Here is a 288,358-nt window from a genome sequence, read left to right as displayed (position 1 = left end):
TCTATCACAAGGGTGGGGAGCCTGTGGGCATTCCAGATATATATTGCATATTTGCCAACAATTGGTTATGCTCTCTGGGGCTAATGGACATTAAGAGTCCAAGCACACCTGGTTCCCCTTGGCCTGTCAACTGCTGTCACTAGGGTTGGAGAACTTGTATATACAGGCTGTATAACTGACATGCAGATGTGAGAAAGCAGACAAAGGGGCATGCTTAAAAGCTTCCCAGGCCCAAACTAGGCCTACCAGGGAGTAAGTCCAGTGAATTTCTGAGATGAAGATAGTGATGGCATTTTAAAAAGCCTCTTAAAAAGCATCTTTACTTAAGCTTTTCTTAACTCTTGACGCTTGTACCTCACTCAGTTTTATTTGTGACAATACAGCTGCATTTTCTCTTTATGTCTCTGAAGCACACTTTACCCCTCAAATAATCCTGTCGTTTAAGGGATGCTGGGAATTGTAACTGTGAGGGGTAAACTACAGTACCTAGGATTCTTTGAAAGAATGTGTTTCAAATGTGCTGTAAAGGTACACTGTGTATATACCGCCATTGGAAGGAAATTATACTGAATATTGTTATATTTTTATTATTAAACCCCTTCAAAGAGGTTATATCATGCAGACTATGTTTTATATAACCATAGACGCAATTGCATTTACTTCATGCTAAACATATATAGGCTGGTGCTGTTAGTTACTGCTTTTAGAAACAAACGAAATTAAATGGATCTCTGACTCAGGCAAGGTGTGCTTGTGTTGTAAAATATGACCATGAGCATCATTATCTCAAGGTTCTTCCATGTTTGTCAGCAAAACAGGGGTTTCATGGCATCTGGGTGCAATTACACAAATTGTATTTTAAAAAGATTAAATCCAGATTGAGTATATGGAGTAGAGTGGAGGAAGCCTGCCAACCCTTGCTGTTGTTTAGAGTGCCGTTCCCATCAACTCATCTGGTTGGGACCTGTAGCCATGGAGATAATCCAGCTTCAGGTAGAGTACCACAGGTTCTCCATCCCTGGTCTAAAAGGTAGTAAATAACCACTGAAATAATTTACAGGTACAGGTTTGGGATGGGCAAATATATCCATTTCAGTTATACACGTTTTTTTGCCTTAAATCTGGTTTGCTCCATGTCCACGTCTCCATTTTTAAAAGAAATCTTCAAAAAACTGTGAGTCTTTTCATGTGCATTTTGTTGGGCAATTTTTTTTACAAAATATACATTTGCATATTTAATATTACCTAATATACACGTTTTTGCAAGCAATTTCTTATAATAATGAATTAATTACAGTAATACACATTTGTGTACATTTCCTCCCCAACCCCCACCTCAGATTTTTTGGGGTGTGTGTGTGTGGAGAACTGCATTGCGAGTTTGCTGTGCTTATGTATAAATTACAAAAGTAGAAATTAGCTATGTTCACATTAAAATATGAACTGCCTGAATTTCTTCCCTATCCCTAGTGTATGAAATCTTTGGCTGGATTAGATCACTCATGCCAAGCTCATACCAGGATGTTGTCAACATCCAACTCCACGTTTTGAAACCCAGGAAGCCACAGTGAAAATTTTGAATCAGTGGTAGTTATTGCTTTTCGAACTGATGAGAACTATAGGGGCACTGTTGGTGATGATCCAGAAATAGCTGTATAGGCTCTTTTTAAAAAACGTAAAAACCCAGCTCAGTTTTTCACTAAGCAGGGCAGCTGAGAGCAGCTGTATTAAATGCCCCTTTTCCAGAACTCAGATTTAGCCTTTTTATTCACGCCATGCTCACATCAGATTTAATGTGATTTATAGGCGGGCTGGAAAATTATAGGTGGTCCAAAACGCAGCTCCCAGTGTGTCAATTGAGGGGAGAGGGAGGCGCTGGCAGATCAGAGTGTGTATATAATGTTGATGCTTGGCCATCTTCACTCCTTACCCTTTTGTTTCTGGGCATAAGACCTAAACAACTCAAGACAAATAATATATTTAAAAACACTTTCTTTTGAAGCCCTGCTCATTCCACTCTCCTCCCCATCAGAAATATGACAGACAGCACCTATTCTAGTGTGGTGCTAAGACTGTAACATATTTCACAGGAAAGCTAGCTCCTTTGCTGCTTATCTTTTGACAAGCGATAAAAGCATATATTTTTGCTGCAGGCTTTCTTTTTTAGTGTTGCTTCTTAATGTTAGCCTGTGTTGGCAGCCTAACATATTTGATAGGCAACATATCTTTAAAGTTGGTTTATAATACAGTCATGCCTCGGTTTGAGTATTTTCAGTTTAAGTACTCCGCAGACCTGTCTGGAATGGATTAATCCACTTTCCATTACTTTCCATGGGAAAGTTCGCTTCAGGTTAAGTACGGAATTCCGGAACCAACTGCACTCATACTTCGGGTTAAGTATGCTTCAGGTTGAGTACTCCGCGGACCCATCTGGAACGGATGAATCCTCTTTCCATTACTTTCCATGGGAGAGTTCGCTTCAGGTTAAGTACGCTTCAGGTTAAGTACGGACTTCTGGAACCAATTACACTCATACCTCGGGTTAAGTATGCTTCAGGTTGAGTACTCTGCGGACCCGTCTGGAACAGATTAATCCACTTTCCATTACTTTCAATGGGAAAGTTTGCTTCAGGTTAAGTACGCTTCAGGTTAAGTACGCCATGGACTGTCTGGAACGGATTACAGTGGTACCTCGCAAGACGAAAATAATTTGTTCCGCGGGTCGTGCCGTCTTACAAAAATTCTCGTTTTGTAGAAACAAACGGCAGGCGGGGGGGAGCGGCAAAAAAAAAAAAGTCAACAAAGAATCGCTAGATGCTTTTGTCTAGCGAGTTTTTCACTGCACGAGGCATTCGTCTTGCGAGGTACCACTGTAATCCACTTTCTATTACTTTCAATGGGAAAGTTCGCTTCAGGTTAAGTACACACTTCCGGAACCAATTGTGTTTGTAAACTGAGGTACCACTGTAGTGTTTCAGGCGGCCTCATTTTCGTTTGATGTATCTCTAGATACCCTTTAGGGGGGGGATAGAAAGGCAGAATTCTCATGATAAATACATGTTCAGACATAAGAGAACTTCGTGTATTGTAGGAGGTACACCAAATGGATGAATCAATGACTTTCTGATCACAGTCCTACTGCTAGAGGTTGCATTTAGAGAATGAACCTGTGGCTTTCTGGGTTCAAGGGACATCCTTTGCCATTAAGTCATATCCCCCTTCTCAGTGCTGATTTTAGTACATTGCTGAGGTTGCAACGCTGGAAGCATAGGAAGCACTGGTACACCCTCAGCAAAAGTACACTCTTTTCTCCAACTCATCTTCATCTTTATTATCCTCAAATGACTTACTACATTAGAAGCGCACTGCCCAAATATTATACTGTTGCCACATCAAGCCTTAGCGTTCTAGAAATTTGGGGTAGCGAGAGTATGTTTTCAAAGAAAATCAGAGATGAATTAGAGCAGCTACTTGCTTTTATTCTATTAAGATAATAAAGGTCCTTCATAACTGCTGAAGGTGGCATTTCCTAGACATTGTTCCAGTTAAGTGGATTTTCTGGAAGTGCTTATACTTGCCTTCTGAACACTGTGTCACTGTCAGCATATTTTCAGAAATAATCATTGTGCATTAAGAGACGAAGGAACAGAGGATGTGAAAACCACTTGGAGTCCCAAGTGTAATAATTTCTGTTAGAAGTCCAAGTAAAAATGGAAAGCCAACATTTCACTGCTCAAGGGAAAAATAATCTCGATTTCATATATTTAGGAGCCATTGCACAACACAGCTGAGTCAAGGTCGCCAAGGTGCAAATTTTGCTTCTCTTCACTGAGTGACAAGCCATTAATTTGGATTTTTTTTTTTAATAATCGTGTTCGTGCGGATGTCATTTTATTGTTGTAAATGGCTTTGGATGGGCTTTGTTCACCAAAGCAGCATGTATTTTTTTTAAAAAATAAAAGTAACAAACTTTCATTCCACCTCAACCTCTCCCATTGTCTCCATTATAGGAGAACCTGGTTGTGAAGCCTTCACCTATTTTCTTGGCAACATCCAAGGACACTGCATGGGGTGATAGGGATTTCCATAGACGTTGGTAGAGCTCTGTTCTTCCCAGGCAGGTGCAGGCACTGCAGAGTCATTGTGGGTCTAACCAGAGCTCTGTGTGTATTACTATTTCAACCAACACTGGTAGTACATCCAGTATATCCAGAAAAACATTCAACCTTTGAGATTGAGGTTGAATCCTGACAAGGCAGAAGTACTGTTTGTGGGGGACAGGAGGTGGGCAGGTGTGGAGGACTCCCTGCTCCTGAATGGGGTAACTGTGCCCCTGAAGGACCAGGTATGCAGCCTGGGAGTCATTCTGGACTCACAGCTGTCCATGGAGGCACAGGTCAATTCTGTGTCCAGGGCAGCTGTCTATCAGCTCCATCTGGTACGCAGGCTGAGACCCTACCTGCCTGCAGACTGTCTCGCCAGAGTGGTGCATGCTCTGGTTATCTCCCGCTTGGACTACAACAATGCGCTCTACGTGGGGCTACCTTTGAAGGTGACCCGGAAACTACAACTAATCCAGAATGCGGCAGCTAGACTGGTGACTGGGAGCGGCCAAGACAACATAACACCGGTCTTGAAAGATCTACATTGGCTCCCAGTACGTTTCCGAACACAGTTCAAAGTGTTGGTGCTGACCTTTAAAGCCCTAAACGGCCTCGGTCCAGTATACCTGAAGGAGCGTCTCCACCCCCATCGTTCTGCCCAGACACTGAGATCCAGTACTGAGGGCCTTCTGGCGGTCCCCTCGTTGCGAGAAGCCAAGTTGTAGGGAACCAGGCAGAGGGCCTTCTCGGTGGTGGCGCCCGCCCTGTGGAACGCCCTCCCATCAGATGTCAAAGAGAAAAACAGCTACCAGATTTTTGGAAGACATCTGAAGGCAGCCCTGTTTAGGGAGGCTTTTAATGTTTAATAGATTATTTCATTTCATTTTTCTGTTGGAAGCCGCCCAGAGTGGCTGGGGAAACCCAGCCAGATGGGCGGGGTATAAATAATAAATTATTATTACTACTACCTATCTCAGGGGACAAGTGTCATTGTAACTTTACCTTGCAGGTGCAAATAATTATTAATTATTCACTCTTATCTGTGCATCGCAGGGTAGGTTGATATGAATCTATCAAGCCCTCGTACAGAAGGAACCATTATATAAGCTAATTTCAAGACTGCATGATTACACCTCATTATTACTGCAGAAGAGCAGATCTACAGTACCAGAGGCACTTCTAGTGCTTCCAGAAATAAGCCATTATTAAGGCATTAGCACAAACACATTAATTTATCATGCAGATAAAGCAGCTTCTCTCACCATGTGTGCCTATGCTCACCAATTCTAAGGAGTGCTACTAATGGTATCAGCAGAACTCCACCGTGGGCCCTGGCAGCTTGCATAAGCAGGAATCTTTACTTCAACCAAAACTGCAATGTTACCGGCAAGTAAGCTTTGACCTGGCCTTGCTCTTTAGTTAAAAAGGGCTTTGCAGTCAGCTTGTTTGGGGCCGTTGTCTAGACAGGTGTGTATAAATTAGTGTCAATATTTCACTGAAATGAACTAGGACCTTGTGTTCAGCCTTGAATTGGGCAGTTCCACCAAAGTTTTTCGTAAGGCCCCTGCCATGAATTAAGCTTGATCTCAATTTTAGGCAATGAACAACTTGAAGTCTACGTATTTTGACATAAAGATGAACAAGCCACTAGGTGTCTTGCTTTTTGTGGCAGCTTTAACTACCAGGGTGCTATGTGCATAGTATTTTTCTTTGGTGGGGTGAAAGAAGGGAAATAATTATATTGTTTGTTCTTGAGCAAATTACTCACCTGCTGAAATTGCATACGGCTAGCCCATCATATGTAGAGCATCACTGTGAGCTAGTCTGTAGCAATGCCAAGTGTGTACACTTTGTACCACGTACAACTGCATGTTGGTGCTGTGCTAACCTACGGGGCAGTCCATAGTGCTCCTGGTTATTTCGATTTGAGTCTCCGGGGCCTCACTGGCCACAACTAGATGTCAGACAATCTTCTGCTTCAATACAACAGCAGTGGGGAACTTGTGGCCTGGCAGTTCATCCCAGACCATTGACTGATGGGAGACAGGATAATGCAGGAATCTTTCACCCAAACCCACGACCTTGAGATTAGGAGTCTCATGCTCTACCAACTGAGCTATCGAATAAGCCTAAAGCCTAAATACGAAAAAGTTATATATATTTAAATTGATGCTAATACAAGAGAGGTTGTTCTTTGCTATTGGTAACTAGCACTAAATCTGAACAAGATTTTTAAAAGCCTTATTTCGATAGAACAAATTTAATACTAGCATGCAAATGGAAATGTTGCATACTTTCATTCATTAGCCACTCAATTCTCAGAGATTTACAAATAAACTTGAATGCACATGAACATACTAACAGCATACCATGAGATGATAGAATAAATTGGGTTTAACACAAAGGTCATGGGTCCCTCTCAATTCATCTTAGGTTTCCGGTGAAAGCAGTTTCTAGCACTTGCATATACAATGCATGCGGAGCGATCTCACTACTTTCCTCCAGTAGAGCTACTTGCTTTTATCATTCAAGATATCCGTAAGTAATTGCATAATTGGCATGGATACCTTTTCAAAGCCCAGAAGAATGTGTTGGCTACCAGATGGGTGCAACTGGCTGAAAAAGATAACTGACTCTTACTAAAATGTTAGTACTTGTGAAGTGGCCCACTATCTAATCCAGAGCTTTCCAAACTTTTCATGTTGGTGACACACTTTTAAGACAGGCATCATTTTGCAACACAGTAATTCACTTTTACTAGCAAACCAGAGGTTAAACTCCATATAAGAGATATGGACACATATTGCACGGCACACCTAAACACTAGCTGTCACACTAATGTGCAGCGACATGCGGTTTGGAAAGCTCCGATCTAATCTTTAGCACCCTAATGAGAAATACTCTTTTACCAATGACACTCCAATTATAACAGAAGTCGACAATGGCATGGGATTCTCTCATACTGATTGTGGAAGCACAACATAGACACCATGGTGATGCTGCCACAAACAGCTATGTGGAAACACTCTTGTCAATCTTTAATCTACCCTGGGTAGTTGTTCTTTTAATAACAGTTTGATCTGCAATTACCAAATGATAAAATGTTTAGCGCCAGCTGTTAAGACAACCCAGGCCAAGTTCATTTTCCGATCACAGAATGGCACTCGTTTTACTGCATCACAGTTAGAATAATTTCAAGATGGCAGCCATACCATTTGCTCTTTCACATTTAAGGTCATGGGTAGAGTCTCCAATAGCAAGAAACTATGCTCATTACATGTATGTTATGTATTGAAAGTAGCAATTTTTATTCGAGTTAAAATTATTTACAAAAACCAAAAGACATACTTCATGAAACTGGTACAAACTATTATTCCTGCCGTTGGCTTTTGCTCCAAATATCACAGCTGAGAAATACTGTATAAAATAAAAATAGGATTGGATTCAGAAAAGTACTCTACTGTTCTAGTTTCCAATTGCGCTTATTTACATATATATTTACAGTGGAAAAAAAGTTACTTTAAAACTTTTAAATTTGAAGGTTGGCCTCAAGTACCCATTTAATGCAGAGCCTGATGAGGTTTAAAACAAGAAAACACACTGCAGCTTGCAGGGTGGTTTCCTGACCCTCTCTCCAAAAACCAAACAGTCTGCATGTTTCAGTGCTTGCTAATTAAGAAATGCTCAACACAAAGAGTTTAACCAATTCCGATCCAGGTTACCAGTGTAACAGAGAAGTGTGGCTCCTGATTCCACCTCAACACTGCATCTATTTTTAATCATCCCCTGTCATTGCGCATACAGAAAAAAAGCCTAACTTAAATCTATATGAAATCCAACTAAAAATGAAAGCCATTGCTCTAAGTTGTTAAAACTAAATGCCAAAAAATATATCCAGTAAATCTTGCATCTCAGAAATAATTTACAAGTACAGCTTTACTAAGTTGCTCTTCCTCTCATAAGGAAGCTCTATCCAAGGGAAAACATAACCTCAGCATTTTTTTTCTAAGTTACACTGGTACATTGTAGGGGGGGGGGTAGTTTGCTTAATTAAGATGTTAAGGAAAATAAAAATAAAAAAGCAAGACCAATATAGGATTTTGCTTCTCATCAGTCACTTCCTTACCAAATTCCCAACAATCTGCATTATCAAAAATAGGAAGACATAGAAGGCAGCCACTGTATGTAAAAATTTTACAGCTGGCACTGATACAAAAGCACAAGTTTGTAAGTTTATACACGGAGATAACACAAGATCTAAAAAGCAGGTTAGATTTTCTGTTATTTCTCCCACCCCTCATTATACACAGAACTAATATTTTTATGGCTTCAAGTTTTACAAATTCAATGAAGTAACATGATGCAACTAGCTACACAGGTAATGTGGAAAGTGTCTGTGATGCAAATGTCTCAAAACGTTTTGTGAATAATTCAAGACCAGCTTAATAAAAACTATGAGCAATTCTGTCCGTCAGAACAATGAGTGCAAGAAGTCACTAATGTTCAAAACCTCTTTTACAAAAGTATTTAGCAGGGATTTTTGTTCCATTAAAGTCTCAACACAATCCTTTGCTGTGAACTAGAACCCCATGCTGAACGAAATCTTCACTATATTCAGCTATTTAAGGCTTCGTATTGTATGCATTTACCTGCGCCATACTAGAGAAGAAATAAAAAGATTATGTCAACTGGAAACATTAATCCCCATGGGTGTTTTAGCTCCACATTTCTTCCTTGAAACAAAAATCAACAGCTTCTCTTCCTTTCTTTTTTGTGCATCATGAAGTGTAAACACCCCTGGCATTGAACTTTTTTTTCACATTGTCCTTTTTAAACAGGGTGCTTTAAAATTACTGCATTTCAAAGAAATACAGACAGCCACCAGCTGGGAGGGGATTATTTCTTCTTCTTCTTCTTCTTCTTCTTCTTCTTCTTCTTCTTCTTCTTCTTCTTCTTCTTCTTCTTCTTCTTCTTCTTCTTCTTCTTCTTCTTCTTCTTCTTCTTCTTCTTCTTCTTCTTCCATGCCTCTCTTAGAGCTATGAAGTGTTATGGTCAATCAGTTTACAGTACGTAGGCCACGACAATTTTAAGAACTGAGAACTGAGAAGTAGTTTCCAACAACCCAATTTTCAATCAAAACAGTATAAAAAATAAACTATCCAAGCCTCAATCTCTTTGGATTCCAACACATTTTAAATATAGACAGTAGTTAAAATCACAAAAAGTATTTAAAATGTTTCTATTTCTTATGATTTTGGAATAATCTCTTTAAAAAGCAAGAGCAAATTAAACTCAAATCAGAGCAATGCTGCTGCCCAGAGCATATTTATTAGAAGATTTTTGATACCTCAGTAGCTAAAGCTGCCTTTGCACCTGGCTGGCATGAAAAACAGTGGCTCAACAGTAAACAGCAGTTGCACTACCAGCAGTAAGTTTTCCCCCTTTAAAGTTGTCACAAACAAAGCCAGAAAAATAAAGAGGGAGAGTAAACCCTGCCAAATATATTTAAATACTGCACTGCATTATTATAAACATAATGAATTTACTTTCCTCAGATATTTCCCCCCTAATTTTTGATAGTTGCAGATTGATGTGGTGGTTAACTGTCCCTCGGAAAATGCTGAGTGTATGATTAAGAGACCAGGTAGCCTTAAAAATCCAAACACGAATGAGACTGATGAATGCTCTTGGTGGCGCTTCCTCGAGGACTTCTTTCACGACTTCCTTTATCGAAAGGGTAGAGCTCTAGCATTCAAGTGCCTGCGGCAAAACTCGAGTTTCTAGCAGTGTTCCAAGTATTCAATCACTCTAGAGATAGTTTTCTGGCCTGTTGTCCCAACAGCACACTGGGAAGGAGAGGAGGTGGGGGGGGGGGACAGGGGAAGTTTATTAAACGTTTAAGATGCATTTTCCCACCTAATTTAAGGATTATGTGACAGCAGGTCACAGTCTGGAATGCTATGTTACATCAACCTAAGTAGCAGCAGTTCCCCATTTACAAGCAAAACTGTCTACTTACAAACAGTGGCCTGTATTTTATAATGTCTCAGCCTGAGAAGAAGCCATCATTTAACACCCACTGTTATTTAAGTAAATTTGCAAAAACAATCTTGCAACACCAGGGAGATTTGCTGCAGCCACCACAGCTGATTTGGTTGAAGGTGATCTTAGTTTGGAGGGGGTGGGATTTGACTGCTTCTCAGACTACAATAGAGGCAAGTCTAGTGGTGTCATTTGGACAGATGGAAGTGGATAAGTCACTTACCCTGCTCACTGTTAACCCCATTAAGTGGGGGGGGGGGTGAGACAGGGGTTACAGTTCCTGGTCAAGTGGAAAACTGCCCCACCAGAGAGAAAAATAACAAGGAGCTGTCACTCCAGATTATCTTCCTATGCCTGCCCTTCTATTACATCAGGGCTTGTCGAAGACAGAATGGTATCTGCTGGTACATCACTGGGTTATTTACAGTTGATCAGAAAACTTTTCCATATCAATGAAAAGGCTTCTCAATTAGGCTGATGAAACTTAATAATAATAATAATAATAATAATAACAACAACAACAATAAATAAATAAATAAAACATTTGGAGAGGAGAATCAGGATTTTTGCACCAAAGGATTGTGAGCTCAGTTCTGGCACTGCAAACATTTATCCTCAGAGGTGCTCTGTGCAGGTGCATCTCACAAACCACTTTTTTGCAGCTGGCTCCAGAGTTCCTAGTAACACACACACACACACACACACACACACACACACACACACACACACAAGCTTGCCTACCCTTCCATTAGAAGACAGGCATACTGGTATAAGTCATCTCAAGTGTTTTGATCTGAAACACCAGACAAATAAGCAGTTGCAATATACTACTTACAGTAAGGTTCATGAAACTGAGAAACTTTTTCAGCATTTCTGTCATGATTGAGAAATCCCCTTCAGGCAAGTATGTCCTCACAGTAGTCACATTGATCTAAGGAAATAAATGCTGAATTAGGAAGTTTCCAACAAGGCAATTAAATCGACTTCCCAACACAACGCTAGAGTAACTAACACTCACATTTATTCTCTTTTCCTACTCGACATACATCTTTCTTGTGGTACAGGCACGATGTCAGAAACCTATCTGCATTTCCTACAATGCCTTGACACAACAATGCTACCAAACCTTTAGTAGTTGACAGTTTTTCACTAAAAGACAAGAGCTTCCAAGTTGCAAATCTCAATGTTTCATGAAAGTTGGAAGCAAACCCCGAGTCTTAATTGAAAAGCCAGAGCCCCTTTGCCCCTTTCCAGTTGCACACAACTACTGAAATAATGTTATAGCTGGTAACTATACAACACACAGGAAAATAAAAAGGAGAGAATATCAAGCATATATAAAGACCATTCCCATTCTCTGAAGAATGTCCCTTCAAGATTTGGTAATGTTGTTTTGTCATCTATGGTTATTTACAAGCGTGTTTAGAGTGTAATATATCCTCAGGGAGGGACACCGGTTAGTGAGAGAGCACATTCTTCGAATGCAGAAGGTACTCCATTTAATCCCAAGCATTGTAAGCAACAGGACTGGCAAGTACATTGGAGAGCTGTTGTTATTCAAAGCTGACGATACTAGGCTAATAGAGCAAGGGGCTGGCTCAGCATGCAGGAGCCCGCTTATTACTGAGAGCTCTGCTGAAAGTATGACTGAATTTCCAGTAGACTAACACACTGAAAAGCATCAAACTTTTGCATTTTAATTGACAATGCAATGTAACGCAAAGCTGGGTTGACAGATTGAATAGTTTTGCCCCTTATGGAAACTGCATTTTGAGACAACTTGAAGCATATGAAGTAGATGAAAATTTTTAACTGAAGTTTAAACTGTAAAATGCCTGTTCTCAAGATCCATTTTATGGTTTCAAGACAGCCTCTTTTACCCAGCCTTATAGACTCATTTAGTAACCATGCAGAAACGTTTTCTTACTGGACTCTCCTGGCAAAGGCATCCCAAAAGCAATGCTGTGTAAGAGGCCACAATGCAATCTTCCATGTGCTTCCCAGCATGCTGAAGGGCTGCAAGTAAAAACAATGATATTTGAAGTATAACCGAACTATATTTTAATGTCACTTTGCCCAGCTACTTCTATGTGTTCTCGTTCTCTCTCTCTCTCTCTCTCTCTCTCTCTCTCTCTCTCTCTCTCTCTCCATATATATATATATGCGCACATGCACACACAGAGCATAATTCTGTACCCAAGAATGTCAACATTTCTAACCGTGGATATTGTGATTTCATGGAATGCCACTGTTGCCCAGACCAATACCCTCATCCCATCCCAGTAAACATGGTTAAGTTGATTCCCCTTGCAGACACAAGGCAGCGTGATAAATTAGATGTTCAGGTGGAAACCATAGAAGGAGGGGAAGGAAATGATTACAGAGAAGAGTGCTGAAAAACAATGTTTAAGAAAGTACCAACTGATACAAGGTTTGAGCCAGAATGGGCCAAAATTAAAAAGAAGTATCAGCAAAAAGGGAATATTAATGTTTAATATGACAATATGTGAAGGAGCAGCTTTTTGTATTTTGTAAAGTGGTACCTCGGGTTACAAACACCTCAGGTTACAAACACTTCTGGTTACAGACTCCGCTAACCCAGAAGTAGTACCTTGGGTTAAGATGAGAACCTCAGTAGTGTCTCAGGATGTAGTACCTCAGAATGAGAACAGAAATTGTGCCGCAGTGGCGCGGCAGCAGTGGGAGGCCCCATTAGCTAAAGTGGTACCTCAGGTTAAGAACAGTTTCAGGTTAAGAACAGACCTCCGGAACGAATTAAGTTCTTAACCAGAGGTACCACTGTAATGGTAACAATCTTCAGCAAAAGAAGCTGAAGTGAGGCTTGAAAGAATCAGGAAAGTACTTTGATCCTTAATACCACTGCATTTTGGAGCAGAGATTAACTAGGACAAGAGTCCCAGTTGCTTTAAAATGGAAAGAAAGAGGATTCTAGAACTGCAGCTCAGACATTTTTTAATTTAGCACTTATTTCCTTTGCTGACTTCCCCAGGAACCTGGACGTACCTTTATTAAGATCAAGTTCTTCATCTTCTTCTTCTTTCTTATCTTTCTCCTCTGCATTCTCAGGCTTTTCTGTAGTAACCCACTGGATCTCTCCGCTCGTCTCCTGCCACTCCCCACTCTTGTCATGTTGTGCAGCAGGAGCTTCCTTAATCAGTTCATCCGTCTGGCTCTCTGCCAGCTGCGCTGCTCGCTCACGCTCCAGGAACAACTGAGAGGGAAAATTCCACTGGTGATGAGTCATGAACCCAAATGCTACATGCGACTTAACTGGCAGCAGGGAGCATCTCATCTGTGTGCCTTCCCTTGCTTAAATTAGCATTCATTTTTGTACTGAATGTTTCATCCTGTCATCCATAGGCAGCGTTCGAAACTCCCATTGTTCTAGGTGCGCTTTGCGACAGGGAATTTCATTAATGAGAGCAGCTTCTGAGCTCTGGGTGCAGTACTGCACCAAAGAATTCAGATTAAAACAGCCACTGCTGGAAGGAAAGGAGGACTTTTTTCTGCCTCCCCACTTCCAGCTACTCTCTGAAGATTGGAGAAGGGACCCTCTCAAGAATATTAGTGGGGCGGGCAAGGGAAGTATGGCTTTGTTTTTTGCAGTCTTCAGATGAGGACTAGACTATGTAAAAAAATGAACATAAGAATTTTAGCTGCAGTTCATTCATTTTCAGCTAGACACTCCACTGTGGCACCCCTAACCTAGGTTTAAGGTGCCATTTAGCTCTTAGCTTTCATATCTCAGTTTCTAACACTGTCTGCAGGCATCCCATCTCAGGCTATAGGAGAAGGAGAGAAGGTACTCTCCAATGGCTCTGCTAAAAGACTACATGCCATCAGGCTCCTCCCTCAACTGTCATCAGCAGGCATTCCATCAGGCTGCAAGAGAGATGGGACCACGGGAGCTCTCCATTGGCTCTCCTGGTTTTTCCCCCATTGCTACAGTTCACTACAAGATCTCTGTAAGTAAGAATAAGTGCCTGAGTCCCCCCCCCACTTTCTCTCAGTGCCTTTTCCTTTCTGATTCTAAGCCTGAGGTCAATATCTGCCTCCTCAATGGTATTTGTAAGCTCCTCCAGGACCTTTTTTTGGCTGAGGAGCAGGACAAAAATGTCAATAATAATATTTCGTAAAGGAACTGAAGGATTACAGCATAGTACTCCAACAGTTGGTGTGCAGCATAATAATAAACCAATGCCTATGGCAAGAACAGCCAAACACAACTGAGACAGAGAATTTACCTTACTCAGCAAGGGATTAACATATGAGTTTTCAATTCATGCTGCATGTAATGCCCAGTGAAAAATGTAATGCAAGTGAAGAACAAATATAATATCTTATGCTAATGAAGAAATAATTAAAGAGGCAAGCCAAATGTTCACAACTATGTTTGAATCAAAACTCTACAAAATTTGATCCTCCGCAAATTAATCAATTATTATTGGCAACAGCAACTAAGGTGAACACCATGTTCAAAGGTAAAATACAAGTTGCTGAGAATAACCAGCTGATGGCCATCTCAAGGATGCTCTTTGTAGGACTCCCAGTAACATCTGGTTTTCCACTAAGATAGTACACAAGACGGCTATAATTATCCCTTGCATGGATTAAACAAATGGCCTATAGACAGGTGTATGGCTCAAAAATATGTTGGGACGAATAAGTGACTATTAGTGCCTCCTCTGACTTATCGTCTCTGTTAGTTTAAAGGGGATGGGAATGACAATGACAAATAGTTCAACATTTGAACATTAGACCAACAACACTGCTTGCTTCCTCTGGTGATAACCGTTTATCACTTGCATAAATAGTTGTTCTTTTAATTAAAAACTATGATTTACCTGAACTAAAGCATGAACAGCAGCCATCTGTCCAGATGTGGTTATGCTATCATTGGGTTCTCCCAAGCAGAAGGAATCAAAGGAACATGTTGTTTCCATATTCACAAGACAGTGCCGATTTCGTGCACTGTACTCTACCAAATTGATTAGCAGACCCAAACCCTGCAAGGAGGAAGAAAATATTAGATAGTAGAGTACAAGGAAGTGTACTTTGCGCACTCTTAGCTATTACTCTCCAGTGGTCAGGGTGCTCAGAAGTATGGGCAATTTTAAAAAATTCAAGCAGTGGCAAGCCTCATGGAACCTTGGCAACTGCACCTTCAGCAACCCTACAAAATATTCTTGTCCATTTACACCAGCCAACATTACCTTACCTTGAAAATGTCTGTCTTAAAGGTCTTGCGAATGTGTGCTTTTAAAGAATAAATGAGGGTGTGTGTTGGGTCGTTTCCCCCACTGTAAAGCCTTCTCCCATATGCTTGTCTCATCCAGAAGTAAAGAGGAATTAATTTCATTCTAGGAGTCATACAGAACCACTTGAGATCTGGAATTCCTACAAATGTTTTGCTAGAGGACACACCAAATTCACTTTGATCGCTGCCAAAGACTTGTCCTTTGGAAACAGCCATCAGTGCAAAGATCAGTTGTGTTGCCTAAACCATGAAATAATCTGCCAGTCAGTGTCTGTGTATCCACTGTTTTTGGCATGCTCTAATAAGATTTTATTTTTATTTTATTTTTTCCCAATGGCAGGTATGTTTTACCTGAACCTATTATGGCTTTCATTCTACTGTTCACTTGGCTTTTTATGTTTTATTTTGCTGTTTGACTGCTGCTTGTTGTATTGATAGGCTTATACTCAAAAAGGCACTGGGAATCAAAACTCAACACAGAAATGTTCAGTTAACAGTAAGGCTGTCATGTTATGAACCAGTGGAAGTTTTCAAACAGTTTTTCACGGGTGTCATGTTAAATGTGATGTACTGAAGTTAGCACAAGTAATTTTTAACATTCAGCCTTACATTTTCTAGAGGCATTTTTTAAACAGTTTTTCTTACCAGAACCCGAATATCAAATCTCTGTTCTTGAGGTAGAAACTTTGGAACCTGAAGCACACAATTCAACGCTGTGCCAATAAGACCATCTTGTTCACCTGTTTTAGTGCTACCCCACTCTGCAAACATTAAAGCATATTAATGCTGATTAGACATTTTAAAAACCAGAGGCATTTCAAACATGCATTTACACCACTTAAAAGTAGCAACTGGCAATAACACTTGGCCATGATCGAATTTCAGATTAAGGTTTTGGTCCCACGAAAAAATCTCTGATCATGTTTACACCTCTCCCAGACTGGCACACCAGCCTGCAAGGGAGGAGACTGAATCTCATCTTTTACACCCGGTAACTGAACCAGAACGTAAACCATCTAAGCCCAACGTAGCTGGGAATATTGCATTAACCCATCATGACTCTCTGGTGCCGTAGTAGGTGAAATAACTGAACAGACTAATCACGATAGCCATCTCAAATGTAACAGAGTTGAAGCCAAGAGTATTTTTGACATTTCTGCTTCCCAACTCATACCTAAGTGACATATTGAAGGTCAGTCGAAAAATTCAGACTGCTTTATGAGAGACAGTTTGTTTTCCATTGTTCTAATTTGGCAGCCATGCACATTCACACACACACACACACACACCAGTTTTGTAAACTGAAAACCAATGTTTGCAGTACTAACACTAATTCTACTCAAATGATAGTTGCATGCATTTTTTGCAGCATTGTTTTATGGGAGCTGTAAGGACATTATTACACCTCTTACTGTCCACCTGATTAACCAGCCACCTGGCCTAAGCATCAATACAGGAATACTTTTCTCTAGACATCATGGGAAACAATCCGACGGGACAGATGATAATCTGATTTTATGTTTCAGGATAAGTAACTTACCATTATCATTTGCTAAATTGAGTAAGACACCAATGATGGCTCTCATACAGTCTTCCAGTGCCTTACCCACATGGTTTGTTACATTCTGGTGTGGCAGTACCCTACTGTCTGGAAGACAGATGGTGTCTTCTGCACGGTTGTATCTCTGGATCAACTCCTCACAATGCTGCAGTGCTCTGAAGGTTACAAAAAAAGCCAAAACATACAACACAAATAATTTTCACATCAGAGACAGAATTTATTCACGTAAAAAAGCCAGTTCCAGCTCTAAACAGCAAGCTTAGTTTTCATTTATCATGCTGGTTTAATGGTAACTAGCAACACAATCCCCAAAAGTATATTAGAAAGCATCATCTCGTGTACTTTTTATTAGGAAAAAAAGGTCCAAAGGTGTACTTTATAATGATCTAGTCCCAGATTCTTCACACAGGAATATGCAACATATTAGCAGCACAAAGCATTTGGACCTAGCAAGTATTGAAGTAAGGTGTTGAAAAAGCAGAACCATAACTGGTATGTTAGTCAGTTGGTCTCTTTTATGTGCACTAGTTGTCTGGTCATAAAGCTAAATGTGAACAGGACTGTTTGCACTTAACACCAAATGTCTGCAGTAAGATTATTATTTTTATATTTTTATATTTATTTGGTTTTTCAGATTAAAGTTTTACAATCACATATACAACATACAACATAAAAACAAGATTCCAGAGAATCTCCTGAACTTCCCTCCTCCCCTTTGTGGGTCCTATTGTTAGTCACTTCCTCCTGCATCTTCTATAATAATCCAAATCTTTTGCATCTCCATTATGTCCAAAATTCACCATTAAACTACAAGTGTTATATTCCAATCCTACTAACAATTTTAGCTGTCTACAGTGGTTTTTAAGATAAATTATACATTTTCCCCATTCCTTATTAAAATTTGGGCCTTCCTGATTTCTGATTCTTCTGGTCATTTTTGCCATTTCGGCATAATCCACAATCCATAAACTTTTCTTTTCTGTAAACCGCCCTGAGACCTCCTGGTATAGGGCAGTTTATTAAACAAACAAAGAAACTTGCAATAAGGATTTTTAACGTTCATGACGTATTTGATGGCAAGATGAAGCCATGTAAAGCTAACTCTTGTAGACACAATGCTAATTCCAGGTTTGTGTCTTCATTCAATTCTGGCAACAGAATAAGCTTCTCCTCCATACCATACACTAGAGGCTTGCACAGGAAACATGCATCACTGTATACGGCCATGTAATTCTCTTTAATTGCTATGATTAAAATGTAAGTAAATGTATACAGGGTTTATGTCAACAAATTTCCCTCACTGGAACCCATAAACTACATATAAATCTTCCTGTCAATATTTTTACTCCCGCTTGAGTGCTGACCAGAATTTCTGAAAGCAGTACTCACATCACTCCCCCAATCCTGTGAGTTCCATGGGGAAGTTGTTGAGAGAAAAAGAAGTTCCCCCAAATTGAGAAGCACGTATAAAGATAATGTGGTATGTTTGTATGGGAACATTTTACAATCAAAAGTGATTTTAGTTGCAAAACTTTATCATACAAAACATAATTAGCAACAGAAGTTACTTCCAGCAGGTAAAAAAAAAACATATCAGTAAGTGGAAGCAGGAAATGATCTAACTCACTTTCCCCCTCATTTGAGAATACTAAGCTGCAATACACACACACACACACACACACACACACACACACACGTTGAGGAAAGCTATCACAGACAAAGATCGCAGTCTTAATACATGGGAGTTCAGACAGGTAGTGGTAGAACAAACCTAACAACATAAACCTTTAAAGACATATACAATACTGTATTTTAAAACTCACTCATTAGAACTTACTTAGCTGAAGAGACAATGAGCTGTGAATCCTTATATGCTATCAAGTAACTTTGATTTTCTGGATTATGAACTGTTACCTAAAAAAGAAAAGAAAATATCATACAGCTATCTTCCTTTGATGTGCAGGTTAAGCTCCTTTCACCTTCTGAAAGAACACTCCTTTTAACAGATCCCTCAAGCTTCTAGAATGCTGCAGTTTAACATTCTGCTTTGTGCTAAGCAAGCACCATTAACTTAATTTATAGAAACCTGGATTTTCTAGAAAACTTGACGTTGCAGTTGTGTTCTTTATTCTATGCAGAAGGAAAAATAGGCAGAGCATGGGAATGCATACTGGACCCTCATCGAATGTTCTGAAAAGGTACAGTGCAGGCTTCCCATGTGTGCGCCTGCAATAAGACCATGAAGAATACCAACAGCATTAAAACAGAGTTGAGGAAGAACCACTCAAGCTGCAATCATCATTTTATAACTGTTTTCACCATCAGAACCACAACGTATTTATGCACTGCCTTTCTGTATACTGCCTTTTCATGTGAGCATTCTCAAGCATGCAATAATCAAAGAATGAAATACCAGTAATAAAAATAAAACCACAAAAAAAGCTTCATGTACTTCGGAATAGTGATGTGAGGTGAGAATATTCTCCGGAGAATATTATCGAGAATAAGAATATTCTCTGCTAAAAAATCCTCCAGAGAATATTCTCCACAAACTGTAAATTCTAATGTAAAAACCAGTTTTAAAACCCACATTTAAAAAATCTAGTAAATAATAAGTCAAGCTGTGATATTGCCAGTGTAAGTAATGAATAGTGATTTTTTTGATCCAGTTACATTACTGGGCATTGTGTCATTCACCATTGGCAGTTCTGAAATGTGAGCTGCAGAAAATGTTTTTGTTTTTTTTTTGTTTTAAAAATGCTATTCATTTAATTTGAGGAACATTTTAAACTTTATATTGATTTTTATTAGTGTTGCAGTGAAAATACTGTACCATGTAGATATGCTTATTAAGGAACGTACTCATGTAGCGAACCTGAGATGTTTTTTAATATATTCCTTTTACTTTAAAAGCTACATTTCATACATACACAACGTAATTAGAATTCAAAGTTGATGGTAAATATATGGTTAGTGACAGGCTTTCAGTCATTCACGTTGAATTTTCAATTTCAAGTTTGGTGCAAAAAATCAAAGAATGTGAATTCACTGGATTGCCCCATTGAATAAAAGTATCTGTACAGTTTTTGGTTGCCATCTGAAGAAGTTTACCCATGAATAAACATGTATATTAACTAATTGTATCATTTTCAATGCATTAAAATTATATCATTTTCAATGCATTAAAATGAATAGTCTCCTCTTTTAAATGAAAATCTCCAGCCTAAGCAAAGAGCTTAGATCTCCAGCCTAAAGCAAAGAGCTAAGGAATCCTCAAGCCAAACAGAACAAACTCAGGGAAGCCTAAAAGGCCAACTAACCAAACCCTCAGCCAGTTTAACTTCTCCAAGTCTGCCCCTTGCCTGTGTGGCTATTTCACCACTACCCACTTATAGCTGAATGGGCAGGCGGACATGTTACAAATAGTATACTGTATTGTTAGCTAAGAGCCTCATTAACATATAGGGCCAATTTTTACTTTGGGCTTAGTAAGGAATTCTAGAGTTGCCGTCCCACCATTAACAGGAAGTGAATGCATAGTATCTTTCATGACAATACAGATACAGACATGCTAATATACAAATGGACCAGTGTTTCTCAAACTTGGGTCTCCAGCTGTATCTGGACTACAATTCCTATAATCCCTAGCTAGCAGGACTAGTGGTCAGGGATGATGGGAACTGTAGTGCAAAAACAGCTGGTGTCCCATATTTGGGAAACTCTGAAATAGACAAAGCACCTTGTTTTCACGAACATAAATACTGTCAAATATACGTGTGTGCTAGTCTACACACACAAACAGGTACATACAAGCTCCCCTCCAATGTGGCTGCAGGTCTCCATTTCTCTCCCCCAAGGAAGCAAAAAACAGAATAAAAAAGGGAACTAAGAAATTCTCCCCACCCCACCCCACCCCCCCTCTCTGTCTGTCTCTCTCACACACACCTTGTCAGCAACATCTTTCACCTCAATACCATTTAGGGAAGGACTAACAGCTAGACATTTGCTGAAGTGGGCTAGTTTTTTATAATTAGATTCAGAATGCCCAATTTGAATATGGCTCATCAAGTTTAATCCAGGGCTAACCCAAAGCAGTGTAGTAGCTAATTAACACAAACAGCACATGAATAGTATGAAGCTATATGGTATAACCCATGGGTCTGACTTTCCCATAGCTGCCAAGTTATCCCTTTTTTAAAGGGATTTTCCCTTATGCTGAATAGGCTTCCTCGCGAGAAAAGGGAAAACTTGGCAGCTATGCTTTCCTCATCCCTGGTTCTGGACCATTAAAAATAAATCACTCTTTACAAAGTTTAATACTTACGCTTTCTAAAACCCGTAAACATCGTTCTGCTCCCCATAATGAAGCAACCAATTTCTCTTCATTTTCATCGCTGCTTAAGTTATCTACACATTCTTTAACTGAGAAACAAAGAGTTTATGCTGTTACTAAACTGTTAAAGTAATTTTTACTTTCCAAAATTGCATGTATGTGATGAAATACCCTAATATTCCAATTATGTTTTATCAATATACTTTAAGCCAAATTCTCTCTCTCTCTCACACACACACCACACAGAGGCCAATTTAAATATACATGTAGGCCGTGCACATATATGACCATATTCACACTTCATGCTAAACCAGAGTTTAGCCCTAAGTGAATGGGCCTGTACTAACCCAAGAAATTCGTCCTCCTACCAAGTTAGGAAGAGGGCATCAGAAGACTTTAGCTTCACTCATTCAAAATCCAGAATTAACTTCACTTTCAAACCAGGGCTCGTGGTTTAAAAAAAATTTCATAACTTATTTGTTGGCTTCTTATGAAAGGTACCTACGGTTGTTTTAAACCAGGACCCCTGGTCTGAAAATTCTATAAAATTGAAATTAAACTGTGCTGAAGTCCTCCATATGGCAGTAAGAGGGAAGGAAAAGGGGAGGGGAGGAGCATGGAAGCCAACCCTTTGCTAATCTGCATAGTACCAAACCATGACTGGTAGTTTTATCTAGTGTGATACATATACAGTGGTGCCTCGCTAGATGAATGCCCTGTTAGACGAATTTTTCGCTATACGAATAGGTTTTGCAATCGGAGGTTGCCTCGCAAGACGACGAGGTTTTCTATGGCCGCCGCTTCGTCTTGCGATGCGTGGCCATAAAAACCTCTGATCACAAACCCTACAGGGAATTCCTCTAGCGAAAGGGGAACAAGCTGTAGCATGGGAAGAAGGCAAAGGAAGATGAGCTGTCAGCGCCTGTCAGCTGATCTTCCTTTGCCTTCTTTCCGCGCTGCAGCTGGTTCCCCTTTGTGTTCTGCTGCTCTCTGCTGGTTGCCGTGAGCAGTGAGGGGCAACCGGCAGAGACCAGCGAAACACAGCGGAACACTAGCGCGGGAAGAAGGGGGAGAGAAGCAGAGGAACGGATCCGTTCCTCCGCTCCCCCCCCCCACCGCATGTCACACAGCCGGAATCGGACGAGGCTTCTGATCCATTCCTCCGCCTTTCCCCCACCCCGCCTGTCACACAGCCACGATCGGACCCTCGTGCCCCGGTAAGCACCAGCCGATCTTCGACTCTGTCCCCCGCAGCTGAAGATCGGCGGGCGCTGCTTGTCCAATCGCCCTTGTCCGATCCCAGCTGTGTATCAGGCGGGGGGGGGGGAGGCAGAGGAACGATCCGTTCCTCCACCTTTCCCCCACCCCGCCTGTCACACAGCCGGGGAACAGAGCCAAAGATCGGCGGGTGCCCCGCAAGCAGCGCCCGCCAATCTTTGACTCCGTCCCCCGGAGCCGAAGCACGGCGGGTGCTGCTTCCCGGGCTTGACAAGCTCCGGCAAGCAGCGCCCGCCAATCTTCGACTCCGTCCCCCGGAGCTGAAGCGCGGCGGGCGCTGCTTGAAGCCCCGGCAAGCAGCACCCGCCACACTTCGGTTCTGTCCCCCGGAGCCGAGGAACGATCCATTCCCCTGCTGCTCTCCCCCCCCCCAGCCGCCTGGCACACAGCTCTCTTGGCTGGGGAAGGCAGGCAGGCAAGAGGTTTCAATCCTGTGGCAGCTGATACACACAGCCAGAATTCTCCATATAACGTCTGACAGGGAAAAGCGAGAGCTACATAGGCTTATTTTACATATTTCTTGTAAAATAAGATTCACTTCAATGAGGACAGCTGATCGCTTCCCACTGATCCCTTCCCATCCATGTGTAGCTCTTGCCCCAAGTATTACAGAACCAAACCATTTCCTTTGCTCCAAAAGTTACACATTATCAAGACAAAAGCTCTTATTTCCAAGGTCATCATTGGGAAGGCTTGCAATGTTAAAATTGAACTAGGGAACTGAGCACTCCACAACTACTAGGCTCACTCAGCAAGGAGTACCAACAGGCCTCTGCTGCAATGGTGTGGGGAAAGCCTCTCACAGAATTACCTGTGATAAGATCTCTATTTAAAAGGTTTTTGGAAAATTCATAGCATTCCATGGGCTCATCTATCCAATGCATCAGAAAAATTCATTATTTGCATGTATTCTAATAATACACATTCCTTTCATTCTACCACACAAGTAATATATAAACTACCTTCTAATAATAAAAGATATATACTTTAATTCTCACTCGAGCTAAGTGCATACCTTTATCTACAATGTGATCAAGACCACCAAGAAGTCGCAACTCTTCTTTAAACCAGTCTCCTGCCCGTTTTGAAGTGAGAGAGAGCAATGTTTCCATTGCCAAATGCCCTGTCTAGAAAACACACACAGAGAAAAATGAGTTTATAAATTAAAAGCAGCACTCTATCAGATACTTCTTCCATTAACACTATCACTTGAATCTTGATTACATGATTATATATTACAAGTTTGAAAGTGCAGGTTAATTAACCATTAAAATATGTTATTGCTCCGTGCGTTTGTAGATTATTATTGTATACTATCACCATGTCTTACTCCCTTCCAACTCTTTTGCTACTTGCAAAATAAATGAATTCATATGCAAAATCAAATTGCACCATTGTATTTCTTTACCTAGTCATACGATTGAGCCAATGGATCACTGTACTGCAGATTGGGGGCAAGTCTCAAAATGTAAGTGGGTAGTATGAAACCAAACTGATAATTTTAGTGTAGCTTTATGCATCTCAAACAAAATGGTATCAAAAGCAGCACAAGGAAGGTCTGGTGTAAGAAATGGGTGGCTTTAGATAGGTGATAAATATAGTCCCTAAGTGAGAAGATTGTGTAGGCATCAATCCCTCTTTTTGCCAAGATAACAAAAAGAATAAAACATTTAAAATAATCAATAAAAAGGTTATAAACAGCTACTTAAAACATTTAAAGAATAAAAACCCAAGATAAACTAAACGACTAAAACACATATCAACGTTCTACATGTCTGGGTAGGCTTGCCTAAACAAAAATGTGTTATCAGGCACCAGAAAAAGTACAGTAAGCCTGAAATTTACACAGGGATTATATTCCAGGGATTACACCTAAAGCCAAAACTATGTATAGTCCAAACACATTGGGTTCAATGATGGGTGGGATTGCCAGTCATTTTCCCTAGAACCCCCCCCAATCCCTTTTTGTTCGCCCCATGCATAAACCTGAATGCACACAAGTTAAATGCATGTAGGTTGCGGGCTTACTGTACAGTAAATGTGCCTGCCCAATATCAATAGGCAGAGAGTTCCAAAGTACAACAGCTGCCACACTAAAAGGGGTTCTCTGCAGCAGCTGTAACAGTGCCAGTTCCACAGACTGAAGTGGTCAAGTGGGGATATATGGCGTGAGGCGATCTTGCAGGTAAACAGGTCCCAAGTTGTAAAGGGCTTTATGTACTAATAGTAACACACTGAATTTGGCTCAGTAGCAAACTGGCAAGCAGTGCAGGTCTCAGAGCACAGATGCTGACAGGGTCTCACTCAAACAGGCAAAGTTTGCAGAAATACACAAATGTTTTAGGAAGAAAACCTTAAGGGGGGAAATCCCCCAACACAGTCCAAATGATAACTTCTGCTCAATAGCCACAGATATCAGAGTTGTCTGGCTGTTGTTGTTGTTTTGTGGGGGGGAGGATAAAGGAATCCTGGAAAAGGAATGGGTGCCTGAACAGGAAAACTCCACACTGCAACCTCTTATACTAGTAGCATGTAAAGATTTCATACCAAATAGCACATTTAGCCCTAATAAAAGTGGACTTTTTTTATACACACAGAATCACAAAAATAACTGTTTTCAGCTCCCACTCTATCAAGGGAAATATTATTCAGAAAATTCCTTAGTGTTTAATTATAGAATCAATTAAATACACTATTTTAGTAGCTTAGCTAAACAGATCTATTTGTTCTATGCTGTCTGCCTATTACCATGAAGAAGAAGAAACCATGAGATGAAAACTGCACTATTAAATACTGGAAGTGTTTGGGTTTTATCTTTCAAGAGTTCAACACTCTTCATCTGCCCTAGTTAATTTTTTTAGAAGATGTGAGAGAAAGAAGCCATGACTACACCAAATAATAGCTGCAGCGATCACTGCTGTTATTTAAGAAGTGTCAGGGTTTTCCTACACTCTGTTCTAAAAGCATCTTTTAAAAATTAACTAGTTTCTACCCACAAAACAGCAATAACACCTGAACCATTTTTACATTAGAGAAAAATTAGGTCAACAGTCACACAACCTACCGTTATATTTTCTAGATCAAGGTGTTTGTTGTGAACAGTTTCACAGAGTCTTCGGATTTTTTCCTTAATCTTGTTCATGTCTTTTTCATTGAGCAACTTGGATGAAGAAGAGTCTTGTTCTAGTTCCAGAAGCCGGATCATTAAATCTAAGCTGGCTCTATCTAGATCCATGTTCAAGCGATCTCTGCTCAAGATATACATTAAAGCTGCTGTACAAAGTGATAAATTCTTCATTGGAAAGAAAAAACAGGAAAACAAAGTGGTAAATATTTGGTTAAGATGCAGAAATCCAGTAAGATTTAAACATGAGTGTAAGATCTGTGTGCAGGGTGTGAAAACTCTTGACAAGCTTACTTAACATTAGCTAGACTCCCAAAAACACTTTCTGCATTCACAAACTATTCAGTACTTCAACTTCAAATTCCAATTGCAACTCCTTGTTGGAAACTGTTGACAGTTCCATGATTCATTGAATTGGCTTTTGTTGGGCTATGAGGTTTAAAGGGGGTAAATATAAATTTTGGTGTGTTGCCATTTTATTTCAGTCCATTTCATTAGTCCTCTCTTTCTGGATCCTTCCCTCTGAACTGTTCTATGAACCCTCTTCCTTTTATCGCTCTACTCACTAGCAGCCATTTCTCTTGCACCCATTTGCACACACAGTTCTATTGTCCTCTCAACACACCATGTTTGCAGTTTTGCTTTTCCATTCACACATTCTCTCCCTGCACCTCCATTTCTCAGGTACCCACTTTGCTGCCCGTCTCCAAAACCCAATGCTGCCCCTCACAAATCTATTTACCCTCGTCTCTCACTACTGTAGTTTTCTGTCCACCAGCCCCTCCATCCTGTATTTTTGTATCCCTTCTGCTGGCCATTATTTCTTCTCACTGCGTGCAGCAAGAACAGCACTGAGAACTTTAATTCAAAATACAAAAATGATACACACAAAAATGGGCTGTGCAGCATGGCTGACTGCAACAGACTAGAGAAATTGGTTCTAAACCAACTATACCACTCAGAATCCAGAAAGATGCAATGCTACAGATGCATTCTTTCCTCCCCACTTGTGATGGGCTTCAGGAAGTCTGACATGCCACCACAAACAAGAGTAAGCCCTGCCACAATCAAAATAATATCCTTTAAGTCCTCCAAGGAGTTACAATTAGCCCACAGACTTTCATTACACAAGTCAGGGGCAAGGCTATGTCCAAGCAAAAGCTTTTTGAAGTCTCAGTTTAGTGGTTCTCCAACTTTCCCCCAAGATCTACTTTAAAATTGTTGAGGGTCTTGGCAGACAAACTTAATGATTTTTCTGCTTGTTATAACAATTGCAATGCACTGTACTAGATGCTGCATTATTTTTAAATAGCATTTCTTTCGCTTCTTTTATTTCTTAAGAGATTATATTTCAGTGCATTCCGAAGAATTTAAACTGCAATAAAATAATACACAACAGACGAAATAAAAACACAATTAAAACCAATATGAGTATTAAAGTGATGGATGTGCCATTTGACATCTGCAACCACAAATCTACATACGTGGTGATGCTGCGAGTCATCCAGTGTTTTGAAGACCATAGCTACCATCCCATGTGCTCTCAAATGCATTCGGAAACTGGGCATGGCGCACTTTGTCGCCAGGCTGATAACACTAAAAACAAAACAAAACCTTATGAACTAAAGTTTCTCAAAGTCTCTAGCACAGAATTTTTAAGAATTCAACAACCAATGGAGAGCCCAAGTTGCCTGCCCACAAACCCCTACAGTCACAATGGAGCATAATCAAATCAAATGACATGGTGCACACCACAGGACAATGTTGTTCTGGCCTCGTGTCAAGCAAACCCAAAGTGCGTGGAGTAAACTTTGTCAATAGGGCACTACCCTGTAGTGCAGGCCTGTAGCACAAATAGTCTGACAGTCAGACATATTTCTCACTCCCAGTGCAGCAGGCCTATAGCAAAATCAGAAGCAGTGAGCAATTTGACTCAAGGTGCTCCTCGCAAGTGTATGCAGTGAGGAAGAAACCCCCCCTAGTGCTCCACTGATCCCCCTTCCCCATCTCCCCTCTATGGCTACCACTATGCTGTGTGATGCAGTGGGAAGCAGCTGAAGTCAGGAAGTTGTTGATGTTTACAATCAGCTGGCCAAGCCACAAACCAGCAAGAGAGCTGCCACCATCACAGCTCCTGTCAATCACTTGTAGTCTGGTCCCTTAGTTAAGGACAGTCCAGCAAAGAGGATTGATCAATGCTTAGTTTATAGAGGGAAGAGCTTCAGTGATTGAAGAGCTCCAATCAAGATGTCTGCACACAGTCACAAACATTTAGAGATCTCCTATTCATTTTCTATTTACCCTTTATCTTTACCTCAGAAAGATCAAGCTACATGAAACAAACAGGTATGCAAACATGTACAACCTTATGCAGAGCTACCATTATGTTCTTTGATAGTGGTATTCTGATGACACAAGCTCTTTCTCCTTTCCAGCTGATTCTCTGCCAGCTGTCTGGTGAATTTACTGTATCTGGATGAATATGCTAGCGATAATGGTTAATGCTGTAGCAGACCACACCCGTTTGAAACAAGATTTCTTCATGGAAAGAAGGGTGAGGCTGACTGGCTACATATGCAATTGATTAATTATTAACCTATTAAAAGCCACTGATGAATTATTAATCTAATCTATGTGACCGTCTGAACGATTGACCCACCCTAAAATATAATCCCCCTATGGCTCTGTTGTTGTGTTTTTCTGTTGCATTTGTGTAAGTTTAGTCTTCTTTTAGTTTTATTTCAAACTAGAAATACTTTGCCCATAACTATTCAGAAATAAAAAGCGAACTAGCTTACAACAATTAATAACATCCTTTCACCAGTGTGTTTACCCAAGTAACTATCCAATGCTTTCTTTAAACAGTATGAGACATTCCTTATTAACCATAAGGGGAATAAAAATCACACCATGCAACTTCAGAACAATAGTGGGAATTATTTCATTTACCTATTTACTGTGAATACATTCTCAGGTCAAGATCTAGCTCTCTTGAGAACACAGAACACAAATAGCTCTCCTTATTAACAAGTATGATTTAAGCTACAGTGGTGCCTCGACATCCGAATGCCTCGACTTCCAAAGGTTTCAACTTACGAAGTCGGCAAACCTGGAAGTCTTTTCGCCCCGCGCCGTTCTGCACCTGCGGAACGGATCGCGTTCTGTGCCGTGAAGAGTGCCGCGGAACAGATCGCCTTCGTAAGTCGAGATACCACTGTATACAGATTGATTTCCATTCAACATCAGCTCAATTTAAAAGTTTTGTGTAAAACTAGCAATACTTTTTACACAACTGCACCAGTACACGGGTTCTCCATAGGACATTCCTGAAGGAAACCAAATTGCTACGTGTATATTATTAGCAAGTGGGATATCTACTCATTTGACACATTTCTGCTTTCACTTCCCAATGGTGCAATAGTCTACAATGCTTATGAAAACAATACACCTAAAAAGAAAATATGGTAAATGTGGAAATGCTATATTAGAAATATCTTACCTAAGGCAACGTGTGTTTAGGGGTTGATTGCACTTCAGTCCACTTAACAAGTATTCAATATCATCGGTGAACTCTTGATTCTCTCCAAATTCTACTACATCGTTGAAGTGCTTCACATGTTGAACAACAGTGTATAACTGGAAGGCAGATGTATAAAATTTGTTTTTAGTTTTAGAGCTCCCATTTAAGAGACTACTTTATCTGGCAGCAACAGAAATCATCAGCCAGGTCAGACTGATAAGTTATCTATTTTAATAGGGAGGTTTCTCCACCTGGCCAATTGTTCTTTGGATCATAAATGGTAAAAAAAAAAAAAAATCTTTCACCAAGTTTACTTTCGAAACAAGAAAGTTTTAGATAGTCCACTTACTTCTTTATCTTCTTTCCTACATTTCAAGGCAGTTACTATCTCTTGATAGGGTTGAGTGGGTATGGTCACAGTTTTTATCACTTTGGGAGGTGGTGCAGGAGCTTTGAACACTCCATCATCTTTATGAATTGCCTCCTTTGAAGACAGCCTTACCTATTAATGAAAAGTACTTGAATGGATAGATGTTTAAGCCTTAAATGAACACCAAATAGGCAACAGAAAATTACATGCATTTGTTGCATTCACCCACTGGGATTTTCAGAGGCTTCAAAAGTGCAAATTAAATGAGTGACCACATGCTGTATGTGCAAGATGATTACAATTCAGATGTCGTGTGTGTGTGTGTGTGTGTGTGTGTGTATGTATGTATATATATATATATATATATATATATATATATATATATATATATATATATATATATATATATATGGGCCTCCAGGGGGCAACTGAAATGGAAGTATAGTGACATCCTTACCATTTATTTTAAGAATCCAGACTAATGGAACCACATTTAAGCTTAAAAAAACTAAGCAGACATACACAAACCCAAAAATATTTTAAAAACACAATGGCGGCTGTTAACTGCTCCCTCTTTTATGTCCCTGAAACCACACTCATGCTGAGCCATAGAATCATTCAAAATATTATTCCCCCAACAAAATCATTTTGTACTTTCATTCTTGGCTGTGTAATGGAAACACTTTCTGTGCACAATTATCACCTCCAGTTATTTATATGATTTGGAGATGTCTTTGACCAATAAAAACCCCGATTTAAAATTGTGTGGACTGAGAACCAATAACATTTCTAAGTGCATTATAAAGCAATAGATGCAAACATTTACAGCTAGCTGCCACAAAAAATAACTTGCTGAAGCAATTTGTATTTCAGTTTAAATTACATAAACCATCCCATATGCTAAGAAGTATAAACATGCAATAATGAGTTTGGATTCAGCCTGCATAGCCATGTACAAGAGAGTGGCCTAAATGTAAGAAACCAATGTCAATGGACAACGTATTCTTTGCAATCTAAGAAAAGTTAGTTAAAATATCATTATTATTCCTGGTTAAATTAATAACCATTGTCATACCAAAAGCATGACACAACCATGGAATATGCTAGGGTTTTTTTTAACCTTAATATCCAGCAGTATCTGCAACACTGCCCTGATGTTTACTACTATAATTTTCAGCCATTTCTCAGGCTACTTCTCCTGGTGTATATGAATCATCTCGAAGTTTAGTGTTTTAAGCACTGGGTGGGTTGGCAGAGGGAAAGCAAGACCCCCTTACTCACAGGGACACTTGGATTTTTCAACACCTGTGATGTCGGAAGAGTCTCAGATTCTGGTTGATTCCAATGTCTAGCATTGTATACAGCTTTTGTTGGTGACTGCAAAACAAAAGTTGGAATATTCATTTACAACCTAACCTGCTATTTATAAGAACACCCATTTCAAATCCTCTATGAGATTTATTTTACATCATGTTTTGTCTTCCACAAAACATTTCATGGGAGTTTTGAACATTAACACTGACATGACAATGCTTTACTCCCTTAAATTCTAATAACATCAGAACAGAACTCATCATCATGACATTATGTGCAAAACTAAGCTTTAGAAGGTGTATATATTTGTCTAAAATTCAAGATTTTCTATCAGTTAACATAGCCATGGGGGTGTGGAATAAACAAATATTTCACATTATTCATCTCCTAAATGAATCTGCATTTTAGTTCACTGGTCACAGGCCTACAACTCTTGACTCTGTTTATTAGCGAGCCATTATTTGTTGCCACAATCAATGGCCTCTCTTTCCATATTCTACAGAGCTGGGGAGGTTTTGGGACGGATATGTAATCTTCTCTCATTTGAGCTGGAGTACAGAAAAAATAAAGTCTCTCTTCAAAACAGCACTTCTTACGTTCACCAACCCACAGTTCAAATGAGAGCCCCAGGAAGGCTATCTGATGAATAGGACAAGAAGCAGCACACAAGAGAACCCAGTAACGTCCACCTCTAGTGAACAAATGGTGGGTGCCTGTTGCGAATTATTTTCTATCAAGATATAAAGGAAGTGAAGGACCTGAGGAGGAACCAGCAGGATACTAGCATGCTATAAAATCCAGATGGTTTTTTCATCCTGTTATATTTTCCATATATGCATTAGTTCTTGGAAACATGCATTATGAACCACTAGGCTCTGGGACTGTCTCTTAAACAAAAGTACTGCTAAAACCATGACAGTCTAATTTCATTGGTACTACTTACCCTCTTTGGTCCACTAAATATCTTCCGTGTGTTTTCCTTAGACTTATCACCTTGTGAATTTATGGATTTCTTATTGCTTTCAGGAACACTGGATGCATCTTCTGGAAACTCCAATAGCTCTGCCAGGAGTAAGACAAGGAGTTGTAATTTTTCAAGTTTGTATCAGGGGAGGTTTCCTTCATGTAAGGTGAAAAGTTCAAACACACTGAGAACTGGGTAGTGCATACTGGGAGGGAATTAACAAGAAGTACTTTACAGCAAAGAGCGCCATTTGCTCGTTTTATCACAAAAATGTGTGTATGTTATGTGTTAGAGAATGTGCAGCCTACTCCTTTTTTAAAACAAACAAACAAACAAATCTTTTATTAAAGATTTCTTGGTTTACAAAAGTATGCGCAATGTGTCTTTTTTCAAGTTACATTTTCTACAGATCAGTTTCATTTGTTGAGACATTAGTGTTACATTAGGAAGAAAAGACTCAGCAGCCTTCTCCTTTTGACATAAATATCACAGGAGGCTATTCTACATTTTAAAAGGGGGGAAATGGAATTCAGATGAAAACTCTAGTTGAATATGTATAGTTTCCCCCTCCCAAAGGATTAAGAAAAACAGGTGGGGCTGGAGGGATTTACCACAAATCACTCTATTGTAGAAGGAATAACAGTTTCAAATGCACATTCTATGTTAAATAAAGCATAGCTTAAGAATAATCACATGAACATGAAAGCTGAAATCAAGTTATCAACTCATCAAGAACATACAGCGCAACATTACATAGTCCTGTCACAATCACATCATACAGAAGCAGGTTTCTGCAAGTCTTATTAGCCAAGTCCTGCTTTGTTAACACCTTCAGCTCCACTAAGTCCTGTGCCAGACAACGCAGGGAAGGGGTCTAATATTGCACTGTACTTTGAAGACAGACAGAGGCAGCAAGTCTAACCACTACTACCTACTCCAAAGCTCTGTGCATTATGAAAAGCCCCACTGGCCTCCCTTTAGAGCCTTGCGCCTCCTTCCAAAAACTCAGCCTGGCACCTCACTTACCCAGCTTTGGGAAGACAGTGGGAGCATCAAATGCATTCCCACCCACCCCTTCACTGCATGACAACACAGTCTGCAGGTCTCATGTCAAAGTACTCTTGCAGTCCACTCGGTATGAAAAGTTGGACTGCCCTGATCTAGAGATAGGGAAGTCTCATTGGCCCTTTTCTGTGGTAAGGGAAAGCAATGGAAACCAGACATTACAATTGTCTTAAAAAGACATGTAAACCAAACAGGTTTGCAACAACTTACTAGTTCATAAAACAATTGGATTAATAACAGGAGAAAGATAGGATCATCATATAATAGTTATAATTAAACTACACACAACAGAAAGAAAATAAACTCAGAGGCCTAATGAAAAAAATAAACTCAGAGGCCTAATGAAAAACCTCCCATAGTGAAATTAATTGCTCCCATTTCAGGTATTAAAACCAGTTCAATAAAAATAATTACATTGGGGACAATCTGGAAGAGCTTTTTATCTGTGCAGTCCCATTTAAAAGCATGGAAGTCATTATTTGATACTGTAGTCATGAACATGTGGAAGTAAGGCAGGCTCTTGGGTGTACAGCTATTTTGATGTGCCTACTAAACATTATTCATGGTCATGGTTACATGGTTTTAAAGCAACACTATCACATACAAACCAACAATGAATCCCATTTCACTGTGTTCTCTCCAAGCTATTCACCTCTTTAATTCCATCATTCCTTTTAAACATCCACACCAAAGCAGATTCTTTGACAGATTCACGAATCATGCATTAACTTAAATCTGCATTAACTTAAATCTTTAGCTAGAAAACTAACAACATTTAGGGATCAAATGTTTAGCACAAGGTTGACATTTAACAGCCTGGGGGGGGGGACCTGTTCCTCTGGGCCAAGCAGAAGGCTTGCATTTGGGGGTGGTGCAAATGGGCAAAAATGCTTTCAATGGCAACCCTTCATATTTTACGATGTATTGCTGGGGGTGGAGGCTAGAACTTGCAAGTGGGCTTTTCCAGGTGCAGGGCACTGTTGCTTGGAAGGTGGAGGTTAAAAAGATACTCATGTGCAAACACAAGCAGTCAGTCATGCCGGCCTCGATCCTGGGTTTGTCAAACTGACTGGCTGTGCATTGGTCAAATTAAAGCACATTAATTAGAACAGTAACAAAAACTGAATTTGTTGCAAGTTGAAAACATGGTAGTCTTCTGAAAGCCACTGTTCTTTTACAGAAGATTTACAGAGCACCACCCCAGGTCACAAGGGGGGCATTTCTCACCACATCAAATACAATAAATTCTGTAGCAAACGTTTGTATGGCTGCTTGTGTGATCTGTTTGTTCCTGCTGAAAGATGCCTACAGTAACATGAAGCTAGAAAGAAATTAGTCGTACCTTGGATCCTGAACACCCTGGAACTCTGACGTTTTGGCTCCCAAATGCCGCAAACCCAGAAGTGATTGTTCCAGTTTGTGAATGTTCTTTTGGAACCTGAACATCCAACAGGGCTTCTGCGGCTTCTGATTGGCTGCAGGAGTTTCCTGCAGTCAATCAGAAGCCACAATTTGGTTTCCAAACGTTTTGGAAGTCGAATGGACTTCTGGAATGGATTCCATTCAACTTCCAAGGTAAGACTCTATATACTGTAATCTATGTGGCTTAAATGGAAGAACAGTGAGACGGAACAATTTGAGGTAAGTTGCAAGGCACCACCTACCTAAGAAGAAAGGTTGACAGCTACAAGAGGGAAGAGCAAAGGGCCTCATTCCTGCCATTGCTAGCAAGCAACCTTGTAATAACTCTGAAAATGGAAGCTCCCACTTACACAACAGTAGACTTTACTTCATGGAATATTTGGCCATCTCATTTGACAGTTCAAATAGACTCAACAGCAACCCACCTACTTGACTATTAAGACATAAAAACAGGTGAACATTTTGGCTTTACAAGCATGAACCACCACATCCAAGAAAAAGATAGATGAATATTAAGGGACTGGTTTTGGGGGGAAGACACTTGAGACCAGCTTTTTCGGAAGAGGAACATACAAATAAGTGAGGGCTTTACAAATATTATCCTTTAGCTACACAAATAAGAACAGAGTTCACTTTCTCTTTGACAGAATCCAATCACCTAACTATGGCAAGGGAACATCATGCAAGTATATGCAACAAGTTGCTGCAATGTTTAACCTGGCAGGGTAAGGAAGATATGAAAGTTATCTGTTGAGAGTAGATCCATTCTAGCCTTGATACTTTTAGACTATGCTGGAGAACCAAGAAGAGACAGAAGACTTCATTTTGAAATGTTTAAAGGAAACACAGTCATCTTTGAAGTAGCTGGTTCGTAATCTGTCACTCTCCTCAATTCTCTTCTACTCTGTGATTAATTCATGTTTGTTTTGGCTAAAGCAACCATCACTACAATAATTAACCAGTTTATCTTGTCTGCCTTGCTGATCAAGCATTTCATGTGTTGTACTCCAATGGCCCAGTTTAGTTTTGGGAGACTCTGTAGTCAATGTCATCACTAAGTTCAATTATTTCTGGTTGTTTATTTAAAAGACAGCCTACCACATACTACAATAAAAATCACACCAAGTTCCTATTACTTTGATGAGACTTCACAGGAATTTCTGTGAAACAAGATCAGACTACACAAAGATGAAGCCACAGTTTCTCAATTCAACTGCAACAGAAAACTGCTTTGAAGTAACCATGTCAGAAGCCCTGAAGCTGACATGCAAAATGTGGGGGCCAGAAAGATTAGGAGAGAGGGGGGGGAGATTCAGATATCCACTCTTGGCTTAATGAATCAAATTATTAACTAACAAATTGTAGCTATTAAATTGTGAAACAAGGGCAACAAATTAATATTACCTGGGTTAGTGCTTGACTGACTGTCTTGTGAATAGTTCTCACTTCCATCAGAACTGGACTGAAGTGAAGAGGATGGAGCTGCTCGGTTTCTTTTTTTATTGACTTTTCTTTCTAACGGCCGGTCTTCATCGTCATCTTCACTTTCACTCAAGTCATCAAAACCAAAGTATTTAATTTTGTAATTTGAGCTTCCAGATGTTCTAGAGCCACCTTCACCACCCCCTCCTTCATCATTGTCGTCAAACCCAAAGAATTCTAATTTGACATCTTTTTTGGATTTGGTATTGCTAGGTCGAAATCTAGTTGTTGTCTTGGTTGTTGCCATATCGGCTTTCTTTCTCAGACGTCCTGCTTCTCCCAAATCAGTAGGTGTAGATGTGGCATACTCATCAATACGATCCATAGTGTCTTGTATAGTAACATTACAAACCGATAAACATGATGGATGGAGAACAGTGTAGTCTCTAGTCCTTCCAACAGTCCCTCTAAAACTGGTCCCACTACTTAAAGCAACTTTTTTCACTGGGTTCACACCATCAGTATTTGAATCACTGTTTGCTTTGGCTAAAGGTTGAAGAGTGCCATCCAGTAGCTTATCAAAATTTGTCGTCCCCTGTGATTTTGTTTTGTTGGATCTACAGTATGTCCGACAATTACTTGGCCTGAGAACAGTTTGCATCAGTTCTTCGCTAATGGCTTCCTTTGGAATTTCCATATCTTCTTTAACCAGATATTCATCCTTGCTTTTTATCTCTGAAAGTGGTTCATCATCAAAACCCAACATATATTCTCCTCTTCGGGTATCCTCATTTTCATCTTCCCATTCATAAAAGCCAGTCACTAATGATTCCTTTGTAAGTGACACTTCTGATGGAGAGTCTCTCTTCCCGATATGGGAGTCCCAAGAATCATGAGATTCCTTCATTTCAATATTGTACCCAGAGATTTCTGCTGTTTGAACATTAATTATATTATTGTCTTCAACATTCTTGTAGATGAAGTGACTGTTCTCACTGTCGTTAAAAGTCTGTACTGTATCTATAAAACAAATAGCAATAATTAAATATAGCTTTTTTTAAAGTTTAACTGCATTTTATTTATACTTTACAAAGAAATAGAGAAATATTCAACAAACAGCAATTTCCCAATTGGGACACAATAACAAAACAGTTATTTGTTACTATTAGGTTCACTACAATATTACCCTCTGTTGTTTAGTGACACGAGGCAATAATCAGGCCTGGGTACAGAACATTTCTCCACCCAGCTGCAGGAAAGAGTTGCTCCATAGCTGCAGTTTTTCTTCTGCAGCAAAACCAAACCAGCATTCACATAACATGTCTGGAGTTTGCTGACTAAATGCTGCCACTCCACCCACTTTCATTACACTCCACCCAGGTTACCCAGTACAGTACCATGCCTCAATGTAAACTCAGACAGGATTGCTATGGACCAGCCTCAGCCACATTCACAACTCTAATTGAATTCAAGTTACAGATCCTTTGAGCAAGCCATGTTAACACTGTTTGGGATACCGGTAGTACTAAATATAGACCAAAACCTATAAAGAGCAATGCTGGAATGGCAGGTCAGATCAAGTTACTACATTTAGTCAGAAGGTCGCAAAATAAATTATAAAGTGATGTGTCCAATGTATATCATCTGTTCATAATAGGTTCAATACTGTACCTACAAACAGCTTAACATTTCATTAGCTGCATACCAGAAATTTCTGTATTCAATCTTCCAATATTAAGCGCAGCTTATCCACTAAATACACTAGAAGCTTTCTTGCTCCTGTAAACAAAGTAAAATCTGCATAAAAGGAAGTAACTGCAGTTACTGTCATAGAATTATAGAGTTGGAATGAACTCCCGAAGGTGTTCTAACCCAACCCCCTGCAACACTGGAATATGGAGGTGGCCCTATGGGAACTGAACCCATGTCCTTGGCATTGGTTCACTACATCAGGTATTGCACTGAAATCTTTAAATACCTAGGTTCAAATCTCTGCTCAGCCATGATCCATTGTAGATGCAATTCCAACAGGTCACTTTCTACTCATTCAACCTCAGTTAACATTTTTAACAATGTTTGCAGGAACAATGACCTGCTTCACAGGACTGTTGTGAAGGCTAATAAGTTAATAAGCATTAAATCAATGTATTAGCAGTGCTTTAACTACACCTAATGAGCCCATTATAATGTGGCCTGACTTCTTTCCTAGCCACTGTAAACTGAGGTACTTGCAACACTCATCAAGTTTATCCCTGCAGAAAATCCACACAATGAAGCCAACTAGATATAATGGAAGGATAGTAGGAACAGTTTGATAAAGATAAGCAGTTATTCTCCTACCCCACAAGACCTAAAATACCACAGACTGTTCTATCTATTCTCCTCAGTTTTGCTTTTGTTACATTTCTCATAAACCATCGGTCCCTTTTTTTGCCTATGGCTCTGACCCACGAAAACAACTAGAAATATACCGTAAGTGGGGTTTTCCTGCTTTACTCCTCTCTTCTACTAAGTGCCACATATGCTGTGAAAAGTCACTTCTGAAGATGACATGGGTAGGCTGGACACCACCGCCCTATAAATATCTTCTATTTATATTTTCACAAAACTGAATTCAAGTCTGCATCTGTCCTATACAGTTGAAGCGGTCAGAGAAATCAGCAGAACCATGGACCATTGATGTTCAATTTACACTGTTCTCTTTTGTGAAGGTAGAGAAGTGAAGGGAAAAGTCCTCAAATAAAACCTAGGTTGTGCAATTTCCTTTTGGAAGAAGTTTGCCTTGTTGAATTTTAAGGATCAGGTCACACACTTTGCTTTTTTTAGAGGCTTTAAGGTTGCAAACAAATAGTTTTGTTCCCTACAGTTTTATCATTTATTCTTATTTTTAGACTTGCTTTTTAACTACTCACCTAGTCACCACTGGCGACAAAGAATTTCATCCACGCAAATGAGCAGGCTGCAAAGGAAGAGTGGAGTACTGCCCTGACAGCCTGCCATGTTTCTGTGCCATATAATCTTTAAATATGTGCCAAGCCCATCTCATTAAAACTTGTAGCTGAATTACACATTACCATCTTTATGATGGAAGGTGCAGAACCGAGCCTGCCATTACCTACACTTCGAGTCCAGGAAAAGAACTTTCTGCTGGTGGGCAATACAGGGTCAGCTGCCTCCATCAGCTACCTGTATGCTCCTAGAATCATAGAATCAGAGTTGGAAGAGACCACAAGGGCCATCCAGTCCAACCCCCTGCCAAGCAGGAAACACCATCAAAGCATTCTTGATATATGCCTGTCAAGCCTCTGCTTAAAGACCTCCAAAGAAGGAGACTCCACCACACTCCTTGGTAGCAAATTCCACTGCCGAACAGCTCTTATTGTCAGGAAGTTCTTCCTAATGTTTAGGTGGAATCTTCTTTCTTGTAGTTTGAATCCATTGCTCCGTGTCCGCTTCTCTCGAGCAGCAGAAAACAACCTTTCTCCCTCCTCTATATGACATCCTTTTATATATTTGAACATGGCTATCATATCACCCCTTAATCTTCTCTTCTCCAGGCTAAACATACCCAGCTCCCTAAGCCGATCCTCATAAGGCATGTCCTCTACTAAAGCGAGACAGAAATGTCATGAGAAATCTCAAATCAGTCCTGCCATTGGCTATGCTCCTTGCCCATGCTGGTAGCAGGCGGCTCTCCAGAGGAAACCTACCTCTACCAGGGATGAAGCCATTGGGGAAGGAATACTGCCCACTTACACGTAATAGGGAGCTTCTGCTGCTGCTAGAGTGAACAAGCATGGTGGGGAGGGATGGTGTAAGGTGACACAACCACTGGAGACTGGTCCAGCCCCTTGTGCTGAAGACTAGCATCAGTCACCAGATGTTGCCTGTATTATGTGCCTACTCTCCTTCTCTAATACAGATCCTCATGAATAACATGAAGCATGAGGTGAGAGAATTGTATGTGCAATACTTAAATGATTGGATTCTGCTTTTTCAAATGGCCTGCTTCTGCAATGTGTATGACAACCATGCTTTGTGTCTATTCCTTATGTTGTAATTAGCATGCTGTTTTACTGTCTTTGGCAATCCTTGGTTCTTTATTTGTACCAATTCAAATAAGACTTCTTCAGACTGATGAATGGTCACTCGCCTCTAGTAAACGACTACATGTTTTGCAAGTTTTGAGCTGAATTCAAAGTGCTTATGTTATCCTGAATAGCCTGAGGCCCAAATATCTTAGAGAATGTCCTGGTTTAAAATCAGTTAAAGAGGCCTGGTTTAAAATCAGTTATTTCCTGGTGATTCCTACAAGTGATGAGGTCAGAGGTACAAGGGTCTATATCTATATCAGAAATTTTTCAGTGTCAGTTCCAAAACTTTCAAATGATCTCCCCATTGAAGTGCATCTTACTTTTGGAGATCAGGAAGTCTAATTTTTTAAAATCTGTTTGCACAGTACCGTATTGGTCCGAATATAAGCTGCCCCTGAATATAAGGGGGGCCAAGGAGTTAGTGCTTTCACTCCACTGCCGGCGGCAGCGCTTCCAGAGGGTCAGCACCACCATAGCCTCTGGCGGGACAGGCAGAGAGAGGTGGAGGCTGGTTGGACTCACACGCCCCTTGGCGGGCTAAAGCCAGGCAGCACCTCGGGCTAGTGCCAATCCCAGCACACCGGCTGCATCTCCTGTTCCACCTCCTAGCTCCTCCCTTCCTTCCTTCTCATCCATGCCACGTTCTGGCTCCCTCTCAGAGACACCCTTGCTACACCGCCATCTTGGGAGCCGTCGCAGCCGAAACCAGGCAACATCCAGGGACAGGCCTGCTCCAAGCCAATTTTTGTAAGTTTGTGAATATAAGCCGCAGATAACCTTACTCTCCTCACAAATCTCCAGCTATTCCACCCTCACTTCATCACATATGAAAACATTCCGAGTCAACAAGTGTAGTATGAAGCATTCAGAACATACTTACTGATAAATTAAGAAGAGTACCTACATTTACATGGCAAATAGCCCATTTTCATGTTCTATGAAAAAGCTATCAGCCAAGTGTCTAAAATATTTCAAGATCACAAATAGTTAAACTGAAGCTTCACGACTACTTCTACCAAAAGTGGTAATCAAACAAAACTCTCCGCACTGCTTGTGTTCTAAAGCAGAAATGCAATGTCAATTCCCATGAATTCAACAGTAGAGCTTTTTAAGGATGAATGCTGTTGACAACAGAATTTAGCTTGCTACTTGCCTTGTCCTTTGACTATTTCCTACCTCGTTTACCGAAATTGCTTCTTTGCTGGGTGAGCTGTTGCTCTAATCTTTATGTAACCTTTCCACAGCCTTCTTATCTAGAATCCTTCCAACAGATGTTCCCTTTAACTACATCCTTACCATGACAAGCTTGTGTTTTATACAGATAATAAATGATATTTAATAGGAAAGGAAGGCTTCAAGGAATATCATGATTTTATAGAACTATAAATTAGAATCATAAAATGAATTAGGAAAAACTGGCACCACTATGCATGTCTCTGCTGTATTACTACTTGTAAAGGGCAAAAAAGATAATAACCATCCTTTAAGCAAACTCTCAACTGTATCATCAAGGTAACAGTTTTCCAAAGTGACCAAACAGAACCATTACAGGGTTTTTGAGGAATTCAAGTCAAAATGGAACAAATTTATTTGTAGAACATGTGCCCATAGAGAGTTGTCTCAGACTACACTTGTAAAGGTCTGGGTAAAACAGGCACTAACTATTGAAGAACATGCACTACTCATGAAAGAATAGTTTCAAGAGTTTATACTCAAAAAAGGGATGTGACACTTAGTACCTGACAGTCAAAGTCTTCAGCTACAGAAAGGGGAAAAGGATAGCCCTACAATGATTGCCCTTCATCCCTCTTAATTTGGCATTTCACAGGCATATGGAAAGCAAACTCCTTCAATCAGCTGTTGTTCATAAACTCATACAACTCTGGAGGAAAAGCATGGAAGATCATATGTGTAATAGTACAAAAGCTTTCCATTAGTACAATAATAATAATAATAATAATAATAATTTATTATTTATACCCCACCCATCTGGCAGGGTTTCCCCAGCCACTCTGGACGGCTTCCAGCCAAATATTAAAAACAGTACAGCATCAAACATTAAAAGCTTCCCTAAACAGGGCCGCCTTCAGTTGTCTTCTAAAAGTAAAATAGTTACTTATTGCCTTGACACTCCTGGGAGGGCGTTCCACAGGGCGGGTGCCACTACCGAGAAGGCCCTCTGTCTGGTTCCCTGCAACTTGGCTTCTCGCAACGAGGGAACCGCCAGAAGGCCCTCGGTGCTGGATCTCAGTGTCCAGGCTGAATCGTGGGGGTGGAGACGCTCCTTCAGGTATACAGGACCGAGGCCGTTTAGGGCTTTAAAGGTCAGTACCAACACTTTGAATTGTGCTCGGAAACGTACTGGGAGCCAGTGTAGATCTCTCAGGACCGGTGTTATGTGGTCCCGGCGGCCACTCCTATATGGCATTTCATTAGCAGAGCTCAAGCTTCTATCAGGAGGCAAACATTAAGTAACCTCCTCCCAACTACTACTCATGATTGCACATGCCAGAGTGTTATCAAGAAAGCCAGAAGGCAAGATCAAACCCTCTTCACTATGTACATAAAAATCATCCTAGCACTTCTGAACACAAGATCTCTCTGAAATATAAAGAGGCTCTGCTCTTTCTATAGATCAGAGGTAGCCACGCTATGCCTCTCCTGGAACTGTATGGACAACTCCCATCATCCCTGGCCACTGGCCATGGTGGCTGAGGCTGATCAAAAGTTAGGCAACATGTTCTAGATTTTGTTTTTGGCTTTGTAGCTGCAAGAGCTATTAGCTTGAACTATCAATTGGAGGAGGCAACGTTTACAAAAGCTACATAAACCATTATGATTACTGTGCATCTCAGTGTCAGATTGATTACAACATCTCTATCCATAACTCACATTCCTACTAAAAAAACTGTACACATAGTGGCTGCATTTCTGCATCATGCTAAACCAATGTGAATTAGAAGAAACAAGCAGCAACAAACTGCAAGCTTATTTACTTCCCTCTCTTTTCCTCCCATGTGTCTGGACTCCGGAAGGAGTTCAGAAGTGTTTCAAACTCTGATTAACCAAAGCTTGCCATGCCATCTGCATCCAGAACTGTGGTCAATCTTAACTATGTTTAGTAGAAACAAACCTGCTTCAATAACTACTGTTTGAAGGTGACTTGTTTGAAACTAATCATAGCTAAGCAAGTTTGTTGGTCCAGAGTCCCAACAATTGAACATGTTAAGTGAAATCTTCTGTATTTCTCCTCTAGGCTGGACAAGAGTATGGCAGGGGGAAGCAAGCTCATTGTGATTTGTTCCTACTAAATTACGGTTTAGGATGACATGCAAACAATACCAATTTGAAGGTCAAGCAAGTGACCTGCTTTTAAAAATGAATTAGTATCTTCAGTCTTGGACATAAGAGTGCAGTAGAGCCCTACTAACTTAAAACATTCCATAACTCTGTCTGAAATTTAAGCTGCTGAGGGGGCGACATTTTGTGAGATGCCAGACTTTGAGTGCCCAACTATGCATTTAGGAAAGTAACAAATGTAGTAATTTTCTGGATCACAGCTTATGTGATCAGATTTAGAGATCATACAATCATTTAATATATGTGTATACTACCTTAATTTGATTATCTATGCAGGCACATGCATAGTGAATGAACACTTGTTGTTTTATCAAGTATTTCAGGAATCCAGATGAGTATTACTCTGTGGGATTTAATTTGAGCACACCAGAGATTTCTGGTAAACATGATATGTTTTTCTTCAATTCTTGAGCAGGTGGATTTTGCTAATGAGTATTATTGCTCTATGATTTTCAAATGAACCTCATCTCCTATTATACCTTAGGTCTTCTATCCAACTTTTAGACACATTTTCAGAAACTAGTAATATTAAAATACAGGCAATTACTAAAATACAGGTAATTACACAAGCGTCTCCTTACAGCTATGTATAAAATGCAAAACAAGTTGCACATTATGCCAAGTGAGCAAAACAGAAGTTTTCCTTGCTTCTGCAGTAACATACAAAGTGCAGACCCCCTGATCTCATAAGAAGTGATTTACATGTTCTATTTTGTAGGGAGGATACTTAAGTCCCTACTCTGCATGTTACCAAAAAGACAGCAAAAGCAGAACCCTGTTTCAATAACATTCCACCTCTAATTTTGCAAATCTGTTTTTTCCTCACAACAGCAGGATGGGGGCTTGTTATCTGACAGGGCAAAATAAGTTCATTAAAATGTTTATGGGAGTTATGGGGATTGGTCATTGGTTTGCCACTTAATGTAACATTAAGTGGCATTCAAGTGCTGATCTTTTTAAACTATTTTTAAGCCTTGCACCACTCTCCAGGATCTCTGCAGCCTCACCCGTAAGCTAGATATTCGAGAGTCCTGGGTAAGTGCCAAGCAAAAAGCCAAACTTCTGCAACTTCCCCCTCCCACTGCAATTATCAACTTCTTCTGCTCCACTCCAATTTTAGATTTTTCACTTTATCCACAAATGGCTAAAAAATATCAGCCCCCGTTTCAATCATATTTCTGTTTTTCTTACTTCTCTAATATACAAAGCAGAGAACTTGACATTTCTACATCACTACAGAGGTGCCTTAAAAATAATAAAGGAAAGAACAAAAGCAACCATACTGCACTTGTCATAAATGTTATTTTAAACTTAAAAGCTAACACACTACTTAATCATACATAAGTTGGCAGGGCCATTGTAAAGGGAGGAATCCATCGTTGTTTGGGCAACTTCCACCCATACTGCACACCTCCAAAATGTGCTCCAGAAGTTCCCTCAACCAATTCCTTGCTTCCCTGACTTTCAACTTGCAGCGAAAGGGAGCACAAATTTATTAAACATTCCAATTTGCAAATATGTGAAATTTGTGAAACTTTATCTCTCACAACCAAAAATCCCTACACATAAACCCATGCCGTGGAATAATTCAAATAGAGGATCTGATAAGCATCTGAATTGGGAAGAAAACATTATTTGGTGAAAAGAGTGGCCAACTTGCAAGGCTGACTTTAGTTGTTAACTCTGAAATTTAACTGTATTATCCAAGCTTACCTGCTAGTACAGTGTTAACACTGCTGCTTTTGAGGTCACCATCCTCCATATTTTTGTTTGAGTTCTTCTCTTTTAATCCATGAACAGCATTCTCGAAAGAGACACATTTGCTGGACAAAATATCTTCATTGATTGACTGAGTATTTTTGCTATTAGATTCAAGTACAGAAGAGAAGTCCCCAGACTGAGATGGTTCGACTGACTCCAACTGAGAAGAACCTTTAGCTTGTGACACATTCTTTGAAGATACTGGCAGGGATTCTTCATCACTGTCAAATCCAAATGGGTCTTCTATTGCTTCCTCTTCTATTTTGGGTTTCTTAGGAATTTCAGAAATGTCTGGCTTGATGTTGGGCCTCTTCTGTCCTAGCTTGGCCATAAAGGTCGTTTCTCCCCATTTTGTACTAAGTGTAGTCCGTTTGTTGGAAAAAACTTCATCAAATTTTGAACTGCCATTGCCCCCTTTCCTGCTATACGTCTTCCCAAATCTGGATGTCATTTTGACAACTGTTTCATATTCTCTGTAGAAAAAAAAGAGTATCTTTTAGAATACAATTTTACTACATTTTATTATATTAAGTTACACGCAGAAACATCTTTCAAATAAACAATAATTACATGAAACAATACTCGTGGCACTTTTACAGAATATCACCTAAAGCAGGGCTGTCTAACCTGAGACCCTTCAGACATTACTGAACTATAACTTCCATCAGACCCAGCTAGCAAAGCCAATGGTCAAGAATGATGGGAAATGTAATTCAGAACCTCTGGAGGACCACTGGTTTAGCTGTCGCCAACCTAAAATAACACAAGTTAATGGATAAAAATTAAGTTCATCATCTTAAAAGATTTTCACACTACATTCACAGACTGCGCCTGACATTAGGGGTTTTTTGGGGGGGGGGAGATGCATAGTTAAGCTCCCTTTCAATTATTTACATGTTCTTGTTTGCTTTTATACTACTGATGACATGCCATTCATATTAGAAAGTATTCGCATCAAGCCTTAAAGGCAAATTTTCTACCCAAGGTAGAAAATTTTGGCCTTTACTATTCCATCAGACTGCAGCTGAGGCAGAAGGGAAGCAGGACCAGAAGGGAAGCAGCTCTATCAGGCTTCTTCTCTCATTGAGCTGTTGCCATCTAAGCTGGTTTGTTATAAGAACCCAACAACATCAAGAAGCAGTTCTTGTGCTTGCTAGTTTTCCATCTTCGCTCCTCAACACTTTTGCCTTTTGTGTCATGAGGTCAGAGACTACTTTTTTAAAAAAGATTACAAGCTGTCCTGGGAGCCTTTTTGGTTGATGAACAGGGCAAGGAATGCTTTAAATTTATGAAGTTAAACCATGGAAGTGGGGGGGAAGGGGACCGAGCTCATAGGTTATGGGTACAGGCTTCTGCCTCTGACCACAACACTTTGGGGGTCTACTGCTTCTAAAATGATTAACACCAGTGGCTCACTCCATGACTCTGATGCTGCAACCATAAACAGCTTTAATCATCAATGACAGCACAGCCTGTTCTCCTTGTGGTTTAAACCACAGCCATAATATTAGCTCTCCTCTTAGCAGTAAATGGCTCATGCTTCAACCATGATATGGAATCAAAACACTATTTGGGGCTCTTATCTTAACAGTGAGTCTCTTTGTAGTTTTCCTAAGAACTTGGGACACTATATTGTTTTAATAAACATTCCTGAACCTCATAACAGATGATAAAACTACTGACTGTGACAAGAGTGCATCCTACTTAAATTTCAAAAACAAAACATCCCAAGACTCAATATTTTGAGTGGGAAAAAGAGTTTTTGATCAGCATAGAAGACAAACTAAAGAGAAAAAAGCTGATGTTTCAATATACCAGGTAAGTATTTCAACACACAAAATTCAAGACACAAAGCTTGTACAAGACAAAACTGCAAAAAAATCTATTAACTGTTAATCCCATATTACATACATACATATTAAGTAGATTAATTTAGATGTTACTTTCAGTATATCATTTTATTTCTGCCTATAAGGTAGCAACTGTGACAACCTTTTTTTCAGTTTATGTCCCATTCATGGGTGTAGTCAGGATTTTTGTAAGGGGGGTCAGAACCTCAGTTAGTTAAGTATTTTTATTGTTTTTTGTTGATTGGGGGAGCAGCTGTCCCCCCAGCTACACCCATGGTCCCATCTCAATCAAAGCACATTATTCCCTACAGACTCACACACAACTAAGTCAGTGTTTGCAAAAACAGCCACAGCTTCAAATTGTCTAGAACAGCTCTGTAAAATGTAATACAGTAGACAAAAGAAAAATATAATGTATTGATTGATTTGTTAACAAGCCATGAAAAGCATCCCTAACAACTAAAATCCTGATATTCCATGTATCGTACAGCCTTACCCTAAGGCTGTGGATCTTATCCTCTCAAACATGGGCATCCATGGGCACAAGACTAGAAAATTGTTTTATAAACACTGTTGCCCTTATCACAAGATTCTGGAGCTAACAAAATTTAAAGTTATTTGTTTCTTTTTAAAACCCTATTGTCATTTTAATTCTTCAAGCTTTTTAAAGTTGCTATTTGAAATATGTGGAATATTTTATTAAACTAGGATAGATTACTAGAACATCAAATGATATATGAATACATACTGTACTAGAAAATGCTGGTGAAAGGGGCAATTCAAATATGACCTGTACTGGTCTCACCCAGTCGGCATCACTATTGATACACTGGTGCAATTTGTCAACTCATGGTATAGAGGTGGTTTAAAACAACAACAACAATTTATTATTTATACCCTGCCCATCTGGCTGGGTTTCCCCAGCCACTCTGGGTGGCTCCCAACAAAATTATTGAAGATGATAATCATAATAATCAAGTGAGAAAACATCAGACATTAAAAGCTTCTCTAAACAGGACTGTCTTCTAAATCTAAGATAGTTGTTTATTTCCTTGACATCTGATGGGTGTTCCACGGGGTGGGCGCCACTACTGAGAAGGCCCTCTACCTGGTTCCCTGTAACCTCACTTCTCGCAGTGAGGGAACCACCAGAAGGCCCTCAGACCTGGACCTCAGTGAACGATGGGGGTGGAGACGCTCCTTCAGGTATACTGGGCCGAAGCTGTTTAAGGCTTTAAAGGTCAGCACCAACACTTTGAATTGTGCTCAATAATAGTATTACTTGCTAATGGACAAATTACATTCAGCCACACACGCCAGTTTTTAGAACAGCATCTTGCATAAATTGCTTGGTAAATAACTTCTTGTTTTACTTTACTGTGGAGATGGAGAAACCTGCAGCCCTCCAGATGGACTCCAACTCCCATGAGTCCAAGTCAGCAAAGACCCATAGTGAATGATGATGAGAGCTGTACCACAGCAAGGTCTGGAGGGCCACAGGTTTTCTATGCCCAGCCTAAAATTTCATTTGATTAGACTAGGAATTATTTAAGTTCAAAACACCAAAGTTGATCTAATGTTCTGAATCAGATGAAGCACCCTATGAAAAAAACTAGCCTTGAAATGTTTGCGACTGAAGGGCCTTCTCCTTTCTGCCTTCTACTCTTCCAAGAGTGCTTCAGTTTTACTTTGCAGTTCACAACCTAGCCCTTTCATATTCTTTGCTGGCCACTAAGATATTAGTTAAGGTTGGGACAGTGAAAAAGAAGATCACAGAATATAAAAGTGCAAAGTTTGATACATCATTAAGTATTAATGCTACGCTCATATGGTTGTTCAAAAAGTTATATCGAAAGCCACCTGATCAATCCTTTTAAAGATAGTCTGCCTCAAGGGCCCTAATGCATTTTCCTGCACTGCTTCTTAGATCATGAAAGGTGGCCTCCCCCCACCCCACTTTTTTTAACTTAAGGCACGAGCGGTGGTGCCTTATGACAATGGAGGGGCGGGAGGATGAGGATACCGTGTCATCCAGAACGAAAACACGAAGTTAATGGAAAATGTCGTCATTTCCCTTCCGGTTTTCTCATGGCTGTTACCGTCCTCCCGCCTTGCAAGAGACCAGAGAGTGCCAGCGCGACCATAGGGGCAAGCGGGTTAACAGAGAGCCACTGCGACCACTGTTTCGGGATAGGGGTCCCTACGAATAATGACGGGGGGAGGCCCTGAACCCGAGGCGGAGTCCGAGCCGCACCCTAGTTCGAGCTGGGGGGGGGGGGAGATACAGGACCACACGAGAGAGCTTGCCAGGCCAGGAGTTCGTAATTTGGGTAACAGCCCACCGAGATCGGGAGCATCACGAGCCGAAGCGGGCCGTTTCCAGGATGAGGCCAAAGTCGCCTCCTCAGCCCTTACCCCGGAAGAGGCCTAGGCGCTGAGAGTCGACGCCTCTCTCTCGCCTCGGAGTCCGACCCACCTGATCGCCCCAAGGCCCCCCTCGCTCGCAACCGAGGGGGCGAAGGGGAGGGGGGAGAAGAAATGCAGAGCGGCGGGTTAAGACCCTCGAAATAAGCAGGTCGCATGAACCGATTCGCTGCGCACGTCTCCTCGGGAGTCACTTGTGCCGCGGTTCGCCAGGAACCGAGTCCTGCCCTGGATTGCAGCCCCCCCCCCATCACGGATGCGTGTCATGGGCGGGGGGGGGGCAACAGGGAAGGAGTATTTTTGAAGCTTTTTTGGGGGGTGTAGGGAGAGAAGATCCCTTGCTTGGTGTTTATAGGCACAGAAACGCAGGCCATCGAGGCTTCGGAGTTAACGCCGCCACCCTCCCCCTCTCCTTATGTACACACGCATATTTATATACGGATTCCCTCCCGGCTTCATCCTCGGGGCCGCCTCCCCTTCTACGGCCTTGCGAGGCTTCCCGTCGTGTGGGAAGGCGAGGAAGAGAAAGCAGGCCGCCGCCGCCTCCTCACCCAGCGCCGGAGAGCCCGGCATAGGCCTCCGGGAGTTCGCTCGACCTCTCTCTAATTCTCCACACTTACCACAGCAAGGCCGAGGAAACGAGCCCACAAACGCACAACCACAACCGAGAAACGGAAGGGGAGGGGGAAAACCGAAACCTGCCGGGGTAAGTGGAGAGGGACGGGGGTGCCGGGGCCTCCGCCGGCTTCGCTCCCAACGGCCGGGCTCCCGGGCTCTCTCCTTCCTGCCCTCGCTTGATGCCTTCGGGCGACGCCCCCGGGGCCTCGGGCTCCTCCGGCCGCCTCTCCTCACAGGCCGCCCGGGCTAGAGCGCCGGCCTCGCGTCCTCGCAGCGCGGCCGCCACCACCGCCGCCGCCTCCTCCTCCGGCTGCTGCTGCTGCGCCGCCGCTTCCTTCGCGCCGGGATTATCGCTGCCGCCGCCGCCGCTGCTGCTACTACTAGTGCGGCTGCTCTTTGAACAGGGCCCTGGACCATCTCTCCGCCATTTGCCCACCGCTCCTTCCGTCACTGCGCTCACACACTCGGCCTCCCTCCGTCGCCGTCGCCGCCGCGGCCAATCACGGCCCGCGTTGCTCAACCGACGAGCCGGGCGACGTCGCGCATGCGCCGGCGCCGACGGCCGCGTTCGGGCGCCCCCGCGAGCGCGCCAGCCAGCCAAAGGGCTGATAGGATTTGTAGTTGTTCAGTCTGGCTCGCTGCAACTCCTTTCCTCGCCCCCTGCTCCTCCTCGCACGCCCAGTGATGGTGACTTCCCTTTTTGGGACGCGTTTTGGAGCCTCTGGAGAGTTCTGCAAACCGCAGCAGTGCTGACTCAGCGGCCCAAGGGCTCCCTTGACAGCTTACCTACTTAATATCCCCTGTTTTTTGTGGTCTGGCTGATGGATGCGTTGCTTTTTATTGAGTTTGAAAAGGGTTGTTGCTCCGATTTGCTGGAAGGACCCATGGGCTAAAACAGGGGTAGGCAACCTAAGACCCATGGGCCAAAAGCGGCCCACGGGGGTCGTTTAACTGGCCCACGAGCTGCCCCCGAACCGAGCCGCGTGCTCGGTGAGTCCCCACGCGCTGCACTAAACCGGTGCAGCGCTGCGCGGGGACTCACTTCCATGCACACGTCTGTGCATGCTCAGACGCTGAAAATCGTGTCTGCGCAGACACAGATGCTGGAAATCGCAGCCGTGCACGCTCACACGGAGGGATCTCCGTTGAAGTGAACCGGCCCAGGAGAGGTAAACCTTGCCAACCCCTGGGCTAAAAGCAGCAGCAACAACAATTTTATTATTTATACCCTACCCATCTGGCTGGGTTTCCCCAGCCGCTCTGGGCAGCACCCAACAGAATACTAAAAGCACGATAAAACATCAAACATTAAAAACTTCCCTAAACAGGGCTGCCTTCAGGTGTCTTCTAAAAGTCAGAACGTTGTTTATTTCCTTGACATCTGATGTGAGGGCATTTCATAGGGCGGGCGCCACTACCAAGAAGGCCCTCTGCCTGGTTCCTTGTAACCTCACTTCTTGCAGTGAGGAAGCCTCCAGAAGGCCCTCGGAGCTGGACCTCAGTGTCTGGGTTGAACGATGGGGGTGGAAACAACAACACATACACACAACGCTTCCAGGGCTGGATTAAGACCTGTAGAGGCCCAAAGCACTTAAAATATTTTGGTTCCCCTGTATATATCTATTTCAAAATACAGTCGTACCTTGGCTCCTGAACGCCCTGGAACTCAGACGTTTCGTCTCTCAAAATGCCACAACCCCGGAAGTGACTGTTCCAGTTTGTGAACATTTTTTTGGAACCCAAATGTCTGGTGGGGCTTCCTTGGCTTCTGATTGGCTGAAGGAGCTTCTTGCATCCAATCAGAAGCCACGATTTGGTTTTTGAAAGTTTTGGAAATCAAACGGACTTCCGGAATGGATTCCATTCGACTTCCGAGGTACTGTACGACTATAAACAATAATAAACCATAAAATACAATTTTATTTTTCAAATTAAAGCAACCTACAGTAAGATGGAAAATAATGTTTCTTTTTCTATATTTGTATAAATAATGTTTATTTTCAGCTGCACCACATGGTCCATGGTAAATCTGGCATTGGAAAATGTCTGTGGTGTTTCCCTTCCCTTGATGTTTAGTGCTTAATGTTTAGTGCTTAATGTTTAATCCAGCCCCAAACTTCTGATTGTTCTCTTGTCTCTGAATGCACAAGCTTCTGCCATTTAACTCCTTTTCTCCCTGTGGTTTGGCTTCAGTGTGGTCCTGTGGACCGAATGTTGTATATCAGGCATCCCCAAACTGCGGCCCTCCAGATGTTTTGGCCTACAACTCCCATGATCTCTAGCTAACAGGACCAGTGGTCGGGGAAGATGAGAATTGTAGTCCAAAACATCTGGAGGGCCGAAGTTTGGGGATGCCTGTTGTATATAGTCTGATTCTCTAGCCTAGCAACATAACTCAGTCAGTAGAACAAGAGACTCTCGGTCTCAGAGTCCTGGGTTCAAGGCCCACATTGGGCAAAAAGTTTCCTGCATTGCAAGGGGTTAGACTAGATGATCCTTGGGGGTCACTTCCAACTGTACAATTCTGTGATTCTAAGAACCTGAGTGTGGTCAAAATGGAGAACCTCCAATATTGGGCAAGAGCAAGCTGGTTAAGAACTGTTAACTCTCATTGGACTTTCTGGACTTTACTTTGCATAAGAATTAATTCCATTCACATATATGGAATAAAGGAGGGCCCTTGGTGAAACCGTTGACATGCGTGTGAGGGGGGTGGCACTGACCCTCTCCCCCAAACCCTACTTAGGAGACAATGTTGAAACCCTCATCATAGTTACTTTATATAGCTCGATCAGTATAGCAGTGCTCTACCATGTAACAAGAGCTTAGGACATGTCCCTACATGAATAATTTTACAGTCTAAATTTCAACACTCTGGCCAGAGACAACAAAAGGAGAGGAGGGAGAGAAGGATAACTAGAGCAGGGGTCAGCAAGCTTTTTCAGCAGGGGGTCGGTCCACTGTCCTTCAGACCTTGTGGGGGGCCAGACCATATTTTGAAAAGAAAAAAATGAATGAATTCCTATGCCCCATAAATAACCCAGAGATCCATTTTAAATAAAAGCACACATTCTACTCATGTAAAAACTTGCTGATTCCCGGACCGTCCGCAGGCCAGATTTAGAAGGTGATTGGGCTGGATCCAGCCCCCGGGCCTTAGTTTGCCTACCCATGAACTAGAGGGAAGAAACTGTTGTTGTTGTTATTTTAATTTCTTGTACCCTGCTGATGTGACTGAGTTGCCCCAGCCACTCTGGGTGGCTTCCAACAGAATACATAAGAATATTTATTAAATTTGAATACCGCCCTTCATCCGAAGATCACAGGGCGCTTCACAACATAAAAATACAAAATGAAAACACAAAATACATAATAAAAGGAATGGTTTACAAGAGACATTTGTGGCGTTACATGTTATATTCTCCCAGTTCATGTTCCTCCCTCTCTCATCCATATTGGAAACTTCTGGGGGCAGTAATCTGGTGGTTTTGGTTAGTCTTTGTTTTACGTACGTTGATACTGTAAAACACATGTATATTGAGGGGGCTTTGTAAAATATTTTATGAAGCAATCTTCCTTAATTTGTATCTTAAGAATCAATGTTGTCTGACAAAAGTTCTACCCTTGCTTATGTGCCCAGGGCCATGGTTCTGAGTCTACTTTTGAGGCGGAACTTGAACTGATTTTAGTCAGCAATCTGCAATTTAGCACCAGCTTCTGACTGGTTGCTTTCCCTTACCAAAGGTATTACAACCTGGCACATAAATGGCCTGAAGCCTAAATGCTAGAATACGTCAGCTTCAGAAATGCCGGCAAGTGAAAAACCAAGTATCAGTGACTGAAATCAAAATTCAGGAGATGGGGAATCAGTAAGTGATCCCTATCACGGCTCCACTGTGAGAAGTGCAAGCCAGTCGGCAAAGAACTGCTGTGCGCTCAAACACCCTTTCTTTTCTGCAGTTTACACTCCCATCTGCTACAATCATGCCAGTTTGAGAATCCTCCCTAGAAGGTAATAGCTTCTTGAAATACTGGTTCTACAGGATGAAGCAACAATGGTAGTTAGGCATCTCATACAGTACATCTTCACCAGTCCCCCCCCCCCCCGCCGCCGCCGCCCAAACTCCTACGTTCGCTCCTGAAAGACAGTCTTACTAAAATATATTGCATTAAAAATCTCAGTTTTTAACAGGATTGCCACCACTGTTCCTCACAGAATGTACTGTATTTTAAAGCAAATTTTACTTGGGAGTTCTTTCTCACAAAAAAATAATAATGTCCCAGGCTGAAAGAATTACATTAAGACTAGCAATATTTCTGTATGTCCTGGATATCCCTTGATTGTCACAAGATTTTGTCTAAAGCAAAATCTGAAGTGAATTCAGGTTCATTCTCAGGCAGAGATATGAGCAACTGAGGAAACACAAAGTGTGTGTGTGTGTGTGTGTGTGTTATTTTAGGCTGGGTTGGAGTGGGAATTGCAGGATTACATTTTCTCACGTAGCTATCTATGATAAGATGTGGTAAGATACCAGAGGGTTGAATCCAGCAGGACTTAAATCAGTGCAGTAGTTTTATTGAAGCCAATGGGACAAGTTAGGCTGCATTCCTAACCCCCTACCTGGGTGTATGCCCCATTTAATTTACTATGTCTTACTTTTGAGTAGGCATGCTTAGGATTTTCCTCCTAGTCATGTTTTAGGTCCCACTGATTTCAGTGGGACAAAAGCACACACAGTACTGGAATCCAACCCAGGATATTGCCACTGGCATTTGGGGCAAGTTAAAGTTCTTTGGTGGCATTTGAACTTTTGGTTTTATTATTTTTATTTCATGAACATGGCTTACTGACATTAATGTTGGATGACTAGGATGGTGATGGGCGAGGGGGCAACAGGGTTCAGGGTCATAGCCTCCTCCTGCCCTGAGTATTCAAGATGAGGAGTTAAATCTCAGAATGAGGTTGCGGTAAGCTATTTGACACAGGGCGAGGGCCATATTAAGACATGGTTTTGCTTTCTTTTGGTTTTTTCTTTTTCTTTTATATTAAGACATGTTGAAGCCCTAAGGTATATCAAACTTCAAATGCCCCAAGCAGTAAGCCCCACAGTAAGGTTGTTTTTTATTTTGATTATATATTTTGTGGTTTTATATTTTGTTTTTTTTCCTGTGAACCGCCCTGGGACCTCCGGGTATAGGGTTGTATATAAATACAATAAATAATAACCCCATGATCTGTCAATTTCCCTCCTCTGCCTACTTCCCACACTTCAAGAGAAGACTGGGAGGAGGGGGTGATCTTGAGGCCCTAGCTAGTGGCAGAGGCCAGAATGTTGCTTCCCACCAGCTCTCCACTGAACAATGACATACTATATATTCTCATGCTACCACTAAACCTTTTGGTTCAGCGAGCTGTACCAAACTGGGCACATGCTGGGCCTGTGACATGACTCCGTGCAGGTGAAGCCTTCAGCAGAATGTCAGCAAACACATTCCCTCCCCAACATGGAGGGGAAACGAACATTTTTGGCTTCTCTGCAAAAACAACAACAACAACCCTGTCACACGTCCTGGTTCCAAGACATGGGCCTGCCTGCCATTGTTTTCTGTCCATTTTGCTCCTACAAAATAGACTAGATTCTTTAAAAAAGAAAAGGAAAAAAAGTGCCGGGTGATTGCTCATTCAAGGGCTGCAACATCAAAGGCTGGTTGGTCCTTGAGACCAAGAACATAAGGTCAGATGGGCGCATTTTGAAAAGTCAAGTCACAAACACTTTGGTAGAGAAAGGAAGACGCTTAATGCTACCTGAATGAGGGCAATGGTGGTATGTGGCTTAAATGGTTTTACAATTCAATTTTCTAGTGGCTTAGGAAAGGTTAATATAACTCTTTTCCTTCCTTTGAGATGCAGTTTACAGGCCAGAGTCAGACTATTCAGGATCATAATAGTTCCTTGCAACAAAGTATATATATTCAGTGCTTTTTTTTCCTATAAAAAATGTTTAGGGGTACTCTCATTTTCCTTTTCCTATTAAAATACTGCCCATCAGTGAGGCCAAACTTAGATTCACAAAATGTTTACGGGTATGCATACCCCTGCCCCCCCCCCCGAAAAAAGCACTGTATATATTCAGTTCCTGCCGCTGGATCATTTCATATTTTTACTCCCATCTCCTTAGGCATAGTGAGAAAGCCGCCTCAGGCAACTAACTTCGGGCACCGTGAGAAAGCATCAAATCAAGGGCATAGTCAGGATTTTTGTTGGGGGGGGGCAAGAACCTCAGTTTGCTATGTATTTTTTAACATTTCTATTGGTTGGGGGGCAGCTGCCCCTACCTGCCCCCTGGCTACGCCCATGTACCAGATTGTTAATCATTTTTTCTGTTCTTCTTGTGTTTTCATTTGCTGAGGGCAGGGAGAGATGCTTTTGGGATTTTCTGTCTCAGGGGCTAGCCTTGGGTATTATTGATGCCTTGACTGGGGAAGGCATTTGCCACGCTCCCCTGACAGCCAGCAAACAAACAAACAAACATAAAAAATTAAAGCCCACAGGAACATGAGATGTTTGCTTCTGCCATTGATCTATATAGCTTAGTATTATCTACACTGACTGGCAGCAGCTGTCCAGGTGTTCAGACAGAAGTCTCTCCTGCCAGCCCTAGCTGGAGATGCTGAGGATTAAAGCTGGGACCTTTTGCATGTGAAATAGGCACTGCACCTGAGCTACGGGCCCCCGTATTCAGCTGGCCTTGGATGCAGCTTGCTTTAGGGGGGGTTTACTATATAAGGACAGTCTCCCCTCCCCAGCTGACATTGCGATAGGTGCGTCACATAGTCTTCACACGTAAAGTGTGCCTAGATGCATTTTTATAATGGAGAAAAGCCTATTTAGTGGCATCCTATTGCGTTGGTCTGCACTGACACCTAATGGGAAGCAAAGAGCATGGCAGTGGCTCCAGAGGAAACGCTGGGAATGTTTAACTCACATCTCTGTCCGGTTCATTAAGGAGGAGATGGTGGTAATTCAAGGTGAAAATCATGTTAGATGCCTGAATTACAGTTACGGCAAAGCTGTGAACTTATTATTCAAAAGAGGATTTGGGCTGCACCTTGAGTGCCTTTTTTTAAAAAAAAAATCATTGTCTTCAAAGGAGCACTGCTAAATTATACATCGCCAAGCAGGTCTTTGACAAATGTAAATGCAGGGAAGCAAAGACTGCATTATAAATCGGAGCTGAGCAAAACGAAATTAAAATGTAATTGAATCAGGGGGAGAAACCCTACAGTATGCGGGATCAATAAAGAGCTGCCAAGTATGTATAGTTCCACCCACACCCCAAAATGTTAGCAAGGTTGGATTTTGGGGGGGGGGAGGGGAGAGCCAAAAAACAAAGAAGTTTGTTTTAATTGTTGTTGTTGATGATGGAGGCAATTCATATAATATCAACACACACATGAAGCATATTGTCAAAATGTCAAAGCTAAGGAACAGGCGGAATGCTTCGGGCACCTAGTTGCTTTTTCATTAATGGAAAGCATAGCTATGACTTCATTTGAGAGCATAACAAAGGGCATGGACTGAGCAAACATGATGCAGAAATCTTGCTGAAGCTAAGCAGGTCTGGGTTTGGTCAGTGCTTGGATGGGAGGCAACCAGGAAATACCACATTGAGCCCCATCGTGGGAGAAAGGTGAGATATGAATGTACCGGTATTAAAATACATAATAATTTTTAAAAGCATATTGCTACAGTCTCTCCACTTCTGAGGATGAATAAATCTACAGGGCTTAGTTTTCATCAAAACAAGAGAGGATTAAAGATTTTTATGATAGCTGTTTATTCATTTATACTTGTGTGTTTTCAAATGTGTGTACACAGAGGGAGGGAGGGAGGGAGTCTACGCTAAGTATGGGGAGCAGACTGACAAGACGATGGGAAATGCAAGTCTCAAAAACTAGCAGCAGTACACCCAAAAGTAAACCAGATGCTTTGAAGGCCCCCCCCCAAATGATTTCCCCTTGCTGGTGGTTACTTTGCCATTGCTAGCTGATTTTCTTCTCTGGTGGTGGGGACACTGTGTTGTGGAGGGAGGTGGAAATGCAGCAGCAGAGATCATTTAAGTGTGCAATTTAAGGGCTGGTTTTGCTAGTGTTAAAGTAGGGTTGCCATATTCCCAAAAGTAAAAATCTGGACAGAGCTGTTGAACTTCTTTTTTCTTTTTGGTTGAAGTGTTGTTGAGCTGTTGGGGGCTTTTCTTTAATTTTTAAAGATTTTTTATTTAAAAAATTTAAATAGCCCAACTTGCCATACGTCCAGGTTTTCTGGGAATTGGGGAGGTGTTGCTTAGCACCTTGCCATACGTCCGGGTTTTCCAGGAATTGGGGAGGTGTTGCTTAGACTGGCAAGATGTTTGCTAGCATATGTTGGGTCCTATACATCCCTGCCCTGAACAAGGACCGAAAAATGAAAGACAAAAACTCTGTTTCTTTCTCCTCAAATTATATACTGTTTTTGTTCAGTTTCCTCAGGAAGCTGTAATCAGGATTTCCTTTCCTTTCATTTTTTCCGGACTCCTTATTGTAGTGACTTTGCTAGGGTGGGAACCTGCCCTGCAGAGAGATTGCCCATTAAGGTAACGTCTCAGGCCAACCTTTCCCTGACCATGCTAAAGAGCAAACCATGGTAAGATCTGCAAGTCACACCACATTACTTTTGGAGGAGATGCAATGACTGAGTGAGTTTAAACCCTTAAGGCAGGCATGTCAAACCTGCGGCCCTCCAGATGTTTTAGGCTACAATTCCCATCTTCCCCAACCACTGGTCCTGCTAGCTAGGGATCATGGGAGTTGTAGGCCAAAACATCTGGAGAGCCTCAGGTTTGACATGCCTGCCTTAAGGGCACAGCTCACCAGGACCTTCTCCTGTGCAAATCTTGACATGGGTGAGTACAGCCAATTCGGAGCAATGAATGGCTGCCATGCCCCATCAGCACTAGAGGACAATAGTGGAGGGGGTGGGGGTGGGGACAAAATCTGCTGCCTCCCCATATTTTTAACACAGGGAAAACCCTTCATTTCAGGCCTTACCTGTGATTGGAAAGTGTCCATTCGTCTCAATGAGCTTGTGCAGCCGGACATATTGAAGGACTGTGTTTTCAATTTGGCTTGACAAATCTGAACTTCTGATATTCCATTTAAAACTCATTTAAGCGGCAATCATTTTTCAGTTTTCTTTTCCTTTTTTTAAAGGTTCTGTTCACGACACATTTGGAGGCGTAATAATCACAGACCCAACGATTTTGTTTCATATCCTACCTTTTCTCCAAGGAGCACAAGGTAGTCTGCATGTTCCTCGCCTACTAACAGCCCTTTGAGATAGGTTAGACTGAAAGATAGCGACTGGCCTACAGTTACCCTGAGAGATTCATGGCTGAGAAGGTATCTGAACCCAGATCTTCCTGGCCCCAGTTTGACATTTTGATGACTACACTGCACTGGCCTGCCTTCTCTTTAAAGATTCATACCCGTCCAACAATTCTTCCTTCAAGGTGAATGTTAAAAAGAGATACCATACATCAACAGCCCCAGAATTCATGGTGAAGCCAAGTTGCGATTGTTGTTGTTTAGTTATTTAGTCGTGTCCGACTCTTCGTGACCCCATGAACCAGAGCACGCGATGCCAAGTTGCGATGCCGTCATGCAATTAAGTACAAGGAGGCAGTCAGTGCCTCAATTAGTATTTTGCTTCATTAGCCATAATGGGGAAGCCCAACATTCTCAGCTGGCCCTGTCAGTTAATATTAACCACCGACTTCAGAAAGCCCTGTAATAACAGAACAGAAATGGAATCCCACGGAGACACCAGCAGTACTTGACAAGGAATGCAAATATCCCTCCGCTGAGGAGAGCATTATTGCCATCCTCGGTTCACACCGCTTGTTGGAATACTCCAAAGAGAACAACAGAGCTGCATGCCGTGGGTAGTTTTCGTGACCTGCTGCCAGGATAAGAACAAAAGGCTTGTGAAGACATGTGTGTACTGCGTTATTGCTACAACCCTTAATCAAATTAATCTGTCAAACCACCGCTTTGTTTAGTCCAGCTCTGTCTCTTCAGACTGCTAGCAGTTCTCTTGGTTTCTGGGCAGGAGAATTTTAACCCCTCCTGGTGGTAATTATTCACATTTGATGCCAGGGATTGAACCTGGAGTCTTCGAGGGCCTCCTCCTCTGGGCAACTTTCTGAGGTGTCATTGATGGGTGGGGCCAGGGGCAAAAGCGGGCGGGACATCAAATGTAAATGGTGCCCTCGGCAATTTTCTGCATACATGCACTGCCACGGACTGGCTGGATGCAAAGGAGTGGAGGGGCTAGGGAACTTCCAAGGGAAGAAGGCTCAGTGCTTGGGGAATGGTGGTGGGACGGCGATGAGTGGTCAGAGAGAGAAAAGGGAGAAGGCTGGAGGAGGTGTCGGAAGCTGAAGAGGTAACAGGGTTTAGTGAGCAGGAAGATGCTGTGGCAGAGAGCAGTCCAGAATTAGAGGCAGGAGCTGAGGCAGGAGGAGAAGGAGGAGGCCAAGAGGCAGAGATCAGGCAGGCTGCTGAAGAAGGCAAGGAGTCGTCCCCACCCCCCCACTGCTGTAACCAGCTCCTCAGTCTCCCAGAACTGGCAGAGGTATGTAGAGGGCAGAGCAAAGACAGACAAGGTGTTGGAGTCTCAGATTGCTTGGGAAGGAGATGAGGGACAAGGAGACTTAGAAAACTGTCCTCGCAACTGCCTCATTGGGACAAGACCTGGTGGGAAGAGTTGCTGTGCTCACTGGGCCTGAGCCGTTTTGTTTCTTTGCATAAAGTGTTCCCTTCATTGATACCTTGTGAGTTATTGCTGACCTGCTCCTGGTACCTGCCCTGAGACTCACACACAGCTTTCCGTCCAGATGAGAGTTCAAGGCACAATCAGAGTTCAAGGGCATATTCCGGTCCGGCAAAAATACTCAAAAAGTGTGGAAAGCAGAGCTGGTGAGAGGGGTGACCTGGGGAGGGGGTGTGGTGTGGAAAGAGTCCTGAGGGCCACATAGAGAGGCTGAAGGGCTGCATTTGCCTCCACCCCAGGCCTGAGCTTCCCCACCCCAGAATTGCAGCCTCTCTCATTCATTCATTCATTCATTCATTCATTCATTCATTCATTCCTACATTTATAAAACAGACTAAAATGTAGATTCCTTCTCTGCAGGGAGATTCCAGTTTACAACTTAACATCCGCAAAACTACTGTGTCTGTCTAGTCGCAATCCCACATCTCCTGAGGCCACACAGCCTCTGGCTTTACAAAATATCCCTTATTTAAACAGGAGTGCAGCGGAATGCTGTATTCAACCATGAACCTTTGTCAGCTAAAATTGACATAACTCAAAAGACAGTGATCATGCACATGACTATCTTTGGAACATGAATAAAACATTTGTGCCATTGCATTTTAAAGTAGGTTCCTTTTAAAGGTCTCTGTTAAACGCTTGCCATTTACACTAGGTGTGGATCCTGGTCATCAGGATCTACCGTAGTAAGGGAGAAACTGCTTCAAAGGAACCGGTGGCAGCAAATTGTTTCTGATAGCAGAATCTTGGAAGTCGAGATGTTCCTACCCGAAATATTAGTGCGTCCCTGTGCTGTAGCATGAACCAAGATGGTTTGAGATACCTCCTACAAACCCACTTTGACAGATCAATGATTATCCTTAGGGAACTACGGTATACAAGATTTCCATCCTCTTATTCAGGAAGCGGTAGTTAGATTAAAGAACATAACAGGAGCCTTGCTGAATGAGACCAAAGGCCCATCTATTCCAGTATTTCTCTTCTCACAGTGGTTGCCTGAAAACCCCAAAGCAAGACGTGAGAGCAATAGTCCTCTCTCACACTTGTTCCCCAGCATCAGGTATCCAGTTCAGGAAGGCAGTATAGAGCCAACATCAACAGCAGCCACTAGCAGCTTTATCCTCCTGTCTAATCCCATTTTTATTTCACGTATGTAGTCACAAGAAGTGTGTGTGTGTGTGTGTGTGTGTGTGTGTGTGTGTGTGTTCAGTGCACCTTAGGAGCTGCTGTAAGTACGTGCTTTGTCAATAAAGAACTAAACCCCTGGCCGTTTGTCCTGCTTGGGCTAGATATGCTCAGGACACCTGCATTAGATGGGAAAGTTTATAGACACAGCACAAATTTCCGTTGGCTGACCAGGAGGGGCTGGGAGACAGGACTCAGCAGCTTCAAGAGATGCTGCAGCAACTAACAAGCCTGGACACCTTTCTTTTCGGTCAGCCCCTTGGATGGACACACCGATATATTTTGCCCTTGAGTTACAACCAGTATGCAAAACACAGGAGGATTCCTTCCCGATGAGCTGAGAACGTCAAGGATGAGGTTATAAATATGGCTCACAGTTCACTTTGGCCAACAGAAAGTCTTCCCCACTCATATGTACTCTCCTCACGGCTCCCTCAGTTCTGTATTCTGTGACCTGGAAAACTTCCAAGTAGGCCTGACGTGATAAACCGTAGCTGCTCCAAATATCAGTGGAAACCGCATCCGTTTAATAGACTACGGCGGCTCCATTCATTGGCCCTGCATTCCCAAGAATAACTCTTTAAATTGGCCTTGACAGTGACATGCTAGAGCATTGTGGTATATTATCTGTGATAAATGTTTGCATTTCTGTGAACTGCTTAGTAACACAGCATTTACCTGTTAGCTCAGAAGAAGTTGATAGGCCCATATGGAGAATTGGGAATTAATCTTCCTGGATTGCTGTACACACCCACACACCACCCTGGCATTACTTGCTAATATAACAGCAGCATTGGCAGAGTTCAGTGGCAAATGTAGGATTGTTGCCCATCTGATCTGTGGTTTTTCCTCTAGCTGTATTGAACATAGCACTACAGAAGCATGTTTGTGTTGGGAAATTCCATTCCACCTTTAGAGCAGACATGGAACTGTTGCGTGTCACATGTCTGTTTACATACCAGCACAGATTGCTGGGTACTTCCGTTGTGTATAGCTTTTGCTTTTGAGACTCTCTCTGAGGAGACAAAGGAGAGACGACATGGTGTTTTTTTGTCCTGATTTATGCTGAATAAATCTACTTGTAATTATGCTTTCACAAGCCTCTTCACGCCGCTTCTGTTGGTGCAGTGCACTCTGCTAATATAGTGTGCTCAGACTTTTGAAGTCTGAGTCACTGGTTTACGTCACACCAGAGTTCGGGGGATCGTCCAGCATGTCGGCTGGAAGGGCATGATCCAGCTGGGGGCTAGCCAGCTGGCCTCTCAACCCCCTCTGGATGCTGACAGTTTGCCCATATTGTGTGCACCCCTGTCCCGTCATTGCCTCTGGTAAGCAGATTTTTTTAAAAAGATTTTATGTGTTTTGAAAACCTTTGCAACCTGTTTGATCAGGAGAGATTAAATGATCATAGTACCGGTATCATTTGAGGTTGCCCCCAGCAGTTAAGACTTGCTGGTTATTTAAAGAGGTGCTCACTTTGAAGCGGGTGGCCATTATACGCATATGTCAAGAAAACTGGGTTGAATGCAGAAAAACTAAGGTTGGGCTCTCTTTAGGTGGCCAGCTGGTATACGGTAGAACAGGGATTTTGAAAAGGCATTTTCACAGATGAATGAAATCAAAATGACATTTTTCAACTTCCATAGCAATACAAACGACAGAATAATCTCAACTGCAATAAATGCCTTTTAACAGTAATTAATGTGATTAAAAGAAATCCATATGTCTGAGATTTCAAAGATGGAATCAACCTCTGGTGGGGGGTGTGTGTGTGAGGATTTCTTTGTTCTTGATCTTAACCAAGTCTATCAAAAAGCTCAACAATTTCAGTGGTTTCCTTAAAAAAAAAAAAGCTCAACAATTTTGGGGTCTTCCTCAACAACTTTTGGGATGTCCTAGGACCTAGGTAAACGTTAAAGGGACCCCTGACCATTAGGTCCAGTCATGACCGACTCTGGGGTTGCGACGCTCATCACGCATTATTGGCCAAGGGAGCTGGCGTACAGCTTGTGGGTCATGTGGCCAGCATGACAAAGCTGCTTCTGGCAAACCAGAGCAGCACATGGAAACGCCGTTTACCTTCCCCTGTAGCAGTACCTATTTATCTACTTTCACCTTGACGTGCTTTCGAACTGCTAGGTTGGCATGAGCTGGGACTGAGCAACAGGAGCTCACCCCATTGTGGGGATTCGAACCGCCGACCTTCTGATCGGCAAGCCCTAGGCTCTGTGGATTAACCCACAGCGCCACCTGGGATGTCCTAGTTTTTACATTTTGAAATATGGCAACCCTTATTTAGCACCAATATTTAACATCAAAGATCTTCTCTGTTCAGCTTTTGTATCACAGAACAGCTCCATTCTCTGAGCCCTGTCGTTTGCTTCATCTGTAATATTTTTGCCTCTTTACAGGTTACATACACACGTTCTGCATGCGAAGACCTCAGCGAGTTAGGGTCTTCTCCTACATGCGAAGCGGATTGAGAGGATGAGATCAATAGTGGGTCTAATGGTTAAGAAGGTGGTTTTCTTGAAGGTTGGTCTTGTTTTGAAATTAGCTATCAGCTTGTTTTGTGAGTGCTTGGCAAAAAAGATTAATCCATTTAAGACATTTTGCAACAGCCCTGTTGCAGTTCTGCCTGCTTTCCTTAGGATGTTTTTTAGCACTTGGCATCAGGCACAGACCTCACCTTACATTGCTTGGCTTTAGACCAGGCACCCCCAAACTTCGGCCATGTTTTGGACTACAATTCCCATCTTCTCCGACCACTGGTCCTGTTAGCTAAGGATCATGGGAGTTGTAGGCCAAAACATCTGGAGGGCCGCAGTTTGGGGATGCCTGCTTTAGACACATAGTCTCACAACTCAGACTCAGACCTAGGATTTCCTGTCTCATACAGAACAATTCTTCAATCGAGGTGCTTCCATGCACTCTGATTGGCTCTCGCATTTCAGTAAAAAGCAGTGCACCAGGCAGATTTGGACCAACGAGTCCTGGGTTCAGATCTTTGCTCACCATGAAAGTGGCTGGCTAGACCTGAACAAGTCACTATCTATCAGCCTAACGTTCCCCGCAGGGTTGTTGTTAAGATAAAACAATTTATTAAAATTTAAATAGTGCTTTCACTATACATGGGGACAATGCTATGTAAGCTGTTCTGCGCTTTGAAAGAGGACAAGGAACCACTGTGAAAAATAAATGCTAATCTAGGTGGGGGTGTTGAACAACAAGAGCTGGGGGGGGGAAGCGTCAAAACTCACAAGAAGAGGATTAGCCCATCAGTTAAATGACTGGCAATTTGTTTGGGACTTCTGCATGAAGTTGCAGGGATTTTAAAATTTCCTAGTACTGTACTGCAAAACAGAGCAGAATCAAAACGAATTCAGAAAGCATACATGTGCCCTTCGCTCACTCATCAATTAAAATTTGCCCTCCTCAATTCAATTTTGACTACCTACCCCAGGGGTTCCCAACAAAATTTTCTCAAGGACCCCACATCGAGCTGCTATTGTGACAAGGACCCCCATTAATTTGTTTAGAGATGGTTCCTGCACTGCAGGGGGTTGGACTAGATGACCCTTGTGGTCTCTTCCAACTCTATGATTCTAACCCCAAGGCAGCTGTTTTCAAAATATTTTTGTGCACCTACAAACCTTAGATTTCAGGTAGGTAGCCGTGTTGGTCTGACGTAGTCGAAACAAAATAAAAAAAATTCCTTCCAGCAGCACCTTAAAGACCAACTAAGTTTTTTATTTTGGTATGAGCTGCTGGAAGGAATTTTTTTACTTAGATTTCAGCAAGGCAGCTCATAGCTCTCCTGTGGTGGTACAGCTCCCTGAGAATCAGATCGACATTAGTATTTATGATATCTTACAGTAAATAGTTTTCATAGTTGGTGGAAATGCATGTGCAAATTAACATAAAAACACCCTGTCATAGGAGAACAGCCACAGGAGAAAATATAAACTGCCTGGTTACAAGTAAAAACACAGAATACATTTTTTAAACCTTCTTGGCGTTCAAACTTTTTCTGTACGGCTCAGGAGCAGCAATGGAAGATGGAAGAAGTGCTCACTTTGAAGGCGAACTCATCTTCTTCCATTCCCAGGAAAGTGGGGCGCTGGGCTCCCTTTTGCTCCTCCTGCCCCTTCGGGAGAGTCTCCTGCAGAGGGTCGGGAGCTACCAGGGAAGAGGAGAGTGATGCGGGGCCGGGAAGAGCTTTGCGCTCTGTCTGCTACTGGCGGGAGCTGAGGCACGCAGCTGGCGGGTGGGAGGGAGGCCGCGGAGCCGCCGCCGCCGCGCGCGCCAGGCCGTGCATTGCAGCCTCTGCGAGGACCAAAGGCAGCCGAACCGGCACGCAGCTCCCGAAGGCCCTGGCGGGGAAGGGCGCTCCCTCGTCCCCATCATCCCCAAGGGAGCCAGGACGGAGGCGCGCGCCAGGAAATGTCCTCCGGGGCGCGGCGCTGTATTCCTCCGCACACTCCCACGCTCCGGTTCGCTCTTCCTGCCGGCCAGCCTTCCCCTCCCTCGCCTGGGCGGAGACTTCTTTCATGCCCCTTCTGATTGGCTGCCCCTTCTGATTGGCGCTTCCTGTAGCCAATCAGTAACCGTGCTGAACTACGCCCTCCCTGCGGACGCGGGAAGCCGCCCCAGGCAGCGCTGGGCAGCGCTGCGGACCCCTCTGGCACAGCTCGCGGACCCCTGGGGGTCCGCGGACCACCTGTTGGGAAACACTGACCTACCCAATAATCAACCAGAAACTTCCAGCCATTGTGAAAAATGGCCTAATGTCCATGTGATCAAACTTTCCTTGAGAGGCCTTTGCCTTGAAATTGGCTGGTCTGTTCTCTCTTCCCTGAGGTGGCTGGAGCAAGATTTGCAAGACAAGAGAGAGGGAAATTTGCATTTCTGTTTCAGCCTCTTGAATCTCATGTTGACCTCCAAGCTGCAATCAACATGCAATTGGGAGCTGACAAGTGTAGGAATCTGAGAGAAGTGTTTTGGAAAAAGCTCAATATTAAAGAGAGAGAGAGAGAGAGAGTTTTCGTTGTATGTAATTATAAATAAGTAGCAGGAAAGCAGGAAGACAATGCAAACAGGCTCACAGGCCAAAGTATGCCTATTTGACTGTACCAATTCATTCCTGGCAGACAGGGAGGGAAGGAAAGAGGATTACTTCAAAATGACTGCAGTTGCCCTTCAGCTTGATTCGGAAAGGCCTGGTGTTTTGTTAGGCTTATTAGGGTTTGCCGGCACATTTCTTAGGAGTTTCTAACAAATCGCTAGTACTGTTTAAGCCATAACAATCCACAGGGCTTCTAGGAAAACCTGCATGGCTGCAGCTCGGTGGTAGAGCGTATGCAGACAGCCCTGGGTTCAATCCCTGGCATTTCTGACTCCTATGGGTAAGCCTGGGGAGCCGCTACCAGTCAGTGTAGACAACACAAAGCTCCCTATGTTTCTAACATTGAGTCCTTTATCTATTTTCAGGACAGAAAAACTACCACCCCACTCCCCAATGCCATCCCGTAGTCCTCTCTATTTTTCCTGTTTCATGGCACTGTGTTAGCCTTTCTGTCTACTCGGGGGTTTGTTAAATTTAAAATTGTGGAGGACAAAAGGGAAGGTGGGAATAAGATTTCTTCATCTACTGCGTGCCAGGCTGTATGACCTTAAATCCAACAAAGGTTCCATCTAGGGTAGGGATGCAATTGATTCCCCTCACCTTCCTTGAAGGTTGTTGGAAAACACTTTCCTGAGAATTGGCTAGGGAAGCCGGGTGGGCATTTTGAGATACAGTGACTATTGGTTATGATTGTTGTAAGAGACATTATACAGAGAAATTGGTGAGGGATGGGTTATAGGTTTTAATGGGTGTGAGAAGATATATTAATTGCAATTTATCTCTCCAGGAGCTCATGTTTGTGGGTTGAACAGTTTCAAACTCCCGTCCTTTGCAGGAAAATTAAAAGCATAGGAATGATGAGACTGAAAAAACTTGTATTGAGCAAGCCCAGCTTTGAAGTAAGGTGGCTTTCCCCTTCTTACCCAAATTAACAAAGAATAAGGCAACAACTTGCAAAGTAAGATTTAAAGTACTATTTACACACTTTGTAATCATGCATTTGTGCACAGCAAGAGTAGCAGTAAAAGCTATGTAGGGCAGATACAGAATGAGTTCTTCTGCAGGCACCCTAATCTCAGGTTTGAGATACTGAATACCTAAATAGCAAAAACTGACTTGTATTGCACAATCCTGTGCATATCTACTCAGACATAAGCTTCATTGAGTTCAATGGAACTTACTCCCAGGTAAGTGAGTACAGGACTGCAGCCTAATTGTAAAATCCAATACACGCCTACTCAGAAGTAAGCCAAACTAAAGTCTCTTTTATTTTTCGATTATCTCTGGCCTTTCCATCATTTTCCATTTAAGAATATTTTCCATTTTTAAAGTGCTTTTAGACCTTTTGCACTCATGGCATTTGCTGTTGCTGGGTTTACTCTGGTATATCCTATGGCTGGTTTCAATTTGTTCTAAAATTATGTTGAGACAAAGAGATGAAATGCAATTTAAAACAAATTAAAACCAGTCGCAGCATAAGCCAGAGTTAACCCAGCAACAGCAACAGCAAATGCCACGAATTCAAAAGATCTTTAAAAAGCTCTGCAAAATGTCTTATTGTAAACCACCTAGAGAACAATTGCTGTTGGATAATAGGTAAATGTTGCTAAACAAACCAACAAACCATGATTTTTCAATAATATGTGTACCATAGGGATAGGGAACCTGTGGCTGTGCAGATGTTGCAGGTCTCTGGCTCCCATCTGCCCACAGCCAGCATGGCCAATGGTCGGGAATGATGGGAGTTTGGAGCCCAACATCCACAGGGCCACAAGTTCCCCACCCTTGAGGTTGCAAGCGTATTGTCTGATTGCAAGCTGTGTATGCAAATCGAGGAAATATTTCAGAAGCAGCCCATTTCAACTATGGTTCTCCTTTTGAGGGTTCCATCGCTAACACTCCTGGAGATAAGATCCAGAGTTGAAAAGAAATTTAAACTGCCATTTCCATACTCAGTGGCTCATTTTGAATTCAAGATTCAATTTTCCATGTGATCTTTAAGGGACCCGCAGAAGAGGCAGCATTACTTTGTAGAAGTAACAGTTTGTCTCAAAGAGTATTGGGGGAAGATTGAACCAGGGCGGAAGCCTCCCTCCCCATTTGCACCCATTTTCCTGGGGAGATGATATCTATGCCCTTCTTTCTATTTGACCTTCAAGCCTTTTGAGGAAGGGCAATTTTCAGTCTACATAACCATATGTGCACAGCCGAAATAAGGATCCTTCAACGTGCTCACCTGGATAATTTCATAAACCCTGGGGACATTGTGAAGAAGGGGTTTCTTCCCAACCATTCGTTACACAATGATCTGTTTCTGCCATGAGTTAGTTATAGACTTTTACCCCGATCCACTAATCTGTTCTGCTGCTTTTGCCATTTGCATCTGGCAGATGGGATCTCATGGAGAGTAGCAAGATGCATCAAAAGGAAAAATAATAATCGAGTGGCATTTCAAAAGCTTGCTCGTATCCAGGTAAAGGAAAATAATGAAAGCTGCAAAATTCTCTCTCTCTCCATCCCCTTGCAGAAATGGCAATAAACAGTAGAAATGGACCAGTAGTGGGGAAATGCATTTGAACTGATCCTAAAAGAGAAAAGTGAAGGGAAAGGGATGTGGAGAGGCTCTAATGGGAGAGTGAATAGGAGATAAAAGTCAACTGAAAGAAAAAGGATTAATGGGTTGGGTGACTCATAGGTTATCAAGCTACAGCATCAACAGAAGACTCACAACCTGCCAAATGAGTCATAATGTGATCTATGAAGTCATTTTAAACAAACTTCCAAAGAATGGATTTTTTTTAAAGTACATTCAGACACACAGTTTTCTCTGCTTCAATATGAATTCCAGATTGTGTTAATATCCCACCTCCATGCCAATAGCCTCTTAAAGTTTACATGTATTTTTGGAAATACTAATCAGATTCAGATCTCAGAATGCAAATATCCAAAAGATCATGCCACTGCACGCCCCCTTCTGTTAGAATGAATAATAAAAGAATCCCTGTTTTGTTGAGCTTCACACAGTGATGCAAGCAGTCTGGGGTTTGGATGCTGCTTCAGATTGTGGGCTAGCCAGCCTCATATAACTAACATCCTTAAGTTTAATTAGTGCATGATGGGGTTAAGACCATAGAGTAAGCTGTCCTGCTGGGCTTAGCTAGGTCAACTCCCCCACACCTTGGAATGAAGGGTTATCAAGCTCTTTGTTCTCCCATTCCACCATGTGAATCCTACCAGTAAGAAGGTCTAAGCTGGATATTCCAGGCTTAGACTGTGTAGCTTAAGCAAGCCATATTTGTGTTTCTATACGAATAATTTAGAAACTCTCACCACTTTGGAACCTAAGTTTTACTGCCTGTGTTTTCTTACTGCTTTAAAAAGAATGGATAGTGGGTGTTTATATTGGGTATGTGTATGTGAGAGAGAGAGAGAGAAAAAAGAATTTCTGGATGCCAAGATCCAAGTTTGGAAAAACAATTATTTGGTGAGAGAACCCCAGCAGAAATTTAAAGTCATTAAATATGCTGCAAAGTGAAGCATGGAATAATAGAATCATAGAATTGTAGAGTTGGAAAGGACCACAAGTGTCATCTAGTCCAATTCCCTATGATATAGGCTGTTAGATCTTTAAAATATGCCCTTCCAAAGTTTCCCTCTTCCCCCTGCATAGGAAAAAAATCACATATTTGGAAAGTTAGAAATGGTTTACTTACAAACTCCCCAAAGGTCAGATTCATGTGCTTTCCCATACATCAGTTAGAAAAGTTGCACAGGCAGTAAAACTTAGCTTAGTTACAAAATGATAAACGTTCCTAAATTATTGGTTTAGAAACATAAGAATGACTGGTGAGAGTCATGTGGCTGAGCAGGAGAAACCAGCTCAAACTTCTTTAGGTAGACTGAGGGTGGGGGGCACAATAGGCTTGATTACTATTTTCCTCCCCAAGTTACAGAAGTGACCTAGCTACGCCTGCCAGGACAGCTTACTCTATTAACCCCATCATGCATTAATTAGAATTCAACACATTGGTTATATGAGGCTGGTTACCCCACAGTTTAACTCTTACCCTGCCAGTCATTTGTCAGCTGCTTTCTCACTAGCAGTTGGGGACAGTGGGGAGGAAGGAGATTCTCATCACTCAAACATTTGACAAAGAAAAGGTTTAGCTGCCATCACCCTTCAAGATTCAAGCTGCTTCCTCATGCTTTTCTTTAGAAGAAAAAGCACCAAAATACCTCGGGTGGGGGGGCAAAAGAATTGAGCAACAAGGTCAAAGACTGTTGAGCCAAAATGGGAGTTGAATCTCTTGCCACCCATGAAGGTCTTCAGAAAGCAATTGCCTGAGTCAAGTAAATTATGTGGTTTATTTCACACACCAGTTGTGTGGAGTAACAGCATCTGTGGCCCAAGCGACATGATTCTTTCCAACAGATATCACTGGAGTGTGATGTGCACATTTGGCCACCTGGATTAGTCCAGCAGCCATTAGAAAATTCTACACATGATGAGTTGCTTTGGTCTGGTCATGCATTGCGTACGACTGCTGCCATACAAAAAAGCATCCTTTTTTTGCATATCACCAAATAAGCTTAAATGGACAAGACTTCCTTCCTTAGGGTCGGGTCACTAGGCTCTGGAGCCCTGCATTGCCTGCTCTGATTGGCAAAGGACTTGCTCTGTTATCTGAGATCCTTTAACTGGCGGTGTTAAAAGGGACTAGGTGTGCGCCACATATACCGTATATAAATTGAGCTATAGGCTATCCAAGGATTTGCAAGTGAATCCTTAAAACATGAAGGTCTTGTGTTCCATTTGTTGCAGCTGGGAGACGGCTAGGAGCTTCAACCAGCGTTTTAGCAGTTCTCACTTGATCTTCCAGTCATGGCTCGGTATGCACTATAGTACCTTTAAAGCACATTCTTTCCCTCAAAGAATTTTGGGGTGCTCCCCCTGGCCAGGCTCCTGATCCAGTGGCATAGCTTGGGGGGGAGTCCAGGGGGGCCATGGCCCTGGGCACAAAATTCTGAGGGTGCACAACCAGGCGGGATTCTGCGGGAATCCCTGCCCCAGCAAAGGCAGCAGAGCAGCCAAGGGCCACAGTGAGTGGGCACAGATGGGAGTAGGCAGGCAAGGGGTGACCCTAGCATGGCCTGGCACAGCGCTCCTCTCCATGGGCATTGGAGGGATTTGCCTGCCAAGGGTCACATCAGCCAGCCGGGCTCCCACCTGCACAGGCAGGCAGCACAGCACAGCTCTGATGGCGTTGGTGGTTTGCCCACCCCGGGCACCAGCAACCCATGCTACGCTGCTGTCCCCATCCCAAAGTTTCGTGCTTCTATAAACCATGGGGTTCCCCAAAGCCTGCTGGTACTTTCCTCTTGTGTGTGGGTGAGTGTTGTTTTGGTTACATAAGCATCAGCACTCAAGAGAATAGTTTGTTGCATTATTAGTAAAGAAAATATATTATCAACTTGGGCAAAACTTGCCGGAACATGGGGGCCGTCTTATTTTATTGCATAAGCAGCAAACAGGCAAGCTATAATATTCTGACAGCCTCTTCTTCTTGCTTTCCTGGTGGCATTTATGTTTAAAAAAGCACATCCATAATTTAATTGAGATAAAAGTCCCCCATTTAAATACCCTGACAACCATTGGAAGGTAAGAAAAGAAAACAAGTCACTGAGGGAGGAAATAGCCTTTCAATCTGTCTCTTCAAAGTAGTGGAAATATTCACGTGTTTTCTTTGATTTAATATGTTTCACTTTTCCAATACGGTAGTTCTGCTTATTTTACGGAAACTGAATTTAATGGCATTCCAGGAACTAAATCATCCAGGCTTGATGGGAAATTGTGCCAGGGTGGTTTAAGCTGAACACTCCTCTCTTATTTTGAATTTGTTGTGTGCCTGTGTGTGTGTGTGTGAGAGAGAGAGAGAGAGAGAGAGAGAGAGAGAGAGAGTATGTGCACTCATGTATTTTCCCCAACAAAAGCAAAGTGCTGTTTGTTGCCCAACCCTTTCTTCCATAGCACACTTCAGTTTCAAAAGTGCATATTACTTGAAACAGGGAAAGACAAGATTCACATTTCGAATAAGGCATAATGTCTATCCTACCTCTTCCTCCTCCTCTTTTTTGTTGTTCTTGTTGTTAAAAAGGCAAGACTTTGAAAAACCTTTCACTTATCTGCACCTGTTTTTGGCAATAACCATTGATGGATGCTAAACAAAGTACACCCTAAAGAATTGCTTAGGTCTCCTGTAAAACATGATAAAGCAAAGGCAATAAGCAAAAATACTGTTTAAAATAGTCATCAATCCAGAGACAAATACTTTCATCTCCAGATTACAGAATTTCAAGTCTTGGCAGAGGAGAAGCAAGTGTGCTATCTAGCCTTGCAACAGAAGAAGGCTTGAGAAGCAATGGCAATGGGGGGAAACATGGTTGCAGAACTTTAAAAGAGCTAGATCGATTTCCTAGCAGCCAGCTTGAATGGATGAAGACTGGTCTGTCATTAAGATAGTGGATCTGTTCAGGTCTTAGCCAAGGGCAGGACCTGCTTTGAACTGCACTGAAACTATCCCTATACAGCCTGATCCTATGCACATTTGCTCAGAAATAAATCTCCCTTTTGTTCAACTAAGTGTACAGTATCTTGGCCTTTATGTGTCATTTTCTTTTCCTTGGCAACAAGCAGTTTTAGTTTAGTGTTCTTGTGTGTGTGTGTTTTTAAAAAAATCATTATAATGCAACTGGGATTCTGAAACGTAATAATATATAACCTGAACAAATAATTACATAGCCCGCCACCAGGGAAAGGAAATATCCCATTATCATTTCAGTAATTGTTTCAGTAATTGCAGTAATGACATACTTGGAACTCCCTTGCTGATCCTCTCTTCTGTTCAATGCCCATGGGAATTTGTAGCACTGCTCAGAGGAAGACACAGCTGGGGAGAACATTTGGTGTCAGTTGTGGCCCCTGGAGCGATGTCCATGGCCAAACATTGATGGTCCCACAGCAACTTCCCACCACTGTTTCAGCTGATGGCTGTTAATCTCATCTGAGGGCCGGGATGCCACAATCTTGCTGAAACTAGGAAGCTCTTGTTCTGGTCAGTGACTGGGCGGGAGTCTGCCACAGGTGAAGAAGAGAATACGGGCTTCTGCACCTTTTAATAGTTATCTAGAAAAAGTGGTCTAAACCACAGAGGCACACTAGGGCTTGCCAATCAGAAGGCCGGCAGTTCGAATCCCTGTGGCGGGAGTGAGCTCCTGTTGTTCAGTCCCAGCTCCTGCCCACCTAGCAGTTCAAAAGCACGTCAAAGTGCAAGTAGATAAATAGGTATCGCTCTGGTGGGAAGGTAACTGGTGTTTCTGTGCACTGCTCTGGTTCGCCAGAAGCGGCTTAGTTATGCTGGCCACATGACCCGGAAGCTGTCTGCGGACAAACGCCGGCTCCCTCGGCCTATAGAGCAAGATGAGCGCACAACCCCAGAGTTGTCCGCGACTGGACCTAATGGTCAGGGGTACCTTTACCTTTACCTAGAAAAAGGAACAGGAAGCTTCACCTGCTGAAATTCTCTCTTCGGTCCTCATTTTTGCCTGGGCTTTTTTTAAAAAATTATTTTTTATTGATTTTACAAATTGATTCACACAATTAGAACATTTTAATTTTAAAACAAAAATGAGATTCTTTCAAATCTTAGGAATTCTCTCCTCCCCTCCGTGGGTCCTTCCAATATCTTAGTCTACTGCATATTATAAATCATCCAAATTATAGTTCTCCAAATATATCCCCCGTCTTTGTGTCCTTGCAAGAGTTATTCAAAGCCTGCCAAAGATTTCAAGTATTTACGGTGTTCTTTTAAATACAAGCTACATTTGTCCCATTCTTTATTGAAGTTGTGGTCCCCCTGATTTTTGATTTTCCCAGTCAGTCTGGCCATCTCTGCATATTCCAATAGTTTTGTCTGCCAGTCCGCCTTTGTTGGCATGCTATCATCTTTCCATTGCTGGGCAAGAAGCATCCTTGCAGCTGTAGTCGTGTACATGAACAGTCTTCTCATATCCTTTGGTATGTCTTCACCTAAAATTCCTAAAAGAAAGGGTTCTGGTCTTTTAACAAAAGTTATTTTAAACATATATTTTCAAACTTCATTATATATCATTTCCCAGCATCACCAGAGAGATTCATTCTGCCCCAGCATGGCCCTACAAGCTCCCTTGTGACCTATCACTGCCACAAAGGAGCCACCTAGACATCAAGCCCAAGCCTAGCGAAAGGACAGTCTGATGGGCAGTCAGGGTGAAAGCCCCCCACCCTCCAGCTATTACAGTCAACCACAGAGCATGTAAACAATGTTCAGGCAGGCTGGGAAGCTGGGAAGATCAGAAAGCTGGCAATCATGGAGAAGGTGGTGAAACCCAACTCTTCCAACCTACCCAATGCCCATGGGAAGACCTTCCAACTCCACCTTCAAAGTGTCCTCCCTCCGCACTTTCTCTTCAAGGAGAAAGAATGGACAGCAAGTGGTGCTGGAGGAAGAGAGGCAGGGTCACCAGCCATCACACCAACCATTCTTCTGTGCAGGTGTGGCAATAGTGCTAAGCCACTTCAGGGCTTAGCTGTGCAGGGAGCGAAATATACCATCCTAACATCTTAGAAGTGGCGGTGGCAAGGAGAGCATCACAGAAGGCATTGCAAAATGATGATTTGTCGGCACCATCAGATGGGGTTTTCAATAATAACTGGGGGAGCACATTCTAATTTCAAATTAAATGGCTGCTTTTTGTAAAGAGAGCAGAGACCTCTGTGGACAGCATAATTGTTGTCTCCCTGTACTAATTCCCTTGAAGGCCTTGTTGCTTGGGAAACCTTTGATCTATTAATTGTTTGATCCATGGGAGATGGAGACAGGCTAATGGCTTTCTGGCAGAGGTGTTCAGTTTGCCCTGATCAGGATCTGGCACAGATCCCATACTCTTAATTCTCCTGGACAGCTCTCCAGTGGCTCCCATAACAGAAGCACAGAAAATAACTGCAGCATCATAGTTTGCTGATCCAGTACGGAACAATGAGACCGATTTCTGGACTCGCAAATAAGTCCCTGATTTGCTCACAATATATTTATTTTTTAAAAGACTACCCCATTGCAGCAGCATTCAGAAGCATCTCTGCTGGTCACCAGGAGGCAATTCTTACTCATCAATAGTGACCAGGCTAGTACCTGTTTGCAAGCCCGGTCAGTGCTCTCCACCTGCTTGTCTCAGGTGAAATGATGCCCTTGAGCAACAATATTTAACTGTTCCTTCTTTATTGTTAACTTATCTATTGTATGGTATTGTCACGAAAAGCATGCAATAAAAACAGCTTCAGGTAAGGGGTCAGCAACGAAACAGATAGAAAACGGACTTACCGATAAGTAAAAATAGTCTTTCGGGTTCACATAGAGATCCCAAATTGGTATTGGCTACATTAACAATGGCACTCATAGCCTAAACACCAGAAATAGAGGGAATGATATTAGCATTGTGTATATCTGGGTGGGTGGGTGGGTGTTGTCAAATGGCATTCATTAACCATGCAGCGCTTACTCCACGGCAAAGGTAGGGATGTTAATGTTCTCAAAATACAGATAAAAAGTAAGCCTGGTTTGCATTCTACTTTCCTGAGAACAGTGCTCGGGATGAAATAAACAGCTCCTTTTCAAAAGATAATTATAGAACAGATAATGTACTGCCAACTGCTTACAATAAACTTGTGATTCTCTCCAAAGAAAACTACAGGGCAAACAGAACTCCAGCAGTGCTCTTATTGCCTCAGAAATGGCCAGGGGTCCCCCAATTTCTGCACACTGCGGCACTACAGAAATAGGCAGCTTTTTTTATTCTGCCTTTGCTGTTTGCCCCCAACTGATGCTTTTATGAGAACATCGTGGGCATCTTTTCTTTTCTTTTAAGAAATTTCTGTGAAATTAGATGCTTTCCGTTGCTCCTCTCTTCCCTCCTGTGACATCAAATGGAAAAGAGACCCTCTTTTTTTAGTAGTTTCCCTCTTTTTCAGCTTTCTAGCTTTCCCACTTTGTAAATTTGTACAGTTACTGCTTTGTTCATTAGTAGCATACAGAGACCCTTTATATCTGCTTCTGTTCTCTGTTACCAGGAAGGGTCTCCAATACAAATTGCCATGCTCCTCTTTAGGAGCATGTGGGAGCTACTAAGATCTTTACTGTGGGCACAAGCAGACTGAGGCAGGAGATTTTGAATATATGCCCTCACTGGACTAAAGCCCTGTTCAAATACATAGACACCCATGTTCACATGAGTTCCTTGATGGCTTGAAAGTGTGAAAGAGTTGTCTTCCCAGAGGTTTTATATCTGGGAGCACCTTTATTGAAATTTGCATCAGTCTCTGGATGGGAGCCTTTTGGGAGCTGCTCAAAGCATTGCAGCAAATGAAAACATCAAAGAGTTTTGGGGCACATTAAATGAATTTTGTATGGCACAGGCTTTTCATGGAATGGGGTCCACTTCCTCAGATGCACCAAATTTTATCCTAAATTGGCAGAAATATATTTAGAAGGATGGTGGGGGAGGGACAAGGGACTCAAATAGCAAACAAATGCAAAAAAGTGCAGACTAGAAATTCATTGAAAGCTTAAAGCTATGGGAAATAAGCACAGTGACCATTCACAACTGCAGTAATTCATGATAACACAATCATTTCAGCATTGCAAAGTCAATTAACATGTACAGCGGGACAGGAAACCATTGTCTCCATTCATGCCCAAATCGAGAGAATCAAACTTAGTTCTTAGTTCTCATTCAGCTATTTTGCACTGGAGCTTCCCTTCTGAAATTCTTGTGTAAGAAAGTGGGAACTTTCAATTCCATGACATGGAGTTCAAGGACATTGGTCATACACAATATTTGTCAATGGAAACAGTTCCTAGATTCAGCTGTAAGACATCAAGGGCTGGTTTACATATGATGATGACTCTCATGCAGTTGCCTTGGGATTACTCAGGGCTGCCTCCAGGCTGTGCTACTACGGGTTGCCTTTTTGTGTTCAGTGCGTATCTGGTTTGCAATAGAGGAAGCCCTTGCTTAACTGCTGCCACGGTAAAAACTACAGTGATTGTATATATGCTATGTGTGTAAAGGTGCTACCGTAGTACAGAGAAGCCCAGTCTGGTGATCCTATGCACTCCCTACAAATAAGAGCCTTTGGTGTATGCAATCTAGTGTGGAAAGGAAAACTCGCTTTCCGATCATAACGACATGTGACCAACAATGCCGACAATCACCTACAACTTCACTCTTAAAAATGTCAGGTCAAAGAGCAACTGTTCCGCTCTAAACAGTACGTGCAGAAAGGCCCTGAATTTGGCAAGCAAAAGAGGATGAAAAATCCAGCAAATGCCTTTACAGACCACAGACGGAACTGCAAGAGCTAATGATTCCTCAGATACACTTAAAGCACATCACTTCCCCCAAGAGTTCTGGGAACCGTAGCTTGTTAAGGGTGTTGGGAATTGTTGCTCTGGGAGGGGTTCCCCAAGGGTTCTTTGGGGGAAGACATGTGCTTTGAACATGGTGTGTACACAGCCTAGGGCCAGGGACCTGTGGCCCTCCAGATGTTGTTAGACCTCAGGTCACAGTCCTTTGGTCATTCTGGCTGGGAGTGATGTGCGCTTTGCCTGGAGAGCCACAGGTTCCCAACCCTGGGTTGAAGAGTTCTTTGCCTGTTTTGAAGCTTAGGGAGTTGCTGGTTCACACCAGGTCAGGCTATTTGTCCAACCAGCCCAGCAGTCTTCTGCTCTCTCGGGAAGAAGCATTTCCCCACCACCACCCACTGCTCGAACCTTTTAATTGGAGATGCCAGGATTGAACGTGGGACTTTCCACATGGAAAACTTCTGCTCTGCCACTGAGCTATGGTTCCTGCCTTACAAGCAACAGCGGTTGAGTTGTATAACTGTGGGGCAGATGGGAATCCCGTGGGAAGCCAACGTGGACCTCTGGCCTGTGTGTTTCCTGTTGCTTCTCCCTCTGTCCCATGTAGCGTGAAACATGGGAAGAGAGGGAAGTAGCAAGACCCAGGATCCCATGGCAGAATCATCAGTTCCCATAGCAAAGGATCACTTTGCTCTCCCAATCGAGGATTGAAAGTTAACAATACCCAGAGAAGCAGTGTAAGAGCTGTAAACTCCAAGTAGGTCCCTGAGGGCTCAATTTTCCATGTTACAGTAAGATTTCTCTTCTCCTCGCAAAGGTTTTTCGGTAATAGCTAATGCCATCTATTTTTACAACGAAATTTAATGATGGTAATTAAGGTCAATCAGGGAGCAGGCAGGGTGGCTAGGAGGCTCAGGAACCATGACGGCAGCAATTAAGCATGGCTGCGATATTTGGGTAGCTGATAATTGGCCAGATGTTACCCAGTCTCTTGATCCTTACTTGTGCTTCGAGACCGCAGGTCCGCAGTTCTGCAAAGGAAGGCTTCCGCTGGAAGATATGGGAGCCGCTTTGGAAAGCTCTGTAGAGGTGTGCCTTGTTTAGGGCTGTTTAGTTGCACTGATGGAAATGAAGACCATGACATCAGGCCAACGGCCCATCTAGGCCAGCATCCTGTTCTTAAAGTGACCAACCAGATTCCTGTGGGAAGCCCACAAGCAGGAGATGAGCACAACAGGACTCTGCCCACCTGTGATTCCTAGCAACTGGTGTGCAGAGGCATACTGCCTCTGATGATGGACGTAGAAGATAGCCATCATTGCTAGTGGCCACTGATGTCCTCCATGAATTTGTCCAATCCTCTTTTAAAGCCATCCAAGTTGGTGGCCATAACTGACCCACTTTCAGTTTGATCTGTCACAGGATGACAGAAGGGGCAAAGACACAACCATGGTTCTGGGACTTGGATCACTTGTCAACAGGTGGTGTCAAGGCTGGGCCAAGGCCATTACATTGAGCTGGCCCAGGAGCTTGTGGGACTAGCCAGTACCAAGCCAGGGCCAAAGGACAAACCAGGGGGTGGGATCAAGAAGCAAGCCAGAACGAAAGGATACAGGAACATGCTAAAGCTCAGGAATACCCTGTACTCAGCTAAGGCTTAACAGGGAGCACTCTGACACTGCTTCCTGTCCAGGAGGATCAAACAGCCTGTAAAGTTAAATGGTCTCAGCACTGTATACCTGAAGGAGCGTCCCCATCCCCATCATTCAGCCTGGACACTGAGGTCCAGCTCCGAAGACCTTCTGGTGGTTCCCTCACTGCGAGAAGTGAGGTTACGGGGAACCAGGCAGAGGGCCTTCTCAATAGTCACTTTCACCCTGTGGAACACTCTCCCATCAGATGTCAAGGAAATAAACAATTACCGTATCTGACTTTTAGAAGACATTTGAAGGCAACCCTATATTGGGAAGTTTTAAATGTTTGACATTTTGTTATATTTTTATATGTGCTACAGCCGCCCAGAGTGGCTGGGGAAGCCCAGCCAGATGGGTGGGATATAAATAATAAAAGTCTTGTTGTTGTTGTTGTTGTTGTTGTTGTTGTTGTTGTTGTTGTTGTTGACTTGAGAGTATCATACTCCAAGCTGTAGTTCCATTAACTCACCATGTGCAGCAGTTGCTCACTGGCCTGAGCTAGGTTTCCCAGTTCTAGTCTTGGTGTAACTCCAGACAGGTGTGTGTGTGCATCCAGACTCTCCATGTGTCCCTATTTTCCAGGGACAGCCCCAGATTTACAGAAGCTGTCCCATTTTCTGATTTGATCCTAGAATGTCCCACTTTTCCTTAAGACCAGGGCCGGCCCTAAGGCAAGGCTGGGCGGCGCAATGCGCCAGGCCGCCGGGCCGCCGGGGGCACCGCGCTGCTGCGCCCACCAGACAGCCTTTTCCTGCACGCCGGCTCGAGTTGCGGTGCCCCGCCGGCAGCGCCACCCTCGCCCGCCTCTTCTCGGGCTGTGGGCACTGTTGTGCGGAAGCCGGCCGTGATCCTCCCATCGGCACAGCAGCCAGGGCTCCCTGGACGGCAGTGCCGTGCAGCCATTTCGGCAGAGCAGCCGGAGGCGGAGCACAGCTGGCAGCGTCCCCGTCTGTCAGGCTGCTCCCTTCCAATGGCCTGCCGTGCCTGGCAGAGGGCGAGAAGCAGAAGGCACGGCATGGCAGTGTCGGGGGGGGGGAGCGCGGCACCTCTGGAAAATGGAGTCTCCGTCCCCCCGGAGGGAAATGTGAGGGTGGGGGGGGCGCCTGAGGGATCCCTGCACCACAGCGCCCGTTAAGGTTAAGATGGCCCTGCTTAAGACGTCCCTGTTTTCATTGGAGAAATGTTGGAGAGTATGGAGTCATGTGACCCCCCGATCCAAGGAGATAAGTAACTCTACAGCCTTTAGAAGACATCTGAAGGCAGCCCTGTATAGGGGAGTTTTGTTTAATGTTTTATTATGTTTTTATATACGTTGGAAGCCACACAGAATGGCTGGGGTGGGGCAACCCAGTTCAGATAGGCGGGGTAAAAATAATAAAACAACATTATTATTATTATTATTATTATTATTATTATTATTATTATTATTATTGAATAGGGCATCCCGATTTTCATCAGAGAATTGTTGGAGGGTCCTGGTCAGGTTTTTTTAAAAAATAAAAACATTATCTTAGTCCAGGACAGCATAACTTGTGACTCTCTAGTCCAAGCATGTCCAAAGTCCAGCCCGGTCCTCAGTTACCATAATTATATTATCAACATATACAAGCAGAGAAGTTGTTTCCCTTCATTTGCAAGGAATTGTACAAAATAACGAAGCACTAATAAAGAAAAGTTCCAGGGTGGCAACAGAAAGCAAACTAAAAATGCTTTTGCAGTTCATCAAAACTATCCAACAATATCAAGTTATAGGAAAACTGGTGTTATTAACCGTAATCCTTCTACTTGGTTAATTGGTTTGGCAACTTCCACGCACGTGATGTGTGATGCTAATTATTTCCCCCAAGAATTAAATGATAACTAATCAGAGGCAGCTACAGTTGCAAATGGCAACAAAATATCTGTGAAAGGAAGAGGAGCAGGTTTGCTCAAGTGTGTTGCAGGTAGAAATCCTGTTTGTAATGAAGTGAGAGCAGTAGTTTGCTTGCTTGAATTGACAAATAAGAAAGTTTTGAGAATTTAAATTCTAGATTAAAATTGATTAGTTAATTGAGAAGGAGATTGTAACAAAAACACTGGGGCCTAGTTTGAATAGTAGAGTGCCTGGTATCTGATGGGCAGACCAAAGCACTCGTCAGGAGAGCTATGAGATTCAAGTGATGGTCAGATGCCTTGCCAATCCCAGCAGGTATATAAGAGGATGACCCGGTGTTGTAGAACTCAGCAGGGAGGAGGATGGGGACAAAAGTAAAATTAGTGGGCTCTGCCTGTTGTTGGTTCTGCTGCCACCTTCTGTTGACCTCCCTGTCCTCCCTCTCCCAGTCTCAATGGGCACTACCTGCCACTGGTTCCTGCCACGTACAGATACAGTCATACCTTGTGTTGCATCCACTGCGGACTGGGTTTTTTCGTGTTGTGAACGTGGCAGACCCAGAAGTGCTTGCTTCTGGGTTTTGCCGCACGTGCATGCGCAGAAGTGTTCTGTGCACTTCGTGCATGTGCAGAAGCACTCTATTGCGCTTTTGCACATGCACAAAAGCGCCGCTTGAGTTGTGGACTTTTTGGGGTGCGAACGGCACCCCGGAATGGATCGGGTCTGCAACCCAAGGTACCACTGTATTAATTAACTGTATTTATTTGCTGCTTGGTTGGGCTACAAAAAATGAGGGAAAATATTACGCATTTCAGGCTCATTTGACTTAGCAGGTCAAAAGTTGCACAGGACATTTCAATAACGTAACAGGACAGCATTTTAAAAAATCAATTCATCTCTAGGGGGCAATCCTGTCTGTTCGTTACGTTGTACACACTTCTCAGTATACAGTACACAGTTTTGCCCTTGGCTGATGTGATGGGGGAGGAAGGATACAATTGAAGACTGGGTTGGTCTCTTAGCATTTGCTTTAAAGTATCTTTTCTGTCTTTGTTTAAATCAAGACTCCAAAGGGACCTCAATGCAGCACAAACTGCATTTGCTTTAATGTTATAATATTTAAGTCTCATCTTTCTCTCTCTCTCTCTCTCTCTCTCTCTCTTTGTCCCTTGAAAGTAGGACAATTATTAATTTGGACCTAGATTTTTAAGCAAACCCATTAACACATACATAAATAGATTCATAACTAAATCCATTAGACCCTTGGGGCCTGATCCAGCCAGAGAGTGATTTTAGGGGGAATTTGCCTGAGCAACATGCTTAACACTTCCCCATTGAAATATCAGTGGCACTTGTAAAAATTGCTTATTAGCTGGATCATGTCCTTTTAGTCAGAGTACATCTTATTATCAGGTATAGACTAATTAATGTGCCAGGGCTGCAAAAGGAGTAGATGCATGAATATCACACACAAACACACACACACACACACACACACACACACGTTTTAAAATGACAAAAAGTGACGCCAGCTTGGAATGAGACCAACCTGTCCTCTCCTTTTATTTCTCCCATCATATTAAGCTGATGAGTTATTTTCACCATGTCTCAAATTTGCCCAAGGGACAATAGGAAGAGACATTATACTGAAATGCCCATTGGTTTGATGAAATAGTTAAGCTGCTGCCTTGAATTTGCATGGGACAAATCAGGACCTAACTGGGCATGTGCATAATCTGCAGGCTCTCATATTTAAACAGAAAGCTGCTTCCATCGCTGCTGCCTCTTGCTGAGCTTAGAGACTGAAAGAGGGATTCTGAGGCTTTACAGAGGGGGGGGGGGAATCACCATTGGATTGTGTACAGCTTCAGAAGAGACTGGGAGAGAGAAATCAGACAAGTCTTTTTGAGAAGTTGAAAATGGGTGAAACTGTGCCGATCGATTAAAGGGTCCTACGCAGCAGGATTTTTGTTTCGTTTTGGTGGCATTTCCTGGGTAAATGGTTTCGACCTTACCCATATGAATACGCAGTCCATGCAAAGAGACACCTCATACCCACCTATGGACTCCTACCACAGCAGAGTCGCAGGTTTCCTGAATGACTCGGAAGCAAATGCCTTCAAGCTGGTGGACCTGGCTCCATTAACCCCGACAGTAAGTGTGACCGAGAAATTGCTTGCCGGTGATTTAAGCCTCTATAGCAAAAGTTTAGACTTTGTGGTAATAGTGCCCAGTTTAAATGGAACTGTGCAGGAACTATTGGGTCAGGCAAGAGTGTGTGTGACTGTGTGACCTTTACCTGTGTAAAGTTAGCAATTCACAAATGAGCATCTTCAAGGAAAACTTGAGGGGAGCAGGAACGGAATTTGTTTAAAGATCGCCAGTGGAACTGCAAATAGACCTCTCTAGTCAGAAGGTGGGTGACCTGTCTGTGCTAAAAAAACCGGTGATTTCTCCACCGGGAAGATGAACGCAGGTTGCCATTTTACAGCTTTGGCAGAAGTAGAAGAAAAGAAACATTGTTCAGAATGTGGTCAGGGTCACATAAACAGAAATAGACTTCTGAATTTCAAGGTTCAAAGCTATTTTTCCCTGTTCTGAAACAATTGGTTGACTCCATTGGAGAAATGAGTGGCAGCCCACGGGTGTCAATTAATGTGACTCTTGAGTCAGAGCTGTTATTTGTCAGCAGTCGGGTGATGGTCGTGGTGCTTGTCTTCACTTGTTGAGTGAGCCCTCCTCTAAGGCCTTTTAGAAACTTTCAGTAGGAAGGAAATGCTTTCATGAAATTTCGAAAGGGCAACTAGCTTGGTCTCTTGCAGCAAAAGCAGTTGCCTTGTGGCACCTTGGAATCACTGCTTTATTATAGCATGAGCTTCTATAGGAAGTAGAAGAGGTGGCTCTGCTTCAAAGGTGGATCTTTTCTATCAAAGCTCTTGTTACAAATACACTCTCTATAATCCTTATAATGTAGGAAAGGACTTTTAAAAAAATATCATTTCTGCTATTTTTACCTGTAACCTTGTGATCATTTTGCTGGTGTTTAAGGAAACGAGTGGAGCATATTTATCTCAGAAGTTCTGAAAGGTAAAATGCCCCATCTCTCACCCTCTCACTTTGGGCAGGGGATTAGTCACATTTGTCCACTGTTTTAATAGTCTTTAAATTTGAAACAAACAAAACGAAGAATCGAAGATAGTTAAACTACTTTCAAATTGAGCAGGGAGTGGGCTCCTTTGTGGGATGCTGTGAAGAGGCTTGGTGGAGAGATTATTGCATGCAGTGAATTAAAACTGTATGGTTACCTTTGCCTAACTACATTGGTGTTATGCTACACTTTGAAAGTGATGGGCATGCATCATAGTTTGCCGCATGACTTTCAAACTGCCTCTTGCGATCTTTCAGGTCTAATTTTTGTGAATGGGCTTTGGCATGGCTATCAGTGAAATTAGTGTTCTGAGGGCCAGGTCATCTATTACTTCTGGCATCCGTCTTGCTCATGCAAGTGGCCTGCTCACATAACTTCAGAGGAGAGAACACACTGAAAAATTCAGATGGGCTTCTGAGGCCAGCAAGCTCTCCATGCATCTTCTGTGAATTCTCTCCTCTGACGTTACGTTGTTGTGTAAGATGATCATTTGCTTGAGCATCAAAATGTCCAAAAATCCTTCACTGTCTTAGGCAAATTCAGTATTATTACTATTACTCTTAACCTGTCTTTGCGCCCTTAGGTTCCAGGGTAGGTTACAACAATTACAACAATACTGTATATAACACGTACAGTAATTAGTTTTCTGTTTAAATCATGTGTGTGTTAATTGTAAATGGACAATATGTAAGAAGGATTGCATCCACCTAAGTCCTGTTCAGAGTTGACCCATTGAAATTAATGAAACTACGTTAGTCATGTCCATTCATTTCTATGGGTCTACTCCAGCACTGGATACAACCCAAGATCAAAAATGCATAGCAGTCTTATGATATATACTAATAGCTGATTCAATTCTGCTAGTGCCGGTCCTTATGTAAGTCAACACGGCACCACTCACACACAAGAGTCAGTTTGCAAAAATACCAGAGGCTTGCAGAAGTCAAAACAACCTTTGGGGGGGGGGAATCCCAAATGGGAGGGGAGCCCCAGAACTGCCCAATGAGGATGGAGCATGCTCGGTAGCAATAGAATTCTTATGCTGGGTTGGGAATTGGGGGTGGGAGAGAATAATAGTAATAGTAATTTATTATTATATTTACCCTGCCCATCTGGCTGGGATTCACCAGCCACTCTGGGCGGCTTCCAACAGAATGTTAAAAACAATACAGCATCAAACATTAAAAGCTTCCCTAAACACGGCCACCTTCAGTTGTCTTTTAAAAGTAAAGTAGTTGCTTATTGCCTTGACATCTGCTGGGAGGGCATTCCACAGGGCGGGCGCCACTACCGAGAAGGCCCTCTGCCTGGTTCCCTGTAACCTCACTTCTCGCAGCGAGGGAACCAGCAGAAGGCCCTCAGTGCTGGACCTCCGTGTCCAGGCTGAAAGATGGGGGTGGAGACGTTCCTTCAGGTATACAGGACCAAGGCTGTTTAGGGCTTTAGAGGTCAGCACCAACACTTTGAATTGTGCTTGGAAACGTACTGGGAGCCAGTGTAGATCTCTCAGGACCGGTGTTATGTGGTCTTGGCAGCAACTCCCAGTCACCGGTCTGGCTGCCGCATTCTGGATTAGTTGCAGTTTCCTAGTCACCTTCAAAGGTAGCCCCACGTAGAGCCCATTGCAGTAGTCCAAGCGGGAGATAACTAGAGCATGCACTACTCTGGCAAGACAGTCTGCGGGCGGGTAGGGTCTCAGCCTGCGTACCAGATGGAGCTGATAGACAGCTGCCCTGGACACTGAATTAACCTGCGCCTCCATGGACAGCTGTGAGTCCAAAATGACTCCCAGGCTGCACACCTGGTCCTTCAGGGGCAGAGTTACCCCATTCAGGACCAGGGAGTCCTCCACCCCCGACCACCCCCTGTCCCCCAAGAACAGTACTTCTGTCTTGTCAGGATTCAACCTCAATCCGTTTGCTGCCATCCATCCTCCAACCACCTCCAGGCACTCACACAGGACATTCACCGCCTTCACTGGGTGGAAGCAGGAATGGAATGTAGCATCTAGGAGAAGGAGATGGGTAACTGGAACCACAGGCGGACTTTGGTAATATGGCAAAAAACAACAACAACTCCCCCCCAATACTTCTTATTTTCACAATAATTCATTTTCGTGTAGTTGCTTTTTTATGGTTCTTCTCAGTAGGTACCCATATAAATAAAGGTTTAGTTACTATTACTATTATTAATAATATTTTGCACCCCTTCGGCTCCGTGCTCTGTACAGGGGAAAACCCGCACCACCCAAATCCGGCACTGCTGGAATGCTGAACAAGAATCCTCTACACAGCAATGTTTTATTGCAGGTCCCACTGGTAATATTTATTCATTCAAAAGATGAAACAAAATCTCTTTATGCAAAAGAGATAAATAACAGTGCCAAACTGCATGCAGGCAAGAGCTTGGGGAAATAGTGGGATTTGACTATGAGGATTTATTTTGAAATGTATTGACACAGCAGCATTGGGGTGCATGGTGATTTTACAGAGTAATGTGAGCAACCAGCCAACCTGCCAAAGCAGGCCCTAGGAGTTTACAGTGTCTTTTCTGAGAGAGCAAGAGACAGTGGCAGACAGGGGAGGAGAAGGAAAGGTAAAAGTGAGTAGAACAGGCATCCCCAAACTGCGGCCCTCCAGACGTTTTGGCCTACAACTCCCATGATCCCTAGCTAACAGGACCAGTGGTCGGGGAAGATGGGAAGTGTAGTCCAAAACATCTGGAGGGCCGAAGTTTGGGGATGCCTGGAGTAGAATGAGAACATGCATGGAGACTGTCGAGTCCAGCAATTTGCTGTCTTGATGGCCGACCAAATGCCATTGGGGATCCCACATGCAAGGATAGATAGCTCCGTTGGAAGAGCATGGGACTCTTAATCTCAAGGTCATGGGTTTGAGCCGCATGTTGGGCAAAAGATTAGTTCCTAGCAGGGGTTTGGACTAGATGATCCTTGTGGTCCCTTCCAGCTCTATGATTCTGTGATTCTTTAAGACTTTCCCTGCTTGTGATTTCCTGCAATCAGAACTACGTGACCATGCGGTTACACATTCTTAGGCTAGAGTTCATTAGAGAATGAACCTGTTAGGTGATATAAGAACACATATATTTCTGGGGTTTTTTTTGGATCTCATCATGAAAATGGATAGCAGATGGCAACGGCTGGTGTGGGCGGGGGGGGGGGGAAGAGACAGGATTAGTGGAAAGTGGCCCAAATTCGACTGTCCAATAGGGATGTCATTTGCAAATGGGGGGAAAGGGCAGACCTTTGAGATTACAATGTGCGGCTGTAGGCATATTTTCTACGTCACTTGTATGCCTTTTATTTTAGCTCTACATTTCTACCAGTGCTTTTTAGTATGCAAAAGTGTGGCATTTAGAAGTGGCCATATGTGTTGTTTTTTGAACATGTGTGTTCAAAACATTTTTTTGAACATGTGTGTGTGTGTGTGTGTAGAGATAGATAGATACCAGTAGATAGATGATAGATAGATAGATAGATAGATAGATAGATAGATAGATAGATAGATAGATAGATGATAGATATAGAGAGGTATTTCTCCACACCTGACATTTGAATGGGTGAACTGAATCCAGCCAAAAGTACAGATGGTAGCATTGAGTAAATTACTTGCATGTGTGAATCACCCACTGTGCAGGTTAAACCCCACAGACCGAAAGGCCATATTACACCCACAGGCAAGTGGCACAGCTCCCCCCTTCCCCCCACGGCTTGGGGTAGGCTTGGGAGTTGCGGGCAGGCAGCACGCCAAATGTCACCCCCCTCAGTGAAGACACCAGGGGCCGTCCGCCCCCACTGCAGCCCCCTTCCTTTGCCCCTGGGCTGCCTTGGAGGAGCAGCAGCTTAGTTTTCATTAAAGAGAAAAGAAGAAAAACAAAACGCTCGTTCACCTTCCTGAACAAAAAAACACACACATCTACACACACAAATGCAGTTACCACCATTGCAATACTTTTTAGCATCCCTCGTTTGGGAATCTGAAAGTTTGAAAAAATCAGCGTACCCTAATGGAGCCCAAGGATGAAGAAGGGTGCAGATGTCGTCAAAGTGGTGCAGAACACATATGTTTCTGGATGGTGACTGCCTTCATTCCTTACCTTTAGCCATGCAGGGCAGAGATTGGAGGAGCATTTTGCCAAAGGCCCCTTCAGACTTGGAGTCAGTCTTGCTCTTTCCTCATGGATTCGTTTTGCATGTGTATAAACATTAGAGCAAGTCTGCTTCTTCCCTTTCCATAGGACTGCTGGACAAGAAAGGATATTTATTTGTTTTCATAGAAAAATGGAGAGAGAACCCTGGGCCCTATCACCCTTTGCTTGTTGTTAGGTTTAATTGGTTTTCCGCAAATGGTAGATTATTTTTAGAAGTCAGCAAATCTTTAACAACAGGATGATTGCCTGTGAAAAGTAACTTGGCTTGCTCCATAATATTTTCAGAAGAGATAAACAAAGATTTTCTTGCTCATGTGATTTAAGCTGCTTTAAAATGCGCAGTTTACTTGTTCAGCAAAGAGCTTTAACATCTGAGAGTGTTGTCATATGCAATTCTGCCTTTTAGTATTTACTGCGTCAATTCTGGATGTTAATGTAGAGCAGCCCAAAGTATATTCCAAGCCTATGTAGATTTTACAACAGAATTTCAAATGCGGGAGATGGGGGGAAAAACCTGATTTAAACTATCACTTATGAAAATGACCTCAGGTTTTGGAAATACACCCCCAGTGTGCCAAGGTACACTGAACAGCTTTACTAGATTGTTAAAACTCTGTGTTGTTGTACTTTTAAAATTATTTAAAGGTGTATTTGAAGAGTTTTTGCCCCCAATTTTGGTGAATAAGCTCCCAGATCATAGAATCTTGGAAGGGGCCCAAGGGTCATCTAGTCCAACCCCCTGCAATGCAGGAATCCCAACTAAAGCATCCATGACAGATGACCATCCAACATCTGCTTAAAAACCTCCAAGGAGGGAGAGTCCACCACCAAACAGCTCTTACTGTCAGAAAGTTTTTTGGAATGTTTAGTCAGCATCTCCTTTATTGTAATTTGGAAGCCATTGCCTCCAGTCCTACCCTCAAGAGCAGGAAATAACAATGGGGTGGAGTATTTGGGCGTTCTGCTTCCAGTCACAGCCAACTTTATCTCTTTGGGATGCTCACAAGCAGAGTGCAAAGCCAGCAGCCCACTGATGCTGTTTCTCTCTCCACCTTCTGACATTCTGAGGTATATTGCCTCTGACTATGGAAGTTCCATTTAGCCACTCGTTGGCCTGACGTCTGTGAATTTGCGGAATCCATCCATCTAAGCAATTCACTGGTATCACCCCATCTTGAGGAGTGAATCCCAAAAGTCAACTGTGTATTATGCAAAGAAGTCCTTCCTTTGGACTGCCCTGATGCTGTTGCCAGCCAGTTGCATCGAGAGATTCTCATGCCATGAGATATGTAGGGGAGGGGACTCCTCCCTTACTCCATGCATAAATTTTTATAAATACCTGCCATATCCTAGACCCCCAACCCCGCCACATTCTTTTTTCTTCTTTGTCATCTAAGGCTTATATTCCAATCCATAGCTTCTTGGACTCCCAGGACAGTGATCCTGACAGGCTGCCATTGTGCCTGCCTTCCAGCAACTTCAGCAAACTGCTTTCTGTCGGTGGGGAAGGACCCCTGTTCATTCAAAAAGGCCCCTGCATGAAAAAGGCCTATTAAAAAAAAAGAACATTCTTTGCATTTTCCTTCATTGTTGTCACGAGCAATTTGAATTGTGCCGATGCTCCTAAAGAGGAAAACATCTATCTCCAGTTGTTTTCAGTAGCATCATGAAGCGGGGTTTGGGTTCTTATACCGAAGGTGCTGTTGCTTGAATTCTGCCTTGATTTCCTAGCAATACAATGAAAGTATACTGGCACCAAGTGGCCTGAAGATGCAAGATTCTTTTTGCACCTCATTCTTCAATGGCTTGATGGAACACTTTGGGCTTGACGCATTTCAGCAATGGGTGGTGTTCTTCTGAAGAGTGTGGCATTAAACATAAATGAATTGTGTTGTTTTTGCAGTTCTCTCTCTCTCTCTCTCTCTCTCTCTCTCTCTCTCTCTCTCTCTCTCTCTCTCTCTCTCTCTCACACACACACACACACACACACACACACATAACATTAGCCCGTAAGGGGAAAACAACACCAACTCCAAAATCCACAGTAAGGCAGTGCCTTTGTTTTGACCGACCAAAGTGTCGCAAGATAGAGAAGTGAGTAAACTGTCAAGTTTTCTTGTGCTCTTCATCAAACTAGAAGTTAAAAGCAGGAGGTGGATGAGAGGCTACATAGAACTAAAATACTACAGTGGTGCCTTGGTTTTTGAACGTCTCCGTTGACAAACATTTTGGTTTTCGAATGCCTAAACCTGGAATTAAATGCTTTGGTTTTCGAACACTCCTCAGAAGTCGAACATGAAACGCAGCTTCCGCTGAGTGCAAGGTCCTAAGGCCTAGCTGTCGGCTATTGAGTTTTCAGTTTTTGAACGTTTCAGAACTTGAACGGTCTTTCAGAATGGATTACGTTTCAAAATGGAGGTACCACTGTATTCGCAGAATCCACAGTTAGGCAAAGCCTTGATTAGGACCAGCCAAAATGTCACTTACTAGCAAGCAAGCTTTTGAGTTCTCCAGGACTCTTCATTCATTCATTCATTGAATGGATGTCCCACTCTTCTTCTCAAATGAGCCCAGGGCATCAAGCTGCAAGTTACAAAAAGCAGGGGACTAGTTGTGGGGGAAATCGACTGAGTATAGATAAATTAAGATCTCCAGTGGGTGGATCAGGGATCCCATCCCATGCACAGCTTATTTTCTGTCCCCTTCACTGGGAGTAGTGAAAACATTCAAATCCATTTAATTTGAATACATACAGGTGACAGCTTTTCTTGGCACAATATTTGAATTACCTGGGTATTAATTTTTTTATATCATCATTATCATCACTGAGTAAGCACAGGCATGGAGCTCAATGGATGTTTATTACTACCTTCTTTGGAGCCTTATTTACACCAGATGCTAAAATGTGTGTCATTCCTTCTCCCTAGAGAATCCTGGGAATTGTTTTGCAACAAGGAGGGTGGTCTAGAGATCCCTAACAGTGAGTTCTCACAAAATTACAATTTCCAGAATTCTCAGGGATGGGGGAGACCTATAAAGCTGATATAAGTTTATGGTGTAGCTAATACACAAAACAGATCCATGTGTACCAGTATTTTTCCCCCTCTTTCGGTGGCAAGGAGGTCCTTTTAGCTTTACTTCTGCACAAACTCCCATGCTTTAAAGCTTAGTGAATGCAAACCAAAGCACCTCTATCATCCATAGTTACAGCATTTGCATTCCAAAGATGAGCAAATCTTGTTGGAAAATATTTGCTCTGAAATATTTGTTCCGCCCAGATTTTGACTTCCTTCTTTCTTGCCAGGAGGCATCGGAATACCTGCCCTCCTGGTGGGTGAAAGACAATGGGGCCTTTGTGAATTTCTGCCATTCTGTTTCCCCTTTAGAAGCTGACGATGCTGAAGCCCCCGCACCCTTTCCCGACAGTGGACGTCCCAGCCCACACTCACTATACCATCGGGGCTGTCATTCTCGCAGTGGGGATCACAGGAACTCTTGGTAACCTCCTGGTCATCTTTGCTTTCTGCAGGTATTCAACACAGTTACTTTCTGCTGTATTCCTCAGGATAGGTTTCCATGCTAGCAGCACCAGAGGACATTGGAATGTACCTAGGAAACTATCCTAGTAGATTGTTGATCCATCTAGTTCAGTTATTTTGTATCTCAACTGGGCACTTGGCTCTTATTGCATTTTGTTCCTTAAACTGTTTTGCATGGTGAGTTCTCAGGAAACTCTTGAAACGGCGAACTGTATAAACAGTGTGCATTTGTTTGAAGGAAAACAGTTAGGAAAAGAGCCCGAGGAATCAATGTTTCCATTCCAAGACAAACTTAACAGTATTGAAACGAGGTACCCTTGACAGAAAATCGGTTCTCTGTTGATGCCTATGGAATGTTCCACTATTTTCAAGGCATCTTGATTAGTGTGCCCCTGGTGCTGTGTGTGTGTGTGTGTGTGTGTGTGTGTGTGTGTGTGTGTGTACACATACATTTATTATACAGGCTTCCTTTCTTAATTGTGCTTTTAATGGGAATGACAGGGGCCTACTTTTTCAATGAAGTATTAACCTATATTTGGGCAGGATCATTGCAGGATGCTGGTTGAGGGGTGGGGGACTTGTGTGGTTGTGTGATCCTCAATAGGGAAAAAAAATCCCCTCTGCTTGGAAAACTTGACTTCAAGGAGCAATGTCCAAACGCAGCCCTTTTCCTGTCATGATAGCTTTCTACGTGCAGGAAACATGTTTGTATGGCTGGACTCAGTTGTCAACTATATCCTTAAGGGTTTCTCAGCTCAGATTAAGGTAAACCACCTCAATGGGAACTAGGCCAGAGGCTCTAGAGAAATTAATCAATGGATGTGTAGTGTCAAGATCTCATGAGAGTAAGCCAGGAAAAAGCAACTGTGGCATGGTCTCATTCTAGTACTGTAATGGGATTGAGCTTGCTACAACTTGATATTTATTGCATGCTGCCCAACATCAAGTGAGTAAAATGCGGGCTGGACAAGGTAACTGTTAGGTGGATTTGTAGCTGGGTTGACTGACCAAACCCAAAGAGTGCTAATTAATGGATTGTCACCATCTTGGGGAAAAGGGACAAGTGGGGCGCCGCAGGGTTCTGTCCTGAGCTCGTTGTTGTTCAACACCTTTATAAACGTCTTGGATGAAGGAATTGAAGGGATGTTCATCAGATTTGCAGATGACACCAAACTGAGAGGGGTAGCTAATGCTGCAGAAGACTCTATGCTACAAGATTCAAGATGACCCTAACGGATTGGGAAACCGGGCCCAAACTAACAAAATGAATTTCAATAGGAACAAATGTCAGGTTCTACACTTAGACAGAAAGAACCAGCTGCACAAATATAAGATGGGTGACATCCAGGTTGCGAGTAGTACATGTGGAAAGGATCTGGGGTTCTTAGTAGACCACAAGCTCAACGTGAGTCAACAGTGTGATGCAGCGGCCAAAAAAAAGCTGAAGCTATTCTAAACTGCATTGACAGAAGTATAGTGTCCCGGTCAAGGGAAGTAATAGTACCACTCTATTCTGCTTTGTTCAGACCAAACCTGGAGTACTGTGTCTCGCTCTGGGCACCACCATTTAAAAAGGATATTGACAAACTGGAATGTGTGCAAAGGAGGGTGACCAAGATGATCAAGGGTGTGGAAACCAAGCCTTATGAGGAATGGTTAAGGAATTGTGTGTGTTTAACTTAGAAAAGAGAAGACGGAGAGGAGATATGATAGTCACCTTCAAATATCTAAAGGGTTGTTACATGGAAGATGGAGCAAGGCTGTTTTCTTCTGATCCAGAGGTTTTCTCCTGAACCAATGGCTTCAAGTTACAAGAAATGAGATTCCGACTAAACAGCAGGAAGAACTTTCTGACAGTAAGAGCTGTTTGACAGTGGAACAGGCTCCCTCGGAAGGTAGTGGGCTCTCCTTCCTTGGCGGTTTTCAAGCAGAGGTTGAGTGAGCATCTGTCATGGATGCTTTAATTAAAATGCCTGCATTGCAGGGGGTTGAACTAGATGACCTTTGGGGTACCTTCCAACACTACATTTCTATGGGTGCCAAGGGTGCTGGGTCAGAGTTCAAGAGCAAGAGTTTCAGGACCATGGCCAGCACTCCTACAGCAGGGAGAAAATTGCCTAAGCACAAGCTTGGTGCAACTGCTAGGCTAGAGCATTGTGGTCCGTTCTCAAGGGTCCACAAGGCTTATGGGTAGTTAAAGGACAAGCATCTTTTGGTGCTCCTTTCAGGCTGTGAGGTTTGGGGTTTCGGAGACTTGGTCCATGGATACTACCTTGATCCTTGAAGGAGTTGTTAGAGCATTCCATAGATGAAGGTACATCCTTGGTGTTTGGGGGGTACGGTGTGGAATCTGGTAACACACCAGGTCTACCCAGGATGAGCTAGGTGTGCATCCATCTCCACCTTGGTGCTATGACTGCTCAGGAATTGAGGGCTCAGGGTCTGGGGCCTGGACATTTCCTCCTTGGTTTTCCCCCTCAAATAGTGTAGGTTGCCAGCAGAATAATGTAAAAGATGAGACCTTCTGCAGTTATTAATGTTGCTGGTGATTAAAAAACAAACAAAAAACCATTGGGTTTAATCCCTGTATTTGAAAACTGCTGCTAATCTGGCCAGCAGTGGAAAATGGCCTCCCTATACAATATGACCCAGATGCAGAAAATCCATAGTACATCTGCTTTAATTTCCCGTTAATCACCAGCAGCAGAGAAATGTAGGACAGAGCAGTCAGAGAGGCAGGCATTCGATTTGTGTCACTGGGCTAGTGGTGGAAGCCTACCCATGTGCTCCACTCTGTTGTGAATAGTTGGCCACTACCAACTGGTGGCCCTACCAAATTTTACAGTCCCACCCTTTCACTTGTAGCTCAATATTCACTATACTGGCTGGCAGTGGTTCTCCAAGGTTTCGGCCATGGGACATTCCCGGCCCTACATGGAGAGGTGGAACAGGGGATTGAACCTGCGACCTCTTCCACGGAAAGCAGATGCTCTACGAATGAGCCGGGGCCCTTCCTTTGTACATATCATGCAAATATACCTATTTGTAGGCAATGCTCTGCCTGAATGCATTTCTCTATAACTGGGAAGGCTGTACTGATGGATGAAAGCCTATTTCTTGGGAAGCCCTCACTCGTGATCAGCTCAGTTGCCTTGGTAAAATTGACCTCAGGCCTTTGGATCAATATCTTCAGAATACAGAGGCACCCCAGAACACAAAGGTTGGCTACACCTGCTGTAAAGATGAGGCTCAAATTCAACTTGTGGGGTGGGTGTGTCAAAATGCAAATCTACCCACACTAGAAACGTAAGTTACTTACTCTTCTTCTTCTTCTTCTTCTTCTTCTTCTTCTTCTTCTTCTTCTTCTTCTTCTTCTTCTTCTTCTTCTTCTTCTTCTTCTGCTTGTTTTGAATATCCTAGTCTGCACTGTACATTTAAAGTAGTTTCATACCACTTTAAGTACTCATGGCTTCCTCCAAAGAATTATGGGAAATGTCATTTCTTACGGGTGAAGAGAGTTGTTAACCCTGAGCTACAATTCCCAGAGCTCCCTGGGAAGGGGATTTACTGTTAAACCACTCTGAGGTGGAGCTCTGTGAGGGGAATGGGGCCTCTTAACAACTAACAGTCCCAATGATTCTTTGAGGAAGTTAAGTGGTGTGACACTGCTTTAAATGCAAGGTGCAAATGAGGCCATAGCTCTGACACCCTCTTAAGAGCTACTTGCATTCGTTCTCCTCTCTTCTCTCACAGGAGCAGAGGCCTTCGGACTCCCGCCAACATGTTCATTATCAACCTGGCTGTTAGTGATTTCCTAATGGCCATCACCCAGTGTCCAGTTTTCTTCACCAGCAGTCTCAACAGACGGTGGATATTTGGTGAAAAAGGTGTGTTAGAAACAGATTGTCCCCCAAATAGTTTAGACTGAACTTGGAAGTTTATCAGATTGCCAGTGGGACTGCTGTTGTTGTTTTTTAGTCAACTGTCACTGAAGACTTTACAAGGAATTTATAAATGTTTGTTGATGGTTTCCCAATTTTTCGCACACCCTACCTCTTTGGGTGAGAAAAGCCATTCTTGGGACTTGAAGGTGATGGTCCCTTTGCTTCTGTAACCTGAGGAGGAGGACCACCAATATTGTCCCATCCACTCTGGGTGGCTTCCATTAAATATTTCTTATATTCCACCCATTGTAGTAGGGAAAATTGCTTTGCAAAAATTCTCTACGTTAGTGAAAATTGCTTCCCAACATGTGCATATTATGAGAAAATAATCTCAAATGCTTCACGAGAACTTAAAATAATAATAATCATCATGATGAAACGGTGTGGAAATGTGGATAAGTGAATTTAAAGTGAGAGAAACAGAAAACAGAGAGAAATCGAAATGACGAATAAGTCTCTTCCTACCCTCACCTAGTGTATATGATTAAATCAAGTAAAATACTGGTAAGTGTGCATTTTGATTTGCCTGCTAACTCTGCTGTGCTCTTTCTGGAAAGGTTGTGAGCTGTACGCTTTCTGCGGAGCGCTTTTTGGCATCGCTTCCATGATCACTCTAACAGTGATAGCGCTGGACAGGTACTTTGTGATTACGCGACCCTTGGCTTCCATTGGAGTAATGTCTAAGAAGAAAGCTTTGCTAATCCTGTTAGGAGTCTGGCTGTATTCCTTAGCATGGAGCCTTCCTCCCTTCTTTGGATGGAGTAAGTGAGACAGAATTTTTAAAAATCTGATTACGGTACTTGATACTGAGAGGAAAAGCAGGAATTTATAGAATGGGCCTTTTAGAGCTTGTGACAGATGAAAGAGGATTTACATATTTAACACGAAGAAATTCTCTGTAAGGGAGACAGGTTCGGAGCAAACAAATCTCTAAGACATATAACCAAGGGGGGAAGCTTTGTAGTGCTTACGGTCCGTTGAATTACATTGTAGTGACTCCTGTGCTGGGAAACTCATTAGCGAATTACAGAGAAAAGAGGAGATAAAATCAGGGATGAAAAATAATGTGGGGGGGGGCGCAACTTGCATAACATTTGCATAACCTTCTGCATTCAGGCTGAGCTGAACAGCATAAATAATAGGGATGAATAAATACAGGATGTTTGCCTGATTTTCATATATATTCATTGTTCACAATGGGGCCATACTGAAAGCCTTGATGACATGGAATAGTGTGTGTGTGTTTGATCCAGTTCCCAACATTTTACTTCTTTGCTGTGCTCTAAGGTTAAGTTTTCACAGTGTGTCAATGAGATGGGGTGCTAGGTGCAAGTTTATGGGAGGCGGCAGTAAAATTTAATATTCATTGCCTCCCCCCCCCCGGGTGTTAATTTGGAGATCCAATCAGTGTAACAGTGGCCAATGCACCACTGTTAATTGGGTCCTCTAATCAAACTTCAAATTGCTCATTAGCAACCCAGTGAGACAGGGAGTAGATCATAGAAAGAAACAAGAAATTCAAAATTGCAACTGGTTTGTTGATGTGCAGTGTGCCATTCAAAGCATATTGCTGTCTTCATGTGAAAGAGAATGATGTTCTGAGCTTTTAATCCAAACACAGCAACATGAAGCAATAAAGCACATAGCAAATAATATGGAGTAGAAATAACATGAGGATAACATTGTAATAGGTTTTACATCAGAGCTTGTTTCCTAACCTAATTGAAGAGTTGGCCTGCTAATTCCCTCCAATCCATCTAGTTGTGAAACAGAATTTCCATACCATATCCTAATTTACATAGTATTGCGGAATTAAGTCCACATTTGGGAAGGGAGCCTTGCACTATCAGCACATGTTTATTGACAATTAGACATGCCTCTTTACCCAGGTCTTTGACCGAGTGGACATCTTCCCCCATCATTTGCATTTCTGTGTTGATGCTTTGTCATTCTGATATTGGTTGCGTTTGTGGGTTTTATTTTATGATTTCTAATTGTACATTGCACCCATTTGAATTGTTATGTTTTTGTATCCTGCCTTGGGACTGTTTGGTGAAGGGGGGGGATATCACTACAAATAATCATAATAAGCTTAAGAGTTTACTAGTTTCCTAGTTGACTACTGTTATCGTTGCTCTGGGAAAACAGGAGTGGCACAGGCAGACTCTGAGGACATCTCAGCTCAGAGCGAGCATTTTTGCATGGGGAGGAGGGCTATGGAATACCTTGCTGCAGCACTTCCTGGAGTGCCAAATGGTGGAGATGGATTTATTGGCCAATGAGGACCTGCAAATCTCCTGCCCTTCCTGTCATTTCACCTGTGGCAAAGGTCTCTGTGTGGCTAACAAGCTGACCAAGGCTGAGGCCTTTCAAACAGAGGCCTCATAAAAACCAACTCAATATGCATTATCCATGCAAGATGCACCAAAAGCAAATTTCAGTTGCTTTGACAAGAGACTCTTTCGTTGCCTTAAGAGGGCAATACGAGAAAGCGCACTTCAAAAAGAGGCGTAATTTGATGAGGCAGAATAATAACTTACAAAGTATTAGAATCACTGGTTTATAATTACCCTAGATTCTCATTGTATCCAAAATACGCACTCTCACGGGACCAACAGGGGAAGTTGGGCTCAACATCTGGTGTGACATTTCCCAAAGCAGAAATGATAGTTGTTGCTGGGAATCGCTGAGGCTACAGCAGTTTAAAGTCCGCAGTTAATTGCGTTCCTACACAACATCCATCAGGAGAATATTTCCTATTTCTTTTGTGTTTCTTTAAAAACAATGTTTATTTAACCGCAAACTTAATTAAATGTACCAAATTAATTTCTATTCTGCTGGTGGTTTTATCGAGAGCTTTAATAATCTGTTTCATCTTGTGCTTGGTCACGAGAGGTATGGTTCTTTTTAGCCAACAAAAGGAGATGTGTTAGTTGTTCATCAAAGCCTATCAAATAAACCTTCTCCCATTAGCAGCAGGGAATAGTGAGGTGTCAGTCTGCACAATCTAGCTTGTGGCCAGAGCAAGGTTGATAAATTAAAAACAATCTCTGTAATGGGACACCAGGAATCTTCTAGGAGCTGAAGCAAGGAGAGGACAATGTCAGATCTAAGCTGCACTGAACTTGTTTACACTGTAACACAAATTCATAATGGACCAGTATTATTGTCTTTATTCAGTTTCAGGTTATTAATCACCGCAGTGCAATAGCTTGCATCCTAAGGTGCTCTTCCATAAGTGGAAATCTCTTGTGCAAGTACAACTCACTTGCACATGTGCAGCATACTGGTGATTTTCACTATTCCCTTCTTAAGGAAACTGCCTTATACAGAGTCATCTAGTTTTGGTGATCTGCAACTCAGGAAAACAGTTCATGGATCTGATAAGGTGGGCTGTAGTCCACCAAAACGTAGCCCAAAATAAATTTGCAAATTGTTGAATTGCCACAAGACTACGCGGCAATGGATCCTATGAGTTAACTACAAACTTTCTAAAGCAAGCAAGCAAGCAAAAGGCTACCCTCTGAAATGTGGTTTACAGCATTATTGCACAGCTTTAGCAAGCTTGAAATTAAATTTCTGGTTACAGTTTAAATTTAAGTTCCAATAACTTTTGGAGGGAAAGCTTATTCTTTTTCCTGTCTTTCCACTAAGGTGCTTATGTTCCAGAAGGCCTCCTGACATCCTGCTCCTGGGATTATATTACCTTCACCCCATCAGTCCGTGCCTACACAATGCTCCTCTTTTGCTTTGTGTTCTTCATTCCTCTAATTGCCATCATATACAGCTATTTCTTCATTTTCAGAGCCATCCGGAATACAAACAGGTGAGTCATGCATGTGGTTCCCATTGTTTGCGTTAGTGGAAGGTTACTTTGCCCTCCGCCCCCTTCCCACCAAAGTTGTGACCTCCAGCCAGTAAGAAACAAAACAGGAACATGAAGTGCAGGCAAACCAGCTGTAGATTCTGCACCAAGTTCCCACATCATTTTGATAGGCACTTGGATCAGATTTCAGAGAGATATTGGAGTGTCTGATTTGGAGAATAGCTCCATGAATTATCTGAGGATTGGAACAGATGGAGAGGAATCAGATTTTACTTGAGTCTAATTTACAAAGATGAATGAGAACCAGGGTTGCAATTAAGAACTGACATAATGTATTGGACGGAAGGTCCATCTAATTCAGAGCTGTTTGTACTCTTTGCTTTAAAACAAACATGAAAAGCAAAATTCTGCAACCTGTATAAATTCTGCCAATGGTTATTTCCCTTCGTTTGTGTCTGTCCCCCTTTCCCATCTTTTTTATTAGATTTTGTTTTATTTAATGTATTCTTTTGAAAACACTTAATGGTGGGTTAGATCCAGACTCCCTTGATGCTTGGAGCAGAATGGTTGAGAAGTCCAATTGATTACAGTGGGTCTACTCTAAGGCATCATTATTAGTCCAGTTTGCCTCTATTTTCATAGTTTGCACAATTTGTTCTGCTTCTGCTTCTGTTGAGAGCTGTCTTGGAGAATCCTTCCCCAGGCTTGATAGACACAGGAAGGAATGAGGAACATGTGTGGCCATCTACAGGAATCAGAGTCATCAAGAACCTGGACAGCTCAGTTGGTTAGAATGTGGTGCTGATAATGCCAAGGTTGCAGGTTCGACTCCTGTATGGGGCAGCTGCATATTCCTGCATTGCAGGGGGTTGGACTAGATGATGCTCAGGGCCCCTTCCAACTCTATGATTGTTATTCTAAATTGTTGGAAGGGAGCATGAGGCTCATCTACAATCGTACCTCCTTTTGCATCCAGGATCTGTTCCAGAGCCCGGGAAGCTCGACGAAAGGGAAGCTCAACAAAGCGCCGCTCTGTGCATGCGCAAAGCACGATTTAGTGCTTCTGTGTGTGTGCAAGCTGCAAACCTGGAAGTAACCCATTCTGGTACTTCCGAGTTTGCCGCGGACATTGGACAAAATGGACCCTAAATGGGGCAGACTCAAAACGAGGTACCTTTGTAGTCCAAACCCCCGCAATGCAGGAATATTTTGCCCTGCGTGGGGCTTGAACCCACGGCCCTGCGATTAAGAGTTTCATGCTCTACCAACTGTACTATCCCACCTAATAAGAAATGACACCTGCATTTTTGTTGCATAAAGCTGAAGATGGGGAGAAGGCATGTTAAGTGAAAAAAGAATGATACAGGTAGAAAGGAGGGTAGAAGTTTGACACCTTTGCAGCATGATCAGATTAAAAATGGCATTGCATGCACACTGCATTCTCAGTTTGAGGGGTATACACAATGGACAGTTCTACACTGCAGGCTTAAACCTCACTGAAAATCACTTGCCCTGAAGAAGTTGTGAAATGTCTTTTTTTTTTGAAGATGCCAATATTAGAGATCTCTGGCACCCTCATTGTCTCAGACCTGTAATTCTTAGGGTCCCTTTATTGGTAACGATAACAAATAAACATCTCTGAAACAGTTTTGAGCTTGTATTGGTGGATGAGCCTGGCAAGATAATGAAGGTTTTGGCAGCACATGCTGAAGATTTGAATTTTCCATGCCTGATTTACCAGCTGCTTCTTGTGAATAAGAACCTTGTGACTGATTATATTGGGGAAAGAAAACCACATGCTTGCACTTGAAGATCCACATGCAGAAGCAGAAGCAATCTCATATAACTGGAGTTTGTGATTTTGCCCCGTTACAGCTCCCACCATCATGTTGCATTCTGCTCCAAAGCAGAAGGAGGAGGGACCATAAGGGCTTTGGCCTGTGGAAGGTTCAAAGTTCAACTCCGGTAAATTATTAAAAAGCTGATGGTGGGAAAGAGCCCAGCCTGAGACTCTGGAGAGCCACCAAAACAGTCAGACAATACTGAGTTTGATGCACATATAGCTTGACTTGGCACAAGTTGGCTTCCTATGTTGAAAGCCCCTAACCCTCCCGAATGGCTTTTCAGGAACTGCTGAAGCTGCATCTGTGAAAAGGGCAAATTGACAACACAAACACACCTATGTGCTTCCATTCATGAAAGTGGATCTTTGGATATAAATGGCGTTGACCCAGTAATAAATAAGCAAGTGTGGCATTCTGCGTGAGCAGACCTCACTTTTGTTCCTTCATTATTATTTTGTTCTTTTCCCCCAGGGCTGTTCAAAGGATCAGTTCAGATGGTACAAAAGAATCTCAAAGGCTGTCCCAGAGGATGACGAATGAATGGAAAATGGCCAAAGTAGCCCTGGTGGTCATCTTGCTTTTTGTCCTCTCCTGGTCTCCATATTCCATGGTGGCTTTGCTGGCTTTTGCAGGGTAATAAAAAATATTCTTATGTTTGCAAGGGGCCTGGGCGAAATGAAATGAGAACAGAAACAGTGAATGAAGCACACCACAAATGGCCAACCAATGAAACCAGGTGCTTGACTGCAGGACAGGGGTGGAGGAAGGGTGGGGGAGGGTCGCCCTGGGTGTCACCACTGAGATGGGTGACAAGATGCCCGGCGGCACTCACTGTGGGGCCTGCAGCACACCCGAGCCACGCATCTCTCCTGGGAGACACACGGTGGTTTGGGAGCCCAGAGGCTCCACGCTGCCCCAAAAGGTCTGCCCACCACCTCCCCCTCAGCTGTAGGTAGGCTGAGTGGGAGGAGGCAGGCAGACTCCTTGGAGGCCCTGCAGAACATCCTGCCCCGACTTGCCCCGCCCCACAGGTGGCTGGCCCCGCCCCCGCAGGCGGGTCCTGCCCCTGGGCACAGGGCACACGCGCCACCCCAGACGCCTGATCGTCTTGCTCCACCACTGCTGCAGGAAGTTCCTTATAATCGGCAGCCGTAACCAATGTAGAGGAGATGATAAATGTGGCATGTGTTAGCCACCCAGCTCCTGGTATTTGATCATATAGACACATTTTTTTTTTAGATTTATCTGGAATTGAGGATATTGGCCAAATGCAGGGATGCAAAAAACAAACCCCAAAACTAAACTTTCTCCACATGATGTCACCCGTCCCACCATCCCCAGGGATCATGGAGACTGTAACACAGATAAAGTCACAGCTACCTAGGGGGGAAAGCCCATATTCTTAATGGCTGGAAAAGATGCGATTTTTGTGACTGCAGAAATCATCTCCAGAAAGCTCAAATCATATCTGTGGATGGCTCTTGAAGCTGGCTTGGAAGTTTCAACCGGCGCAGAACTCTGTAACTCAGTTTCTGATCAGGGCAAAACAAAAGAAATGTATCTCCAGTTTAAGCTCAGGAATGTTGGCTGGCTGGTGCTGGTTTCAGCTCTGGGGAGGAATGGCGGGATATTAATTCCATAAATAAATAAGCTGGAGTTCTAAAAAGACTACTGCCATAAGTTCCTTGTGGTCCTCTTTCTCTGACATCAAGGGAAGGTTTTTGCCTGGTGTTCCACCCATCCATCCATCCTTCAGTCATGGAACCCCTAGTGGCACACAGACACTAACCATATCCAGACTTGCTGTACTTCAGTGATATGGTGGCCTTATGTGGCTTCATATCACTGTCCCCCAATAAAATTAGAAAAGGTCATGGCTGTCTGCTCTTCATCATTCATACACCATGGAACTGCTTACCAGTGGAAAGCCACATGACCGGTTCCATAGCACTTCTCAGCTAACAGGTGAGGATGCTCTCGTTTCAAAACGCTTTTGCTACCAAGGCAGATGCTGTTGATTCCACTTGTTGCTGGGCATTCCTTCCTGCTCTCCCTGCTTTTACTCCAGCTGCCAATTTTTTGTTGTTGAATTTTTTAAATGGCCGCGGTCTTCTTTTTCAATTGCTGATGCTGTGCTTTAGCGATTTGTTTTTTTTTAATTGCTTGTGTGCATTGTTTTGCCGTGTGGGACAGGTGATGTTGCTGTTTTAATAGAGGATCTTGCTTTTAATCTACTTAATTATCTATTTAATTATGCCGTTGCCGCGTTGCTGCTTCAGATCAAGGTTTTTCATTATTTTAAATGCATGCCTTTGGGCAGGGAGGAGGCTGATAAATCTGTTCTCCATGCGAATGTGCTCCTAAGTTCAGCCGAGGTGCATCATTTAGAAGATTTTACGTGTCTGAATTGACCCAGTGTGGACCAACACTTTGAAGAACTTTGTGGAGGAGCATTCGGAAGTGCAGTATGTTACATAAAAGGGGGGGAAGGGACAGAATACCCTGGCAGAATTAAATCTAAGAAAGTGTGTTTGCTTTGCTTTAGGTACTCCCATGTGCTCACTCCCTTAATGAACACAATACCTGCAGTGATTGCCAAAGCTTCATCCATCTACAACCCATTCGTTTACGCCATTGCCCACCCCAAATACAGGTAAGTTTCACCTTTTGTAAAGAACTGGGACTTGCAACCAGTGACAGGTCTTCTTTTAGGGCAACTGCAAGCAATGCGGGATGCCACTCCTGTCATATTAACACTATCTTATATTTAACATCTCACCTGGTAGGTGTTGGCAGTAAAGGTTTCCATGCCAATGAGGGAGTGGGCTCATGGAGGAGGGCCTGATCTCTCCGTTTCTCCTCTGCTTGGTTTCTACACTGGCTAAGGAGGGAGGAAAACCCATGCACCAGAACCATCCCTCCTCAACCAGCCCACAGTGAAAAGGCAAAAATTGTTTTACTAGCCACTCAGAAGCAACGGCTCCCCTCTGGCCCCATGTCATGCATTGAAATTGATGCTAGCATCTCAGCAGGCTAGTAACTATTTACAAGTGCACATAGAGGGGGTTTAAGCAGGTGCAGCTTTTCTCACAAGTAGCACCCATCAACGCAGGGACCCGAACCACATCTGCAGACCCAAAGAGTGTACATCCATCTGAGCAGCTTCCTTTCACATTTCATGATGCAGATGGCAATAAGGATTTCCTACTATATTTTGATACTGGTGGGAACGAACACCGTCAACATGTGTTTCTGCCTGTGAACGGGCTGATGCACGCAACTGTAAACTGGGTTCCACAGTGCAGTCCTATCCTTTTATAGTCCAATAAGGTCTTTAATAGGGTTAAACCACAGAGCCTAGGGCTTGCCGATCAGAAGGTCGGCAGTTCAAATCCCCGCGACAGTGTGAGCTCCCATTGCTTGGTCCCAGCTCCTGCCAACCTAGCAGTTCAAAAGCACGTCAAAGTGCAAGTAGATAAATAGGTACCACTCCAAGCAGGAAGGTAAACGGCATTTCTGTGCGCTGCTCTGGTTCGCCAGAAGCGGCTTTGTCATGCTGGCCACATGACCCGGAAGCTGTACACTGGCTCCCTCGGCCAATAATTCGAGATGAGTGCCACAACCCCCAGAGTCGGTCACAACTGGACCTAATGGTCAGGGGTCTTTAATGCAATATGGCCTCTCTAACACTCTTCCCCTCTCCCTCCCTAAATGAATGTACATTTTTAGCTTGCGTCAGAAAGGACAGAAATATTGTAGTCTCTGTTTTGTGCTTGCAGAGGTAGAAAAAATACTGACTTAATTTCTTACCCCTTAGAATGGCGATTGCAAAATTTCTTCCCTGCCTTGGATCTCTGCTAAGGGTTTCTCATAAGGACTCCAGATCTAACAGCTTCCCTTCCACCAGACGTTTCACTGTCACCAGCCAGTGCTCTGATATGAATGGGCTGCCAAGAGGAAACAGACGGCTCTCCTCCGTCTCAGACAGCGAATCAGTAAGGATAAGCTCCATCTACCTTGTCTAACCTACAGTATCAATGAAAGGGGTGTGCAGCAAGCTGGTGGGCATAGATTAGATGTGACCATGCTTAAGTCCTCAGTGGGGAACCCTTTCTCAGTCCAAGGGCCACATTCGCTGGCGAGGAACCTTCCTGGGCCCACATGCCAGCAGCAGATGCAAGCAGAGGCAAACACGAGTTGAGCAATGGACGTGACTCTATTGAGTTCTACAATGACTTCAAGTTACAAGAAAGGAGGTTCTGACTAAACATCAGGAAGAACTTTCTGATGGTAAGAGCTGTTTGACAGTGGGATGAACTCTCTTGGAAGGTGGTGGACTCTCCTTCCTTGGAGGTTTTTAAGCAGAAGTTGGATGCAGGGCCGGTGCTAGGGCTTTTTGCGCCCTAGGCAAAATCACCTCCTGGCGCCCCTGCGTCCCCTCCATAGGCGGGAGGAGCATGCTATGAGCATAGGCCTATGGAGGGCATGCTGTGAGCTCCTCAGCGACGGCTGCCGCAGCACCCATTTCTGAAGGCTTCAGCTACGGGTGCCGCTGCCACCGCCACCGCTCACTCGCTCGTTGCTGCCCCTGAGGAGCTCATCAGCGTCCCCTCCATAGGCGGGAGGGCGCTGAGCTCTCCTTTTGGCTTGTGCTCCTCCCGCCTATGGAGGGCATGTTGTGGGCTCCTCAGTGGCGGCTGCCACGAGCGAGCGGCGGTGGCAGCAGTGCCCATAGCTGAAGGCTTCAGCTACGGGTGCCGCCGCTGCCACAGCTCGCTCGTTGCAGCCATAGGCGGGAGGAGCGCGAGCGCGCGCCGTGGGAGGGTGGCGGTGGCACGGGGGTTTTGCGGGGTTTTGCGCCCCCTCCATTTACGCGCTCTAGGCAACTGCCTAGTTCGCCTAAATGGACGCACCGGCCCTGGTTGGATGGCCATCTGACAGGGATGCTTTAGTCGTGACTCCTGCATTCCTTGGAGTCCCTTCCAATCCTACGATTCTATAACTGAGACCCAAACGGAGCTCAAAATCTCTGGAATCTCTCTGGAGGTCTATAGATCTGTATTGCTAAACCCCCAAAAGAGCTTCCATGTGGTCAAGAAGCCTCTGGCTGGCTGTAGCAGCTATTAGATAGTATTATTATTTATTTATGTGTTTTCTAATACCGCCCTATACCCGTAAATCTCAGGGTGGTTCACAATATAAAAAACACAGAATACACAATAAAAACAAAACCAAAGGCAACCCAATAGTCCTCCCATCCACAACACATTTAAAAGGGCATCAGATGTCAATCAGCCAAAGGTCTGGTTAATGAGAAACGTTTTCGCCTGGTGCCTAAAGGTGTATAATGAAGACACCAGGCGAGTCTCCCTAGGGAGAGCATTCCACAAGTGGGGAGCCAGTGCAGAAAAGGCCTGTTCTCCTGTTGCTACCCTCTGGACCTCTCCTGGAGGAGGCACACAATGATCTCAGGGTCTAGCTAGGTTCATTTGGGAAGAGGCGGTCCTTGAGGTATTGCGATTCCTCGATAATCTCGAAGTTCCCACGAGACAATCCCAGAGCCCTGTGAGCAAGGCAGAGAGCTTAAAAGCTCTCTCCGTGCCAGGCTCTCTACCTTGCATGCAATTAATTTGTGCCATTTCAACAAGCCAACTGTGCAAGGTTGCAATAGTGCAACTTAATTGCATGCAAGATGTGATCATACCGTTCTGCAGCAATAACATAGAATGTAGCCCTCACGGGGGAACGGGGGAAGGAAACCAGTTTGTGACGTGAGGGCTAATGCTTCTGTAGGGTGAAGCAGGCTGAATTTAGAAAGAGATTTGCTGGCAGATTTAGACAAATTGACAAATCCATCAACGGATCCCCCCTCCCAGCAACCAGAAGCTCTCAACAGCTTGCTGTATCACTGCTAAGTGCTTAGTGGTTACTTTCAAAGAAGCCGGAAGTGGTTCTTCACTTTGGAATCTGAGAGACTTTCCTTCTGTGCTATCCAAGGCACAATAATGTGTTCTTTTTCAACCAGTTTTTTTTAAAAAAATTAGACGAGCTCTAAAAACACAAAAATGCTATTATGCCCCCTAAGCTGTTACATTTTTAGGTTAATGTGCTTTTAGGGGAGGCTGACATGCTCTGAATTCGATTTCGGAGCTGTGTGGGTTCTGCACTCCATCTATTTTATATCCCTGATTAAAAACCCAACAAACCAGATCTTGCTAAAATAAAGCCAACTTGGGAATGCCCATGTTCGTACAACATGCGCATTTCTGCATGAGACAAGATAAATATTTTAGTTTTTCTATGAATTATTTTTGTGGCTCCTTGTTGTTTTTCAGAACTGGCCTTTCTTTCCAGCAAGGCCAAAATCTCTCAGGTGTCTCTCTATACTTCAGAATGATTAGCCTGAAATGATGGCATCATGTCGATTTATTGTTATTTTTAAGCCCCTGTCTCTTTTTCACACTCTGATGTGATGAAGAAGCAACAAAACTATTGAGATAGGAAAGAGTCTTGTTGATTTCTATGGGAGAAAATAAGTAGGTCGCAGTCAGTGAGGCGTTTGAGAGGAGGAAGAGCAAAACCTTCCCTTCCTTCTCCTGAGCCTCAAAATGGGTTTCAATAGGGGCAGGGGGTAGATTTTGTTCTTATTGTCCCTGAGCACAATAGCAAGGTGTCATTATGGTATACTGGCATCTGGCTGCCATTTGCTGCTGAAAATAATGCCAATATGGTTGATATCTGGCAACCAATGCCCCCCTTTGGTTTCAGATAGGACATGGGTAGATGGGTCATTAAAAGCCCGGGACACAAATTTTCACGGCCCTCTAGCAACTATGGTGGCTCATTTTCCAGAAGTATTGTACAGTGGTGCCTCACTTTACGAATGCCTCGCACAACGAAAAACTCGCTGGACGAAAGAGTTTTGCGTTGCAAGAGGCGTTCGTAAGACGACAAAATTTTCTATGACCACTGCTTCGTCTTACAAAGCGCGGCCATAGAAAGCAGCAAAGGAAGATCAGCTGTCAGCGCAGGCGCGGAAGTGGTTTAGTAACAACAACAACACACCATCAGTTCACATTATGGATGCTGTAAGCATCAGTATGTGCATCTGATGTAGAACATATAAATTGATACAAGCCCTCTAGGTGCCCAAATAGGTATCCACACAAAAATGATGTTTATATGAAATATGTTCCCTGTTTCTCCGAAAATAAGACGTAGCCATAAAATAAGCCATAGCAGGATTTTTAAGCATTCAAGGAATATAAGCCATACCCCGAAAATAAGACATAGTGATAGGCGCAGCAGCAATGCCAGCCATGGCAGGAGGAGGAAAAAATAAGACATCCCCTAAAAATAAGCCATAGTGTGTGTTTTTTAGGAAAAATAAATGTAAGACGGTGTCTTATTTTCGGAGAAACGTGGTAGCTCCGTGAGGTCCTCAAACCATTGACTTGGTGGGTGTTTTATCTTTCCAGGCAGAAAAGTTTAAGTCTCTTAGCAACCATAAGGGCTTGCAAAATCCTCTTTTGTTGTCCTTATGTGTTTATTAAGCACTTATATGATAGACAGTGCCAGGGACAGCATGTGTACAAATTATACAAGGGTGGAATGCAGTCCGTTTCCATACTTGAAACTACCCAAACCATATTAAGACACCTTTGTTTGGACTGTACCCTCCTCTTCTCTAGGCAGGTAACATTACTGCACAAGGCAGAGTCATAAATGAATTATTGCTGTAAAGTAGATAAGAACTACTGACCCCTTTGGAGGTAACATCACGGATATAGGGTGTAAGCAAGGAGGAAAGAACGCTGTGTGTTCATTGGACTTTTTTTTATTCTGTGCAGGGCATTTGTGCAGTAGGGAAGTCTACTTTTTAAAAAGAGGGGTGGGTGGGGAGAGAGGGAGCCTGAACGGGTGCAGTCTAGGAACAGGCCCACTTCCTGATTTTGCTGATTGTCTAAACAATTGATTGAGGAGGTAAAATGTTGAGCTTTTTTTAGCGGAGCCACAGTTGTTCAGCTTCTTTGGGGGGAGCCAATGATCTACCGTAGACGTCCAGTGATCTACCGGTAGATCATGATCTACCTGTTGGACATGCCTGGATTGAGGGAAAGTAACTAAACCCAAAGAGACTCTCTAAAAAAAACTTTCATGCTGGCCTGTTGCTGCAGGAATGGACTGACACAGAGGCGGATATCTCTAGCCTGAACTCCAGAGGTGCTAGCGGGCAAGTTTCGTACGAGATGGGTGAAGACACCACGGCAGAAATGAACAATGTCAAAGTCAAATCTAAACTGAAAAGCCACGATTCAGGGATTTTTGAAAAGGTAATGAAACGTCCTCTTCTCAGAGCAGACAGGTCTGCAGATCTCTGCCTCAGCTTGTATTATTCCATGTCAGTACATTTTTCTCTTTCTCTCTCCATCCTCTCCTCCCAAATGCATTCAGTAACCTGTATAAGAAAGCTGCTTTTAGGAGACTCAAATAGAGGAGAACTTAATAGTTTGTGCATTTCATTTGTGAGATATGCTTTCCCTTTAAAAAAAAACCAAGAGTGTTTCCCTACAGAAACCACAACAAGTCCACGCACATATTCTGGCTCTGGTTGTGACACCACTCTAATCTCCTTCCTCTTCTCACACCTATTGGCATGATCGCAATCTCCAACACCAGCCCACAAGCAGCTGTCACCTATTTCATCCTGTTAATTTGAAAAGATGCCTGGCAGTCAAGCGGCTCCCACCTCACTAATTATGATTTTCTCGTGTGCTCCTCCTTTTTGCCAGTTCTGCAGCACGGGAGATCCTGTGTCGCTAACATTTGAGGGAGGGGGTTGGCCGCAGCACAAAACAGCAAATGCCGTGTGCCCGGCAACTGTACGGAAATCATTATGTAAAGCACATGCCAAACATAAGCAGGGGAGAGCAGTGCTGACGAGAATGTGCTGTGGGGAGCAAGGAATCTTTCAAAAGCAGCTGAAAAAGAAATTGTGAGGCTCGTGGCAGATAGGATTGGGCAGAGCATTTTTTAAAAAGAAAACTCTGCTGCTTGTATCATAACTTACCCATCTTGATGCCGCATTTTCATACCTATCATTTGATGAACACTGGATAGCTTAGTTGGTTAGAGCGTGGTGCCGATAATGCCAAGGTTGCAGGTTCGATCCCCATATGGGACAGCAACGTTTTCCTGCATTGCAGGGGGTTGGACTAGATGATCCTCAGGGTCCCTCCCAACTCTTACTCTATGATTCTATGATTCTCTGAACACTTAGTGGAAGTCTTGACACTTCCCCACATCCGAGAGCACAAGATTTGTCACAAGACAGAAGAGCAGCACCCACCTTGAAGAACATTCCCCATAGTTCTCCTGCCCAGCATGTACCGCTGTATGTTCCTTCTAAAGGTGGAAACTGTTGGGATGGACCCAAGATAAGGGAAATTGTGTGCACTGTAATGTGTGAATGCTGATGATGATAGGTGGAGACGTTTTGGTTTACTGATCTGTCATAGCCATGCATAAACACATACTCTTTAATGTAGATCTGCCTGAAGCTGGTTTTTAACCAGGGCTACCGTTTCTGTCTTTGCCCTTCTTCTGTGCCTTTGACAGCAGCCTGGCATTCACATTTTCTAACAGGGGAACATTTCCCTATCACATTCCATTGCTTGGATGTGCACATTGCTGCCGGTCCTTTCCATTCTGCACATCAGATTGCTGCCAAAGTCACAGGGGAATTGGCAAATTTAGTTTGATGCCCCTCTCCTCCGAAAAATAAACATCCGGCATTGTGTTTCCAGCTCTCCACCATTTCCTGTCACCGTTGCCCTCAGAAGGGCATCTTTGGCAGAATATTTGTACCTTTCCCTCTCTCTCTCTCTTGCGTTTTGGTTTGTTTTTATATGGTGCCTTTTGTTATGGAAAATCCAAAATACTGTTTCGCTTCCCTGTGACCGCAGTCGTGTCCCATAAATAATGCGTTTCTATAAATAGTGGCTAGAAGGGAACAAAGCAACATTGTGTCCAGCCAATGTTGCTCCCCCCCCCCAGCCTCACCCCATGCACAAAACACACACTTTATTCAGCTTGCAACCTTTCTTTCCTTGGGTGCCTTTGTTTGTGCAAGTGGTTCCTTTCCACGCTTGTCGCCCTTTCACCCCACTACAATTTCCCCTGCTTTCCCTCTCCTGCATTCACACCCCCAGAGCTGTTTGAGCTGAGCCCTGTGGCCCCAGGCTGTGCCTTTCTGGACCGGAGCTGTGCTCACCTGCTGCAGCTTCTATCTGCCTGCTGCTGTTTTGTGATTGGCTGCTGGAATGATCTCAGTCCTATCCTCCGACCTCATTCGCTCTCGGTCCTGCAAGATGGGGATGGGATGAGATGGTCCCTTAAACTGGGCATAACAGTATATTTGGGCATATATTATCGTGTGCAGCACAGCACTGGTGCAACGGGTGGCCCCAGTCCTCCTGGGATGGCAGAAAAAGAATACCTAATAATTGGTCACCCCTCATTCCTCATTTGGCCAGGTTCATAGTTGCACCGGGCAGAATACATTGCACAGTTATTAAGAGAGAGTGCAATCATAATTTACACACGGAATTATCCTTCTCACGCAGCACTTAGAGAAGGATAGGATCATGCTGTGACAACTCCATATCCAGGGGTAAGAACTGTCTCACTGCTACACGCTCTCTTTCCCTTTCTTTTGTAGACTTCAGTGGATGCAGATGACATTTCTATGGCAGAGGTGAATATCACAGGTTGCTGGTTTCTTTTCACAGTGTGAACATTTCATGCGATTCTTTCAGGGATGGGGATGTTGAGGGAAAGCAATGCAGCGATGCCATATATTAAACGCCTCCCACTTGACATGCTCAAATTTATTTATATTTCTGTCTGTCCGTCTAATCCCATGGTTCCCAACGCCCCACAGGGGGGGGGGCAATCTGATTTTTAAGGGGGGCAGTTTGGCAGCTTGTTTAGACCAAGTTAATTTCCTCCACATGAATAGGAGTTCACTTTTTTGAAAAATAAGAATTATATGTCACGGTGGGGGCGGGAATCAGGATTTTAGAGATGCTTAGGTGGGGCATGGCCAAAAAAAAAGGTTGGGAACCACTGGTCTAATCTATCACATTTCTATCTCGCTTTTCCTCCAAGGTGCTTCTAAGGTGGCACGCATGGTTCTCTTCCTCCCCATTTCCCCCCGCAATAGTCCTGTGAGGTAGGTTAGGTTAGGCCCAAGTGACTTTCATGGCTGAGCCAGGATTTGAGCCCTGGTCTCCCAAGTCCCTGTCCAACACTCTAACCACTACTCCACACGGGCTCTCTCGGTGAGAAACTAATAGATGCTAATCAGGGGAGGAGGGATGGGGCGGGTGATGTCTCCGGTCTCCCAGCAGCGGCGGGGCAAGCACGTCAACACGAATGCTTCTGCCAGCGCACTTGCACCAACACACCCTGCCTCAGCCCTCCCAGTAATCAGCAATGACCCTTGGGGTCCCTTCCCATGCTACAATTCCATGACCACACTGCCAGAAGGTCAGTGCGTAGCATTGCCTTTCCAACATTTCCCAATATTGCTAATAGTTTGCACCCTGGTTATAGCTCAAATATCTCACTGGTTCTTTTCTGGCCTGTAATATGGTAGTGGTAAAGGTAAAGGTAAAGGGACCCCTGACCATTAGGTCCAGTCGTGACCGACTCTGGGGTTGCGCGCTCATCTCGCATCATTGGCCGAGGGAGCCAGCGTATAGCCTCCAGGTTATGTGGCCAGCATGATAAAGCCGCTTCTGGCAAACCAGAGCAGCACATGGAGACGCCGTTTACCTTCCCACTGTAGCGGTTCCTATTTATCTATTTGCATTTTGACGTGCTTTCGAACTGCTAGGTTGGCAGGAGCTGGGACCAAGCAACGGGAGCTCACCCCCTTGCAGGGATTCGAACCGCCGACCTTCTGATCAGCAAGCCCTAGGCTCTGTGGTTTAACCACAGCGCCACCTGGGTCCCCTAGTTGTAGTGGTGCATATTGTTATATTTCACTGCTCGGTATTTGCCAGCTCGTTGTCAATCTTCTATATGCTGCATAGGGAGCATAGTTCAGTCACCACTGCATATTCCATGGTGAATAAGACAAAGAGAATCAAAAGTGCTTAGTTCCTTTTTAAAAAATTCAAACGTCTGCCCTCCTTTCTCTAGGACAGTATCTAAAGGTAAAGGGACCCCTGACCATTAGGTCCAGTCGTGTCCGACTCTGGGGTTGCGCGCTCATCTCGCATTATTGGCCGAGGGAGCCGGCGTATAGCTTCCAGGTCATGTGGCCAGCATGACAAAGCCGCTTCTGGCAAACCAGAGCAGCACATGGAAACGCCGTTTACCTTCCCGCTGTAGCGGTTCCTATTTATCTACTTGCATTTTGACGTGCTTTCGAACTGCTAGGTTGGCAGAAGCTGGGACCGAGCAACGGGAGCTCACCCCGTCACAGGGATTCGAACCGCCGAGCTTCTGATCAGCAAGCCCTAGGCTCAGTGGTTTAACCACAGCGCCATCTAGGTCTGGGTAAATCTGTTCATTGCAGTTTCTTGCTTCTCCAATCTTAAATTCAATTTGCCTGGTTTCTGCATCAGTCTGCGATTATTATTATTTTAAAAGTCTGCCCCTCTCTCCCAATGTACACCTTTTATATGCCATTTCCCCCAATAGACACATTTTTGCAAGCCATTTCTCCTAATATAATGGGGTTTTGAACAGTACTTTCACACGTTTCTGTGTCCTCTTCCCCTTAATATATGCTTTGTCTTGGACAGAATTATTGGTTAGAGTGCTGCATCACAAAACGGAGAAAAATATGGATTCCAGTGCATTTTAGTTCACACGTTGGTTCGGAAGCGCAAATTTCTCCTCCATCTTTAGCAGTCACTTCCTCCCTTCATTAGCTCAAACCTCTTCCCGCATTCATCTACTGCTACTTAGCAGGTGATCGGTTTTCACTCTGCATAGCTGGGATGGGTGAGTTGCTATTTGGAAGGGTGCAAGCCTGGGCCATCCACTATTTCACAGCCTCCATTCTCGCCCTGTAAAAATCAATCCGCAGTCCTTAGTACATGTACATGCAATGAAAGTTGCAACTTTAATGCACCCTTAAATATTAAGTGGTGCTTCTGAGCAAACATGCATGAGACAGAGGTGAGAGAATACACTTTACTATGCTTACTTTTGAGTAAACATGCATTGGGGACAGGCCAGTGAATTAATGCACGTGTAAAGTGAACAGGTGCTAAAGGCTCCTGCACCTTTGAGAGTTGTGTAGAAGAGGGAAATTCAACAGATGCAGCTTACACAACAAGTGGCACTTGTGGAAATGCCCTCTTCTACACAATTCTTTGTGGGGCAGTGACCCTGCTTTCTTTTGCAACAGGCCACTCTATCCATGCCCCTGATTCAAAAATGACTCTTTGGGTTAACCAGTTCAAGACTGATGTGGAAACATGACTGGGGACGTTTTGCACAATTATCTATATTCTTTCTTTAGGACTTAGCCTTTGGAAACTACATCTTTGGAGACAGCCTGGTAAGTTGCCATCCACTTTTCAATAAGCTGTGGGAAATGTGGACAATGTGGCCTCCCCATAGTGTTGGGCTGATGGTGAAGCCAGACTTACAGGTATGTAGTCTTGGCGTGATTCTGAATCCAGCTTTCTTGCTGGAGACCCGGGTACCCTCTGGCTAGAAGCACTTTTTGCCAGCTGTAAGTGGTGCGACAGCTGCAGGTGTTCCTGGACCAGGAGAGCTTGACCACAGTAGTGTCATTGAAATACTGCTCAATATTATCCAGAGTAGATTCCAATGTAGAGTTAGCAGAGTAAAAACGTAAACATGTAGCAGGATTCCCCAAAAACAGACCAGAGGCAATTAATATTGCTGCTATCCTTCCCATCAAGGAGAGATTCATTCTATTCCAAATTTCCAAATCTTTCTTAATCTCATTCCGAACTTTCTCATAATTGTCTTTATATAAATTTAAATTTTTATTAGTAAGCCAAATTCCTCAATATTTGACTTTTTTGTGAATTTCTATGAAAACTGACAAGTAGTTCATGCACACTGGTGACTTCAAGGCTGAATTACTGCAATGCCTCTTTGCACAGCTTCTCTTTGTGCTCAATCTAGAATCTGCACTTAGGGCAGAATGCTGCAGCACAACTGCTGATGGGAGTGAAACCCTACTACAAATTACATCTCTGCTCAGAGATCTGCACCCATTGCCAATTTGCTCCTGGGCCAAGTTCACGATGTTACCATTAGTATATAAAACAGCTTGAGACCGGGTTGCTTGCAGGCTCGCCTTACACCCATGTGCTTCAATCAGCGCGACTGGCACCGTTACAAGTGCTACCTAATGCTCGTTCCACAGTGGCAAGACTGCCCACACATCATAGATGATGTCATACATGGGGCTTGGCTTGGCTGAAATGGGCTTGCGGGTCAAATGGGGAGGCTGGCCAGGTCTAATTAGGCATGTGGTCTGGAGGTTGCCAACCCCTGTTGTAAATCTGTAGCATGAATCTCAGAAGGGGTCTCTACATGCAGCAGAACGAGGTGTCAAGAGCCCTGAGGTGTTAGAATAGACTGTACCACTTCAGACTGCAAGGTGTGTGCGCTTGTGTGTGTCACTTTTTAATGCTTGACTGAAAAAGGAAACCTTCCTTGCAAGTAGGGAAGAAGCATAGTTCTGGACTCTAGAACTATTCTCCCTGGTGAGCTCATTTTCTTCCGGCAGGCAGGAGAATCCGGAAAATTGTATCTCCTACTTGCAGTCCGAAGTGGTGGAATGTGGGCAAATAAAGGCTCAACAGGGCTGCTATGTTTTTAACAGCTGCAAAAAAGGAGGGTTTTTCAGCAGGTGTTGCGTGCATTGTATATACCTTGCTTCTTTGATTGTGGGGATGGACAAACACTGAACTCCTCTCTTGACATGCACATTGTTTTGACTTGGCAAAGGTGGAATCTCCCAATGCATCTGGCAAATATACATTGCTTCCCCCCTCCCCTCTCCTCCCCTCCCCCCACATAGGCTGTCGCCAACTCAGGCACGGTGTGTTTACATCTTCTTTTTCATACTTGCTTAAGACAGGTGACGATCAGTACACTTTTGGCGTGAGAGCAGAAGATTCTTGCTACCCGTCATCTGCAGCCCAGATACCCAGCATTGTGGTAACCTACAGCCACGTCCAACGAATGGAGCTGCCTTTTCAACCCAACTCTGACCCTTCATGCTCCAGGAACAGTGGCTATAGCTGGGAGAGGAACTCCAGCAGCCGGCTAGAGTGGCTGTGCCAGGATAGTGCCTTAGGCCCTACGCCAGAGACACACATGTGTCAGCTTAGTGTAGAAAACCTCCCAAAACATCACTGAAGCAGGGAGAGGGGGCAGAAGAATGAAAATCGCCGGCTTTCCTATAAAGAGTCAAAAACAGCTCCACAATAGTTAATCTGCTTTACATGTTGATTGAGTTCTCCACAATGTTTGTGCTAATACGTTGAGCATTTAAAACAAACAGAGGTGGTAGCCCGTTTTATCCTGAGAACAGGCTCACACATGAATCTTGTATGGACAGTCTACACCCAGCCATCCACAGATCGCAACTGTCAGGCAGTCAATCCCTGATAATGTCCAGCTGGAGAGGCAGCAGGCAGGGAATCGGCTGACATGCCCAGCCTTTTTTGACCAGTGGGGGGGGGGGGAATGTTGAGAAAGTCTTGCATGTGCCAGTCGCAAAATGGCTGCCGTGGTGTGGCGTAACACAAAATGGCCACCACATCTGAAAGAGGCAGGGCCAAAGATGGCTTGGGAACCCTCCCTGCATCAGCTCCCCTATCAATGGGGACCGGGGAGCACCTACATCAGCCACAACTGCACTTGCTCACTCTTGGTTTGAATGGAAGGGAGGTTTGGTTGCCCAGTCCTGCCATCCAATGAAAAATGAGCATGTGTGCAACGCAGAAGCCAAAGCAGTGCCAATATAAACTGAACAGAAACAGCAAGCTGTCCCTCATGCGTTGTTGATTTTTTGAGGGGATATTTAGGGAGACCTTTCACAAGTATTGTAGAAAATCCTGGTGGGCACATGCACTGGTGGCCCCTAGCCTGGTGGCTCAAAGGAATATATAGCCTAGTGGCTTCTTCTTGCAAGAAACAGATGCTCGGATTAAGGGTTTGTGATAGGCTCTCCAGAACAGGGGACAGCTGTAGCTCCCTAGTGGGTGAGCACATAGTTTGTTGCAGAAGGCCCCAACACTGAGCCAGATTGACCGAACCATCTGACTTGGTATAAGGCAGCTTCCTATGTCCTCAGTCGCCTGATTCCTGGGACCAGGAGGGTTCTCATCTGTGGTGTTAGTCTCCTCCTGCCTTGAAGTACCTCCAGTTTCCTTCTTCACGCAGCAGCCCTGCTGGTGTCAAGAGAAGAGGACTGGCACCTGATGTTGCAAAGTTCCTGGTTTGAGCTGTACAGCTCAAGGTATGTGACTCAAGGCCTGCGTGGATAGTGTCAAGGCATAGCTTAGTCACTAGGTGGCGCCGGGCTTGTGTGTGTAGCCAAGTGGCGTCAGGAGGTTCCTGCTGCTGTTCTGTTCTTGTTTAGAGAAACAATAAAGTTATCGTTTAGCTCCTTGACTAGTGTGTCCACTCAGCCTTCCATGAAAAGGCCTATGTGCATATCAACCCCATCGTGCAACCAGTCCATACCATTTTGGGCGGATGATATCTCATCCATAGGGCTTTCAGGCATAGCTAAATTGTCTTTTTTTGTCACAGGTTCTGCTGAAGGATACAAGCTGATAGCATATTCCCGCACCTCAGCTCTTGTAGATCATGTGTAAATGGGCTCTAGAGCCCTTTGGGGAGGGAAAAAGTGATGCCTGCCATTTTACTGTATGGTGATTTATAAATGTATAAATAAGGTGCTTCTGTCAAGATCAAGGCATGGGGACTGTGCATGTGTCTCATGGAAAACATAACATCTGCACTGTGCTTAATCCACATGGGACAAGTGTCACAGGAAGACCGTCTGGAAGAAGAGCCTCTACACCCGTCACCAAGGTGCACTTAATGGATGATGTGGAGGTACCACCCGTGCCAACATGGGATGCATGCCCAGGCATTCAGCTGAACATGCAGATGCTCAAAAGTGTGGATGGAGGGGTGGGGCATGCATGAAAGCCATGCCTCCAGTGTCCTCATGCATGTTGCTCCCCGCCCCCTGCTCCTCCGCATTCCTGAATGTCTCCACATCAAGCAGGGGGCTCACATAATTGATCAGGGATCCTGCTATTTCAGGGTCCCCAGTGGCACCAAGGGGGTCAGCCCTCTGCAGAACTTTCCCACTCAGCACAGGGATGATGCCTGGGACTGAACATGCAGGGTGCCACACTCACAAGACCTGCTTCCATGCATGCCCCCTGCCCCAGATATGAAGTTTGTATCTTCAGGCAAATCTGGGAAACATACTTAATGTCCATATATTGCAAAAATGGGGACAGAGAAGGTCTCTCTGTGCAATAACCGTAATGTGTATTCCAGGCTTCTATCAACAAGATGTCAGGACTTGCGCCTGCACTGGGCCCTGAACTTGGCACCTTTTCAAATAAATAAGCAAATGAATTTATTGCCGCCCTTGACGAGCAAGTACCAGAGCAGGTTACAATTTAAAATTCAACATCGAAAACAGTTAAGTCACAGGAATAAGGTTGAGAATGACAACCTGCCCTCTCCTGAGAATGGCAGGAAGACATTCAACCTGTGTAACCAACACCCAGAACAAGGAAATACCTCGACATTAATAGGCAAGAGGAGATCACGTGGTACATTTTGCCCCATATAGAAGCGACTTGAGTCAAGCTTGCCCTCCAGCGGATTTTACTTCTCTCTCTCTCCCCCTTCCTTTTCTTTCTTTCTTTCTTTTCCTCATTCTCTTCACACACAGCCCCCAACCTGAACTTCACGCAACCTATATCTGATGCGAAATAGTATCGTAACAGAAAACACAGTGTAGGTTATATTGGCAATTGGAACAAATTCATTGTCTCTGGGAACAAATAATGTAACGGCGATGTACTTTGCAGTATTTTATTATTTTCAGTATCTCGATGTTCTTTTTCTTTTTAAACAATAAAAAATTGTATATATAAATATCCACAAGCTGCCCATATGTTGCCAGATATCTAGGCTGCTTGATTTCTGATGTTATTACTCCCCATTATTGCTTTGAGGTAGAAAACAAGATTATGAGGTCAACGAGGAAAAGAAGGGAATACGCAGCTCAGAAACCAGGATGGCTTCTTGGAAGCCAAATAAAAAGATGAAAGAGATTGATTATAATTCCTCCCTTCATCTGTCTGGGCAGGATATTGACTTAAGGCAGAGGGTCTGATAGATAATAAACTGATTGAACAGACAGTCTAATAACAAAATATTAGATGTCATTCTGCCAAACCAGGCTACCAATTTAATTCCACCAATTCACAATGTCAATCCAGAGAACTGGATCTTCACCACCATATACTCCCAGACCTCCCAATCTGCCCCATTAGGGCCTCTATTAGACACATACCATGGGTTCTTCTCTTTCCCAGGGCTGATAGGGGAGATTAGGAAGGCCATCTTGAGTATAATCTAGAAGTTGGCTTGTTTATTGCAGCACCAATAACATGTTTGGGGTTCACACCACAGTCAAGGGTTTGTTGCCAGGTCTGCTAATGAGCCAGTGCACAAATTCTCATGAACTTGGGATCTTCGCCGGCAACAATAGGGTGCACCCAGACAGAAATATATTAGCTTTGATTCTTTTCCTAATTTGGGGGAACTGAGCACTGACCGACCATTAGTATTCTCACTCTGGTGAGACAGCAACAACCACGTCATCACTTCAATTATATCTATGTATGGTAGTTACCAAAGGGCAGATTAAAGTTTGACCAAAGGGCAGTTTAAAGTCCCCCACCCACCTAGTCATATGCACGCCTATTCAGAAGTAAATCTCTTTGAGTTCAGTGGGATTTGTTATCTAAGGACTCATCCATGCTTCTGTTTGTCCCCTGATTTCTAAACATGGATCAGAGAGGCCTTTTTTTTGTCATCCTGCCACTTTCCCCAGGAAAACCTGCAGTTTGCTTCTGAATCGGAGCGAACATTGATTTGGTGTTCTGCAGGTAGTCAGTTGCATACCCTCCAACATTTATCCAATGAAAATAGGGACATCTTATTCTATTATTATAATTATTACACTATTTATACCGTGCCCATCTGACTGGTTTGCCCCAGCCACTCTGGGCGACTTCAAACATATATAAAAACATTAAACATAAAAAAACACTTCCCTATACTGTACAGGGCTGCCTTCAGATGACTTCTAAAAGTTGTATAGTTACTTATCTCCTTGGCTCGGGGGTCGCATAACTCCATACCCTCCAACATTTCTCAGATGAAAATAGGAATGTCTTAAGGAGAAGATGGACATTCTGGGATCAAATCAGAAACCAGGAAGACTTCTGTAAATCTGGGACTGTCCTTGGAAAATAGGGACACTTGGAGGGTCTGCATTTGCTCTGATTTAGCAGTAAATTGTGTGTTTTCCCAAGGAAAGTCAAAGAATAACCTCTCAGACCCAGAAGGAGAAGAAGAAGAAGAAGAAGAAGAAGAAGAAGAAGAAGAAGAAGAAGAAGAAGAAGAAGAAGAAGAAGAAGAAGAGGAGGAGGAGGAGGAGGAGGAGGAGGAGGAGGAGGAGGAGGAGGAGGAGGAGGAGGAGGAGGAGGAGGAGGAGGAAGAGGAAGAGGAGTTTGGATTTGATATCCTGCTTTATCACTACCCTAAGGAGTCTCAAAGCGGCTAACATTCTCCTTTCCCTTCCTCCCCCACAACAAACACTCTGTGAGGTGAGTGAGGCTGAGAGACTTCAAAGAAGTGTGACTAGCCCAAGGTCACCCAGCATGTGGAGGAGCAGGGAATCGAACCTGGTTCACCAGATTATGAGTCTGCCGCTCTTAACCACTACACCACACTGGCATGTCACATGCCATGTTTGTCATGCGACAAACGGAAGACACCATGAGACAAAGGGAAGTGTGAATGAGCCCTAAGTGTGTATGGGGTCTCCATTTCCATTTGATAAATATGTGTGGTATATTGCCTCATTTGCCCTTGAAAGGCATCTAATAAGTCTTATAAATAACTGAAGTAACTGAAGCACCTGTGGAACTTTGAAAGCTTGCAGGACTTTGGTGTACAACAAAAGTAGCAGGTTAATCTATTCTGCACCTTGTTTGTTGCAGTGTGGCCTAGTGCCCATTAACTGCTTCCTTCGCCTCTTGGCTTTTATTACTATTCAATATGCTGTGGCATATATAATATTCCCACCCCCTGTACAACTTTGCTTACAGTGAGTAGTGAGGAAATCCTTCGCTGCCTAGTAATGCCTTCTGAATCTAGAGTGCAATGTTCAGCGTGTACCAAAGAAGATTCTGCTGCTATAAAAAGAACTTCAGCTGTTAGAACGTGTCTGCTTACAAGAGGATTGAAATGCAACTGTTAATTAGCGAATAACTTGCTCCCGCAGCATTTGAAGTCTCCAGTATGTGCGTGAAAACTTGTCCCCTCCTCCCCACTCTCTTTTTAAACAAACAAACAAACCTACACACTTCAACATGAGATAAACCAATCCAGGCTACAATTCGACATAGCTTACAGAAATGTTTGGGGCTTCATGAGATGCGATGGGGATCACATAAAGCAGGGGTCAGCAAACTTTTTCAGCAGGAGGCCGGTCCACTGTCCCTCAGACTTTGTGGGGGGCCGGACTATATTTTTTTTTGGGGGGGGGTGAACGAACTCCTATGCCCCACAAATAGCCTAGAGGTGCATTTTAAATAAAAGCACACATTCTACTCATGTAAAAACACCAGGCAGGCCCCACAAATAACCCAGAAATGGATTTTAAATAAAAGGGCACATTCTACTCGTGTAAAAACAAGCTGATTCCCGGACTGTCTGCGGGCTGGATTTTGACGGTCATTGGGTCGGATCTGGCCCCCGGGCCTTAGTTTGCCTACCCATGACATAAAGCATTCAGGGCAAATGCATATCAGGGGTGCTTCCTGTACTCTGTACAAATTATTGAAGTGGAGGTTTTAGAACTGCAGTGGGCGGGGAAAGAGAGAGTTTAACTCTTTCCTCCCTGGTGTGGTCCTGCCTAAAATCTGCCGCCCTCCCAGCTAATTATATCAGGAGGGAAGTTCCACCAGAGGTCAAAGGAGCTGCTTCCACACTTGTCCTTTTCTCTGGAATTCCTATAATTTGTGATTGGGCCGGATCCGGCCTCTGGGCCTTAGTTTACCTACCCATGTGCTAGACTAACATCACTGCCAGACTGTGGCATTATGATTATTTTTTTCCTCCTTTAAAAAATAAATAAATAAAGACCTGGGATGTGTGTACCTGTGATGCCAGCAAAGCATTCAGAATGCATTCTTTCCCTCAGTGAATCCTGAGCTCTGTAGTTTTACCCCACACAGAGCTTTAATTCCCAGCAGCCCTTAGCAAACTGCAAATACTGATCGGCAAATTCATGTCGCGCTGTTACAGTGGATTGGGAGGCCATGCGCACCAAACCGACTTCGCCAAAAGTCTGGATTTTTTGGAATAAGGAAAGGGATGGGAGAAATCTACTGGAAGGTGTGCCTAACACTAGCTCAGTACTGTTTACACCGACACGTAATGACAGAGGTGAATTTACCTGTGTAAAAGAGAGAGAGAGGCATGGTCTTTGGGCATCTGACGGGGGATTTGGCTCAACCAAATTCGATTCAACTTCATTAATCCATTCATCTTCACAAAAGTTTGCACCTTGTTTGCTGATGATGAGTGCTTTCATGTGTCAAGCCTGATGTGTTTGAGCAACACTTTACAAATTACACAGAACGAGGTTGCTTTTTTCCGTAAAAGCAATAGAGACATATTCCATCAGGCTGCAGACTGATGTGGTTTCACTGGATATCCATCATAGGTGACTTAAAACATCCTGAGATGCATCATGTTAAAACCCGGAAATGTAAGCATCTTTGACCTAAAAAAGGTCAATGATTCCACTAGGATATCGTTCATAAGAATGGCCTGTGCTTAGGTCTCTGTTCCGGCTGTCAATGGATCCTTCACAAAACATACATTTTGGAACCCGTCTCCAAATGACTCACAAAACATGGTGCATGGTGAAAATTGGGAACCCTATTTAACTGAAGGATATGTTCAGGCTGAAAGAGGGTGTGAGCTGAGGTGCTTCACTTTGGCTTTTTGCACTAAAACAGCTGCCCTTGGGAGATATTATCTGCGAGATAAACTGTGGGTGGCACACGAGCTTTTCGCCTCCAGAGACACTGAGTTCAAATTTCAGCTCGGGTTGCTCAAGTGAAAATGTGCTTGATGGTCTTGTTTCCCCAAATACAAAAAAAATCACTCGGCACTCTGTCACAATTCAGCAAATTGGCAGGCGCTCCCAGAGAGGGGCTGATGCCTGGAATGGCAAGAGGTTGTAGTAGGTCAGGACTGAAGCAAGCATGTGGAATTGCAAGTGAGGGGCCTCAGCATGCTACCAGCCCATGCAGAATTCTAGAGAGCTGGGAGTTTTGGACCTTGTTCCTTTGGATGCAGTATCAAGCCACTTTCAGAAACAAAACAAATTAGTTTAAGTGTCAGCCGGTTAAATAGTTTTAGGTTGATCAATCAAATCATTTTAGGCTATTATCCTATAACATCCTTCCTGGGAGTTTTGAGCAGACATGCACAGGATTGTGCTGTAAACTGATATAACAAGATTTGAACCAATTGACTGATTGAATTTAAACAAATTTGCACAATGCAACACCCCATGTCGGTATCAGCAGAACCAAGGCGTGACAGTGGTGCAGGGAGGTTAATTTCGGACTCATGCAGTTAAATGGAATCTCCATGCTTAGAGCATGTTGGCCATGTGTCCTGCTTTACAGAGGGCAGTCCTCTGTTTGAACGAGTCCTCTGCTTGAAGGGCTATCCAATCCAAAGATCAAGAACCATAAGAAGGGAGAGCAGGAGCCCTGAAGTTCCCCCTCAACAGTCAGTACCTGGACAAGCACACAGGTCACAGTCTTCCCAGTTATAGTGAGACGTACTGTTATTTCCATCTAAACTTGCATATAAGATGAACATATGCAAATGTAACCCAAATGTTCTCTTGTCCTCTTTTTTGAAGGGCATTTCCTCTGCTTTGGGGTCGATGAGTGTTCTCCCCCCTAGTTCAAAGGCTGACCGCTCCTGGATCCTAGGTGTCTGGGACAATCGCCATGGGATGGTTGTCATCTTCATGCCCAGCTTGTGAGCTTCATAGAGGCATTTGGTGATTCTTCAGCCAGAGACATGGGGTGAAGGCCATGGGAGTGCTGATAATATTTTTTGGAGGACAAATAGAAGGGGCTTTGCAGTCAATGCCTTTAACTAAGGAAAAGGTTCTTTTCATTCTTATTCCTGCTTCGTTCCACCATAAGGAAGGAAGGAAGGAAGGAAGGAGTAAACTGTGAAGCCCCGTGTAACAGAGTAATCTTTCAATTTTGGTATATTCTTGTTTTAATTTGTGTACTTCACATCTAGGCGCCAAGCCATTACTGCTCTTCCTCCTGTCTGGCACCGTTAGATTTTACTGCACATTGGGGGGGACGACAGGACCAAACTCTTAAGGAGATTAATGCTAAGCCAAGTATTAAAGCTGTCTGTATTTTGAGCATCATGTGCAGTTGTGTCTGGAGAAAATGGTAAGGGTTGTGAAGTGACACTGAGAGTTACACAGGGAATCAGCCTGGCCCGTAAGGTATTGTTTATCCCTTTAGCATCATAGAGTTGAATGGTACCTACACTGGATTATATAGTCCAATTTATAGGCCCCCAACAGAATATGATGTACTAATAGCATCTCTGAGAAGCATTTGGACTATACAAATCAATGGAGGACACATTTATCAATAGGTATTAGTTAGCGAGCATGGATGAGATTCATTCCAGCCTAGCCCAGCCATCTGTCTTTTCTGTCATTAATCCAATATGTTAGATGTCCAGAAATTAACCTGGATCTCCTGGTTTGTGGTTTTGTATGTGATAAGTATGCGATAAATATTATGGATTGTGACTTCAGATGCGAATGGAACGATCATAGACACCTTGGCTGTCATAGCCTTAACAGGAGATGTCACTGCTAGAATGTTTCTGGGTTCTTTTAAAAATAAATAAATGTGGATTGTATAGGGACGGCTACCAAAACCACTCGAGTTTTACTGTTTTGCCAATGTTGGGCTCCGTTTCTGGTCTTCATCTATTTCACTCTTCATATTTTCAAGCTTTTATTGGCACCTGTGAGGACTACAAATTTAAACAACAACAACAGAAAGCAGAAATCTTACACTGGGATAATGACAAAAGACAACAGCAGAGATCTGGTACTGGAGGTGAAAGCAGTTCATGCAGTAGAGCCTGGAAGAGTTTGAAAGTCCTATTGAACATGACAGTTTTACATGTGCACCTTTTGCTTGTGGTTCCCTTTCTGTGCTGAATCACAGAAATCACACAGGGCGGCTCATCTGCATTCTTATTTGCCATTTGAAAGCAAACAACAGCACAATGTGTCAGTGTTCAGTGGCTGCTTCTATTCATGTAAATAGCTCCATTCTGGCCAACAGAGAGAGCCCTCTGCCGTCTCTTCCCATTCATCCATTATCAGCTGAGCTATTCGTTTTTTATTTACTTTTCAGTTTTGCTGAACCCCCCTTTTCTCCCCTTGCTCTTTTGGCGGAGTTAAAAAGCATCTAATACCGAATGTTTATTTCCCGAAGTAGTAGTGGTACAGTACTTAGAATTTTTGGCTGCCTGGGGAGGAGAAACTAATTTTGCAGTTGTCGTTTTCCCTCTCAGCACGAGAAATGCAGGAAGCTGAATAAGGTCAGGGAAAGAAAGAAAGAAAGAAAGAAAGAAAGAAAGAAAGAAAGAAAGAAAGAAAGAAAGAAAGAAAGAAAGAAAGAAAGAAAGAAAGAAAGAAAGAAAGAAAGAAAGAAAGAAAGACGCAAGTCAGTGGGCAGCTGTAGCTTTAAGGGATCCACCTTAAGGAAATCCACCTCCTCCCGCCGCCGCTCTGGAGTGGGCAGCGTCACCGGGCATGGCAGAGATCAACTAATAAATGTGCAGCTGGAGGAATCGGGAGGAGGCACCACGCGCGGATCTGCAGAGCTGCTCCCAGGTAGAGGCGACCGGCTGGTCTCCAGCTCCTTCCTTGTCACATGTCTAGCTGCACTAACCTTCTTCTATCCCACCTTGCAACCGACTGCATGTTAATCTCTCGGTCGTGGGTTCGAGCCCCACGCTGGGCAAAAAGATTCCAGCCTTGCCGGGGGTTGGACTAGATGACCCCCGGGGATCCCTTCCAACTCTACAATTCTAGGATTGCTCCTCTCCTATCTGAGAGTTGCCCCTCATTTCTCCCCACCCCACACTCCCGGCTCCACGCTCGTTTTCTTTACTGAGGCTGCTGTCCTGTTGTCTGCGTTTCTTGCTTGCGCCTGTTGGGCTATTAATCAGACGGATGTGGCAGATGGGATTTGCTGCAGGCCGTTTGCTCACTAATCACACCGGATCAGCCTTTTCTTTATTATTATTCCTCCTCTGCTACCCCACCTTTCTGGTTTGCAAACCACAAGAGTGACCCGCCACCCAGCCAGGGCTGCTAATACAGCCCAGAATCCACCGGCTTCTTCCACCGCATGGCTCCCATATCCAAAGTCACATTATATATTTCTCATTCTCTCCCCCACCTTCCTTCTCCTTTACCCCTCACATAAGGTGCTGGTTAAAAGACATGGGAGCAAAAAGGCTCAGGCCAGTCTCTTGGGGCTTGTCAAACCAGTAATGTATGTAGTTTCCTTTATTTTTTTAAGTTGAAAGCCCTTGTTCAGTTCAGATTAAAATAAGGATTGCAATATTCTGTAGAAAAGCACTCTGAAACTATTGATGACTCAGCATGGCCTTTGTGACTGGACAGTTAGATGACACACAGAAAACCTGCATATATTTACTCAGATATCCAGCCTGCCAGTGAGGCTTACTCCGAAGTAAGTGTGCACACAATTGCCATTTTAAAACACTTTTAAACAATTAATTGTGCTGCATTGGTTTCTTTGCAGTTCAGCCAGATGATTTGTTTGCCCCCCCCCCTGTCACACCTCAAATTTCAAAGTTCAAACAATACGCTTAATAGACATCTCAGCAGAACTGGTGCTCAAACTGAGAAGTAGGATATTGACAGTAGTTCTACAGATTTACTTCTAAACTTTCAAGTTCACCTCTAGCTGACAACTCTTGATTCTCAGAGTAATGTCCTCTTGCTGTAATAAGGGTTTCATTCAAAACAAAAAAGTTTGCATGAAGCTTCACACAAAAGGAGAATAAATACTAAACATTTCACACTCAGTTACATCTCTTTTCTGGATATTTGAATTACCATTCTATTTTATTTACTTACATAAAAAGTTATAGTCACCTTTCTAATACACTTTTGTTACACGGGGCAGATTACAGCAATTAAAACCGTAATTTAAGAGCCACAAATTAAATACTGTATATAACAGCAATAAGAGGGAACTTGACTAGAAGAACATCAGACTCTTGTCTGAAAAGGCCCTCCCTGCTAGATAATAATGAGTATGGGAAGAAGAGGTCTCTCTGGAATCTTGGACCCAAGTCCTTTAGGGATTTACAGGTAAAGAAAAACCACTCCAAATTTTGCCTGGAAACAAATGGCAAACCATGCAGCTGTTGTAGGTCAGATGTAATGTGATCCTATGGGCAAGTGCCCATGAACATCCTTGCTGCTGTATTCTGAGAGTTTTGAAGCCTCTTCAAAGGTTGGTCCATGGCAGTGACCAAGTCACCTCCTGGCAAATAGAAGGGGAAGAAATGGAGGCAGTGAGGAATTTTACTTTCTTGGGCTCCATGATCACTGCAGATGGTGACAGCAGTCACAAAATTAAAAGATTCCTGCTCCTTGGGAGGAATGCAATGTCAAACCTAGACAGCATCTTAAAAAGCAGAGACATCACCTTGCTGACAAAGGTCCGTATAGTTAAAGCTATGGTTTTCCCAGTAGTGATGTATGGAAGTGAGAGCTGGACCATAAAGAAGGCTGATCGCCAAAGAATTGAGGCTGCATGGACTGCAAGAAGATCAAACCTATCCATTCTTAAGGAAATCAGCCCTGAGTGCTCACTGGAAGGACAGATCGTGAAGCTGAGGATCCAATACTTTGGCCACCTCATGAGAAGAGAAGAATCCTTGGAAAAGACCCTGATGTTGGGAAAGATTGAGGGCACTAGGAGAAGGGGACGACAGAGGAGGAGATGGTTGGACAGTGTTCTTGAAGCTAAGAACATGAGTTTGACCAAACTGCGGGAGGCAGTGGAAGACAGGATTGCCTGGCGTGCTATGGTCCATGGAGTCACGAAGAGTTGGTCACGACTAAACGACAACAAAGGTTGGTCCATGACAGTGACCAAGTCCAGCTACAACTAGGACATGCCTGTTTCCGTGACCAGATCTGACTTCAACAGTAACAGCCTGCACACCAGTCAAAGCTGGGCTGAGACACTCTTGACCAGGCTTCCTCAACCTCGGCCCTCCAGATGTTTTTGGCCTACAACTCCCATGATCCCTAGCTAGCAGGACCGGTGGTCAGGGATGATGGGAATTCTAGTCTCAAAACATCTGGAGGGCCGAGGTTGAGGAAGCCTACTCTTGACCATTGGCACATGGGCACCTAGGAGCGAGGCTGAATCCAGGAATACCAACAACCCATGGACCTGATTCGTCAGGGGGAATACCACCCCATCGAGAACTGGTTGGATCCCTGTTCTAGAGTCCAGCATTTTCCTGAGCTATAGCACCCTTGTCTTGTTTTGGTTAGGGATGTGGGTGGCGCTGTGGGTTAAACCACAGAGCTTAGGGCTTGCTGATCAGAAGGTCGACGGTTCAGATCCCTGTGACGGGGTGAGCTCCCGTTGCTCGGTCCCAGCTTCTGCCCACCTAGCAGTTCGAAAGCAGGTCAAAGTGCAAGTAGATAAATAGGTACCACAGCGGGAAGGTAAACGGCGTTTCTGTGTGCTGCTCTGGTTCGCCAGAAGTGGCTTAGTCATGCTGGCCACATGACCTGGAAGGTGTACGCTGGCTCCCTCGGCCAATAAAGCGAGATGAGCATGCAACTCCAGAGTCGGTCACGACTGGACCTAATGGTCAGGGGTCCTTTTACCTTTACCTTTTTTGGTTAATTCTCAGTTTATTAGCCCTTACCCAGCCCATGTAACTAATTGCACATAAATAATAAAATTGTGATGATGGTGGTGATTAAGCCAACAGCTTCCTTGGTATTAAAGGTAAAGGAGCTGCAGGTCTTCAGCATGCTGATAACAATGCACTCTGGATCCTGAGACAATCTCTCCCAGTTGCCCCTGGGGTGAGCCACCTGCAATCCTAAATCTACATTTGGTCCTTAGCATAATTTCAGAAGCCCTCTGCAAGTCCTCGGTCCAGGCCTCTGGCAAGAGCAGTAGGTCCCTTCCCCCAGCAGCCAGCTGGCTGGGGAAGGTTAAGGCAAGAGAGAAAAGAGTTGGCTTTCGGATCCACCCACTTAACCCCCCCCCCTGCCCTCACCTGCAGAGGAAATGTAGTCATCAGCAGGTGGTTGGTGGCATCAAGTGCCTCTGAAAGGTATATAGCTCAGGTGCAGGGAACCTTTAGCAATGCAGGTGGTGTTGAACTATACCATGGGTAGGCCAACTAAGGCCTGGGGGGCCGAATCCGGCCCAATCGCCTTCTAAATCCGGCCCATGGGTGGTCCGGGAATCAGTGTATTTTTACATGAGTAGAAGGTGTGCTTTTATTTAAAATGCATCTCTGGGTTATTTGTGGGGCATAGGAATTCGTTCACCCCCCCAAATATAGTCCAACCCCCCCAAAAGGTCTGAGGGACAGTGGACCGGCTCCCTGCTGAAAACGTTTGCTGACCCCTGAACTATACAGTACAAGCCATGAATAAGTTACTCTCACACTATTCTTCTCAGGCTTAGTAACAAAACAAAACAAAAAGCTTCTCTTATGGCACATTGGAGCAACCAGCCCAACCCACCCTTGCCTCTTTAGTAGCTGAGTTACATGCTGGCACCGTGTAGAAATGCTTTCCAGTTTTTTGTGGCGCTAACGAGTCTCAATTTAGCAGCCTAAAACTGCTGACCTCTTAAACAGCTGCTGTTGGACTTTATTTATTCCGAGGAAAATGTTTTGTTTTCACATGGTCAGCTTTGCTCTGAAATCCAAAATTCAACAGGCAAAAGTGGGGTGGTGGTGGTGTTTGTGTTGGTGGTGGGGGTGTCTATCAAGGGAGGGTGCCTATATTACAGGCCTAAACTGGCTTGGCAGTTCCTCTGTAGCCCCAGAGAACCCTGGGAACTGTAGTCTCTGGGGATGAGCTCTAACAAAATTCCCAGCAGCCTTGCCAAACTAGAGCCAGGATTCTTTGAAGAATTATGAAGAATTAAGCAGTTACATAAGTGGTGTGTGTGTATGTGTGTGTGTGTGTGTGTGTGAAAGAGAGAGAGAGGTGGATATGCCTTGTATTGGCAACTTTTGGCCGTCCAGATGTTGAACTACAGCTCCCATAATTTCAGGCCATTGCCCATGCTTGATGAGGCTGATGGGAGTTGCAGTTCAGCAGCAACTAGCAGTCCAGATGTTCCCCACACCTGAGTTATAAAATTGTAGGGTTCAATTCTATGGTCTCTGGGAAGGTGTCCCAGGGAGCAGAGGTTTTTTTGTTTTTTTTTTGCAGAGCTCAGTCTCCATTGATAGTGGGAAGTTCCCTTTCGGACGCCTCCTGCTTGTCTCTGTGGTCAGATCCATTGCTGTTGCTACTCTGTTGTTGGTGATCTGGTGGAGAAAGTAAAAAGGTGGTATTCTGAGTTCATGTTGGTGGTGGACCCAAAACCCTCCTACTTCCATGGCAATGGGAAGAAATGGACATGGACCTTGGGACCAATGTACTATTTCCCCTCTCAGTGGGAGGAAAAGGGCTGCTGGGATAGCTCAGCTGGAAAAGCATGAAACTCTTAATCTCAGGGTTGTGGGTTTGAGCCCCATGTTGGGCAAAAGATACCTGCACTGCAAGAGGTTGGATTAGATGACCCTTGAGGTGCCTTCCAACTCTTAAAGTCTATGAGTCTGGCAGGGCTTTGGAGCTGGTGGTTCATCTCCCATAGGATGGCCTTTCCTCCACATGCCCACCTCCACATGCCCATCTGCATTTAGCCTCCAGCTGCTTATAATAATAATAATAAATCCAAATAAATATCCATAAAAACCAGCTCAAGGAAAAAAATCATTGAAACAAAATCTAATAAATAGTTGCACTCTGTGGTTGAACTACTAAAAATAAGTGACCTGAAGACTCGTGGGAACATAATTGTGTTTGACTTTTAAAAGCAAAAATCCCTAACTTTATCTCCATCAGGGATACTTGCATTTCTGCTCTTTTTGTAAATAGCAGCGTGTTGGTCTAACTTGGGCTGTTCTTAGTGGGTGGCAGCTCTTCAGCCACATCCCTTAGATTACACATCTTCAATCTTTTTGCACCCAGGACCTGCCTCTAACGCCAGCCTGCAGCACAGGAACCAGTTTTAATTTTGCAACATGTATGTCTGTTTCTCTTAAGAACTATGGCAAACAGTGGGGCTGGGCGATATCTAGTTTTCAGCGTCAGAGACCAACTACGTTTCTCATTGGTATGAACTTAGTTGGTCTCTAAGGTGCTACTGGAAGGATTTTTTTGTATTTTATTTTTATTTTGTTTTGACCGCAGACCAACACGGCCCCTACCTTTAACTAGTTTTCAACGTTGTCATATATCACAATGTCTGAAATAAGGATGGAACTATGGAGAGGCGTTGGTTGGCTTCACAGCTTTTCCCACATTGTGATTTTTGCATAGCACACAGACACACACATCATGATTTGAGGGGTTTAAATATGGACTCCAAACCGGTTTTGGACGATATATCACTGCATCGCCCAGCCCTGGTGAAGGGGCAAAGGAAGGCAGCACACCTCTGTTCTCTTCTCTATGCGTCAGCTTTTCTGCTCCACCTGGCACCAATAGGAGGGTGTGGTGGGGAGAAGTTCTGATCATGGTTGAGAGTTGGGAGACAAGGGTTACACCTCACCTCCTTATATGCTGTAGTCCCTAATTCATAGGATCTGCCTTACACTGAGTCCGACCATTGCACCATTTAGCTCAGGATTGTCAATGATGACCAGAAGCAGCCTCCAGGGTTTGGGGCAGGGGACTCCTGCCACCCCCTAGTCCTACCTGGGGAAGCCAGGTGTTATGTACTAAGCTTGGATCCTAGAACAATAGGCAGGTAGGATCGTAGAATGCAACAACTGATTGGCCTGCAGGAGAAGACCAATCAGGCTCCAGGAGGGAAGCAGAATCAGCCAATCAAACGGGACTAATTGTGTAAATAATGTACAGTATATAAAAGCCTGAGGTTTTTTTTTGGGGGGGGGTTTCAATCACTTTTTTACCAGCTGCAATAAAGAGCATGAAATCACTGCAGGGCTCCAAGCATATTTCACCAGGGATTGCTTGCAAAACAGATGCCCTCCCTCTGAGCTATTACCATTCGCCTCCCAGCATTCAAAGTTGACCCCCGCCCACTCTCCTTTACTATTTCTTAAAGAACCTTATGTGACCCTGCAGGTGACACGTTTACTGCCCCTGCAGTGTAGTCAAGCCTGAAGCATCTGGGGCATCTAATGGGGGAGCAAAGGTCATCTCTCCTTGCCTCGTTTCACCCTTAATTGCACAGTAGCCGGGTCTGCCGGGAAGAAATAACCTGTGACTCTCCTGTGCTTTGGCCAAAAGTGTTGGGGTGACTGGGCACTTAGCTCTTAAGGTTCCAGGTTAACTTTCTAAAACGTTAAAAGGTACTTGGGAAATTTAAATGAAGCTTCTTCGACTACTTCTATTTTGCTTTCCCTCGGTTTGCCTTTACTAATGCCGCTGCCCCAGTGTACCTTTGGAAACACCTCCTCTCCTTCCTTTCCTCCCTCCCTCTGTGCACACCCTCTAAACTGGCTATATGCCTGGACTGGGTGATTGCATTTCTTCCTCTTTGTATCATTGTAAGTGCTAACATGTCTACGTGCTGCCAAAGAGCAAGAGGAGATCAGAAGCTGCTGGTACAAGTTGTTTAGCTCGATGGCCTGTCCACCTTTCACTCGGGTCAAAGGAAATTTCATCCTTTCAGTTTCATCATCTTGCGGTTCCCCTTCTAACAACCGCGGGATTGGACTCTGAATCATTTCTTGTATCACTGCTAGCTCCCATTTGAAATCCAGTGTAAACTGATGCACTGCTATGACTTCCTGCCAGGCAGTGATCTAATGGGACAATGTAAGGACCCAAAGCCATCACCATTGTCAAGCTGCATTTAAATTTTTATGGATGGGTTCTTGGCTGAAAAGGCCTTGCTTTTTAAAATACCTGGCAAAAGCTTTTGATCTCATGACAAGCTCAGTAATGATGTCCTATTTGTATCTGTCAAACGGCATTAAAGGATTAGGGTACCCTTGTTCTTGTCACCGCATCTGGTCCTTTTGATTATTTTGCATTTGAAAGAAATAAGCTTATATTTGTGACCTAGAGTATCTGTGGCAGATCTAGTGTTATTGCCCCTATAAAAGATCATGGCTTCAGAAGTAAGCTAAGCAATAAACCTCCCGGAAACAGGATTCTTGTTTCCATTTAAAAACATATCTATGGATAAAGCAAGAGAACTCTGTGTAACCAGACAGTGTGTACACCTTTCCATTTCTCTTTATGTTCCCATAAATCTGACATATCTTTCAAAATGAAGCGCCTAATATTATGAAGAAAAGTATGTAATGAAATTGGTAGACTTCTAACATAGTTTATGCAGCCAGAACACAGCACAACTCAGTTCCGGCACCTCTCAGGTAGAGGTAGAGTTTACCAATGAGCATTAAATTTTGACCAGGTCAGGGTGTAGCTTCTGTGGATGAGTGAGGGCTGTATGAACTTATGAGCTGTATGGTGATTGTTTGTTTGTTAAAGGAAATCTTTGGATCCTAACTTTCCTTCCATGAATAGAATAGAGCTCACATTTGTGGGATGGAGATTTTCCACCTCCTCCTTCCCTCTGCAGTCCTGTGCACCTCTTTATAAAAAATTCTGCCACTGAGGGAGATTGGGTGTGGGAGCCTCATGATATGGCGTAGGGGCTGCTGATGGAGGAATGAGCTGGTCAAGAAGGTATTTGCATTCAGCAAGTTGCTCTGGGAAGCCTTGCATTTAATACACATATGAAGTGTTGTTTCAGAGGTGCTTTCCCAGATATGCTCTCTTCAAATTACAGTGGTACCTCGGTTTATGAACACAATTGGTTCCGGAAGTCTGTTCATAAACTGAAGCGTTCATAAACTGAAGTGAACTTTCCCATTGAAAGTAATGGAAAGTGGATTAATCCGTTCCAGATGGGTCCACAGAGTACTCAACCTGAAGCGTACTTAACCCGAAACATGGGTGTAATTGGTTCCGGAAGTCTGTTCATAAACTGAAGCGTTCATAAACTGAAGCGAATTTTCCCATTGAAAGTAATGGAAAGTGAATTAATCCGTTCCAGATGGGTGCGCAGCGTTCGTAAACCAAAAATTCGTAAACCGAGGTGTTCATAAACCAAGGTACTACTGTATAGTGACATTTTAAAGACTGCCTGCCAAACCCTTAAACCCCTCACATCCTTGAAAACAAAAACCTAATAGCCAGCAGCGCTGGCAGTAGGGGACACACCTTAAAATGGAGACTGTGTGTTGTCTAATGACGGCGCGGTGATCCAGGCTGATGATGGGACACCCTCACAAATTACCAGGACATGTGATGCATGGTGACATCTGCTGGGACAACAATGCCCCCAGTTGCAGAGCCAAAGTTAACCCTGACCAAGAGGGAAAGCAAGGTGACAGGAGGCGTTGCCATGATGAAAGAGATACCGTGTTTCTCACAAAATAAGACGTGCCTATAAAATAAGCCATGGCACGATTTTCTCGAGGCAATAAAATATAAGACATACCCCAAAAATAAGCCATACTGGGGTACACCGCGACAGTGGTGGGCGAGAGCCGCAGCACACGCCACGCCGAGCCCCGACTGAGCGGGACCCGGCAAGGGCAGCAGCGCATGACGCGCCGAGCCCCGACCCAGCGGGAGCCGGCATGGGCAGCAGTTGCAAAACTCTCTGAAAGCTTAATACTTAATTTAAAAAAAAGACATCCCCTGAAAATAAGCTGTGGTGTGTTTTTTTGGAGGAAAAATAAATATAAGACGGTGTCTTATTTTAGGAGAAACACGGTACTTCCTCTCTTGCCAGGAAACCTGGGATGTGTGGTCTTTGTAACCTGTAGTAGCTGGCTTTTCATAAGGCAGCCAGTCAAGGAGTATCAAGCCCAAAGCTGTTAGTAACTACAGAAAGTGATGTGAGGGGTGGCTGTGGCATTTGCTCCCTGCCACACCATTCTTGCTGCAGAACAAAGAGCTAAGTGGGGCACTTGACGCCTTGTCACAGGGAATCTCCATCAGAAACACTTCTGGTTTCTGGAAGTCCTACAACTGGTAGAGCAGGACCAGCCGGGGACGTTTTGCTGCCTGGTGTGGAACAGCAAATGGCATGCCACCACAGAGACACACAGAGTTAAGTATCTCAGGCTGGTAAAGTTATTGTGACACCTGAGGTAGAACACCTCACAAGTGCCTCTCTCCCTCCCCGGCAGTAAAAATACAACAATAATGAACCCAGTGACTTAACAACTTTTTGCCTTTGCATGACACCCGGAATCAGCTGGCCTAAGGTGGCTTTAGGTCTATGTGAGCTTTCAAAAAAAGAAAACGAAAGCTGAAATTGTTAGGAAGCTAAAATTTACTCCTGACACCAAATCCTCCTCCTGCCTTTCTGATGAAGTTATCAACGATTCAGGATTGCAATACCTCAAGGACCGCCTCTGTCCATATGAACCTACCCAGACCCTGATATCATCTTCTGAGCCCCTTCTTTGTGTACCTTCTCGACAAGAGATCCAGAAGGTGGCATAATGAGAACAGGCCTTCTCTGTGGTGGCTCCCTGTCTGTGGAATGCTCTCCCCAGAAAAGTTCGCCTGGCGCCTTCATTATATACCTTTAGGCACCAGGCAAAAACGTTCCTCTTTAACCAGGCCTTTGGCTAATTGACATCTGATGCCCTTTAACAATGTAGGTTTTTGGGGGGGGGCGTTATTGAGTTGTTTTTGTTTTCATTATGTCTTTTGTGTTTTTATATTGCGATTTTTGTTGTAACCACCCTGAGACCTGCAGGTATAAAGCATACATTATTATTATTAATAATAATAACAACAACTAATAATAATCTCTCTTACGCTGCCACCACCATTCCTGCTAATAATCTATTCATACTAGTACTATGCCTTATAATTCAGCTGTAAAACGTCCTTAGGAGAGCGATGACTAACGTGAGCAGAGGTACGACGACAACTCCCTATCCTGTTTCATTATGAATTGTTTCCAGCATGGCAACGGATTTGACATTAGTTGTCGAAGCATGATGGTGTTCCTATTCTGAGCCACTACCTTGAGGTGTTCGTTCCTTCCCTCGCATGCCGGGCATATAATTGGGACGGTGCTGCTGTTCGCATTCTAGCAACATCTCCCTTCATTGGACTGTTTTTAGCAATCAACTAAAGGGCAGAATTCACTGGGGCTTTGTGAACTTTGGTCATTTTGGTATCTATCTTTGAGAGAGAATCTCATCCTGTTCCCTGAAATGATTTCAACAAATACTGCTTCCAAAGCCTTTGACCTTCTTTTTCTGGCTCAGTGTCCTTGCTATTTGAAGGGAGAGCGACTGTTCCTTTGTTTAAGGGAAATGTGAAACTGAAGTCTGTAGAGATAGGGTCATCTTCGAAGAACTAGAACTCCACCTTGTGGGACAGAGTGAGCTTCCAGGTACCTACATACTTTTGGAAGGCTACTTGCATCTCTGATGCAAACTCACCCAACAGTGGCCTTGGGCAAGACTCTTGTCTCTCAGTCCAAAGGTCTGCAGTATTCCTGTTCCCTTATATAGCATCGAGAACATGCCTAGCGCTTCACAGAGCACCATCAAAGCAAAACAAAAACAATCCCTGGCAGATTCCTCCTTCACCTGCAAAGATTACAGCTAAAATTATTTTAGCTAAAATGCACGGAAGAGAACATGAAGAAGAAGAAGAAGAAGAAGAAGAAGAAGAAGAAGAAGAAGAAGAAGAAGAAGAAGAAGAAGAAGAAGAAGAAGAAGAAGAAATTGTTGCTCAATCATGATTTATCTCTAGTAAATAATTAGCTTTTGAGTTTATTGGGAATCTGATGGTGTTGAAAGGACAACAGTTCAAACAATGGTGGACCACGAGACGCATTTCATCAACTACAGTTCAGAATCCATTTTAGGACTTGCTCAATGGCACTGTTCTGAATTATTTAAAATATTTTGATATGGCTATTCATAAGGAAATCAGAGCTGTTCACGGCAATAATAAAACCATGCAGTAAAAAACAATATAAAATTTGAAATTAGAGATAAACTATTATAGCAGGATATTTTCTTAATTGCCAGTACAGGCGGTGACCATTTTGCATGAGGGTTCTGTTCCCAAGTCCCTGCGCATATCGGCAGAGCATGCATAAGCGCCCCCTGCCCCATTATGCCCTGTCCCCATTCTGCATCAGTGATTGCGTGTCAATTGGATGTGCCTAAAATGGTCGCTGCCTGTATACACTTGGAAGCATAGAAAAGTTTTAAAGCTTGAAGCAGAAGGTGCCTGCTGAATCTCTGTTGGCAGAGCATTCCATAGGACTGGGCCAATAAAACCAAATGTTCTGTTTCTTCTTAAGAGATGAGCTTCACCAACTCAGGGGATAACCAGCTACACACCTACAGATCTCAGTAATCCAGCTGGGATACAAGTGTTCAGGCCAGGCATCCCCAAACTCAGCCCTCCAGATGTTTTGGGACTACAACTCCCATCATCCCTAGCTAACAAGACCAGTGGTCTGGGATGATGGGAATTATAGTCCCCAAACATCTGGAGAGCCGAGTTTGGTGATGTCTGGTTCAGGCAGTCACTAACATACCCTGGATCTAAACTGCAGCCCCACATAGAGAGCATTGCAGTAATCTAGTCTCAAGATTACCAGTTAATGGACAGCAGTGGTCAGGCTATCCCTAGCTCCATGAACAGCCATAGCTGGTGAGCCAGATGGAGCTGGCAAAAGGTACTCCTAGTAACAGAGGACACTTGGGTCTATAGCGACACACTTGCTCCTTCAGAGGGAGTGCGACCCCATGCTGAACAAGTAACCTGCATATATATTGGACATGAGAACTACGCATCCATAGAGCCTCTATCTCCCCCAGGATTCAAACACAGGGTGGTCTACACACAGGGGGGGAAACACTATAAATAAGTCAGAAATTAGATTGTTATGACAAAAGGAAGAAAACCCCTATGGAAAATTGTGTTTAAAAAATTCCTGCTCTCTGGCGCCATCTGGTGTTGCATGTTTATAGTGCATTCAAATCATTGTTTCTTTACTAATGTAGCTGAGTCCCCATCCACCACTGCGTTCAGCCACTGATCCAGAGCTTTCACAACCTCTCCTGGTTCATATGTTAGTAGAGATGTGCTTCATCAGCATATTGATGAAAGCCTTGATCTAAAACTCGCAATGAGTACTTCCCCAGTGATATTCTCTGCGTACAGCCTGAAGATATGAATGGAATGACCTTAAGACAGTGCTTTCAATACCCATCCCACTGTGCTGACCTAGGAGGATACCTATAATGTGATCAATGGTATTGAAAGTTGCTGAGAGATCAAGAAGAAGTAACTAGGTCATCTCTCTCACCATAAAGATCAACTATCAGGGCAAGCAAGGCAGATTCAGTTCCAAAACCAACTATAAACCCAGATTGTAGTGGATCCAATTAAACAGTCTCATCCAGGAATACCTACGGTTGCTCCACAACCATCCTCTCTCCACCAGGTTTGTTAAGAAAGGAGTGTTGGCGATTTGCAATTGGTTTATAGTTATTATGCACCACTGAGTCTCTTGGGCTTTCCGATCGGAAGGTTGGCAGTTCGAATCCCTGCGACGGGGTGAGCTCCCGTTGCTCTGCCCCAGCTCCTGCCAACGTAGCAGTTCAAAAGCATGCCTGCGCAAGTAGATAAATAGGCACCACTGTGGCAGGAAGGTAAACAGTGTTTCCGTGCGCTCTGGTGTCCATCACGGTGTTCCATTGTGCCAGAAGCAGTTTAGTCATGCTGGCCACATGACCCAGAAGACTGTCTGTGGACAAACGGCAGCTCCCTCAGCCAAAAAGCAAGATGAGCGTCGCAACCCCATAGTTGCCTTTGACTGGATTTAACCATCCAGGGGTCCTTTACCTTTTACCTATTATGCACCATTGGGTCTAGAGTAGGCTTCTACAGAAGTGGATACACAACTGCCTCTTTAAGGAACGGCTTAGGGAGCTGGGTATGTTTAGCCTGGAAAAGAGAAGGTTAAGGGGTGATATGATAGCCATGTTCAAATATATAAAAGGATGTCTTATAGAAGAGGGTGAAAGGTTGTTTTCTGCTGCTCCAGAGAAGTGGACATGGAGCAATGGATTCAAGCTACAATAAAGAAGATTCCACCTAAACATTAGGAAGAACTTCCTGACAGTAAGAGCTGTTCAACAGTGGAATTTGCTGCCAAGGAGTGTGGTGGAGTCTCCTTCTTTGGAGATCTTTAAGCAGATGCTTGATAGGCATATGTCAAGAATGCTTTGATGGTGTTTCCTGCTTAGCAGGGGGTTGGACTGGATGGCCCTTGTGGTCTCTTCCAACTCTATGATTCTATGATTCTAGGGGAAAGGGTAACACGTTATGATGCCAAGTTGTTGTTTTTTTAACCAGCCAACCCACTCCATATAGCTCTAATAGACAAGGATCTAAAGAGCAGGGTATGGCAGGAAAGAAGTCTTAACTTTTTTGCAGCTGCTCAGAGTGGTCTATTGGGAATTGTTCTGTGTAATGAAGCCCTGTTACATCAAGGCCTGTAGGGAGTTAAAGAGAACTGTTTAGTAGTCTTGTGTGACAGGTTTGCAAAAACACACTGCAGATTTATTTTTTTATTTTTTTAAGAGGGATGATAGCTGTGTTGTTTGTCCCGTATGAAAAATACCAAAATCTATTTTAGGCAATAACTATTAAAGGTAAAGGGACCCCTGACCATTAGGTCCGGTCGTGACCGACTCTGGGGTTGCATTATTGGCCGAGGGAGCCGGCATACAGCTTCTAGGTCATGTGGCCAGCATGACAAAGCCGCTTCTCGCGAACCAGAGCAGCACACGGAAACACAGTTTACCTTCCCGCTGTAGCGGTACCTATTTATCTACTTGCACTTTGACGTGCTTTCGAACTGCTAGGTTGGCAGGAGCTGGGACCGAGCAACGGGAGCTCACCCCATCGCGGGGATTCGAACCGCTGACCTTCTGATCGGCAAGCCCTAAGCTCTGTGGTTTAACCCACAGCGCCACCCGCGTCCTGCAATACCTCTATTAGCCCAACCCAAATTTCACAAAATTGTGTGCAAGCTTTCTAGTTGTACAGAACTCTTCCTAAGGCTGGATTATCATTACTGTATTTAAATGGAAGAGTCTTAAAATGGAGGAGGCAGCAAACATGCAAATGAGGTATCAGATTGCACCAAGACATGTTGGGAAGGTGAAAAATCGGGGCTGAGCATGGAGCAGCTTCTAATAGCCAATTCCTCCTGCTGCCATGGAGGGGAAGGAGGGAGGAAGCAGCCCCTGGCAGCTTCAGGTCATTGGAGCCACATTCCTGGCTCCTCTGATGTCCTGATGTGACACTGGGACGTTGTATGTGCGCCATCATACGCAACACCAGCCCCTGCGCCTCTGAAACATGGCTGACGGGTTGCATTTGGTTTGGTAGTGGGAAGGTTTCTTAGCACTGTTCTATCCCAAGATGCTTTCATCCTGGTGTATTACAGGAGCAAGAAAACCTTCTGTATAAACAAAGGTCACGTCCACACTATAAATTTAAAGCACATTTAAAGGAACTTTAAGGGTGCTGGGGATTTTAGCCCTGTTGTGAGGGGTAAACGATGGCTCCCAGGATTCTTTGGGGGTAAGCCATGTGCTTTAAATTTAGGGTGCAGATGAAAGCCAGTGTGGTGTAGTGGTTAGAGTGTTGGACTTGGGCCTTGGAGACCAGGATTCAGCCATGATACTCACTGAGTGACCTTGGGCCGGCCGTTGATGCTCAGCCTTAATCTACCCTACAGGGTTGCTGTGGGGATTAAATGAAGGGGTGAACCATGTATGCCACCTGGAGCTCCTTAGAGAAAATGTGGGATATAAACACAATAAACATGCAGCCTATGGCCTCTGATGCACGCAGAGTGTGCAACGTGATGGAGGCCTGCTCCATTTTATCCAGTATCTAAGAAGCCTCTGCATGAACATTGAAGAGAAGGAGGCCTTCAAGGAGGGTCAGGTGAGGAAGTTGCCTCAGGCAGCTGATTGAGGCTGTCACAAAAGGGAAGGAAATAGTTATTCAATTTGTTACTGATGGTGGGTTGTTGCTCTTTTTTTTTTTTTACCAGGGATAGGGCCTTGGTCAGGCATCCCCAAACTTTGGCCCTCCAGATGGTTTGGACTACAATTCCCATCATCCCTGACCACTGGTCCTGTTAGCTAGGGATCATGGGAGTTGTAGGCCAAAACATCTGGAGGGCCACAGTTTGGGGGTGCCTGGGCTTGGTGTATTTTTCTGCCTCAGTTGACAAAATGCCTCAACTGACTTAGGGGTTATATCCCTTGGCTTGGAGCAGGGGGACACCACTGGCTGCTTGCCTCAGGTAGCAAAATGTCCTAGGCCGGCCCCGAGGCCAAACTCCTAAGGTTGTGCAGCCTTAACATTTCAAGCACAACATTTCAAGCACAAAACGGGGCGGGGGGCAGTCCCTCTTCCTTCCCCTAGTCGTATGAAAACAGAACCAAACAATGATGCATTTGATGTTCTCCCTCACACACACAGTCACAGAAACACATTTGACATAGGTCAGGGGCTGTACACTAAGGAAGCCTTGAGAACGATGCTATTGACAAGCGAGTATATCAGACAGAGGTTCCTTAGAATGTGGTTGTTTTTAAAGCGGCTGACACGCTTAAAATGATATCCAACAAAAAATAAAAAAGGAGTGGAGGATCTTTGATGATTATATGATAATGAATAAAGTAACCAATTCTTGAAAGCAGATTAGATTTGAACCATGTTGAAATTTAAAAGAAGAGGATATAGAGGTGAAATTTGTGTGTGAAAAAAGACGGATGTATATAAATTACACAGGATATGATTGGAAGATTGTACTTTTTCTTGGTCTTGTTTCTTATTTCTATTTTGTAATTTCCCGCTTCCTCTTTCTTTCTTTCTTTCTTTCTTTCCTCATTTTATCTTTGAAGATGGAATTTTCCTCTGTACTCAACAACGATGCATAACTTCCCCCCCTTTGTATCTATGTCTTCTTTGTAAGGTTTTTAAAATTGAAATAAATAAAAAACATTTTTTAAAAAATGACATCTTCTTCATTATCTTAGAAAAGTGGCTTTGAGTCTGACAAGGGGACCTGAGGAGCCTAGAAAGGTCTGCTAACCTCCCAGGGGGGACTATATTAGACCTCTGAGTCACAGAGGTTTTGCATAGCCGGTGTTTGGTTACAAGCCTTTTATGGGCTCCCTCATCAGGGATATCAGTATCCGCATTATAACTCCTATCTATTCTTAGGTGACACTTCGGCAGGACTGACCAGGCAAGAGACAAAAAAGACCTTTATTTTTCTGCTTTAAATTGAAAGAGAGAGCGCGAGAGAAAAAGAGTATCTCATTTTTTAAAAACCAAAATACCCACCTGTGTCCCCCCCCCCTCCCTCTGTTTCACAGAGCTTCTGGGGTTCCTGGCGTAAAAGAGAGATAAAATGTCTTACAGCGTGACTCTCAACGGACCTGGACCATGGGGGTTCCGACTGCAAGGGGGCAAGGACTTCAATATGCCTCTGACCATCTCCAGAGTAAGTGCTAACAACTCAAAATACCTCTCTGAGTTTTGCTTGGATAAGGAAACAAACCTGCTTGTAATGGTGTGACCTGACCAGGGCAGGCAGAGATATGAGAGAGAGAGAGAGAGATTGTATATTGTTAAATGGGAGGGGGTGTCTATGAAGATAGCATTAAAACAGTGCTACCCCCTCCAAATAATAATAATTGTGTGCTGCATTTGCGCCTTCTCTGGTTCAGAGAAAATATGAACAACCCATGTTAGCAAAACGATGGCAGTGCATTAGTCTACCTTTTAGCAGCCGATCCTCTCTCTTCCTCTCCCCACAAATGTTTCTGTGTGCAAAAGTGTGTCTGAACTGGTGATAAAGGGACTGTGTTTTGCATAACATTGCCCATACTCTGCAAACTAAAAGTCCACATCGACAAGGGTGTGGGTGGAGCTGAGTGTTAGCAAAACCAGATGACTTACCCAGAAAATATAATAACAATCACAGCAAGCTATTAATTTTTGTTCCCTTTGTATCTCATCCTGGTAATGCTTATCTCCTCCTTTCCTGCGTTCAGATAAAATAGTTAAGCTACCAGAATGGTTTGCAATTGTCAGTGCCAGAGAGCGAGCTGAAACGTTTTCAGCATCCGAAAAAGAGACTGGTGTGCTTTTCCAGCAATTTTTTTCAAATTAATAGGATAAGCTTAAATCCAGTCGTGTAGGCCTCTGTGGTGTGAAAAACAAGGCCTTGGATTAAAAAGGTACCTGCTATTTTCTGCGTCAAGTAATGCATTCCTTAATTGATGCAATTAGCCTTTACCAATCTATTTATTGCAATTCCAGTCTTCCACATTCCTTAAGAACTATTGGCGACCTAACCAGAGGAAAGCCTGCTGTTAGTGCGCCATCTATTTCAGGGACTTCCTAAAAGGATCAAGATAATTTTTTGGGGGGGAGTGATGACAACTCTGACTCCCTAATGGTGCTTGCAGTCGATATTCCTTTTACCTAGATAATTAGACACAAAGAATGTACACTTTGGAGTTAAGCACTTGGGTTTATTTATCACTGCTGCCTGAAATTCCAATTATTTAGAAGCACACAGAACAAAACAATGTGTTTGCAATGTATTTGAATAGTCTAAAATCAAACAAATTTCAGAAATTTTGGTGGCCAGTTGCAATCCTTTACCCACCAACTTGGATAGTAGGCTCCATTGAACACAATAGGACTTACTTTGAGTTAAATAAAAAAATTCCTTCAGTAGCACCTTACTTTGAGTTGACATGTATAGAATTGCATTGCAGGTTCCGACCCAAACATCCTGTCTCTGTGGATGAGGCTACAGTTCTGTAGCTGGTCTCGTAGGCCACCCATCCCTCTCACCTGCTGTGGGGCACCTTGAGAGTAGTGTTCCTTGCAGCAGAGGGTTACTTTGAGGAGTGGGTCAGCTGCAGGATCAAGGGGAAAGTGGGTTGGGAAAGGCCACAGATCGACTTCTCACCTGCAGCCACAGGGCTGTTAAAGAGATTAACCACTTCTCTTGAGACCGGGCCACAGAAATCCTGCGGAAGACTATGGGGCTGTTTAGCTGTTACTTGCCTGTCTCAACTCTCTGTGTGGTGAGATCAGGAGTGGGCTTCAGGTCTGAACACTTCTCCTCTCCTCCTCTCAGAAGTGAACCTCAAACCAGGAGAGCCTTCATTTATCTGGAGGCAAGAGTAACTGTACCTTGGACTCTGAAATTTCTTTCTACTACAGGTTCAATATCCACGATAAAGCATAATTTCCACCTTTGGGGAGCAGGGCGGAAGCGTGTGAGATAAAAGCCAGCTCGCAATTTTACCATGCATAGAAGTGAGCTGGGTAGGCCTAAGAGAAAATGAATTACCAATACAGATGTAGCAGCAAGACAGATAACTGGAAATGAAAGAGATATCCAGACAAGTGTGGTTGCATGGATGTTTAAATTTCCTTCCCTATACTATGTGGTCCTCAACCATTTGTGAAATCCAGCGGTGTCTGCTCTCCAGCAGAATGGAGTCCCTATCCTTTACTTCTCCCATGCAGCCCTCATAAATTATTCTGGATAGTTTGGGGACCCTCTGGAGCATATTTTGAGGGAGGGGGGCACTGTGGCAGCAGGGGGGAGGGAAGAGGGGGAAGCCCCCTTGTGCAAAATTGGGTGCCACCCAATGTTTCTTTGGGAAATATGAATAATGATTTGTAGTTGTTTGGAGTGCAGGAGACCACTAAAATGAACTAAAGTAGTCTAAGCAACGAACCTATAAAAGCTCTTAATTACTGTGTCTTCTGCACTGTGCTGCACTGTGTTTAATTCTGAATGATCCAGGTGCATATACAGTCCCTGTGGCATTTTAGCTCTGTTGAAGAGCACCTATGGAGGAATGTGCATGAAAAACTTCATGGTGGGATTTAAAGCCTATGAGGCTTTCTGCAGGGAGGAGGCTAGATTCCAGACTGTGCTTATGATTCTCTGTTTTGCAGTGATACGAAATGTTTTTCACTCCAAAGTAAGATGATCTCCCCGCTTCTCTATCCCACCTGGTTTTTCTTGCTCAGAGAGAAAAGTATTATGTAAGACTCTTCTAAGGAAAAAGAAGTATTAACAGGATTAGGTTGTGGTTGTGACATCCATACCCAAATCTCCAGAGCTAGAGTGTAGATCAGGGGCTGTGAACCTGGTTCCCACCGCCCACTAGCGGGCATTTCAGGATTCTAAGTGGGTGGTAGGTGGTTTTATGGCACAAACTGAATCCTCCTTCCATCGAGCACTGGTGGGCGGTAAGGAAATTTTACCATCAAGAAAGATGCATTAGTGGGCAGTAGGTATAAAAAGGTTGACTACCCCTGGCGTAGATCTTCCAAGTTTGGGGCCCTGGTGATAGTTGCTGGAGCTGGAAATGCCCCATAGAAGTTCCTATTGCATTGAGCAGGCAAAGGTAGAAGGTGATTTATGGGACTGCAGATTAGAAAGCTTCTATATATTGCAAAAAAGAAGTATCACTGCACATACAAAGCTAGCATGTCAGGGAAGCAGCTAGAACGTTTTTCCTGACATGCTAGTTTTCTAGGTACAGGATATTTGGGGTTTTTGCTTTTTTTTAAGGAGAGCATGAAAAAATATGATGCCCCCATCTGTTATTTGAAGTGGTAAAGTCCAGTAATATTTGCGTTGCATATAGACACCCATGAGTCCCTCCTTGTCTTCCATGCATGTATAATTTTGTGTAGGTATAAATAATACAAATGCCTTGTTCCCCCCCAAAATCTGTGAAGAGCCTATTGGAACTTTACAGTTCATGGGTATGTTAGGGATCCAGTCTTGAGTATTCATTAACTACATGTATACAGACCGTAGTCATTTCATGTTGGCAAAAAATTAACATAGTAAGTGGTTTTCAGATACCAGTTGGTGCCAGACTTCTTATGGCTGTGTGTATTAATATCTGCAAGATGGAGGGTACAAACAGCCCTAGCATTTGCTGTGGAAAGTTTTGGGGTTAGTATTTTTTTGAAATTTGAGCACTAAATTGCTGTGCTAATGTCAGGAAATTTTCAACTTGGCTTTAGTATTCATGTCAGGATAAGGCAAATCCAGAAATAGATGCTAGACCAGCACCTGAGCAACAGAGCAAGAGCTGGATTTGTCATTCATGACACACAGTGAATCCATTTGCAAACATGAATATACTTTAAAAAATACTTTTGTAGATACATGTTTTAACACTTTAATTAGGAAATTGCATATCGACCTTTCACTTTCGTTCCTATTTCTTATATGCATTCATTCATCTTTTTATGAGTATTCTCGGGAGTCTCTCAACTTTCCTGTAGCTTTTTCCCTGCCATGATAATTGACTGTTTGCTCATGGTGAATAAGGAAATAAGAGATACCTAGAAGCTACTCTCAGAACATCCAACCAGCTATCCATTTGAGTGATGATATCACACAAAGCTGTAATTTTCAATACTGTCCTATCTCTCTTTTATACTGCCCTCTCTATAAAAGCGTCATAAACCAGACAAGAAGCCCCTTTTTGTCAGGAATAAAGTTTTATGGGCTGTTTGTTATATTACCCTTATTACAAATAAAAGTGGCACCTAGGCACTGTATCAAGAATTTTTCTTACAATTTAAGTTGTGTGGGACTTTTACCACCAGGTACATGTAGCCTCTGGTGTAATCATCTTTATACAGTGGTGCCTCGTTAGACGAATTTAATTCGTTCCACGGGTCTTTCCTTATAACGAAAAATTCGTCTAGCGAATCCCATAGGAATGCATTGATATTTTTTTGGATTTTTTTTTGCCCATTGTTGTTGTTTAGTCGTTTAGTCGTGTCCGACTCTACGCATTAATTGAATTTCAATGCATTCCTATGGGAAACTGCGATTCGCTAGACGAATTATTCATAAAACGAATTCATCTAGCGAGGCAACCTCCTCTCGAAAAATCCTTTCGTTAAGCGGAAATTTCGTTAAGCAGGGTATTCGTTAAGGGAGGCACCACTGTATATAAAAAAATCACCATCAGGGCATAGCATGGCATCTTTAGAAAAGAGGCCCAGGTGTGAATACTGTACTTCTTCTGTAATGGTCTCATTTCCTTCATTCAAATGTTGTGCTAAACCAAAGGGTAGCTAATGTGGCGTCCTGTAGATCAGCATTTCCCAAACTTGGACTACAATTCCCATCATCCCTGACCACTGGTCTTGCTGGATAGGGATGATGGGAGTTGTAGTCCAACAACATCTGGAGGACACCACATTGGCTCTCCCTGCACTAAGCTATAGTTTAGCATTATATGAATTGAGTTTTGGGATTGTTCACTTCCTCTCTCTTTTCTTTCTCTGACATGGCTGAGTTGGAGAACAGAAGCTTTCACTTCCATTTTAATTCACACCGGTTAATTGAGGTTTATATTGAGCATTGTTTATTGAAACAAGCCACCTTCATGAATTGCATTTTGAATCAGCTCGTTTCAATAAACTGTAATTAACGCTAGCCACACTTTGTCTAGATTAGGACATGGTGCTAAAATGTAGCTAATTAAAAACACAAGCAAAAACTCCCAATCTCCTCCTCGCAGCTATAATCAGAGGATAAAAGAGACCGGAAACTGTAAAAAAAAACAACCTCGGACTCCTTAGCATAACTCTAAATCATACTTTAGTATTGTGTCCAAACCCAGCCACTTTGGATAAGTCACTTTCAGCCTGATTTAACACACAAGAATTTTGTAAAGATAAATGAGAGAAAAGTGGTAACTTTCCTTAGACTCTTGGGGCAAGGAAGAAAAAGATTGTTTTAATGTAAATGACATAACCGTTGTGTCATAGATTAAGCTCTATGGATATTCATACTTCATTGACTGTAGCAGCAACTGAGCTTGTATGAATGGGGCGAACCCAGACCAAACACAACAGCTGGAATGTTCATATCACCAAAATGTCAACTCAAACTCAGTATCTTGGCTAAATGCAGATACGGTATGTCAAGGAGTCTAGTTGGTTGCATGGTATTTTTAAACAGTGAGAATGGAAGATCTGGTTTCTGTTCTTACATACTGTATAGGTATATATATATCTTGTGGTGGTTCATTGGTATAGGGAATTTAAAAAAAATGATTATTCATTTATCCAAGTTACACATTGCAGCAAAGAACTGGTAATATTGGGATGAAGAAAATATATGGAGTAAGAAGGCTTAAGTCAAGAGTGGGTTCTTAACTTTGTGAGTCTTGCTTGTTGCTGGCTTTGGAATTTGCATGGCAGATGCACATGCTAATATCAAATGATAATACACCGAGCAATATTGAACTTTCCCCATGCATGCTTCAAACAAACCATTTAAATAATAATAATATTGCCACAGGTATGTTGTTTCAGTTATACATTTCTACCTCATTTCTTTTTTTAAAAAACCAAACCACCTGGGGGGGGGGCGGGGAAGCAGTTTCAAAACTGAACTAGGAATTGATAAAATTGTGTGTTTGTGATGGCACAGGCCCAATACAACAGTCCCGCGACTGGTGGCTCTATATCATTAAAAACCCTTTCTGACCCATTTGTAAAGAGCTTGCTTTGGGACGGAAGCAAACCTCTTTGCAAAGCGGCAAAACTGCCTGTGCCGTTCTCACACTGATACATTTGTACAGACCCGCAATACTGAAAAAGATCAGTTATCAACTGGCATCATATATCCTCACATAAGAGGTCTCATATAAAACAGAACACCCGGATATTTGCCATATTTATGTCGAGGTAACTGAACACTTATGTACTATATAATAGCTAAAATAGCTTCCAACATAACTAAATAATAACAAAAGTTCAAAAATTAATTGATGGCTGGCAGAACTATCAGTTATTCCCTTCTGGGAGGTCCAGGTGATCAGATCTCTGTTGCGTCTTCAAAAGCATGCAGCACAGGAGCCGCAGTCAATCAGAAGGGTGACAGGTGAAGGCATATCTTTGTGTTCCCATGAAATGGAGCATTGTGCTTAGCGCCTTGTCATTTATCTAAAAATAAGTGGCTGAGTGGTGGCAGCGAGGAAAGAGAAGCAGGCGTGTGAGATTTTAAGGTCACCCTGCAGCTTCCAGCGCCTGAAATTCTGGAACCAAATATCTTCTTCTCGCAAGCAGGTGTGAAAAGCAGTTTCAGTGTTTTCTGTAGCCCAGTGGTTGACGCAGGGCCACAAACACAGCATGGATGCCTTTTTTGATCGTCCATGTGGGCTCCACAAGCTTGCTTCGTGGAGCTTGCTGCAAAGTTGAGAAGGAAGCCAAAATAATGGTGTGTGACCATGATTTTAGCTGAAAACTTTCCCAGTGCTATAAGAAAGTGGGCCTCCCTAGAGATTATAAGCCTCTGAATCAAAACAGAAGAATCCTGCCTGCCTGTCCTTTCCCCATCTCCATGTAGCCAAAGAGTGGCCAGCCACTTGTCTAAGTCACAGGTGGCATCCTGTAGCCTATTTTATGTAGCCCCCAACATCTCCTGAGGCTACCCCATTCTTTCCTCTCATCAGAGTTCCTTTCTCTTCGTTTTCTCCATATTTCCCCTTCTTTGCATGTTGTTTCAGAACAATTGGAAGGGGTGGTATAGTATTGATAAAATAATAACTGTTGTGACGTGGGGTTTGTGATTTCAGCTCTCTTGACATAATATGCTGGAGACAGTTCTCTAGTAACATTTCTTTATTAAAGCAAACAAGACTGAGCTCTGAGGAGAGGAAAGCTACATTTACATATAGGGACAGGGGACTAACTAGAAAGGGATACATTTTGGAGGGGAACAATATCAGGCAATCACAGTGCTGTCTTTTGGAGGAAACCAATAAGACAGAGGATCCAAATACAGCAGCTTAAATGAACCAATAGTAGCTGTACCTTCTGGAACCAAAAGGCAGTTACTTTACCCTAATGTAAATACAGACAATAGTAATACAGTTATAAAATCCTTTGACTCAATACAACTTTTTAAAATTTCAAGATCAGTATTCTTCCAGGATAGTCTTTCTTCTGTTGATGCAGAACACTATTGTCTCTGGCACCCCCATCCCTGGTTCTGACTCTTCCCGCTACTGACACATAGTTTATGCCCAAAGGTATGTGGCCTTCCACAGTAGAAAGATTGCTTACCCCTGCTCTAAGAAAGGCCCCAAGGAAACCTAGTTGCCAACTAATTTTCCACGGTGGGCTTTGAATGGCCCAGAGGCAGAGTTTTGACCAAGCCCTTCTGAATCAACAGGCTGCATTCTCCATCCTCTAGGCAGGTGTGCGTGTCAGAGCTAATATGACTGGAATTTAGAACCCCAGCAATGGCAGGTGTCTTTATCAGCAACATCTAGGGTTCTGGGTATTAGTTCTGGCCTCATGATATGTGTTTCTATGCCTGCACCAGCAGAAGGCATTGCATAGTGGCAAATAAATATTGTTTAAGTTGAAAAAGGTGTTTCACGCCTGCCATTTTTTTGTATCAGTTGCACGTTCTTTATTATCTATTGCCTTTTCGGAATTCATTCTGGGATAACATTACTTGGCATGCTCATAATCGGCTTGAGTTACTCTATCATGGATGTTTTCAGTGAAGGTGGTCTTTTGTTCTGGCCTTTAGAAATATAGTAGCAATGAACCCATTCAGCTTGATCACAGGAGCTATTTAAGTGAGAGGACAGTGCATACAAACAAATGGGCATTAAGTATCCATTGATGATTTTTTAAAATTATCAACTGCAGGAAAGTTTCTGGTTATCAAGGAGGAAAATCGCAAGTATTTGAAAGGCCAAGAGACGGGATATTGAATGAGTGCAAAAACAGCATCTTGTCTATTGAGATAGCAGATCTTCATGAGCAATTATGATACTGGGTGGCAGGTAAAAGTAGTGCCCAGTGCCCCATAATAAGATGGCAGAGGTAAGATTTGAAGAAGCAGCTTTGTAGATCTTAGTCTTAGACTTAGGCGCTGTGCCCCCCTGCTGTCTTGTGCAAAATTTCAGTCAATCCTGCGAAGATGATGCCAGATGAATGGCAGTTCACATGATTTAAGGCTGTGGAAGCTATTCACTGGGTAGTATTCCCCTCCCCCAAATCATTAGGGTATTGTCATGTGAGAAATGGATTTCTTTCCACTATTCTAATGCTCTGTGCTTCTATTATATTATTTAGTACGGTGCAATATCCCTCCAAAGAAGAAGAGCAACCGTAATTTTTTTTGGGGGGGGAGGGTACGGATTCAGTTCTGCTCCATCAATTCCTTTGCAACATCTAAGAACCTGGATTAAATCAATTCCATTCTCCTAGTGCCTCTGATCAGAATAGAGCCATCAAGAATGACCTCTTTTGCTTCCTCTAACTTGCATGCTTCATCAGCATCCAGAAACTTTCATTAAATAATAATACCCATGCAAAAATTGAAAGTATTGCCAGACTTCCCCAGTGATCACTTTGGCTCTCACTCATTGACCACTTTTATAAGCACCATTTTGCTATTACAGAAATATGGGCGTGTACAGCACAGATGGGGAACATATGGCTCATGACATAATTTAAATGGGAGGTATGAGCCTGGAGGGAGAACAAGGAAAGGGTAAATGGGGGTTTGTGTGTGTGCAGATGGAGCAATGGAAGGAGGAGTGTGTGATGGGAGCCCCTTGCAAGCTACCACTTCAGACATCTGTCAAAGGGATCTATTCATCCCTCCCCCCGGCTGTCTGTTGGGTTGCTGAGGAAGGGAGATTGGAGCCATTTTGCAGGCAAAAGGCCCCATGTTCAATTCCCAGCATCTCCATGTGGACTGGAAATGTCAGCACTCTGAAACCTGGGAGAACCACTGTTGGTCATTGTGGACAATATAAGTTAAATGGACCAAGGGTCCAATTCTGCATAAGGCAGCTTCCTATATACGTCTTGACTTATTCGTATTCATGGTGCTCTGCAAGTACTGGTGTGCTTGGCAAGGGGCAGCTGGTAGAACTGGAAATAACTCTGCCTTTCGTGATCATGGAGCTATGTCATCTTGCCATACTTGGAGGACTTGCTGGACTATTTTGGCTTTGTTTCTTCACGGCTGCTGATTAGCCATCATTGCTGACCTAAATACTGATTTAAACCCCTTTCTTTTAAAAGGCTGTTGGTTCACGACTCTTAATGTATTTTAACAGCCTATAGCCCTTTGATGTACAGCCAGCCCGGGCTGCAATTACTCTGTGTCTGCATGCCACATAAAACGACAATAGCGAAGGGCTATATAATCTTTACCTGCCCTGGATCGCACGTATGCTGCTCTGAAGCCTAGCCATGGATTGACACTCTATATTTAAAGTCCCCTGTAATGTAGGAAGGTATTTTGATCGGGAACTAATGCAGTGCTTGCTTCACACCCCTGGAATGTATGGGTAAGGCAAGTAATTTGGAACGTCCAACATACATCTTGTCATAAGCCAAGTCCAAAGTAGATGGCCAATTCCAGAATATTCTGTTAAGAATAGTTTGCAGCGATGGTTTGTTTGTTTTTTTAGATATTGGGATTTCTCAGAAGGTGGTTAAAGTTGACTCATTGAGGAGATCCAGGGAGGTTGGACAGCTCAGTTGGTTACAGCATGGTGCCGATAATGCCAAGGTTTCAGGTTCAATCCCCATATGGGACAGCTGCATATTCCTGCATTGCAGGGGGTTGGACTAGATGATCCTCAGGGTCCCTTCCAACTTTATAATTCTATGATTTTATGATGGAGATTACCCAAAGGGTGTTTGTGGTTCTTGTTGGTTCAGTACGCCTCTCCTGTGCTTATAATGTAACAGATCCAGGGTAATGGGAGGGGCAGAGAAGCTCCATTGTGAACCTCACTGTTGGCCTTGAGCCAGTATTGGGCCTAAGCTAACACACAGGATAGTTGCAAGGATAAAATGGAGGCAAGGAGGACCATTGCCTTGAGCCCCTTGGAGAAAAGGCAAAATACAAATATAATTATGTAATTAAATGAGTAAAAAGCAAGTTTTAATTTAGAGAAAGGTTATGTAGAGGCAAGAAGAATTGTGAATTTAGCTAGACAGAAGCAGACCAGGGTCAGGGCCCTCCCCTGTTCTTGGGAATCTAATATGGAATCAGTGGGTTTTCTGCCTTTTTTTAGGAGTCTGCTTGTCTAAAGGAAGCTGAGGGCACTTGCTCAGAATAAGGCCCATTGAACTCAGTGGGACTTAGTTCTAAGTAGATGGGATTATAGGTTTGCCCAGTAAGCTTTATAACATTGCACTTGGACAGGTCCTCACCAATCTGGGAAGCAGAGGATGCTTAACAATATGCTCCCTGTGATCTCTTTCTCTGAGATGGGAGAGGTTCTGTATATGGTGGCCAGATGCAGCAGAAGAAAGGGAACCCCCAGAGCAGGAGAGGGGAGATAAACCCATCTGGCAGTCTTATCTGTACGTAGATAATTGCTGCGGAAAGTGTGGAAAGGAAGCCATGAGTTGACATGTGTCCACGTGAGCGTGCTATATAGTATCCACTTTCTCCTCCCCCAGAGATACCTAGACTGCCAGAGGAGCTGAAGTTGGAATAATGGCAAGTTCAAGGGACTCAAACAAATGGTTTGAAAAGTATTCTCTAAGAAGACCAAATGAGATTAGTGGCTTTCCCAGAACTGGTACTAGAAAGCTGGGGCTATCTCCAGGACAGCTGCCTAGATGTTACCTTCGTGCTATGGGAAATTGTTGTCAAAATTCTGCGTCCAAAGGCTGCTGTTAAAGCCACAATAGCCAGAAAAAGAAGAAGAGAGAGCTGAAAAACCATGTTGGAATACATTGTCCATGGTTGACAACACAAAAGCATGCTGTTAGTGAAATTTGCCACCTCTGCCTAAACAGAGCAGTGAGAGAGCAGTAGCGAGCTTTGCTTCCATCATACTTGAGGAATGTTTCCACTTTGACAGGCTGAGAAGATGCCGTCTCCATTCCCCTGCAACTCAAGGGGTTGGCTGTGAATGAAAAACTAGAAGAGCGTTGCTTTATTTATCCCCTCAACAGGTGCAAATCAGCCAGCTGTAATGTGAACATTCCTCCACCCACAGTTCCTTTGGGTCACTGCGTCCTAACCTGGAGCAGAAGACCGGGCCCTGCCTAGCACAGGGCTGCATTTCAGATCTGCCTCTGAGGCAATTATGGTTGTGGTGTCAGAATAATGTATTTTAATTGTTTAATGTAAGCCACCCTGGAAGCGGTGAAGTGGAAGGAAGCTGTTGAATGCCTAGAATAAAATAAAGGAATTCATTTGCAGGCCCTAGTTCCATACCCAGCAAGTGTCCCTATTTCCCTGGGACATTCATGGAATTACAGAAGCCATTCCAACTTCTGATTTCAACCAGGAATGTCCCGTTTTCCTCCTCCAGTGCTGTCACCGCCAAGCACAGGAATAGGATCAGCTGGTGCTTGAGGAGTGGATGGGGCTTGTCAACATGGGAAGGTATCCCATCTTGGAGGAGGACTGGTTTAGGATCAGCCCACCTCCTGGGCTGTGCCTAGCCCATTGGATCCAGCTAGTCTGTGCACATTGACTGCATTAGCAGTACACACACACACACAAACACACACACACACACAGGAGCCAACTCCTAGGGGCTGATGTCCCTTCACACCCCCTCTAAAATATTTGAGGGGGCTGGGGGCCCCAAAGTTGATGGGCATTTCCATTCAAATGGTGTGCATGTGGGGTAGGGCTTACCTTGGCCCCCCAATATTTTATTCAAGTTGGCACCCCTGCCCACACATGTAAAGTCTACATAAGCCCAACAATCTGTTGTAGTTCCACCCCCCACCCCCTTTGCGATAAGCCTTTTTACAGATACCAGTGAAAGAACAGGGCAGGTTGGTGTGATCCTGGTTGCCCCACCTTGTGTGCAGTGCTTTTAAAAAAATCCACTGTATGGTAATTATTTCAGACACAGCTTCTTAAGCACCACCCTGCAGGTTGATACTTTCAACCTGTTCCCTGTTTAGGGAAGCTTTTAATGTTTAACAGACCATTATATTTTAATATTTTGTTGGAAGCCGCCCAGAGTGGCTGGGGAAACCCAGCCAGATGGGCGGGGTACAAATATTATTATTATTATTATTATTATTATTATTATTATTATTAATATTATTAACCAGCTTTACCTGAAAAGCTACTGAGTGTGCTGTGTTCCATGCCATTTTCCAAAATGAAATGAACGCCAGATCATCCCAGAGGATGTAGGTAGAGATCTTCTGTCAGTTAATTATATGTTAAGTGCAGCAAGAGATCAACTGGACTCTATTCATGTCATACCTCAAAAAACAGAAAAGAACAAAAAAAGGATTAAAAATTATAGTGCTTGTCTTCTTCCCTCTTTTTTTTTTTTTTGAAAGCAAGGCAGTCCAAATGAAATTTGCATGAATTAAATTCTAAAGTGTTTTCCCTGCTAGTGGTATTTAATGCAGAGTTTGGTGGTGGGAACTTCGGATCGTGCGGTGACCATGGGGCAAGGTGAAGGAACTTCTTGATCCAGAGCAAGCTAAATATGGCAGCATTGGTTTCCAGCGCTGTAGGTGTGCCTCTGAGGTCGGGCATAGCAGAGAAGAGATTCCTTCAGTTAAATATGGATCTGAAGCTTAGTTTTGTGGGCTCCCGTGACCATCAGCATCATTGCCTAGTAGCATTGCTGCACACAGTGTGAAACTTATAAATTCAATGCAAACAGTGGGTGGGTTGGTGAGGGCGGTCTAAGGCCAACTGAACTGGGAGAGTTGGGTTTCCTCTGCCTAATCCACGTACACACACACACTCATTGGGGTGCCTCTGCTGGAATATCTCTGCCTAATCCACACAAATTTATATTACAGCAGTATATAAATATTTTTATACATATAAATACATACATAAATACGCCCAACACAGCATGGGGAGTGTGTGTTGGATTGCTCTAACCATGTATTTCTCTTCTCTTCTTTCTTTCAAAAACTTAATATTCAGAATTCCTACGTCGTCTACATAAAATGTGTTTCCCCCAAAGTTTAAAGGCAATTAAACTTAACACAGAAGCAGAAAATCACCCTAAGATGCCTGCTTAAATAGTAAAGTTTTTGTCAAACACCTGCAATTCAGCAGGGAGGGGGGTCTACCTAATTATATACATGAACCGTACTTATAAAGCTAGGCTCTCAGCACCCAAAGACATATATACTATAACTTAAATACATGAAACCCATGATAAAAACAGCCCTCTTAAAAGTTACAATAACTACTGAAGCAAATGATCACATCAGGCCTACATGTAAGATTTGACAGCAGCTGATTTAAAGTTTCACTTACATGCCCACCAATGCAATGATCAGAGAGCAGCTTCCTGAGGCACAGTATTCACTTGACAACAGAACAAAATCAATTGAGGGCCAGATACGTTTCTGAGGGGAGCACATTCTGTCTGAAGATACATCCACAGAAAAGCCACTGCTCCGTACTCATTACCCAAAATAAGTCACCCCAAATTGTTCAGCTCATGTGTGTCTTTTCAAGCCCAGTTTAGAAGCAACATTGCTTGGGGGGATTTTTTCAGAAAGAAGAAATGAGAGATTAGAGCAGCTCAGGTGCTTGGAAAAGAGCGCTGTAGAATTGCAAAATAGGAAGACATCTTTCAAAAATGCTCCTGTGCTGTTTCAGTCCAATTAACATGCAAAAAACCAAGGCTTTATTAACCAGATTGAATCCTTATGATGTCACAATTCTTCCCTGTCCGATAAATTATTACCTTTTTTTCTGATTGAGATCTACAAAGCGCTAGGTGGGCCCCCTTGAAGAGGCCAGGAAATTAAACACACTTGATCATACGAATTTGCAATAGAATACCTCCTGGAGGCTCATTGATTTATTATTGCAGAAGCATGAGGAAGGAATTTGAGATGAAGTGAAAGCACTTTTGTTTGGAAAGACAGCAAAGCTTGCAAATAGTTGGAGGATGCAAATAGTCGCATGTTGACATTAAACGCACTTGGTATATTTTCAGCTCGGGTTCGGTTTCATATGGTTGGTAATTACCCAAAAGGCATAAAAAAGAAATATCAAACATCCAGCCCAAATGTACCCATCACAATGAGCCTGTATATTTTTCTTAAATATTATACTGCTCGATAGAAAACACTCCACTTAATTAAAATGTGTGTGTATAGTAGATAGGATGACACAATGGAAAAATATAGTATCCCCCCCCCCCCAAAGTTGTGCAAATGGTAGAATTTGAGCAGGGACAACTTTCTCATCCCTGTGTGGCTGGGGCTGGTTAGGATCCTCCTTGTTTTCCTATTGTCAGGGGACCTTCCTACAGGGAACTCCCCCCCCCCATCCTGCTAACCAGCACTTTGCCCAGTGAGAGCAGCAGCAGTGGGTCAGGTGGGAGCAACGAGGAAGTTAGTGGGTTGGAGGAAGCAAGGCTCAGTGATGTTGGAGAGCCCTTGCGCCGCCTTGACCAAGAGGTGGAGGGGAACAGGCAGCCCCTTCCGGCACTTGAATTAAGGTGCGCCACTAAACGTAAGGTCGGGAGGAGACGTTTCGGGGTGCCCAAGCTCTTATGCTGGTCACGCAACAGGAAACGTCCACTCTCCAGGATTCTGCAAGTGACTAGGAGGTCATGCTTTCTGCTATCTCTGCACTGTAAATATTATGCACAATAAAACCGTTAAAGACAAGCACAGAATTGGGCGTCTTTACTCAAGAGTAGCCGCAACAACACCATTACACGTATGTAAGTAGGTTATTTTGCAAAACAAACCAGCGGATATTTCATAAAATTAATTGTATAGTTAGAAGGGACCCCGAGGGTCATCTAGTCCAACCTCCTGCAATGCAGAAATCTCAGCTAAAGCATCCATGACAGATGGCCATCCAACCTCTACTTAAAAACCTCCAAGGAAAGAGAGTCCACAATCTGCTGAGGGGAGACCATTCTATATCTTTTGAACAGCTCTTACTGTCAGAAAGTTATTCCTGATGTTTAGTTGGAATCTCCTTTCTTGTAACTTGAAGGCATTGGTTCCAGTCCTACTCTACGGAGCAGGAGAAATTCAGACTAAAATGCTGGTGAATTTTCATGCCGCAGAAATATGGAGAACTGAATTTAAGATTGGAAAAATGAGTAACTGGGAAAATCAGAACTGACAGATCGCTCCCTCTCTCCCTCCTAGGGTACTAGTCAGGGGACATTCCCAATCGTACCTGGAGAAGCCAGGGATTGAACAAGTCACCTTCTGCATGCAAAGCATCTACTTTACCACTGAGCTATGGTCCTTCTTCCACAAAATCTGCAGCAGGGAGGTCTGAAGGACCTTTCAATGCATTATGCTTAGATTTGGCTGGCTCTGCCCAGCTGCCTTGCACAGAGTGCTTAACCCCTCAAACATTTCAAATGGGACTTAGAATTTGGTTGCCCACTAAAGGTTTTCCATTTGGACATGGCCACCTTCTCATCACCCACTGTATTGGTTAAAAAGGACAGGTTAAATGAGCCCAAACGAGGAAGGCAGGATTGAGCATCTGAAACCTCAAACTCCTGACTGTATTCAGTTTGTGAAGCCTCAGCCAAAAGGCTGAAGAGAATTCAGTTTGACGGGTGAAGTCAGCCCAGATATACTGGGGCATTCACAACTCAGAACAGCCTCACTGGATAAAACTTTTCCAAATGCAATGGTAGGCAAGAAGAAGGAGTTCTTTGTTGTTGCCATGGTGGAAACGTTTACAAATTACCTAGGCCGTAGCCAATCTGCTTTGGCGCATGAGTGGCATGAATACAGCATTGCTCCTTCCTTGGGGATCTTGCCTCTTGTCCCATTTTTATTTATTTTTTACCATGGCTTTCTTGTTAGGCCATGGCAAATTCCATTTGCATGCATTTAAATCAATTAACAGTTTTTCCCCTCTGAGAGAGGTGGAAAGGAGTGTGTGGGAAAGGAAGGGATGAAGCTGAGAAGTTCTGAGAGGCAGAAGGAAAGTAGTTCCCAAAAATTGCAAAGAAGGACCGTGAATAATAGGAAAACAACTCCTTTTGGAAGAGGAGTGGATGGCCTGACCTCCAGCTGGCCACATTGCTGCTGCTTTCCGGGAAGTAGAGGAGAGTGCGGGGCAGCAGCGTGGTCAGCATGGTGCAAACTCGCTGGTCGAACCCATGCTTCTGAGTAAGCAGCAGCAATGCAGCTGGTCAGAGTGTTGTGATCACCCCACCACTTCTACTGCTTTGGGATTTCTTTGAGGGGTTCTTGATTGATTCCAGACTCAGTTCAAAAGGCTGGTACTGACTTGTAGGCTGCAATTAAGAGTAAGTCCAATTTGATTTAATGAAGCTTTTTTGGGAGCAGGCACATTTAGGATCACACTGCTCAAGCTTGAGACCCAAGTGCCTTCTCCCATATCAGCCAACCCAACAGTTTTGATTCTACTTTTTTTCTGAGTGCCTCCTCTGACAGAAGTGATGCAGGTGGCAACCAGCGATCCCGTGCAGTAAATTTTCATACATTCATTGGCAATCATTTGTTTGTTATATTTATTTTATGAAATGTATATACCACTTGACCATAAATAAATGAATGAATTCAAAATGCTTAGACTTAGTGAATGGATGACAATTGCAAATCCAGTATTAGGCAAGCTTGGCACTTCCAAAGTTTTTGGCTTCCCTTATTAAATGCAAGTAAAAGAAACATGCTGAAGTGTAACCTAATTTGCCTAGGAAGTCTTTCCAGTTCAAAAATTTCTGGAAAACTCACACGAAAAGAGGGTGTCTGCTAGGGCTGGGCAATATCTGGTTTTCAACATCACGATATATCACCAGCTAAGCATTGCAATATACCAATATATCACGATGACTGAAATAAGGATGGAGCTATGTGGAAGCATTGGCTGGCTTCATGGTTTTCCCCACATCATGATTTTTGCATAGCGCGCGCGCGCGCACACACACACACACACACACACACACACATACTATCATAATTCATGCTATATTGCCAACTCAAAAATCATGAAATCAATATCACAATATGGGCTTCAAGCTGGTTTTGGACCATCTATTGCCCAGCACTAACGCACATCATGATTCTCGATATATTGCCAAGTCAAACTTACATCATGATATGGACATCAAACCACTTTTGGACGATATAGCGATATATTGCTGCGTCCTAGCGTCTGCGTTATATGGTGTTCTCTCCTACAAGGCCCTACCTGGCCTCAGTGTTGCTTTCTTTTGCAATGCCAGGCAGAAGGCTTCTGGGTCCTCCATGCCTGTTAGGCTTTGCCAAAAGCTCTTTATATTTTTTCAGTTTATATTTAATGTGTGGTTGTTTAAATGTCTTGCATTTTATATTTGAGATAGTCAGAGAGATGCCTGTGAAGCTACTGTGAGATTACCTAAAAATATAAGTGGTATCTACCTTCTGAAGGTATTAGATAATTAAATTCCTCGTGCTACTTTTCCATTTATATGGCACCATCATGATGCTCTGCAGCGGCAGGAAAAGCAGTAGGTCCTTACCCCCGTGAGATTGCAATCGGAAAGCTTGACAGTGGTGAGAGAGCAGAGGAATAGCAGAAGCAACCATAACAAGCCATGGGGATGAGCAAACACAGCCACACTTATTTTTTTTGCAGCTGAAGATGGAGAATGAAAACACCTTTTAAAAAATACCACTGCGGCAGGAGAAGCATAACAAGACTTTATCTCCGAGGGAAGCCATGCTACCTCCAGCCCCACCTCTGGAGATCTGCTTTCTGTACATCTTCTCTAAGAAGCAGACGTGGAGCTTACGGTAGTCTTTTTCATCCACCTGCAGACTTCGTTGCACTCACTGATGTGGCAAGATTCCAGCCCGTCACAGCTAGCTGGAAGAGACATTTTTCAAGCTGAAGGGGAACGGGCACAGATTTGAAAAGGGCATTCACAGTAGAAATCCTTTTCACAGCAGCTCCGTAACATGTGGCTCCGATCCGGATGGAGTTGCGTGCAATGATCAAACTTGCCATGTGTCATGCTTCACAGAGGACAGCCTTCTCTTTGAAGGTGTCCTCTGTTTGAATGCCTGTTGAGTCCAATGATAAGGAACCATGAGATGGGAGAGCAGGGGCCATCAACAGTTAGTACCTGGACAGTAGACTGAGCAGACACACAGGTCACTTGGCCACGATCTCCCCCACTGTGGTGATGTGATACACACACACACACACACACACACACTGTATAGATGCAAAATGTAAATATATTTCACATTGGCATCTATACACAAATTAGCATATCCGAATCTTATGCAAATCCACAACTTCATTTGCTTTTTTGTGGGGAGTGATGAATTTCCTGACATTTGACAATTAGTTCAGCCACCTACATTGGCCAGATACCTTCCCCACATTTTAGAGGACCAGATAAGCCTTCATCTACAATGCCCAAAGCGAGATGTGTTAGGTGAGGCTCTCCATGCAGCAGACACAGGACGGGCACATTTGCACTATTCTACATAGTGCAAAGTACATGAGCACCCATCCATGATATGATCCACAGTGGGATATGCGGAATAAATGCATTGTGTTTTAGGTGATGGGAAATGAGATGGAAGTTCTGCCTGTGGCCTTAGATCTGTGAAGGCACATTTACATGTGCAAGTCACCCCATTGGTCCTGTGGTGATTAAGGGATCAGCATGCACCTATGTGAACCATCCCATCAAGCTCATTAGATTACTGTGGATAGCCTAGTTTGCATTTTCTTTTTATATGACCCTTGAGCACAGAATGGACCCTTTAAATGGCTGTGCACGCCAGGTCCTGACACAGGAGCCATTTATAGAACTGCAGAATAATCTGGTGCCATTTGAAGAACTGGGCTGCATGGATGTCATTGCTGCACAAACCACAGACAGCCTGATTCTGTGCCTGCATATAGCTCTGGGCATGGAGCTGGTGTGCACCCAAGAGATTTAAAGCAGCTGTCAGGGCTGTAACTCAGCCATGTAACACATGCTTTGCATACAGAGCATCCCAGGTTCAATCCCTGGCATTTCCAGGTAGGGAAAGGCTGGGAAAGGCTTCTGTCTCAGTTCCTGGAGAGCGGCTGCTGCTGTTGCTGCTGTTGCTGCTGATTTAAAGTTTTGCCTGGCATGTAAAAGATAGCAATGTTAAGACGTATTGCATAACTACAAAAAAAAAAAAAAGCTCTTCCATCTTTTTTGTGACTAACCTTACCTTTGATGGAATTGATATTTGGAGAAGGGCATCAGCTGATGACTGCATTGCATAGGCAGCCTGGTCCAGGAGATTGTGCTCTTTCAAATTGCTACATCAAGGATGCGTTGTGGGTTCAGTTTCACCCAGTGCTTTTATTCTCAAAAAATAGGTGCCGGTACTCATCATGAAGTTGTTATAGTAAGTGCCACACTTTTTAACACACTTTTAATCCACACTTGTGCTCCACACTTTCTGGGTTCAGGTCCATGTCTGAGTGGCTGTTTGTTTTTTTGTTTGTTTGTTGCCTCGCCACTTTCCCCAGGAAAACCCAATCTTTATTGCTAAATTGGAGCACATGGCAATTTGGGTTTTCCATGGATTGCTGTTTGCTCTGATTCAGTGGTAAAGAGCAGATTTTTCTTGGGGAAAGTGGTGGGAACAATACAATAACGTTTTTAGACGCAGACCCAGAAAATCTGGAGCCGTGCCTCAAAATGTAGAGGAAACGTAAGTGTGGATGACTACTCAGTCAAAAGTCTGTCAGCAGAATTCCACTCCTATCAGCCAATCACCCATTCCCACCATAGCTGCCAAGTTCTCCCTTTTTTTAAGGGAAATTCCCTTATGCTGAATAGGCTTCCTCACGAGAAAAGGGAAAACTTGGCAGCTATGATTCCCACCACCCTTCTGAGTAATACCCCTCCCCACCCTCTGACTATACATAAGGGTCTGGTGACTTCTGTTTCAGTGTATCTGAAGAAGTGTGCATGCACTCGAAAACTCATCCCAATGACAAACTTAGTTGGTCTCTAAGGTGCTACTGGAAGGATTTTTTTGTTTTGTTTTGTTTCAGCAGAATTCTGTCTGACTGAAACTTCTGACTGTTATCCAAGGCAGCCCTACATATGGCACTTTGCAACAAACTAGATGGGATGTTGGCAGAGCAAGAATAACCGTGGCCAACCTCTTCTGTCTAGGAAAGATTGTAGCTGGCATGCCACAGAAGTTAGAAGAGCCACCACAGAATTTGCCAGCTAGCATTTTAGGAAGATACTGATTATCTCTAGATCCATTTCAGTCTGGGTTCAGCCCTGGGTCGGGGACCAAATCTCACTTATGTGCCTTGATGTCTGCTGCTTATTGAGAGGAAGAGAATCTAGTAGGATGAAACTTGACTTCTTCTTGTGGCTTTTGATACAACCAACCATGGTATCCTTCTGAACCAGCACTGTGGGAATAGGTATCAGGTTTACAGTGTTTCTGTTCCTACCTCCAGGGAGTAGCACTGGAGTGCTCTCACCCCCAATGCTGTTTAAAATGAGGCCATTAGGATTAGTCATTATGGGACTTAAGAGTGCTGTGCCATCAGCATGCAGTTAATACCAAACCGTCTTTCCGACGCAATAGGGACGCTCCAGACCAAGAAGATTTATGGGGAGGCTGGACTGATTAACTCACACAGGAGAAAGAACATTTGTGAAACTTTGTTTGATATTTATCTCAGCAGCTGGGAAATAATCGGTTGAAAGAGGAAAACATCTATGTGACTGTAAGGGAAAGATCTGGATTATTATGAACTCGGAGAGATGATTTGAACTTTAGAAAAAAGACGGCAGTGGACGGTTGCGAGGAATCCCCAATTTCTTGAAGCATGGGAACCCAAAAAAAATTTTCTAGATGATTTGGCATAATATTCGGTTTGATTGATATATATGTGTATAATTTGAAATAATGAATGTGATATAATTGGTTTTAATTGGAAAATTAATAAAAATATTTTTTTTTAAAAAAAAAAATACCAAACCGTCTTTCTCCAAAACATCTGAATTAGGTGTGGCTGAACAGGAACTGGGTCAATGGAAAAGTGTCTGGTTGTAGTGGTGGGCTGGATGAGGACCAGTCACCTGACCAGCTAGTTTAGCAACAGTAGTTCAGGCATTGGTAACCTCCAGATTCAATTTCTGTAATGTTCTTTATGTGGTGCTTGGCTTAAGGCTGGTCTGAAAGCCGAAGCCGGTGCAGAATGCTGCAGCAAGATGGAGTGTGCTTTGACAGCACATAACACTATTGGTAAAGAAACTGCATTTGCTGCTGATATATGACTGGACCTATTTCATGGTCTTGCTTTTAGCCTATAAAGCTCTGAGCAACTTGGAATCATATTATCTTGCGGACCACCATCTTACCTTACCTGATTCTGTTCTGTTCACCTGTGGGTATAGTGCAAAATAATAATAATAATAATAATAATAATAATAATAATAATAATAATAATGTGTTACTGTTTGCCCAATCCACAAACTTCTTGGGTGAGGCACTCTTAGTTGTGCTGCATGCGTCTAAGGTTTACCTACAAAAACCAGGGCTTTTAGTGTTGTGGCACCTGCTCCTTGGAATGCAATTCCAGATGCATTTAGGCATCTGCTTAAAACACATTTGCTATCCAAGGCTTTCCCTGAAGTGTGATCCAGTTAACTTGAGTTATTAATCAACAACTTTGCCAAAAAAAGAAAAGCTCAACAACCTTTTTGTCCGGATTTCCACTTTTTGAAATATGGCAACCCTAGATTCACTGATTTGTTATTTCTAATTTTTTTTTATTGGTGTAATTTTATTGATGATTTTAGGCTGTCTTTCTCCTTATGTTTCACACACACACACACACACACACACACACACACACACACACAATATTGCCAGTATAGAAATATTTGTAAATAAATGAATATAGCTGGATTGAGGAGCACTTCCAAATTGTTTGTTCAGGGAGAGTGCTGAATACCGCCATCTCGAACTAGACAGCCACCTATGCAAAGTGCCTCTGTTTTGTCAGGGCTAAGCTTTGGTGTACGTGGCCTCATCCAGCCCATTACCAGGTCAAACCTTTTTGCAGCTTCACCTGACTCAGATAACAAGCAGAATTAGAGCTGGGTGTCGTAAGCATACTGGTGACACCTCTCTCCTCTAGGGATATGTGGCCTTTGATGTTTCTGAGAGAGGAAAGAGCCAGGCTGTTTGTATGGAGCTCAAGGGCAGGGGGAAACCTCTTCAAAATGGCACAAGGAAAGAGACCTGTGCTACTTTGCATCACATATCACAGGTGCCCTCCAACAGGAAACTCATGAGGATTACACAACCTGCTCCTATAGGAATGACCTAGTGCAATCTTGCTTGCAGTGCTGCTCCAGGATCACACACTGGGGCGCAAATCTGAGTGCTAATAAATCATTATCTTTCTCTCTCTCTCTCTTTTGCGATGGAAGCACTTGGCGGGGCTATGTCATGTGGCTGGCTCAACACAGCCTTCCAGTCCTCCTTTTGCAACAATCACCTCTTCCTAGAGCCTGCAGAGAAAGCCCTGGGCGGCCTTGCCCAGACCTTCCTGGCCTACCAGATCAGAAATGCCTTGTCCGTGTACAGGACCTGATGTGCCTCTTTTCCATCCCTTATCAACAACACGGGCTCCAGGGAGTCACAGGAAGCTGCTATTGTTGGCAATCTTTCGACGGACTATCCTGGAATTTCTGTGCAGGGCCAGCAACTTCTGTTTTATTTGATATCTCGCTTGCTGGCGTTGACAGGCAAGGTCTGTTTATAGAAGTACAGCAAAGGTCAGGCAAACATTTTAACAAATAGAGCAGGGCTTAAATAAATAAATAAATAAATAAATAAACAAATAAATAAATGGGGAGACCAGGAACTGCCCTGGAATAACTCTTCTGGCCTCTGTGTAGTTGACTGAAAATTGGTCTGTAGAATTTTAGGAACAAGAAGACAGTTCTACCCTTTGGCAGGTTTACCATTTAAGTCAGGAATAGGAAACCCAAGGTTCTCCAGGTGTTGCTGGACTGTTTGTTTGTTTGTTTGCTTGCTTGCTTGTAGAGTTATTAAATTTGTATACCTGTCTATACCTGTAGATCTCAGGGTGGTTCACAACATAAACTATCTTTGACGATTGGTATGCTGAGTAAAGCTGGTGAAAGCAGGAGTCCCACAATCCATTTAGGGTGATGTGTTCCCCATCCCTGCCTTAGATGGTATTAAAGAGTAACCACCACAAATGTTCTTAAAATAGATATCTTTTGGACAATTAACCCCTCTGCCCTATGCAGATCTACCTAGGAGTATGTCCTGCTATCTTTAATGCAGCTTATTCCCAAATAAATATACATAAGGTTGCACCCTAATGCTGCAATCCTTCTGGAAATAAACTTAATTGAACCTAGTGAGGTTTCTTATCTAGGGATTAATCTGCTAACTTGAATATATCCAAGCGGTGGACTGGCCTTTGTTCCCTGCTGTGACTCTTACTGCCTGATCCAATAAAATCTCTTTCCCCTGCCTACTGGAAATGGCCTCGCTGATGTTCAAGATGTGTGTGTGTTTTTTAATATCTTTATTTAGTACCAAACATAAAATACAAAGCAACAAAAGTAACATAAGTAACAAAGCAGCAGAAATAAGATAAATCAACAAAATCAACATAACACAATGCAAATGCAAAATTATATAAACTTATATAAACTTATACAGAAATTAAAAAGAAAACTTATAAAAGAGAAAATAAAGGAACAACAAAGAAAACCACAAACAAACATAAAACTGAATAAACTTCCCAGCTTTCCATATCAGTTCCCTATTTACAAATAACATCAACTATGCTTTCCTCTTATATAACTAATTCCTTATTTCATATTTCAATTTCCCCCATACACATATTAGATCTAATAAATGTTCAAGATGTGTTGAGGAGAAAGCTGAAGGAAACAGTCAGGGAAGAGGTAAAAATTAGGAAAATTATGAAAAAGATCATGGCCAAGTCCTGAAACCAAGAGATTGAATCTTTCAATTGTAAACTGAAGACATGGACTATAAAGTTCCACAGGGATAATGATAATAATAATAATAATAATAATAATAATAATAATAATAATAATAATAATAATTTATTTATACCCCGCCCATCTGGCTGGGTTTCCCCAGCCACTCTGGGCGGCTTCCAACAGAAATATTAAAATACACTAATTTCTTAAAGGTTAAAAGCTTCCCTAAACAGGGCTGCCTTCAGATGCCCTCTAAAAGTCTGGTAGTTGTTTTTCTTTTTGACATCTGGTGGGAGGGCGTTCCACAGGGCGGGTGCTACTACCGAGAAGGCCCTCTGCCTGGTTCCCTGTAACTTGGCTTCTTGCAGGGAGGGAACCGCCAGGAGGCCCTCGGCACTGGACCTCAGTGTCCGGGCAGAGCGATGGAGGTGGAGACATTCCTTCGGGTATACTGGACCGAGGGAGGAGATCTGTCTCTTTTATGTTGTTCTATAAAGCAACTTTGCATTGGATATACAGTGGTACCTCGGTTTATGAACACAATTGGTTCCGGAAGTCTGTTCATAAACTGAAGCGAACTTTCCCATTGAAAGTAATGGAAAGTGGATTAATCTGTTCCAGAGGGTCCGTGGAGTACTTAAACTGAAGCGTTCATAAACTGAAGCGAACTTTCCCATTGAAAGTAATGGAAAGTGGATTAATCCGTTCCAGACAGGTCCGCAGAGTACTCAACCTGAAGCGTACTTAACCCGAAGCATGGGTGTAATTGGTTCCAGAAGTCTGTTCATAAACTGAAGCATTCATAAACTGAAGCGAACTTTCCCATTGAAAGTAACGGAAAGTGGATTAATCTGTTCCAGAGGGTCCATGGAGTACTTAAACTGAAGCGTTCATAAACTGAAGCGAACTTTCCCATTGAAAGTAATGGAAAGTGGATTAATCCATTCCAGACGGGTCCGCGGAGTACTCAACCTGAAGCGTACTTAACCCAAAGCATGGGTGTAATTGGTTCCGGAAGTCTGTTCATAAACTGAAGCATTCATAAACTGAAGCGAACTTTCCCATTGAAAGTAATGGAAAGTGAATTAATCCGTTCCAGATGGGTCTGCGGCGTTCGTAAACTGAAAATTCATAAACCGAAGTGTTTATAAACCGAGGTTCCACTGTATATCAATTCACAGACTACAGACTATGAACTCAGCTACATTAGTAAAGAAACAGTGATTTGAATGTGCTATAAACAATCAACACTGGATGGCGTCAGAGAGCAGGAAATTGTAAAACACAATTTTCCACAGAGATTTCTTTTCTTTTGTTATAACGATCTAATTTCTGACTTATTCATAGCATTTTTTCCTATGTCTACATCCACCCTATGAGTACTGTTGCTTATGTAAGTAAAGCACCACCACCATCAAACAGCAGAAAAGAGATCAGCAGGCTTGGGGAAACTCTTGAGGTTTGCAGATGTGCCATCAATCTTGAGGGTGGGGGAACCTTAAGGGGAGGGCCTCTTCTCCAGATTGCCCAGTGCAGATTGCACATGCTCAGTGGCCATGGAATAGTGACTGATGGGATGAGTGGGACACATGGATGGATGGAAAACCAGGGATGAAAAACATGGAGCGGCTGGAATCTTGAACAGGGAACACCTTAGTGCATGGGTGTCAAACTCAAGGCCCAGGGGCCAAATCCGGCCCGCCAGACCTCGTCATGTGGCCCGCCGAGTGCCCCAGCCAGCGGGACCCAGCAGCGGGACCTTACTGCTGAAGCGCCTCGCCGACAAAGCACCGACAAACAGCTGGGGCCTGGGGGAGGTAGAAAGGCGGCCGGAGCAGCGCTGCGTGGAGCGCCCCGAGCCACAGCAGGAGAAGGAGGAGGCAGCTTGCCGGGTCAGCGCCCAGCAGCGCCGCACGAAGAGTCCCGAGCCTCTGCGACGCAGCAGTGCTCTGTAGCACTTTGAATCCTCCTCCTCCTGCCACGGCTCGGTGCCTGGAAACGGCTGCTGCTGCTGCTGAATCACAGACAAAGCACCCAGCAGCGCCGCGTGGAGGAGGAGGAGGATTCAAAGTGCTACAGAGCACTGCTGCGTCCCAGAGGCTCGGCAGTCTCCGTACGGTGCTGCTGGGCACCGACCCGACAAGCCTCCTCCTCCTCCTCTTGCCTCACCTCCTCCTCCTCCTGCCGTGGCTCAGCCTCATGAACGTGAGCTCAGCAGTGGCTCAGCCTCATGAACGTGCAACTCTGAGGCTTTACGCACGTCTGCTAAAACGGACACCCGCTGCCTCACGCTGCACGGGAAATGCTTTTTGCCCCTGGGTCCCTTCGCGCTCTTTTCTGGCGCTGAATCAAGGCGGCGACCCCCCCCTTCCCTTTCTTTCTTCCTCTCTCTCGTTCTTATTCTTTCTTTCCCTCTCCTTCCTTCCTTCTTTATCTCTGTCTTCTCTCCGTCTTTCTTTTTCTTTCCTTCTTTATTCCCTTCCTTCTTTCCTACTCTTCTTTCTCTCCCCTCTTTCCTTCCTCTCTCCCTCCTGCTCCCTCTTTTCTTCCTTCCTTCCTTCCTTCCTTCCTTCCTTCCTTCCTTCCTTCCTTCCTTCCTTCCTTCCTTCCTTCCTTCCTTCTGTCCTTCCCATCTTTCTTCCTCTCCCTCATTCTTATTCTTTCTTTCCCTCTCTACTTCCTTCCTTCTTTCTCCCTTTCCGTCTTCTCTCCCTCTTTCTTTTTCTTTCCTTCTTTATTCCCTTCCTTCTTTCCTACTCTTCTTTCTCTCCCCTCTTTCCTTCCTTCCCCTCTCCCTCCCACTCCCTCTTTTCTTCCTTCCTTCCTTCCTTCCGTCCTTCCCATCTTTCTTCCTCTCCCTCATTCTTATTCTTTCTTTCCCTCTCTACTTCCTTCCTTCTTTCTCCCTTTCCATCTTCTCTCCCTCTTTCTTTTTCTTTCCTTCTCCCCTCTTTCCTTCCTCTCTCCCTCCTGCTCCCTCTTTTCTTTCTTTCTTCCTTCCTTCCGTCCTTCCCATCTTTCTTCCTCTCCCTCATTCTTATTCTTTCTTTCCCTCTCTACTTCCTTCCTTCTTTCTCCCTTTCCATCTTTTCTCCCTCTTTCTTTTTCTTTCTTTCTTTATTCCCTTCCTTATTTCCTACTCTTCTTTCTCGCCCCTCTTTCCTTCCTTCCTCTCTCCCTCCCACTCCCTTTTCTTCCTTCCTTCCTCCCTCCCTCCCCTCCCCTCCCTCTCCCTCTCCTCAGAAACATAGGATGCTGTTTTATACTTCTGGCCCTTAAACCCTGGAACCAGGAGAGCAGCTCCAGTGAGTCAACCTCAGCCAGTCCCTTTGGTGAAGGGTGGTGGCTCACTGGCAGAACATTTGTCCTGCATGCAGAAGGACCCCAGCATCTCCAGGTACCAGTAGCTCTGCAAAGCTCCTGCATGAAACCCTAGCGAGCCTCCACCACCCAGTGCAGTTACCAAAAATCATGTTTCAATAAATTGTACAATAATTGTACATTTGAATATCTACTTGCCATTATTCTGACTATGTTTCTGCTTTCAGAGCTAGTTATTACTTACATTATTACAAAAAACAGTAATAATTGAATGCAGTGACAATAATTTATGATAATAAAGAGTGGACACATAGTCCTACAGATACAACCGGCCCTTTGAGGGTGACCAAACTGCTGATGCGGCCCCCGATGAATTTGAGTTTGACACCCCTGCCTTAGTGCATTGTGATGTTTTGTTATAGGAACCATGTATGAATAAATTGATGGTGATGATGAAGTGCTGGAACAAGACAGATTTATACCAGATGTGACACATGTAACCAGTATCCAAACACCATTGGAGTTATTAGTACTGTATATTATTCTGTTTTGTGTGCAATGCTTAGAAATTAACTAGGGGAGCACAACATCCTGGGTTCTGGTTGCTCATGTTGAGCTGATGGTCAAGTAGGCCTAGCAGATATTAACATTTGGAGATGATAATAATAATAATAATAATAATAATAATAATAATAATAATAATTTATTATTTATATCCCGCCCATCTGGCTGGGTTTCCCCAGCCACTCTGGGCGGCTTCCAACAGAAAATTAAAACACAATAATCTATTAAACATTAAAAGCCTCCCTGAACAGGGCTGCCTTCAGATGTCTTCAAAAGTCTGGTAGTTCTTTTCCTCTTTGACATCTGTTGGGAGGGCGTTCCACAGGGCAGGCGCCACCACCGAGAAGGCCCTCTGCCTAGTTCCCTGCAACTTGGCTTCTCGCAACGAGGGAACCGCCAGAAGGCCCTCGGTGCTGGACCTCAGTGTCCGGGCAGAATGATGGAGGTGGAGACGTTCCTTCAGGTATACTGGACCGAGGCCATTTAGGGCTTTAAAGGTCAGCACCAACACTTTGAGTTGTGCTCGGAAACGCACTGGGAGCCAATGTAGATCTTTCAAGACCGGTGTTATGTGCTCCCGGCAGCCGCTCCCAGTCACCAATCTAGCTGCCGCATTCTGGATTAGTTGTAGTTTCCAGGTCACCTTCAAGGGTAGCCCCACATAGAGCGCATTGCAGTAGTCCAAACGGGAGATAACTAGAGCATGCACCACTCTTACTAGACAGTCTGCAGGCAGGTAGGGTCTCAGCCTGCGTACCAGATGGAGCTGATAGACAGCTGCCCTGGACACAGAATTGACCTGCACCTCCATGGACAGCTGTGAGTCCAAAATGACTCCCAGGCTGCGCACCTGGTCCTTCAGGGGCACAGTTACCCCATTCAGAACCAGGGAATCCTCCACACCTGCCCGCCTCCTGTCCCCCACGAACAGTACTTCTGTCTTGGTTCCCTCGCTGCGAGAAGCCAAGTTTCAGGGAACCAGGCAGAGGGCCTTCTCGGTAGTGGCACCCACCCTGTGGAATGCCCTCCCACCAGATGTCAAAAAGAAAAACAACTACCAGACTTTTAGAGGACATCTGAAGGCAGCCCTGTTTAGGGAAGCTTTTAATCTTTAAGAAATTAGTGTATTTTAATATTTCTGTTGGAAGCCACCCAGAGTGGCTGGGGAAACCCAGCCAGACGGGAGGGGTATAAATAATAAATTATTTATTTATTTATTTATTTATTTATTTATTTATTTATTTATTTATTTAACCAGGTGCCGCTATGGGTTGGGGTTCTTCAGAACTCAGCTAGGCCCTATCTGCTTCACAACTCTCCAGTGAGCACAATCACATCTGAAAGCTGGCATCTGAAAAAAACCAAATGTGCAGTGCTGCTCCTTGTTCATTCCTCCCTCGTCACCCTATATGCTCACAATATTGTATAAATGAGTGCATTTCTGTCTTTTCATTTCCTCAGCTGACAGCGCACCTCAGATCATGCAGCAAATCAAATAAGGAAGGCCAGGGCTTCTAAATGCCGCAGAGCAGAGAATGTGTTTCATTTATAATTAACTCTATTTCTATTGAGTGGTCTTTTTTAGTAGCTGAAATCCCACAAGCACATGCATTTAAAAGGAAAGGCAGTGTCTCTTGATTCTGCTATTTCTAATCACAGCAGTGTGTGGTTTCCAAAGTTATACCCAGTGCAGGAGACGACATTAGCAAATGCAAATAGATATGTCTGATGAAGGGAACAAAATCTCATGCCATAATATATTTATGGGTCTTTAAGAATGCCACAGGTTTCTTTGTAGTAGATGCAAGAAGAATAAGACGTCTGCAAACAGCCAGGGCAGAATTTCAAGCATCAGAGAGTGCAGTCAGGATAAAATGGGTGAGTTAGTTGGAATCTTATTCAGGAGATCCAGCCTCTGAATTAAAGAAGAACCTCAAGGGGTACAAAGGAAAAAATACATATATTCATTGCTATGCCCACTTTGCATCTGCCCTTGCCCAAGACTAGTATGTGGCCCAGAAGGGAATGCAGCCCCTGGGCTAGAAACATTTCCCCACCTCTACTGTAAAAACTTGCATGAAATGCAGGAGTGGAGAAATTTCAGGCCCTGGGCCAAATTGCAACCTTCCAAATTCCCAAATTGTTATGAGTGCAAAATTTCAACACCTGGTGCTGCCTCAATTCAGCTACATGCTTCCGTTGCTGGGCTGCACTGGAAACGGCTTCTCCATGCGAACCAGGAAGTGACCTCTCCAGACAACAGAATGACTCTTCTTTTCTTATCTCTGTGGCTGCGATCTCCTGGGTGACATGGATGCCGTTGTGCAATTAAATGCCCATGCATACTCTGTCCATTTTCCTCCCACCCACCCCCTCTGCACAGCCCCGGGGACTGGCAACCCACGCTACACAACTGCCTCCTACCCTCTTCTCTGGTCACACTCCTCACTGGCCATGCTCCTCATTCTCCTTGAGTGCTTTTGCTTGGCAGGATAAGTGATGATGCCCCTCGCTTGCCTGGATGAAGGATGGGAAGAGGTGTTTGTGAATGCAGAACCTCTGAATTTTGTGACTGGAGTGTAGCCTACCATACAAAGGTAACCATCACATCCGTGGCCCAACCCACTTTTGCCTCTGACATGACTCCTGGCATCTGGTCCTGCAAAGCTTTCCCATGAGGGAATGTGGCCCTTAGATTATTTCAAAAGTGGTTCCTGTCAACCCTTGGGAGAAGATTCACAGTACATGCAGGGGGGCATGCAGGGAGAAGAGAGAGTGGGGAATTTCTAGGATGAAAAGTTGTTGTGCAGATGGAACTATTTTGTTGGATATCACCCATTAGTTTTCACTATGATGGTGGAAAGGCATGGAGCTTGTCAACTGATGGCTAACTGAAATATTACCATCCGTAAAGTTTGAAGGAAACACAACTGAGGTTGTAGTGTTTGATCCTCACAATAACTTTTGGATAGATTAAAAGTCCAGTCTCAAACGACTCTGGGGTTCTGGCGCTCATCTCACTTTACAGGCCGAGGGAGCCGACGTTTGTCCACAGACAGTTTTTCCAGGTCATGTGGCCAGCATGACTAAGCCGCTTCTGGCGAACCAGAGCAGTGCCCGAAAACAATTAGACAGAGATAAAAGATTGACCCAACATTTGTGCTAGCCTATTGCAGCAAAAAGTGATGAATTCTTCTGGAATTTTTAGAGACAAAGGCTGTGTGCCTCAAACAAATGCAACACACAAAGGCTGACACACAAATGTTGTTTATTCACAGTACGGCTTTACCAGTATGTAGCGGTTTGCAGTTATATATACCTTCACATGAAAACATAATCTATCCTTGTGTACACAAGTTGAAAGTGGTGGGTGGGTCTTGTCATCTGGGCATCCCAAGGCCTTCATACGCACTGCCCAGACTTGAACTCCAGAAAGGTCACTTTGGTGATGCGAGCACAGCAGTTTGACTTCACCCCTGGAGGCGTACTCCATTGTCTCTCAGGACAGATGGATGCCAACAACAAGTGGGGTGATGTCCAAAAGAGAATTATCAGTACCTTGCCAAACTACTTGAATGCTTTTTAAAGTGTTATAGAAACAGTATACACTGGTAGCTGAAATAGGGCATTAGCTTTAATACTGAAACTTTTATTTTCCTTCCTGGCTTTTTGGAGAAAGGTGGAGGGTTTTGTTATCTGCATGCCTCTTCCTTGCAAGCACATGCCCTTTTGTTGCCTGGAGCCTTAGTATAAGTAGAATACTACCTTTTTATCAGCCTTTACATATGGCAAGCATGAATCCCTATCATTGCTGGATGGCAGCCAAAAGAGGCCAGCTTGGTGGGCTGTTACTTTTTCTTCTTCTTCTTCTTCTTCCCAGGCTATCGTGTTGCACATTCTTACAGGGTCATGCAAAACAGAAAAAGCAAACGGAGATAAGGGCCTTGATCAGGGATGTGACTGATAACTTATTGTCTGCAAGGTTTCAGCCATTATCCAGCTGATGCACTGGGAATGAAGCCCACAGGCCTCAGTGCCAAGATGATGGAATTGTAGCAGCTTCCACCAAAACACGCAAAAAACAGATGGTTTTTAAACTGATGGTCTTCACAACATGAATTTTATTTATTTTGTTTTATCCCATTTGTTTCCCAGCATTCCTCTGAGGAGCACCAGGGGGTGGAAATGCAATTATTCCTTTTTATCCTCACAACAATCCTGCGAAGTAGGCTACTGAGAGAGAGAGAGAGAGAGAGAGAGAGAGAGAGAAGCTGAACAACACTGGTCTTCCAGTCCAAAGCTGATATTTTGTCCTTTGTTGGGTCTTTGGCAGCCTCCCCAACCTTCAGCTTTCCAGAAGTTATTTGGCTTCCCATAGTCAGGGCTGATGCGAGTTGTAGACCAACAACATCTACAGAGGCCCAGATTAAGGCAGGCCTGTCTTAAATAGCCAAAGATTCTAACTCTGGCTACATACAGGTGACTGTTTATCCAAGGAAGGAAGGAAGGAAGGAAGGAAGGAAGGAAGGAAGGAAGGAAGGAAGGAAGGAAGGAAGGAAGGAAGGAAGGAAGGAAGGAAGGAAGGAAGGATCTACTGCAGTAGAGTAGAAGGAAGGATCCTTCTTGCACATGGTTAAATATTCTTTATTTGAGAAAGAATTTACCACACTTTTGGTGCACCACCACAAGGGGAGCTAGTTGATCAGCTGTAGCATTTGCTGGCATAGTGCGCTCCCACATTTCTGACTAGGTGTGAAATAGCCCTCCTTTGCCACATGGGGAAATGCTCCCACTGGCCAGTTCTCCAAGTAGGTGTATGCCTGTACTTGACCACTTGCAAGAAGGACATCCTCTTGTAGTGTTGATGCCAGTTTGATTGATTGAGCATACTAAAGAGAAATATTAAATATTCACAGGGGCCACCTTTTTTGAGGACTGTCATTTCAAGTCTACTTGGGTGCACATGCAGTGCATTTTAATGGGAGACAGCCGAGGAAGATGACTGCTCTGGTGCTGATGCAATTTGTTCTGAGGAGCACCACGGAGAGAACCAGGGCTACGTTTGAGCTATGGAACTAGGAATCGGGTTTGGTTAGGATCAAGGACTGGGGTTCTATTAAGTGTGCAAGGGCAAAGGGCAGCTGGCCATGTTTCTACCTCAATCTGGACCCAGATCTTGTTTTCCATGCAAAGGTATCCTGAACTTGGATAAAGAATACATTTGCTAAAAATAAACCCAGAAGGTACAAGCCAGCCTTGTAAATTCCTTAGGAAGGTGATCCAAAGCAGTTACGTTCTTCTTCTTCTTAATCCTGAGTTGCCCTTGGCAAATTCATTCCAAGCAGAGCCTAATCCATACCCTTCAACACCGAGGGTGTGTCAGCTTACCGTCCTTTCGGGAGCCTGTAATTCTAGAAGTACATGCGACTGAGTCATCGTGGGGCTGCGAGCAAGTTATTAATACATCTCCGTTTGATATGTGTGTGTGTGTCTCCCAGGAGTCTCTCCCCTGCCACTCCCTTTCAAAGATGCCATTCTGAATTCACATTGTTAGCTAATAGTTCATTTTCACCCTTGAGGAATGCTGAGCTGGCCACCGTGCTGTCGGAAGGGTTAGCTAATATTCAGAGGACAGCAAACCAGGGTCTCCTTGGGAAAAGTAATGGGAAGCTTCCCCTACCGATTAATCAGAATCAGGAAGGTTCCATTTACTGCACGTGCATAGAAAGAGAACAAAAATAAAGTGAGCAGGATGTGCAGTTCAACTCATTTCCCATCCCTGTAGATTGCAAAAGCAGCTGTTGCAGGTACTGTTGGGATGTTATCCACTTACGTATATGTTCATCCTCTGCAAAGGGATTTTTTAAAAAAACAACTAAAGCATGCTTTTTTTATTATTGAAAAATGCAAAACTCCTCCAGGGATTGTAGGGAGGTGTGTTTGTGACATCATGAGTGCTTGTCAGTTGATGTTCTCCACTGCCAGCTTTTTGCTGAACCTGTTTTGCAGAGACCAACCACCTCTCCCTGTGCTTGCCTTGCAGCCTCCCAAATCTGCTGTAGAAGGTTGGGGGGGGGAACCCAGAACAGATTTGGGGGTGTCCAGGGGGAGCATTACCCGGTGCAAGCGGAAAACCTTGTACTGACAGAACAAATTAGTGGGATACAGCTCATAGTCAGTATGCATTTGAATCTCATTTAAACTCCCTAACTTAAAAAAAGAAAAGAAATGAGCATGCTCAAAATCAAGATAAATACAGTAAAAATAATTATTATTCAGGAAACACTTAAGACATCTTAGAAGTTTCAATACATGCATATCTATAGTAATTTTAAAAAATCATACATATGCATACAGATATACATACAGTACTTATAATATAGTACTTAGAAAATAATATTAAGAACGGGCCACAGTTTTTTGGCAGTGTTTTACTTAGATCACTTAGATACATTCCTGCATCATCACCACTATCAAGCAGTTCATGTTTAAAGGTGAATTTATCACTTACACACTTTCTGAAGCAAAAGAACCAAAGCATAGCCATACTTCAGCTGTCTCTCCTCAATTTTGCAGTGCAGTTCTCTAAAAATGTTCAGAAAAGTGCATATATTAGGGGGAAGTGCATAACAATGAATTTATTGGTGAATAACATACAAAAATGCAGTATATTGGGGAAAAGTCCTTGTAAAAATGTGTACAGCAGTCAATACTGTATATAAAACTACAATTATTAGAATAAATTTGAACTAAAATGCTGAAGAATTTTCATGAGGACTTTTTTTTAAAGCAAATTGCTGCAGAAATCTTTGTTATTTTTTTCATATGCCACCTTTCCATAGTTAAAACCATCCTCAAGGCAGCTTGCAACATGAAAAGGTTTCCAGAATTACAAACAATGCAGAAGTTGTCATAATAAATAAAACATGTCAAAAACTACACAACAAAACTGAACAATTTCCACATAGGTCATAAACCATAATAAGATCTAATAATAAAGATATATTTTTAAAATATCAATAAAAGGAACAAACCCCTGCCCTTAAACAGTTCCCCAGCCCAAGAGTCCATTCAGAAATGTGGAAAAGTGGAAGAGACTGAGATTGGAAAATTGAGAGACTGAGAGAACCAAAATCAACTGCTTGTCTATCCCCAGTTTTCCATTTCATGACAGCTGGAAGACTAGCAAGCGTATTGTGGCATTTTCATTTTGTTTATTTCTATATCACCCATCGTCAAAATTTACCGCAGGGTGATTTACAAGGTTAAGCAGTTGCAAATGCATAAAACTGCAAATAAAAGATGAGGCAGCAAATAAAAGAGCTATCAACGTTAGTTATTAGTAGGGTTGGTTTTTTTTAATTAAAAAAAGCAATTTAAAGGCTTCAGTGAATAAACGCGTTCGCCAGAGTTTTGATAAGCTAGGGATTTAAGAGATATTTTCTCATGCAATCTGTGCCACTGCAATTTTGTCTGATGGAATTTGCTATTGCCTATGAATACTCATGCCACTGTGGACATGGTTAGTCTTTAAGATGTCAGAAGACTATTGTTTTTGCTTCTGACAGGCATATGCATAGTGGGAAAATTATCACCTACTGAATTTCTCTAGTTTCTACCTCTCCTAGAATATTATGTCTGTCTAAAACACCTGTGCCAACCCACCTCCATAATCTGAAAAATGGGTCAATCGTTAGCATATTGCTTTGCCATTTAAAACAAAACAAAACACTATAAGGCTTTGGAAATGTAGTCATTTAGTTTGCATATTTTATTATTGATGTGCCCTATCCTCATTGGGCGCAGGATGGGCAACAATGCTTTAAAAATTAATAAAGACAACTAAATTATGAATATTGTTAAAAAGATTATAAAAGTACTGTGCCATTAAAAGCACAGGTCTAATGTAACCCTAACCCCTTGCTCCCTTGTGATCTTGCCGGCCTGCTGAGATCTTCAGAGGGGGCCCTCAGGACTCTCCCTAGGCCAATGTCTGTCTGTGCTCTGCAGCTTCCTCAAGTGCTTTTCTCGAAGCTGTGATAATGCCTCTTGCTTGGATGGATGGAAGATGGAGTTGTGTATGTGGACCTCTGGCTTGTGTGCGACTTCGTGATCTGTGCATAGGGAAAAGTCACTTGTGCTGCACTGTCCACTGTTGTCTATGCCGCTGCCTACTTTTTGCCTCTTGCCTTCATCTACCACAGGTGTGTGGCCCCTGGAAGATTTCTCAGGTGGCCCTCAGCCTAAAATAAGTTTCTCACCTCTGGTGCAGACCATATGCTTCCACCAGGATTTTTATTATGGGCCCAGGACACACACACACATTTTATATGTTATTGTTGTTGTTGTTTAGTGATTTAGTCATGTCCGACTCTTCGTGACCCCATGGACCAGAGCATGCCAGGCACTCCTGTCTTCCACTGCCTCCGGTTGTTTGGTCAGACTCAAGTTCGTAGCTTCGAGAACACTGCCCAACCATCTCGTCCTCTGTCGTCCCCGTCTCCTTGTGCCCTCCATCTTTCCCAGCATCAAGGTCTTTTCCAGGGAATCTTCTTCTCTCATGAGGTGGCCAAAGTATTGGAGCCTCAGCTTCAGGATCTGTCCTTCCAGTGAGCACTCAGGGCTGATTTCCTTCAGAATGGATAGGTTTGATCTTCTTGCAGTCCATGGGACTCTCAAGAGTCTCCTCCAGCACCATAATTCAAAAGCATCAATTCTTTGGCGATCAGCCTTCTTTATGGTCCAGCTCTCACTTCCATACATCACTACTGAGAAAACCATAGCTTTAACTATACGGACCTTTGTCGGCAAGGTGATGTCTCTGCTTTTTAAGATGCTGTCTAGGTTTGTCATTGCTTTTCTCCCAAGAAGCAGGTGTCTTTTAATTTCGTGACTGCTGTCACCATCTGCAGTGATCATGGAGCCCACTATTTTAAGATAATTGTTTTGTGTATTGCTGGATTTGAACATTTATTGTTCCTGAGTTTGACCTAACCTCAAATCCACCCTTTTCCTAAGCTTTGGCATCATCTGATAAAATAGCTGCCTTATTGCAAGGCAAGGACTGCTCTGTCTGTGAGGCCTCCGACAAAGACAGGCTTGTTTTAAAGGGATCTTGGGTCTGAGCCATACAAACAGCATTTAAAACCTTAAAAGCTTTTAAACTGGGGTGGTGGCAGGAGCTGCTAATGATTATTATTGGAGATGGGCCAGATGTTAATGGACAATACCCTGAACTGCAGGGGATGAAAGTAGAACCCAACCACATACAACTTTTGGCTGATGTGTTTCAGCCAAACAACTGACAGGTTAAGGTTGTTTCCAGTTGCCAGTGTTTCCCAGGCATTGTAACATTATGGTATGTGACTGGCATGCTGTTTCAGAACGCTGATCTGATGAAAAGTGGATGAAAAGAGGCAATCCCTGTGAGCTTCTAGGATAGGCACACGGGCCTAGAGTTTTATCATCACTCCAAAACTGTCTTTTGAAACCTTAAAACCAGGAGTACTCCTTTAACGATATAATGTCAGGTGCTTTGTTTACACTACCGTTAGTCTTAACAGAGGCATCAAGAAGCACCCTTCGCTGCACACTGCCCTCAGCCTGTATTGTTGCTTCATATCGTAGAAATATGAAGATTGATCAGAAAGGCACTGAAGATAATAAATCAGTTTGTCATGCCTGTGACTCTGACACAGTAACACAATTATACATACTATGGAGTCCCCCTGGGACCCAGGTGGTGCTGTGGGTTAAACCACTGAGCCTAGGGGCTTGCTGATCAGAAGGTCGGCAGTTCGAATCCCTGTGACGGGGTGAGCTCCCGTTGCTTGATCCCAGCTCCTGCCAACCTAGCAGTTCGAAAGCACGTCAAAATGCAAGTAGATAAATAGGAACCGCTACAGCGGGAAGGTAAACGGCGTTTCCATGTGCTGCTCTGGTTTGCCAGAAGCGGCTTTGTCATGCTGGCCACATGACCTGGAAGCTATACGCCGGCTCCCTCGGCCAATAATGCGAGATGAGCGCGCAACCCCAGAGTCGGTCACGACTGGACCTAATGGTCAAGGGGTCCCTTTACCTTTTTATGGAGTCCCCCAGGAACATAGAAAACTGACATACTGAATCCAGGAGTGCTATCTCCTAGGAGCTGAGCCCTTTTGGCACCCCCAATGTTTTTGGGGAAGGAGCCGTCGCCTCCACCCCCAGTCCAAAGATGGCGGGAAGCAGCCCCAGCCAGTGGCAGCAGCAGGAGAAGTACCTGCGGCCATTGAAGTTGTGCTGCCACTGTACTGCCACCACACTTGGCTCCACCCCGGCTCCTCTGACATCAGGTGCATGATGTCAGGACGTTGTGTGTGTGGTGTCACATGCCAGGTGCCGCCAGCCCCCCATTCTTATTCTTCTTCACAGTATTTGTTAGCATGGACTCGCTACGGCTCTCTTTAGGCAGGGGTCCCTCCCAACCCTAGCTAGAGATGCTTGGGATTGAACCTGGAACCTTCTGCATGCTAAGCAGGTGCCCTGCCACTGAGCCACAGCCTTTCCCTGAGCACCTTTGATATTCTTTTGCTATTTAAAGAGCTTTCAAAAGGCTTTCAGTGGAGAACTGAAAGTGTGCCCTACAATGCTACAGTCTCACTTCCGAAGAAGGAATGGCAGCTAATTACATTCACCATTCGCAATGAATTTAGCACCAAGTCTTCACCCTGTGCAGCTGGATGCCACAGAACCCACCCGACTCCTGTCCATTCAGTTCATGCTGGCAAAAATCCTGGTTCCTCCATTGGCAAAGGATCTAAGTACCTAACAACACTGATGTTTTTGTTCTGAAGATAAGGCCTTTTTTTCTGGTACTCTGCTTTTGACCCAATATGAAATCTGTTTCACTGATCCATTTCACCTTCCATACACTGCTGTGGTTATCATTCTTTCACGATGCCTTTCTTTGATGAAACCCCCCAAAAATTCATTTTAATTTAACAAGCATGTGACTTTGCTGCAGGAACAAATGGATGAAGCCCACTTTTCCATAGAAATTTAGCCAAGGGTGCATGAAAAGGCTTTTAATTGAACCCCACCCTCCTCCACTATCAATAGTTGATTGAATCAATGTATACTACAATCAATGTATGTGATCTCCATGTTGCAGGCATGAGGAATCCCAAATTAACACAACCACTTTGTGCTGGCTCAATCGTCTGATTTGTTTGCCAGCCTTGAATTATTCATTTCACACCAGATGATGAAAGAAGGAGAAGAGTCAGACAGCTCTTTCTATTCCTTCCAAAAATGATTTTGTCTGTTGAACAATAGCTTCTGACTGGCTTTTTCTCTGCATGTTGTTGTGACAGGAAGAACTACAGGGGGGCATCCATTGGGGGGAAAGGCCCTGTGGTTCAAAAAGCATTTGGACCAAATATTGCCTCAGAAATTCTTTTGACTTTAATTAGGTAACTGATACCCACTGAAAATGCCCTGCAGGAAAACACACTATTGGGCTTGTTCTGCCATGCTATGCAATACATGTAGCATTGGTGCCATGCTATGCTGTGTCTTTGTTTACTTGTGGTCTACTGGGTTGGGTAGGATATAATTAGCAGTAGTGGGAAGCATGCTGTGCTTGCATTGCTCTCCTGACCTCCTTCCAGCTGTGTCACTGCTGCATTCTTCTTCTTCTTTAGCGATCACTCACAGCAGAGTAAAATTGTCTTCCATGAACACTGTCTTAACAGTGAGTCTGTAAGTGACTGTGGAGGCCAATTCTGGATCCACACGTCCTTCCACAGCGGGGACATAGGTTTCCAGGTGGGAGTTGATTATGGTGAGGGTTTGCCAAATGTGTCTTCCTCTTTAGCACATTTCTCCCTTTCATCCTGAGCTTGAGCGTCTTCAAAGTCCATGACACCTTTGGAAAAGGCTGTTCTCCTATTGAAGCGCTCACAGGCCAGAGTTTCCCAGTTGTTGGTGTTGAGGCAGTCTTTAAACCTCTGTTGTTAACCACCAGCATTATGCAGTCCATTTTTAAGTTCGGAATAGAGTAGTTGCTTTGGAAGATGATAATCAGGCATCTGAACAACATGACCAGTCCAACGAAGCTGATATTGAAGAATCATCGCTTCTTCCAGTACACTGTTATTAGTTCACCTGACTTCGCAAGTGATATGTAAACATTTTTGGGAGATGCTGTTGATGGAATCTTTCAAGTAGTTGGAGATGGCGTTTATAAGTGGTCCATGTTTCACAAGCATATAGCAAGGTTGGTAGTACAATAGCTTTGTAAACAAGCACTTTGGTTTCCCTGCGAATGTCCTGGTCCTCAAACATTCTGCACTTCAATCGGGAGTTGGATTTGTGGCACTGCATAGGGGTTGTTTTGTGCTTGTTGGTGCAGCACTTTGGTTTTTTGGATGTTGAGCGATAGGCCAAGCTTTTCGTAAGCTTCTGCAAAGATATTTAGGATGGTTTGGAGGTCATCCTCTGAGTATGCACACACTACATTGTCATCAGCATACTGAAGCTCTATGACTGAAGTTATGGTAACCTTATTATTTGCATTCAGCCTACTCAGATTAAAGAGCTTCCCATCTGTTCGATATATTATCTCTACTCCGTATCACTGCTGCATACCAGAGTAGGGAGGGGCAAGGTTGGTGCAGTGTGTAAACACACTGGTAGAGTCAATCCAGCACTCCTGCTGGTGCATTTGCACCATAGGCCACAAGTTCACCATCTCTGTTCTAGTGGATCAGCACAATAGGTTGCAGACTCTGCATCTGAATGTTCCTTGTTTTAGCACCAGTAGGTCCTGACATGGGATGACTTTGTGCCTGCCACTCATCTGCAGCTGCCCCCCAGGATCATTATGAGAATATTAGGGGGGGGGATGGTGCAAAATGGATACTGCATTAAATTAAAGCACTTGGATTCCGATTTAGTGCTTTTCTGCACAATCCATATTCCGAACAATAAATGCTCATCTGTTGATTGGTTGTTGAATACATATCACAAGAATTCTGTTTTGGCTTTTATCTTACAAGTGATAGGGTCCCTGCTAGCTAGGTCTGTCCCTAATATCGCCCATTCCAGCCTCCAAACATCCATGTACTAGTGTAGACTTTTGATGGTGGGAAGCTTATATGATTGTCTCCCCCTCTCTAGACACCCATTTCAGTGTGTGGGTGTTGGGGAGGGGGGCAGTGCATCAATGACATCAGGTACGAGGCTAGACTATGGTCTCTCTACCCCCACTTATTCATTGTTTTTACTCATGAGTTTAAGTAGGGGCATATCATTTTTTCAATCATTCCAAGTCAATATTCTAGGATAATGACTGTCATTTTTGTTAGTGACAAGTGATGCATCTTTCCCCTACCTCCTACCCTTGTCTTTTTGGGGGACCTCCCTCTAAGTTTCAATTATTTTATTTTATTTTAAAATAAAAAAGAACACTGTGAAGTTTACAAGCAGATATTTTGTAATCAGAAAGCGGGATGATACGAAGGGGGCATTGTAAGTAAATGTGAAGCACCAAAAACCAAAGTAAATGTCATTTCTTATATTTGGAAATATATTGCTTATTAAAAGGAAGTGTACATTGCTTGTCAGTCACTTCAGTGCCAGGACACTGGAAGCTGGGAACAAGATTACTTCTTGCTGAGCAGCTAAGTAAAATGTGGTCTGCATGTTTTTCTCCAATGTCACTGTAGGTAAAAAATGACCTTTAAAAAAACAAAAACTGATGATTTGGGGAAGGGGTCCTAGTATATCCATAGGGTGGGGAGACAGATCTCTTTCTTACTTTGGGGGTTCCGATGTGCAGCACAGCCAACAGTGGATACAACAGATTTGTTGTGCCTCAAACGTTCGTACATTGGCTTTCCTTGTAATTGTTCTGTTTGTTTGGTTGGTTTGGTTTTTCTCCACTGGAAAAATAGTGTGTAAAGGTTTCTTCAAAGTTGCAAAATGCTTTGAATGGAACACCTGCTGGTTACACATCCTGCTGACTGAAATATAAGGCCTGCATTTTGTGCTGCAATTTTCTTTTATTTCAGATGGTAGCCAAAAATATCAACCATAGCTGTCTTTGGAGGGAGGGAGGGAGAGAGAGAGAGGAAAGATTAACTGTAGTTTCAAAAATATTTACACTTTCCATTATTCAGGACAAAGGACACAGAAGAGGCAAATAGCATTCTGGATGGCTGACTTCAGGTTGAAAGTCACTTGTATTTTATCTTCCTCCAAGGTACAAAATAAAGACAAATGGAAGTAATTCCAGAGCCAGACACTGTTTTTCCTCTCTGTTCACTCTTTTTATTGAAGAGGGTAACACCCAACAGGGAAATTATTCTACACAAGCCCTGTTGAAATGAGTGGGAGCTACCGCAATGCTCTTGCACAGCTCCCATTCATTTCAACAAGGCTTGGGTGTGGCTTTTGGGAGAGGGTGTGGGCTGGGGGAGAGTCCTGGGGGCCACACTTGGACCTTGGGCCTGAGGTTCCTTCCCCCTACCCACCATATGCCATAGAGTTAGAATATCTTCTTGTGATATGCAGAATTGCATTGTAAAACTTGAGAAAATGTTGCTGCAGATCTGGGACATCAGAGTTTTGGGGGTGCAAGGGCACCCATAACTGCTAGAGTCAGTGAATGTTAGAAATTAATAAAGGGGTGGGACTGAGCTCATATTTGGAGTATTGAAGAGAAGTTGCCTGGCCAGTGGCAAAATACAGGCCAGGGCCTCACCTGGGATAGGAGCTATTAAGTATGACAAAAAGGCTTGATGGCGCGTCACAGGGAAATCCTTGGGCCTGTGCCAACGGAGGTTGCCAAGGTTACACTGAGTGATGACTTAGGTTGTGGGTAAATCGTCACCTTCTAAAACTTGGTTTGGGATAGCGGGAAGAAGGGGAGGAACTACTTGGCATGGTGTTTTCTGGGACAGATAAGCAGGAAGTGGGAAGCACTCTATGTGGCGCTGGCTGGAGGAGGCTGCACCGAGAGACTGGAAGCCACGACTGGCTGCTGCTTTGCACCCAAGCTCGCTGAAGAGAGGAGCCACGAGGGACACTCTTGGGGCATAATGTTCTGCGCCCCCTCCATTGAAGGCTTCAGGTGTAAATATGTGTAAAAGAAACCATATTTCTTAAAGACACTGCAGTCTCTGCCATGAGGTCCAGTGCCGAGGGTGGTTCCCTCACTGCGAGAAGCCAAATTACAGGGAACCAGGCAGAGGGCCTTCTCGGTAGTGGCACCTGCCCTGTGGAACGCCCTCCCACCAGATGTCAAAGAGAAAAACAAGTACCAGACTTTTAGAGGACATCTGAAGGAAGCCCTGTTTAGGGAAGCTTTTAATGTTTAATAAATTATTGTATTTTAATATTTCCGTTGGCAGCCGCCCAGAGTGGCTGGGGAAACCCAGCCAGATGGGTGGGGTATAAATAATAATATTATTATTATTATTATTATTATTATTATTATTATTATTATTATTGATTCCCAATGGAAACATGACCTTGGTAGGTGCCTGGAATATCCTGGAATCTTGCAACTGTTCTGCAGAGATTGGGTGTGGCGTACAATCTTCGTAGCAATATTCTTGGGGTGGGGAATACTATTTGCTAAAGTAGACTGGCATCCAGAATTTTACTGCTTGCAGAGGAAGTTGCCCTTCATCTCACTTTTTTGGAAGCTAAGGAAATACGGCGTATGATTACCCCAAATGGCAAAAATAATGAAGCACAGTTTAAGTTATATTGCTTATTTCTTGGTCTGCGTTTCATATACAAACAGAGCTAGGGTAGTTAAATGTTTTAAACTAATAGAATACTTGATTCTCAGAGACTACATGTAATATGTATGGGATACGAAGTTTACACTCTCATTTGACCAAATAATAATGGCGATAAAATCAGCCACATGAGCAGCAAGGAACATCAGGTCATATTCAAAGTCAATGCTATTTTAAGCAGCTGAATATGAAAGGGAGCTTCAAGTCGATGGGTATCGCATTCAAAACCCTTTGTATTGTCTTGAGTGACCTTATAGGATGTGACTTTACAACTTGGATATGCTGAATAGGCAGAAAAATAAAAAGCCTTTGGAGCAACATGAAAATATGGAGCACTTACATTATTTTCATTGAGCTGCACTAGACAGAACAGGCTAGGGGGAGCCAGTAAATTAAAGTAATCCCAGTGCAATTGCCAGAAGTAAAAGGAATAAAAATCCCCAACTGAACCTACTAGTGTGCAAATAGTAATAAGCATGATCGGCTTTTGCCAAGGTTAGGAGAGGAGGACAGAGCTTTAAAAGAACATCACAAAATGGGGCAAAAATGCAACAACTATCTTGAACAGCCTGCGGCTTCAGAATCAATGAACAAGATTTAAATGTCTCTCAGAAACACAGCACAGCTCTTTGATTTGGAAGAGAATTTTGATATGTTTTTGACTTGGAACTGGCTGGAATTGGAAAAGAAATGAACACTCTGGGTGGGTACACCTCTGTCATGCTTTGAAAGTGGATGTGGGGCATAAATAAATGATGATGATGATGATGATGATGATAGTGTCTGCTTCTTATTTTAATTTTTGTATTTTGTTGTTTTTGTGCTTTTAACTGTTCTCAGCTATCTTATGCATAGGTCACATTGTCACGCTGGTCTAGAAGGTGATTAATAAATCTGTGGCGATTTGGAGGGGGTGCGGCGGCACATGCCAGTTCCAACTCCTTTACCTGAACATGCTTAGAAACTTCCCCTCAATAAGGGTTCCTGACCCCAGGGGAGAGTCTAAATGCACTCATAAAAGCACATTAATATCCCTTCAGTTCTTCCTGCTCGACACAGGAAGGTCAGGGGTGGAGCCGGCAGGGATGAGGATGCAGGGGTCGGAAACAGAATGCGCTGTGTCGCATCTACTCTGCGCATGATTTTAACACATTTAGAAGAATGCCCCACCAAGGGCCACACTAACAGAGATGTGTTACCACGCGTCTGGGCCAAATGTGTGCTGATATCCTCTGTTGGGCAGGATTACCCCCAACCCCAGTCTGAGGTAGATCGATTGTATGATCGGGTTTCAAACTCTGCTAATTTTCATGTGGAATATTCACAACATTGCTGCCTGTTCAATGAATACCATACTTTATATCGGCATCTGACCTCTAATGTTCCTCGAGTTCAGTATTTGATACTTGACAATAATAATCATTCTTACTGTTCTTGTTGGCATCCATCTGTTTGTGTCTTGTTAATATTACTGATATTTATTAGCTGCTTTCCGTATAGAAATGACTCCAGGTGGCTTACAAATGCAATGTAAACACTAAAACCAGTTACAACAAACACAGCCAATAATAACCACACACAACAGACAGTACAGAACCCAACCCACTAAAGGACATTGTTGCTTCCTATAGGAATTTTTAAACCTGGTATAGATATTGAAAGGTAATTCCTCGCCCACACACGATACAAAATGGAAAAGGAATGGCGATAGAAGACTAAAACATACAGCTTCTCCTTCACTGGCTGGTGGAAAGGGCCAGGCCGATCTCCCCCTAGCCCTGGTTATGGCTGTGCTGGTATTTAATATTTGTCTGTGGAAGCAGTGATTGTTGCCATGTAGCAGTATGTAATATTTGACTGATTTCGCAGGCAACATTCAATGATATTTAGCACTGGAGTGTACCCGACAGTTTATGAGAATTTATATTTGTTGCCTGCCAGTTCAGTATATTCTCAAATATGTTTTGATTCAGGCGACCATTTAAAGACTTCAACCCTCTCCTGCAGTCTGAAATGGTGCAGCAAAAGCTGTGCCTCGTGATATTTTGTTCCACCCATTTTGTTCCCATTTAAGGGAATTTGGCAGCATTTAGATGCGGCAGAGGTGGCCAGTCCCAAGAACCAGTTCTGGGCCCTCTTGACTGTGGTCAGCTGCAGTGCAGGCAAGCTCCTTGTGTAAGCAGACACAGGCACTTCAATTCATTCTTTGCTCCTACATTGGAACAAGATAGTTCCCCCATGTTCCCTGACACTTCAGAGCTGGCTTCACCTTATCTGTCACGGTGTACTGAAACGTCGCTCGCTTTTGATAACAGAGTGTCCCCTGCACTGGTCCCAATTGCATGCTTTTGGCTTTCTTGGAAGTAAGATTGTGCAGGCCAATTAGCATCTAATTTTAGCAGCTATACTTCAACCCTTGAGAGGAGGCAGTCCTTTTGGACTCGCAAACCTTGATTAAAGATCATCCTCTTTCAAGAGCTCTCCAGGTTTGCTTTTCTATCCAGCTTCTTCACTTTGTTGTACATCTCTTATCACTTCTATCGGAGTACTGAGAAGTCATCACATTTCCCCAGGGAGCAAGATGGAATTTAAAAACACAGGTCCTTTATTATATAGATATATGCTGATGAATCTCAGAGCAGTTTGTCCAGGGCTCCTAGGGAGCTTCAGCATTGCTTTATGGGATCGGCGCCCTGGTTCTTCTTCACCCTCACTCCCACCAGAGATGGGAAAGTTCCTTTTTAAAATGAACCAGTTCTCATTCTTGTTTAGCACGTCCAAAAGGGAACAGCCTTCCTACAGGGTCCTTCCCACCTCAATTTCACAAGGGGATGTATTTGTCTGGCGTCACCTGCACACAAACATTGCAAAAATTAGGGAAACAGAAAGAAGTCTAGTTTACAATATATATATTTCTGGGAGTGTTTGTCTCATTGTGAGTTCATGGGGTGATGTTAAAGAAAGAAGGGGGCGAGGCTGATGTGCTGAGCAGGAATTCCAAATTTAGGCCGTCTTTTGGCTTTTTTCAGCAAGGGAGTCAGGGCTCAGCAATGAATCTCCACTCTTGATAAGTACAAGCAGGTGTGGAGCACTAGGAGTCAGCTTTCCTGAATTCAGATATGTCAGCAGAACAGAGTAGTTAACATTTTTATGACAAGATGGGCATCTCTGTTTCAAGATGGGGGAAATGTATAGTTTTATAGAGGTGACAGCTAAAGATGTCTTTCTTTTCTTTTAAAGAACTTATTTTAGCCAGGCTCAAACCCTTGCTTCTTTTTGTTTTTATCGCAGACTTTGCATTAGTTAATATAAACTTATTGCAGATAGAGTTTTTCTTTTTACCAAGAGGCATGTATTGACCTGAACAGGGGCTGATCACAGCAGTGTTTGCTCTGCCTATTGATCCTCTGCACAAAACAGACGCACGGGCAAAGGGCTCTGTAGCCCCCTCCTCTGTGGCAGAGCCCTTCCTTTAGGCACTTCAGCTGCTCGTCATCATTTGTCTCTGCCTTGCACATACAGGAGCCAGCAGCTGAGGGCAGTACTATCACAGGGCCCAGAAACAGGACTTAAATAGTCTTCTGCCTGAACCCTTGGGTGATGTCCTGGTCTGGTTTTGTTGAGGACCCTACAAAGCAAGACTTATTGACATATCAGCACCATGGAGAGCTCTGAGTGAGAGTTGGAGCCTCTTATGTCCAGTCAACCTCTCCTAGGTTCCACCTGCTTTTGAGAACTAGAGTCCTTAAAAGGCCAGTGCTCTAGCCAGAAAATGGGCCCTCCTCCATTCCATGCCTCCTAACTGGTGCATTCAAGGTAGTTAGGAACCACATCCGGCTCCTTAGCTATTGATTCATTTCCATGTGGTATCAAACAAGTCCTGCCCCTCATTATTTCCAAATGGACCTTAAAGACTTGTATCATCATTATTAATTTGTATCTAAAGTAACCCTGCCTTTGGGGACTAATTAGGCTCTGTATTGGAGGCTGTGTGGTGGTTGCTTTTTGTATTAAGGTCATTTGGTTTGCATTTTTCTGCATGGCTATGGATGCTTTAAATGTTTAAAGGCTTTAATGCTGTTTCTTATGGGATATGTGTTGCATATGGCTGTAACCCATTTTATAAGACAGTTCCCTCCTCTCCCCCTGGTCTAAGGCAGGTATCCCCAAACTTCAGCCCTCCAGATGTTTTGGACTACAATTCCCATCTTCCCCAACCACTGGTCCTGTTAGCTAGGGATCATGGGATCTGTAGGCCAAAACATCTGGAGGGCCGCAGTTTGGGGATGCCTGGTCTAAGGGTTTCTTAAATAAATGAAATAAACAAACATAGTCTTGGGGGGAAGCTGCTGAGGTGCAAAATGGGGGGGGGGGACAAGGTGCTTATTGAATCAGTGGACAAGGTCATGAGTCCCTCAGGTCTGTCAAGATCTGTCATGGTTTGGCAGCCCCAGACTGAAGAGGAGGAGGGGGGGAGGAGGAGCAGATGGGGGCTGGAAACCTGGAAACCTTCCTTTGTGACCCTAGTTGTCAGAGAGGGGGACTTAATTATACTTAACTGTGTATGCTCAAAGACTAGCATTATGCTTCCTCTGTATCTAAAATAACCCTTGGTTGTGAGAAGCTGAGCAGTATATGGCAGTATTATTCCATAAATATCCCCAAATGGGCACAATCTACCTAGAGGTTATCCTGAACAAATGCTTGTGGTTGGATGGAAGCTACCATTCAGAATGAACAAAGGTTCAGCCACAGACAGTAGCCCTTATACATGAAGGAACATCTTCTGTGTCAGAGAGAGAGAGATAAATTGAAACAGGTTTGGATAAATATCCCTTTTGTGCTGTTTTCAGTAACCTTTGGGAATAAATGGAAATGACCTTGTTTTTGTTTGTAAATCTCAAAATGCACTAGAGGTGAGCTAATACTCATCTTATTTCAAATAGTGATGCATCTATTTAAACCTGTTACCTGCTAGTGTAAACAAGACCTTTAGGATTGAACTTAATCCCTGTGCCAAGGAGTGAGGAAAGGATCTTGTGAAAAGAGTTTGTGCAATGTTTGCTGCATGCTATCTCTCTGCATAACAGCTAACTTAATACCTAGGCATGTTTCATTCCCTGAAACACCTTTGTTAGCAGGAATTTAGATGAGTGGGGGTGAGAAGTAGATCTTCACTGCAGTGTGCAGATTTCTGGAAATGATGTTGGATAGAGCGGGGAAATCCAGTGCATCCTTCTGATATCAGTTTGATTTGACTTTGAATTGTCAGCTATAGGTGACTGTGACATCACATGGGTCAGTAGATGCAAGCATATATATATAGATGAATTGTACTCTGTCTTGACGGCCTTTGTTTATCTCTCTCATTCTTTTCCTCCTGCAGATTACGCCAGGCAGCAAGGCAGCTCAGTCCCAGATGAACCAGGGGGACTTGGTGGTAGCAATTGATGGAGTCAACACAGATGGCATGACCCACCTAGAGGCCCAGAACAAGATAAAATCAGCCAGCTACAACCTGTCTCTTACTCTTCAAAAGTATGAGGAGATAAGTTACTACCATTGTGGGGAGGTGGCTAAAAGGCACCACCTAAAGAGTGCTTTTGTGGGCATTGTGTTGTAGTGCAGAAGCAGGATGTCCTGGTTCCTCATGCTTCCTATTCCTGTGCAAACATATAACATAAATGCAGCCTTTTAACCTCCCTTTCTTAGAATCATAGAACTGCAGAGTTGGAAGGGACCCTGAGGATCATGTTTGTCCAACCCCCTGCAAGGCAGGAATATCCAGCTTTCCCATATGGGGATCGAACCTGCAACCTTGGCATTATCAGCACCAAGTTCTAACCAACTGAATTATCCAGGCCAATTTTGTATTGTGTGCGCACGCACACGCACACACACACCAGAGTGGAAAACTCAAAGGCTGCATTTTAGATGTGATGTTGTTGGGCTGGGGACAGAAAACATTATGAACTTGCACATCCTGGTCTTGTATAGCAAGGTAGCAGCATCTAAAGCAGCTTGCCGAGCCGCTTTTGATGATGGAATCTGATGGAAATTCCAAATGTTTTGCTGTGTAGGCCATGTTGTAGGTCCGAATCAAAGAGAGCAATCACCCCACAGGAGTACCTGGGACACGTGCTGGGTGGCCGATGGGCTCAAGGCCTATAACTGGTGCTTCCACATGAGACTTGCTTATGCTGCTCTATGTGGATGCATTTTCAGACAGCCACTGCCCCACAGCCTCCCTGTGTAAATTAAGCTCAAGTTGCTTTATAATCAAAATTAAAATCCCATATATGTGTCTGATGCCATTTTATTTTGCATGCTGTTAGCAAAGTTGAATTCTGTGCAAAATTACCAGCTGTATGTCACTGGACTTAAACATTTCAAAACTAGAGGTGTGTTGTTTTCCCCTTGTTCTGAACTTGTTATTGAATCCTGATATTGTGGCAAATTGTTCCACCTCAGCCTACCAAGTTTAATCACTGCCCTTAACAATTCTGCTAAGGTTGCAGCTCTACCTCCTAGGCCCTGCCCTGTCTCCTTCCCCACTTTTGTTCAGCCCCAGAAGCAAGTATTTTTCAAATCAACATTTAGTGGCCCCAGCTTGAGCCCACTGACTATCTCAAGTTGGAAGAAGTTATATACCATAAGCTGTTTCATTATTATTATTTTTACTGATGGCCAAGTTTGGTTTTGAAAAATTAATAACATAGTGGTTTAAAAATGGGAATAAGTGTGAGTCAAGCATTACAAGGTATGTTCTTTAAGGATGTTTTGGGTCACCTAGTCGAAGCCCCTACAATGCAGGACTCTCAATTGAAGCATGCATGACAGGTGGCCATCAGTATGCATTGAGTTTTCACAGGGGTCTTTTTTATTATATAATGTATATTTATTGATTTTGTAGTAATAAAGAATATACAGAAAGACACAATTAACACATTCGAACAACAATAGTATCCATACTAAATAAAAAAAGAACAAGAAAAAAAGAAAAAAAACATAAAAATACATCCCTCAATCTTATATTCCGTATCTTTGTCGACTTCCTCTTCCCTTCCCTTCTACGGGTCTATAAATCACTAATTTAGCACTTTCTCATTCTTTATAACATTATTTTCTCAATTAATTATTCTGATTATTGTTTTTAATCCCTTTTCACTCCCCAATTTCCAAAACCTCATAATATAATTTTAATCTTAAAGGGATTATATCCGCCTAACATATATCTAAATCTTACCACATCCTACATTAATGTAACTTACTTCTGCAACCTCCTTGTACTACCACATCCCGGACTCCGAGACCGGGGAGAAGAATCAGTGGAAGAAGATTGGAAGAAATTTAAAGTTTATTTAGAAAAGAATTATAAGATTAAGAGTTTTCACAGGGGTCTTGTGCCCTTAATATGATGGTCAAGAGGACCTAATGAAGAGGCTGTAAGGCTTTGACACCAGTGCACCCCAACAGCGGTGCACTGCCCTGGCTTGTGATGGGTATGCAGTAAGGATAATCTCTTACCTTGGGTGATTTGTAAAGGAGGGAGAAAGAGAAGCCAGTTTATGGTATAAGAGCAGTTTATGGAATGTTGAGATGAAGTGCTGAGTAGTGTGAGTTGAGCCCCTTCTGAGCATTTGGTGGAAATTGTGGTTTTGAGGAGTGGTGTTAGTTGGTGTAGCATAGCTGCCCCATGGTCCTCTGTGATGCTCCTACCATGGCGACAGCAGAGTGTGCTTTGTGCAGGATATATATGAATATGAGATTGGAGACCACACAAACTAGGAATCCTCTGCTGGCAGTCTGATGTGATGCAGCCCGGGCAAGCGCTGCTTAGTTCTCAGTAGTGCTTCTTTCAACATATATACACCGGTCCTGAAAGACCTACATTGGCTCCCAGTATTCTGAGCACAATTCAAAGTGTTGGTGTTGACCTTTAAAGCCCTAAACGGCCTCGGTCCAGTATACTTGAAGGAGCGTCTCCTCCCACATCATTCTGCCCGGACACTGAGGTCCAGCGCCGAGGGCTTTCTGGCAGTTCCCTCGCTACGAGAAGCCAAGTTACAGGGAACCAGGCAGAGGGCCTTCTCAGTAGTGGCACCCACCCTGTGGAATGCCCTCCCACCAGAGGTCAAAGAGAACAACAACTACCAGACCTTTAGAAGGCATCTCAAGGCAGCCCTGTTTAGGGAAGCTTTTAATGTTTGATGTTTAATGTCTGATGGATTTCTGTATGGTAATATTTTGTTGGAAGCCGCCCAGAGTGGCTGGGGGAACCCGGCCAGATGGGTGGGGTATAAATAATAATATATTATTATTCTTATTATTATTATTCTTATTATTATTATTATATACACTAATCCTCAAATTTAAATGATCCATGATCTCTGTAGTGTTCGCTTTGACCACAGATTATTTCATTTTTCATTATTCAAGTACAAGTCTCATGTGCTTCCCTTAACAGCAACTGTAATAGACATCAGTGGCTCCAGAGTTTTCTGACCTGCAGCTGAAGCTTCTGCATCACATCCAGATAGTGATAGATATTTGTAGATGGTGGTGGAGATCTTCATACAATATTTACTGACCTCAAAAACTTGTGTAAAATTCTTATGCTGTTGCAACCTGGTAGATTAAGGGCAAGAAAAAAACACACTATGAGACTTTTTAAAAAATCAAATATGGTATTATCTTCCCAGTCTAAGCAACTGCCTCTAACATAACTCATTTCCTGTGCAGACACTCCTCCTAAACTGCCATTGATTCCAGTTGTAAAAGCCTTGGCAGTTTGCTGGGAGACAAATGTTCTTTTGCAGCAGATTCAGTCATAAATCAGGCATTTAACATCTGTGGTGACAGCATCTGAAGCAGACGTAATAGAAAGCATTGGTAGCATGATTCAAATTGTTTCCCTGCTCAAGGTTGGCGTGATTTGGGCACCGCAGTTGTCTAGTGCATACAGTAAATGCCTGTGCTTGTGTCTGAGTCCCTGTTGACGTGTGGCAAATGCAGTTAGGGTGAAGACAGATGTAGCATTTTTTAAATGGTCTCAACAACAGGCTCTTCATCTGCAGCGTGAACTTGGCTTTGCAATTGTTGGCGGAAATCAATCCCCAGCTTTGCCTCTTCTGTTGTGTGTCTGATTCGTTAGATATATTTTCAAAGTAAAATATGCTTATCCATGGTGCTAAAAGTGCAGTCCTGAGCCTAGCGTTAAGCAGTTTAATAACTAATGTCTCACAGTGGCCAGGGAAATGTCTCCTAATGGATAGCAAAATTAGCTGTTTTTTTTTCTGGGATGTTCTGAATGGAGATTGCCATCAGTTTGGGGAAGGTGACTCCCTGTGAAGCTCAAGATCAGGCATCTCCAAACTGCAGCCCTCTAGATGTTTTGGCCTACAACTCCCATAATCCCTAGCTAAGAGGACCAGTGGTCAGGGGTGATGGGAATTGGACTCCAAAACATCTGGAGGGCCGAAGTTTGGGGAGTGCCTGCTCAAGAGGGACAGATTTGTATGTATGAAAGAGCAATAGAAGCAGTTTGGAACAATAGTAGCAATAGAAGCAGTTTGGAACAGAGAATGAGGCCTGCTGCCCACCAGGAGTGCTTGTGTTCTTTGTCTCCACCTGTGCTCTATTTGTGTGTGATTGTATGTAAAGTATCATGAAAACATCTAAGTCTCCAGTGATCTGTTCTTCAAAAGGAAGCCAGACCCAGGCAGAGGTAGCTGTGGATCTTCTCACAGCTCAGAAAGGGTGTGCTTTATAAAAGGTGTTCATCCATAGCCTTATGAAAGGGGGGGGGTAAGGAAAAAATTCACTGTGAATTGGGTGTGTGTGTGTTGGTGAGATCACAGAAGCTAGCCTGTAGGTACCCATATTTGCTACAGAACTATCAGCATCCAAGAAATTAATTGAACCCAGAACTTTGTTTTTCTAGACTTTAACCCAGGATTTGCTGGGGAAAGTATATCTATTGCACATGTCACCCGAGAGCCTTAAAAAAATATTGCCAGAAGAGGGGCAGAATAGTAAGTCCTACCTACTTGTGCCCTGGGATGACCTGGTGTCTTAATGTTTTTGCATGCAACCTATCTTCAGGAGTTTGATATAAATGAAACCAAATATTCGGAGGGCTGACCCCGTTTTATTAGCATAACACGAAGACTTCATGCAAAGGAAAATGTTCACCAATTTCCTGGATGAGCACATGACCAAAGAAAATGACTTGAATTTAAATTATGTGAGCCAAACCCATAGCAAAATTTGAAGCAATAGAACTGTAGACAGACCCGTAGTCAGCCAGACAACTGCTGGCATAAAACTGAATCTGTAATTGTGGGGCAGTCTGCCGGCAATATTATAGACTATCCTGTGGGAATAACAGAGACAAAGTTATGCTCTATTGAGACCTATTGATTTCAAATGGAAATTTAAAACATGTACTTCAGTATCTCCTCTTGAAATCAATGGGTTTTAAAGGTGCTTAACATTGGCTAGGCAGTGTTCATGTTTTGTTTTGTTTTTGTTTTACCATTTTTAACTAGCTGTTTTTCCCATGGAGATATATATATATAGTAAAATTGCTGAGATGAATGTGTATTTATTTGCCTTAGATTAAGAGTACATTGCAATTCCTATGGCAACCCTGTATGTACTTGTCTCTGAGAAAGCCCCTTTGGAGTCAATAAAATTTACTTCTGAGCAGACGTGCATAAGTTGAGACTGTCAGTTGTTGCATTGCATGTGGAGGAGAGCCCAGTTTTAAATGCATTACATAAACCCTGTTAGCTCTTCACCGAAGAGCCAGTAGACCATCAATCAATGCCATGTCTTTAAAGGGCACAGAAGTATTTATTACTCAGAAGGACCTACCTCGCCATTAGAGATTATTGCGGAATGCACATTGCTCACTCAGAACCCCACTCCCAAAATACCAATGGAGAAGGTAATGTGAAAACAAACCTTCACATTTGTCTGGAGTATATATCTCCTGGGTGGGTTGTTGAAGATAATCTCCTTCTGCAACATTACTTTGTGCTCGCGTGTAAAGGTCACAGCAGGCATTAATGGTGCTTCTGTCTCACTTGATGGCTTGACATGGACTGAATAAAGCCATGATAAAGAGTTATTACAGGTTAGATCTGCCACAAGACTGCCTTCTGCTTATGGTCAGTGCTGATTAGCTTAGAGAATTGACAAAATAAGCAGCAAATTATGAAGGCATGGGCTAAAATGACCCATATTGGGCCAGGAGGGGCCAGGATTGAGACATTTAAAGTGAAGTATAAGACCTGCAGTGATGCAGCTATAAATGCTGTTGTTTGCACTGCCATTGCACCTCTTTGTGCCAACATGATATTTTCCAAGTAGGTTGCTTATTTTTTTGGTATATTTGTTTGGGAGATCTTGTTCGGCAACCACTTTTTAAAACACTGGATTGATTCCCTTGTCTTATGTTGCAACCTTCTTGATGCAAGTGGTCTTACTGACTGTTTTCATCCTCTTCAGAGGTGAGATTTGTACTCTTAGGTAGGTAGGTAGGTAGGTAGGTAGTGAGTGTGCTTTGGGTGAGTATACTTGACCTGTTCTCTTTTGCATCTACTGATATTTGATTCAGTGGCTGGTGGTTTTGTTTTGTTTTGTTTTGCTTTGCTTTGCTTTGTTTTGTTTTCAGGTGTTATAATTGATCTGGCAACCAGATTGCATTACAGGGCATTGAATGCTATTTGGCTAGCAGGATAGATCGCTTCCAGCTGTTGGAAGATGCCACTGCAATTGTGGCTTTGGTTTCACATTAATACTTAAAGAAACCAAAGTGTGGTTGTATGACAGCACTTTAAAATAGTTAAGTAATTCTCTGGAACTGTCAACATTTGTTTCATTCATCCAGAAGCACAAATGTTGGTTATTCTGTCTTTCAATGCACAGAGAAATTGAATAGGAAGAGGAAAGGATGAAACTCTCATTCTGATGAGTGGCTCTTTATGGAGAGAAAATTCAGAAACCCTTTGAATCAGTGCAGCTCTCACATGCCTATCTGAGCATGTGATTATTTTCCTTTCTGTTTTCTGCATATTAGAACTGCATTAATAACCTGAAAAGTATAATTTGGGATCAGAATTTGAAATGAAAAGAATTTTTATGGGGGGAAATTCAAAGAATTTTTCGAAGAATTTTTTGAAAGTGGGCTGCTTTGAAACTACAGGTGTGTTTGAGACTGCCGTAAGTAACCTGACCATTGCTTTTAAAGCAGTTCCAGACCCAAAAGCTGAGAAAAGGCTGGCTTAGTCACTGTAAATGGGGCTGTACGATTTTAGGTTATTGCTCCCTGCCCTGAATAACTGGGCTGAGTGTGATTCTGGAAATCTCCATTCACTACCCACACCCCACCTGCTATCAGTAGAGTCATGGCCTCTAAGGAAATAAGAATCTGTGGCCTGCCAGATCTTGCCAAACTACAATTCCTATCATCCTTGATGCTTGCCCGTGCTGGCTGGGGCTAATGATAATGGAGTACAATGGTGTCTGAAGGGCTGCAGGCACCACACCACCCTTGCACTTGGCGATCTGACCGAATGGTAAGAGGACATCATTGGCTGGAAAGGCAAGTCGAGGTAAATTCCAGAGAGGCAGGCCAAGCAGAGGAGGAAAGAGGAGCAGATAGTTTGACTCTCAGAATGAGGAACCAGGGGAGTGCTTGTGGGTTAATGATCAAGGAAGGAGTGAAGCATGGATCAGAGCTTGTGAGCACCATGTAGTTGGTACTTTGTTATGCAGGCCAAGGCCTAGTTCTCATTGAGGTTGTAGGCCTGCATCTAGGATATACCTATTCAGACCGCAGGTGGGGCTTGGGTTTGCATTGTGGAATGTTCCTCTATAGTATACATTAAAAGAAATCCCTGTGCTTGGGAAACTAGGCGTTGGGGAGAAGAGACGAGTGTTGACCTGTTAACAATCGTGAAAGTGTACATTGGAGGCAGAGGCTCATAAGGCCTCTGTTCACTTCCAATTTTTACTGGAGCAAGTTGCTTGCTAGGAGCTGTCTATAGTGCTAAAATCAAGAACTTGTCTTGCTAATGTGCCTGGTTGATACCAGCTACCCAGCAGATCAGAACCCATGAGAAATGTAGGTGAAACAACAGAGAAACCGGGTGTTATTAGTAGATGTTAAACGTGCGTTGCACCAGATTGCTGGAAATATTGGTTTTGATTTGAGCAGTGCGGCGGCCCATGAATGTGGTTTGGCAGGCAGTTGTTTTTTCTAATACCCAGTGAGGTTTGTTTCTCTCACTCTTTGTCTCTGTGGGTTGCTAGCATCTTTTTTTAAAACAGCCTTATTCTCGATGTAGAAAAAGACTTGGGGATTTCCAGCTGCCCACCATAACTGAATCTGTGGTTGCCACTGAGGACTTGGCAGCAGTATTCTTAGATTCTCATGCAAGAATAAATGTAAGCAAACCCAATAGTTTCAGCGAACGTAGGGAGGTTATGTGTCGTGGTGCAATATGACATGATGCAAATCAGTAACTTGAAGAATAAATTGGCATTCCTGTTCCAGGATCACCAAGGAGCTACAAATGCAAGATGACAGACGCAACCTTTTCAGTTTTGTCTGTGAAATCGTTTGTTGTGACACACCAAAGGGAAGCTGGAAGTGTGCCTTGATGCTCTTGTACCTTTCTTCAAGAGTTTAAAGCAAAGCACACCCCACCTGCATTTTCCCTGTAGCCCAGGACGCACACATGTCACTAACCAAGTGCAATATTCAGCCCGTGTGTTACCTAGACTGAAGAAAGTGACTTCGGTGTAGTGCAGGGATTAGAAACCTTTTTTCAGATCAAGGGTTAAATACTCTCCTGGGCAGCCTTTCCAGGCCACATTCCACTGGTGGGGGGGGACCATAGGGGAAAGTGGGTGGAGCAATGAATATGACTCTCACCTTTGTATAATAAGCCACATTTAAACCACACAGAATCACTACGTTTTGTACCTGTGTATACCTCTCTCCATCTTCAGCCCAGGTTGGCAAGAGGTATCATCATAATTAAATGACCCGTTCCAGCAAGGTGAAAATATTCCAGGAGGGTGTGGAGCAGGCTTGGCAAGGTGAGGAGTGACCTGGGGAGATCACACGAGGGCTGGGTGCCTGACAGCTTTGGAAATTACACGGAGAGAGGTGCAAAATTTCTCCTTCCACTATTAAATGGGAAGCATAAAAAATGCATATACAAGAAACTCCTGAAATTACATTAGGATGCCCATTAAGAAAACAAAAGAGAGAGAGGGTTGAGGAAAGAGGGAATGAATCGTGGCTTGAAACCTTGCACTTCTTTAATGAAAACTTCCCCTAGTGCTTGTGCAATGAACAGTTCACAGCCTTACATATTTTTCCTCTTTCAATAGCAGTTCCTTTACTTAAGGGGAAAAGAACCTTGAATTTATTTGTTCAGATTTGACCCTGACAGTGAAAGAATGAGCTCCAGGAAACCTGTGTCCCTGAACGAAGGGACAAGCCCTTGAGAGACCATGGCCCCTGCATAAATCATGTTTTCATTCTTCCTTGAGGGATTTCATCTCTGCTGCCCTCCCCTTCAGTTCTTTGTATGCCTAATGCAGTGAGCTTTCATGCTCAGTTGTAAATGCCACCGCAGAAGATGCTCAAGACAAGAATTATCCGTAAAGCCTTTGTGTCTACGTGGTGCCTTGAAATGCCTTTAAAAGCTAAAAGCTAATGTTAGAAGAGAGCTTCCACAAGAATAACAATGGCAGCATATCAGTCAGGCGTGGGACATGTCATCATAGCGGCCCATGGCTTTGAAGGCCTTAAAGAGCACGGGTTGCTGTAACACCTCTGGCTGTGCTGCCTCACTTGCAAGGAGCTTGGGTGCAAAGCCATCCACATGGAAGTCCCTTGGGGGGGCCAAGGACAGTCTCAGTTGTGCTTCTGTAGAAATTCCTCCAACAGTTCATGGCCAGAAGTAGGGCTGGGCAATATCTGGTTCTCAAGATCATGATATGTCACAAGCTGACCACCATCGCAATATATCAATACATCATGATGTCAAGGTCCTGGGCTGTGGAGGGAGGGAGGGGGTGGGCAGGAGGAGCGATCGCAACCGCTGGTAGGTCATTCCCAGTGAAGGAGTGACTGGGCAAGAGTAGGGATAGCCCCTCACAGCGGTTTCCAGCGATTTGTCCGGCATGCCCTTCCCAGTGTTGGCCCCTTGCTGGACGTGAATGCTCTGTTTTAAAGCTCCCTCTGGAGAAACGGTTATCGCAGTCTGAACTTCAGATCTGTTTCAGGTGATTTATTTATTTAGTATTGTTTTTATTAAGGATTTTCATCGGTTACAATAGTACAAACCTTGTCTCTGTTTTCAGATCATAAAGTTATTTCTATGGGTCGGTTATATTCGATGTGGGATTTTGTGTTGTATGCCGTATAAGGTTGGGGGGGGGGAAGAGGTGGGGAGAGAGAGCAGGGGAGGGGGAGAGAAGGGGGGGTAGTAAACTTTCATTCTTCTACATAGTGTATGTTAATACTGCCCACCCCTAGCCAGGAGTATAAACAATTGAAGGACCATGTCCCCAAGTCGAGGTACTGTGCTATGTGTGAGAGTAACAAATTCCTGTTGTTATGACAGAGGAGGTGTGTTTGTGATATGTCACAGCATATTTCAGTGTTCAGGACTAGGAAGACAAAAGCCACCCAGTACCAGGAATGGAGGGCAGATTCTGACAACCGAATGCTTCAGTGGGGATATCACCAGGACTTTTTTTCAGCTGGAACTTACTGAAACTTAGTTCCGGCACCTCTCAGGTGGGCACCATTGCCATTCTAAGAGAACGAGGGAGGTGTTCGTGGTGGGTTCTGGCATGTCTTTTTCTAGAAAAATAGCACTGGAGATCACTGAGGGCTCAAACAGACATACTTTTGTACTGCACTTTCCAGGTACAAGTCCACACTTTAAAGCTCCGTGTCCAATATTTTGTGTTTTTTGTCCTGGTGCTTTCCTCAGGAAAAAAACCCTTGCTTTACTACTAAATTGGAGCAAATGCAATCTGTGGAAAAACCTGGTTGCAGTTTGCTCCGATTCAGTGGTAAAATGTTGGTTTTCTTGGAGAAAGCACCTGGACCCAAACAAAAAAACCCTGCTCAGGTACAGAACTTTAAAGCCTGGCCCTGTGCCTAGAAAAACAGCACAAAAGAAAGTCTGGCTGAGTCTTCAGTGAGGGCTGAGCTTGTTCCCAGTGACTCCTGCCACAGAGGACCAAGGCTGCTTCTTTCCCTGTGCCCCAATGTCTGTGTAGCCCCAGCCTGGTTTCTTTCTGTGTAATGGAAAGTCGGCAACAAACTTTTATAGAGAGAGAGACTCAACAGAAAAGGTAGATGCTATTATTATCAAACTAGAAGGAGGGAGGCTGATCTGGGGGACAGGGGTGGGGTGGGGGGAACCACCATTATATTCTCTGAAGTATTTTTCAGTGCTTCTTTTTAAGTTATGGGGAGAAATTCCAGCTACTCAATGACCTTTTCTTTTGCATTAATTCCAGATCAAAACGTCCTGCTCCAGTTCCTACAGCCACCCCAAGAATTGACTCCCCAATGCCTGTAATCCCTCATCAAAAGGTAGGTGCTCTGGAAAACACCTGCGGCTCATCACACCAGATATTTCAGATGTGTACCTTTCTGCTTCTCTTTGGCAGCAACCTGATAAAAGGCCATTTCCCCTGCCACACGCTGATTCGCTCGCACCCCATCTGTGATAGAGAATGAGGTGGTAGCAGTTGTTCTATAATAAGCAATTTGGAATAAAAACTGTGGTGTTGTGTATGCACTTCATAAGCATGGTGGAGATTAGAGCTCAAGTGACAGTGAAGACTATGGAGGCAGGTCAAACACACCAGTTGCAGGAGGGGAGCTGTTTTTACAAGATGAGCTGTAAAGAATGGGCAAGCACATACTGAGATGCCTCAGTGAGTCGAAGCCAGTGAGATAGCTTCTTTTCCACATTCAGTTGTGTGTGTGTGTGTGTGTTTGCTCCCCATCTTCCATCCCCACAACCTCTGCCAATTCTTGACTGTCTTCATAGAACCTGTTCAAGTTCAACTGTATGCACAGCACATAGGGCTCTCTCTATGCGGCTAGGGTTCAAATAGCCTACCTGGGTGCAGGTTTGCAACCTTACTTGATTACCCTTCTGAAGAAACTAAGCAAGCTTGCAGTCCTAGCCTTGAGAAATAAGACTATGGGCACCTTGACCTAAAGTAGCAGCTATTACCAGAATAGATCTATCAGCTCCATCTTAGGTACATTGGTTGAGCAATTGCCCGTAGGTGAAAAAGACCAGCGACCTCTGAAGATTTGACATCTGATTGTATTCTAGATAGCAGCCTTTATCATGCTGCCTCAGGGACCTTGCCGGTGAAAGATGGGATAAAAAAAAGTTTCAGATAAATAAATGTTACATTTGAGCTTATTATTCCGGTTTCCAGTTGCAACAGAATGCAGTGGCGCTGCTGTTTGATTTGTAAAGCGTGTTTGAGCCCTCGCTCTAGAAATACAAATTTTTGACGTTATCATTGGCACCCCAGGATCAAGTAAGGTCAGAGGTCTGTGTGAAGTCTTAAAGGTTTCTCTCTCCTGGACACCTTTTAGAATGTTCATTTGTAGTCCATAGCAGAAAAAGTAGGTCAGTTTGCAGTTCTCTGGCCAAAAATGGCAGGTTTTCCCCATGCTTCACTGTGGGGGGACCAGTACGTGCTATTTAAGACTGGACCAGTGCCGATCGCTTGCTGGGCCCATCCCATGGAGAGCTGCTTTAGGTTAACCTTTGCAGAGCTGACTCTGCTTCCTTGTGGCTGGTTCCCATGCTACAAGCTGTAATATCTAAGTCCTTTACTCATGTGGCCCAGGTGGTGCATGTAGGATCCAGGGCTACATCCAATGGGGTGTGAGGGGGTGCAGGGGGTTTTGACTCTGCCCTAGGAAGGGCCCATAACATTCCAAATGAGAGGGAAGTAGCAGAGGTGCAGGTGGCAAGGCCTTAAGGGACCTCACAAATTGGGAGGATGCTACAATGCTACCTGGATTATGGCACATGTGAATTCAGGGATGCCTGAACTTCAGCAGTTGCTCAGCCCCACTAGCTTAGGGTTTATCCAGGCTTGCCCTTGCCATGCCCTTTTCCCCATGGAAACCCAATCTACACTGATGAATTGGAGCAAACGTCAATCGGGATTTCTCCGGATTGACATTTGCTCCGATTTATCACTAAAGAGCTTGTTTTCCTGGAGGAAGTGGTGGGGCAAACACAAAACCATTCAGACTCATGCCTAGAAAGCACAGGGCAAGCGGGAAACCTGTCTTCTGGATAGCTCAGTTGATTAGAGTGTGGTCTTGATAATGCCAAGGTCGCAAGTTTGATCCCCATAAGGGACAGCTGCATATTCCTGCATTGCAGGGAGTTGGACTAGAGCAGCCTCAAGGCTCTTTCTAATGCTACATTTCAATAATTCTATGATTCCTGCATCACAGAGGGTTGGACTGGTTGACCCTTGGGGTCCCTTCCAGCTCTACAATTCTATGAATCCAGCACAAGTCTGTATGAGCCCTAAGTGTGATGCTGTTCATACCATCACCATCAGTTCTGCATCTCTTTGGGAACCATGAGAGGACAACAAGCATGTCACAGGAGTTACACAAATCTCTTCAGAAAGCCTGCTCAACAAACTCTTACTGTTCAACTACCTCACGTGTGACTCCTTGCATCTCTAAATAAAGGGTTTCATGGAACAGGTTTGGATAAGAGCTTTGCTGAGTTGCAACCAAGATCCTCTGGATGTTAGGGTTGATAAGCATAAGTGACTGTCCCTAAACTTCCAAATCATGTCCCTAAGGAGGACACGTGTGGAGGGGTGCATTTCTGCTGCATGGTGAGAGCCAGTTCATACTGCAACTTATTTGGCTAAGTCCGGACATTTAAGGGCTTGTGCAAGTGGCCTGCCTACAAGAGCAGCATAACATCAGTGCAAGGATCGCAGAGTCATTCTCCTGGACATGGGTTCCCAGTCACAATGTACCACATAGCTTAAGGTAGCTGATCTGTGGGCTTTTGCCAATTCACTCCTCCAATGTTACACTGCTCGTGGGAATAAATCATTAGAGTAAGGAACTAAATGTACCAAATGTAGCTAGCTCAGGTATCTGTGCATAAAACATTGCTAGGTATAAGCCATTTCATCATATATTTCTTTTTCCACCTCCCTCCCCAAGATTATATATTTAAGTGGGGGAAGTGCACTTTCACTCTCTTTAAAAAAGTAAAAAGAGTGCAGTCAGAGAGAGAGAGAGAGAGAAAGTTGCCACTTATGTCCTACGTGGCATCACTGGGAAAGATTAGACTCCTGCTTCCTGAATTCTCCATTCATCACAAAGTTGCTAGAAGCCACAGAATGAAAGACCATCTCCATCTCTGCCATGAAGTAAGGTATTCTAGCAAGATGACAGTAATATGTCTCCAGGGATGATGCTCAGGATAACAGCCTCCTCTTCTGGCCACAAGAGAAGTTACAATAGGTTTGCCGTGAAAATACATGCTCATTTTCGTAACCCCTAAGGCCACACTGGGACAGCCAGAGAAACAGAGAAGAGATAGCTACATAGAGGGAACAAAGCTCAGTGGGAGAGCCCATGTTTCACATGCCAAAAGCATCAGGTTCAATTTTTGGCATCTCCACTTAAAAAGAGCAGGTGACAGGTGGAGCAGGTGGCAGGCTATAGAGACCTGCTCCCAGATGGAGTAGACAGTATTTACCAGGTATAAACTTGTTGTTGGCGGCATCTGTCTGTCTCAAGAGACAATGGAGTTCACCTCCGGGGGGGGGAGTCAAACCACTGTGTTAGCAGCACCAAAGTGACCTCCCTAGGCCGCAAGCCTGAGCAGTGTACAGTGGTACCTCAGTTTACAAACTTAATCCATTCTGGAAGTCTGTTCTTAAACCGAAACCATTCTTAAACCGAGGCACACTTTCCCTAATGAGGCCTCCCACTGCCAGTGCCTTTCCACCGTTCGGATTCCGTTTTTAGACAAAGGTAAAGTTTGCCAGGGATGTGGGTGGTGCTGTGGGTTAAACCACAGAGCCTAGGGCTTGCCGATCAGAAAGAAGGTTGGCGGTTCGAATCCCCGCGATGGGGTGAGCTCCCGTTGCTCGGTCCCTGCTCCTGCCAACCTAGCAGTTCGACAGCACGTCAAAGTGCAAGTAGATAAATAGGTACCGCTACAGCAGGAAGGTAAACGGTATTTACTAGGGGAAATTTGCATTCAAATACTGGTGAATTTTTGTAAGGGCTTTTTTAAAAAAAATCACAGAAATGTGAAGAACTGAACTTAAGAATGGAAAATTGAGAAAAGGGCAGATTCACCCACGTCTGCTTCACACTAAGGGGATTCAATCAATCAATCTTGATTATGATTATGATCACAGATCAGTCGTTATCAGAGTGACAGAATTCTGCATATCATGCATATCAGCATGTATTGCAATGAACTAGGTCTGATGTGTAAGGGATGCAGGTGGCGCTGTGGGTTAAACCACAGAGCCTAGGGCTTGCTGATCAGAAGGTCGGCGGTTCGAATCCCTGCGACGGGGTGAGCTCCCGTTGCTCGGTCCCAGCTCCTGCCAACCTAGCAATTCGAAAGCACGTCAAAGTGCAAGTAGATAAATAGGTACCGCTCCAAGCGGGAAGGTAAATGGCATTTCCGTGTGCTGCTCTGGTTCGCCAGAAGCTGTTTTGTCATGCTAGCCACATGACCTGGAAGCTGTAATCCAGCTCCCTCAGCCAATAACGCAAGATGAGCGCCGCAACCCCAGAGTCAGTCACGACTGGACCTAATGGTCAGGGGTCCCTTTATCTTTACCTTTTAAAGTTCATAAACCGGGACACTAATTCCGGTTTTGTAGAGTTCGTAAACCTAATAGTTCATAAACAGGGCTGTTCTTAAACCAAGGCACCACTTTATATGGAGGTTCTGGGCTACCCAGATGACAGAACCCCCCTCTCAGCCTCACTGAGGTGCTCCAAAGGAAAGCAGAGCAATACCTTTGGCACCAGTTGGGCTGCAGGAGTTGCTGGAAGGAGGCACACAAAATGCCATCCAACTGTCTTAGAGACTCCACTCCAGATTTGTGTAGGGTTTATTCCTTAGCCTTTTCTCCTCCTCCTGAAGATAGCCCACAAGGCAGCGAAGGTTTAGGATCAGAATTTTCCTTCTTGCCTAGTCATGCATCTCTAGTTTGTATTAACTGAAATGAAATAGTTAGCAAAGAATGTGTGCCCTTGACTGGACACAATTTTTTAAAAAAGTTTATAACACACACTCCTTTTGATTTTGTGCAACACATACAAACCAACAGATTATGGTTACTAGTACTCAGAGATGCTCTAGCCATTTTCTGTGTTCCTGGGTAATAAGCATCGTAGGCGGAAAAGCCTTTAAATGTGGACCAGAGGGGACAATTGCCAGCACCAGTAGCAAAAAAAAAAACCAAAGCAAAACTATAGCTGGCAATCATCATTTCACACACACACATGAAGCCTGTTTGGAACATATTACATAGCATCATCCCCAAATTTCTTTGGGGAGAGAGGAAAGGCAGAAGCAACAGGGAAGAGCTCTCTTTCCTGCCAGAAAATTGGCAGAGACCGCAAAAACAGAAAAGAAGGAGCAATTTCTGTACACCTGTGCTTTGTGAAAACAAGGAGCACTTGCATACTGTTGAAAAAGTCATTGTGCTACAGTTTTGTGTGTTGTCATCGAATGTTCCCAGATCAAAAGTAATCAGTGGTGAAATTGGAGTGATGTGCAACAGAATAGTTGCTTTGGATTCTAGGAGCCAGTTGTTTGATCCCTGTCTATCAATACACTTTCTTCTTTGAATTCAAGTTTTGGTCCTGCCAGGAGAATGTTGGCTTTGTGTTGGCTTTTTCAAACATCTCAGTCTTTTCTCTTTATTCTGCATTTTGACCAAATTAGCAGGAAATCAATAATGGAAAGGATATCTGACAGCAGCCTAATTTCTTCCTTTTTAGTCCGGGGGCGGGGGGCAGTGGATGAAGAATACTGAGAGTGGCAAGTGTAGAATTGTCAACATGAAGTGGAGATTCCTTGGCTGTACATGGCTATGTTCCACTTTTCCAAATGCAAAGTGTACAGAGAGATTGTCTATTAATAGAATCTTCTTTACAGCCTATTTTGCTAACCACATTGCACGACCTTTATTAGCATGAATTTCTGCCTCTGTTGGCAGTGGCCCTTAATTTTGAGACTAATCATATGTGGCGTGATTGTAGAAATATTAGCCCTCCCATATCTACATAACAACATTGATATAGGTATGTTGTAGGTGTATTTAGATGCCGCCCAAACATCCAAATTTATGTAAGAACCCCATATCCTTTCTGTAAGAACAAATGGGCAGTTGAACCATGTATGGTAACTAATATCAGATGAGAAGCTTTATTTTTATGCATCTTGAAATGAGAAACATGCTGCTTTGGGAAGAGATGTGGTTAATATTTTCGCTTGACTAATGCAAGGCTAAGAAGGTTGCATACATCTATTCTGCTGCAAATGTCTGATATGTAGGGTTGCCAACCAGACAGCTCATACTTGACGCATAATACTATGTGTTTCTGTCAAGCAATTGCTATTGGCTTCTGAAAAACCAGAAATCTCCAAATTTCACCAGAATCTGTCCTAAAACCACCTGGCTTCACTCCTGATATGTAAGATTCTGTCCCTGACATGTTGGTTTCCAGAAGGAGAATATTATTTTTTAAAGTCAGAGGTTGGCAACCTTGCAGATATGTGTAGACTTTTTTCTTTTTGCATGTGTTCTATGATTGCTTTTCTTTCTTTCTTTCTTTCTTTCTTTCTTTCTTTCTTTCTTTCTTTCTTTCTTTCTTTCTTTCTTTTGCCTGCATGTTTGCTTCTACAGGATACTGTTCTGGAAGTCAATGGCAACCGAGCAAGCATCAATCCTCTAAGTAGCACATCGGCTGGGTCCATGAGTAGCATTTTAGCAAGCAATGGAGCATATTCAGGCTACCTCAGCAAACAAGAGATGAGCCTGTCACATAGTTCCTCCTTCTTAAAGACTACCAACATTAGATCTTCAGTGTCCTCTCAGTCTGTGGCATCTGACCTTTCACCAGCAAAAAGTGACCTAGGTTCCAAAACAAGCTCAGCAATCACAGATGGCAATAGCCCTAAACAACAGCTAAGCCCGGCAAGGCAATATAACAACCCCATTGGCCTTTACTCAGCAGAAACTCTAAGGGAAATGGCTGAGATGCATAAGTTAAGTCTCACACGAAGGGCTTCAGAAGGTGGACTTCTTAGAGGGTATGTAAATGTAATAAACTTGTTTTCTGATTATGCATTCTAGATAGTTTGGTGAACGGGCCAATTTCTATACACAGCTCATTGGAAGCATTGTGGGCAGTGAGTGTGCATTTGTCTTGAATCCATCATTAAATCTAGAACTCGCCTTGCAGAGTCCACCTAAACCGACAGTGGCCAGCTAGGTGCCTTTGAGAAGCTCACAAGCAGGGTATGATGGTTACAGACACTCCTTTTTTGTCCTTAACATCTGGTGATGAGTGACATGCCTACTACTGAATACTAGCCAGCTTTTCTAAATGATTTCCTGAAAAATAGATCATCAAAGTCACTGTTCTTTAAATAACCACTGGACTTTTGAATTACAATGTTGTTTGGCTTGTGCTAGTGTCATACAACATAAAATGACTGTAGATGTTCTATAGGTCCTATAGTATCTAAAGTACTAAGAATTTAAATTTGCTCTCCCCCTTATCCATCAGAGTGAACAACTTCCAATGGTGTTAAATGGAGTTTGAGGAATAATTAGTAGGATCCTCTGACTTTTCCAAGTCTTGTGTCTCAAAACTCTTAGACTTTTGCTCATTCAGATGTGTTTTCAAATCAGAAAAGAGTGAGGAGGCTGTGGAAAACAGTTAGCAAAACCCAGTAGAAATTATTCAAGAAGCGCCAGCATTTTAGAGGGGGGGAATGAAGAGTAATCAATTATTTCCATCTGGACAGAGCATCAGTTCGTTAATACTTTAATAGCTATAAATATCTAAGATAATCCTCTTTATATCTGGATTTCCATTCAACAGCACTTTTAATCCTAGGTGACACACAATTAGCAATCAAATCACAGTGACCTCTTTAGAACTGCTCTGATATGAAATTGATGTCGCATCAGAAACTGGTCCATTTTCTTGCTGATTTAGTTAAACAAAAAGCTTTGACCCGAACTGGTTTTATTTCCTTAGTGTGAAAGGATTCACCATCAACCTTACCACGGATTTCCAAAAGCATTAAAGAGCAGGTTTTTGCGGTTGGAGGGAGCAAGCGCTCAGGCACAGACCAGGAAAGAGTGGGCGAGTGCCAAGAAAGCACAGAGGAAAATCAGGGTGGATGAACCCTAAGCTAGTATGTGTATAGAGAGACAAATAAAAGAAAGAGATTGACCCATATTGTGCTTCCTCTTTAACGATCTCCATGATGCCTGTTGACAGTGATAGTCCATGTCTGGCATGAATATGCTCCAAGACAACTCCCAAGTTATCAAATTTCATGTGTCCTCCTTTAATTCATCCCATAATACAGGCTTGCCTTTAGGAGGGAGCACTATTTCCATAGTTATAAAATTCCACCCATGTCACAGATTGACTCTGCCATTCTGCCATTCAACACAAGTGTTTCTGTGCCAGGTCTGTGCAGCTGTGAAAGTGTAGCATTCAATGGTCATTCCATTTGTAGGCCTCCTTGGATGAGATCAATGGGGATGTGATTAGAAAACCTTGTTTAGTGGTCAGTGATCAGTATATTAGGTTCTGTGGCAATATGAGCTCTCCAAAATCATTCTTGTCCTGTTTTGGACCTGGCAGTACTCATCTTTTGCATAAGTAAAAGTTGACTTACTTTCTATTATTTTAAACTACTGCAAATTAATTCACGAGCAGTCTATTGCTACACTGATGTCCATTATTTCCCCTCTCCCAACGGGGGTGGTGGTCCCAACAAAGAGAGTGTTTCAGGCCCTCTTGTCACATGGCAAATCTCAGTGGAAATTATATGGATGTCACAAAAGCTGACAATATACAAATGGAATGGAATGCGTGCACCAAACTGGCTAGAGGGGCAGGGGTAGAAAATGGATTTGCATGGAGGTCTCATTTTCAAACATAGAAGTTTGGGAACCAGTGCAAAGACCTCAAGTTCATGCACCTTTAAGAGTTGCATAGAAGGGAACATTCACCAGGTGTGGTGGTTCCTGACAAGTGTCTCTCATCTGTGCATCTGTTAAAGATACAGGAGCCCTCTCAAGGTCTGGGCAGCCATCTTTGCTTCACAGGATTCATGACCAATTTCATTAGGATATATTATATGTGGTCTTTCAGTTGTCCATTTTCATGACTGCTGGTATGTGAAGAGTTTGCGTCCTGCCTTTGATGTGCTTTGAAAGTCCAATCAGATACCGTGGAAGAGTTAGTTCCCCTCTTATTCAAGGGGTATATCACTAAAGGCTTATGCCATACTTTAAAATGTTGTTTTACGTGCATGGGCATAGCTTAGAGGATTAGTATAGCCAACAGCATCCACTTCAGAAAATGATACTATTACACCATGTTTCTCAGTAAGCAGATGCCCAGCTGTCCTGCACATTCCTAAAATGGATATAGAATCACTGATCTGCTTACTGACTACAACTTGTTCCTAATATATCTCAGTGAGTTTCTGTAACAGGCAGATATATTTGGATTAAAGCACAGTTTACTAAGCCAGTGGGAAAATATTCTTGAGTGAGAGAAACTGAAGGGCAGGAAACAAGACGGAGTGGGAAACTTTTAATTATCCTGATGTGAAAACCTGTATTGGCAACCAGTGTTTTCCCCTTTCTTTTCTCCCTCCCCCATTAAAACTTGGACAGCGTGCAAGCAGTGGAGTAAACAGTAATCTATGTATTCATACTATACAACTTCGCCTTTCTTTTAAGAAATGTTCATGTCTGCCACCAGACCCCTGTTGTCCATTAAAGAGAAGTGTGCAAGACAATCACAGCAACCTGACCCCCGGAACCACAGGAAAATCCCTTCCCTCGTTAACTTTGTCAGCTACCAGAAGAATCGTGGATCAAGTCTTGCTAACAGCAACTTGAACGGCTTGCTAAGAAGACTCCCTTCCCTGATAAATTAAAAACATAAACCTGAGTTTCTTCCTCAACCAGATCTGGGCCTTTTAACGGGGGGGGGGGGGATGTGACAAAAATAAATTTAGGAAGAGTGTTCCAGCCTGGTTCACTTCTCGGCACAGCAGGGACAGCCTTCCATTACACCAGGCATCCCCAAACTTCGGCCCTCCAGATGTTTTGGACTACAATTCCCATCTTCCCTGACCACTGGTCCTGTTAGCTAGGGATCATAGGAGTTGTAGGCCAAAACATGTGGAGGGCCGCAGTTTGGGGATGCCTGCATTACACCATGCCAAGATTAGCTCCCAAAGCGGCTTACAATTCAAATTCATGCAAGGTCTACCAGTAACAGGGATCTAGCAGAGTGCTTGATCCTTGAAAGTTGATGAGATGGTCAAGGTTCTATGTTGTTCCTTGCAGAATAAGTTTCAGATCGACTCAAGGGCCTGGCTGAAGGACGGTGCCAGTCCACAAGTGCTTCTCCTCCCAAATTTCACTTGAGGCTACATCATTATTATATGTGCACCTGCATTTTCTTTAAGTGTGCAGTTAAAATGTGGCAGGAGTAAGTGGAACAAAAACATGATTGCAAAAACACCTGTGCCTCATAAGTACATTTGTCAAAGAGCTGCAGCTCCCTACTGAGCGTAAGTGGAAAGACGCATTTGCTGCTATGTAATGTGTGAAATGGTCCTAAGAACTGAGCTGCAGAAAACCTTAATAAGACAATATTACTTGCATTCATTCCTGGAGCTAACCCAATGTTGGCCTACATCAGTGGATAGCAGGTGACATATTGATCCTATCAGCCACCAGAATCTCTTGAGTTGGTCACCAAGCTTCCAACTGTAGGTATTCATTGGATTATTTGGCACCATTACAATCTGGCTTCCAGCCTGGTTTTGCAACTGAAGCTGACTTGGTCACCTTAGTGGACCTATTCTATGAGATGCTCAGAGGGAGTGCTGTCCTGTTGAGTCTCCTGGACCTCCCAGCAAGTATACAATCAGGCATGCTATCCTTCTGAGCTGTTTGGTGGGGATAGGTTTGTGGAACACAGATCTTCAGTGATTCCATTCATTCGTGGAGAGGCTCTCCCAGAAAGTGATGCTGGGAGACTGCTGTTTCATCTCATAGCCTTTGACCTGTGGAGTATCCCAGAGTTTCATCTTGTTTTCCATACTTTCAACACCTATATGAAACTACTGGGATATCATCTGGAGATTTGAGCAGAGGGGTCGTCAATGTGTGTGTGGTGCACAATTCTTGCCATAATCTAATACCAGTGTGGCAATAAAAGTGATAGGTCAGTGTTCAGAAGTGGGTGGCTGAACAAGCTAAAGCTTAATCCAGACAAGACATTGGTTATGTTGGTTAGGAATTCTTGCAATTTGGGAGAGTTTGATACAGATGGAGTTGCACTGACCCTGAAGGAGAATATATATACACAGCTAGGAGGAGCTCTTGGATCCAACACTTTCCCTTGATTCCCTAGTTACCAGGAGTGCCTGGTGTCTTCTCACCACAGCAGAGTTTGCAAGTGAACTGCTATAATTTTTCCCATAGGTCCTATGAGGTCAATAGAAGCCATTCATTTATATAGGAGAAAGAAAGCAAGGTGCATTCTGGAATCCCTGTGGACAGGTTTTGCCCCCTCTCAACTGTGTTCCAGACCAAAACCCATTTTCTTTAACCTGTGGAGCTCAGTGACAGTCACTGAGAACTGAATTGGCCTCTCGCTTCAGAGCTTTGCCATGATTTCCATGGTGTGGTGTGACAGAACCCTGGGAAGGAGGGTTTGTGTGCCTCTTTTTGGTGTTTGCTTTGGATGTTCTTGGTCAAGCAAGATGTCAATACACTAGCAGTGGAAAAGGTTGAGAAAGAATGGTGCTTGATCCCAGAGTGCTCAGCACTGTGGGGGTGAGAGGCATTCTCTCTTTGATGCATCTACGTAGTTCACATGGGTTGCTGTTGTTATCTAATAGTCACTTTCCAAAGCGACTTTCAAAAGTTTGCTTTCTTGCCCTTGCATGAGTGCCAGCAGTATGCCAAGCAATGTTACAGTAATAAAAACTTGGTGTTCATGTTCAGGCAAAATGTCACAGTACCTCCATAAATCCTGGTGGATAAACTGTAATCCTTACATTTTCCCTCTGTTAATCACATTGGGAGGTTTGGGACATAACAGCTGCTTTCTGTTCCTATTTGTAGAGGAATTTGCAAAAGCCTTATAAAGCCTGGTTAATACTTACTAGCCTCATGCTCTTTTTATTTTATTTTAAATCTGTTGGTCTGATTTCCCCTCCTTTTGTCTTTTTCTTCCCTCCCAGGTCATAGCGAACACTGTTGCCAAGTTAGTATTAAACAGTGTGCCAGTGTTACATGTTTGACTATGTCCCCACTTCCTGGGGTAGCATGAACCTGTTTATTCCTGCTGTGTGTGTGTGTGCTTGCAAGTGGAATGCACTTTACGAGAGCTCAGTGGTGTGGCAGGCATAAAAATGGCAATACAGTAGTGTGTTCTACTGGTAGTTCTGTTCTAGGAATATTCCTCCTCCTTACGTATTATTATGGTGCCACTGCAAATGCATTACTTTGTCTGGAATGGCTTTATTTTGCATCCACTCAAAAGGTTTGCCACAAGACCTCTCTGTTCCTGTTGCGGCTCCCAGAGGATCTTCATGTACTGGCCACAAAGCCTGATAACTAGTACGGTATAGAGTAGGAGTGAGTGGATGGCAGTGGCGTTTTCTTTTCTGGGAGCATGGCATGGCTAGGCTGGAAGGCTTACTAGCTACGGATGCCTGTGGTGGCTGTTGAAACCAGTGTGTGGAGGCTTCTTGCCATGAAATACTTTGCTAAGAGGTTCAAACCATTTGAAGTTGAGTGTACATTTTTGTTTGTGACGCATGTTAGTGAATGTGTTCATGTCGTGGCAGGTTTCTGTTCCCTCGAAGTGTCTGTGCATGTACTGCGTTGTTTGAATCCTGGTATCTATGTTTTATAACTGTCCCTCCCTAGTTCATAAAAATACACTCCCCAAAGGCTCTGAGGAAGATAAACATCCCACAGGTCAGGCGCCATTTCTCCTGTCAAACTGCTGCCAGGACAGGAGCATCTACATGAGTCGAGTATTGTTCTGCTTCAGAGCTTTTAAAAAGATAGTCTTTCCCTTCTTGCAATCCAGCAGCTGCGTACTACAACTGGTTTTGTATGAATTATTTCTGCATGGCAGACTTTCAACAAAGGTGTCTTATAAAATATCATTTGAAAAAGGAAGAAAAATGGGTGGGGGGCCCTTCTGATACCATGACCTAGCAAGAGTCGCATCAACAGCCTTCTAAGGCTGTAATCCTATATACATTTACCAGGAAGCAAACTCATGTTGATTCTATTTCTAAGTCAACATCAATAGGACTGGGCTTCAGGAACAATAACAAATTGGGAGGTTTTCTGTCCCTAACTCACATTTCCTTTTTGGAGGACAGGAAAAAAATGTTTTTTGGACATTCATGCCCCAGAAACAGTGGTGTGGGTTTTCTAGAAGATTCTTGAAAAAAATGCATATGGTCATATGCATCAGAAAGGAAATCTGATATCTGATGCCCCTAGAGTAGGAGTGAGTAACCTCAAGCCCAAGGACGGCTCTCCCTGCCCCTCTGGCTGACCTTTGGGCCTCTCCCCCAGGCTACATCATAGAATGTGTCCATTTCAAAGACACATTCCAGCCGCCTTGAGTGCTTTTGTCAGGCTGAAATGTGTCCTTGGCCTGTGATAATCCCCCTGGCTTGCCAGAATGAAGGATGAAGGTGAGAGAGAGGGGGGGGGAGGGAGAGAGAGAGAGAGAGAGAGGCATGTTTATAAACCACTGACTTTTATATGGCCACTGTACAAGGGACATCCCCAGCAAGCATGGCCAATGGGCAGGGATCATGGGAGTTGCAACTCAGCCACATCTGGAGAGCCAAATATTCCCTACACTTGTATCACTGTACAGAGGCTTTTTCCAGCAGCTGTCACAGGGCCAGTGGGTGCCCTATCTGAGGGAAGAAGACACTTTCTCAGAATTAAAACATCGTGCTTTTAATGATGGGATATTGTAGCATTTCTTCCACAAAAGCAGAAGCTATCGACAGGTCATCCATTCTCTGGAATGGCTGCAAGCCCTGCCCTTTTTTGCCATGGTATTTCATGCCCGTTCTGTCCGATCAAAAGCTTTCTCTACTTTTGCATGATGTCCTTGAATGCTCCTCTGTGCACGCACCTCCTTCCCTCCCTTTCCACCATCGTTTCCTTGCCCCTTTTCTTCTTTCTTCCCTCACTTTCTGTAACCTCACTCTTCCCCCATCCCAGCACAGAGTACGTGGAGCGCTTCAACCCCAACGTCCTGAAGGATTCTGCTCTGTCTACGCACAAACCCATTGAGGTGAAAGGGCCTGGTGGCAAGGCCACCATCATTCACGCCCAGTATAACACCCCAATAAGCATGTATTCTCAAGATGCTATCATGGATGCCATTGCAGGCCAGGCCCAGGCGCAAGGTGGTGAACTTGCTGGGTAAGAGAACTTCCTTTGTGTGCCCCGGTTCCTCCCTGCATGCTACACTGCCCTCTCTTTCATTTTGAGCATTCTGTTAAGTGCCGTGATGTGGAATAAAGTGCTGGAGAGAACAGGATTTGGGAAACTAAGGAAGCGTTGGTTTGACATGATAAATCTAGAATTTCTGTTTTATTTGTCCATCGTATTTGCATACCCCCCCTTTCCCCAAGGCTATAGAGTTTACCTTTTTTGTTCTTTCATTTTGAAAGATAAAGAAATCTGATATTTTATGAGATACACCCAAAACAACAACCAATTACGAGGGCAGAGCTATGTGCAGGTCTGTCCCGAAATCCCTTTAAAGCAGTGTGATGGTGTTCTGAGACTAGAAGAAAACTTTTCTTCAAAAAGTGGAATAACGATGGCTTTAAAAAATGACTAGGGTGGGAAAGCAAGGGGGGAAGAGTTCAGCTTCCTCCTTCCACCTCCTCTTGCTGCACTTCAGAACATCTCCCAAATATTGGGTGATGGGTGTTAAAAAGAAGAAGAAGAAAGAAAGAAAAAGGTCAGATCAGGAGTGCTGTGTCAATATTACTGTCTCTCTCTCTCAGTACATTTTTAACAAATGAAATCATGGGTGCTTTTTCAAGACGTTTGATATTTGCCTGTGTTGATTAGGAGTTCAGTCTCAGCTGTGCAACTCCAGTATCCTGACTGAAGTTATATGTGTATGGACTTCTTATGATGCATATGTGTGCAGATTGCAAAATTTTGAATGCTTTGAAAGCTACAGAACAGCAACGTTGCTACCCTAGGTTTAACAACTTTAGCAAGCTTCTTCCAACTGCTGATGTGTTAATTTACTCCTTTGCACTCCTTGTATTGATAATGGTTTCTTCTCTTTCTTTCCCCCCTTTATACATTCCTTGTGGGTTTTCGTTAATTTCTCATACTAATGTTGCTCTGTTGTGTACATCCCAACTCTCCATTATGATGGACCCCAAACACTCAATACTCTTTGTTGGGTTTTGATCCTATGACTCACAGTGAATCTCCACTGGCGTAAGTAGATTTATATTTCCAACTCTATAGAACCAAAGAAGTGCAGAGTAGAAATTTATCTTCCTCTTAACTATGGTCCACTTCTTTCCAATTTTATAGATTTCAAAGACATTTAGTATGTATCGATTAAGATATACAAGGCAGACTCAAGAATGTTAAAAAATAATTTCACAGCGGAGAATTTTACTGGCCTAGTTCTGATATTTTCCAAGTCCACAACTGCCTTTCAGTGGTAGGGGGTGCACCACATGAACTCCCAATCATGCTGATGCCCTATTTGAACTTCTACTCTTTTGTTGGGGAAAGCCTTATGTGAACAGGCATCTGCACAGTTTGGTGCTCCCATTTAGCACTCACATCATATGGGACACAATCTGTATGGGGAAGGTGAGCAGGGGTATTGCTAGGAATTCAAACAAATTTGCATGAAATCTGCATATGCTGGTTTATATGTATAGGAGCCCCTGGGCATATTAAAGTGGTGTGTGGCTAGAGTCTTACCCAGCTGCCCTGTTAGCAGAGTTTACAAAGTGTGGGGTTTTTTAAAGGGAAGAAGGGGACAGGGGATCTAGGGCCCAGCATAAAATGCTGGGAGCTCTAACCCCCTAGGCTACCCCTTGCAATGTTCATGGAGATATGGGAGTCTGGTGTCTCCTGTGAGAAATCAGGTAGGGTCTGAACTGAGCCAGTATTTTGCTGATGGCAGTTCTGTGGGATCTTTGAAACAGCTGATCACACAAAATTAAACAGTCAATTTAGCATTTCTTTTCTTACAGTAGAATGTTGCTCAAGAAGGAGCCATTGTTTAGGGTTGCAACAACGAGCTTATCCTCCTCGCACCTCCTTTCACATGGTTATGAGGAGGAATTCAAAATCTTTGGCTTCCATTTGTTTTACTAACTGCAGCTTGCCATGCCATCCAAACCCACTGGACCCTAACCACAGTTAATGGAAAGAAGTCAACTTCAAACTATGGTTTGTGAAGCTGACTTGTTCCTCTAACCATAGTTAAGATTGACCACAGTTTAGGGTTTTGAGAACACACTAAATTATGGTTAATCTAAAATGGAAGGTGAAGTTTCTGAGCGCTGAATGGATGTGCTGGAGAAGGGGAAGCGTGTGAGCCCAGGCACATGCTAGGCTTGTTATTGTAACACCAAACCGCTAAATACAGCCACCATGTCCTCCAGAAAATTCCAGATAGGTCACGGTATAATAAAACCAAACATATGAAAATGGTAGACACACCTGCATTGTGGTTAAATCTCATTAAAGGGGTTTACCTATGAATTGTAAGGATTTTGGCTTTAGAGTGATTTACACATGCAGTAGAAGTTTGTGGTGCAGGTCTTTCTGGTACTACTTTAGGCTGCACATGGGGATTACATGTTACAATGTTCCTGGTAAAAACAAAACGAAAAGGACAGAGATTTCAGCTAGTCTGACCTTTACCATGCTAATTTCAGTCTGAAGTGGTACAGTCCTTAGAAAACTGTTCCACATGTGGATTCTACAACACATGTCTACTGGTTTTCTGTGGGAAAGACCCTAATACATAAATTAAGAACTGTATAGTTACTGACTCCCCCACCACCCAGAAAATAAGCAAAAAAGTAATCCCACAGACTGAAAAGGCAGAAAGACAGATTCTGAGTTTGAGAAATAGATTTTGCTCCAGTGAAATCTGCATCAAGACTCTGAAAGGTGTCAAAAGGGGATATAATTGACTATTTCTTTATCAGAATGTATATGCCTATTATAATATTTTCCCTGTTACCTCAAACACCAAGCCACTCTTTAAAAGCACACACTCCATACACACATGTTGTGTCCTATGTTTTGGACACACGGTTTTCATATTTTTTATTTTATTATTTTTATCCAAAATATTTTTACACTGCCTTTCTGGGCAAAAAGCCCTCCCAAGGCAGCATGCGTAAATTCATAAAATTGGGGGACACGTTTTTACTAATGTAATATACATAAAGTTTCACAATTAATTTTTTTTCCTTATATACTTTTAGTATACAGTTCCATACTAGAGCTGGGCTCTGGTCACAATGTTTCTATGTGTTTTGGGGGTTTTGTTTTTGTTTTTAAACTAAGAGCTCTCTGAATGTGCATCGTTCGGTGCTGCACAGCTCTTGTCGTTGCTCCTTTTCACTTTTTAAGCTTCCTAATTTTTCACTTGCAGAACATTAGTTTCTCCCAGTAGACGTTATACTGTGCTTTATATGTGAATGCATTTCAGTTTCACCCTTCTAAGTCCACAGACAGGCTTGCTTGGGCAAAGCTCTGTGCATGTCAGATGTGAAATTATGTTGACTATTCTCAAATTCACTAGAATAGGTATCAGCTAGGGTAGGTAGGTAGGTAATTTTATTTCAGCCATTGGCCCATATTAGAACAATATCAAACAATTCCATCAACTTCATATCAGCTACATGTTTTTTTTAATGGAGTAAGCCAGTTCTTTGCAGGTGTCTCATGGATTTAATACTCGGCACAGATTTTTGAAATGCATTTTATGACGTTTACATCAATCCTATCTTCCATCAAAACTCAAAAGTGGTCTACATGAGGTTCTAGAAAGTCCTGCCTGTATACAGGAGTTACTTATAACTTTGGTGCGGAGGAGGAAGATGGTTGCATCTATATTGTTCATGATGATGAGTTTGGGGTTTTCTTCCCCTAACCTTCTGTTTAATTCATAATACATCAAGAACCAAGAGTTAGTGGCAAGATAGTTTTGCCTTTTCTTTTTTCATGCATATTCCAATGAATTCTCTTTCTATCAGTTTTATCATTCTGTTTCTGCCCCTGTTTAAAGAGATCATCACTGCAGAAATATAGATGAATAAATGACCACTGAAATGCCAAGGAAGTGAATCACATTTTAGGCTACACTCCTGTACACACTTACTTGAGAATAAGTCATGGTGAACTTAGTAACAGGCTCACATCTGAGTTGGCATGCATTGGATTACATTGCAAATATCCTAAACAGTTTTCAGATATACTTTGAATGAAGCTGATAACAAGATACATATTACAGCTCCTTGGGTTTCTGTCATTGTGGTGTGTCGTGATTTCAGTTATTAGCTGTCCAGTTTAATACAAATCGTAAAAGTTCAATGACACAATTCACCCGAGGAGCCAAATTCTGAAAACCTTTCTTGGGTTTCGTTCTGTCTTTGAACATTGGGGTCAGTAGCAACAAAGGAAAGTATTTCGTCATAAAACACAGAAGAAGAGTATTCACTAACACAAGGTTATGGCTGTTGGAGTTTGGCAGCTTCGAAAAGGGGATTAGATAAATTAATGGAGCAGAGGTCTATTGGCCATGCAAGCTAAATCAAGTCTTCAGTGTTCAGAGCCGGTGTGCTGCATAATTGTTAGATAACTGGGAACAAATGCCATGGGGAAAACCACTGTATTCATGATCTGCTTGTGAGCTTCCAGGGGCATCTGTCTGGCTGTTGTTGAGAATAAAAATGGTAGGCCAGATGAACTTTGGTGTGATTCAGCAAGGCTTTAGCACATAGTCTACTACGTACATAGATTGTAAGCAGGAGCCTGGGATCAAATGGATTCCCATCCCAAGAGGTTTGCATTGGTGACATTTTTCATTGTGATGCCTGCAGGGTTATTTTTAAATGTATGACTATTTTTTATGATATAAATTTAAGTGTGTCCACCTCTGTTAATTGAAGCTATCCATCTGAAAGGAAAAAATAAAAATAAAAAATGTTCCTTGATGACCCATTATATGCCCAACACAATGCTACTAGTGATAAGGGGAGTCAATTTAATTCCTTGATTGCATATGCACATAATTTTGTTACGTGAGCTGCCTCTGATCAGCATTGATATCCTTATAATATGAGCAAATATTCCTCAAATGGCACACACCAGTTGCCATCTTTCAATAATATTCAAAACATGGTGCTATGGTGTCGTTGAAGGCAGATATACCAGGATAAAAGTTTGAGCATTATTTATCTTATAGGCTTTAAAAAAAAATGTTCACACAGATGTGGATAAAATAGTGGGATAAAGGCCAAGCAATGTATGATTTCAAGATGCCTACATATAGGATATAATAACAGTTTTACAGTAAAATGATAATGGAGGAAAGTGGAACCTAGAGAATGTAAATAGATCTGTTACTCTGAAAATCCATCATGGTGTAAGAAGAAGAAAAACCGCTCCCTGTAGTTCTTCGTAAAGGGTTTATCTGAACTGATTATCGGAGTATTTTGGACAATTGCAGGCCATTTGGATAAATGAGTTGAAATATTTTAGTCTGTTGGTAGATTTATTTGTTTTTTTATATATAGAGGGATGATTATGGGTTGGATACAGACAACTGTTGGCTGCGCTTAGCTCCCATTGTAACCAAAATGAAAAAGTTTATCATGACTAATCTCAGTACCACTGATTTCAATGGGACTTAGTCTGGCTCCATCCCACCACCACCAGAATCACAACCACCCTTTGGGCAACAAATGCAAGTCAGAATTATTCGTCTCCTTACATTTGCTGTCCAACATTTACATTTATCACAAGTGCATCATCTCAGTGTACTGTGGTTAAGTGGAAACCGGGGATCTGAAGAAGACAAGCAGCAGGAAGGGTGTTGGGGAGGGGAGGACAAAATCAGCATTGGCCATTTTACAGTGCACCTCTTTCTGCATTGCAGTAGCCTCCCTGTTAAAGATCCTCATGTAGACAGTGCCTCTCCAGTGTATCAGGCTGTGCTTAAAACTCAGAACAAGCCTGAAGATGAGCTTGATGATTGGAGTCGCCGTTCTTCCCACTTGCAGTCCAGGTCCTTCCGCATCCTGGCTCAGATGACAGGAACTGAGTACAGTAAGTCAGGCTGGGAAGCCCCAGTTCACGTCTTTGATGGAATTCTTTGTTTTCCCTCTGTATACCAACGGCCAGTGGTCATAAGGTAATATGAGAGGAGGAGATCTGTGCTTGAGCGGGGAAGCCATTTTCATTCCTTCTCAATGCCACTGGCATCACATTGCAGCATCACAATGTTGTGCCAGAGGCATCATGGGGGGAAGTAAGATGGCGGTGGCGGCAACAGTTACCTAGCCCAACACTCCTCTCAACCCTGGTTCCTAAAAACATTTTTAAGGGTGCGGGGGGGGGGACTAAAGAGGTGCTAGTGTCAGCCAGGGTGGGCTTTCCAATGTGCTTGGGTCCTTGACATTTGCCTGAGGGTGCCATGTTCAGGTGCCAGGCCTGATTTCATGAATGGATGGCAACTGAAGGAGGGCCTGAGATGGCACTGAAGGATTGCAGGAGGATGGATACAGAGAGATACCATCACTAAGGTATGTCGATTCCATGCCATATACAACTTCTTATGTGCCTTGAACTGGGCATGGAAGCAGAACCGCAGCCAGTGTGGCTGGAAAATAAAACAAAGGCTGAGCCTGTTCCTATCTCCTGGCATTTCATAAGAGTTGGACTATAGCATGTTACACCAGCCATAGGCAACCTTGGCTTTCCAGATGTTTTGGAACTACAACTCCCATGATCCCTGACCACTGGCCCTGTTAGCTAGGGATCATGGGAGTTGTAGTTCCAAAACACCTGGAGAGCCAAGGTTGCCTATGCCTGTGTTACGCCATGCTAAAGTAATCTTCAAGGGCAGTCCCACATAAAATGTTTCACGGTAGCCAAGCCTAGGCAGTACTTAAGTGTGTATCAACATGGCAGGGTCTTTACCAAGAGGGGACACAGTCTGTGCAGAAGACATAACTGTCATAATGCTGTTGCAGAAGCATAGCAACCTACATACGGTATCAGAAAGTGTCCAGGATAATACCAAGACCATGAGCCTGTGTTGATGGCATAACAACCATCCGATTGATTGTCAGCATGTTTAATTCCCCCAGGGCACAAATAATTCACATTGGCAATCTGCTGAGGAAGGGAAGATTGTCCAAAATTGGGTGGAGGTCTGCCCAGTTGGTCAACAAACATCCCCCTGGCCCTCTGGAGAAAGGTTTCAATAGTGCAGGTGGCTGCAGCCCAGAGAATAGGACTGGAAATCTTATTTCCATGACCTTGTTTAAGTTAACTTACCTTAGCATCCCAGGTATTGAGCTGGATGTCATCAATATATTGATGAAAACCAACTCCAAAGGTCCAGATAATCTCTCAGCCAGCTTTGAGTTAAAGATCTCTAGAGCCTAAGGAGTGTCCCATGCCAATTGCCATGTTGCCTAGCAAGCCTCTCCAGTGGTTACCCTCTGTGTCTGATTGGACAGATGAAAATAAAATCACTGGTAAGGAAGCCCTGACGCAGTGACCTGATGTTCCAATTGTCCGTGAGAACTGTATGATGCCAGGCAGTAGCCTTAGATAGGAACAAGGTCAGCAGAAAAGTTTATACCCTGTTGGTATCTGGGTGCAAATCACCCAGCAGGGCTATCAGTTTTGCATCTGTTCCAAAAGCAAACAGTGTGAATTGAAGTCACACATAAATAGAAAATCCTAAATGGTGTTCTAGTTGAAGACAGATTTTTTTGAAAAGCAGGAAGAATAAACTAACACTTTAACCAGGTTTCAGAAAGGAAGAGAAATTCGAAGTAGTCCCCCCCCCCTATTTTAATTCAGAGCACTGAATAGAAATTCACACCTGCCAGCATTAGAACAGCGAATCACAGGTCTCCCATGCAAAGTGTTATTTGGCCCCTAGAGAACCTGAATTACCTATTCCTGCTCCCTTTGTTACTTAGGTTGTAATCTCCCCCTACTTGTCTTGTTTGTTTGTTTCCTCTCTAATGGAGTCAATTTTTCATCTGCAGTGCAAGATCCAGATGAAGATGCCCTGAGGAGATCAAGGTAGGCAACTAGCAGCAAGTACTATGGCCTTCTCTTTACTGATAACAAATATTTAGTGCTCTAAACTGGCATTAATTTGAACACTATGAAAATTTAGTTCTTAAGAAGCCTACTACATTTACTCAAACCACTAAAATGAAAGTGCTGTTGGCTTAACAAAGAGTCTCTAGGTGGAATAGATGGGAAAGTGGCATAATTTCAGTGGGCGTGCCCAGTCTTTGCACAAGGAATTCCCATTTGTTTGTGATGGGATTATTTTGTGCGACAGCCCCCATGAGCCAGTGTGCATGTGACTGCCCTAAATTGTGTTAAGTGGATGGAAATGTAATAAGATGGTGTGGCTAGTCTTGAAATTTTAATGAGCAATTTATTTGGATGATCTTGTGATCGACACTTGTTTCAATGGAGATGCACAGATGATAACGGTAAAGGAGTTGTTCCCAACGATATGAATAAAACACCTAAAGTTTATTTTAATGGAAACTAAAGCGGGGGAAAGCAAAAACGCAACTCAACCAAGATTATCTGGTTTGTTTCTTCTCATAATAATGCAGTATGAGCATACAGGACTGCTTTTGCTACTAGAGTAAAGTGTTTGTCTATTTTCACATATTCTGTCACACAGAAGCTCAAATATTAATCCATTACTTGTGCTTGTCTAGCTTGAATAGGCTGCAGGATTCACCTTGTTCCTACATTCAGTTTATTAGTAGCAATCTGGAGTAGATAATTCTGGATCCTAGTCTATTCTCTTTTTGTGTAGCTCTCCCTCCCTGAGCATATTCTTCTAGCGGGGATTGCAATCGGTTTTATAATTTTGCCTCGCCAGAGTTCCCACACTGCGCTGCTGCAGATTTGCTTTTATTGGTGTTTCATCCCAGTGATTCTTCCATGCATATTCCCATTTCTAAAGCACACACACACCAGAAAAAAATTTAGATGTATGTTTGCAAGCACATTTGGCTGCCATCCGCCTTCCATTGCAAGTGTCAGGCGTTTATGAAACTGGAGCTTTGCTTATCTCTCAGACTCTTAGTCTAAGATTAAGGTCTATAGACTGGCTTCTTCTGCATCACATGTTGCAAAATTTGCACATGGAAGACATTCCATAAGAATCAGTGTGCCGTCTCTGCATATAGATTGCCATGTGTGACATCCACACATGTGGGTTTTTCCACTGCATCTACACTTGCTGTATATGCGCTGGGTAGCGTCACAAAATGCACATCCCTTGGAGCTCTGCTGAATGATATTCTGATTGTAGCTGACTTACTATAACATCTCATTTCTGACTTGGTTCCCACAGGAACCCTAAATAGAGCCTCTGCATAATGAGAACACTCTGGGTTCCCGTAGCAGCTCTGACAACTGCTACAGCCACCTAAGAAAAGCTTCCTTCCATCTTTCTTTTGGCACTACCACCCACCTCCTTCAGGAGCAAGGGAGGAGAACAGGGTGTTGAAGGGGGCTGGAATGGGGAATCTGAGCAGGACTGTAGAAGCAGTCACCTTAGAGGCTGCTTACCATGTAGTAGCTCTGTTTATGACTCCTGTATGAACTAAGGCCATGTCTTCTGCACCAGTTAAGAAGTCTTTTGAATACTGTACAATTCTCCAGGATTTGAGATGTTTTCACAAGTAACACAATCTGACCCATTAATATGAGACTGTTTGTTGTTCCTTTGCATGCCCTGGAAGGCAAAATATATTCCTCAAAGAGCTTGCACTGGCCAACGAAGGAAAGGTTCAGTTTAAAACTCCTAAAGTTGGAAGAATGGCAAGGAATGATAGTTTTTTCAAAAGGGGAAATGGGCAGATGCATCCGTCTATAGAAGATTGCGTAATTTGTTGAATGTACGTAACAATACTCTATGCGTCATGTACTGTATGTTGTCAGCCTTGTGCATGTCACTTGTTTCTCAAACTATGATTGCCAGGGGTGCTCAGCCGCTGGTGAACAAATGTGGCTTTCGGCATGATGGGCTAGAAGGTTAAAGTAGGCGGTTACACATTCAGTCAGTACTATCCTGAGCCTGCAGATTCATTTTTAAAAAGAAGATGAAAAGGGATCTGTGGTCAAAGTAGCAGGTTTTTAAACCATAGAAGAAGGGGCTGCTGCAGTGGTACACTATCTCCTGATCCAACATAGACTACCAGACACGTTCACCCATCATTCCCAAAAGTTGGATAGACAAAGCTCTGTCAAACTCCCAAATGCTGTTAGTAGTATTAATAGTGGAGTCTTTAGCTTTGTACAACATGGCCTCCAAAGCAATGGGCTTGTGGGAGAGCCTGTGGCAACCGCAACCTGTAATTCTTCCAGTATTCACTGTGTGTGGTCTTCAGAGAGGAGGCCTAAGACCATTAATGAGTTGTTTTTTTTAAAAAAAGATATTTTTCATCAGTAGTCATCTAGTAAAAGGGACTTGCAAAAGTCTCCATACATGCAATACTCTCCCGTCTTGGTAAAATGCTTGCTTTCTGCTGCTTTCAGGCTGTGCAGGTAGACTTTCATGCAACAATTGTGGGGTGATGCCTCCTTGTGGTGGCTCTTCAAAATTGATCTGCCCTTATGCCAGCCTTCTCCAACCTTGCCCTCCAGGTGTTTTACACTACAATTCTCATTAGCCCCAGGCAGCTGTTGTAGTCCAAAACATCTGCAGGGCATTTGGTTAAGGAAGCTTGCCATAGATGGATGAAAACAAAAATCGAAACAAGTCCTTTCAGACTGTCGATGTAAGAGACAATCTGCTTGTTAATTAGCACATGAATACTATTCTCTGTTGCTGTGTCTCCTCTGTATTTCAACTTCATTCACTGTGGGAAATTGGAAGGGCTGGCTGATTCTCCACGGAACTCCCTGATTTCTTACAGTCTTCCACTCAAAAACCCTGGAGTTCCGGAGTAAAAAAAGAAAATAACTGCATTTTTCGCTCTTGGGCCTGGGGACTGTCACTCCATAACCAGCCCCAGCCACTGTTAATATGTGGCCTTTTCTCGTAATGAGAGTATGTGGTGCTTCAGATTGTAAAGTTCCCACTTACTGTAATATTTTCCTTTGTTATGGGGTTGCCATGAATTATTCAGTGAATTGTGAAGTAGTTTGCTGTTCTCTAATGACATCTCTTGAATTCTTTATCATGCTGAGACAGAGGGAGATATCTTGACATGGGCTGTGTGTGTGTGTGTGTGTGTGTGTGTGTGTGTATTTCTTTCTAAAAGAAAATGCTGTCTTTTGGGAGACTCCTATTAATTTGATTTAGAGCAGCCTAGCTAGAAAACTGTGCACTAAAAAAAAATGCCACAGAGAGAGAGAGAGCCATTAGGGAGAATGAGGCAGGTGCCTCAGCTAACCTGTGCTGGAGGAGTTGTGTGGCAGGGAGATCTAGTTGGAGGACAGAGACCTATGTCCGCCACACAACCTGTTCTGCACCTCATAAGCCAGTTTGTTGCTCTCAGGCACAGTGGAAGGTATTTTTCTGTGCTGAAGTTGAAGTAAGAGTCAGCTTCCAACCCATATGGCTTTTGCACATGGAAAGATTGGAGGAGGCACCAGCTTGCCCTTCGCCTCAGGCAGCAAAACGTCTGCAGCAGGTGTGCCAACTCCTGGGGGCTGAGGCAATTTCCACCACCACCCCAATTATTTTTTTGAGCAAGCAGAGGACCCCACCCCCATCTTCAAGGGGCATTCGGCTCTGCCCTTGGCTCCTTGCAGCGTCGCAAGGATGCTTTTGCTGTGGGCTCTGCGAGTCCGGGGTTGAGAGTTGGCAGCACAGGGAGGGAGGGCAAGAGTGGTAAGCAAAGTGGAATGGCAGCTTGGTGGGGCTGTGCTCCTCCAGCTTTGCTTTTCGAGGAGCATCTGTGGGGTGGCAGGCTGGGGAGTTCTGGGTCCCCTGTGGGCTCTTTGTGCTGCTGTTAGGCAGGCAGGCAGGCAGAGCTTTGCATCCACTTGCAGAAGGCTGCTGAAAGGCAGCCGGGCTGCTGGTGAGGGCAAGTGGGGCAGGAGAGGTGCTGGCACAGGGACGACAACTCCAAGGGCCAAGGCAATTTCTGTCCCCTGGCTTCTTGCATTACGCGACATCAGGGTGTCATGCACATGGCGTCGCATGGTGCTGCACATGGGGGCCCCTCAATCCTGTTAAGAAGATAGCGCCTCTGGTCTTCAGCCGACCCTCCCACCTACAGACCGCATGCCTGCTGTACCTTTAAAGCACATTTGAAGCACATTCTTTCCCTCAAAGAATACCGGACAGTGTAGTTCACCCCTCACACCCCAACAGCCCTTACAATGCTACTACAATACTACAATGCCCCAAATACTTTTTTCAGGAGGGATGTCCCTTGAACATGCTTTAAAGGTATGATGTGCAGATAGCCATGGACTGTTGAAGCTTTGGAGACATCTAAGGGCAGAGCTGCATGTTATAAGGCTCATGGGTTGAGTTCCCATCTCCCCTCCTCAATACATAGTGTCCTGTGGATGCACTTATGCTGTGCGATTCCCTGCCCCTACTCCATGTCACCATGGAGGAAAAGCTCGGCTTAACTCCAGAACGCCATGAAACGTCACAAAAGGTGAAGAGGATACTTGAGATGGGGGCCCGCGGCAATGCTGGCTGATGCCTCTTGGGAAGGGAGGTTAACAGTAGGTGGTGCCAGAGACAGGCAGAGGCAGCTAATTCTGGTTTTGTCCATGCCCTTCTCCCTGCTGACCGGCAGAACCACCTGAGGCAGACTGAGGTTGCTGGGGTAGTGCCCCAGGTGCCCTAAAGGACCAGCCTCTCTACTGGTTGGGTAAGTTTCTGGACATAGTGGTGTTACGGGGGAGGCAGGAAGGCTCTTCCCTTTAGGTGGCTTTGTGCATCCCATCACTTTCTTCCAAATGTGGTCAGCCAGCCCATGCTTCATTTGCAGGTCCTCCAGTGCTGAGTTGGACTGCCCTAAAGTCCTGGCCTGATGGCCCCACTTGGAGGCCATTCCATGTTTACTAGGATGGGGAGTCATGCCTTGGAAATGGTACATTAGTAGGACCCCACAATATGCCTGTGCTTTGTGTATCGCCTGCAAAGCCTTTTTTAACTGGCTGATTTCCACTGTTTATTCTGTTTGTTGTTTGTGCTTCTTTCAGCTTTGACGGTAACCAAGGTCCTGTTCATATGTTACTTAGAAACTTAAAAAACAAACAAGCCACCAATCCTGAATCATGGACCCGCTTTCTGGTAGCAGAGTGGTAGCCAATTAGAATCCTGCATGTTCCCCTACACTTTTTTTGCCATGACAGACTTAAGGGCAAAGCTGCATCATGTGGCATGTCAGCCGAATGCCAGTGGAGGGGGAGTTCAAAGGTCATATGTGGGGAGGCACCAGCAAGCCTTCTTGGCTGCTTCCACTCAGTCCTGTAAGCCGTCTTTGTGCAGCCAAAGAAAGGCAGACACTAGGACCCAGGAGAAACCATTGGCATGGTAGCAAGCTGTACTATAAAGGGGAACTTCCCTCTTTGCCATGATCTCAATGGAAATCAATTGATCCCTCAAAGCTGCCATTTGCATCAGTCAGGTAGCCTCCATAGGTGCCAATGGCGATGGAGACAGTTTTTATTTGGACCCCCAACCCTTTGCAGTGCTGCTGCTGCTGCTGCTTGGGCACAATCAATTTATTCACACAATTAACACCCTTGTGGCTTTTATCCCGTTACAGTATCTAGTTTTATGTTACCAGTGCAGCTACTGCTTACATTTGTTTTTAAGCATACCTGTTAATTGTATCCGCACAATTAACAGCATGTCAGATGTGGTGTTGAGATACAGGGAAAGGGGCATCACTCAGTCTTGCCTCAATAGCATGGCAGACTGTGATGAGTACTTAGACCACCTCAACCCATATTGCTCATTTAGAGTGAACTCTCTCGGGAAGATTGTACACAGGGCAAGAATTTCCAGTTTCTGTGGAAAGCAAACCCATCTACAAATTCCAATCCCTTCAAATCCACAAATCTGGCTTCTTTGGCAAAATAAAAGAAAGGAAACCAAGTTCAATTCAATGGGCTTTCCATTTCATCTTGTTTTACTGACCCCATCAGGGGAAAGCGTAACATATGGACAGGGGTGTGCTTTTTCTTTCATCTCACCTGTTTAACGCTCCAGTGCTGCATCAAAATAAGGATATTTTGGGGCTCCAGGGGCTTCTTCTTTTTAAACAGCTTACTAACAGATAAAAATTGAGATAATCATACAAATTATTTCTTCCTCTTCTTCATTCTTGTTCACCTGTCTCTCTTAATCTTTCCATCTCTGTATGGTTGTCCCACTAAACTACTGGTGCAGATCTATCCACAGAGTTGTAGGGTGCCTGGCAGATTCTGTGCATTTTTAACATTTGTAGAAAGATTGCCTAGAGTCCCTGAACCTCATAGGGCTGCAGAAATATACCTGTACAGTACATAGTGAAGCAGCCACTTATAGGCCTGCAATTTTGGGTGTCAAATTACAAGTTGTTCCAGCTGCAGCCCTATATCTTCACTTACCTGGGAGTAGGGCCCATTGAGCTCAATGGAACTTAAATAGGATTGCACTGTTGATATATTATCTTCCCTTCTACTGCAAGAGGGATGCCTCTGGATTCTCTGCCCTAGATGCCAAAACATCTTAGTCAAATATTCTGCCTCTGAGCTTACCCAAAGCTTGTTGTGCTAGTTCTGGTCTAGCTTCCTCCAACCTGGTGTCATCTGGAAGTTGTTGGACTCAAACTCCCATCATCCCTAACCTGGCTGAGACTGATGGGAGCTGGAAGGCACCCTTTAATAACAGAAATCGGAAAATATCTGTTAAACAGCTGCTGAGATTTATGTTCGGTGTGCGTTGGATACGAATGACCGTACGCTTACTTAGATGCTAGAATGCTTTAAATTGTTCGCTTTTGTTCTTGCATGCTGTAAAACCTCTGCTGCCTAATCAGACGGAAATTTGCTGGCAGGAAAATGATGAGGCTATACACTTATGAGTTCCTAGCAAAAGCAGCCCTGTCAAGCCAAGCCAAACTCGGACTAAGGGGCAGGAATCCATGTTTAAATTAAGTTGAGCATTTTAAAATGAAAAACTACCCCGATTTCTCTTCAAAAGGCTTGTTGGTGGGTGGGTTTTTTTTGTTTGTTGTCCTTTTCTTTTCTCTTTTGCACTATTTTTGAGGCAACTTAAATCCAAATAAATTGCCATTGCCCTAGTTGTAAGGCAGGGGAGCGGTAGCCACTGTCCCTAACCCCTTTCTTTCTTTCTTCCTCCTCTCCCTTTTTCTCTCCCTCTCTTTCTCTCTCTTTCTCTCTCTCTCCCTCTGTCTCTTTCTTCACGCCACAGGGAAAGGTTTGAAACGGAACGTAACAGCCCACGCTTTGCGAAATTGCGCAACTGGCATCACGGCCTTTCGGCGCAAATCCTTAATGTCAAAAGCTAAATAAATCCTCTGAGTAGTAAACAAATGTGCAAGACAGACCTGCTCTATAAAGAATAAACTGCTCTCCTGAGTTAGCACCTAGGAGTACTGATACACTAGGAAGGCATAACACTGGGTGTTGTTTTTCTCAAAGTGCTTGTCTTTTGTTTTCTGTTGCTGGTTTCCCTCCACCATCCTGTAAGTCCTCTGAATTGTAAAATGGATTGGATTGGCCTTCACCACACGTATAGCGTAGCTTGAAAATGCTGACTGGCTTAGCTATTATAATTTCTAGCTTTTAACTAATGTAAATGAAACAGGGAGATGGGCAGATTTCTGCAAGCAAGTATATTTATATATAAAATAGCTCCAGAGTATGTTCCTGCAGATTAAATAAAACTGGAAATAGGAAGTTGGAATGGAAAATGTGCCCAGGGCTTGGGCTTGCCAAACATGTAGACCTCTTAGTTGCAGTAGTTCAGTGATGTCATTTTAGATAAGGCATTTGATGTCCAAGGTTTAATTTATTTTTTTCCTTGTCTGTGGCATATCTTTAAGCGCTGAGGTTTAAGGTGTCGCCTTTGAAACCTGAACCTTGCTGTGAGTGTAAAGTGGGAGGTGGTAGCTCAGGAATTAGAGAAGCAAAAGGCACAAGATAGCAAAACCTTGTAACGTTGGCCTGGAAGAAATGAGAAAATATGAGGGAAAATTGTGTGCTGGATTTTTAAAAAGCATGGCATAACTTTTAGACAAAACTTTGCCTGTTCTGTATTGCAGTTGCTTTGAAACCCACTTTTCTCTGTATATAGCAGTGTGGTTGACCTGAAATAAAGACTCTAAAAAACAGACGACCTTACGTGCCTTTTTACCTTAAGTTATCTTGCCTCGTAACATCCAAAGTCTCCTTTTTTAGAGAACTTGTCTTCTTATTATCTATCCTTAACTGCTGTAAATATGAAAGGACAGAGCCAAGTGGCAAATAGTGTGTATAGCACATCACAACCACCAGTCAGAAAGATAAGGCATTGTGCCAAAGCGCTGTTGGGGAAGAGAACAATCTCTCTTTCCTGCTAGACAAGCTGTTTTGACAACAGCAGCCAATCTCTCCTGACAGAGTTCAGAGCTGCCAAATGCATGGGCGTAGCCAGAATTTTTCTTAGTGGGGAGCAGGCCTCTTGTTAGTGGGGGGCAGAACCTCAGTTAGCTATGTATTTTTTATTGATTTTTATTGATGGGGGAGGGCAGCTGCCCCTTCCTGCCCACCCCCTTGGCTACGCCCATGGCTGAATGTATGTACAAATGCATTGCTACAACCACTGATTTCCCCCCGCCCTCCCGCAATGCCTAAATCTCTACTGGATAGTGGCTTCGCAGTTTTTCTGTCTGGTTGAGTACAGGTTCCTTATTTATTTTCGTAACTTAGACATTGCACTGTTCACACTACCCCCAGGTCTGCGAGTATTTAGCACTCCACTTCCTGCTGTTTGGCACAAAATCTTAGTCCTCATTAGTGGGGCACAAGTCTTCCTGTCATTGGTGTGGACAGAAGTCTCACATTTTGCCTTTCCCTGTTCATTTCCCTGAACTGTTCCCGAACTCTTAGGGAGGGGGCAAGTGGCTCAACAGCCAAAGGTTAGATGCCCATTTGGGAAAGAGAAGAGAACCTCAATCCCCCCCCCAAAAAAAAATATTTGAAGGACTTGGATTGGGAGGGGTGAAGAGGTAGTTCCGAGCTCCCAGCATACAGCCAGTTGTGCTATTTGGGGTGAACTTGTGTGGGCAAAGACCCCTATTGGGTTGTGCTTCAGTGCCGTGTCCTCCAACTCTAGCCCAGGAGAAGAGCCATAGTTCAGCGGGACAGGGACACAGCTCAGTCATACAGCACCAACATTGCATACAAAGGGTCCTAGGTTCCCTGGAATCTCCACATAGCCATGTGAAAGACTCCTGTCTGAAACCATGGAAAACCAGAGCTAGTCATTGTAGCCGATACAGAGCAACCCAAGTGGGATAGCTCAGTCGATATAGCATGAGACTCATGATCTCAGGGTTGTGGGGTCGAGCCTTATGTTGGGTGAAAGATTCCCTGCATTGCAATTCTATGATTCTAACTTGTCTGACCAGCGGTCTGACTAAGGTCACCTCTTAGCTTCTACCTTTACTATTAAGAACCTCTCTGTCAGGCCCGGCTCTAGGTGCAGTCCCGGTGGCGTGGGGCGCCGGGCCGGCAGGGGGGGCGCTGTGCGGCGAAGCTGTGCTACACGCTGCAAGGGCAGGGGCGCCGGAGCGATCTCAGTGCCAGGGCGCCCGACCTGCTCGAGACGGCCCTGCCCCTGGGTGCCTCATTTTTCTCCCATTGTGCTTTTTTTAAATCCCCCACACCTTGCCTTTTCTGTAGGGAAAATTAAATATGATAGTTTCACAGTTGCATTTCAAATCACCCCCCCTCTCCCTCTCGCATTCTTGCTAGTTACAAGTCCCAGTTGTAGCCATGACGGTTAAGCAAGGCTTCTCACCCACCCAAGGAGGGTCTCTGCCTTCTCAGTTCCTAGAACAAGGCAGGGGGGGGGCTTGCTGCCATTCTCACCGCTAAAGCAGAAGGAAAGGGGGAAATGTTAGCTGAGGGGGAGGTGAGGAAAGGAAGAGGGGTGGCAGAGGTGGGGGGAGGTCAAGGCAATGGGGGGGGACACCACACACAGTGTGATTTGCCCATGGCCCTTCACCCCCTTAGGACCAGCCCTGGTTGTGCTGACTGTCGCTGAGAGAAAAGGCTTTCTGAGAAAACCCCAGTGAGGACACCATGGACGCTTCAGGTGTATGCTTCTGAATCGCAAGCTCAATTGTGGGCTGAGGGCGCAAGGTGTTTAGGAAGATGGTGCTGCTTTGGTGTGTAAAGACTACCTTGCAAACATCCCACAGGAGAGGAAACGCTTGCAACTTTTGATCTAAAAGTATACAGAAAAGGCAATTGCTTCCACAGAGACAAATAGTGCAGCTTTGGTAGTTCTTACCAAGAGGAGGGATTAGAGCTATCAGGATCAAGCCAGACATCTCTACAACTCTATACCAAGTCTTTATTGGATTCTGGATCAGAGTCCTGGGATGAGAGTTCAGGTACTTTCCTACATTGTTAATTTTGCTTCCTGGTTGGGCCAATGGAAGAGGCTTCCACGAGGATTGTTTCTGTGCCGTGTTGAAGCTTTCAAGATTGAAAGCCAAACCCATTTCTCTTTAACGCATCCCGCGGGCCAAAGCAAACCATTCAGGGTATACCTACACTATGAACTTAATTTCTAAACCAGTTTCGCCACCGTGGCTTCCCACCCCATTCCAAAAGAATCCTGGGAACTGTCAATTGCTGGCCATGTTGAGATCTCTCTGTTCTCAGAACTAGAGTTCCCTAGGGAGATGACTCTTGAGCCACTTTTAATCTGTCTACAGATGTACCCTCGTTATTGGCCTGCATCAAGCCAGTGCTTTCATTTGCCTTAACATTATATTCAGGGCTGTGTAAGTTCTTCATTTTGTGCAAATGCAGAAAGGGCACCAAATTTTATACAGAGTATCAAATTAACTGTCCTGAGAACTTTGGCCTTCATTTTATTTTCCCCCCTAAAAAGGCAATTTTGTGGCTCATGTGAGGATAAGTTTGGGCTTGTTTTTTAATTTTTTTAAGTGTGGGAAATGCCTGGTAAAATATCAAATCAAAGAGGGGGGGAAATGGGGCTACTTAGTGCCTCCCATTGTCAAGAATCGGATCCTATAAAGCTTTTAGACCCTGCATTCTCTATGACTGATTATGAAAATAAGCAAAATACTGAAGAAGTGTATCTGAAGTAGTGTGCATGCACACGAAAGCTCATACCAATAAAAAACTTAGTTAGTCTCTAAGGTGCTACTGGTATGGATTGCAGCCTTCCATTTTTCTTGGAGCAAAAATTCCAGCAATCTTGGAGTAGAATTTTAATTTTAGAAAACAACTAGTAATAAAGAGCACACAGCCCTGACTAAATTAATTAATGCTGCAGAAATGAATCTCTGGCACTGACTTGAGCTGACTGGCTTTCCTTATCGCTGGCTGTTAGCACGTGAGTTTATAGTAGTTTTCTGCCACACTGTTTGTTTTGTTTCCGATGTAGCATTTTGTTGTCTTTCCATCTGCACTAACCACAATGCCTTCTGACAAAAGGCGGCTTTCCTATGTTCGCCATGCAAGCTACCGGTAACATTGTGGCAAAGTATATGTTGTTCATTTTGGCAAGCGCTGCTTCTGTTTCTTAACTTTTCGTACCTGAGGGGAAAGGGCGACTTTTCTGCCCCCCTGCCCTGATCTCGACATTACGCAAAGTAAGGTGGCAAAATGAAACAGGGGTGTTCTGTTTTCTACCAGTTACTGGCTGCAGTTGAACCGTCCACCATTTGCCCGTCTCATTTTGCCTGAGGTTCTGCCCATCAGAACAGTGGTGGGTAACCCTTCAAAGTCTGAAAGATGCATTCTCCCAGTCTCTCCTGGGGTGCTGCCTATCAGAGGGGCCAGATGCACAACTGTGTGGAGCACGAAGAAATGTGACGCCTTTGTACACCCACACAAAAGCCAGAAGTTTCTACATTTGCGTGTGTGCATCGCCCCACTCCTTACCCAAGCAAGCAAGATCAGTTGCAGCCAATGACATATTTTAGCTAGATGGGGGGCGGAAAGAGGGAATGGGGCAGGGTCATTGAGGGAGGGTGCTGTGCCTGAGGAGGAAGATGTCCTAGGGAGAGTCCCAAAGATTGGATACAGAGCCCTGGGTGGCCACATTTTGCCCTGGCCCTGAGATAATGCCACAACTGTGTAGAACGAGTCCCATTCTGCACATATAACAGCAAGCTAATTGTTGCTTCTAATGAAATAAAACCATACTGTCCGAAGCATTCTCTCTCTCCTGTACCAATCTTAATAATGTAATATCTGACTACCAGGCTCAGAAGTTTTTCACTAATTTCACTAGGGATTGCTTGGCCCATTATATTCACTTAACACAAGACTAGGTATCATTATCCCCAAACATCATCTAAAGTCTTGTTTGTAGTCTTTGACTGGATCTAGACACATCAAAGAAGTGTTTCGGTTAAATGCGTTGTCACAGTGTTATAATGCATATACAATGCATATAAAACGCTTTTTCTTTACCAATCTAGCTGAGTTCTTTGTCATGATAAAGAGCCAAAATTTGGGGGGGGGGAGCAGTGCATAATCAATCAGAAAATAGATGGCAGTAGCAAGTAGATCAACTGCAGCCAAATGGCCTGGTTCTCATATGCTTGATTGTTCAGCACTTGAACACCGTTGGCTGAATGTGTGAACAAACTATTGAAAAGCACTGTGGTTGAGGTGACATGGAAGGTCTGCCTGTAGTGATTAGTTTTTAATGGCATACAGTATTTGCTTATGCAAGTCATCCCGTGGTGCTCTCTAACCATCAAGTGATGAACACGCATGTGTGAACTGGCCCTTGATATCTGCACCAGAAAGCACCAGAAAGCACTTACAGCTCGGTAGCTGGGTTTATAGTCAGTAATTTTTTTCCTTCCCTTCAACCGTCTAATATATCCCATTGCTAACACATCAAGAAAGAGTAACATGTAATGTTTAAAAACAAAATAGAATAGAGAATTGTTCGTTGAGATCTGCACTTGCTAATTCCTTTTGTCACAACTTTGAATATTTTCCTTTTCTTCTGCTTTGCTGTAAGAGACTGTATTTTCCCCCTGCATTGTTTCATGCCATTCTCTCTCATTTTAAATTTCACAACTCCCCTGCCGTCATCATTCAGTAGCTCCTTTGATACAGACACTTAAAAGAACAATTTCTGTAAGATTCACTTTTCCCCCACTACAAGATGCTGGTTGCCAATGAATGAATGTTGCCACTCAAATAACTGGCCATCTTTATCATCCTGTCAGGTGGTGTAGAGAATCATGCCACTCACCTACCTTTCCAGCTTTAAGTGCAAAAGAGAAGAAAAAAAAAATCCTTACTATTTCTCAGGATGATACAGACAACTACCATAAGGAACAAAGTTTGCTAAGTGATAAATTATCGTTTGTATTTGCTCATCATCTTGCAGTGGGCAAAGCTGGTATGTAAACAGAGGACCAGTTTACTGAGTGCACTTGTTAAACAGTTGTCTGTCCTCGGTCACACCTATTTTATTGATCTCCTCCAGTTAGATGCACATGGACCTGGGTATCTTTGTCACTGCAGCCACCACAAAGGGTTGAGGAACCTGACATTCTGACAGTCACAGAAAGGACTGAGATCCAACAAAGCCTTCCACTGAAAGAAGGGGACGATTTTCACTGATCCCACACTGTTCCAGGAGGGTCCCAGACCCCGCAACCCTACAAAACAGCCTTTCAGGGGGGCTGTAGGGGGAAGGAGGAATCAGCCAAAATGGCCGCCCCTCTTCTCCCAGCAGGGATACCCTGTAAGCAAAATTCTGCTCACAGGATCTCTGGGCCCAAGCTTAAACATCAAAGCCACACATACATAGTGGAAGGCTGAAAATCAAGTTGGAATTTGTCACCATTCAGACTAGTTCCATAAGGATCTTGTTACACGGCGATGCCAAAAATTGCATTGGAACAGGGGCAACAGATATGTAAAACAAATTCACCTTTAGGCTAGCATAGCCTACAATGATTCCCACCCCTCGGTGCCTTTTCCATAATTTTAGAGGCCTAATGCTGCTAGAAGCCTAATCTTTGGTCTTGTCTTTGATCTGGATCATTTGCTTTATGTTGCTGTAAATTTGGCTACGTTGGAAAGAAACTGCTTCAGATTTCCTCGCACCCCCAAGCTGAATGGGTGTGGACGTTTATCTTTAAAATGTTTTTGCATGCCCTTTGGTTCTTGGTATATTATTTTAACACTTCTTTTCATTCACAGACTGCTTTGTCTAACATACACACTCACACACCACCGGGCCTGGCTGCTGTTCTATATGTAACCTTGCAAGTGGATTGATAATTTGGGCTTGCCCATACAGATTTTATGTGGTATATCATAGCTGCATAACAAGGCATAGGCAACTTTGGTCAGAATTTCTTATTCCCAACTTGAAGTCCAGGGCTGGTTGATACATCTGTGCTGAACACAAATCTCACTACCTCTGGACTGGCCAGTTTCAGAGGATATACAGATGAAAGGATTGGTGTAGCCAAAGTACTGCTGTTTCCGTATTTGTAATGCCCCTGCTTCAATGGAAAATACGTAATGCTTGCAGGTGGCACATGGGCTAATTTGGGAACTCCATTCTCATGCTTCAAAATGAAGAATGCATAGCATAGCTAGCTCATGGGCATACAGTAGTGACCATCTTCTCATAGTAATAGATCATCTCAATGGTAATAGATTGGTGGGATATTGTCAGGTGTGTAGCTCCCCTGTGTTTGATATCACGAGTCAGAGCTCCTAAAGAAATACTTTAACAAAGCAAGAAGGATCCTCAATTCTGGAGAGATCCAAAGATGTAAACTGCTGCCCCTACGCAATTATTCCAAGAACTGGAAACCAAGCTGAGAGTAGGACGTCAGTGGCAATTAGTACACAATTGGGCATAAATCACTCTGAAATCTGTATGGAGTCTCTCAACTATTAGGTGTTTCACAAAAGATGGGCGTTTGGGAGGAATGTAATACTATACCCCCCAGTAATTGGGTGCCACCGCAATGGCTCAGTAATTTATTTAGGTCAGTGTATTGGTAGAGCATGGGGTTTACTGGGGTGTATTTAAAAATAAATAAACGAGAAAATGGCAGGCAGTCTATTTTTTTTAAAAAAAGGATTGACAGTTCTCAAAACTAAAGATGTAAATGCATATGTCTATTTATCCTACTGTATATCTGCAAAGCACCTGATTTATAAACACTTAAGTGACCAAGAACATAAGTACATCACAAACAGGAAACCGAAGTTTCTCTTTAGCTGCTCCCATAACAGTAGTGGTATTTCATTGCTGCTGATTAAATGTCCACAGCCTCCAGATTTTGCTGGGCTGCCACTCCTGTCAACCCCAGCCAGCAGGGCCAGCAGTCAGGAATGATAAGAGTTGTAATCCAGCAACATCTGGAGAGCCACAGGTTCCCCACGTATTATTTAGATTAGCCATACATGTATTGCAGCTAGGAACAGAGCAAAACATCATTCAGGGGGAGAAATTCATTCAGCTTGCATTTGGATGCATACCTATAACTAGTTTGCACTTCCTGAACCAAGTTGCAGCTGTCCCTCGAGATCTACACTTCTCAGAATGCATATATCAGCGAAAATAACATTCCAAGCCGCATTGTGGTAGGGGAAGTTCCTTGCCAAAATGTGTATATTAGGCAAATTTGTGTACAAAGACTGCACATATTAGAAGAAATGCATATGAAAATGCGTATTTTTTTTATGTAGGCTTTAAAGAAACACTTGCAAATGGGTGCAGAAGTGGGGCAAACTGAACCTAAAGTTGGGAAACTGAGAGAAACTGAAATTGACAAATTTGCCCATCCCTAATTGCAAGCAGGCACTATCTTCTATGAGGCATTCTGTTCTATGAGAGAAGGGCGGGGGAACTCCTCTTCTAAGATGATGCCTGCCACCTGGATTTGTATTAAAATAATTTACAGCCTTTGAAAGGAAAGGAAAAAATGTTTCCCACTTAATGGGGGGGCATCTTTTGAATTGATTGATTGAATGATTAATCAATTGGTTGATTAATTATCGACTAAGCCTTGCAGTATGCAGACCTACCTGACAGTAAACCCCACTGATCACAAGGTCGTACTTTTCTGCAAACATGCAGAGAATGCAAACATTTCAACCCTAATTCTTACTCTAGACAGAATACTCTGGCAATAGATATCCAGTGGGTTCCCTTAACTAGCTTATGGGGTGCTTATGCCTAGTTCTCACTGAAATTTAAATCCATTAAATTTTCAGCTACCACTGCAGATGGGGGCTTGTGGGGCTGAATGTTCTTTCATACAACCTGCCCCCTCCTCCCCAAAGAAATCCTCAACCCTCCACATAGAAAACTAGCCTGTCAGAAAGAAGGCTCAGCTAGATTAGACCCCTTCTCCTTGCAATCTAGCTTTCTAAGTGCATGGATTTACTAATATTTGTACAGAGAGACGTTGAATTGTCGGAGCTCCCAGCTCCCTTGCAGTCTGAAGTGGGGCAGTCCAGATGCTTTGCGAACTGCTGGAGCCACTTGTGCAACATCTACCTTTCAGCATAATTCAATAGTTCTCCCACCACAAGAACAATCATGAATTGTATTCATACTATATCCCCCTCCTTCCACAGTGGCAAGGAAAATGTTGCTGGATCTCCTGAAAACAGGTAATGTGCTTTTGTAGACTTGACTCCCCTGTTTATTACAGATGCTTCCCCTTGGACACAGAATGGTCACACCCAGCAAATAGTTACCGTATATGCCTTTAAATCCTGATCCTGCTCATCAGTGGGTTGAAGCCCTCTTAACGTTATCCTAGATTAGGGGTTATTTGATTTATGAACTGTTTGAACAGATTAGAATACAGTACATGTTTATAGTTGATAAAAAGAGGTGTCTGCACCTGCACCTGTGAAACTGTCCTCTAGATTGGTTTCAATCAGAATAGATGTTAACCTTTCAAATGTAAATCCACTGGAATTATGCACCATTTTATTTAAAAGTGTTTTTAGTTACATTTCCTCCCCTAAAACTTTCTGGTCAAGTAACAGAATGGTTCTTCTCTTGTGCTTTCATTCTAAATTCCTCCTCCGAAATTTCACAGCTGAATTAGGAGGGGGACACGTAATAGGGCTGTTTGCAAGTCACACCCATTTCCCTGTTTATATTATTTATTTTGTTCTATACAGCAGATGTTACCGCTGGAATATGGTTGGTTCAGCTATCACTGTGCAGCTGGCCTGCGTTCACCATGCATCTCCTCCATTCATGACTCCTTGTTTTGCTTTATAACTTAAATCTCTTGCTTTTCAGTATTTGGGCCTCCCATTTTACCTGACAGTTAAAGAAAGTTATAACAAGTTTCTAGATTTCTCAGTTCTCTGAAGACACTCCTAGGCTGTGGGTTGGATCCATAAGTGCATCTCTGCAAGCAAGGGGCGTCTTCAACTCATGGAAGTTCTGTTTTAACACCTTGCACAAGACAATTAAAACCAAATCCACACACACACACACACACACACACACACACACACACACACATGCTTTTTATTAATTTTCTTAATAGACAAACATAAACAGTGAAGTCACCAAATTAATAAAATGACAATTGCAAACAAAAAGATATATTAAAAACAAACAAACAAAATACCAAAAACATACATACAGCTACAAATCCATACATTCTTACGTACAGATTTATGTCACCATATTCTTTAATCCTAATTCCTTTTCTTCTCCAATAGACTTCCATCTTCCTTTAAGCAGGTCTATTTTATCTATTTGTTAAACTGCTCCTTTTATCCTTTCTTACTGTCTACTATTTTCCACATACTATACTAATAATCCATATTGTGGTTTGCAAAAATTAATCAAAGCAAATCCAAGTTTTTACTTGGGGACACTGGTTTTTTCTTACATAATCTCTCTAGAATCCCCATTCCTTTTGGAATTTTTGGTAAGTTTTTGCCTTAATCACATCCGTCATTTTTGCCAACTCGAGATATTCAAATAGCTTATCCTGCCATTTCTTTTTAGTTGGTGCTATTTCACTTTTCCAATTCCTAGCTATTACGTAATATCCCAGCTGCCATTGTGGCACATAAAAATATTCTCTCTTTTTTTGTTTGGTATATCCAAATCCACATCCCCCCCCCTGTTTGCACAATAAATTGTCCAGGAGTTTACACAACTTCATGAGCAAGTGGAAGCATGAGAACTGCTATAGAATCTACCCATTTAAGCACTCTTAGACAAGGGATTGTAAAACAAAGCTAGTGGTTATTTTCTTTTCCCACCAGTAGAATGTATTTACCATGGAAATATGGCATATTTTCAGATGTTTTTGAATCTGACAAAAATGTCAGAAAAACCGCACTCTTCATTATGAAATCCAGGAGTTTCATTTGGGCACCTAATATTATATATTGGCATATTATTATTATTATTATTATTATTATTATTATTATTAATTTTACTATGTTTCCATTTTAAGGAGCAACTCGTTGAGCTCTCTTTCACAAAAGCCTTTGAAATTCGGAGGACCTTTATGGGAATAGAGCTGGGCGGGTTGTATCCCTGAAGGCTCTTCTTTAACACATGGGAAATAGTGACCCTGAGGCAGCTCTACTCCCATGCAACTAGTTCTGCATAAAAAACTAGTGGCCCCAAATGAGGCTGTGGGTCCACATCAAAAGTTGCATCCTGTCATTCCAGCGGGACCTGGATGACCAGTGCAATATGGTTGTTCGCTGAGATGCACACTGCATCCGCATTGCCTGCACACACGACAATCTGCTTCTGTGTGCACCTCCTCCCTGCTACATGAGAGCTTTACAACGGGATGCAAAAACGTTTCAAAGCATTGCATCCCGCGGTAGATTTACATAGCGGCCATGTAGATCTATGTCCTTTAAATGCCAGCTCCTTGTTTGGCCTGATTCCAGATCCTCCCCTCCCCTCCCCTGCCAAGGCCTTGGTTGTTCTTGAAGTAGGAGATGATGCACCCTTGTAATCTCTGTTGCCCAGCACTGCAGGTACTGCTCACGATGCACAGTATGCGACGTCAAGTGTTTGGCATTGCCCTAAGTCTTGCAGCACAGATGCCAACACTGACAGAGCTGGAGCAATGGCCTCCAAAGGGTCCGTGAGATTTGGGACTGGTACAAGTCAGAGGGAAGCCAGCTGCCACAGTGCTGGCCAGACAGTCCCTCGTGCTTCCTCCAGTAACCAAAGGTACACTGCACCATGCAACTCCCATGACTGACCTGGTTTGGATCTTTGCTTTGGGTTTTGTAATAACCTCTTCTAACTTCTAATGGAACATTCCAATATTTAAAGACTCTCTATACAGTCTACACCAGGCCAACCCCAAACTTCGGCCCTCCAGATGTTTTGGACTACAGTTCCCATCATCCCTGACCACTGGTCCTGTTAGCTAGGGATCATGGGAGTTGTAGGCCAAAACATCTGGAGGGCCACAGTTTGGGGATACCTGGTCTACACAAACACACACACACTGTATTTAATATGAGACGTTTAATATTACATCTTACCTCACTGTTAGATAATTGTCTGCAATACAGTCATACCTCGGTTTAAGTACGCTTTGGTTTGATTATTTTCAGTTTAAGTACTCCATAGACCCGTCTGGAATGGATTAATCCACTTTCCATTACTTTCAATGGGAAAGTTCGCTTCAGGTTAAGTACGCTTCAGTTTAAGTATGGACTTTTACACTCATAATTCAGGTTAAGTACGCTTCAGGTTAAGTACAGACTTCCAGAACCAATTGTGTACTTAAACCGAGGTACCACTGTTAAATGATTACAGCAGCTTAACGTCTCCAGATTATTGCACAATAACTGCAGCTGTCACTTATAAAGGGACTAGTTACAGGTAGGTAGCCGTGTTGGTCTGACGTAGTTGAAACAAAATAAAAAAATTCCTTCCAGCAGCACCTTAAGGACCAAGTAAGTTTTTATTTTGGTATGAGCTTCTTCAGATACACTGAATCTGAATAAAGGGAATTTGCCCAAACTAATTCTGCTTTAAGAAAAACACAATTCCACAGGTATGTGTTGGCCCAGACTTTGTAAATATGCTCACAGAGGTTGCTAGCCTACAGTTGTTTTACTAGCCTGCTGTAGTCTGGCAGAGAAGGGGTGGGCAGCAGCACCCCTCCTCCTGAGCTTGGGGTTCCCTCCTCCTGCAATCTGCTCAGAGGGGCACAGCACTCAGCTTCTCTTCCGCTAGCTTACTCTCTCGTCGGCATGCAGTTTCTTGTAATCCTCAGTTACAAGGTGCATGCTTAAAAAGAGGCTGTGTTAGCCACAGAGAGAAATTAGGTCCAGAATCGGAGCTCCCGCGTGAGATTTCCCCCATTCACTTTAGTGGAGGGCACCGTTTCATTTGTGCGAAGGGATGCACAATCAAATTTCTTCACTGAAATGAATAGAGTTCCCATGACTGGGAACCAGGTGTGTGTTACCATTCCCACACTTGCAAGAAATTACTGGATTCAAGTAAAGAAAAAAAAATCTCTCCATCAGTGTTGGCTAATATGTGGTACTCCAAATATTGCTGGGCTACAGTTCCCTTTATCCTGATCATTGGCTAATCCTGGCTGTGGCTAATGGGAGTTGGAACCCACTACAGCTAGAGAGCCACAGGTTAGCCACCCCTGGAGAAATAGCAATTTATTTAATCAAATGATTGCCTAAATTGCTTGCACATCCGTATTTAGTCAAGTTGCAATTTGTTTTAGTTCAAGCTTCTTGGTACTTGTGCTTTGGAGTAAATCCCACTAAAATTAGTGGGGCCTCCAAGGAACTGAACTGTAAAGATTGAACTGAACTGTAAAGATCAAAAACAATTTCCATATTAGTTTCCAAACGATGTGCATTTCAGTCCAAGTTCAATACACAGCTTGCAACTTTTACCAGGTTTAGATTTTTACTTGAGAACTAGGCGCAAGTATACATTTGTGCATTTCCTAACAGAGAATAACCACAGATGTCCATCATGTGTTCTTTTGCAAGACTACACATGATGACTAGTCATTATTCTCCATATTACCAGTGTGTTCCCTACTTGGTGCTTAAAAGCTTCAGTGTGGGTTTTGTGTGTTCTAAACACAGTTTTTAAAACATTTTCACCATCTTAACGTGTGCTGGACTGTGCAACGTTGTATGAGAAGGCACTGAGCCTGCCGACAAGGTGTGTGTGTGTGTCTGTATTTTCACCTGTATGGCGCTGTCCTGCTATGTGTTGTATGTTAAGAAACTTGGATTTCCTCTGAAGTTCCCATTGTAACTATGGGATTTAATAAAAGCTGGTGGAATAGGAAGAACGATCAAAGAGGATTTGGCTGGTTCACACATACATGGGCTTTACACTACGTCTCACCACTTGTTTCCGCAACACTCGATGGCTTGCAGTTGACCCTGTGAATGGATTCCAACAAACAGTAAGAAGAGCCTGCTGGATCAGGCCAATGGCCCATCTAGTCCAGCATCCTGTTCTCACAGTGGCCAACCAGCTGCCTTTGGAAAACCCACAAGCAGGATATGAGCCCAGTAACATTCCCCCCCCCCCACCATTTCAGGCTACTCGTATTGAGAAGCGTCACTGCCTCCAGCTGTGGACTATCGTGTTGGAAGGAAGGTTTTGTGTTTTTGAATGTTCATTCTGCATGTTAGCTCTGAGATGGTTCATTCACACACGTAGGTCATCCATTCATGTTGCCGTTATCGCCACAATTGATGTTGCATGTATGAACCAGCCAATCTACAGGCAGCAGCTAACATGAAAACATCCAATGGCGCCCAATGTAAGGTTTTGTTGTGCAACTGTCACATAATATAATAGCAGGCTGCTTTTGAAGGCCAGTACAAATGTTTGGGTCTGTTGTGAGGTATAAGATATTATTTTTTTGCATAGTGTTCTGTATAGTATCTTATGGCTCATATGAATTCTGGTACATCAGTAATCATTCTAAAACCACATGAAGGGCTGTCAAAACAGCATTTCCACACTGTTTTATATATGTTGATAACTTACTGATGATCCTGATAGCGTTTTTCAAAGCTCAACAAGGTATAGAGTTTGAATTCTGTCCTGGGCTGTGAACAGCATTCTGCCCATATGTGGGCACTTAGAATCCAGATAGGATCCACAAAACATCTGTGCCCTGCATCTCTAAAACTTTTGTTAAGAATGGCATGGTGTACATTTGACATACAAATACTGGGTAAGAGAGAGGAATTGTCCTTTGTGTGAAACAGGGAAAGGAGAGTTGGTAAATAACTTGATTTTTTTTCCCTGCAGCTTTTTTTGTTCACCTTCGCTGGAACACACTCCTGCAATTAATAAATGTTTACATAAAGTAATCATTTGATACAGCTAACTAGTATAGAAACGAAGCCAATGTCTATGCTTAGCCAATTTATATTTCATTCAGAGAGTGTTGTAATCTCTAGGAATGATATCTCAACACCTTTAAAACTCTTGAAGTCTCTTAAAACGAAACAAAAACCCATTTTCCTCCCTTTTTCTCTTCTTTCTCCTCTCTATCTCTGTCCCCCCTCCTTTTTCTTCCAACTCCTCATTTTTTATTGTTTATTCCCCCCCCAAAAAAAATAGCCCTTCAAGACTAATCATTTTGGTTAAGTGGAACCAACTGCTCTAAACCACCTTAGTTTATCGTCATTGTTTGCCCTCATGATCATTTAACTATGACTTGGTTTGCATAAGTTTACTATCATATAATGCTGATCAAGGAAGCTGGGATTTGTGGTCCTATAACATTTGTAGGGTCACAGGTTCCCCATCCCTGGTAGATGTGTTTAGACACAACTGATGCCCGTGATGTTGTTACACCCAATTGTTTGGCTTATATACTTTTGTATTTTCCATGCAAAACAGTAAGATGGAGGAGCAACTCCTGTTATTTTAGGGGGGCACCCATAACATCTGTGAAGCAGAATATAATTTGTGGTGCTTTAGAATAGTGGGTTTTTGGTGGGCAGAACAACTTGGAGGGGAGCCGAACCCTGAAATATCTGTGAACAGGCAAAAACACACACTAGTGATTCAAACCAGAAAAGGTTGCATAAGATACATCGGGGTAGCTTTCAATAGGAAGATCAGTAATGGCAGACAAGGAAACTGGGCCGTTGACTAGGTTCTAGAGCTAGCAAACAGGCAGGATGAGCAAGTCAACGGACCACTAATTGGATTTTTGTACCTTCAGAAAACCATGTTTCTGTCAAAGTTCAGGAGAACCTGCTCATATCTCCTCAGGTTCTCTCAGGGCTTAAACAATCATTAGAACACTGCGAAAGGAACTCTGTGGATCTGTTGTCGCAAATGCTGCTTATTAATGGCACTCCTGTAATCTAGATTGTGGGGAAGCGGTCAGATCCTGGCACAGGAGTGTTTTTGCTGGTCATGAGCTGAACAAGGCCAGGTCCCGATGCCAGTACAAGGGCACACGTGATCATTTTGCCAGGATCCTGATCGCCGATGTTGGAGTTTGATGCGGTACACCACAGCACTATGCAACCGGACAGTGAGAACTGAATCAGGAAAATCACGTGGTGAAGTACTTGTTAGGCTATACACCATTCGGACTGCAGGTGGAGAATCACATTTAAGTGCTCACCCATCCCCATATAACATTAAAACTCCCTGCATATAGAAAACAAGTTTGTCGGGAGATGGCTGGGATAGAACCCTTCATGGTGCCATAACGTAAGCAATGAGTGCAGTTCCACAAAGGGAGACCACCATGTGCGAACTCTGCCTCTTGAAGGGTGTTTGCTAGTGGAGGAAGTCTGCATAGGTTGCAAAGTTCTGCTGAGGGAAAGGGGGCTTCCGTTTTACATCACAGGGCTCGTTCACACAATTCTCCATGCAATTATATATGCACATTCACAACTATGTAGACTTAAGAAAGATTCGTGTGAACTGGTTGATACACGTATGAAGCAGTAACCAACTCAGTGAAAGCCCAAGTGGGGGAAAGGTACGTAGGGCCTATATCCAGGCCCGGCGCTACCATTAAGGCGAGCTAGGCCATCGCCTAGAGCGCCAACGTGGAGGGGGCGCTGCGCTGGCCAGCGTGCTGCCCGCCGCCCGCCGTGCCCAGAAGAGAGAGCGAGTGCTCCGGCAGCGTCTTCCCTCTCCGCCAGCACGATGATATGCCGGGGCTGCAGGCAGGCAGGAGAGTGCCTGCCGCGGCGCCCAAAAGCTATGAGCTGCAACAGGCACTCGCGGGGCCACGGCAGGAGAGCGAGCGGGAGATGAGGGGCGCGGCGCTGGAGCAGCCGCCCTGGGGAGGGTCATGCCTTCCGCTTCTGGGTCTCCTGAGCTCACTGCCTTGGCGGCTTGCTCCTCCTCCGCGCTCCACCTCCTTGAATGGGGCCGGGGGGCTCCGTGAGGCCCCGGCTGCACTGCGCGCCCAGAGTATGGTGCCACCGACATCCGCCTGCACCGGGACGGCGCCGTCTCCGCCTGCGGTGAGTTCGGCGTGGCCGGTGAGTGGGGCACGAGCCAGGTGGCATTAAGGAGCCAGGCCGAACAACCCACAAGGGCGGCTGCGGGGTTGGAGCGAGGGCTTCTGTGTCCTGCAGTCCCGTAGGAGGAGGCCGCCGGCGGTGTCATGCGGCTCCCCAGCTCGCTGCGCTCGCTGGGGCGCCCCTGGGAGACCGGTGCCCTGTGTTTGATATATGATTGTTCGGGGGGGGCGCCAGAAGGTGATCTTGCCTAGGGCGCAAAAACCCCTAGTACCGGCCCTGCCTATATCCACCTGGCAACGCCTGTATCTGTCTATGTTTGTATTGGGGTTGGGAGCAGAGGTGAGGGAAGGAAGAGTTTTTGAATTTGCTCCAGCTCTAACCTATCTGTGCATATGGAAGTGCCCCCCCTTGCACATGTTAGCTGCTTTCAACAGCTTGCTAAAGTTTTGTGCTCCATGTTTCCTCCCAAACAGGGGCGCCAACTATAGGGGGGGAAAGGTGCTTCAGCCCCCTCAATATTTTTGGACAGGGGGCCGAGCAATATGGGGGGGCTGCCACCACCCCCCGCCTCCAATGGGCAAGTGCTGGCTCACCAGGTGAGGGGCACCGAGGGCTATTTTTGCCCTCTGTGCTCCTTGCCACCGATGGGCTGGCCTGCTGGGTGGGGGTGGGACAGGTCACATGACACCCGGCCCCCTCGATGTGGGGGGCAACAAGTCAGTGCCCCTGCTCCCAAGAGCTCGTGTAGCCAGGCCTGCAAGGATGCAGAATTGGCGTTGGCCCCAGAAAACCCTTTTGGTGATCCCGTCCCCGATATCGTCTCTGCGTTTTTCCCAGCAAAGGTGGCTGCTGATCTGTCCCATGTGCACCGCCCAGTTCACACTAACCTTTTTTTGCCCCCATGCTGAAATTCGGCTATGGGACCCAGTCCAACGAGAACGCCGAATCATTTCACCTCAGCTCTAACTGTGGCCGAAGCTTAACAAGCATCCTCAATTCACGGCTGTGTTTTTTTTAAGTCGTGCTTCAAAATTACCTGACCGTAATTTTGCTCGCCTCTCTGTATGTATGTACCTTTCGGGCCCAAGTAAAACAAGTCTTGGCTTTGTTAAAAGGAAAAAATAGCCTGCAGCTTTTAAAGATGCAACCTTGTTTTATCCAATTTAACTTTGATCAGTACCCCTGTTGAGCATGCGCCAGTGTCTACCAGCTGCGCCCCTTCTGCTGTGTCGCCTGCTTCAGCCAGTCAGCCCTCTGCTGCCGCTCACAGTGCCGCTCATCAGATGACCCTGTCGTCCGCCTCGGCCACTTCCATGGGGCACGACTCCATCTCGTCTTCTTGCCAAAGGTAATAATACTTTGTGCCTGTTTGCTTCACCTGTTGGCTTTGATGTGTGTAACGTGGTTGGGAAGAGAATGAGGGGAGGAGTGGGGGAAGAGAGGAAGAAAACGAAACGTTATCTTGGAGGATACTGGGTGTGGGTGTGGGTGTGTGGAGATAACTATTTACCTAGTTATCTGTAATATTTATGAAGTGCTTAAATCAAAGAGCATTCTGAGCAGAGTACGTAATGAAACCGTAGATGAAACGCATTTAAAATCCACAAAACAGATTAAAAATATATACCTAGAACGATCATTTAAAAAAAAACACGGATAAAATCCGTGAAACGAAAACAGGTAACTAAATTATATGTCTGTTTAGGACTGGCCTCGTTGGCTTGGCATAGACATTTCTGTGGGCAAGGAAAAATTATTTGAAAGCAATTTAGATCCAGAACAACAAAACAAATCGGAGGGGCTTTAAACTCTTTCTCCCCCAAGTTCAGCAGATGCTGTGGAAACACAGAGCTGATGAAAATAAGTGGGCACTGACCCATTAAGTAACCAGAGTTGTGTAAAAGTGGAATATAAGTGTAATAAATCCATTTGGGATAGAGATAGAGATAGAGTAGAGATAGAGACTTCAGTGTTATCTGCTTTCAAGGTGGATAACTCAAATAACAGCAATTGGTGAGGTATGAGGGATATATTGCAAGGCAGTTCCAGCAAGAAATTGTTAATTTAAAAGCAGCTGGTGCCTACGAGGACTGTGAGTGTGTGTGCTTTGCCCTATAGCCCTGGCAAAGTGATAGTGCTCAAGTCGGGTTCACAGCAAACCTAAGAGAGAAGAGTTGTAGCTCAGTAGCACAGCATCTGCCTTGCAGGAAGAAGGCCTCAGATTCATTCCATAAGTGGGGTTCAATATGTCTCCTGTCTGAAACCCTGGAGAGCTGCTGCCAGTCAGTGTAGACAAAACTGAGCTAGATGGACAAATGGCCTGACTCAGTAGGAAGCAGCTCCTATCCTAAGCATGAAACACCATCCCACACACAGCATTTCCCTTCCACCTGCTGTATCAAGCAAGACTTCAGCTGGGTCTGGCCACAAATGGGAAAACAATGTACTCGCCAGGTGGGAGGTGCAGGAGAAGAACTGACCATGTTGTTTTCACCACAAGCACATTTTGAGTCTGGATGGAAAAGAAGCTGTCTCACGCCACACACCAAAGTACTACTTTCTAATAAAGTTCTCCTGTCCTGTTGATCTCACACCTGACATCTGGATCCTGCTCCCCTGTTGCACAGTCAGGGAACAGCCATGATATGTCCTGAGCTATAAGAGCAATGCTTCACAAACATTGGTTTCCAGCTGTTTTGGACTACAGGTGAAACTCGGAAAATTAGAATATCATCAAAAAGTGCATTTATTTCAATAATGCAACTTATTTTTTTAATTTTTCTTTCAATTTTTACAAATGCTTTCTTTTGGAAATTCCACAGTAATAAAACAAATAGTTACAATAATACAAAAATAAACATCACTATTACATTTCATTAATTCCATTCCATTTATAATTGACCCGCCTAACGACAAATAATTACAATTACAACAAATAAAGGCTTGACATACCTTGCTTTGCATGCCATGCATCTATCTCGTATATTGGTTTCACCTTTTAAGTTGCGTTACTGAAATAAATGCACTTTTCGACGATATTCTAATTTTCCGAGTTACACCTGTACAGTTCCCATCATCCCTTGTCCTGCTAGCTAAGGATGGTGGGAGTTGTAGTCCAAAAACAACTAGAGACCCAAGTTTGGGGAACACGGCATTCGAGTGTTTCAGAGGGCCAAATAACGGCACTGTACCAGCTAGGCTAGGGCCTTTCTCTAGTTGAATCATTCATGATCATTCTAACCCCTAGTCTTAACCCCACATGTGCTCTTTTTTCCCTTGTAATGTCAGGTGTTCAGACATAGTAACAAAGCAATACTTTTGTCCTCTGACATTTACTGAAAGTTGATACTTAACAGCAGTGCTTTTTTCTGGGGGTACGCAAGGGTACGCATACCCCTAAACATTTTGTGAATCTTTGTACTTTTGTCCATTTACTGTATTTATTTCCCCCGATTTGAACTATAATATAAAATGGCGATTTTATTGAGTCAAAATGAGAGTGCCCCATAACATTTATTTATTTATTTATTTGGGGGGAGCACTGCTTAACAGTCCTGAAACAGAAAAGTGAAAACACCCATATGGGCTAATAAGCAATTTGCTTTAAACGCAAGGCTTATTTGGATTTCCTGAGATTGAGTGTACTAAATGGGTTTTGACTCAACATCTGTTAAACATACTCCTGTGGAAAGGGAATCATGAATTTAAGAGACTTTAATCTTTCTTTTTTTCCCATATTGACATCCTTAACAAACCTTGCGCTTATGTTTTTTTACCTGGAAACCATGCACAGTCAGACTTGCCCAGTTCTCTCAGATTATTCCAAATTTCGAACCTATTTTCCATTGCATTAAAAAAAAACGCACCAACTTTTGTCTTTTTTTTTTTTAGCGTCAGTCACCATTCTTCTACTTCCATCACCTGCCAGTCCAAAAAGAGGTATAAAGTGCGCCTTTGTGCAGATGCTAATCAATTAGTGTGCTGCTTTCCGTTTGCCAGTTGATGGTTAGCAAAGCATTAATCTAAATAATTTTCTCATTCTCAGCAGTGGTTTTCCTTTTCTCTGACAACTAATAGTTTCCAAACGTACATGCTGCCTGAACCTGCTGCAATCTGCCGCAGATGTAATCACAGTTGCTTTCAGTGTTGCTGAGCTGTTCTTTGAAACTGTCACCAGTATCTAAACTGTTCTCTTTTTTAAAAAAAAACAAAAAACAAAAAAACCTCATCAACGTTTTAACTTTCTCCAGCAGAAATGCCAACTGATATCTTCCTACAGCTGACCTAACTTTGCTGAAAACCTTTTATATTAATGAAGCAGTGGGCTTCTCTCTCTCTCTCTCTCTCTCTCTTTCAGGAGCCTTTTCGTCACTGCAAATTCTAATCTGCATTCCTATTTTGGCTGTATTGCTGGATGTTATCCTTTTTATTACATATGAATTGTGATGCTGGGAGTTTTTGTCTTTGTATAACACCATTTTTCTCCCTTTTTAATTTCCTTGAGGAAATGTACATTTCCTATAGAAACAGTACAGTCGTACCTTGGAAGTCGAATGGAATCCGTTCCGGAAGACCGTTCGACTTCCAAAACGTTTGGAAACCAAAGTGCGGCTTCTGATTGGCTGCAGGAAGCTGTGGAAGCCCCATCGGACATTTGGTTTTAAAAATAGTTCGTAAACCGGAACAGTCACTTCTGGGTTTGCGACGCTCAGGAGCCAAAACATTTGGGATCTAAGCTGTTCGACTTCCAAGGTGCGACTGTACACTGTGACCTAATTTATTACACTAAAAAAAATTGTAAGCAATATATAACACCCCTTACAGCTAGACGGCTCTGAGGATGGTTTTTTAAAAAATGAGCCTACTTACCTGTGTAGAGGTTACGGTAGGTTGTGTAACAAACTGCCCTTTTGACCCCTGTCTGGACAACTAAATGGCCCTGGCATTGACTACAGAAGCTGCCCACCTTTATTTCATACTAAGTGCAATATCTTGTTAGTTGTTGATCTGAAGTCTGTCAGGTACTGCTTCCGATCGAGTTGCCATCCCCCACTCCCCAGTGCAAAAAGAGAGGATAGCCTTGAGGTCTCTTGGTCAGAAACATCCTTTACTTCCACTCTGAAAGGGAACTGCCAATGTCTTCAATCTGATCAGCGTGCAACTGTAGCAGGTTGTAGCCTGACATTCCCTGACCAAACTGCTGGAGTGGGGTGCAGCCTAAATGGTCTCGGCCCAGTATACCCGAAGGAGAGTCTCCACCCGACATCATTCAGCCTGGACACTGTGGTCCAGCTCCGAGGGCCTTCTGGCAGTTCCCTCACTGCGAGAAGTGAGGTTGCACGGAACCAAGCAGAGGGCCTTCTTGGTAGTGGCGCCCACCCTGTGGAACGCCCTCCTATCAGATGTCAAGGAAATAAACAACTATCTGACTTTTAGATGAAATCTAAAAGCAGCCCTGTTTAAGGAAGTTTTTAATGTTTGATGTTTTGCCGTGCTTTTAATAATTTGTTGGGAGCCTCCCAGAGCAGCTGGGAAAACCCAGCCAGATGGGCAGGGTATAAACTATTATTTTATTATTATTATTATTATTTGACACCAGGAAGGAGATGGCTACTCTAGATCTTCCTTGGTGGCTCACTGTTCCCACTGAAATGAGTTCAGTTGAAATGGCTCTCCCCTCCACTTTAAGAAACGCTCTTGTAACTACTTTAAATCACCATCTCCCATATGCACCATACGTGACATTCCCAAGTCAGTGAACCGGCAAGAATAGTCCCAAGGCAAGCTCAGTGGGTAGAGCATGAGACTCTCGGGGTTATGGGTTCGAGACCCACATTGGGCAAAAGATTCCTGCATTGCAGGGGTTGGACTAGATGACTGTTTGGGTCCCTTCCAACTCTACGATTCTATGAAATGCACCCCACCTTTACCCATCTTCCCTGGAATCTGAAGCAATGAACCATTTCCCCATTGAAATCTCACCTTTTTCTATGAGGCTAACTATATTTAGCACCCCTAAGAGTTCTCCGATGTAATGTTTTGCAGATGTACTAAGAGCAACCTAATGCCTCTCCTTTATTAAATATGTTTTCAACCCAGCCTTTTAAAACACCAGCATTAGAAGTACATGCTGGCTAATCTCTCCATCCTTGCCTCTGAACTTTCTGGTAGGTTCTCACAACGTTCTATGGAAGCCACCATTCAACAGATGCTTAATCGGTCTTAATCCTGTGGTAATGTATATGCATGAATTGCTCACAGCTTTGCTTTGGTTTTAGAGGCCCAGGCCAATCTTACACATCAGCTCCAGCTTCCCACAGCCCTGCTCCTTACCCAGGCTACAGCGAAGCCCCGGCTCCTGCCTCAAAGCCCAGAGTTGTCACTACTGCCAGCATCAGGCCTTCGGTCTATCAGCCAGGTAAGGAGACTTCGGACTGCTAACACAAAAGAGGCTGCCTTTTGCTACATCAGATGCTACCGAGCAGTGTTTCCCAAACTTGGGTCTCCAGCTGTTTTCAGACTACAACTCCCATCATCCCTAGCTCGCAGGACTAGTGGTCAGGGATGATGGGAATTGTAGTCTAAAACCAACTAGAGACCCAAGTTTGAGAAACACTGGTAGAGCGCTTGCTTAGAAGGTGTTATCAACATAGTGAGTCAGGTCCTTGACTGGTCCACAACTCACATTTTCTGTGATTTTTGTTTACTATTACTACCTGCTGCCATTCTACCGATGCAGTCATGGTCATTTACAGTTTAGAACAATGGCAGATAAGCATGGTATAAAAGTGGGGGGGGGGTGAGGAAAATAAGAACATTCAGTACAAATTCATACAACATGTTTCAAAACTGGTGAAATGACCAGGTTCACTGAGGCAGACAGCTCTGGGAAGGAAGGAAGGAGCCAAAATGGCAATTGCTCTGAGCCAAGCCAATGGAATGGGCCTTGTTTTTGGCTCTCCTTTGGAAGCCGACAGGTGAAATGGTTTTTGTTTTATTAAGTATTTTGCATTCCCATTTTCAGTGCTATTTTTCTAGAAAAAGAGGTTCCGGAACTCACCACGAACACGTGCCTCATTCTCTTAGAAAGGCAATGGCACCCACCCGAGAGGTGCCCTTCTCATTTTCTAATGTTCTGTTGTGAACTGCCCTGGGATCTTTGGGTGAAGGGTGGTATACAAATGTAATACAGTGGTACCTCGGGTTAAGAACTTAATTCGTTCTGTAGGTCCGTTCTTAACCTGAAACTGTTCTTAACCTGAGGTACCGCTTTAGCTAATAGGGCCTCCCGCTGCCGTGCGATTTCTGTTCTCATCCTGAAGCCAAGTTCTTAACCCGAGGTACTATTTTTGGGTTAGCGGAGTCTGTAACCTGAAGCATCTGTAACCTGAAGTGTCTGTAACCCGAGGTACCACTGTATATTATTATTATTATTATTATTATTATTATTATTATTATTATTATCATTATCATTATCATTATTATCATTATTATCATTATTATCATTATTATCATCATCATCATCATCTTTGATTATCCCTGGTCAGGATCTCAGAAAGAAAAGCCAGAGAATGCTGCTGTTGCCTTGAGGAGTTTCCTCACCCCCTGGAGGTCCTGCTCACATCCCTCTAGTCCTTCACTCTCCCCCCCCCCATTTTTGTGCCTACAGGACATCCGTTTCACTAATAGAGACAGCCAGTGATTAGAGTGAAGAATGGCGGGGAGACCCAGGTTCAAATCCCACTCCACCACACTGCGAATTGCGCAAACATGGGCCAGTCACGTTCTAGTAGTATAACCTACCTCACATCAAGGGCGTACCCACCACGGGGCAAGTTAGGGCAGCTGCCCTACTCTAGAAGCAGGGCTGGTGGGCAGAGGCGGAGCACAGCCCGGCGGAGCGCGAGTTCGCCATTCCCGCCGTGCCGCGCCGCACCCTCCCTCTAGCTCCCCGGCGCGCCCTCAGGCAAGGCCAAGCGCGGTGGGGAACCAGGGAGCGCGGCGCGGTGGGCGGGAACGCCGAACTCGCGCTCCACTGGGCTGGGCTCCGCCTCCGCCCACCAGCCCTGCTTCTAGGGAGGGGCACAGCCCGGCGGAGCGCGAGTTCGCCGTTCCCGCCCGCCGCGCTGCGCCCTCCCTCCAGCTCCCCGTTGCGCCCTCTGGCAAGGCCAAGCGCGGCGGGGAACCAGAGAGTGCGGCGCGGCGGGCGGGAACGCTGAACTCGCGCTCCGCTGGGCTGGGCTCCGCCTCTGCCCACCAGCCCTGCTTCTAGGGAGGGGCACAGCCCGGCGGAGCGCGAGTTCGCCGTTCCCGCCCGCCGCGCTGCGCCCTCCCTCCAGCTCCCCGTCGCGCCCTCTGGCAAGGCCAAGCACGGCAGGGAACCAGAGAGCGCGGCGCGGCGGGCGGGAACGCTGAACTCGCGCTCCGCTGGGCTGGGCTCCGCCTCCGCCCACCAGCCCTGCTTCTAGGGAGGGGCACAGCCCGGCGGAGCGCGAGTTCGCCGTTCCCGCCCACTTTGTGGCCCCTCCCATTGCCCCCCCCCTAGTTTTGATCCTGGGTATGCCCATGCCTCACATGGTTGTGGTGAGGATAAATGTGAAGGCCACCTTGAGCTCCATGAAAGGAAGAGGGGGGGTACATGAAAATAACATAAAAATAGCAGCTTTACAGGCAACAGCTGAAAATCTGCCTTTAAATATAAATGCTCCTACGCTTTACTTCAAATGATTGCCGGGGCTCCTTGGTGGTATCGAATTGCCATTAAGAATTCTTACATAGCTTAGCAGTCGTTTGATGTCCTTTGGTTTACTTTAAAATAAAACAAGACACCCTCAGCATGCTTTTGGGAACCTAATCACTTTTTCAGAAATCTGTCGTAGGATTGCAGGTTGCTGTTTCCGAATCCAGTCACAAGGTGGCAGGATGCCCTAGTTCTTTTTCATAATTTTGTCAGAGCGCTGAGCAATCTACAGGCTGACTGCTATTTCAACTCCCAGGCAGTAGGACTGGAGCAGATTCAGATGTCAGGAATGGGCCTGACATGCTGTCAGAAAGAGGTGACAGTCCCTTTCAGCCCTTTCCCCGGAGGTGGGTCGCTGACTGTCAGGAAAGACAAGCAACTCCACTGTATCGCAAGCCGCTTCTTGGAAGAATTTCGAGAAGCTGCTGGCAATACAGTGTGAGAAGCTGCCAGGAAAAGGAAGGGAGGATCCCATAAGCCTTTGCACTTGTTTGAACGGGCTCCGATTGCAGATGTGCAGGCGGTCTCGTTCCATGGGTAGCTATGCGTATTTCTGGCCAGGCTGAACTTGATACTTAAAACAAAAATAACTCTGGAGTCATTTTGAAATGAGCTTGTGTGTCATCCCCCCCCTATTGTCTGTCTTGTTAATAGCATACACCCCAACATTTCTGAAGAAGAATTTGGGACATACACACTCCGACTAGTCCTTTGCCACCATACCGTTCACATCCTTGCACCCCCCAAAATCCCCTGCCAAAGCTTTGCCAATTCAAGAGTGTGCATGCCCCCGCCACTGCACAAAACCACATACTGCCGCACACCCGCCACTGTGGCCACAAACACATGAGGAAGGCCACAGCGGCGTACTTCTGGAAGTGGCGCTCTATTTCAGGAAGCAGCGGCCCACCTTGTGCGTGTGTGCCGGCTGGCAGCGGCAAAGTATGGAGCCAAAACACATGTCTTTTGGTTCCGCACTCTTTTGGTCCCTCTTGGCTGAAATGCCAGGACACTCTGGGATTGAATCAGAAGCCAGGGTGGCTTCTGTAATTCCAGGATGTACCAGTAAAAAGGGGACAGTTGGAGGGCCTGTAACAAGAGAGTTAGATTTTTAGATAGTGTTTTAGCAGTTACATTTAAGTTACTGTGTTTTTATTGTTGTTAATGTGCCGTGCTTTAACCTGCCTTAGGGTTGTGGATCAAAAGAGGGTGCGCTAGAACCTGAAATAATAAATAATAATAATAATAATAATAATAATAATAATAATAATAATAAATAGGATAGGATAGGATGAACCTCACTTAAGGCCCTAGGTGGGGATCATATTTTAAAGTGTTCTCTTACCTATTTATTTTTAAAACCTCATTGAAAGCAGAAAGCTAGGACAATCGGGATCACGTTGGGCTAGAACCTTTCTCACTTCCTTGCTAGCTTTTTATTTATAGGGTATTTTTCCTTACCGGGGGGGGGGCATTAAAAATGGCATTCCCTCACCTGCAGCCTAAATATAGTCCGTTCCAGCCATCCTGTCACATGTATAATTCAAACTGACTTTTCTGCAGGGGGGGGGGATTTGACACGAGGGCACTTGAAATTACAGTAAGCAGCGCTGCGCTAACACTGCCCTTACATGTGAGAGGACAGTACCATCCAAGTACCCCCATGTCTGAAATGCTTTGAAGTGAGAGAATTTGAAAGTAAATTAGATGTGTAAAAAAGAAAAGAAAAACCACCCAACCTATTTTGAAGTTCTCAGCAAACTTACCTGGGAGTGGATAAAAGAAAAGAAAAGAAAAATATTTAAGCCAAAAAATCCACTTACCTGTGAGTAAGTCCTGTTGAACACAGTTGGCTTACTTCTGACTAAACTTTCTGAGGGGTTGCATTGTATAATCAGAGTGTAGGAGATCCTTCTTCAAGGATAGATATAGATTAGATAGATAGATAGATAGATAGATAGATAGATAGATAGATAGATAGATAGATAGATAGATAGATAGATAGATAGATACAGTAGATGATAGATAGACTGATTGATTGATTGATCGATAGATGATAGAGATAGATAGCTAGATAGCTAGATAGCTAGATAGCTAGATAGCTAGATAGCTAGATAGCTAGATAGCTAGATAGCTAGATAGATAGATAGATAGATAGATAGATAGATAGAGATAGATGCAGCTAAAGTGGAATGGGTCTAAAGGAAGGTCTGCTATGCAAGAGCACTTCATACAGGAATGTGTTCCTTACAAGTCCTTGTGTAGCCAAGTTTAGGCTGCTGGGCCTTGGAATGCTCAGAGAACAAAGGCATTTGTCATAGTCAATAGCAACACTATTCTCCAAGTTAAAACATTAACCAGAAACCAGGAGCTTCTGCACGGAATCTGGCAGTCTGCTCCACAATGTGATGGTTTGTCAAGACTGAGCCACAGGCGGCTGTCAGAGGTGAACCAATGAATACAGAAAAGCACACATGAGCAGGGAAGAACTTGTAGGGCAGGCAAGAGGCCAGCTGACCCAGGAAGCCTTTCGTAACACTTCTGGTTTAATGTCCGGACTGAGTGGGTGGGGCTAGTTTGGAGTTTGAGAATACACCACATAAAATGCATTAGTTAGGGTTGCCATATTTTGAAGAGCAAAAGAAGAGGACCCATTTGCCGACTTCTACTTTTAACTGTTGATCCTATGACGACTCTCATTTACATACCCATGAAAACTTCTAGGATGTGTCCTGGAAAAAGAGGTCACGTGGCAACCCTTTTCTTAGGATGTGGATATATGTAATGAGGCCATCTCTTCTCCCCCTCGCATAGTTACTTGGATGACCAAAGTTTGTCAAGGCTAGGCCTGAAAGTTGGGTGCTCTCTCCCGCACTAGGAGTGCCATTTAGATAGCCCCACCCCATTTAAAATACATTCATTTTTTTTAAAAAGACTTTAAATATATTTGTGTGCACATTCTCATACCCTCCAACATTTCTTGGTTGAAAATAGGGATGTTCCCTTCCATAATAATAATATTTCTTTTATTTATATCCCCCCCCAATCTGACTGACTTGCCCCGGCCACTCTGGGCAGCTTCCAACATATGAAAACATAATAAAACATTAAACATTTATTTTTTTAAAAAAACCTTCCCTATACAGGGCTGCCTTCAGGTGTCTTCTAAAGGTTGTATAGTTACTTATCTCCTTGACTTGGAGGTCACATAACTCCATACCCTCCAACATATCTCCAGTGAAAACAGGGACATCCTAAGGAAAAGCAGGACATTCCAGGATCAAATCAGAAACCAGGATGGCTTCTGTAAATCCAGGACTGTCCCTGGAAAATAGGAATGCTTGGAGGGTCTGCATTCTACTTTCAAAGTACATTCTTTCCCTCAGAGAATTCTGGGCTCCATAGTTTGTTTAAGTGTTGCTAGGAAATCTAATTGTGAAAAGTAAACTCCAGTGCCCAGAATCTGAGGGAAATAATGTGTTTCAAATGAGCTCTAAAGGTATAGCACGTACACAGGCCAAGGGAGAACCTTCACACACACACACACACACACACACACACACACACACACACACACACACACTGCATGCACGTAGAGCTGTTTTCACATGATCTAGAACCCTGGTTTTCTTTTTTAGGGTTTGTGGTTGTGGAAAGGGAACCCTTTGTGTGCACACCTCTGAAATGAACACACTTGGGTGGAGAGCAGAGGCTCCTGCCATGATCCTGCTCCTCCCTCCACCTCTGATGTTGAATGTGTGATAGGGGATCCACACTGTGGTGTATATATAAATGACATAATGAGATATAGGTATGATATCATGTTCAAATGAGTGAGCACTGATTCTTGGAGGTGATGGCGGGGAGGGAGGGGAAACCAGGAACGCTACCAACTCCAAAGAATCACATTGTTTAATTATAGAGCGTGGAGGTGGGAGGCTTTTGAACTTGGCAATTAGAGATGAAATATCGCCCTCTAATTTTTACTGACTTAATAAATACCATGAGACAGAAATAGCAGTGCCCTGGGGCTTAGGGTGGGGGGCAGGCGGGCTGGGGATTTGATTCAGATATCTTTAAACTCTTGTTTACCTTTACTGCATGAAAAATATGAAGCCTGGAGCTAAGGTGGAGGGTGCCTGCTTGCGAAGCAGGGATATTTGTAGGAGCTGCTGGGGAAATGGGGAGGGGAAACCAAACAGAAGGGTTTTTTGTTTTTAAAATATGGGCGAGAGTGTGAGACAAGATTTTATTGGGTGCCCATCAAGAATGCTTATCTAAAACAAGCTTGTTATTGACAGAGCAAGAATCAGACTTGGCACATACAAAGCACACAGACTTTAAACCGCATACAAAGCACACAGTTTCTCTCAAAGAATTCTGGGCATTGTACTCAGACCCGTCTTACCTATTGAGGCTAGTGTCGTGGGGCACCGGGGTGCCAAGTTCTGGAGGGTGCCAGGCAAGAGTCCGGGGAACACCAAACGAGCACCCTGAGTGAGTGAGGGTGTATGCACCGCTCTCGCCGAGCGTCGGCTCGGTTTTTTCCCTTTTAGCCTGCAGGCCCGCTCGCTCAGTGTGCTGCCTGCCATGGCCACCGGCACGAAGCGGCCTGCTGAGCCAGGAGGCGTCGCGTCCAGCCTCCACCTCTTCCCCACCGGAGGAGCCACCCTCCAGCCACTGCCCGCCTCCTCCAGCCCTAAAAAAAGGTCAACTCTGGGAAAGGGGGTGGGTGCCAGAGGGATCTTTGCACCACGGCGCCGGATATGCTTAAGACGGCCCTGATTGTAGTTTACCCATCACACAGCATTACAGCTCCCACCAGCCCTTAACAAACTGCAGTGTCCAGAAATCTTTGAGGAAAAGAACGTTTTCCGAATGTACTTGAAAGCTGTCTACACACTATACCTTTAACTCTCAAGTTTAGAAACCTGCTCTGTGTTGTTGATACCACTGACTGTATCAGGATTTGGCAGTCTTTTTTTCTGTTAAGGGCTGTGTTCCCTCTGGGTTATTCTGTTGGGAGGGGTGCAGGCCTGAGCAGTGAGTAATGCTGTAGCAAAAATTGGGCACTGCCACCTTTCCTTCTTTCCTCCCTTCTCTTTCTCCTTCTCTCACTTACTCACACATTCTCACCCTTCACCCTCCTAATAAAACCCCCATTCTGTCTGTTTCTCTCTCACACACACACACACAAACCCTTTTCTCTTTTTATTTTTCTCTCTCTTCTCCCTGCCCGCTACACCCCTTCTCCCTCCCCACCCCAGCTCAGCAGGCTGCCACAGAAGAGGACAGGTGGCTCTTGCCAGAGGTCCAAGCTGATCATCGGAAGGCAGCTTTTGAAATCAAGCCTGGTGCCTGGGTTAGATGGTGTTAGAGAAGGATTAGGCACATTCTCTCAAAGCATAGGTCCATCTCAACAGCTATTACCCATGACAGTGAAATAGAACTTCCATGTTCAGGGGGCAGCCTACCAGGTGCCAGGGACACCAATAGCAGAGAGCTGTCGCTGCCCTGCCTTGTGAGCTTCCCAGGGACCGCTGGGCGGCTGCATTTGGAAACAATGACCCCAGCCAGCATCTCCCACCTGAAGTGGGGCAGTCCAGTAAGAAACAACATCACAGCCATCTGCTGATCCTATAGCTCAGCTCTCTTGATTTGCAAGGCCAGGAATGAATTGTCAGGACGCAACTGAACTGCTGTGGCCGTAGTTAAATGCACCCCATAAAAACACATGCCTATCTGGCAAGGAGAATGAAAGCATGGCTAATCAATAGATGGGGGAAGGGTTCATTCGTAGAATGACTACGCCAGGTAAGGCTGGCAGAGCCCCTTGTCCAAAACCCTTCAGGGCCTCTGCTAGTTCCCGTAGTTGCAGATGGATCCAAGGGCTGACTTGGTTTAATGCAGCTTCCTATGTTTTTATGGAATGGAAGGGAGGAAGAGATCCTGGTTCCTTGGTGCCTGCAAAGGGTTAATTGCTGCTGCCTATTTTACAACCTGGGCATTACAGCTGTTTGTGAATGGAGGCATTATACCTAAGGCGGAGCATAATATTAGAGCCCAGCACAATGGGGGCATTCTCAAAAGGCAGCTGAATTTCAGGAGGGACCCTATGGATCGGTGTGCATGTATGTATGTATGAAGGAGGGAGGGAGGGAGGGAGGGGAGAGGTCAGGAAGCCACCAGACAATACCACAGCTGTGCGTCAAGAAGTCCTAGGGAATTTAGCTGCGGCCAGCAGATCAGATCAAGCTCACACTTTGGAAAAGTGAGCAGTCTTGGAAAGGAACCAGCAACAAATGAGGGTGGGGGAGCAGGGAGGTCTGGTTGGAGGCAGTGCATTTCAGGAAGAAAGGCAAGGCCCAGCGTGCTTTTAATAGAAGTAGAGAGGGACATGAAGGGGAGGGGGTAAGAGTCAGGAAACACAGCATTATGATGGAGACAAAAATACTTCCCATTCCTGGGTGGGGGGAATGAGGAGTCCCTGCAGCTGTCCTCCATTCAAAAGCACTATGCAGTGCAATGCATGAGAACTGAGTTGCAAGCCTGTCTTTCTGGGGAATTTGCCCAGACACGTTTCTTTCTGGAGAAAGGAAAAAGTTGCTGTTTTGTTGGTTGCACAGGAACACAAAAGCTTCTGCCCAGTTCAGAGGAATCAAACTGGAATAAAGCCACTGACACCATGCGCATAAACAGGGGGGGGGGAGAGAGAGGGGAGACTGCTGCCCCCCAGAAAACCAGTAAAAATCAATACACATCTGAGGTTCCCCCCCCAACAAAAGCCTGCCCCCCCCAACAAAAATCCTGGCTATGCCCATGTCTGGCACCCTTTTTCAATTACTGTGTGGGTGGGTGTGCTACAGTGCTGGCTGGCACCTATTGGAACTGGTAGGGTGGAAGGCAGGGAGACCACCAGTAGGTGGCGCCATAGCCAATGCCAGGCAGATCTAAGCTTTTGCCCCCATCCTCCTCCCTACTGAGTTACATAATGACAACATTGAGACTTGAGGAGGAGGAGGAGGAAGCAAAACAGCCAATGCCATACTCTAGACTGGATATAAATAAGGAGCCAGGAAGGTGGGGGCTGGCTGAAGTTCCGCATTCACCCTAACCAGTCTCCAACGATATACGTCCATGCGCACACATTTGCCCACCTACCTGGAATTAAGCCCCCTTGAAACAGGGGGTCTTAACTTCTGACTGCATCAACCCAAGGACTTTCCATATTTTGCTGCAGCGGATAAGATAAGTCCTTCAGGTTTGCATAGATATCAATAGCATGCTGCATACTGAATTCATCCAAATGCACTGGATGTATTTTCTCCCTCCACCTCCCTGAATAAAACCTTGCTGCTGCTGCAATGTTACTGGAGGTGACCTTGATAATCATGGCCAAACCGAGACTCTGGCAGTGGCTTTTATCGTTGATTTGGCTCCAGAGACAGGGGCTTATCTGATATCCTTGGATCAGCTGAGCAGCACTTGATTTGTGATAATGGGCTGGGCGGCAGTTGGGGGTCACCTGAGGCCATTGTGGCTTGAAGGAGGTTCTGGTCAATACTGCGGCTTGCAGTAGCGAAAGTAAAGGCAGCTGGATGAACACTGTTTCCTTTCCTTAACAGCAGCTCCGGCGCCAGCCCCAATGCCTGTACACACCCAAGCTCCAAGCCAAGCGGAGCCTTCAAGCCGCCCTCCCTGGGTCACGGACGACTCCTTCTCCCAGAAGTTTGCTCCGGGGAAAAGCACCACCACTGTCACCAAGCATATCCTGCCACGGGGGGCTCCGGTGCCACCCCCGCCAGCCTCGGCCCCCACGTACCCACCTCCTTCCATCCCGGCCTCTTCCCAGGCTCCGGCAGTTGCCCGGGGAACGATTCAGAGGGCTGAGCGCTTCCCAGCCAGCAGCCGGACTCCACTGTGCGGACACTGTAATAGCATCATCAGGTATGCCCATGAGACTCATCGGAGGGAGGGGGGATGGGAAAGCATCACATCACAGAGCAATTTAGACCAGTGGGCCAGGATTCCTACAAGGTTTCGCAGGGCTTTGGCCATGACGATCAGGAACAGGGAGGGAGCTTCCCTTAAGACAGGAGGAAAGGCGTGTTGTTGCTGCTGCTGCTGCTGCTGAGACACTGCTATTTCTCCCTGGACTCAAAAACTAGGCCTTGGCCACGTGCAGCCAGCACAAGCTTTGTGGAAGGCTGACTTAAGGAAGGGCTAAAATATTTGTCAAACACACAGTCATGTAGAGAAGATGGAGCTGGTGCGGCAGCTACAACCTGTAGTGGAAGGATCTCCGAAAGACAGTACAGTTGTGCCTCGGAAGTCGAACGCCTTGCAAGTCGAACGTTTTGGCTCCCAAATGCCGCAAACCCGGAAGTGAGTGTTCTGGTTTGCAAATGTTCTTTGGAACCTGAATGTCCGAAGTGGCTTCTGAATGGCTGCAGGAACCGGAAGCCGCGCCTTGGTTTCTGAACATGTTGGAACGGATTCCGTTCGACTTCCAAGGTACAACTGTATAAAGCTAGCTTTACCACCCTGATGGGCAGCAAAACTGGGGTGCACTGAAAAACCTGGATCAGGCAGGATGAAGAAGGAAAGCAGCCCTGAAAAGGACTTTTGAACAAGGATCTCTGCTTTAGCAAGCAGGACCCTGGAGGAGCAGAAACAGAGGGCTCCTTCCCATCCCCCCCCCCAGGAAAACCTGCTATTTACTACTGAATTGGAGCAAGCATCAATCAGGTTTTCTCCAGAGTGATGTCTGCTCCGATTTAGCACTAAATAGATTTCCTTGAAATGATGCTTTTGAATTATGGTGCTGGGGGAGACTCTTGAGAGTCCCATGGACTGCAAGAAGATCAAACCTATCCATTCTGAAGGAAATCAGCCCTGAGTGCTCACTGGAAGGACAGATCCTGAAGCTGAGGCTCCAATACTTTGGCCACCTCATGAGAAGAGAAGACTCCCTGGAAAAGACCCTGATGCTGGGAAAGATTGAGGGCACAAGGAGAAGGGAATGACAGAGGACGAGATGGTTGGACAGTGTTCTCGATGCTACCAACATGAGTCTGACCAAACTGCGGGAGGCAGTGGAAGACAGGAGTGCCTGCCGTGCTCTGGTCCATGGGGTCACGAAGAGTCGGACACGACTAAACAACTAAACAACAACAGGAGGTTTCCTTGGGGATAGCGGTGGGGAAAGGCAAAACTGCTTGGACCCATGCCTAGGCATGGACAAGCAGGCATGTGGACAAGCCCTGAAGGCGAGCCCTGGAAAGGACTTCTGAACCCTTAGCAGCAAGCAGGGACCCAGAGGTGCAAAAACCAGAGGCAGTGAAGGAAAAGCAGGGGAAGATGATGGAGTCAGACCTCGGATACTGGCTCTCAGCAGGAGGGATTTTCAGCAGCAAAGTGACCCAGCAACAAGAGTGGTACCACACAAAGGAAACTGGGAGTGGCCTTAGAAGCCCAGTTTTTAGACCCTTGGGGGTAAGGTGTCCTTCCTTCCTAGACAGCCTTCAATTTCCTATGCCTCTTTTCACTCTGCATTTATGGTCAGGATGCTCCCCACCCTGATAAGATTGTCTTCTGCAGAGGCAATTGGTGTTAGTCACTCTGATTAAATTTGGCCTTGGGGCACACTGTTGCAAGGGTCTTTTGATTGGATTTTGCCCAAAGCTAATAAACCACTGAGCCTAGGGCTTGCTGATCAGAAGGTCGGCGGTTCGAATCCCTGTGACGGGGTGAGCTCCCGTTGCTTGGTCCCAGCTCCTGCCAACCTAGCAGTTCGAAAGCACGTCAAAATGCAAGTAGATAAATAGGAACCGCTACAGCGGGAAGGTAAACGGCGTTTCCATGTGCTGCTCTGGTTTGCCAGAAGCGGCTTTGTCATGCTGGCCACATGACCTGGAAGCTATACGCCGGCTCCCTCGGCCAATAATGCGAGATGAGCGCGCAACCCCAGAGTCGGTCACGACTGGACCTAATGGTCAGGGGTCCCTTTACCCTTTACCTAAGCTCTATGTGCAAGGCAGGCAACATCTTCTCTGTTAGGGTGATCCATGGAATTGATCACCTTTCTCATGCTGCTGCTGCTACTAATCTCCTTACCTTGCAAACAACAACAACAACAACAATTCGTATAGGCCATGGGTAGGCGAACTAAGGCCCAGGGACCGGATCTGGCCCCAATCGCCTTCTGAATCCGGCCCGCAGATGGACCGGGAATCAGCGTGTTTTTACATGAGTAGAATGTTTCCTTTTATTTAAAATGCATCTCTGGGGCATTTGTGGGGCATAGGAATTTGTTCTCCCTCCCTTCCCCCCCCCAATATAGCCCCCCCCCAGGTCTGAGGGACAGTGGACTGGCCCCCTGCTGAAAAAGTTTGCTGACCCCTGGTATAGGCCATATTGGAGTAGAATTTCTCCCAGGCTTTTGTATCTAGCGCCTGCCAGCATGGTAGAGAACCAAACAATTATTATTAGCGCTTTTGGGAAATAAGACTACCTATGCATCGTCTATACTCAGTAGGAATATATCACCATCTGCCTTGTTCTTATGTACTCTTCAGAGCTGGTATGCATTCAAAACTAGGTCCTTATATGCACTTAAGACTCACTAACGACAGTGGAAGCATATGCAAGGCACTTGAATTATGTCCCAAGGTGTCATTTCTACTTATCTGGTTGAGAGTACAAACTGCTCTTATCCAAGTCTGAATACAAAGAAACAGCATTTTTAATTATGCCTACTTTATCTAATTCTCCTGATAGCAACACTAAGTCAGCGTCATTCAGATTTTTCAGCTCAGTAGACCTGGGGCATTTCTACATTTTCAGATTTGAACTTAGAAGTGATCCCTTCTTTGCAACAGCTTTTAGGAATCATAGTTTGGGAGAGATGCTTGCAATATTTTAACAGACAATTCTGTTGTGGCGCCTTAGGGTTTTCCTGCTCCAAGTATCGAGCATGAAAGTGCCATGCGTTCACTCACTTTTTAAGGGGCATCTACATGGCACCATCACCCAGTCATTGTCATCCTGTGTTTTCCCTGTGGTTCTTCTGTCTTTTCTTAGGTTGCAGGAAGTCTGGCTTTTTCGGGAGGATGGAAAAGTAGTGTAATCTCCATGTGTGTAGATGCTCTTCCTTCCATTGGTACCCCTAGAGCCAGACCGCCAAACAGAAGTCTTGGGCCTTGCTAAAGCTTATGCCACAATAAATGTATTAGCCTTTAAGGTGCAACAAGACTCTCTTTGTTGCAACAGACTGACACAACTTTTCCTCTGGGAGACGGTTTTTCAGGACCCACATCAAACTGCCCTTTCCCGGGATTCAGTGAGGAAAGCCAGAGCAAATGAGGGGACATAAGAGCAATGTGATCTGTCCTTCACATTTGCAACCTTTGGATGTTTCTGTCCTGCCATTTAAATGCTGGCTGTGTTTTGCAGGGGTCCTTTCCTGGTAGCCATGGGTCGTTCTTGGCATCCCGAGGAATTCTACTGCGCTTACTGCAAGGCATCCCTGGCTGACGTCGGCTTTGTTGAGGAGCAGAACAGTGTGTACTGTGAGCGTTGCTATGAGCAATTCTTTGCCCCTACCTGTGCCAGATGCCACACTAAGATCATGGGGGTAAGTCTGCAAGCAAACACAGCCAAATGCCAGCAGAAGACGTGTGGCAGAGTTCTGGCAGAGTTAGGCCCAGAAGGTAGCAATCAAAAAGGATGGATTGTGACCTCGCCACAACCTGAGGATACTGTCTTGGCTTCCATTTGGTTCAGCTTCTGATCAGGTTGTAAGGCACATGTGCTGCCCATGACTGACAGGCTTTTCTTTAAGCCAGTGAGCAAACATGCCTCTCTTTGCAACCTGAATTTTGTTTTCTGTGAACTCCATAACTTAATCTAAGCTCATTTACCGGGTTGTTTTGCAACGCATTCATTAAAGTTAATTAAACTTGCTAACAGTGACTCACTAATGAGACATGCTACTGACCTAAATGATGGTGGGCTGTCGGCAGTAGGCGAAAAGGGCAGAGCATCAGATCAAATTGCATAATATCTGTGTAAGTATGAATTAAAAAGCTGAAAAGAGGAAACATTTCCTATAGCACCACCTGCACATTTAAACAATTGCCTAACATGTAATTAGCTGTGGCCAGAGTGGTGCATAAATTACTCTGTGTTCTTTCTCTCTCTCTTTCTCTCCCTTCTCTCTCTCTCATTTGTTAAAACAAAATAAAAAAATTCCTTCCAGTAGCACCTTAGAGACCAACTAAGTTTGTCACTGGTATGAACTTTCACGTGCATGCACACTTCTCCAGATACATTCCTTTGTTAAAAATGCTCTTTAAAATGTGCACTTAACTGGCTATTTTTATTGTGATAGAAAAGCAGCCATGCAGGACCCCAAGCTGTGCCAAGTCAGATTTCTGCCCAAAGTCACTCCCCCTCCCTGCCGGCAGAGCAGGGGGTTGGTAAGAAACTGGCATGGGCTCCAGTTGAGACTGGGGTCCTCCATGGCTGCTGTCCAAAAGTAGGTCTCTAAAGCTTGTTCAAGGGTCTTGGTCCATAACTGAAATCCCTTGCCCATCCCGGCAAGATGGGCAGCAAGAAATGATGTCTCTGCCAGAGGACCTTGTCTCATTGGCTCTGGCCTCCATAAATATCCTCTCGCAGCCCTAACCTTAATTGTCACCTGTGGGGCAACTGCAGTTCTGTGCTCATCTGCTTAAGGGGCTCTGGGCTTTTCCCCAAAAATAAAAAGTGCCAGCCTAGGCTTGTATTCTCGCATCTAAAAAAGACATCTGAGCTGATGCCGAAACCTAGAGGGAGGAACTTGATTATTTTAAACCCAGATTGTAGGCCACATTGACCTTGTGAGCTCTTAAAGCCCACTCACTGTTTCTGGGGAAATAGGGCCTAGGAAGATGTGTTGTAGAGAAGTTTGGGGCAGGTGGGAGATGATTAATCCATACACACCCCTTTCCTACCAGCTGATTTGCCCCCTGCCGAGATTCCAGATCTGTGTCAGCTGTGGCAAAACATTTGTCAGTGCAGATTTGTGGGAGAAAGCCACTTGGCGAGGGAAGGGTTAACCCCCGTCCGCACTCCACTTGGCCCAAGGCTTCTTCCCTCCAGTTGAGGAGGAACATATCGTCCTCCTATCCTTCACTGCCCTGGCCTGACACATCTGTCTCTCTCTCCGTGAATGCCCTTTCAGTAGTGCACAATACATCTGCTGCTCTGCTTGCCTTTCAGGAAGTGATGCATGCCCTTCGGCAGACTTGGCACACAACTTGCTTTGTCTGTGCTGCCTGCAGGAAGCCATTTGGGAATAGCCTCTTCCATATGGAGGATGGAGAGCCCTACTGTGAGAAAGGTATTGCACACCCAGCTAATGCTCCTGGAAATCTTACGGACAATGTTCCTCAGTGATATGCTTCCCCCAGCCCTCTGTTCTTTCGGAAACCTCTGCACGCAAGCAAAAAGCGTGGCTTCCCAAGAGAATGGAATAACCGGGCACTGCGCCTATTCTCCCCGCCAACCCTCTCATTCGAAATCGTGCCCACACTTTGCACATGGATTTGCCCTCAGATGTTTTGGATGGGTGGCAGAAGGAGAGAAATGAGCCATTCCAGAACAAGTTCACGAGGCAGAAAAACGGAATTCTGAGCAACAATAAACCCAGCAGATCTGTGTTTTGGAAGAAAGTTAGCTGCTTTGCGTTCTAAATGTTGTTTGTTTGTTTGTTTGTTTCCGCTTATAGACTATGTGGCCTTGTTCAGCACCAAATGCCATGGATGCGACTTCCCTGTCGAAGCAGGAGACAAGTTCATCGAAGCCCTTGGACACACTTGGCATGACACCTGTTTCATTTGTGCTGTAAGTTTCTTGCATCAAAACATACTGGGGCTTTGCAGTTCTCCTGTTGCTAATCTTCCCATGCAGCAAATTCGTGGCACGTCTTCAGTTTCTTTCTGGGCTGTAGCATTCTGACTGCAGTGGGTGGGAGGTTCACTATATAGGAGGGCTCTTCCTGATGCACTAGCTTTCTACCTCCAAGGCATTTTTCACTTGGTGCAGATGGGGGCTTCCTGAGGGCAGACTGAGGTTGGGGGGGGCGGATAGTACCCCATACACCCTAAAGGACCTGCCACCACTGCCTATGTTTTTGTGTGCTCTTGCTGCCTAGGTTAGTGCCTCCTCCTCCTCTTAGGGGTGGACTCGCATGCCATTTTGTTGAACTCGCAAAGTTTGAATGCTGCTTTTCACCCTCTTTGATTACACATAATATCCCTGTGTTCTTAAATTTCAGGTGTGCCATGTGAATTTGGAAGGCCAGCCATTTTATTCAAAGAAGGATAAGCCGCTATGCAAGAAGCATGCACACGCTATCAACGTCTAAAGGAAGAACTAGAAGCTAAAGGCAAAGTGAAAAGTTTAGGAGTTGGCTCAACAAACGAAATATAGATAGTTATGGATTTCACATGACTGGGACGGGAGGGGTCAGGGGAGGTAATGAATTTCTAACCTTCTGACATTGAATTCAGCTGCTTTTTCTATGTGCAGATCTTTCTCTTACATACTTCATATTAAAAAAGGAAATGAATATTCAAACCTTGACAGTGAAACATTGCTGCAAAGTGTTGAGCAAAAACGAATTGGGGGGGGATCATTTATAAAACGGTTGCATAAAATTACAAATACTGAATATTTTCTAGTGTGTGTGTTCAGCACCGTACACTTAAAGCTTATACTACGCAACAGTGCTTTAAAGTAAAAACACCATTATTAGTTTTACTTTACAACTCAAAGTGCCAAAATAGTAGGCGTAGCGTAACTTTTATAGTCTGTAGTGATAGGTCAACTAAGTGTTCCTCACAAAACAAACACAGTTTAGACTCTAGAATGACTTTTATGAACCTCATAGCGTTAACTAAAAACACCCCATTGGTTAACGTCATCAAGGCTTGAAACCAGAACACAACAAAGGGCATGTCCGTACTTCATCACACTGATGTGGAACTGCCTTCCTTCTAGTATGCACAGTTCCACATCACCCTGGTAACTGAATATGGAGGAATCTTGGAAGGCGGGGCCAGTGATGTGGTCCTTTCCTTGCATGAGCATTGTGTTCCCTCCCAACTGGTCAATACTTGAATGGAAATAAGCCACATCCTGGGTCCCCATGCATCTCCTTCATCCTCGCTTTATTAGAGCAATGGTCTTGTGAATTGCCCCTGATATTAGTGGGATAGAGTGTGGAGTAAGCTCAGGCCTATTTTGCCCATACCTGAAGTTGCATGGTAGACATTTCCTGTGACGCTATCCCATGTGGCCATGACACGTGCATGCCTATACCACAACCACATGTACAGGGCTCATGCATGAGTCTTCCCGCCAGAAAAGAGAGTGGCATTTGGGTAGTGATCGTGTGAGAGGGAAGGAGAAACCGCGCAGTCAGCTTTGCCCAAGTTGTTCTGGTGTTCACAATCCTGTGGGATAGAGCTACAGAGAAGCTGTTGCCACAAGGCTCTGGATATGTACAAAGGGACTTGTTTGTTGGGGTGGTTGGTAGGAAGAGCGAGCAGGGAGGAAATCAGCTGGTTGACTATGATTCCTGTTAAGAAGAAGAGAAGCAACAGAGAGCATATAGCATTATAGAGTTTTTGTTGATTACCTCATTCAGAGCATCACAAGGAGGGAACCAGTTTTCCCCAGTCTGCTGCTACATAAGGAAAGAGGAAAGGCTGGAGAGCATTCGTTCTGTATTTCTCTGTGTAACTGAGAAACATTTCCTCTTGCTTGTCCTCTCATCTTATGGGTGCAGGGAAAATAGATAGTGTAATCTCAGCTCCCAAAAGGACAATGGAGTCCAGAGCAGCCAGAGGCAATTCAAACCCTTATTTCTGCTAAAACTGATACCATTCACAGGGCAGCCCTGAATGACCCGCATGCTCAGTTCTAACTGTGATTAGATACTCTAGATAACGTCACCTCTTAAGTGTGATTGTGTTTGCTGCTGCAAGAAAACGATGCTTTTGGAAATTAGAGTAGTATTAGTGTACCGGATAAATAGGAACCGCTACAGCGGGAAGGTAAACGGTGTTTCCATGTGCTGCTCTGGTTTGCCAGAACTGGCTTTGTCATGCTGGCCACATGACCTGGAAGCTGTACGCCGGCTCCCTCGGCCAATAATGCGAGATGAGCACGCAACCCCAGAGTCGGTCACGACTGGACCTAATGGTCAGGGGTCCCTTTACCTTTTTAACGCTTTTAGAACAAATCATGCACAATATCTGAACAAGTATACTTATTGTAGCTTTTATATTATTGAGACTGGCAACATGTATTTATTCTGTCTGTAGGTTTGGATATTTAAGCAGTTAGTATCAAGCAACTGTCTACTCAGAGGAGCATCCTAATCTGTGATCTAGGCATGGAAGGAGTATGTCTGTGTTAGTAACATCTGAGTACGCAAAATGGTCATAATCTGAAGCCATTTACTGTACTTTGAAATCATCCCAGTGTTATACCCTCCAGTAAATAGCTTTGGAATTGATTTTAAGGATGTTGACTATTGGACGACTATTTAGTATTTAAATAGCACCCCCTTTTAAGTAGTGTTTTGTTATTTACTATATGTCAAAAAGTGGGGGGAGGCACCTGCTTTATATTGCTCTCAAACACTATGCCTTTTAAAAAGAAATAAGTTATAAAATGCACTTTTAAGACCACTTTTGATTTCAGCAGGAGAATGTTTAGCACAGAGTTTCCCAAACTTGGGTCTCCAGCTGTTGTGGACTACAATTCCCATCATCCCTGACCACTGGTCCTGCTAGCTAGGAATGATGGGAGTTGTAGTCCCAAAACAGCTGGAGACCCAAGTTTTGGGAAACCCTGGTTTAGCATATGCTTTACTATCTAGTTGAAATAAATTTGACTTAAAGGTGCTCAACTTTGGCAAGATCCTGCCCTGATTTTCCCCTTTCCCTTAGACTGAAGGACAAACCACAAGGTTAATGTTTTTGTATGCAACATTTTGCCCCTTTTACTCAGTCTCTATGTTGGATAGTTAAGCATATCTGACCTCCAGAATATATGCAAGTACAGCACTTTAATTCTTATTGGTCTTGTCATTTTAGCAAGGACTGCAGAACTGTGTGGTTAATTATTCTTTTAAAAGAATCTCTAGCATTTTAGTCAAACATTTTTTAAAAAATAATAATAATATATACGAGTCATGCTGGTTTTCTCTTTACATCTTATGAACCGGAGACAATTAGAATAGTTGGTGGCAGTGAAACTTTCTGTGATCTGGGAAGTCAACCACGCACAAGGAGGACTCAATTATCACAGTATTCTTTTTCCCACTTCAGACTATCTCTGGCGGGCACTTTCTACCAATAAAATGACAGTGAGCCACATTTATTGCTTCACAACAGAATGACAAACCCTACAACAGATCATGGGTTGACTGCACTGTGACAACTCTGTCATTAATCACTCAGTTGTCACTTAGGGCCCATTCTTAAGTTGCAGGGGTAGCATTGCTGTTGCTGCCCTGCGACTGGATCCCATGCTCTTCCAGTAACATTTGGATGACTAAAACCACAACGGTGAGCATCTCTCACCTGCTCCGCTGTTCCTAAGTGGTAGATGCATTTGCCCCCTTGTTTCCTGCCACAATCCTGCCATAATTTAAATACCCTGTTATTGTATACGTCTCTGCCAGAAGTCTCTGCATGTTTAGGTGGTAGTTGTAGAGTGTGACGCTAAACACGTTTAACTTGGAAAGGGTTCCATTGATGCCGGTGGTTGCTCAGAGCCAGGGCAGTTGTTGCTGTGTAGCTAGTTTACCTGCAGAAATAGCTGCTCTGCACAAATGAGTAGTAGAATACAGGAGGGCACAAATGGGAGATTGTGGTTGCCTTTCTGCGACTAGAAAATCATTGCAGATAAGGGGATAAGATCTCCCATGGGTTTTTTTCTTTCCATGTTACATGACTCATGCAAGTCTGCCATTTTCATTATCCATTTATCTTGGTCCTATTTTATCTGTAAGCCAGGAAAATGTGGGGTATAAATAAATAATTCTCACATGCAAAGCCCTGAGCAGGCATGGCCAAACTTGGCCCTTCAGATGTTTTGGGACTACAATTCCCATCATCCCTGACCACCGGTCCTGTTAGCCAGGGATGATGGGAGTTGCAGTCCCAAAACATCTGGAGGGCCAAGTTTAGCCATGCCTGCCTGAAAGTAACATCTGCAGTGGCTCTTCCTGCTCAGTAAATGTATCTAGCATCAAAGAGTTAACTTTAAGTAGTATCTCACATATCTGCCCTGCCAAGACCACTCTTTTTAAGAAAAAGAATATGCATGTGTAATACAGAGTAGAGCCTATAGTCAAGTAGAAAATTAACTACCGAGGGAAGGAAAACACTAGGCAGGTTCAGCTGTCTTTGTGACCTGTAACTATTACCTACTAAAATATTTTTTCCCTATTTTGTTTCACTAGCAAGAGTTGTGATTATTTTTGCTTCTTTTATTCCTAGAAGTCAAATACTGTACCTGTGAATGACCAAATGGTGAAAGTTGCATTAAATCATTTTAGGGGATTTGATAAATTATATCAAATGATATTTAAGTAAACACTATAACTTTTATTTTATTTTTTTCTAAAGTTGAAACTCACCAATATCTATTTAAAACTTTCTGGGTGCAATCCTCATCCTGTTGAATCACATGGCAAACCTTCCATCTGGATTTGCAACCCCTTTGTAGTTGGCTTTTAATCTGTTTGCCCAAGGACAATACATGTTGCCTAAGTCATAGCCATTCAGAAAAGCATTTCATGTAATTTACCATTGCATGCTAAAAAAATCAAGTTTACAAAAATAAAACCAATACACACAAGCAAATGGCACAGGTTTGGTCCTTCAGTGGTCAGTAGCTTGGATGAAATATTTATTTCAAAGCTCGCTCTGTATTCAGTAACATGGAAGCTGCAGCAGTAACTAAAAATTAGCATCTGCTGATAGGTCACGTAATTTTTAAAAGGAAGGCTTGGTAATAGGTACTGATATTTTGTAAAAATGAAAGTTATTAGCATTTGCAGCTCAGTGATTTGGTCTCTGCAGCAATCACACTATGCATCTTGCTTTTTTTTTTTAATGTATGGAAATATTGATTTGACACCACAAGTGACCTTACTTTTACATATGGGTTTGGTTTTGAACACCTAGGTTTTTATTTCAGATGTTCATTGTAATGTGTGATTTGTGAGGTGTGAGTGAATATACTTTGCATGGATTATATGTGCCAACACAAATAAAATATTCTGCACCCTTCAAAAGAAAAAAGAAAAAGGACCCAACGCTGTGAAAATTCTTTCTCAACTTTATAGAGAACGAAAGAAAAATTTTCAGCCAGAAATACTCTCATAAAAAAGCCATCTTCTGTTTTCAACTATTTTATGAAAAGTAGTTCTGAGATACATAGGTTCACACATAACATTACAACTTGGTTAACATTAACCAAAATGCTGAGGCATTTTGATTTTTTGCCCCTTTTCATTCATGGCTGTGTAGCCTTTGAGTGGTTGACAGCTCCTTGAACATATTTAAAGAGGAGGCCTGGGCTTGCCTGTAACACTAAGCTATGGTTAACATTAACTAAGATTTCAGAGCCAACTACAAACCTTGATTATTGAGTGACTTTTACACATATTTATTAAGACATAGTTTAGTTGCTGGACTGAGTTCACACATAACACTAATCCATGGTTTGATAAACCATAGTTTTAAAAGCCATGGGTTACTGTTATGTGTGAAGCAGGTAATATGCAAACTGGGCATTTCTTCCATTTCTCTCGCATTTTGCCTCCCATCCTGTAGCCCTTGCAAAATAAATAATGCAGAATTCTTCAGAACCCTGGGTAGGAGAGGCTAAATGGATGATGCCTATTAAAGAGTTACAGATTTGGTTGATGCATATGAATTATTCTAGACACAGAATCCAGGGTGGAGGAAATGTCATGGATATTATACACATGCCTACTTCCAAGTCATGTTATTTATTTTGTGAAAGCAATTATAAATTGTTTAATTGTTTTTAAAATCTCTTAAGCATTGTACAATATTAAAAAAAACAAAAAAACAAAAGTGCAACCAGGAACCAATAAAATAGCAGTATAAAGGCATTTTAAAAACAAAACGGGAATTTGTAGCGATTATTCCAAAGGCAGGCGACTCTTAGGGACAAACTCCAAATTATGCACAAATGCATAATCGTAGCCCTTTTTGTAAGGAAAAGTAGCTTTGTGAGGCCATTTTGAGCAAAGGAGAGAGGGGGGGGAAGGAGTGCTTAACTCTTACCCCAGTTCCCATTCCATGGCTGCTTATCTCTCTGCCCCATCCCCAAAGTTCATGTTTCTGGTGGCAATCCTAAGATTAGAGTTAAGCCCTTGTTCTTTCTAAAGTTCTGAAGTCCTAAAAGTAAACGCCTTCTAGCAGAGGTGCACTTTGTAAATATGATCCAAATGGAAAAGAGCACAAAAATGCAAAACGCTAAGGGTCATAGTTGGCCTTCTGTTTCAGCCTCTCTTTTGTCATCACAGGATAATTTATTATAAATGGATTAATGGTGAAAGGCTCAGTAATAGCCCTTGGTAAGGAAATAGGAGCACTGTATGAGGATATCCTTTTTCCGCACCAGAGTGCCCAATACTTTCAATTTTATATACAGCGGAAGTAATTAATTGTAAGAGAAGCACAGCTGAGCTTCCTGTGGCTGCGTTTGCAACAGAAACTATTGTTTCAGGTTTTGGATCGTGTCGTAAACTTCTATAGCTGTGCTGTGATTTTTAAAATCTTGAGCGTTTCATTTACAATACTTTATCACTATTAATTCTGGGCATGTAAATGGGAAAGTGCAAGCATGCATGCACTAAAGCAAAGGGGTAAAATAAGTATGATTCTTTGCTTTCAGGTTTTAAGGTAGTTGTTAACAGAGCAAATGGCTCACTGATTCATTTGCCATAAAACTTAATTGATTGGAATATTAAAAAACTGTCGTGCAATTTTTGCTCTTGCTATTAAGCAATTGTATAGCTTTCTTCATATAGCTGGTAATAATTTATCCAACATGCAAACTGTAAAAAAAACTGTCGTGCAATTTTTGCTCCTGCTATTAAGGAATTATATCAGTTTCTTCATATAGCTGGTAATAATTTATCCAACATGCAAACTGTAAAATGGACAATTGGAGTGCTTAAAATGAGCAAGGCCTATAGGGCTGGAAATAAAGTCAGTGTTGGTTGGCAAGGAAATAGGTAAATAAAAGGAGAATTCTCTGGATGGCAAGATCCAGGTTTGGGGAAAGTACTCTTTGGTGAGAGAACCCCAGCAGAGATTTAAAATCACAAAAATATGCTGCAAAGTAAAGAATGGAAATATAGGCTGTTAGATCTTTAAAATATACCCTTCTAAATTCATTCCAAAGTTTCCCACTTCCCCTAGCATAGACCACTCCTCTCAAGGTGATGGTGAATGACCTTGCTAAGCCTGGCAGGACAGTTTACTCTATGGCGTTAACCCCTTCATGCATTAATTAGACATAAACATTTTGGTTATATGAGGCGGGTTATCCTACATTCAGTGCATCAACAAATTACCGTATTTCAGGTTTCAGTTGATAGCATTTAGAATTAGAAAAAAGATAAGCAGTTAACTGTGCAATCCTAAGCATGTTTTCTTAGATTGAAGTACTACCGCTGCCTTCAATGGGTAAGTAAGTTTAGGATAGCATACTGTACTTGTTTAAAAAGTATTTGATAGTTAAGCAAAAACACTTCTTCATGAAGAAATAAGAGGTTTGTGGGATCGGTCAAACTGGGGCAACCATTGGTTTACAAAAGAAGAACAACACAACACTCGACATCACGGTTTATAACTGAACTTGTTTTAACACACACCACATATTAGCTGCTTCCCCCCCCCCCAATCACATATTCCACCATTTGAGGCAGTTCATAGGAAAAGACTTTTCACATTACTGTCTGGGAGAGATAACACAGACTTCCCATTCTATTGTTTAAATCTGTTATACATATCAAAACAGAATGAAAAAAATGCAAAACCCTTAATCTAAAGTTGCCATTTTCTGTTACAGAAAGTACCAGACTTGCAACAGGGAAGTCTGGAATCTGAGTTAACCTCCACCATGCTTCACTAAGTGACCTTGGACAAGTCTTTCAGTCATTCTCTGCCCCCACCCCACCCCCCACATAAACAAAATGGAAATAAAATAATCATTGCCTTCACTTTGCTGCACGCTTGCTTTTACTTTCCTGTACAGTACTTGGATTTCAGGGGGCGCGGGTAGCGCTGTGGGTTAAACCACAGAGCCTAGAGCAGGGTTCCCAAACTAAGGCCCGGGGGCCAGATGCAGCCCAACCACCTTCTCAATCCGGCCCACGGACGATCTGGGAATCAGCATGTTTTTACATGAGTAGCATGTGTCCTTTTATTTAAAATGCATCTCTGGGTTATTTGTGGGGCACAGGAATTCGTGTATATATATTTTTCAAACTATAGTCAAACTAAGGTCTGAGGGACAGTGGACCGGCCCCCTGCTGAAAAGGTTTGCTGACCCCTGGTCTAGGGCTTCCTGATCAGAATCCCTGCGACGGGGTGAGCTCCTGTTGCTCAGTCCCAGCTCCTGCCAACCTAGCAGTTCGAAAGCACCTCAAAGAGCAAGTAGATAAATAGGTACCGCTTCGGCGGGAAGGTAAATGGCACTTCTGTGCGCTGCTCTGGTTCGCCAGAAGCAGCTTTGTCATGCTGGCCACATGACCTGGAAGCTGTACGTTGGCTCCCTCGGCCAATAAAGCGAGATGAGCGCTGCAACCCCAGAGTCGGTCACGACTGGACCTAATGGCCAGGGGTCCCTTTACCTTTACTTTTACTTGGATTTCAGGACTGGTTTACACATTACAATTTTCCTGCATGAAGACTATTCCTGAAGTCGGTGTATTTATGGGAAACAGTATTTTGACTTGTGTAACTGCACCTTTAAATACATATATACTTGCACCCCACTTTGTATACTAACACAAGCTTCTATTTTTTTTGCTTCCAATTCCCACCCCCTCCATATAAGAAAACTGTAATGTGTAAAAGTAACCACTCAATGATACCAGCAATGCAAGGAGGAAAAAAATGTCCAGTCACAAAGTTCCCTCATTCCCCAACTAAGATTCATACTGAAACATTATTCTGTGTTAATTAGTACTAGCTGATGTGTGAAATGGGGATCCAGTAGAAATGGTGCCATGCAAGAGTGTGAGCTGTGAGCCATAAAGACATGAATTCAAATCTCATCTGTGGCGAACTCTCAGCAATCACCCACCACCCAGTCTGCAACGTGGGGCGATACGACTTTCTTAAAGTGTGTTATTAATTAATTTATTGCATCTAACTATTTATTTAAAACATCCTTGCCCTGTATTTTGGTAACTGATTCTCCAGGCTGCATGCAGTATCTAAAACAATGCATCGTAAAAGAATTGCAAACAGAATAGAACTGTAGGGGGTTGCTGAGAACACAGCATGTACGAAGTGTTTCAAACACTTGTATTGAGAGTACTGCTCTCAAGGCCAAAGCTATCATCTCCCCAACTGAAGCAGCAGCTCTTCATTCTGGATGCTAGCTTACAATATTGGACTGGACCGCTGACAATACGCGCCAGTGTTTCCCACAGAATTCTGCTGGAGGCCAGCTGCCAATTTTAAGTGCCTCGAGCATTTATTCCCAATCAGGCACCCTTTAGAAATTGCTCGACTAAAGAGGGCACTCTGCCATGAGAAAGTGCCACTATGTCCTGAACAACAATCTTCTAGCCAGTTGCGAAGGAGAAGAGGAAGCATGTTAGCACAACCGAAGAGTTATTCTACAATAGATTTCACGGACAATGCAACTAACTTTCACAACATTTGCTGCCAAAACCGCAACTACACTTTCTAATGCTGTCTGCAGCATACCCACATGAGGCTTGTAGGGGAACAAACCATGTGAAATTAGTGTTTCAATGGACATTATCAAGCCAGGAAGATCTGAAATAATAAAAATAAAATTAATGTACTTTATAGAACTGTCATGTTTTGAAAGAACTCTTTTATAATCAAATTGCATTCCTAAACATAAAGGTCACTTGATTACCCAAATTCACTCTGCTTTATTCCCGCCCCCCTTTTTAAAAAACCTCACCTCTACCCAATGCAACAGGAATTGTTCTTTGTCTTTCATTGATCTGCCACCTTAGCACTACAAACACACCTAGTTTACTTTGAAGATACAGAAGATCCCTTCAGCATACTATCTCAGCTCAGGATAATCTGAACAACTATTTCACACACACACACACACACACACACACACACACACGGGGCCTGTGTCTCTAAACTGCCCCAGAACGCAAAATGCACTCCAGAAACCTTAAAACTGCTAAATAGGATTATTTGTGCAATCCCAAACACTGTTGGCTTGACCATGAAGTGAGTGAAGATACCTGCGCAAGGGATAACTTGCAAGGGATGAAACTAGTTTGGCAGCAAAGATGCTTCTCTGCTGCAAAATGGCAGCACCAGGGCTGGCATTTGCAGAGGAGAAGTTTAACACTTAGCAGTTCCCACGCCCAGAATTTTGGGGTACGCTTTTAGGGACATCCACTGTGGGAAATGTGGCTGGGGAGGGGAGCTGCAGCAGGGGGGAAGCAAGCAGGAGGGGAAAGGATTGCACATTGCCATCACGACATCTGTTAAAGTTGGCAGTGGAGTGGGAGGAGATACATATCTAGTACATTGAGCCAAAAAGCTTTCCCACTCTAGATTGCACACACATGGCTGACGCCAGGTTTGAAGGGAGCAAGTGCAAAGTATACTCTGGTAGGCACCTTCATCTGTTGGTGAGCTTACCTGTCAAGGGTGGCTGGCTGGCTGGCTGTATATGGTATATGGTATATGGTATATTTCTAGTTTGCATTTACAGTATATGGTAAATGCAAACCAGAAATGGGTCTCATAGATGCAAACTTTGCCGTTAATGAGAATTGTTTGTCCTACAGAAGTTAGTCCAGTAAGATAGGATTAATCAGACTCTGGGGTAATGAGTTTTCTTATAATGAGATCAACATTATTTCATAAGTATAACAAAAGGGGTGGGTGGGAAATAACAATACATAAATGTTTTGCTTGACATCACTGACAACCCATGGCCCAGGAATCCACTGCATTGGCTTCTATTTCATGGCACTGGTTATCGACCTACAAACCTTTAATAATGTGGGTCTTACATATCTCAGAGACTTTTGCATCATCCTCACAGATCAAATTTGAGTTCCACAGTATCACCCTAGCAGCAAAATCAATGGTGCTTTAAAATACAGTTTTGGTGGCTCGTCTCTAAATCTTGTGACAGCAATTTCTAGGTTCAACTATGGGCTGCGTGAAGAATCTCCCGCCATTCAACTTCATTGGAGAATCCAGGCCTTATTCCAGGATCTCACAGTTCACTTTTCTTCACACCGTGCAGCGTTTTTCTACGCCTCTGGCCAAGCCTTGCCTTCCCTTTCAAGGATGCCAACTTGAATAAAATAGGGGTGGGGGGTGGAAGTTAGCCCTGCCTTGCAAAATTGATCACAAGATGCAGTGCACACACAGTATTTGAATGGCAATGCCCATTAACATTGTGGGGGGCCTGGCCACCTCAAATATTTCATTGGGGGTGGGTGGGCTGAAGGAGCCAACTCAGCCCCTAGGAGTTGGCTCCTAGGTTCTCTTTTATTTCCTGCTTTTTCCAAGCTGAAAGGGCTAGAACAGCCCTCCTTTGCAGGGGAATTAACTTGCTTCCCTCGTTTTGGGTTGCTTTCTGCACTTCCCCTGGCTTCACAAATCCCTTTTGAGGTGTTGTGACTGGAATTGCACACCAGAGCGTTATGTGTCAGTTGGGGAAGTGTCTACACAGGGTGGGACGGCTGGGATACCTCAGTCTGTAGAGCATCAGACTCTTATTAATCTCTGAGTTGTGGATCTTAAGCACCACATGGGGCCAAATGATTACTGCATTGCAGGGGGTTGGACTAGATGACCCTGGTGTGACCCCATCCAAACTATACAATCCTATATGCATACAGGTGCATTGGCAGCACCTTGCAAACAAGGTGGGAGGGCAGCATTCACATTCACAACTCTCATAGGAAGTGCGGCTTCAACAAACAGTGGCAACGCTTTCTGCATCCTGCAATACCAAGTTGGGGTGGGGGGTGGCGGATTTTGGACTGAATCACATCAGGGAGACTCAGGGCTGGAATTAGGTTTTATGAGCCCCTAAGCTAAGGGTTAAACCACAGAGCCTACGGCTTGCTGATCAGAAGGTCAGCAGTTCGAATCCCCACGACAGGGTGAGCTCCAGTTGCTCAGTCCCTGCTCCTGCCAACCTAGCAGTTTGAAAGCACCTCAAAGTGCAAGTAGATAAATAGGTACTGCTCCGGCGCGAAGGTAAATGGCGTTTCCGTGCGCTACTCTGGTTCGCCAGAAGTGGCTCAGCCAATAAATCGAGATGAGCATCACAACCCCAGAGTCATCCGCGACTGGTAATGGTCAGGGGTCCCTTTACCTTTAAGCTACTGAAGGGAATTGGGCCCTTTATATGTTCAGCTCTCCTTTGTCAACAGCAAATTGTTGCTGTTTTTTTGTGTTGAATATATGCTATATGGTAATTTGTGGACATAATAGGTATATAAAGCTTTTGCACATGTTGCCATGCAGCCAGTCCGTGCACAATGTAGGCATCCTATATATAGAAATGAGCAAACCAGTGATATTTTAGGGAGCAGGCGGGGCCCATTACTTACACCATAGGAGCCAACACAACACAAAACACTGTTGCTGTATGTAGGTTGTTTTATTTTATTTGTTTTTTTAACTTATATTTTGGAACTGTACATCCAGGGTTTTCCCCCCCCTTTAATTTTTTTTGGGGGGTCCAAGAGAGTGGGGCCCTAAGCTA

The 288,358-nt window shown here is 43.7% G+C and overlaps 3 protein-coding genes across 27 annotated transcripts; 2 read left to right on the top strand and 1 right to left on the bottom strand.

Annotated features, from left to right (window-relative positions):
* Positions 1-7,387: 7,387 nt before the first annotated feature.
* WAPL (WAPL cohesin release factor) lies at positions 7,388-50,433 on the bottom strand. Of its 2 annotated transcripts, none has more exons than XM_035137609.3 (19): positions 49,906-50,433; positions 44,964-45,484; positions 35,779-36,816; positions 31,867-31,985; positions 30,891-30,986; positions 29,589-29,741; positions 29,219-29,355; positions 27,204-27,315; positions 25,660-25,887; positions 23,611-23,722; positions 21,309-21,406; positions 18,822-18,898; positions 16,964-17,139; positions 16,069-16,184; positions 15,011-15,172; positions 13,170-13,377; positions 12,073-12,161; positions 10,981-11,076; positions 7,388-9,949 (listed from the first exon to the last, which is right to left on the bottom strand). In XM_035137609.3, the coding sequence occupies exons 2-19, from the start codon at positions 45,460-45,462 to the stop codon at positions 9,884-9,886; spliced, it is 3,582 nt and encodes a 1,193-aa protein (XP_034993500.3). In that variant the 5' UTR covers positions 45,463-45,484; positions 49,906-50,433; the 3' UTR covers positions 7,388-9,883. The 2 variants fall into 2 exon arrangements, with proteins under 2 accessions (XP_034993500.3, XP_034993501.3); XM_035137610.3 differs by having other exon boundaries at positions 49,988-50,380.
* A 12,531-nt stretch (positions 50,434-62,964) lies between these two features.
* OPN4 (opsin 4) lies at positions 62,965-119,260 on the top strand. 3 transcript variants are annotated; one of them, XM_035137850.3, is made up of 13 exons: positions 62,965-63,286; positions 64,370-64,493; positions 92,811-92,953; positions 96,717-96,850; positions 97,465-97,668; positions 100,562-100,733; positions 103,049-103,210; positions 105,123-105,230; positions 106,395-106,572; positions 110,755-110,910; positions 113,298-113,333; positions 116,118-116,156; positions 117,716-119,260. In XM_035137850.3, exons 2-13 carry the CDS (start codon positions 64,446-64,448, stop codon positions 117,998-118,000), a joined length of 1,665 nt encoding a protein of 554 aa, XP_034993741.3. In that variant the 5' UTR covers positions 62,965-63,286; positions 64,370-64,445; the 3' UTR covers positions 118,001-119,260. The 3 variants fall into 3 exon arrangements, with proteins under 3 accessions (XP_034993741.3, XP_088526307.1, XP_034993740.3); XM_035137849.3 differs by lacking the exons at positions 62,965-63,286; positions 64,370-64,493 and adding an exon at positions 83,979-84,260; XM_088670181.1 differs by lacking the exons at positions 62,965-63,286; positions 64,370-64,493; positions 113,298-113,333 and adding an exon at positions 83,978-84,260.
* Positions 119,261-127,368: 8,108 nt separating this feature from the next.
* LDB3 (LIM domain binding 3) lies at positions 127,369-278,503 on the top strand. 22 transcript variants are annotated; one of them, XM_060274980.2, is made up of 19 exons: positions 127,369-127,889; positions 144,803-144,930; positions 194,528-194,679; positions 205,702-205,777; positions 217,764-217,786; positions 219,787-219,990; positions 221,020-221,034; positions 225,737-225,906; positions 227,865-227,901; positions 244,660-244,695; positions 247,055-247,261; positions 253,724-253,894; positions 256,438-256,485; positions 258,825-258,964; positions 268,912-269,233; positions 272,741-272,921; positions 274,550-274,670; positions 275,058-275,173; positions 275,607-275,903. In XM_060274980.2, the coding sequence occupies exons 2-19, from the start codon at positions 144,838-144,840 to the stop codon at positions 275,694-275,696; spliced, it is 2,202 nt and encodes a 733-aa protein (XP_060130963.1). In that variant the 5' UTR covers positions 127,369-127,889; positions 144,803-144,837; the 3' UTR covers positions 275,697-275,903. The 22 variants fall into 22 exon arrangements, with proteins under 22 accessions (XP_060130963.1, XP_060130962.1, XP_088526294.1 ...); XM_060274979.2 differs by lacking the exon at positions 127,369-127,889 and adding an exon at positions 144,640-144,672; XM_088670168.1 differs by lacking the exon at positions 127,369-127,889 and having other exon boundaries at positions 144,640-144,930; positions 268,915-269,233.
* Positions 278,504-288,358: the final 9,855 nt, after the last annotated feature.

This window comes from Zootoca vivipara, chromosome 5 (assembly GCF_965207765.1).
Source record: "Zootoca vivipara chromosome 5, rZooViv2.hap1.1, whole genome shotgun sequence".
Lineage (NCBI taxonomy): Eukaryota > Metazoa > Chordata > Lepidosauria > Squamata > Lacertidae > Zootoca > Zootoca vivipara.
The sequence above is the reverse complement of the archived record's forward strand: the minus strand, read 5'-3'. Positions and strand labels throughout refer to the sequence as shown.

Excerpts from the sequence above, each read along its gene's own strand:
- LDB3 (XM_060274980.2), top strand. The coding sequence starts at position 144,838 with ATGTCTTACAGCGTGACTCTCAACGGACCTGGACCATGGGGGTTCCGA. Across the intron at positions 244,696-247,054 it reads GCTGGATCTCCTGAAAACAG|CACTGCAGGTACTGCTCACG; the intron begins GTAATGTGCTTT and ends TCTGTTGCCCAG. Across the intron at positions 274,671-275,057 it reads AGAGCCCTACTGTGAGAAAG|ACTATGTGGCCTTGTTCAGC; the intron begins GTATTGCACACC and ends TTCCGCTTATAG.
- OPN4 (XM_035137849.3), top strand. The coding sequence starts at position 84,126 with ATGAATACGCAGTCCATGCAAAGAGACACCTCATACCCACCTATGGAC. Across the intron at positions 96,851-97,464 it reads GTGGATATTTGGTGAAAAAG|GTTGTGAGCTGTACGCTTTC; the intron begins GTGTGTTAGAAA and ends CTTTCTGGAAAG. Across the intron at positions 103,211-105,122 it reads GCTTTGCTGGCTTTTGCAGG|GTACTCCCATGTGCTCACTC; the intron begins GTAATAAAAAAT and ends GCTTTGCTTTAG.
- WAPL (XM_035137609.3), bottom strand. The coding sequence starts at position 45,462 with ATGACATCCAGATTTGGGAAGACGTATAGCAGGAAAGGGGGCAATGGC. Across the intron at positions 18,899-21,308 it reads GTTTACGGGTTTTAGAAAGC|GTAACAGTTCATAATCCAGA; the intron begins GTAAGTATTAAA and ends TTTCTTTTTTAG. Across the intron at positions 11,077-12,072 it reads GCCTTTGCCAGGAGAGTCCA|ATCAATGTGACTACTGTGAG; the intron begins GTAAGAAAACGT and ends TTATTTCCTTAG.